Source organism: Accipiter gentilis, chromosome 19 (assembly GCF_929443795.1).
Source record: "Accipiter gentilis chromosome 19, bAccGen1.1, whole genome shotgun sequence".
NCBI lineage: Eukaryota > Metazoa > Chordata > Aves > Accipitriformes > Accipitridae > Astur > Astur gentilis.
This window is the reverse complement of record NC_064898.1, coordinates 24,287,685-24,522,514: the sequence shown is the minus strand read 5'-3', so window position 1 is coordinate 24,522,514 and position 234,830 is coordinate 24,287,685. Positions and strand designations below refer to the sequence as shown.

General features: G+C 47.4%; 9 protein-coding genes across 16 annotated transcripts; 2 read left to right on the top strand and 7 right to left on the bottom strand.

Annotated features, from left to right (window-relative positions):
* Positions 1 to 3,081: 3,081 nt before the first annotated feature.
* On the bottom strand, positions 3,082 to 40,671 carry INTS4 (integrator complex subunit 4). Of its 2 annotated transcripts, none has more exons than XM_049823632.1 (23): positions 40,541 to 40,671; positions 39,707 to 39,901; positions 37,719 to 37,836; positions 35,605 to 35,711; positions 35,212 to 35,397; positions 33,493 to 33,543; positions 32,756 to 32,844; positions 32,368 to 32,488; positions 31,188 to 31,259; positions 30,013 to 30,187; positions 27,032 to 27,237; positions 24,278 to 24,420; positions 23,124 to 23,239; positions 21,023 to 21,156; positions 20,084 to 20,241; positions 16,876 to 16,969; positions 14,693 to 14,773; positions 12,554 to 12,684; positions 11,503 to 11,562; positions 9,069 to 9,228; positions 8,605 to 8,748; positions 7,113 to 7,233; positions 3,082 to 4,695 (listed from the first exon to the last, which is right to left on the bottom strand). In XM_049823632.1, the coding sequence occupies exons 1-23, from the start codon at positions 40,592 to 40,594 to the stop codon at positions 4,502 to 4,504; spliced, it is 2,910 nt and encodes a 969-aa protein (XP_049679589.1). In that variant the 5' UTR covers positions 40,595 to 40,671; the 3' UTR covers positions 3,082 to 4,501. The 2 variants fall into 2 exon arrangements, with proteins under 2 accessions (XP_049679589.1, XP_049679590.1); XM_049823633.1 differs by having other exon boundaries at positions 39,707 to 39,898.
* A 2,396-nt stretch (positions 40,672 to 43,067) lies between these two features.
* On the bottom strand, positions 43,068 to 46,800 carry KCTD14 (potassium channel tetramerization domain containing 14). The gene is made up of 2 exons (XM_049823216.1): positions 46,582 to 46,800; positions 43,068 to 43,908 (listed from the first exon to the last, which is right to left on the bottom strand). Exons 1-2 carry the CDS (start codon positions 46,717 to 46,719, stop codon positions 43,237 to 43,239), a joined length of 810 nt encoding a protein of 269 aa, XP_049679173.1. The 5' UTR covers positions 46,720 to 46,800; the 3' UTR covers positions 43,068 to 43,236.
* A 14,037-nt stretch (positions 46,801 to 60,837) lies between these two features.
* Positions 60,838 to 61,919, bottom strand: LOC126048317 (thyroid hormone-inducible hepatic protein-like). The gene is made up of 2 exons (XM_049823170.1): positions 61,452 to 61,919; positions 60,838 to 61,165 (listed from the first exon to the last, which is right to left on the bottom strand). The coding sequence occupies exon 1, from the start codon at positions 61,869 to 61,871 to the stop codon at positions 61,470 to 61,472; it is 402 nt and encodes a 133-aa protein (XP_049679127.1). The 5' UTR covers positions 61,872 to 61,919; the 3' UTR covers positions 60,838 to 61,165; positions 61,452 to 61,469.
* A 2,788-nt stretch (positions 61,920 to 64,707) lies between these two features.
* LOC126048316 (thyroid hormone-inducible hepatic protein-like) lies at positions 64,708 to 65,789 on the top strand. Its single transcript, XM_049823169.1, has 2 exons — positions 64,708 to 65,175; positions 65,462 to 65,789. The coding sequence occupies exon 1, from the start codon at positions 64,756 to 64,758 to the stop codon at positions 65,155 to 65,157; it is 402 nt and encodes a 133-aa protein (XP_049679126.1). The 5' UTR covers positions 64,708 to 64,755; the 3' UTR covers positions 65,158 to 65,175; positions 65,462 to 65,789.
* Positions 65,790 to 70,523: 4,734 nt separating this feature from the next.
* Positions 70,524 to 73,885, bottom strand: NDUFC2 (NADH:ubiquinone oxidoreductase subunit C2). The gene is made up of 3 exons (XM_049823119.1): positions 73,649 to 73,885; positions 71,635 to 71,778; positions 70,524 to 70,725 (listed from the first exon to the last, which is right to left on the bottom strand). Exons 1-3 carry the CDS (start codon positions 73,785 to 73,787, stop codon positions 70,676 to 70,678), a joined length of 333 nt encoding a protein of 110 aa, XP_049679076.1. The 5' UTR covers positions 73,788 to 73,885; the 3' UTR covers positions 70,524 to 70,675.
* A 1,572-nt stretch (positions 73,886 to 75,457) lies between these two features.
* Positions 75,458 to 87,989, bottom strand: ALG8 (ALG8 alpha-1,3-glucosyltransferase). The gene is made up of 13 exons (XM_049823259.1): positions 87,880 to 87,989; positions 87,129 to 87,207; positions 85,600 to 85,793; positions 84,138 to 84,247; positions 83,145 to 83,212; positions 82,471 to 82,597; positions 81,767 to 81,870; positions 81,534 to 81,654; positions 81,098 to 81,237; positions 80,152 to 80,291; positions 78,352 to 78,449; positions 77,203 to 77,275; positions 75,458 to 76,098 (listed from the first exon to the last, which is right to left on the bottom strand). Exons 1-13 carry the CDS (start codon positions 87,960 to 87,962, stop codon positions 75,867 to 75,869), a joined length of 1,569 nt encoding a protein of 522 aa, XP_049679216.1. The 5' UTR covers positions 87,963 to 87,989; the 3' UTR covers positions 75,458 to 75,866.
* Positions 87,990 to 89,626: 1,637 nt separating this feature from the next.
* Positions 89,627 to 102,701, bottom strand: KCTD21 (potassium channel tetramerization domain containing 21). Of its 3 annotated transcripts, none has more exons than XM_049823501.1 (2): positions 102,655 to 102,701; positions 89,627 to 95,644 (listed from the first exon to the last, which is right to left on the bottom strand). In XM_049823501.1, the coding sequence occupies exon 2, from the start codon at positions 95,612 to 95,614 to the stop codon at positions 94,832 to 94,834; it is 783 nt and encodes a 260-aa protein (XP_049679458.1). In that variant the 5' UTR covers positions 95,615 to 95,644; positions 102,655 to 102,701; the 3' UTR covers positions 89,627 to 94,831. The 3 variants fall into 3 exon arrangements, with proteins under 3 accessions (XP_049679458.1, XP_049679461.1, XP_049679459.1); XM_049823504.1 differs by lacking the exon at positions 102,655 to 102,701 and adding an exon at positions 102,619 to 102,654; XM_049823502.1 differs by lacking the exon at positions 102,655 to 102,701 and adding an exon at positions 99,800 to 99,969.
* Positions 102,702 to 102,747: 46 nt separating this feature from the next.
* Positions 102,748 to 129,972, top strand: USP35 (ubiquitin specific peptidase 35). Of its 4 annotated transcripts, none has more exons than XM_049823110.1 (11): positions 102,748 to 102,859; positions 113,910 to 114,606; positions 115,636 to 115,771; positions 119,608 to 119,737; positions 121,394 to 121,495; positions 124,363 to 124,521; positions 124,955 to 125,148; positions 125,270 to 125,363; positions 126,923 to 127,029; positions 127,605 to 128,820; positions 129,488 to 129,972. In XM_049823110.1, exons 2-11 carry the CDS (start codon positions 113,925 to 113,927, stop codon positions 129,656 to 129,658), a joined length of 2,991 nt encoding a protein of 996 aa, XP_049679067.1. In that variant the 5' UTR covers positions 102,748 to 102,859; positions 113,910 to 113,924; the 3' UTR covers positions 129,659 to 129,972. The 4 variants fall into 4 exon arrangements, with proteins under 4 accessions (XP_049679067.1, XP_049679069.1, XP_049679070.1 ...); XM_049823112.1 differs by having other exon boundaries at positions 102,757 to 102,859; positions 113,913 to 114,606; XM_049823113.1 differs by having other exon boundaries at positions 102,796 to 102,866; positions 113,920 to 114,606.
* A 4,277-nt stretch (positions 129,973 to 134,249) lies between these two features.
* Positions 134,250 to 232,351, bottom strand: GAB2 (GRB2 associated binding protein 2). Of its 2 annotated transcripts, none has more exons than XM_049823236.1 (10): positions 232,056 to 232,351; positions 176,968 to 177,268; positions 153,775 to 154,015; positions 149,546 to 150,132; positions 148,394 to 148,488; positions 147,372 to 147,654; positions 146,263 to 146,353; positions 144,302 to 144,404; positions 143,314 to 143,439; positions 134,250 to 141,487 (listed from the first exon to the last, which is right to left on the bottom strand). In XM_049823236.1, exons 1-10 carry the CDS (start codon positions 232,125 to 232,127, stop codon positions 141,344 to 141,346), a joined length of 2,043 nt encoding a protein of 680 aa, XP_049679193.1. In that variant the 5' UTR covers positions 232,128 to 232,351; the 3' UTR covers positions 134,250 to 141,343. The 2 variants fall into 2 exon arrangements, 1 of the variants encoding a protein (XP_049679193.1); XR_007508848.1 differs by having other exon boundaries at positions 141,375 to 141,487; positions 143,314 to 143,407.
* Between the last annotated feature and the right edge of the window lie 2,479 nt (positions 232,352 to 234,830).

The following is a 234,830-nucleotide window of genomic DNA, read 5'->3' as shown; positions in this document are numbered from 1 at the left end:
GAGCCTTCAAACTTCATTTTGAAGTCCCACCAATTTTGCATTAGCAAATTGTAAACTGAAAAGGCAGCCTGCTCCCCCATTCCTAGTGCCTGCTACTAGGAATGAACTGGACGAGGCGAGTGAAATAAGATGAAAACAGCAATTGTATCTCTGACTCAGTCAAAAGATTTGAGAATTCAGACAGGCAAGACAGGAATCCAGAGGAAACCCATCGCCATGAGCTGGAACCCAAGATGATCTCATATGGTCCTAATTTAAATGCCTGCCCTGTTCTTTTGTCTTCCCAAGAACTTGCTTGGTACTTTTTGCAGGGACTGTACCTGCCCACTTAGTTTTTCCTGTGCTTTTTAAGATCAGATACATGAAGGTCAGACCAGGTTTGAGTTAATATCTCGTAAGCTTCAACTTTGTTCCACGGACATTTATGCATTGTTTTAGGAGTTCTTGACTTGATAATTGCATTATTTACTTACAAAGTTCTAAGAATTGGCCTAATGAATTTCAGTGGACTGCAGCAAGCTGATGATGAATTTCCCATTAAAAGCATCCAGAGCCAGGCTTCCCACACATACAGTTGCCATGTATAATTAAATCTGAAAAAACAGTAAACACAACAACACGTTTTCAAACCACTAAGCTCAGCCTTTTCCTCTCTCTGCCAGATTCTTGACCCTCTTCCCTTATGCCTTATGGGAGGTAAAATGCAGAGGTGAGGGGTGTTTGAACATTGTTATTTTTTGGCAAATTATTTGCCCTTGATTCTGGATTGCTCAATCTCCCTATGGCTGCAGCTCTCTACTGGCACCATGTTCCTTCACTGGCAAACACCTGAGAGAACAGAATCTCCCTGTACTCCCTGTGATCTGAAGTGCTCTGTTCCCTCTTCAATAGAGATGAAAGATGAGAATTAGCTTTGTGCACGAGTACGACCCTTTGTTTTGCTTTTCATTCTGAGATCCATTATCTCTTAGGCTATTGCAGTGCAGAAGTATAGTGTTAGCCAAAATTAAAGGACAACCAGTGAATGGGTAGAGACACTTCTGAGATGACAGAAAGTCCTGGAGCTCCACAGAGAGCATGAACGCCAGTATTGTTGAGAGCAGAAAAGCCTAAATGTCTCTAACCTGAGGGTGGGAGGAAAAAGTCAGTATCTAGATTTAAACAACTACAACAAAATCTCAGAATGCTTACCTTTTATACAAATTTCCTTTCACATTTCCCGTATGTTGGAACACAGTGTGAAAATGCATTTAAAAGAGAAAGTAAGCTAAAATAAACTGGAGATCAAGGTAAGCAGTTAAAAAAACCACAACGAACCAACCAAAAAAATAACAAAACAAAAGCAAACACATACTTAGTAAGAAGGGCAAAGGTAGAGAACAGTAGCAAGAGAGTAGTAGTGTACTGTACAGAAAGACCTGCTCCAATATAACATAGTCACAAGGGATATTTTACAAAGGATGTTTTACCAGGGAGTGTAGTGACAGGATGAGGGGTAATGGTTTTAACTGAAAGAGGGTAGATTTAAATTAGATGTAAGGAGGAAATTCTTAACTACAAGGGTGGTGAGGCACTGGAACAGGTTGCCCAGAGAAGTTGTGGATGCCCCTTCCTTGGAAGTGTTCAAGGCCAGGTTGGATGGGGCTTTGAGCAACCTGGTCTAGTGGAAGGTGTCCCTGCCCACGGCAGGGGGGTTGGAACTAGATGGTCTTCAAGGTCCTTTCCAACCCAAACCATTCTGTGATTCTATGTTTACAAGTCTGCTTACCCACATAGTGGGGAAATCAAAGGTAAATTTGAATCTTGGAAAGAGTACAGTGTTAAGGAAACAGCATTTGATATTGAATCTTAAGATCATCAGTGTTACAGAACACTTCTTTTCAATTCAGTTAAAATGCCAATGAGTTAGTCATCTGCTTGAATAGGTGAAACCTAAGAAGAAAAGGAACAACATACGAATTCCTCCACAATTCAAACTAGGAATCAAGAGAAAAAAATACAGGATGCAATCAAGAAGCCAACTATGGAATACTCTCATTAGGAGATTGGAAATGTTTGTAGCAGTCTTAATTTTCAAGTAGTTTTAGGCATCTTGAAATTACAGGTGAAGAACTTTTTTATAGCCCTTCAGTATTTGATTCTCAGTTGGTGGTAATACAGAAAGTGAGTGATCTTTGCCTAGTATGTTATATGAAAGGAGCTCAAGCACAGCACGAGGGGAGCAACACAGTACAAATTTGTTCCAGTGCTCAGAAAGAGAGAAAAAGATGCCAAGATTTTATACTGAAAATGAAAAAGAAAAAAAAAAATTGTCCAGAATGGAGTAGCTGTTTGGTTATCTGTGGCCTGGGAACAAACGATAAATCATAACTCAAATACCGATAACCGCAGAGCAGCCGAACTACCTTGAAGAAAGGCAGAGGTTATGCTGGACGGCTGGCTAACCCAGAGGGTTTATCTGCAGGTCCACCAAGAGCACGAAAGCTTCGCTGCGCTGACAGCGAGGGACAGCGTTCAGGACGGAACGGGCATTCCCTCGGCCCCTGGTCTCTGCTCTGCCCACCAAAGCATCAGTCGTGGCCTGGAGCGTATGGACACCATTTAAATTAGAAGCATTTATTGGGATGACAAACTGCAGAAATACTGGTGAAGTGTAAAATTGAGAGAGGAAAAAAAAGTCTGTAATGAGCTAGTTCAACTCATCAAGTACCTGTCCGGACACAGCTTCACAGTAAGAGATGTGCACCAACCCTCGTCCGCTGGGAACCGAGCTGAGGATGCCAAAGAGAAGTCAGATGGTAACAACTCGGCTGTTACACGTGCAGGAGGTTTTCACAGCAGCACCCTAACAGTGAAATACCAAAAACCAGTTTGTAAGAGCAGTAGCACTAAGAAAGGATATTTAATTCAAGAATACCTAAAAGCAGCTGAACAGTTTTATGGTTATGAGTCTTTGAAGCACAACATGTCAGTACTAAAAAATTCAAACAAAATCACAAAAACTTGCTGTAATCTCTTACTAGCCTAGGACCATGCAGGCATGCACGTTCACTCATAGAATAAAGAGGAAACAGATTAGCATGAGTTTTCCAATTTTATTGTGGGAAAGCACATAAGGGGTTATTATTTACACCAATCTCTTTACAACTGGAAAGTATTTTTTCACTACTTTGTTTACTTGCTAAAAATACACCTTTTTTTTTTTGTTTTTACCAATTGATTTCTGAACACAGGTAACATTTGGCTGCTGCACTATAAAGTTTCACACATTAAGCACTCCTAGAAAATCCTACCAAAGGATTGCTACTAATCATAGGAGGTTCCTCAGTCCACCGAAGCCTTGCACAGACACACTTTCCAACAGGAATGCCAGAAGGATCATGTTTTTCGTAAGTTCTTGTCCCTCCGTACTCCCAGCTCACCTCCTTAGGGGAACATTGACGAGCTGCCCGACTGCTGCTTAATTGAGAGCGTGTTTGGCTACTTCAGCTGATCAGAAAGACTTTGACTGCCAAAACTGCTGCTGAATTGAAAAACTAAACAGATTTTCTCATCTCAGTAAGATTGGTTCACGCCAAGATCACCACAAAGAAAGAAATTCTGTAGAACTTAGTGGGATGCGGTTAGTAATTTTCCAACCCATGGTATTTAATTGCATTGTTCCTGAAGACATACAAATATGCAACAAGAGAACTGGATTACAATTCAGAAATTAATACGTTTGACTCCTTTTTATGTAAACTCAATTAAACTCCATGTCCTGCTAACTGAAGTTCTGCTGCTTGCACCAACAGGTTCCTCCTCCCCCCACACCACAACATGAACAACCTGTGCCCTCCCCAAAACTGTCCTAGCTTCAGAACAGCTGTGCAGGATGTAAAATAGCTCAGGAGTTAGCCTACGGCAATTGGCAATTTCACTTTGAGGTGCAGTTCCTACACAAGAACAATAGCACTTTAGAATTATTTTTTTTTCCACTAAGAATTTAGGTACCAATGCACAAATACAAGTTTTAGGCATTCAAAAAAACCCCCCCTTAACAAACCCCCACAAAAAACCAAACTCCTTAGCTTCACTTTAGAGTACTGTAAAAATAACATTGATTTATGCACCTAAGCATTTACATAGTAAATACCTAGTAAACACATAGCAGAAAACCTGGAGGCCTTAAAGAGAAACTTTTGGTAAGTAAAAACTGAACATAAGGCCCAATGAAATTACTCCTGGAATGCTGATGGAGATCTGTCTTGATTTTGTTGATTCAATATAGAAACACCTCCATTTTCTTGAAACTACTCTTAACTAGCTGAGTAACTCCTGTATTGGGCCGTCTACTTCTTAGCAGAGGAGAGCAATCGTTCTTCAGCTGCTTTATTTCTGTGGTTGACTTTTTTTACACAAGTATAAAACTGTTTTGGTTTGGTTCACTATCTTGGAACACCGTATATTGTTTTCATGTAACCCAACAAGCCCATAAATATATTTCTTTTAGCGGCAGATTTCACCGTCTGGCGGGTTTGGGCATGATATAAACTTTGACAGGTTTGCTGAAGGGTATGGTCCCCTCTATGCCGTTTTCAGATTGTGGGAGAGCCTCCAAGCTCTCGCTCCAGGTAGATTTAAGAATTTTCGCAGATGCCTTGCTCCTGTTGGAATTGTAAGCCAGCAGCAACCGCACTTCAATCTGACATGGCTCTGCAGAGAAAAACCAGAACAACCCTGTCATCACAAAGTCAACAACCAATACTGAATGAAATTTTCTCTCATATATACTGGGTTAAGTACAGAGCCATTCTGGGCTGACCAGAATCTAATCCGGTGTTTGAAAATACAACGCTGTCATTACATTTGGCACAGTAGAACTAAGGACTGTTTTAGGTGTGTGCCCCCCCCATCCTTTGTCACAGCTTAAAAAGAGAATCCCATGACTAACTTGAAAATAGCAAATTTAAAAAATAACTATTAAAAGTAACTCCAACCAAATAATAGTAAAATTGGAAAAGACCATAGAACTAGGTGGTCTTGCTACCTATATTTTTACGGCAGGATCAAGTAAATCCAGATGATGTCTGATAAGACTCACAGCAGAGGAGACTACTTGAAGATTCTCTTGTTGGGAGGTTTTTACACAGCAGGACAGCCTTTTCCGCTCCTTCACCACCTCAGCAGGTAGACAGATATTCCTAATACTGCCCATAAGGCAATTTCACTTGGTTCTTCTCCCAGTGGTCATAACAAAAATTGGGTTTTTAGTCTATACAGTATGACTTTGAGCAGCATGCCGGACTATAGCCCCATCAAAAAGTTCCCTTCTAGACTGAAAAACCTGATTTCTTTAGGACTTTTCCTTAAGGACTTGTAATGGTTTTGCCTGGGATGAAGTTCATTTTCCTCCATGGTAGCTCTCATGGTGCTACGTTTTGGGTTTGTGACCAAAACAGTGTTGATGGCACAGGGATGTTTTAGCTCCTGCTGAACGGTGCAATACCCACCAGTTTTCTCACTTTTACCCTTCTGATTCTCTTCCTCATCCCACCGGGGGCGAGGGGAAGTGAGCGAGCACCGGGTGGTGTGTGGGGCTTAACCATATACCAGGGTTAACCCACAACAGGACCATGTTACTGAGACCTAAATGAAACCTACTGAAACCCACATAATTTTAAGATGCCCAGAACCGCAGCTGAGATGTCATCAGTACCAGACAGAACACAAGAAATAACCTTTTTTCCACAGTTATCCCACAGTTCAGCTAACACCTCCCCAAGACTTGCCTTTTCCCATACTGTCAACTCTTCTTTTATTTGTTGCTTGCAGTCACCTCTATCGCTTCTGCTATACGCCTGTCAGTTAATCTGTGCTTTGTATTTGGGCGTTCTCCTTCCTAAGCACACACTTTTTACTGGCCTTCAGTAAGTTTCATTGTCTTGATTTAAAGTAATTTCTCCATTTTGAATTCTGACCCCCTTCCCTGAACCCCTCCCAGCTTGGTGTCCTCCCCATGGTTTATATGGGTAAGTGCCAATGTCAAAGTTAATAGTTAAAATAATGGCTAGGAGAGACACCAGAACAGAATCTCCTAGGGCCGTACTTAAAACACCCTTCCACTGAACACTGCAGAAGCAGAAATAAGGACTTGATTCAGCTCCCTCTGGTACAGGATGACCGTTTAAATCCAGATACTTCCAGTCATAGAAACAATACCATTTTTTCTTCTCCAAAATAAAACAAAGATAGCAGGATGAAGAAGTACACCATGGAAATGCTAGACATAGAGGAGTATGTGAAAGAACATGGCACTAAACAAAACTCTGTGGGTTAAAAAAAAAAAGATCACCAAACCCTATTAATAACTGCTCAGAAAAAAAAAGCCCACATTTGAATAAAAGTGAAGGGATTAAAAGAAAACAGGACAAAGGCAGCTGCAAACAAATACTCTCTGCTTTTATTTTTTGAAGTCCGCAAGCCAATTACTGAAGTACTTTCACGGGGAGGTGTGAATGCCAACTGAGACTGAACGTGAATGCTGGAGTCACATATTTCATCAGAGCTAAAGGGTGGGTTTTTAGGGCATTTAAAAGGGTGAAAGTTTAATCAGCAGTGAAATTGTACTGTTGAGTACACACAGTTCCAAAGGTTCTCTGCCCTGCTCAAAATACCTGTCAGGTCTAAACCAATGAATTACAATGAATCAGTTTACCATGACTCCTTGCCTTTAAATAAGGATGCAGGCCTGACTCCTGCAACTGATCTTGCTCTGCACAGAAGCGGGTGACCTCACCTTGAATACGTGCTCTCAGTGCCGCAAGACTGCACGTGCAACCCCCAGCGCGCAGAAAGCACCTTCCCCTCCCACGACAGCAGCCCCTCCAGTCACCTACGGAGCAGCACTGCCCTGTCAACCAGGGAGATCTGCTCAAAAGGCTGAGAGAACAGAAATCTGAGCAACGCTAAGGGTAGCATCGACAACAGCTGTAGACTCCAGGATCCTGAAAGCCCCCCAAGACTGTGGGCATGTACGTCTTATGTGCAGGAGACCAGGATCAAGCAAGACACGCTCCTATCTTAAAAAAGCGCGGCGACACAATCACATGAACTTGTATCATTAACGTTACCTGTCCAGGCTGTGTGCGAGAGGTAAACCTGAGTTATCAGTCTGTGCCTTCCAGGACCAGGATTTCGAAAGTCAGCTGGTTTAGGATGGATTAGCTGTGCTTGTCCATCTGGATACAATACCTACAGGGGGGGGGAAAAAAAAAAAAAAAAAAAAAAAAAAAAAAAAAAAAAAAAAAAAAAAAGGAAACAACTGAATGACGACTGGGGATTTGCACAGTGTGCGTTATTTTGGTGTTTGCTGTTTGAGTTCGGAAGGCAGGAAGGTGTGCTTTATCTTGGAGGCAGGAGTCCAGCTGCCCTAGATTTAACAGCCACACACCAGCCATTCAGACTCACAGCACTGGTGGAAAAAAAATACATTGACATCAGCTTCTTCCTCTGCATTGTAAACAGAGGTTTTCATTTCTTTGTTATGCAGTGAATTTGCGTATTTTACTTGGCATCATACCACACCTACCTCCTCAGCTGCATTTGAAACTAGAGATTCGGCAATAGGAAGAAAGTTAAGATGTTGTGCTGGTTTTGGCTGGGATAGAGTTAATTTTCTTCACAGTAGCTAGTATGGGGCTACGTTTTGGATTTGGGCTGGAAACTGTGTTGATAAAACAGAGATGTTTTTGTTCCTGCTGAGCAGGGCTTACCCAGAGCCAAGGGCTTTTCTGCTTCTCCCCCCACCCCGCCAGCGAGGAGGCTGGGGGGGCACAAGGAGTTGGGGGGGACACAGCCGGGACAGCCGACCCCAACTGACCCCAGGGATATCCCAGACCATAGGACGTCGTGGTCGGCAGATAAAGCTGGGGAAGAAGAGGAAGGAAGGGGGGACGTTGGGAGTGATGGCGTTTGTCTTCCCAAGTCCCCGTTAGGTGTGATGGAGCCCTGCTGTCCTGGAGATGGCTGAACTCCTGCTGCCCATGGGAACTGGGGAATGGATTCCTGGTTTTGCTTTGCCTGTGTGCACAGCTTTTGCTTTACCTGTTAAACTGCCTTTATCTCAGCCCACGAGTTTTCTCACTTTAACTCTTCTGATTCTCTCCCCCATCTCACTGTGGGGGGAGTGAACAAGTGGCTGGGTGGTGCTTAGCTGCCAGCTGGGGTTAAACCACGACAGTTGTAAACACAAAGAGCCAAAAACCTGCATATTTCTGGACTGTTCAGAACAGCTTCTTCTGCTCCTCCTTCTCCCACTACACAAGCTGGAATTTCACCAGCGTTTATTTGTGCTCATGTCCGTAACATGCCCAGTGCATGTGAAAGCACTGTGTGGAGCACAGAATGGCATCAAAGTGCTCAAATAAACTCTCAGGAACTGTACACAAGTCAACTCAGCACACTATATACAAGCCAGTTTCAGAATGTGTGGTTAAAACACAGAAATCCAACATTTTTACTAATGAAGTGTACAATAATTTGCAATTTAGAAGGATTGACATCCTTAAACAAACTCCCCATAAGATGCATTCTTTTTGGCATTTGTGTCAAGCGACTGCTTACCTGAACTTTTACGGTTCCTTGGGGATCCTGCACGTGTTCCAGAGTTGCATCAACATCCAGTGCCACTACCAACCCCGATGTAAACCTCAGAGGATTATCAGATTCACCAGTAGGCTCAATGATATTTGCAGTAGCTCTATGGAGCTAGTAGGGGCAAAGTGGTTGGCAAAAATGAGGCCAGGGGAGGAGGAGGAAAGAAAAAAAGACAATCATTACTGTTCTTAATGGAGAAATTGTGCATGAGCTTTGGAGTCTTTTAGATACTGCCAGGAATTACTGAGTTTTCTGTATTATTAGCAGTAGCCCTGAGGATGTTAGGTAAGAAGAAGAAAGCCTTTGAAGAAATAATACTTGGGGCTAACAAAAAACCTGAATTCTAAAAGTTTCATGGTATATTAGGAACTAGTCAGATGCTAAGAAAGTCTGCAAGGATATTGCATTTTAATTCTCTGTGTTAAACTGACCTGCTCTGGAAGAGGAAGGTGGAGAAAGGTACTTTGTCGCAGTGTTGTCTGAAGAATCTTGACCACTTCCGAAGGCTTGGACGTCACAAGTCTGGGCATTAAGTCCAGCAATTTGTCTACAAAACTGCCTTGCATATGTGGGAGCTCAGAGATGAAACATCTGTGTTACAAATAAATTAAAAGCCAAATACTTTTTTCAAAATTTTCAACAGTATTGTTATTTTCCTCCAAGCTACTTAATCCTTACATTTAGTTATAATGACAGAATTAGATATGTAAAGTCCTCTTCTGATGCACGTCTCATACATAAGATGAAGATGATTTTGGCTAGTTATGTTGGGAACATACCCTGTGCTCAAACTGACAACATCAAGGCCTATGCAGATCTCGCTTCTTGGGTCCTTCATCAATACAGAGCCTAGCGGGCAGAGGAATCTAGATTCACAGAAAAGGAGCTAGAAATGCTGAGGTGCCCATCAACAACACATTAATGAGAAGCAGCTACTGCAGAGATTTGTCCGCTCAGATTGCATGTGCAGCTGTAATGCTATTTAGATAGTAAAAGTACTAATTAAATGAGACTACAGGCAATTCCAGCACTCTGCATTCAATCTCGATGTCTCAACAAAGAAACACAGCTGGATGAAAGAGCCATTCCTGGCATAGTTGCCTTGCACAGTTTTTAAATTTGTACTTCTCAGGGAAGACATGCATATCCCTAATTCTTTATGCTGTGCACTTTCATCTGGCTAACTACATAGCTGACTCATTACAGATCTATCATACCCACACACCCAATACGTGAGTTGTCTGACCCTCTGCTGCAGCAAAGTTTCCAGAATGGTTTTACTCTACCAATCTTTATTAAAGTATTACATCTGAGGAGTGAAATCTTAATACTAAACTACAATCAGTAGTGAGGAGGCGGAAAAGCTAGTTCTAGAGGTCAAGAACAGAGAATGGAATCCATTCTATAGTTTGGGACAACAGCCTCTCACAAGAAGAACGTTTGGTATTTCTTATTCTTTATAGAGAAGTAAAACTGGGCTACTACCCTACAACCCTGCATGCAGAAGATGGTTCACTAGATTGAGTCACTGGTGGCTTATCTGTTATTACCAGCAACATTCCTGTGGTGTTTAGCAAGACAGTTTTGTAAGCCTAGTAAATATTCATGCAATTTGGTGAAAAAAATGCTCCACTTCTGTAGGTGAACAGCCTCTTGAACAACGGGCTCTCCTCCCCGTTTTTTAACTCCAGTGTTGTGCTGTACCTTCATCTACAGTTGACTCAATAAAGCCTGGACAGGCATACCGGACATGCCCAAAACAGCTTCAGGTCCTAAAGCCTGAGAAGTGAGATTTTTTTAAGGATCCTAGTGGTGCTTTACAGGAGCTCGTAATCCATAAACAGAAGCCTCTGCCACCAGCTCGGCAAGGGTGGAGAAAAATCATGCTCTCCTCTGTACAATGCTAAGAGGGATACGCAGGAATACACATCCTTGTGTTCCTATGACTGCCACTACGCAGACAATAAATTTCAACTACTCTGTCATGGGATGCAGCTAAAATCTGGCATGCTGAGGCTGCACAACCTAGACGCGGCGATTTTACATGTCTGAGCGTTTACAGGTGACCTTACAGTTAACTGACAAGATCCACCATCATCCAAATTCCCTTTGTGGAATTCATCACTGCCCGCAGGAGTTACATTCCTCAGAAAAAGTGATGAGTTTTGCTCATCCTTAGACTCAGAGCAAAGAAAAGATACAAAGCAAATGAACAGTTCTAGTCATTAGCTACCAAATAAGCTAAACATCAGAGAATGGGTAAATTTGGCTCCCTTTTCTCATCACTTAACCAGCCACAACTGCCAAGCATATGGACCACAAATAAATGGGAATTTAATCAGAACTAGAGATGAAATTCTGCTCAGCCAACTCTGGATACCTATGTCTCTCGGGTAGCTACCCAATTCCCTTCTGAGACAACAAAAAAAATCCGGGCATCCCTAGCCTGACCTTTTTTAGACATCTAGATTAGGACAAGATAAAAAAGCACCTCTCCAGTGAGAGGAGAGCTGGGTGAGTGCTTCAGAAGCAGTGGGCTACAAAGCAGATGTCAAAACCTGGGCGAGATGGCTCCCACCTTGAGCACGTAGACAGCTCACTCACTCTCTCATTTACAATTTAGAAATTTGTGATAAAGAAAAGGGAAATTCCCTTTTTTGTCACACTCCCAGGAAAGCTCTTCCATTGATCCCACATTTAGAAGGGAGTTGACTTCTTGCTTTATCATGCCATGATAGCAGTCCCTGATGTAGGACATCAAAAGGGGAAGGGATATGCTAAGGGATGAAAAAGAAACAGAATATTCCCTGATGACAATGGCGAGGGGACTTTCTAACATAAAGTGAAGAAGCAACAGTTTCTCACCTCTGAAAGGAATCTACTTCCTGTAGGAATTTTTCACACATCCCAAAAAGGGGTTCCACTCTGTAATGAAGATAACGTTCCTTGTTTTAGTTTTAAATAAAGAAAACTGTCTCTATGGCTATAAGCATTTAGGGGTTTTGGAATCCAGTTCAAGCTCCCAAAAACTAAAAGATCTTACAATGGTAAGGCCAGAAAGGTGTTCCCCACAAGAGAAAAAAAAAAAAAAAAAAAAAAGCAATTGCTATCTCCTCCCCACATCCATGTCCCCGTCCCACAAAAAAAATCATTTGCATAAGGCACCAATTAAGGTCCCAACACCACTGCTAGAAAGTATTAACTTTCCACCTATAAAAGAGGAGGTCAAGAGGCAAATATATTATGGACCTCTATGGCAACACAGTAAATTGATACCAACAAACTCAAAACAATAGTAAACAAATTAGGATACTAACCACCTTGCTCTAACTCCACCAAATGAAATTCTAATTCTACAGCCATTCAAACCCATGTGTAACTTCACTGACCTCAGCAGCCAAAACGAACCACACAGAGCCTCTCATGTTACCCATACACGAGCATTTTGTGTCCAAGTCACACAAACATTAGTTGCAGATCAGTCAAAAAGACAATTCTTTTCTGATGCTAAAAACTCAGCAACTAATACTTAATGAAGCAAACACAATTAGTGCATTCTTTGATACATGACTTTTCCTTGTATAAATAGGTCCCAAATATCAACTCTACAACATTTTTAACCTATTTATATGTTCATAGCTGAGAGAACTCAACCCCCACAACATGTCTTCCTAATAATTTTGTCATCTAATTTAGTATTGTGTCACTGTACAGCTACACCAAAGGCAAAAGAAGGCTCTTCATTCTGAAGTAGTTTAGCAAATGGTTATTGGCATGTCGTGATGTTTTATGTGTCTAATTTATCCTTGATGTTTGGTTTTGGTTTTTTTTTTTCTTTTTCTTTTTTCAAACAAAGCTGGAGGAAACTAAGCTTACAGTTAACCCTAAGAAGATCCTTGTACCAGGTCATCCTTACCCTCTAGTGGTACGCGCAGTCACTATAAGCTGTAACGCCTTCGCTTGCAGTCTCATGTGGTGAATAATGACCACTTGTCTACTCTCCACTCCGCTGTACATGAACTCCATTTTGTAAGTTTCTTCCAAGATCTGGCAGACAGACACCACAGAGTTAACAAACCATCAGACTCAGTTAAACTCTTGCACAAGCATGCTCACAAGAATCTGGTGGTTTTCCTCATACTGAGGAACACATTAATCCATGAGTCTCATTCTTTTGGTGAAATTCTTCATGGCGTAAAGTGGCACCTAATACTAAAAGGTTATCTTGGCTATATTAAAGAAACAATTCGTGAAACTTGACCTGAAATCAAGCACTCCCTCCACTGGCAGTCTATCTTTTGACATTGCATTTTAAATTTCTAGGGGTAGAGCACTCACAGACTCCCACCAGCTACTCTGAAATACAAAATGTGAGTAGCACAACAGAGCAACCTCAGTGGTCCCGCTCAGGTTGACATTTTTGGAGCTAGGTTTGACAAGTTCGCTTGAAAACAACTTTACATTCAACAACACTTCATGTACTGCAGCTGAAGATGGGAACTATCACAAGATAAGCAATGTTCTGGGCTATTTTAGATACACAGTTAAAAGCTTAGATGGGACATTGCACAGTTTTACTCATCATACTTTACCTGTTGAATAAATGAGCTTCACTAGACAAGAGAAGTGCTCAGATCAATATAGTTGAGTTCAGTATGACTGTACAGAAGCCAAGAACTTGCAAATTACTGAATAGGAAATATTCCCTCACCTTGCGTTGACGGGAAGTGATCTACATTCACAATCACAACAGATAAAATTTCCCAGGGAGTTCACATGCAACTGAGAAGGGCACCCAAGACAGACAGTTCAGTTAGTGAAGATTTAAAAAGCTGATAGGCTTTTTTCTACTCATCCCTGGGGACAGTTGTCAACAGCATAGAAGGTTTTGATGCACAGCAGTACCTGCCTCTTATTACATTTTAATTAACTGAACACTCAAAATGTCAGCATAGTTTCCCAGCAGATCCATGAACTTGCATTTACCCTAGATTTGTTTCCAGATTATTTAATACCTTGCTTTCTCCTTTACCTTTTCTTAGGGCTTAGCTTCAGTTTTTCCAGGATCATTTATACATCACAGAATCAGAATAACTCAGGTTGGGTGGGACCTCCACAGGTCACCTAGCCTGGTCCCCTGCTCAAAGCAGGTCTAATTAAATCCACTTACTCAGGGCCACATCAAATTGTGAACACTTCCAAGGACAGATATTCCCCCCACCTCTCTGGGCAACCTGTTACAGTATTTAACCACCCTTACAGTAAATTCCCCCCCCCCCCCCCCCCCCCTTTATATCTAATCAGAGTTTCTCTTATTCCAGTTTGTGTCCATTGCAGTTGGCCTTCTTTACTGCCTCATGTTCAACGTGTTGTCCACCAGGATCCCCACGCTGGGCATCAGGAGGTTCCTGTCATCCCAATTCCCCAGCCTGTCCAGACCAGCCTGAACAGCAGCCATGCCCTCTCCCAGCCTATCAACTGGCTACTCAATTTGGAGGAGCCTTATCACCCACTTACTCAGCCAGAATCCTGCCAGTTTGGTGAAAAGGAAACAACAGGAGACCGCATCAAAGGCTTTGCTAAAGTCAAAGATATATGACATCCACTGCCCTCCCCTTGCTCACAGCACCAGTCCCCTCATCGCAGAGAGCAATGATGTTGGTCAAGTATAACTTGCCCTTGGGAAATGCATTTTGGCTGTTCCCAATCACCTTGTTGACCTTCACTTGTTTAGAAATGGCTTTTAAGAGGATTTGGGCCATAACCTTCCCCGGGAATGAGGTGAGGCCAAGCAGCCCACAGTTTTCTGGATCTTCTTTCTTGCTCTTCTGGAAGATGGGTATGATGTTTGCCTTTTTATAGTTGTCATGAACCTCCCCCACTCGCCACTCATCTTTTGAAGATGAGGGACATTACTCCACTTTGGGCAACTAAGATTTACTTGGACAGACTACCGCAGTGGAAGGTCAGAAGTATATTATTATCATTGTATGGCCAAGGAAGGGCTCGTATCTAAGCACTTGCCTCCGCACAGACCCAGATGCTTCTACCTCACCTGTTTCGCTGCAGCAGATGCCAATGCGTTCTGTTTCAGGTATAGAGGAGCTGCCACATTCCACAGCTTCTCTTGCAAGGCCTACAGAAGAAAACCACAAAATGATGATAAATACCCAGTTCAGTCTAAACACTATAACATTGTGCTAGATCAGCTTGGGAGCAGGGAAGATGCCCTGTCTCCCAGCTGTACGCCAACAGGTTGGTTGAACAAGCAGGCCAAAGTTTTCTTTTGTGCTTTTAAATATAACACAGAGAACCAAAGCCTACAAATTATGTATTGTTCTATAAATACACAGGGATACCTATACAACTACAAAATATAAAACAGAAGTTAAGAATAATATTAACAAAGCTATAAATTAGAGACTGACTGAGCCAAACTCTTCAGTACTTTTTAAGGAGAACTTTACTATTAGAGAAACAATAGCCCACTGCTTTGTCACCTCCCTGAGACCAAGATCAGGGCAATCTCAGATTGCAGGCAAAAAGCAGAAACAGTAACAACTGTCCCCAGAAACACACCTACACAGTTATATTTCTGAACTTTCCTGTTGACAGTCTCCACCCCACCAAAGATTCTGGAGTTACTATGAATACTGAGTGTACATCAGCTACTGATACTTGTATTTAAAAAAAAACAACCCAAAACCCCCATTCAACCACACCCTATTTGCTTTTTGATTTATGTTTAAAAAAATTAAGAAAGCTTGACTGGATGATTCATATCACTGTCTCCTTTTTGAAACTGCGTGTCCTTAGATACAGCTACACACAAAGCTGGCTGTAGCCAAAGCTAAAGAACATACGGACTATATCCTTCATCTAGGCTGGTCCCAGAATCCCAGCTAACTACGCCTAAAATCACAGGATATGTAGAGCCTTTTGTCTGGAATTTCCTATGCCTGGAATCTTTTGAGCCTCAAGAGGCTGGGAAATGAAGATACTTTTTTCCCCAACAGCTTCTTTCTGTTGGGGAAAGAAGCAATTGGAAAGAAATCTAATGAAAAAGGCTGCTCTGACATTCGGGTTCTCTCTGCCATATCAGAATTTCTAGTTGTATGATATTACAAGTTACTTTTCATTTCAGCCACATTAGTGACTCCTCTGCATCCTTGAGCCAAGAACAGCTGATGCAGCTTTTACCCCCTTCATCCAAACAGAGCGCTCTTCTTTGCCAGATGCACAAACCATCTGGTTCACTCCAGTCAAACCCTGGAGAAGGGCAACAAAGCCACCTCTAACTGCTGGTCCTCTGCCTGGATAGCACATTTTGCTTTGGCAGAAGTTTTGGATTTAGCTAGGATTGTACTGAACTGTAACAGCACTCATCTAAAATACCTTCTTTGGGCGATAAATGTATTCCAAGGATTTGAGGGCTGCCATGAGATATGCCAACTGGCAGCTACGCATTTAGTAAAGAAACTGAAATCCCTTCTTGATTTTACATAACAAAGCTTTTATTGAGTCCCTTCCGGAAACATTTTGTTGCTTGCTTTAGTTCTTGCTTTACATGTGTATAAGTTACATTCAAACACCTAAATAATGCCAAAAGACTAACTTAAATACTATGGCCAGCTTATAGCTTGAGAAGTGAAGCAAAAAATTAGTTCCTGTTTACAGCATGAAGCGGACTTTGAAAAGGGTTGCTGCCATGGTGTCAAACTAACCACTTCACCTGCTAATACCAGATAGATCGATCATTTCAGCACTGTAAAAGAAAGCACAACTGATTTTTTGCTTACTCAAGTCTAAAGAATTTCTTTGGCATTGGTGCCAAAAAAGCTGTCTACAAAACACTGCCTATAAGAACTCCACTTAGAGCAGCCAAAAAGTATTCCAGTGGCCAGTAGCAGAGAAAAGTGACTCTCGTAATATAAAAGGCTACAGAGTAGTTGCCTCCATTGTGATTTTTGTCAGAAAATAAACTCTGCGCTGGCAAAATACACACGAACTGACATAAGCCCTAGGTACAGCAGAGATCTACACTGGCGTACTCATTGGCAAAGTTACTGCAGAAATTATTTGCCACAGAAAGGAAGCAGGAATATCAGAAATCCATGGAACCTGCGCTTTCATCATACATCAGTTTTCAGCACGAACATAAAAACATGAAACTGCACCACTGCGATGGACTAGGGGCATTTTTGAAGAATGGCCCAAAAAACACAGATGAAGTCAAACCTTGATGAGGAGCAGCTGACACTGAAGGTAAGTTGCAGTGAAATCTGCCATCCCTGCCAGTTCCGACTGCAGTTCTCCAAGCCTCTGAAGATCACTGAAGCACGTGAAAAAAAGAAAAAACAACGTTGAGACAGCAAGCAAGTTAATCTAAATGCACTCAGAACACAGCAACAGTAATGATGAAGCCAACTATTCCTCCTTCTTGCTCTTTCTTATCCTTAGAGTAAGGACCAGAAACGGTAGCAAAACATACAATACAAAACAGTTTGCACCTTGGGACTTGGCATCTCCTTTCCTCCTGCAGGCTGACACAAGCACAGCAGTGGAAGCAATAAGTCTGTCAACCCACATTACTCTGCAGCCCTATGGGAACCATACAGCGTAGCAGTTCCAGATTTAACTTAAAACGCTCCAGACTTCTACAGCAGCTAACGACTCATTTGTGTTACACCGTTGGGAAATCTAACTATTCCTGTTGGCTAGGAAAGGTTGTCTGGAACATGTCAGCCTCACGCAACCAAGCATATTTGAAATATAGCTGCCTTTTTAAACCAAGCTGAAATCTTATGTACTGATGTTTGCCCAACTAGCTGTTGCATGTTGTCTGGTATAAGTATTTCTTGTAAATCATACAGCAATAGAAGGAGCTTTTAACTTGATAGAAAAAACCAACAGTTAATGGAACCCAAAAGGCTTTACAGTTCTCTACTCTTAGACATGTTTTAAAATTAAAATGTGTATTAGAAAACAAAACTTATTTTTTGTTACAGATCTCCAAATAGGTTGGATGATGTGGATTTAACATGTCTGTTCTTCTCTGCATTTTGCTTTGATCCAAAGTGTACAGAATTGTCACTCTACTTCCATGTTTCCTACTGTACGATTAAAAAGAATATTTTTTCTTCAGATGTCCCTTCCCTTTTGTTTACTTTAGCTTTATCTTCGCATTTATGATACAATTCTGAAACTTTGGCACTGCCAAACCAGAAGGTTGCTGAGCGCTGACACATTCAAAAAAATCCATGAGATTATCTGCATAATTTGCAGCCAAAGAAAATCTCTCCTAAGCAGAGAGGCTATGCCTTCCTTAAATGCAACAACAGTAGAGACAGCCTAAGCTTTACAAAGTGACTCCATTTCATCTTCTCCCAGAGAGCAGAGAGAAAAGGAGACTCCTGGGTGCTTCATTCCCATGTCATACTTAATGCATCACAACACACTAACAGGGAACAGGATGTCATCTCTCAGCTAACAGCCAGGCACATATTCCATTTCCCAGTCTTCTACAGTTCCCAATTCCACTAATTCTATTTCCTTACAAATCTTAAACAGATTTCAACATCCCTGCAAGACAAAAAAAATTCCTGTTGTATAGATGGAGAAACTAAACCACAAAGACCGATTTGCTAAAAAGCCTGTCTTACAGTTTCAGCTGCAGAGCCTGGGGGAAGAGCGTCAGTCTTAAGCGTGGTTAGGAATGCAAGTCCCAAGTAGGCACCAGGTCCACGAGGTCTGCGCTACTTCCCCCGATGACAACAAGGAAAAAGGAGGACAGAGTTATGTCCCACCACAGAATCCACTGCCATGAGCCTCTTCTATCCCCTTCCTCTCAGCAACCAAATTGTTGGCGCAGGAAACTCTCGCCCTCTGCAAAATAACCATTAATGGGTTTTTTGGTTTTGTCTTAAATCCTCCCTTCTCTTAAGGGTGGAAAACAGCAGCTGGTTTAGTACGGTTCCTGGGTGGTGATCCCAGCAGGAAAAAAGCCAAGCCAATAATTTCCATCTACTCCAAAGCATTACTGCCCTTTACTGCATATAAACTATGCATGCAGCCATCTCTGACAAGATTCCTACACTCAAAATCAAAAACATTCACAGCCTGTGAGGTTTCCAGACCTTCATTGTGCCTATGAGATTCTGGATGCTCTGCCAAGAGATTACCTGTTTCAAGCATTTAGTGTATTAAATGCTTTGAGACTATGTTTTAGGCTGCACATAGTAGATTCAAAACAGCTGAAGACAAAGCATATAGTTTTCACAGTTGGGTTTTCAGTGAGGAACACACTGTTAATTCGCCACTGCAGGTGGGTGTGAAAGCCATTCACAGCTACACGTACAGAAAAGGCGGCTATTTTAGGGGAAGGAAAAGAATAAAGCTTTTTGGAATTCCATATTCCAAGCAAAGCATTTTAGACTGTTTTTCCAACTCTCAAAATAAGGCTCCTTTTCCTCTTTCCAAGCAGAGGAATCACACTGAAACACTTCAAGTTTGTGTAAATTACTCTAGAGATGAAATGGAAGACACAGCATAAAACCCACATTCAGAAGCCATCCTGTACACCCTTATCTATACAACAGCATACAGTAACATGCAACAAAAGGGCGGCTAAGAAGAATCTCCATCCTTTATTGGATGCGGGGAGAAAACATAGTGACAAAGAATGAGGAAAGGGATGAGGTACTTAATGCCTTCTTTGCCTCAGTGTAGACGTGGCACTCAGGGACATGGTTTAGCGGTGGACTTGGCAGTGCTAGGTTAATGGTTGTACTGAATGATCTTAAAGGCCTTTTCCAACCTAAACGATTCTATTATTCTAACAATATTGTTTATGCCAGAAAAATCTCTCTGGTTTTCAAACTGATGAAGAATGCCAAAGTCCTTTATAAGTGGGACTGGTGGCAAAAACCTGATAAATCACCAGAAGCAGGTCCTCTCCTGCTGAATGAAAGGCCACAGGACCTGGAAATTAGAAAAGCAAAGGGGACAACCTCTCTCTTCCCACAAAAACAAAAAGAACCCTGCACATGCACTTTAAAAATAATATGATCAAAATAAAGGACTCGTACAGGGACAGAGAACTAAGAGCGACACACAAGGCTGTTACCCATAAAAACTGAAAGTGTATTTTACCATAAGCAAACAGTCCAAGAAGAGCACCCTTAGCTGACTCTTACCATGCTCTGGAAAGATGTTTCCCCCAAAACACACACTGATTATTCAGTGGGGCAGAGCCAGAGCTGAGACCATCAGTTTTGTTTCAAACAGGCTGTGAATACCTTTTTATCACAATGCTCTCTAGAACAAGTCTCAGGCTAAGTGCCTGATGGCAAAGTACAACACCAAAATTCAGAAGCAAAGCACCTGCTTCAGAGAAACTGGGAATCCTAACCGATCTTCCCATGAACAGGTCAGCTGGCAGCCTTACCGGATGGTAAATTCCAGCAGCTCCTGTATGCCCTGTGGGTCGAGGTGCTGAAGGTTGTAAACCCTCTCCAGGCTCTGATGCAAAAACTGCTGGGAAGGATCTTCATGTGGTGTAATACTGGGAGAGACAGGGGACGACACCAGCTTTCTACCTGGCAACTAAGCAAGAAGAAACACATGCGTACAGAAAAGTCTAACACAAGTTAGCAACATTGTAAAATGCTGCTGCATTAACAACTACCGAGAGCTCCGATTTATTTCTCAAATTCAAAGTTTATATCAAGAATTTCAAGTCTACATCTTTTATCTTTGTTAGTTAACATTCTCCATTTTATAACCCACTTGCAGCTAGAGATATTCAGGTTAAACTTCAACATCCATTTGAGGGTAACATCTTCCTCATCTGTTAACTATGACACTGTGAAGTCAAGGGAAGTCCAAGACCACACAAACCGCAATTCATTTTATGAGCTGTAGTAAGACTTACAACCAACTTCAGTCCCACCTGTACCTCCATGCAGGAAAAACATGCTTCAAAGCAGCAGGGGACACATCTCAACCACAAGTAAACTGTTTAGGTAGGACATAAGTCAAATGTTGGAAGATCTACAAAGGCTAAGCTCCCCTTCCCCACACAGTCAGAGCTACAGAAAGCTCCCAGGAATCCTGCTCTCCCAGTATTCTTTCCTAACCAGCAACCCATGTGCTATTCTCGCTTGAGAGCAATAATGTTATTATTCTCCCCAAAATATTACAAAATCCATATTGTAACAATTTAATATTTGGCTCTTCTTACTTAATATACATTTCAATATTCATTCGCTTGGCGCTTGGGAGAAAAAACTTTTAGAGTTGAAGCGTTACACACTGACAGACATGGAAGAGACCGGCAATATTCATAACAGAGTGGTGAAGGGCAAACTGAAGTGGTTCAACTTACTCTTAATGGAGGGACCAGATGAGAAAGACTATCCCGAAGATAGGCATAATGTCTGAATGTATGATCAGAGAATAGGGCAGGCATTGTTGGGCAACTCTTAGCAGCATTAAAAATCAGAACCAGAACAGCAATGTCTATTGAAATGGATTGTTAAAGAAAAATAAACAACAGCAAGAAATGCTCCTTGGGGATGGCAAGTTAAAACAACAACAACTCAACAACCCTTTCTTTGCTGGAGATTGTTTAGGAAGTTCTTTACAGTTGGAGAATGCTTGGCAAAACCCAAAGAGGCAGCTGTCTGAGCAGATGAAAACAAAGTACAAAGCACAAACATTACAGGATGGGCCATATCGGAGGAAGGATGTTACTGCCAACATGGGATGGCTCAGAGGCAACACAAAGGATAGGAACCAGCAGAACGTGTTCATTAGGTGGAGTTTCACTCTTCCTCAAAGCTTACACTGTGCTTACCAGTTTGGTACCCAAACATCACCTAAAATGAAACGTTTACCTCTGAGTCCTTGAAAACTGCTGCATTTTCTATGATGCCCTGAAAAACATCCCTCTTACACAGACTTAAAAGAAATTAAAGAATCATTGGGAAGATGATTCTGGGACAGAAAAAACATTTTCACAGTCTGAGAGCCTGAGAAATACAGAAGACAGCCAAAGGCTTTAATCAGTTAGCCCAAAGGCTGGGGCACTCACCTGCAGCAAGGCTGACCCCAAGCATAGGATCTCTAACAGGAGAGCATAAAAGGATCCCAATGCAAAGCTTATGATCATCTGGGCTCTCGCCTGCACAGGGAAGAGGAGCCACAGAAGGGACTGAACTCATGTCTCTCACCTCCTGAAAAAGTCTTCTGCATCCATGGGCTGCCAAGCTTCCACTTAACAAACCAATTTCTCCTCTTTGCCCAAAATTCTTTCCAAATTTTCAGCTGAAGCTATTCAACTAATCTGATTCAAATTTGCTAAGTGCTTTGAATCAAAAAACCCCATATTTTTAAATAACAGTTTACACTGGAAACCTATCATTCAAGTCTACCTTGTAGTTTCTGGCTCCCGGGCCTATCTTTCACAGAATTTATCTCCATAGAATTTTGTGACAAGGTACCTCCAGAACATTCTCTCAAATAATATTCTTTGGTTCAGGGCAGGAAGGTGCATTGAGCTAAATAACAGCTTTCTCCCCCCTGCAATGCTCCTTCAATTCTCAACTCACAGGACAAATTTACTCAAATTATTACTCAGCTATCTGATTAGGAATTAATCTTTCTCTCCACCTGATTCTAGCCCTTTCCAATTCTCACAAGGTATTTATTTCATCTGTATAGAAGTTCTAGTGGATGGCTTGTGACTGGTGAGAGAAATAAGGAGTAGCTTCACAGAGGAAAAGAGTTGTTCCAGCCTAACATCTCTCAGCATGCATCAGAAATAACATTACATTCTGCAATCACACAGAAGGGAAGTAAGGAGACTGAACAATGGAAAAATGGTATTTCACATTTCCAAGGCATCTCCTATTGTTAAGGATAATGGTATAACAATAATAGTTTGTATTCTAAAGCACTAGAAGTGCTAACATTAATATAAGGATTTCTGATTTTGAATTATTTCAAAAAGATGATAAATTTATAGCATTATGGGGATTCGGCCACTGCTGCACTAAGAGACGGTATTGTTCTACACACTGCACAACAATAAGGGTAGGAGAAATTTTACCTAAATTGAAAACAAACAAGGAAAACCACTCTTCTTATTTAAAAGCTAAAGTATCTTCAAAATTAGTGCAAACTAGAAAAATGTTTTCACATCAAAGACTCATCTGCAAAGCCTAAACCTTGACAAATTGCTCGGTGAACAGATTATTCATCACAGCATAAAAAAAGGCCCATTATACCACACTGGTATTTATGAAGATGGTTCCAGATAACAGTTATTCCATCACTTGCTGAGTAATTAAGTGGCAAAGGGATTCAGAAATAGCTACAGGATTGTCTGCTACAGTTTGAAATGGTTTAACAAATGTGAGCATCAGGAAAATACAAATAAAATCTATTACAGTCAAAACAAAAAACTGGCTTCATGAAAAAGATACAAGCTGGGTCATCCATGTCTGGTTCTGGAGTGTCAAAGAACGGATGTGTGCTTAGCAGCTCTGGGACTAACGGAAGCACCAAAGTGGGATGCCTGCTTCCCAAGAACTTCAAGCATCTGAAAATACACAGATTGAAATATTTCTTAGTAAACATGCAAAATACAACGTTTTAAAGCATTATTACTTATGTTGCAGCGGCACTTTGTGACTCTGGTCAACATCAAAATCCTACTGTCCAAGCTTATGTGCAAACTCATGGCAATGCTGCCTCTTCACATCTGAGCTTTTGCATTAATATTTGGTAGGACCCAAGAAAACTGAGAAGACAGCTTGAAAAAGCAAGCAGTAATAAAAATTATTTATTTAAACTGTCCAAGAAATATTTAACACCTGGAGCTATACAACCCGAGAAAAGCTTTCATACTAAATGCTAACAAATGAGGGTATTCTTTTCTTCAGAAATAAAGGAGTGAGGAGGTAAAAGCCCAACCAAACAACAAAACCCAAAACCCCCAAACTCCACCAAACTCCAAAAACAATGCAAGAGTACACTGGAAGACAAAGCAAACTAAAATAAGTGTTTCCAATAATAGCCAAGAATTTCATCTCAAACCATGTGTGCTGGAGCATCACTTCCTTTGTTGCTTCCATTAAACAATCAAAAAACCCCCCACAAACGTTCACTATTTTTGCCGAGACAGAAAAAGTCCCTCCAACAGCACAATGCCACATAGCCAATCCACTTGTCACAACCGATATAATCAACTTCAGGCAAATATTACTATTTAATGCAGTATCAAGTAAGCACAAAACATTCGTTGCATAGAAGAGACGAGGTTTTCAACTGAAGGTTGAATTAATCTTTTCTGGGAATGCTTTGAGTGCTTATAATAGTGGGCTGTTTCCAGGAGTGGTCATCAGTTCTGGATTCCCAGTATGACTATTGACAAGCGAGAATAACACAGAGTTTCTACATCAGCCATGAACAGGTACAATGCTTAGTATAGTCACTATTCCAAATCTTTACAGAATAACATGATTGTATACCTGCAATACCCCTTACTTCCTTAGCTAGATCAATATATGCCTAACACCTCAATTACTAAAAAGAATAGGAAAATAAGTAGACACACAAGGACACTGAACACACTCACTTCCATATGGATTCTCTGTCTGTGGGATACTTAGTTAGGTTTTTCAGCAGCTCCACCAGTGCAAGATGGATGCCTTCTTTAGTTGAGACATTGGTGCAACACAACAGCTCATGAAGCGCTTCGCGAATGTCCCTTGAAGAATCCTGGAAAAAAAAAACCCAACCCAGACACCTTTGAGTGCTGAGAGAGAAGATGTGCCTGCATACACATTTACTTTAAAGGTAGCAGTTCCTGTTCCTTGGCTGAATTAGTACTGGAGGCATCTGAAAAACAGGGCACGTTTCCAGTTATCATAGCTAAGCACAGATGAAATGACAGAGCAGGCAACTGCTGCAGGGTCTCCTGCTGGTCTCATCCACCCGTGTGCTTCATTTACTGGAATGCATGGGAACTGTTTCACCGCTGACCTTCTCAAGCAGAGCAAGAATCACTATTTGGTTTGGGTGATGTTGTACCCTTAGGCATAGGCAGTAACAGAAAAGCAAGGTGCTGGGTAACTCAGTAAAACAATCACCAAAGATAGTTTTATCATCTTTGGAGGAGTCTTTTATTATTCAACACAGGAAGCTCAATTCCACAAGCCTTAACCCAGTCTCCAGAGGGTTTGTGTAAGTGTTGAGGACATGTCAATGGCTGGACAGACTAGATAAACAGTGACCATCCACAGGATAAAGGAACTTGACCTAACTATGGGTTTATAGATGGACAATAAAAAAAAACCCGAAACACACTTACAAGTTCAGTCAGGAGTTTTGTTACGATCATATGGGATCCCTAATGTACCGCTTCTAAAGTCACACTGCACCCATTTTATTTTTTAGGCCAGGGTGACGTTGTACAGAGGAGCTTATGCAACCTCCAAGCAGTATTTTTAGAAGTGCTGTGGCTGAACTCCAGCTTAATTAATTACATTCCTTCTGCCAAAAACCACCTTGCCATTCCATATCAATGTATTATACTCCCTTGCTATCAGCATTTGTGTGGCACTGCTGGATAGAATGCGAAAATCTGACAGGATACAAGAAATGGATGCATTTCAATGGTGGATTTTTAAATTTTTTTTAAATTATAATTTGCTAAGTATCAACAGCTCATTCATCACTGTCTTACACAAAAGGAGAAGGAGCAGTCCTCTTGTAAAAGCTCTTAAATGACAGCCAACACACACAAATGATCAAAGAAGGAAAGCACAGCAGGGTTGCTCAGCCATTTCTGATTTTGGTGGTGGAAGGCAGACTATGACCAAAAGTAAAGACATACTCTAAGGACTGGAAGGAAATGTCCACAGACATAAAATACTCCAGGTGAGTTGCACAGACCACTGGAAGGGCAGTACAGAGACAAGCGAGGTGAAAGACTATGAAGGGACAGAGAGGTGCACAACTCAACAGAAACCGAGATCAAGGATAACAGGGAAAGCAGAATCCAAAGCCTGGTCAAAAAAGCAAGGAGTAGCTGGTAGAGTTATTCAGATAAAGTCAAAGCGGTGGGGTGAAAACAGAAGTTACCCCCACACCCAACTGTTCCATATTTACACTCTTGGAACAAATTTAGGCACCAAAGATAATGCTATTTTTCCATATCCTTTATTTTGGTACTGGAAGATGGATTTTACAGAACACAAGCAAGCACCTTTCAGATTCAGACAAATGCATTAAAATGTTAATAATTCGCACACTTTATCTACCCTAATACCTGATAGTAACTATAATAATATAAACCATAAAACATGTATGATTTATCATACTTGGTAAGTCAGCACAGAAGCGTAAGACAGAACCCCAGTCTAACTAGGACATTTTTATACCGTGATGCACAGGTCCCCAGCTTGAACAAATGTAAATCAACTACATGAAAATGTGAGGCGCCTAAAACTCATCACTGCATTTGCAAATTCAGATCATATTCCACAGCATTTGTTAGAGCTTGATAAAATAGGTTAGTTAGTTTGCTTCTTCCTGGGGCACAACTGAAAGAAGCCACTGTTGCCCTGGGTCAAGCAAACAGGAGGTGAAAAGACAGAAATAGCAGATTTGCAGCAGCGCCTGAGGCTGGGAGACTACCCAAAAGAAGCAGAAACTTGCCTATCATGTGTAGCAGAATAAAAAACCCCATGCCTCAAGGGCTATAACTCAGCAAATAAATCAAATCAGGTCTGAGGGGAAGCAGTTTGGGACAGCACTGTTCATACAGGCAAAATCTCTTCCCCTTCCCAGATCAAAGCCATCAACCAGGAACAGCAGCTGACTCATGCTGTCCCTGGATCCTGGCTAAGCAGTGACTGGTTGGGAAAGGCCAAATCGATACTGCAGAGCGTGCCAACAAACCCTCTGAACAGTCAGAAGAGAGATCTCAGGCCTGTGCCCTGTCTCTGCTTGGTGAGCAGAGGTGTAGCTAAAGCAGCTGAGCAAAGGAAACAGAAAGGAAAGGAAGGTGTATTCAACATGAAGTGGGGCAGAACACTGGACCACAAAACAAGACAGACGGAAACACACATTAAGCAATAGCACAATGGTCAATGGAAGAGTTTTTATCTGAAATTCATCTATTTCAAAACTATTCTGTTGTCCTGGAGATTACAAGCTACTAGACCTTAGCAGCCTTTGGGGGTGTCCAAAGAAAAGCAAAAAAACCAACAACAAATAAAAAAGGTGGACAGTTTCATCTCAGAGGAAGGGACTCATTAGCATTATATAATTATAACACCTCAAAGAAAGCAGGAATGCAAGTTTTTTCCCCTTAGGAATTTCTTACCTCCAAGACAGCTAACACAGTATCCAGCTGGTCTTCCCGCAGTGTGATATTGTTGGAAATTTTTCTCATTGTGTGTATTGACTGCAATCTCACCTCCTCAATTTCATCATTAAACATGTCAACCAAAAAATCCAGGCATTTCTCCGCAAAAGAAGGTGAGGACTGAGCCAACATACAGAGGGCTTCAACAGCAGCAATCCGAACCTCTATTAAAAGAGGGGGAGGGAATTAATTCTAAGAGTTGTTTAAAAGGACATACCACCCAACAGCCAGGCCTCCTATTATTCAAGGACTGGACTAAGGACAGGAGATGCTAAGGAAACACTAAAGACAATAGAGATGAAGCAAGGACCCATGCCATTAGGGACCTTTTCACAGGCAAGTCTTCAAATCAAAAGCCTCACCTCTCCTACAGCGCATGGTGCTGTCGTAAGCATCTGCAAGAGGGACTTGCAGGTGAAAAATAGGTCTCCTACCCAGCAATAAATATTACATATTTCATAGTGCATTTTGCAAGTGTAGCATTAACCCTGGTATCTTAAGCAAACTAATTTAGATAATTAAACTCTGCTTGTTTTATTCTTCCTGACATCATAATTGCCTGGAGCATTCACTGCATTTTTAACTTGCCGTGTAGCACTTTATGAATGGCTGAAGAGCCCTTGAGTATCAGCATTTCGGCAGTAAACAGAATGAAATTCCTCTGCTTTGTGACTTCGGGTTCCTCAAAAGAAAGGAAAAGGGTGCCACGAAACTATTAAAAGGACTCAGAATTTAAGCAAAAAAGCATCATGAAGTGTCCAGAGTGTATTTATGCTGTAAAACATTGCAGGAATTTGAAGAATACCCAAAGGTAACAAGCTTAAGTGGAGATGAGACTCTTTTCCCTGGAGCCATCCTTGCAAGCTTCCATAACATTTATGTGCTGGGATCATAAAAATAAGGATTAATCTGATGTCTTGCAAACATTATTGTTTTAAACATACTTTTGTTTTTCATTCAAATTAGCTCATCTTGAAAACATTTACTTAAACTCATGTGTAGCTTTTAGGCCTATTGTTCCTAAAGAAAATATTCGATTCCTGATGATTCTGATTAAGTAGAAAAATGCAAACACAGCGAGACCCCTGCTTATTCAGTAACGAAGCTTTTGTCACAACTACAAGTCTCCGCAGTCATTAAGACCAAGGTATTAGAGAAAAATAACATTTTGCCAATATTGCTTTCATAAGCTGACACAGTAATTCAGATTTAAGTTACAACATGGAATTCAAGAAATGAAGCAGCACTGCAAGTAGGGAAGAAATCTCAGCAGCATTTAAAAATGCTGCAGTGGAGGGAGAGCTCTACATTATTTAAAGACCTGTCTATGTTCTACATCTGTCCATTTTATCAACACTCCCCAATAGCAACATACTGCCACAAGACCTACAGCACAAGAAACTGGAGAATGTGTTTCACAGGTCAATGGAGTGAGCCAGTAAAAAATTTTTTACTGTTAGTCAGATTAAAAAAAAAAGTTGCATTTTCAAGCTTTGGGGAGAGTTTAGCTATTAGGAAAACATGCTTTTATTTGCAGGAGTCATGGAACAATAAACCAACTTTTACAACACAACCTACAGAGATATTTTTGTTATAGTGGTTTTGTACTTTCTAATTTAGCTTCCTCCTTCCAGTAACATTAAAAGCAAATTCAGGAATAATATTCAAAGCTCGGCATTTTCATGGTTCTATGCAAATACCAGCTGTTCTCAATAGCCTTAAGAAATAAAATCTTCACTTTACCCACGGGAAAGTTGGGCTGGAAAGGGTAGCACACAGACTTTCCTGAGGCCGTCAGCATGGTCAATATTACAGCCAAATCTAGGAGCTCAGGAATGTCTGCGTTCCAGTTTGACACTCATAATTCACCCTGCTTAGAAGAACAGATCAGATATAATCTGCTGGAAAGACATTACAGCCTCCAAATCCATCATAGCAAGACCTCAAGAGACCAAAATGATAGCACTGTGGAACAGGTAGATGTGACCTTAGAACATAGGTACTTCCATTAAAGAAAAAGAATTATCAATAACATTGCTAAAGATGTAAGCAAGACCTCACCCAAAATTTAAGCACGTGAAAACATACAGATCTAGTCACCAGTTTTCAAGAATAATGCATTCTAGGTGGCCAAGAGGAAAGCTTTTATAGCAGCAGAGAATAAAAGAAGCCTAGCCTGTTTAGCCCTTTGCAAAATGAAAGCTGTCTATTAATTCATTAGGGAAGCCAGCCTCTGAGAAAAGCAACAACTATTTAATCTAAAACCTACCACTGGCTAAGAACAAATGGGTATAAAGTGGCTATGGATAAAATTGGGTTGAAAATTAGAAGAAGAAAACTTCTGTTTGTTGAAGCTGGTGGATTTTGAAAAATATGTGGGTTTGTCTCCACTCGTTCTAACTTTGTTAGGATGGAAGCTGCTATGTTTACAAAATGAATGATTATTGGACTCCATGGACACATAGTGCCATGTTTTAAACAACAAGTTCTATAAATTTCGATTTTCCTTCCTGCAGAGAAGACACCAATTTCAAACAGCAGCAAGTAATGTTGCCAATTTAGAGCCACATGCAACTGTTAAAGTCAATAAAAAACAAAAAAATAATCCCAGTGGGTTTCTGCATAACATAAGCAAACACTTCTTACCAGATATTTTACTAAAACTTTACTGTTTATAGGAAGCTATTTGGTTTTGGCTACTCAATGGAACATTTCTATCCAAAATTCTCTGCAACACTGTAGCATCTTTGAAACAACTGCTGTATCAGAGATCACAATGGAATAAAAGCCCACCACCCTGAAGTCCACGATTTATTAAAAAAACCCAAATGCAATAGCCAAGTGATCTATTTTGACCAAAACAACCCCCCCCAAAACCAAAACTTATTAGCCAGCACACATCTCCTCCTTTAGTCATTCCATAGAAAGTCAACACTTACCATACATCTCATCTTCCAGGCCATGAACAAAAGCCCCACAAGCTCCTGATTCAATCAGGTTTACAGCACCTGTATCAATTTCTTCTTTGGGAGCATCATCTCCCCACTTTCTGCCACTTGAAAACTCCCCAGAGCTGTAGAGTTCTTTGGCTCGTTCATGCGCAGTGCGTTTTCTCTGTCCAAACAAGTTTTTCAGTTACAACCGTGGTAAACTTTGAAGACGACCAAACAAAACAGTAAACAGACATTGACAGTCACATGCAAATGCTAAGAAAGGCAAATAGTACCTTCTCTTCTATGAATATTTCTAATTGCCAGTAACTCTTTGTACTTTTGATGTTGGGAAACGATAATAACATCCATTTTAATTAACATATTCGTAGACATCCATTATAAGAACTGCCAAACTGGGTCAGAGCAAAGGCCTATCTAGTTAAATATCCAATAACTGATCTGCAAAAACAAATGCTATCAATTTGCAGTTCAAATTGTTAAACTGCAATTAAATACTTTAACGACCATCAATACTATACAGAGTTCAGCAATGTGTAAAACGTGATATTCATTCAGCATGCTTGCTAGTCCACCTTCTTTCCCCCGACACTGCAAATAAAGCTGAGCAGCACTTTCTTTAACAGCCTTTACAAAGCAGCCCACAAAGCCTAGTAGCTCTAGCTTCATCGTCTTTTGCAGAAAGAAAAACTGAACGTAATACCTCAAGGGGGTTGCTTAAGGAAGAAATTTTACTGAAATATTTTGCTTGTAGGGCTCAGGAGTCCCAGCCTTTAGCTACTCATGTCTCTTGAAATGTCTAGGTCTACTGGTCAGATCTTGCAGGCTATTTCTATAAGCTTGCTCCTAAAATTAGGATGCAATCTTTCCATGCACAATAAATAAAGCTTTTAGCCAAAAGACTGTCAGAAGAACACAAACATTTACCTCTCATCTGCAAAATCTGAATAGCCTAGAGCTGTTTATTACGTGCTCAGCTAATGAAATCTAAAACTAGCAATTGCTTCATTGACTTTAATCTAAAAGAAAACCTGTCATCATCAATTAACTCTCAGCAGCCCTGAGGCAAGGACATGGTAAACAAACACACTCAATATTAACATACCTGTTGTGCAATTTTAGTACACTACACACAGTGAAAACAAACCCAAATATTTACATACCCTCAGATCCGACATGAGCTTCTTGTCAAGGGTCTGCTCTAAGAAATGGGAGCTAACTTGTTGCATAGAACCCTAAAGAATAAAAAAGAAAAAAAATCAAAAGGAATAAACATGATAATTCAAAATTATACCATATAATTTCCTGATTTATCCCAACGCAGCATCCAATCTTACCCACTCATTCTAATAGCTTCATACAATGCTTGACACTACTGTATGTCAGAGTTTAAAGAAGTTTACTTAAGATGGTAAGAACATCTTATTTTCCCACTGAGGTTAAGAAGGTCTTTCTTGAGTTCAGTTGGTTTACATGTCCTGTGCTGGAGAAGTAGAGGGAAGGAATTATGACAAGTACTTGGTTTTCTTCTTGGATACCCAACCCTCTACTCTGAAGGAAAGAGTCAGTGCATAGTGCTGCTGAGAAACTGTTGCGTTTCCTCAACCCCTCCCATTTCTTTCTTCTCAGAATTTTGGAAGAAATTTACCTGTACAGTTTTTAAACATCCTCCCATTTCTTTTCAAGTTGTGCTGGTTTTCACTGGGATAGAGTTAATTTTCTTCACAGTAGTTAGTATGGAGTTATGTTTTGGATTTGGGCTGAAAAATGTGTTGATAAACCAGAGATATTTGCCTTCCTGCTGAGCAGGGCTTACCCAGAGCCAAGGGCTTTTCTGCTTCTCCCCCCAGCGAGAGGGCTGGGGGGGCACAAGGAGTTGGGGGGGACACAGCCGGGACAGCCGACCCCAACCAACCCAAGGGATATCCCAGACCATAGGACATCATGGTTGGCAGATAAAGCTGGGAAAGAAGAAGGAAGGGGGGATGCTGGGAGTGATGCCGTTTGTCTTCCCAAGTCCCCGTTAGGTGTGATGGAGCCCTGCTGTCCTGGGGATGGCTGAACTCCTGCTGCCCATGGAACTGGGGAATGGATTCCTGGTTTTGCTTTGCTTGTGTGTATGGCTTCTCCTTTACCTATTAAACTGCCTTTATCTCAGCCCACAGGTTTTCTCACTTTAACTCTTCTGATTCTCTCCCCCATCCCACCGTGGGGGGAAGTGAGTGAGCAGCTCTGTGATGCTTAGTTGTTGGCTGGGGTTAAACCACAACACAAATATATGTGAAAAGTAAAGTAACAGAAGATGAACTATTCTCAGCTAGAGAAGAAAAGAATGCAACTTACCAATAACTTAGCAGCTTGTACTCTAACAACCCAGGAACCATCACTAACCATATGACAAATTTTTCCAAATGCATCATCAACCAAGCGAATTTCTTCATTAGAAGAAGGAATCGGGACGATGCTAACATAGAGAAACATGAATCAGTTTGTTGATCTTATGCCATGCTGGATGGCACCAAGTAAGAAACAACTATGCTGAACTCCTACGGATGTGCAACAAATACCAGGAACCAAAACTTCATCCTGATCAGTGCATTCTTACCACGTATCAGCAATTTGTACACATCAGTTTTCTAACAGCTACTCCTGAGACTTACTAGCACAAAACTCTCAGGATGAGGACGATTACTCTGCCAATACTTCGAGTCACTTTGCATACAATACATACCTTTCAGGGTAAAGTTGACTGAGGACCCAAATTAGCTGAACTGCAGCACTGCGCACTTGCTCATAATCATCTGCCAACAGCTTGCAGGCCTGAAAGAAGATTCACAGTCCAATATACCTATAGTATCTCCACCTGAGCTGTCATTCACTTCCCACAGAGGATTTAGGATCCTTACCATAAATCAGTTAGGACAGATTAAAAATCAGGATGAATTCAGTCTTCCCTTCTACTACCTAGTATTTCCAAGTTTGATCAGGTAGACTAGTCCTAATAAAGTCAATTGGGCACATGCTGTAAAACTCCAGAATTGCCTGTACTATGCAGGAAACACAAAATGTGAATCTGTAATAGAACTAATTTGATACAGGCTTCAGCTGCACAACCTTACTGATGTAACATTTACAGGCTTTATGTGTACTCTCCAGCAAACAAGGGTTTAAGACCAAGACTGTTAGATCACAGCAATAATTATGTAATACCTTACTCTTCCCATGACTGCATCACCCAATAAACAATATATATCAGAGCATAGGCTTTATTGCATTTAAGTACAATGGATGCAAAATAGGTTTTTATTTCTACTGCCATAGGACAATAAGAAATACAAGCAACCTAAGAGCAAAATATTCCACCTCTGTTCAGTGCCCTCCTCCTCTCAAAGCACATTGTCACAGAATCTAAAAAACCAAGATATGCAAGCAAGTACAAAATAAATACGAATTAATACAAGGTTTTACCTGACTGTAAATAGCCTGCTGTAATTTTAATCCTCTTTCATGAAGCTGCAGCTACAGAGAAAAAAAAAAAAAGAAAAAAAAAAATCACAAGAAAGTATAACCATAGGTTTAAGTGACACAGACCATGTTTTCGCCACTATTTTTCTGCTTTCAGTAAACTCAGTTGCTTGCATTTCTTGATTGCTGCTATAATTAAAATATTTCATTATCGTGACCGTATTTTAAATAATAATCTTGACTTCAGTATAATTTTTTTAAACTTCACAGCCATTCATACTTTGATTGATTAGAAAAATACAGTTTATATAAATACACTGTCTGTCCATTCTCCCAACCTTCAAACGATTGTTTAGAGTTAGCCATATTCGACAACAATTAAAACAGATACAGGAATCTTCAAAATAATTAGTTTACTGCCATTTCTGAAACATGGACCCAAAAGTAGCATTGCCAATGAATTTTCATGCCCTGTAAATCTTTCAATCACGGAACCAGAGGGATAGCAAAAATCATCCTACTAAATGCTGTTTCTATCTGGAATAAGAAAGTATCATGAATCTAACTTATAAACAAAGGGATAATATCTGGCTGAATACAGTCAAAAAGAAACAGTTGCTTTTCTATATCCATTTCTTCAAAATACAAGACAGTGATAAAATTAAAGAAAAAAAACCCACAAACATGGTAGCAAGGATAACTATGATCAAGAACCCTAAAAGTGGTTAGTGACCCTGAATTCAATCAGGACATTTCCACGCTTCAAACAACAGAAGGACAGTTTACTTTGTGCTGTAATTATAAATTCAAGTCATAAATCTTGCTATGGATTTGGCTGAATGCCATCATAAAAGTCACTTGAATGACTTTAAAAAAAAAAAATTGTACCAACAAAAATTAGAATGGAATGAAAATGAAGGATGAGTGCAGCCTCCAGCAGAGGGAGATCCCAGACAGATTCAATTGCAATTTGATCTCCTCAGTTGCATCCTGCTTTTTTCTCTGGAGTTTAATATCATTAATTCAAATACCTTTAATTCAAATACCCTTGTTGACCATCATGTTAGAAGGGATATTGTTATAAACTTTAAGGGTAATAGAGAAACTGCTGTACACCCATATACCCACAGGCAACTCACATTAAGCAAAGTTTTCAAGTGCATGGTCTTTGCTTGCTCTTCTGCAAAGCTAAAAACTTCTGAAGGGTCCCCACGCTGCAGCCCACGTGAAAACCAGTAAACCTCATAAACGGTTAGAGAATGCTAACGAATGTGACCATGCGGCGAAACATAAATGTTGTTTAAAAAAACCGAACAAAATTATTTCTGGACTTATCACACAGGTTTCCATCATAAGCAGCTCTCTATTGCATGTTGGAGTACTAGTGGCTCACTGTAATTCTGGTAACCAATGCTAAATTAAGAAAAACAGATTTGTCACTAAAAGAAAGAACCTACATAAACTCGAAAAAGTCAACAAACTTCAAAGCTTCTTCAGCTATAGCTGAAAAATAAATTGTTATGAATCACTAAAATGACCCTTACGACCTCATATCACTCTCATATTTCAAGACCTAGTTTATTTTTCCAGGTAATTTTGATATGCTAAATGGAGTAAGTTAATTAAATAATCTCTAACCTAAACATCTTTGGATTAGTTTGCAGGCCCCTACCAGCTTCCTTATATAACCCCAGTTTATTCCACTGTACCAGCAACACTTACCATGGCTTTTATAGCCGCAGTCCTAACACGAGGGTCCTGGTCATTAAAATGATCTCCTATTATCTTCTGGACATCTTTGGCAGCCTGGCTTTCAACTTCTTTTGCAACACCTTTTTCCACTGGTCCAAGACAGCCAATTAACTGAAGACACTTATTTCTTACGCCATGGGAAGAGTCTGTCAGATGCTATGAAATGGAAGAGAACAGACATAATTGGATTCTTATTGTTTTTTCACCCCTTCAAAACAACTAATCATACCAAGATTCCTAGCAGTTAAAAAATGTTAATATGTAACAGTTTGTTAAGAAAAATTAAAATAATATAAACAACGACTGTGTATTTTCTTCCTGTGGCAGTGATAAAAGTTTCCTGCCCCAGGGAGGCCGCCTTACCTTGCAGGCTACCTCTACCAGTCTCATCCTGACAGACGGATTCTCTGTGAGTTTTGTGCCAATCACCAACAGGGTGTCCAGCAGCTGAGCAAGGACTTGGTGAGACTCTGCAAAACAAAACAGTGAAAGGCTACATACCTCTTTTCTGCAGCTGGTGAGAAGCTCAGTATGACAGACTCATCCAGGTTGGAATGTCCTCCTGAAACCTTCTCCTTTCAAGGTCAGAAAACGCCTAGCTCCCTCTGCTTCTCCTTGCAACATCACTTACTCCAGCCCCCAACCACCTCAGTGGCCTTCTGCTGAACTCACTCAACCTTACCAGCACTTATCTGGTACTGAGGAGCCCAAAACTGGATGCAGTATTCCAGATGTCGTCTAACCAGTGCTGAGTAAAGGGGAATAATCTCTTCCCTTGACCTGCTGGCTACACTCCTGTTGCTACAGCCTGGTACACAGTGAACCTTCACTGCTCATTCACATTTAGCCTACTGTTCTCCTGGACCACTACAACGCCCTTACCTCTAAGTTAGAGATAGGAGCTTTGATGGATGGACTGTTCAGTGAGTAAGGAACTGGCTGGATATCTGTGTCCAAAGAGTTACAGTCAATGGCTCAGTATCCAAATGGAAACCAGTAATGAGTGGTGTCCCTCAGGGGTCCATACTGGCACCAATAATATTTAATATCTTCATCAGTGATACAGACAGCAGGATCAAGTGCATCCTCAGCAAGTTTGCCAACAACACCAAGCTGTGTGGTGCGGTTGACATGCTAGAGGGAAGGGATGCCATCCAGAGGGACCTTGAAGGCCCATGCAAACCTCATGAAGTTCAACAAGGCCAAGTGCAAAGGTCCTGCACATGGATCAGGGTAATCCTAAGCACAAATACAGGCTAGGTGATGAATGGATTGAGAACAGCCCTGAGGAGAAGGACATGGGGATACTGGTGAATGAAAAATTGGACATGAGCTGACAATGTGCACTCGCAGCCCAGAAAGCCAATCGTATCCTAGGCCACTCAAAAAGAAGCATGGCCAGCAAGTCAAGGGAGGTGATTCTGCAGCTGCAGTACTGCATCTAGTACTGTGGGGTCCCCAGCACAAGACAGACATGGACCTGTTGGACCGAGTCCAGAGGAGGGCCACAAAAACGATCAGAGGGCTGGAACACCTCTGCTGTGAGGAAAAGCTGAGGGAGTTGGGATTGTTCAGCCTGGAGAAGAGAAGGCTCTGGAGAGACCTTATTGCAGCCTTTCAATGTGTAAAAAGGACTTATAAGAAAGATGGAGAGAGATGTTTTGCAAAGCCCTGTAGTGACAGGACAAAGCACAATGGTTTTAAACTAAAAGAGGGTAGATTTAGACTAGAGGTAAGGAAGAAGTTCTTTACAGTGAGGGTGGTGAGGCACTGGAACAGATTGCCCAGAGAGGCTGTAGCTGCACCATCCCTGAAAGTGTTCCAGACCAGGTTGGACGGGGCTTTGAGCAACCTGCTCTAGTGGAAGGTGTCCCTGCCCATGGCTGGGGGGGGGTGGGGGGTGGGGGTGGACTCAAAGACTTTTAAAGGTCCCCTCCAACCCAAACCATTCTATGACTCTATAAATTACATTAAAATAAAATTAAACCGCATCAGGTAAAGCACATACAAACTGGGAATATAACATAGAAACTAAGAATGGACTTTAATGAAGCCACAAACAGGACAACCTATACTTTCCTATTACAAATTCAATGCTAATAAATTAATGCCTTCTTGCATTAGCTCTGATGAGCTGGCCCACAGCATAAGAAAAATACTCCAAAGGAGCTTCCACTTTAAGCAAGACTGTCCTCCAAAACAGAGCACTTTGGAAGCAACGGCTCTCACATGGAGATGCATAAGCAAACTTTTTACTCCCTTAAAACAAAGGTATACAGCAGGCATGTCTGAGGAACATTTTTCTCCTCCTCAGAACATGGTATTGTCTGTCACCATTCACAAAAGCAGAAAATAAATACTCTGAGCAACAATTGCCAATTATACACTTCAGAGTAAGGGTCTTTCCACTGTCCTAAATGCTTAAAGACTACATGGTTCTCCTTGATCTCAAACATCACCTGAAAAGCAAGACTTACTCTCATTTTGAAGCGTGTTAATGGCATCATCCATAATGCAGTCTGGGGAAAATCCTGCAGTCTTCGATAACAACCCCAGCAAGGAAGCAATCTTCAATCTTACAGAGGCATCATTCTCCTGGAAGGAAACAACACACACCCCCATTCATGTTCCAGCTTGAAGAGCATGAAAACACCACACACAGGCAGGTCCTATATATAAATCAGCACAAGGGTCTGAATTTTACTGTCAGGCTACTTCCTCCTCCATACATCCACAGCACACCCCATAGAAAATTAAGCATACTAGAATGTTTATCTGGAAGCTTCCAGTATATTTCAAAATGATTCTTTTACTCGTAATTCCTCAAAATTACCTTCATATTGGTTGAAAATTTAAAGTTTAAATAATCAGGTTTTCAAGACACCAGAAAATTCACTGTTGATAATGTTAATATCTTTGCAAGTTTTTAATGAACAAATGGGGGAATTTTTGAAGATTAACTGAGACCGATGGTCTCTTGACCTCTGCTAAGCAGCAGGGCCTGTGGAATACAAAACCAAATGTTTCTCTTAATGGTGGGGAGGAATCCTGCGAATCTTTTCCAAAAGAAAGAAACTCAACACAGCAAGGTTAATAAATAAATAAATAAAATAGAAGCATATGGTAGCTGCACATAACTGCTCATTTAAGCAATAGCAAAAGCCGTCACAAGTGATAATTACAGAAATAAGCTTCACAAATTAGTATTCATTTTAAATTGATTTTAAAAGTTCATGCATTTCAAAGAGTTATTATTTTGAGTCTTCTACAGGCTTGTACAAACAAGACTTCTGTTCATAACTGGAAGCTCTCTCTTTTATCATACTGCCAAGGATATCCAGTACAGAATAGAAAGACAAAAAGAAGTCTGAATTTCATACTTTGATCTTACAAAGCTATTGTGCAACGCTGAACACAGAGATGCAGTAATATTACATTTACAAATATTACATCTTTCTGCAGGTGCAGAAATATTATGGTTATAACTTCTACGTTTTTCAACAATGCATAGGAGAGACTTCAGTGTCACACCCCCCACAGTGACAAATGTGATACCTGTGGGAGTAATCTCTTTCTGAACTGAGCTAAGAAGCATTTTCTCTTTTCAGGCCTGAAATTATGCGCTTGAACAACAGTTACTGACTACTTACACCAGTGGTAAGACGCACAGATTTCTACAGTATAATACATTTGGTGCTTACTCACCATTACTCACAAGAGGACAAACCTCTCCACAAATACAGACTAAATCAATGATTTCAAAAAGGACACTTATAAAGGCACGTTTTAAAGCTTTATGAATAATGTCTGCAATGTTTTCCTTACTGACTTACGAGCAGCCACCCACTCCTGAGGGCATTTTCTCCCTCCTTCTAATGTAGTTCTAATTGTCAAGTGAAGGATCAATATCTGGATACTACAAAGCATATACTACTTCTGCTATTTATTTGTTACTTTGCTGTTAAGAATTTTTTGTTGACAAGTTTTTTGTTGAAAATTTTTTCAGAAGTGTCATTTTAAAGTGCTTTGTCTGCAGCATAAGAAATAGCTAAAAAGTTGCTCCACTGTTAGAGGAAATTAAGAGCAAGGTAAGGAAACATCAGCCTCGAAGGAGTCCGATAAAGTCAAGCCAGCTTGGGACAGTCAGGTTCCCTGGAAAACTTGTCACGTCTTTGCCTCTTGTTAAGTTAATTTAAGACTAATCACGCAGGCCATCTGCAGGGATAACATAGTCACATCCCTGTCACAGGCTCCTGAAACCATCAGCAAAGGGACCAAGTACATGATCAGAAACCACTCGGGTAAAGGACTACAGTCACTCGCTCTCCTCACTGAGGGGTTCCAACAGCACAGGCAACTGAGCCAGCAACACAGAAGCCTGTGACTCCCTATGCCACATCCAAACCCAAAAAAACAAGACCAGAAGGAGGATGCTGGAAGCACGCTTGGCTCCCAGGTTCAGCACCTTGTAATAATGCTCCAGCAGGATCCTGACAACCCCTTCCACGCTCTCCACTTCCACGGGCTTCCTGGCAAACTGGAGCAGGTACTGCAAGGCATCTGCAGGCGAGGTGGCTTTGCACAGGTCGACATGGAGCGCGGCCGACTTGCTGGGCTTGGTCAGCCGCAGCTTCTTAGCGGACAGGTCCTCGTGCTGCTGCTGCGGGCAGAGAGACGCAGTTCAGAAACACAGAGCAAATCCTGATTGACTCCTTCTCAGAGTGAATACTGTCTCAGCACCAAGCCAGAGAAAACTCCTGTGCCCCACAGCAGTCACTGGCCTCCCCGTGAGCTATCTTGAGAAGGGACACATTCCCAGCTCTCTGGGGCAGCTCCCATCCTGTCCAGGTAGCCCCGATCCCCGGGAAACATTGCTTCTCCCCACTCCAGCTTGGGACAAACCCTGCCCCTTCCAAACCCCAGACAACCACCCCAGGGCAAACACGATTTCTCACACACAAACGCCCCAGCCTGCAGCAGCCCGGCAGTGGCGGCCCTCCCCAGGTCGCCCCCTCCTCGCCCTGAGAAGAGCACCCTTCCCCTTCCGCACACCCCCTGAGGCAGCCCCCTTCCCTCCAGGCAGCTCCGGCCTCCCTAAGCCCGGGGCCAACCCCTCCCGCTCCTCCTCAGCCCCTCACGAACCGCACCGGCCCCGAGGCGGCGGGCAGCACTCCCAGGCTAGGCCCCGCGTCTAGACCAGCGGCTTTTCCCACAGCTCCGCCAAAGCCAACCGCCGCACGACAGAGCTCGGGGCTGTCCCTGTCCTCCCGCCAGGCCCGGCCCGGTGGCAGTACGTTACCTGGACCACCTTGGTGAACTCCTCGTACACCCGCTTCTTCAGGTGAGCCGCCATGCCGCCGCCTGACCCTCCGCGGCCGCCGTAAGCGCCACCCGGAAGAGAAACCACAGAGTCGCCCGCAGGGAGGCGGCAGAAAGAGCGTCCTCTCTTCCCGGCTGGAGGCCGCGCTCTATGGTCAGGCGGCCTCCCGTTGCCATGGGAACGCGGGCCTGACATGGCGGCTGCGGCCTCGCCCGGCCCACAGGCAGACCCCGCCGAGAGGGGCCAGCCCTGTCAGCCCCGCTCATTTCCCCCCCCCCCCCCAGATACCCCCGGTTTCGTTAGTACTTGACGTTAGACCATATAAAGGCCAAAATATAAATAGTGTGGCTTGACGTTTCCAGGCAAGCTTGTGTTAGACACAATGAAAGCTTAGCATGGCCTTCAAACGTGTCTCCTTCGAGGAGAGGGACACCGAGGAGCCCCCTGACAGACCTGTGTCTAGTTAGGTGACAGGAGACACAGGCAGCAGTTATATCTGTGATGCTGCGTGGCTAGAGGTAGCCAGGGGCGGCCACAGTTTGGTGGCACCTCAGGGACAAGGCAATTTGGGAAGGGGCTGAAGGGTCCGAAGGAGGGCCATGGAGATGACTGAAGGTCTGGAGAACATGCTCTATGAGGAAAGATGGAAGGAGTTGGGTCTCTTCTCCCTGGGGTGTCCTCAGCACAGTGTTCCCTGTACTTAAAGGGTGTCCACAGAGAGGACAGGGGCTCTCTCTTCACAGGGAGACATATGGAGAAGACAAGGGGCAACAGGTACAAGTTGCACCGGGAGAGATTTCCTCTCAGTATAAGAGGGAAATTTTTTACAGTGAGAACCATCATTCACTGGAACAACTTCCCCATCGATGCGGGGGAGTCCACATCGCTGGGGGTTTTCGAGATGTGACAGGACGGGGTGCTTGATAATTGCATCCAGCCTCCCTTTCCCACCAGAGATTGGGCCAGATGATCCTCCGAGGTCCCTTCCAGCCTAGGCTGTTCTATAAGACCATCCTTGATAAAACTATTCAAGTTCCTCGTGACAGCAGTCCTGTAGTCTTAGGAAGTTGATTGGTTTGAGGCTTTAACAACCCTATAATCAGATTTTTGTTCCTAATATCTAATTTCAATCTCCTTTGTTGTGACTTAAGCCAGTTACCCTTTCTTCCACCTTTAGTACATATGAAGAGTAGCTGATCTCCTTAAAGCAGTCTTTTGTCTATTTGTAGCCCTCCTGGGTCTCTCTTCTTCTAGGCTAAGCACCACTGACCAGTTGGTTATGATCATAGATACAATCATAGACCCTATTTTCTAAACCTTTTTGCCTTCTTAGACACTGATTGTGTCAGTTCTTACCACAGTTATAAATGAGAGAGGTCTCAAAGAGTCCCCTCACACCTACAGCAGAACTGCCCTGAGGTCGGTGGCATGACTCCTGACTTTCCCTGGGGGGAAATCTGTGCTAGGATGAACACATCTGAAACCAAGCTTAATTAGGAATGATTCAAATCCATTAGCATAAAGATAAAACTTCAGATCTTTAGGATTTGGGGGCGGGGGAGATATAAGTAAGTAAAGCACTTCTGTATCATTCAAAGAGCTTTTAAAAGTTATTTATTTAACATAACAGAGATTGTTGTCCTTAACTGGAAGAAATCCATGTTCTGAGAAATAAAAGAAATATAATCAAATTAGCCATTATGTTTTTCAGAGTGATTAAAACCAAGCTAACAGCCATCTTCAGTATAAAAATAAACTTATGAATACTAAGATTTTAAAACACAACATAGGACCCAACCCATGGTCTGTAAAGGAGAATTTGCACTGAGGTCCCCGACTGCCACTTCAGTGGCGCTTCCTTCCCATCAAACCAAGGTGGGGTTTCCCTATTCTTCCAGAAGCTTATATATTTAGAAATAGTATTGTAATAATAATGAATGTAACGAGAAAAAGATTAAAATAGTGTGGTCTGATAGAGGAGTGCATGTCCTTAGATTATAAACTCCTCAGATCAGCGATAGTGTTTTTACCTTTTGTTGATCATGGACCATAGCTGAGGTTCTCTGTCTTTCCTTCAGAATAAATAATAAATAACAGTAATAAATACATTGCCTAGAGAATAGGCTGCCCACTGGAGGAACAAGAGGAGAGTGGGGGACCCTGAAATCCTTCTTTTTCACCTAGGTTCTGGTATGGAAAACAGTGAGGAAAAGAGCTTTTGCCTTCTTGTTAGGGATCCAAATTTAATTTGAGCATGTGTTAATGCAGCTGTCAGTGTTTCCATCGGGAATTGCACATATGTCACCTGTTCCTGTTTCACTGGGAGACCAACTCCATGTGTCCACGAGACGTATTTGGGCTTATTCATTTCTCTTGGGTTGAGTGAGGTTGGCTCGACCCTCAGATCTGCCTCTGAATTTATCTAATAGTCAGCAGCACTGAAAGAGTAAAATTCCTCCTTTTTGTGTTACCTTTTAAATCGTACAGTTATCCCCTAAAGCCCAAGTAAACAGTGGCTCTTAAGTGCTCTTTAATTTGGCACATGACCAAAGGAGATCCATGTGTTGGCCCATGCATTTCTTCCTGTCCCTCTGGTCATGGCTTAGTCTCCACAGCCCAAGTTGATTTGTTTTAATAATTGCTTTTGTCTGTTCCCCATCGATGGTGGCACTTTGCTACCACCAGGTGAACAGGAACTTGTAGAAGAAGTCATGGGATTTGAAGCGAAACCCTTTTTCAGCAACGTGAGGCTGAAAGGCTATTTTATACCCTTTCTCTTCAACATCCATTTGAATGCAGTCCAACAGATCAGAAATACTTGGTGCTGCCTTCCAGGGGCCAAACTTCACCACGGATTTTTTATCCATATCCAAGCTGTTCAAGGCATCCTGACATCTGGCCGCGTCCTCCTCAGTTCTGACCACGCACACGATGACACTGGACTGGCGGGATGCGACTGCTTCTGCCCTTGCGATGCGGATCATCAGTTCGATGTTCTCGCTGTAGTTGGGCACACGAGCCAGAAACTGCTTCCTCGCCACGAGCTCCCCGAAGATCTGCGGGGAGTCCTCGAGCTGCTTGATTAGAGGTTCGATGTCGTAGAACAATGCCTCCTTGTAGACGTCCTGGATGCACTGGGTCGGCACTTGGTTACTGCGCAGGTACTCCAAGATGTATTTGAAATAGGTGCCTGGCCTGTCGATGAAGAACCTCCCTTCAGAGTCAGTCCTGAGTTTGGGCTGGCCGGTGAACATCTCTGCCAGCTTGGAGCCAGGGTGTTTCTTTAAGGTGCTCAGTGTTGTGGTATACATCTCCCCGCCGACATTTAACTCCACGATCGGTGACAACTGCAAGTATCACAAGGGGAAAAAAAGCCACGGGTATTACCTGTCTGAGGCCATCAACATGGAAGTGTCAAGGGAAAAAAAACAAACGTGATTGCAGCTGGAAATTGTAATGACAGTGTGAAGAGCAGTATAAGCTCCCATGTCTTGGGGGACAGATGAGAACATCCACCCCATTTATTGCTAAAAGCAGATGCAGGATGTCTACACAGCCCTTATAACCAGAGCAGCAGAGACATTTCTAAATGTCTAAGTCCTCACCACATCTTTGGGATGTAGGAAGGTGTCGCTTTGCCAGCGGGGAAAAGGGACAAGAGGCAACCTGCCCAGGGAAGCTGTCGGTGGCTGTCAGTGTCAATCTCCTAAGTCCCACACAAGCATTGTCCCTGCTGGGCCCTGTCCTTCCAGCGAGAGCCATCTGTGAGCTCTCACCCTCCCCATGTGCAGAGGGGCAAGGATAGAGCTCAAAGCTGTGCAACTCCATTCTTCTCACCCAAGCTGGTGTTTTCTCTTCAAAGAAGGAACTAAAGCTCTTTGAAACTTTAGAAATGGGTGGAATTGGCTTCCACTCGTCTGGGGGTTTGGTTATAAATACTGAAGTAAGACATGAAAATCCAGCATGTCAGAGGTGGAGGACAGAAGCTGTTTAGCAAAGCACTTTAAAAATGTATGACAGCTTTAGCTAGGAAGTAAAAGAAATAATTCATGCAACTGATATGGATTTAAGAAGGAAGAATGTAAAGTTTGGATTTGTGTTTGGATTTATTTTATTTCACCATGCATTAACACTACTGCTATCAGAAACACATTGGAGGAGGCCTGAATGCCCAGAAAGCTGGACCTGGTGTCCAGTCTGCCCTTCCTGATGGTTCAGTGCTGAAGAGTTTTAACAGCCTCCCTTCACACTCAGTCATTTTTTATAGTACTCAGTAGAGAACAAGGAGAGGGAAGAAAGGAGACAGCTATTTTCCCTCCTGCCGTCACTGCTGTAATGCAAGTCACATGCCTGGCTGGGACCACACCTGCCATTGGGAAGGCATGAGTCGATAAACAACCCTTTTTTCCAAGAGCTCACCTGCTCTTTCTTGGATCTGATCATGCAAGGATCTGCTTCAGTGCTGCTAGTCACATGCCTCAAGTGAAGCGTGTACTTAAGTGCTTAGCTGGATCCCACAAGTACAAACCCCTGCGATGACGTGAGCTGATCTCACAGCTCACACCAGGAGGAGGGGAAGCTCCTGCTGCCCTCTCCTTTTTCCATCCTCGTACCTACCTACGTGCTTCTGTTGCTCATCTCGTGCCAGCTCTGCTTCTCCTTCATCTTACTGAGCTGAGGTTCACTGAGGATTTAACAAGCATCAGAGGTGGCAAAAAGAAAAGACTGGGAACAGACAACCCGGAGCAGGGGGAGACCTTCCCTTTAAACAGCAGCAAGCTATCAGGTTTAGCAGAAATTTGCTCAAAGCCTAGGCAAGCCAGGGAAACAACAGAAGATTCAGGCCAAAGACCCAGCTGGAATATTGCTTTACCCTAGTGTGGGTGGCTCCATCTCGAGGGCAATCATTTGCACTAGGGCCAAGGAGATGTAAAAAATTATTCTGTCTGAGACTATGTGGTGATTTCCACCCACTGAAGAGCACAGCCCAAGGCTGTTTCTTTAGTAAAGCCTCTCAGTTAGGAAATTTGCCATTAGTGCAAGTGATAACAACAACTTTCCCTGGCAGGGATCATTTGGTAGTCTCTCACACCTTTGAGCCTTTGCTCCGTTTTCAGGTGGCAGGTCAGATGTTTCATGCTGTTTATCACTAATACAAAGGGTAACATGTTCTTCATTAATGCAGTAGCCCAACTAACCTTATGATCTCAGATCTTGATTAATAGTTTTGGCCTGGTACCAAACTGGTTCCTAGCAGACTGGGAGTACTGGCACCAGCTAATTCCCAGCTCTGTAATTAGCCAGTGAGGTGACACTTAGGAAAGTCATTCCACATATCTGTGCCCCAGTTTATTAATCTGCAAAACAGTTAACCTCCTTGGGGAAGCATTCTGCAACCTACACCTGAAAAGTGCAACACAAGAAGGTTGGGTTTTTTAAAGACAGAAAGGTCTGGGGAGAGGCTGTACAGCTAGCAAAGAGTAGACAAACTGGTTAGCAATAGACTGAGGGCAGAGGAGATGAAAAGGAAAACATTATCTGATCTCGTCACTGATTTCTGCCTAGTAATAGGCTGCTTCTCTGAGATTGCCATTAATTTTCCTTAGAGCTAGAAAAACTACTGCTCCCACCTGCTGATTCTGCATATCTGCAACACAGGGCAGCTTTTGCATCATTAGAGACTCTAAGAACTGTTGAAAAAACCCAAAACGCACAACAGGCTCTTATTTAGGGATCTGATCAATTAATATTAAATTAATTCCACCTCTTGTCAAAGGAGAAAAAGAATGACTCTGGTTATTTGCTGTTGCCAGATCTTGTGTGCTTGCAAGGGACGTGGCCCTTCTGTAAGCAGACTGGTGCAAACAGGTCAGAGTCAGGCACAGCTTTTTACCTAGAGCCCTCTTCTTGGGCAAGCCCTAGTGTCTTCAAAATAGCAGATGGGCGTAAAAAACCCCTCTAATGTAGCCCAAAGGGGATGCTTTATCCCACAGGAGGAAATTGTGCCCCAGAGCCCATACCTTGTTCACCGTATGCAGGCTACTGGTGACCTGCTTCCCAAGGGACTTGTGCTCCGATGAAATGTTCATCTCCGCGGGAACTGACAGCTCAGCAGTGTGGGAAAACCTGCTGCTCAGTGCTCGGGTCCTGCCCCACATGCAGGATGGCTCCACGCTGTGCTCCAGTCCTCTTTCCCTTGTTTTTTTCTTGGTTGGGTCAGTGTTTTTTTCCAAGCTCCCAACCCAACCGCTGCGCCGGAGGCTCTGGTTTTGCTCCAGGCACAGCTCTGGTGCAGGTTGCAGGTGTAGGGAGAGGGGAGGGAACAGCCTGAAAGCGGAACTATTTGCTCATTAGTTTTCTGGCAACTAGCAAGGTGCAGGGTGGACTTGGGCTGGCTGCCAGTGCACACCTCCTGTAATACTATCTGTGCGGTGACTAAGAGCCAAATAATCCTTTCCAAAGGAGGCCCCCTGCCCAGAGCACCTCCGAGGAGCCCCGCAGTGTGTGCCGGTGTGACCGCCTCTGCCTCGTGAACTGGTTGTATTGGAACCCGTAAATGTTTTCACAGCTTTTTGGCCTCCGTGTGCTGCTGTTTTAAAGGAGCGTTTATCCCAAACCACCTCATTGATCCCATTTGTCATACCCATCGATGACGGATCAGGGTGTCTACAATCTGTCCAAGGTGGTGGCAGTTTCTTCCTTGCCAATACAATCTCTGGGCACTGAGTAATCTGTGCAAGTTAAATAAAACCAAACCTGAATCTCTCCTTAAGCCTGAACTGTTTTTTCAATTGGTCATAAATACTTGATTAGTATCTTTGCATGACATTGTTTTCTCATATCCTGTATCCACCAGGTACTGAAATTAGAGAGCACCACAGATTTAGTGGTAGTGGGACTGTTTCTCGCAGCATTGAAACACTCACAAGGATGTCTGGGTTCATTTTTTAAATGCAGAGGATCAAATCAGAGTGAGCCTAAATAACCTCTCTAGATCTGGACCACAGGTCTGCAGAGGCTCCTTGGTTTTATTCTTGGTATTTCTGAGTGCACTGTTGCTTTCAAATTTGTCTTCAGGCCACTCATCGCTTCTGTGTCTTTGTTCCATTACAATGGCAAAATTGCTGTGGACACGATTGTCCAGAGAGGTAAGTCAATGTTTGTAATAAGAGACAATATCTTTTATTAGATCAACTGATATGGATGGATAAAAACATCCATGCTTTAGGGCACACAAGGCTTTCTCAGGTCTGTCAGATCCTGTTTCAGCTAGCTTAGGTTTTTTTCCATTTTTTTCCAGTTTCTGTTGGTCTAATAAAAGGGTTTCATTTTCTCTACCAACTTTGCCTCATTCTCTTTCATTTCAGGCTGCTTCCTGATACCAGCAATCAAAGGGAAAATCTCAGACAAATACTGCACTGCCTAAAAATCTTCCTGGGGGAGATTTTAATGATGAAAAATGACAGTGTGGTATATAAGGAAACCATCTGCACAAAATCTGCATTGTGCTTATGGACACCAGCTTTGCTGGGTTTCCATCCTCCAAGGATTTTGCTGGATCTATATCTTCCCAGAATAGAGCATTGATCTGACCAGAAGCTTGAGGCACATAGCAAAAAAGGGTTATAATTTGCACTGATTCACTCACTTTGAGAATAAAGCCAGTCCTCTCCCAAGGCTCCATCAAAGCTGGACCCATATTCTTTTGAATGCTTTGGGCATTTGGGTGAACCTCTCATCGAACCCAACTTACATGTTGCTTCTGCTGCTCTGAAGCATCCTGAGGGATCTTCAATAATAACCTGTGTCTGAGTTATCTCTGCTGCTTTGAATTTCCCCTTTGCCGGACCAGAAAAATAGCTAGTGAGATCTGCTTGGGAGGCCAGGTTTTGTGACCTGTAATAAATTTTAAAAAATCAATGCTTATTGGAAAATGGGGAGAGCTGGAAGATGAGCATGTTCTGGGCTTTTGATTCCTGCAAATCCCATTCTTTGGGCTGGCTCATGTAGGTGCTTCAGAAAATACCCTGGATATAACTGGCGGAGGTGGAGTTCAGAGTCGTTCTATATGGCACATGCTCGATGCTGGAGGTGATAACCTTTCAATTCTGCAGCTGCAGAACTGGATAGATGGGTGGACTGTCACCTCTCTGCTCCCGTAAGCTTTTCACTTGGGAAGGGTGAAGACCAGTAGAAGAGGTTACTTTTTTCAAAAGCTCATCTGAAACGTTTCCCCAAACCAGAATCAAGGGTGGCCGATGCAGTTTGAGGCCAAACCTTCAATGCCGCAGTGCAGATTCTTACCACTTCAGCAAAATGACTAGTTGTTAGCTGATGTCCACAAATCTTTGCTACTGCTAGGCCAACCAAAGCTGGTCCTTCAGTCTGATGAACATACTGGTCTGGTTCCCCCACTCTTTTACTCCTTTTTTACATCTTGGCCACTTTTGCTGGCACATTATGGAACAAAGAATCAGCCTGAAAGTCTGTGAAGTGTTTTGGCTGGAAGTCACCATGTATGAGAAAAATCTGATTGTTATTATTTGTGCTGCTTCTGGGACTTTTTAATCTCACCAACTGCACGTCTTGCTTTAAGATGGCATTTTTCAGTCCTGCTATACAAATTACTCCCAGTTGGATTTTTTTCCCCCTTCTCAATAAGGATTTGATTTAAACTGCCAAATTCATCTGATCTCAAAAGAGGCCTTAGGAAGAACTTCTCACAGCCCAAGCCATTGGCATATCGCTGCCTGCCCGGGGGGATTTGGTGCCTTTTTTTTAGGTGGTCACATCAGAGGTGGCATCCTGGATTACTAGGACCACACATTTGACCTGTTTGGTGTCACAGCTTTGCTGGGCAGGCATCCGACTCTGCATCAAAGCCCTCTGTGCCTGCACTAAGTGGAAACAGTCACTCTTGCAGTTTGTCAGTCCTCCTTTTACCCCATGGTGAAAGGCATGCTGAGGAAACCAGTGGGTGGGGGAGCAGCCCATGAAAGGCAGAAGTGGGATCAGGGTTTTGGAAGGTTCTGGAGGAGACAGCTCTGACAAGACTCTCAGCAGTCCACGCTGCTGGTAACAGCTAGCTGAGGCTGGTTTGAACCTCATTCTTCCCTTGAGAAGGAAGTAAAAAGCCAAGACCATGAACATCTCCATAGCCTCAGGCGACCAGGGTCCTGGGATTCCCACAACCAGCAGCTCCATTGTAGCTGCTGCTCCGCACCCCTGGAGAGTTCTGGCCACAGCTGTGCTGTTTCAGGGAGGTTAGTGGGGTTTATCCCTTTGGGGAATGGGGTTTGATTTGTACTAAGATGGAATTTCCACCCAGGATCTCTGTTGGGCTTTATGTTTGTTATCAGTTGGCCTGGATGCCTGAAATCCTTCATCCTTTGAGCCTTTTAAAGCTGCAACTGATGCACGGATGGTCTGTTGGGGCTCCATGTGCTTGCTGTTGAGCAGAGAAAGAGAGCTCTGAGGATGTTTGCAGAGGAGATCAAGCAGGATCGGCAAGGTCCTGCCCTCAAAGGGGAGGCTGCTGAGACCTCTTGGAGAGGCTGACTTCCCAAATGGGTCACGCAGCCATGAGGAGGACAAGGAAAAAGAACCAGTTAGATGTTCTTCAGTCCTCTCCTGACTCCTTGAGCACGGTGATGCTTCAAGCCATCTGCCTATTCTGCTTGGCATGGCCACTGGCCCTGACATTTCTTTTGTAGACCCGTCAAAAGTAGATTTCTCTCTGCCCGTGTGTTTTTTTTTAATAGAATAGGGTTATTTCCAAGACTGTAAGCTCTTTCAGGCAGGGACCATCCTTTCACTGTCTTTGCATGAAAGGATTAGCCTATGCCTGGACCTTGTACAAGCAACCACAGTATGAATCATAACAATAATCATACTAATGCTGAGAACTTTGTGTCTGCCAAAGAATGAATAACTTGACAATGGCTTTGTGTGGAATAAATATGTGGGTTTTGAAAATTGTATAAATATGTACATAACAATGAACTGGGTTTGGAAAATATTATTAGCCACAGAAGTATTTTTAACAGATTTCCTTAACACATTGAATTGGCAGCTTCTGTTTAAGAGAATTAGATCAGCAACATTCAGATTTGGGTTTTATGCCCTAGTACAAGTAAATACACTAAATCCAAGGGGAAAAAAAAGAATTACATGCTTAAAACAGGAAGGGAAATGAGAAGTTCACGTGGGGAAGCAGCTGGGAGCAGCTTCTGTTTGCCTTTCTCCTCTTGTTCCCTCTTCTCTAGTATCTAAGTTTCTCAAGGGGAAAAAGCCCTTTTGCTCTGGACCATTTGCCTGGAACATGGAGGTGACAATCCGTACCTGATCTCCACCCTTCATGGTGTATTACAGCCACTTAGCATTATCACTGCTGGGAGTGATGATAAATCGGTGGAAAGGGCACCTAAAGAAGCTGATTCCCAGGACACATCTGCTCCAGGGCATCTCAGTGGAGGAGATTTCTGTGGAAACCTAGGGAATGAGCCAAGTTATTTTAAACAGTGATGGATAGGTTAGCAAAGAGGAGAGGCAAAAAACTTGGCACAGCTCTTCTGAACTACCATGTGGATAGTATTCATTCCAGCTGGGACTTGGCAGGGCATCCCGATCTCTGTCCTGGAGTTTGCTGCAGGATGCACCAAGACAAGCCAGGTCTCTTGCAAAGGTCACAGGAAAAACAGATATTTTTTTTTTTTGTCTTTTGAAGCCCATTCCCTGACTCCTGCAAATTGTCAGGTTGCTCTAGTGACCTGTGGCTAGCCTGTGCAATTTGTGAAGCATATCTTTGTCACCGGTCACAAGCACTTGGGATCCATGAGTCACTGTCCTCACATCAGCTGTCACTGACATTGCTCCACCTGCACCCTGCACGGCCAGATCCTGGGGATTTGTTCCTACTGGAGCCCACAGTGCAGGGGGAGACCCTCACGTGGGCAAAATTCTACCATAGCTGGACGAAATGTGATATGGCTGAAAAGCAAAACCATCAGCAGTTTGCTTTAGCTGTGCTCAGGAGTTGCACCGGTGAAGTTGGGCTGGTGGCTCTGCAATCCAGGAGCCACTCCTAAATCAAACAGCCACATGCTGTGCAAACACCGTTGGTATTTCTACCCGCTGCCTTCCAGTTGTTTGTCAGCTCCACCCACCTTCACGGACCTGGGGAATGCATGGCTGGTGGCTTGCATCAAGAGCTGAGCTGGCTTTGGACAGGCCCCAGGACACCATCAAAAGCCAAGGGAGCAAAATGCCTCCTGGCCAAGCAAGTGCATGCGCCGTCCCCAGTGGATGAACGGGGTGAGGCATCCTTGGGCTACAGGCTTAAACGTTTACTCATATTGCCATCGGTTAAAGCAGACCAACAGGCCCATCAGTGTCCACATTCCTGAGAAACCACATTATTCTCCTGATCCTCATGCCCACTGACTTCTTTCCCGTGTTTATATCGTGTTCAGCTTAGGTTGTAGGCTTTCTTGGAGCAAGAAGCCAAACTAGATACAACAGTGCCCTCTTCTTGGCCATCTCTCTCATGTGCTTTCCCTTCCCGAGCTCTCTCCCAACGCTTGGCATGCCACATGGGGTGTGTGGGGCAGAGCTGAGTGTACGGGTGCCACTATTCCCAGGTCCCTGTCACACAACAGTCCTATTGAAGGTGTTGGCATGAGTCCATTCAGTTGGTTGCTCCATCTCGAGGGACACGGGGTTGTCTCTAGTCCAAGTTCAGGCTAATGCTGTTGGCCTAACCAGAAAAAGGATGATCTGCAGAAAAGAGGATTATTTCTATGAAGGATGGCAACCCAGCCAGTGGGTTTATGCTTGGTCTTATTGCTGGGGCTACAACTCACTTCTCCCAGGCTGGTGGAAGGAGAGGAGAGACTGGGCCAGTCATGGAAAAGCAAGGCTGAGAGATAAGACCATTTGCTGCCAGCTAGATGCACAGAAATAAGGAGGGAAAGAGAAGACAGACTTTGGCTGTGTATCTGTGGGGCACTGTGAGACCAAGGTTTCGATCAAGAGGAAATCTTTGGGCATCTGCTGTGGAAATAAGCTGCTGGGGAGCTAGAGAAAAGATCTACATTCCTGGGGCTCCCTCCGGGTATCAGTGGCAGATATCTCTGTCCCCTGGTGAGATGTTCCTGCCAAAGAATATGTGGTTTGGTGGTATTTTTTCCAGCACCTCCTCCCTTGACTTGGGCTGTTGATGCAATTGGATGGTTTATACAGTTCCCATTTCACACATTATTCACATTTTGCTGACGCTTTCCACATTACAGCAGCTCAGACTGGGTGTTATAGGGGCATTTCCCAACGTTCACACCATTGCAGAAATGCATTGTTCCCTTTGCAGAGCTTCTAGGCAATGATAAGCTCTGGTTTTTATCAGCTCCTGCCCTGTTTCCCTGATGGGTGCTTGGGCACAATATTCACAACAGTTTATGGATACTTTGATTTGTCCTTGTGCAATGCTGGGTCTTTCAGGGAGTGTCTCTCTCTAAGAAATCCTGGGAGAACAGAATGCAGCAAACGAGAAATTGCCCTTGCTCTGCACATTGTGTCTTCCCCCTAAGTCGAAGCTCTGAATGAGCATTAACTCTTAAGCAAGGAGAAGAGCAAGCTGAGGACCAGACTGGCAAAAGGTTGACCAGGATCAGACAAGGAGTGCTGGGCAAAAAATAGACCATTCACAGGTCCTGAATTCTATGTCATAAATTCTTCCCCTCTGAAATCTGAGTCTGCTCCCTCCCCATGAAAAGTTTTGCCTGAAACAAAGATTAACATGTATGCATATATATATATAAAATAATGCATATGGAATGTATCTCTGTGTAAGACGTACATGTGTGTCTTACAAATGTTTTTGTCCCCTCACCATGTATATGTGTGAGTCCTTTTTATTTGCATTCTGGTTTTGAGCCTCAGCAGGCAGCCAGGGAGCTCGTCTCTTCTTGTGGTCAGTACACTGCAGAGAGGGTCTCCATTAACACAACTAGGTTCCTTCATCAGTCTTCATCTATTAAAGCAGCATAAAGGGGATCATGTTTAGTTTTGATCTATAGCAAAACTTTGCCTGGGTATGGGATGACCCTGCTTGTCAAAGAGAATGTATTCCCCTGAGGAATTATGTGGGGCATCAGGTGTCCCCAGACCACTGCTAGGTTCCTTCTGTGCAAGGACTGTAGGACAGTTGGTGCTTCTGGGGTGTTTTTGAGACTGTGCAGAGATTTAAGCATGACTGATTTTGAGACAGCATCTACCATTGCTGAGGATATCAGGACAGGGGGTGTGGTGGGGGGACGCTTTGAAGCCACAGTGCATTTCATTGTTAAATTGTGCAATAATTTTTCTTTTTTTTTCTGTGCTATTAAGGTTTCACTAAAATAAAAGCAAGGATGGAGGTCCTGCTTTTCTGGTTTTTTACAATGCTGTGGAGCTTCAAAGTGCTGCTGAGCAATCAGGGCCCCACTAAAGGGGTTAACGTGAACATGAACCCATGACGAAGGCATAGAGCTGCCTCCAGGTGATGGGAAGAAACAGGAATCATCATTTGCTCATTTTAGTCTGAGACTTATAGAGCTGATGAGTCTCTGATTTCAGTCTGAAGGATGTTATTTCACTCTTGTGATACGGCAGATTCAGAGAGCACGTGCAGCAACACATGGAACACAACTGGAGCCTGCAACCCAGGGCATGGTCGCAGTCCTCCTCTCACCACAGATGCTCAGAGATCTCAGTTTCTTTAATCAAAAGCACAAAGCTGATGGAGGACCAGTGTTTGTTCAGTCAAAGCAATGCTATTTCAACAGCTGAATTTGTTTTAAAATGGCCTGAAGAGGCAAGGGGACATGTCCCTTTAGTGCCCAGCTCAGTAGGACTTCTCCAGGTGATGTGTCTGGGAGGGAAGGAGTCACTTGGAGGTGGGACCCAGCTTGTGCTGATGACTCCAACCCCCCCCTCCCAGGGCTTGCACCCCCTGCCCACCCACCCAGTGAGGGCTTCGCCCCTGGTCTCCCCACAGCTCACAGGAATTGAAGGTGAGCAAAATCCTGTCTTCCTCTTCACCCCAGCTGAGCATCCCCTCCTCCTCCTCTGCCCCCAGCTCTGGAGGCTGCCATGGTGAAGCAGGGAGGAGGCAGAATTGCCTCCCAGTGTTGCTGGGGCTGGTGGGGATTGTGGCAGGTTGTCCCCAGGGCTGTGTGTGGTGGAGATGGTGCTGGGTCTGAAGGGCTGGATGAGTGTGGGCTGAGGGAAGGGATGTGCAGGTACCGATTGGGGTGGGGAGCTGAGAAGTTGGGGGTCCAAGAAAGGAAGGCATGTTGGGGAAGGGAAGGAAGGATGCTGGGGAGCAGGTTGGGATCCCAGCACCCAGAACAGGACGATGGTAGGATTACACCAAGCTTTTGCAAGGTGGGAGAGTCATCCATCCCAACGCAAACCCAATTCCCACTCCCTGCCAGAGAAACCCAGCTCACCTCCCTCCGCTGGAGTGTGGCCTCGGTGGCCAAGGTCCCCTCATCCTCATGGGCTGGGGGACAGTAGCTATACAGAAGTGACAGCTGGTAGGAAACACAGGACACATTTGCACAAGGCTTTGTGTTTCATTTACATTATCAAAGAGACCGGTTGGCGGGGTTGAGTCACAAGCAGAAAAAAGCATTGCTTCGAAGTTACGGATGGCTTCTACAAAGCAATAACGTGAAACACTCATTTCTGCCCTGCAGAAATCCTCTTGGGACAGGGCTGAAACAAAGCAGTAAGGTTGCCAGTAGGATCAGCTGCAGGGCGAGTCGGATGGTACAGGCAGCACCCGGCGGACAGATGGCCGAGTTCTGCACTGCTCACGAAGGATCTTCCTCGGTGGGACTTGGCACAGGAGAAAAAGTGCCGCTGGGCTGCAGATGACAGATCACCCTGTGGGGATAACGAACACAGTTTGGCCAGGATGTCCTCATTCCTGGCTTGGTTTCCTCCAAAATGAGGGTTAACATTGTAAAGTCCCTATTAGTGCTCCCTGTTGTTGCTGTCACCTTTCTACGCTCTCCATTTCACTACAAGGACCTTGACTGTGAGCCCCAACTCTGGTGAGCCACAGGGATGTGTCCCTCAGGGATGAAAGTCCCACCATCACGGAGGATGGGTTTGCTTTCCAGGCTATGGAAAGATTGAAGTGTCTGAGCCGTTTGCAGGTGGCATGTAAAATTTAGACATTTGGAGACCTGAAAGTGCCAAATTGCTCCCTAAAAATGACTCTGTTGTGTTTTCCATCAGAAAAAAAAAGAGAAACGGCTGGAGCACCAGTGTCTGGCAGCTCTGGAGTGCAGAGGTCAGGGTCCTCCAACCACCCTGCCCTTTTGTCCCTGGGATCTTTTGTCTCTGCCCAGCAGCAGCCAGACATTGCCTATGCTGCAATGAGCCTTGGGGGCAACGCGGAGCTCACAAAGCCACCTTTGTTCAGTGGCACAGCTTGCACCAGTGGGCAATTGAGAAAGACAAATCCAGGAGGATGTATCTGTTGAGCAATGAAGTGCAGACTCATAACTCCTGGGATTTGGGGTGTGATGCAAACATCAGAAAGCGACCCAGCTATGGGGCAAGAGGACAAAGTGTGTTACCCCTCAGCCAGCTCCTCCTTGGCACAGCATCTCCCCAAGCTCTTACCTCAGAGGCTGGGGATGCAGGCTCAAGAGCTGGACTGATCTTCACTGAGGCTGATCTGCTCCAGGATCTGGCTGTACCTCCGGGTCAGGGCTTTGGTGTTTTTGGTGAGGTCTGTCAGAACTTGCTGCAAGCCATTGACGTGATGGGACAGGCGCTCCTCCAGATTGCTGTCTGCACCCTCATCTAAGGCTGTATCAGCATCGGTGCCAGGCAGGCTCTGGTCATTGACGGAGGCCAGCCCTTTCTCCACCACGGGCTTGATGGCCTTGAGGAGCTGGTAGCGCTCGTAGAGGTCCGCGCGGCCGCCCGTGGCCGGGGCCGCCCCCTCCTGCTGCGGGAAGACCCCTCGGAGCAGGCTGGGGAACATCACCTCCTGCTCCATCTTCTGGGTGGCCGAGAAGTACTGCTCCATGGCCCCGCTCCCGCGGCTCCGGCAGCGCCGCTCTGCTCCCTTCTTGGGGTGCCGCCCGCTCCCCGTCCCCGCCGAGGGCTTTTTATGCGGGACCGGGGCACGTCCCTCCTCCGCTGTCCTCTCCTGCCAGCCTGGAGCCGGGCTGGACGGCCGTGGGGCCGGGCTTGGCTCCAGCCCAGCTGGGGCTCGGCCACGCCATGACCCTGGCTCTCTGCGATCCGTCCCGGTCCGGCCTCCCGCAGCCTTGGCCCCAGCTGGACGGGGTCCTGCCGCGTCCCCGCGCCGGGTGCTGCGGGGCGGGTGGGAGCGGAGGGGATGGGGACCTCTCCTCTCCTGTCCCCACCATCCCCACTGTTCCTGGGGCACCAGGAGAGTGGGGCCAGATCCTGACCTCCAGTGCAGGCAGCACCATGGGAAAGCTGCCTTGATCTGGGCAGTTTAGAGGAGGGTGGAAGGAGAGCAAGTGACAGGTTTTTCTGGAGAGGGAGACTCCCCCATGAGCCCCATGCCAGCCACCCTCCTTCTTCAGGGCTGGTGCAGGGTCTCACAGAGCCCACCCTTGGCTAATGGCCTTGATAATGAACCCTGCTAAAAGAAGAAGGTGATAATGAACAGACCATACGTGTCTGAAGGGTGTTTGCCCCAAAGCTGGTTATGTTAAGGAGGAGGGTGACCATCAGCTGGATTAAATAGTGACCAGGGGATTACGGAAGGGACTCTGAAAATCCAGAAGGTCTCAGCCCGAAAGGAAGCACGACAGCTCCCAGCGTGAGGGAGAGACCTCGGAGGGGCAATGGCAGGAGTCGAAGCCCGCCGGGCGCTGCCGAAAGCAGCCCTGCTGGCATCCCAACCTCCACACAGGCCTGGCAGAGCATCCTCCTGGTGGGACGCTGCGAGCAGCCTGCAGCCAGAGCTCCTGGACTGACGGCATGGGGGGCACCAGGCGGGCAGAGAGCCGGAGTCGGCGGTGGGGAGGCTGGAAGGCACCGCTGGGGACGGTCGAGTCCAGCCCCCGCTCAAGCAGGGTCAGCGACAGGAGTGTGTCGGGCTGGGTTCTGGGTATCTCCGAGGATGGAGACTCCACCGCCTCCCTGGGCAGCCGGTGGCAGTCTTTGACCACCCGCAGCTTTAGGGGGAAGTAAATCAATAAAGAAGTAAGTAAATGTTTTTCTTAGGTTCAGGTGGGATCTCTTGGACTTCAGTTTGTGCCCATGGCCTCTCGTCCTGTCGCTGGGCACCACTGGGAAGAGCCCGGCTCCACCTTCTCCACGGCCCCATCAGGTCTTCAGACGCGTGGATGAGATCCCCCTGAGCCTTCTCTTCTCCGGGCTGAACAGTCCCAGCTCGCTCAGCCTCTCCTCGTACGGACCATGCTCCGGCTCCTTCATCGCCCTCATGGGCCTCCACGGACTCTCTCCAGCGTGCCCATGTCTCTCGTACTGGGGAGCCGGGACCGGACCCAGCGCCTGGATGTGTCCCACCAGGAGAGAGCAGAGGGGAAGGACCCCTCCCTCCTCCTCCTCCCAGGAGGCCGGTGGCCGTCTTTGCCCTGAGGACGCCGTGCTGGCTCGTGGCCACCTTGGCCACCCAGGGAGCCAGGCCGGGGGGGCGCGGGTGCGAATTCGTGGGGTGCTTTCCCGCCGGCACCCACCTGAGTGGGCAATAGGCAGCGGCAGGGGGTACAGCTGAGGCCAGAGCCCCCCGAATCCAAAGGCAGGGGTGTGCAGGCAGGGAACCTGCCCTCCCGCGAGGGGTGGGGGTGCTGGCAGCCCACCCGTACTTGGGGGCGGTGGGGGACCTCTTGGGACTGGGTAGAGAAGGGTACCTGGGATTCCTTACGTGTGTAACGTTTTGGGTCAAAACCGCGCTTCGCCTCCTGTCTTCCCGATACCGAGCCTGGGTGCCCAGGTCACCGCTTTCTGCTGAACTGGATGTCGTTAGGCAGATATAAATAACCTGCCGCAATCCTGACCTGCTCCAAGGATGTGAACGGAAAAGTTTGTTTCCCCGTGGCAGCTGGCAGCGGTGCCGGTGCTCCGGGAGCCTTTCCAGGGCAGCGCAGAGCCAGCATCCCCCTGCCACGCTGGAGAGGGCTGGATCCGCCCCGTCTGCCCTCGTCCTGCCGGGGACCTGGGCTGCGTTTTTTTAAGGACAAAGACCTTTTCCGTGACGATCTCGCCTCCCTTATCAGCCCTGTCCAACAGCGGTGGCCAGCAGCAGGGCACCGTCGGGGCTTGACGCATCCCCGGGGCAGCGTGAGGCAATGCCCTGCAATCGGAGCAGGCAGAAGTTTCCTACGAGGCGGCAGCGTCGGGGCCGGCTGGACAGACAGGAGCTCGCAGAGAGGGGCCTGGGCGTGCTGGGGGATTGCAAGCGGACCGTCAGTCGCCAGCGTGTCCTTTCAGGTGTCTCACGCCACACAGCTTTTCTGGGAACGTCTCCCATCAGTCACGTTCAAGAGCGGTGCTGAGCGCTTCCCTGGCTGTCCCGCTGTGATACTTCCCCGGGCACCACCAGCCCCTCCAGCTGCCCGGTGCTCAGCCCGAGCCAAAAGCCATTGACGGAGGTGACCGCACTGTGACCGCCGTCTTCTCCAGGTGACAGAAGTCCCGTCCCTGAGCTCCAGCCAGGTGGGCCACCAGCGGGACATCACCTCCTCTGTGGTCCTCACCTCACCGGGAACCGACGTCCCTCCATTCCTCACGGCTCAACACCCGGCTCTGCCACCAGCATGGAGGCAGAGGAGCTCCAGAGGTCTTCTGGAGTCCCCAAGTCCACCTTCCAGCTCCACTTCTGCCATGGCACGAACCGTCGCACCGCAGCGGGAGGTGGCTTTGCACTGGGGACGGCCTCGGCCTCTCCCAGTATCGCCCTGGTGCTCCCTTTTCTCTGGATAAGAAGAGACTTCAACTTTGCCCACGCTGAGGAGGCAAAGATCTGCTCTGAAGTCCTCACGCTGGCTGGAGGCACTTGTGTTTCCCCACGTTTTGGGGCACTTCGTGCTCGGCAGCTGCTTTCACAGAAAAGCAAGGCTTTGGGGCCGTGGTGCAACGAGCTCCTTGGGTCTCTGTGGCCACAGACGTGGTGTTTGGGCAAGCCTCCCCGCTGACCCACCACCCTCTTGGGGAGCAGGTCCCCCGCCACGGCTTGGGAGGGGGGAAAATGCCACCACGCGTGTCTCCGAGTGTCCCCATGTTGTCCCCAGCACCTCTTGCTGTCAGATCTCCCATGCCTCTGAGTCCTCCGAGCCCCCCGGGACTGCTCTTGTCCTCGCTTGAACCTGACCGGGACAATTTCAGATGTGAGGCGGCTCTGGATCTGGCCCCAGCAGACCCCTCCAGAGCCCCTGGCCCCCTCGCTGGCCACTCGGCCACTGGTGGCTGGACAGCCCGTCCCTGCTGCCCGTGCTCGGGGAGGACAAGCTGAAGCCAGCGTGATCTCAACAGCCAGGAGAAACGGCCTGAAGGAGCGAGAGGAGATGGGACCCTCCACCGTAACCCCAAGATTTGTGTCGGGACGTGGGGCTGGGGTCCCGGGGGCAGCTGCTTTCCGTAGGCGCTGAGACCTGCAGCTCTGCTGGCCCCTGGGGACGGTCCCCAGGCTCAGCCCCGCTTGGGGCAGCTCCAGGGCAGAAACCCCTGACGAGCAGGAGAAAGGCACGGGGAGCTGTGGGGCACGGGGCAGCACCAGCAGTGGTGGGACAACCCGGGGAGAGCTCTGAAGAGAATGCTGAACCTGGTGACTGTCTCCAGCACGGGTCGGCGTCTCCCACCCTCCCTGCTAGGTACACAGCAGCAGGCTTCAAGAAGAAGTTTCTTCGCTCTGAGGGTGGTGAGGCGCTGGCACAGGTTGCCCAGAGAAGTTGTACGTTCCCCAAACCTGGCAGTGTTCAAGCTCGGCTTGGACGGGGCTTTGAGCAAGCTGGTCTAGGGGAAGGTGTCCCTGTCCGTGGCAGGGGGCTGGACCAGACGGTCTCAGAAGGTCCCTTCCAGCCCAAACCACCCTGTGACAACTCGTTGTCCCTTCAAGTTCCCCATCACTGCACTGGAAAGTCCCCTCCCAGCCGAGGCCCTGTACCCCTGCCCCATGCCGGGGCACTCTCCAAGGCCTCCAGCCGGCAGAAAGCCCCACACTGACAATGGTTTACAGCGCTCGTTTTATTAGCAAAGAGTGGGGAAACACCCCTCGGAGTCCAGGTACCAGCTGGAAAAGGGCTCGGCAGCCGCAGGGGACCGCCGGAGGTCGGGGCCACCGCCTTCGTGCCGCTCTTTGAAAATAAAGAGGAGGGCACGAGCCTGCGACTGTCCCAGCGGACCTCCCAGCACCACCAGATGCTTCTTCCTACGAGGATACGGCACCGGCTGGTTCTCGGGCGGTCGCAGCCGTCGCCGGCGTGCGGTGCCGGCGCTGGGAGATCAGCTGCCGCGGCGCGGGGAGGGCGAGCGGGGCTGGGGGAGAGCCCGCGGCGGTCGATGGTCGGCGACGGGGACGTCCTCTCCTTCGTGCCGCCAGCGCTCATCCTGCAACAGCAGTTGTCCTTAACCCCGAGGCCATCCCCGGGACATACCCGCTCCACCAGCCCGGGGGCCGCAGACCCGGAATCCCCGGAGCCTGCGCACGGAGGGACGGATGGGACGAGTCCTCTCCTTCGGCACAGAGACGGCGATCTGCGGCACCGGAGGGGACGGCCCGCATTTCAAGGCGCTCCCCGGTAGATCCCCACCCCTGCGGAGCGGCGGACCTCTCCGGGGACATCGGCCGCCCCTCGCGCCGCGGCCCCGGGCTCCGCGTCCCCCCAGCTCTTACCTGTCGTCTGGGGCAGGGTCACCAGCTGGGCTGCCCCTCGCTGGGGCTGATCTGCTCCAGGATCTGGCTGTACCTCCGGGTCAGGGCGTTGGTGTCCCTGGTGAGGTGGGTGAGGACCTGCTGCAAGCCGGCCAGGTGGTGGGACAGGCGCTCCTCCAGCTGGGCGTCCACGGCGTCGGCGTCGGCCGAGGACGCGTCGGCGTCGGCGTCGGCAGCGCTGGGGCTCTGGTCGGTGACGGAGGCCAGCCCTTTCTCCACCACGGGCTTGATGGCCTTGAGGAGCTGGTAGCGCTCGTAGAGGTCCGCGCGGCCGCCCGTGGCCGGGGCCGCCCCCTCCTGCTGCGGGAAGACCCCTCGGAGCAGGCTGGGGAACATCACCTCCTGCTCCATCTTCTGGGTGGCCGAGAAGTACTGCTCCATGGCCCCGCTCCCGCGGCTCCGGCAGCGCCGCTCTGCTCCCTTCTTGGGGTGCCGCCCGCTCCCCGTCCCCGCCGAGGGCTTTTTATGCGGGACCGGGGCACGTCCCTCCTCCGCTGTCCTCTCCTGCCAGCCTGGAGCCGGGCTGGACGGCCGTGGGGCCGGGCTTGGCTCCAGCCCAGCTGGGGCTCGGCCACGCCGCGGCCCTGGCTCTCTGCGATCCGTCCCGGTCCGGCCTCCCGCGGCCTTGGCCCCAGCTGGACGGGGTCCTGCCGCGTCCCCGCGCCGGGCGCTGCGGGGTGGGTGGGAGCAGAGGGGACGGGGACCTCTCCTCTCCTGTCCTGCCCCAGCCCCAGCCCCCGACATCTCCATTCCCGGGGGAGCGTGGGGCCAGATCCTGCCCCTCGGTGCGGGCAGCAGTGCTGCCGGGGGGGCTGTTGCCTCTCCCCCCTCCTTGCTGCCACGCTCTCAGGACGTGAACCCTCCGCCGACGTTGAGCAACCCTCTTCTGCAGACGTACGGAAAAGTTCCATCGGGGATGTGCTGCAATGTGGGGTCCCACGTGGGGGCCTGGGACAGAGGAGCCAGCTGATGCCCAGCCATGGGGGTCTCCAAAAACATCCCCTTCCCCTGGGCTTTCCCCCAGCCAGGCAGGGACGGGTTCAGGGACCTGACACCACGATGTGAAACTCCCGTGGTGGCGGCACGGAGCCATTGCTGCCCGTGGGGGCGTGCGGACAGGGCCACCCCCCGCTGCCCCCATCCCAGGGCAGAGGCTATGGCCGGGCAACGGCCCGTCCCCGCGTGTCCCTGCGGCGTGTGGCAATCGGGGAAAATTGTTCTATTTCGGGAAAGGCCACAGGGTCCGTCGTCCCTTTTGCAACCCTCGGTGGTGGCAGCTTTCCCATCGCCCCTCCACGTCCCAGCCAGGTGCCCACCCTGCCGCCTGCCCTCTCACCCCCCAGTCCCGTCCCCAGCGCCCCTCTTGTCCCTTACTGGGTGCCCCCGTCACCTCTGCTGTGTCCTGCTGTGGGACCCAGCGCTACGCTGAGGTGTGTGGGTGCTTCTGGCCACGTGCAGGGAGCTCAGCCAGGTTTTGTGGCTGGACCACTGTGGAGCTGCTGGGATGTGCAGGGACATTGCAGGGCTCCTGGGGCAGAGGGAGACGGGGGACACTCTGTCCCCCCTGCTCCTTTTTTTTGGCTTTGGCATCATCCTCCCGAGCTGACACAGCGCTTGGGGCAGAACGTCAGGGGTTTACATGGGCTCTGCAGCCCCAGGTCGCTCCCCAAATCCCTGTCGTTGGGACATGAATCATTCCCAAACCCTCCCCATGCCTCCAGGGACCCCATCAGATAAAAATGGGCCCCCCTCATCCTGCTGGGAGAGACTGGGGCGGGGGAATCACCACCACTGGCAGCGATGGCAGGAGCAGGGGGAGAGGGGCCGGGGCTGGAGCCCGGCACGGCCACCGTGAGGCTGTGGCACGGCTGGGGCTGGGCTGAGCCAAAATGGGGCACCCAGCGCCAGTGGGGGGTCCAGGGGAGGCCGCTCAGGAACGTTGGAGCCCTTGGGAGATGCAATGAGATCCACGGGTCTCTGCAGCTGCAGACCCAGTGTTTGGGCAAGCCTCCTCTCAGCCCACCATCCTCCTGGGGAGTCCATCCCCAGCCACAGCTCACGAGGGGGGTTGGAAATGCCACCACACACGTGCCCCCAAATGTCCCTGTGTCATCCCGAGCATCTCCTGCTGTCACATCCCTGCCGTGGCACCACCGGGAGAACCACCGAGAGAGCGTAGCCCTGCCCTGGGCTGAGCTCCAGGCAGAGCTGGAGGTGGTGGGTCAGAGACGTCCCCACGGGCCGAGAACATGCCTGGGGAGGGAACGCATGTCCTGGGGAGTCGTGGCACCGAGCCCCCTGCCAGGGGCTGGCTGGGGTGACAACTGCCTACATGTCCCCACGGGGAAGGACATCTCCCAGCAGATACCTGGCTGGGACATGGAGGGGGGGGAGGGCAGTGGGAGAGCTGCCACCACCGAGGGTTGCAAAAGGGCCAAGGGACCTTGCGGCCTTTCCCCAAATAGAACAAATCTTCCCCGATTGCCACACACGCAGGGACATGCGGTGCTGGCTGTTGCCCCAGCCGTGGCCTCTGCCCCACTGAGGGGGCAGTGGGGGAGATGGCGGCCCCGTCTGCGCTCCCCCGTGGGAAGCAACAGCTCCGTGCCACGTGCCAAAATAGCAGTTTCACATTGCGGCATTTCATCCCATACCTGTCCCAGGGATCCCAGGTGGGACACCACGCAGTGGTTCATGCCCAGTGAGATTTTCCACACGGGCGGCTGCAACCGCCACCTCCAGGGAGCAGTTGCGGACAGAAGAACTGGTTGCTCAACGTCGGCGGAGGGTTCACGTCCCGAGAGCGTGGCAGCAAGGAGGGGGGAGAGGCAACAGCCCCCCGGCAGCACTGCTGCCCGCACCGAGGGGCAGGATCTGGCCCCACGCTCCCCCGGGAATGGAGATGTCGGGGGCTGGGGCTGGGGCAGGACAGGAGAGGAGAGGTCCCCGTCCCCTCCGCTCCCACCCACCCCGCAGCGCCCGGCGCGGGGACGCGGCAGGACCCCGTCCAGCTGGGGCCAAGGCCGCGGGAGGCCGGACCGGGACGGATCGCAGAGAGCCAGGGCCGCGGCGTGGCCGAGCCCCAGCTGGGCTGGAGCCAAGCCCGGCCCCACGGCCGTCCAGCCCGGCTCCAGGCTGGCAGGAGAGGACAGCGGAGGAGGGACGTGCCCCGGTCCCGCATAAAAAGCCCTCGGCGGGGACGGGGAGCGGGCGGCACCCCAAGAAGGGAGCAGAGCGGCGCTGCCGGAGCCGCGGGAGCGGGGCCATGGAGCAGTACTTCTCGGCCACCCAGAAGATGGAGCAGGAGGTGATGTTCCCCAGCCTGCTCCGAGGGGTCTTCCCGCAGCAGGAGGGGGCGGCCCCGGCCACGGGCGGCCGCGCGGACCTCTACGAGCGCTACCAGCTCCTCAAGGCCATCAAGCCCGTGGTGGAGAAAGGGCTGGCCTCCGTCACCGACCAGAGCCCCAGCGCTGCCGACGCCGACGCCGACGCGTCCTCGGCCGACGCCGACGCCGTGGACGCCCAGCTGGAGGAGCGCCTGTCCCACCACCTGGCCGGCTTGCAGCAGGTCCTCACCCACCTCACCAGGGACACCAACGCCCTGACCCGGAGGTACAGCCAGATCCTGGAGCAGATCAGCCCCAGCGAGGGGCAGCCCAGCTGGTGACCCTGCCCCAGACGACAGGTAAGAGCTGGGGGGACGCGGAGCCCGGGGCCGCGGCGCGAGGGGCGGCCGATGTCCCCGGAGAGGTCCGCCGCTCCGCAGGGGTGGGGATCTACCGGGGAGCGCCTTGAAATGCGGGCCGTCCCCTCCGGTGCCGCAGATCGCCGTCTCTGTGCCGAAGGAGAGGACTCGTCCCATCCGTCCCTCCGTGCGCAGGCTCCGGGGATTCCGGGTCTGCGGCCCCCGGGCTGGTGGAGCGGGTATGTCCCGGGGATGGCCTCGGGGTTAAGGACAACTGCTGTTGCAGGATGAGCGCTGGCGGCACGAAGGAGAGGACGTCCCCGTCGCCGACCATCGACCGCCGCGGGCTCTCCCCCAGCCCCGCTCGCCCTCCCCGCGCCGCGGCAGCTGATCTCCCAGCGCCGGCACCGCACGCCGGCGACGGCTGCGACCGCCCGAGAACCAGCCGGTGCCGTATCCTCGTAGGAAGAAGCATCTGGTGGTGCTGGGAGGTCCGCTGGGACAGTCGCAGGCTCGTGCCCTCCTCTTTATTTTCAAAGAGCGGCACGAAGGCGGTGGCCCCGACCTCCGGCGGTCCCCTGCGGCTGCCGAGCCCTTTTCCAGCTGGTACCTGGACTCCGAGGGGTGTTTCCCCACTCTTTGCTAATAAAACGAGCGCTGTAAACCATTGTCAGTGTGGGGCTTTCTGCCGGCTGGAGGCCTTGGAGAGTGCCCCGGCATGGGGCAGGGGTACAGGGCCTCGGCTGGGAGGGGACTTTCCAGTGCAGTGATGGGGAACTTGAAGGGACAACGAGTTGTCACAGGGTGGTTTGGGCTGGAAGGGACCTTCTGAGACCGTCTGGTCCAGCCCCCTGCCACGGACAGGGACACCTTCCCCTAGACCAGCTTGCTCAAAGCCCCGTCCAAGCCGAGCTTGAACACTGCCAGGTTTGGGGAACGTACAACTTCTCTGGGCAACCTGTGCCAGCGCCTCACCACCCTCAGAGCGAAGAAACTTCTTCTTGAAGCCTGCTGCTGTGTACCTAGCAGGGAGGGTGGGAGACGCCGACCCGTGCTGGAGACAGTCACCAGGTTCAGCATTCTCTTCAGAGCTCTCCCCGGGTTGTCCCACCACTGCTGGTGCTGCCCCGTGCCCCACAGCTCCCCGTGCCTTTCTCCTGCTCGTCAGGGGTTTCTGCCCTGGAGCTGCCCCAAGCGGGGCTGAGCCTGGGGACCGTCCCCAGGGGCCAGCAGAGCTGCAGGTCTCAGCGCCTACGGAAAGCAGCTGCCCCCGGGACCCCAGCCCCACGTCCCGACACAAATCTTGGGGTTACGGTGGAGGGTCCCATCTCCTCTCGCTCCTTCAGGCCGTTTCTCCTGGCTGTTGAGATCACGCTGGCTTCAGCTTGTCCTCCCCGAGCACGGGCAGCAGGGACGGGCTGTCCAGCCACCAGTGGCCGAGTGGCCAGCGAGGGGGCCAGGGGCTCTGGAGGGGTCTGCTGGGGCCAGATCCAGAGCCGCCTCACATCTGAAATTGTCCCGGTCAGGTTCAAGCGAGGACAAGAGCAGTCCCGGGGGGCTCGGAGGACTCAGAGGCATGGGAGATCTGACAGCAAGAGGTGCTGGGGACACCATGGGGACACTCGGAGACACGCGTGGTGGCATTTTCCCCCCTCCCAAGCCGTGGCGGGGGACCTGCTCCCCAAGAGGGTGGTGGGTCAGCGGGGAGGCTTGCCCAAACACCACGTCTGTGGCCACAGCGACCCAAGGAGCTCGTTGCACCACGGCCCCAAAGCCTTGCTTTTCTGTGAAAGCAGCTGCCGAGCACGAAGTGCCCCAAAACGTGGGGAAACACAAGTGCCTCCAGCCAGCGTGAGGACTTCAGAGCAGATCTTTGCCTCCTCAGCGTGGGCAAAGTTGAAGTCTCTTCTTATCCAGAGAAAAGGGAGCACCAGGGCGATACTGGGAGAGGCCGAGGCCGTCCCCAGTGCAAAGCCACCTCCCGCTGCGGTGCGACGGTTCGTGCCATGGCAGAAGTGGAGCTGGAAGGTGGACTTGGGGACTCCAGAAGACCTCTGGAGCTCCTCTGCCTCCATGCTGGTGGCAGAGCCGGGTGTTGAGCCGTGAGGAATGGAGGGACGTCGGTTCCCGGTGAGGTGAGGACCACAGAGGAGGTGATGTCCCGCTGGTGGCCCACCTGGCTGGAGCTCAGGGATGGGACTTCTGTCACCTGGAGAAGACGGCGGTCACAGTGCGGTCACCTCCGTCAATGGCTTTTGGCTCGGGCTGAGCACCGGGCAGCTGGAGGGGCTGGTGGTGCCCGGGGAAGTATCACAGCGGGACAGCCAGGGAAGCGCTCAGCACCGCTCTTGAACGTGACTGATGGGAGACGTTCCCAGAAAAGCTGTGTGGCGTGAGACACCTGAAAGGACACGCTGGCGACTGACGGTCCGCTTGCAATCCCCCAGCACGCCCAGGCCCCTCTCTGCGAGCTCCTGTCTGTCCAGCCGGCCCCGACGCTGCCGCCTCGTAGGAAACTTCTGCCTGCTCCGATTGCAGGGCATTGCCTCACGCTGCCCCGGGGATGCGTCAAGCCCCGACGGTGCCCTGCTGCTGGCCACCGCTGTTGGACAGGGCTGATAAGGGAGGCGAGATCGTCACGGAAAAGGTCTTTGTCCTTAAAAAAACGCAGCCCAGGTCCCCGGCAGGACGAGGGCAGACGGGGCGGATCCAGCCCTCTCCAGCGTGGCAGGGGGATGCTGGCTCTGCGCTGCCCTGGAAAGGCTCCCGGAGCACCGGCACCGCTGCCAGCTGCCACGGGGAAACAAACTTTTCCGTTCACATCCTTGGAGCAGGTCAGGATTGCGGCAGGTTATTTATATCTGCCTAACGACATCCAGTTCAGCAGAAAGCGGTGACCTGGGCACCCAGGCTCGGTATCGGGAAGACAGGAGGCGAAGCGCGGTTTTGACCCAAAACGTTACACACGTAAGGAATCCCAGGTACCCTTCTCTACCCAGTCCCAAGAGGTCCCCCACCGCCCCCAAGTACGGGTGGGCTGCCAGCACCCCCACCCCTCGCGGGAGGGCAGGTTCCCTGCCTGCACACCCCTGCCTTCGGATTCGGGGGGCTCTGGCCTCAGCTGTACCCCCTGCCGCTGCCTATTGCCCACTCAGGTGGGTGCCGGTGGGAAAGCACCCCACGAATTCGCACCCGCGCCCCCCCGGCCTGGCTCCCTGGGTGGCCAAGGTGGCCACGAGCCAGCACGGCGTCCTCAGGGCAAAGACGGCCACCGGCCTCCTGGGAGGAGGAGGAGGGAGGGGTCCTTCCCCTCTGCTCTCTCCTGGTGGGACACATCCAGGCGCTGGGTCCGGTCCCGGCTCCCCAGTACGAGAGACATGGGCACGCTGGAGAGAGTCCGTGGAGGCCCATGAGGGCGATGAAGGAGCCGGAGCATGGTCCGTACGAGGAGAGGCTGAGCGAGCTGGGACTGTTCAGCCCGGAGAAGAGAAGGCTCAGGGGGATCTCATCCACGCGTCTGAAGACCTGATGGGGCCGTGGAGAAGGTGGAGCCGGGCTCTTCCCAGTGGTGCCCAGCGACAGGACGAGAGGCCATGGGCACAAACTGAAGTCCAAGAGATCCCACCTGAACCTAAGAAAAACATTTACTTACTTCTTTATTGATTTACTTCCCCCTAAAGCTGCGGGTGGTCAAAGACTGCCACCGGCTGCCCAGGGAGGCGGTGGAGTCTCCATCCTCGGAGATACCCAGAACCCAGCCGGACACGCTCCCGTCGCTGACCCTGCTTGAGCGGGGGCTGGACTCGACCGTCCCCAGCGGTGCCTTCCAGCCTCCCCACCGCCGACTCCGGCTCTCTGCCCGCCTGGTGCCCCCCATGCCGTCAGTCCAGGAGCTCTGGCTGCAGGCTGCTCGCAGCGTCCCACCAGGAGGATGCTCTGCCAGGCCTGTGTGGAGGTTGGGATGCCAGCAGGGCTGCTTTCGGCAGCGCCCGGCGGGCTTCGACTCCTGCCATTGCCCCTCCGAGGTCTCTCCCTCACGCTGGGAGCTGTCGTGCTTCCTTTCGGGCTGAGACCTTCTGGATTTTCAGAGTCCCTTCCGTAATTCCCTGGTCACTATTTAATCCAGCTGATGGTCACCCTCCTCCTTAACATAACCAGCTTTGGGCAGGGACATCTTCCACTAAATCAGGGCAGCCACAGCCCCGTCCAACCTGACCATAACCACTTCAAGGGATCCACAACCTCTCTGGGCAATGTGCTCCAGTGTCTTCCCACCCTCATTGTAAAGACTGTCTTCCTTATGTCAACAGCAACGTCAGCAAAAGCCGATCCTCATTTTCCATGCAGAAAAACGTGTGGATCTGCTGAACACACAGCCCAGACACGTGGCCTCTGCAGGGGGACGCTCGTCCCTGTGCCCTCGAGCAGAGAGGAGGGCCCACAAGGGATGGGACAGAGCGAGGTGAGCCAGCGGCCACAAATGGAGCTCCGCTGGGTTTCACCAGCAGGTCCAAGGAGCTCTGAAGTTCTGCTGAAACATCACCTGAGAGCAGAATCGGTCCCTGTTGACGAGGCAAGGAGAGGGACCCAACCATCCCATACCTCGGCGCAGCACCAGGCTGGAGGCAGGGGTGAGGCAACGGCACCCAGAGCACAGCGAGAAGTATCCCTGGGGAAGAGGAGCTGGAGAGAGCGCTTTGAGACACCGCACAGAGCAGAAAGTCACACCAAGCGCACACGGGGAACGTGGCAGCGCAGGAGGAACCCAAGGCAGGTGCTGAAAAACAGCGCAGAGGTAATTTCATAAAAATCATTCATAACTGGAGCAGCCTCAACTGCAAGTGCATCGAGCTCCAGAGGTGTCGAGCACTCTGCAGTGAAATTCGGAATTGCTGCAGATCCTCAGTGTGTCTGGAACACATTTCGGTTCAGTATGTGGATTTGGGAGCTAACAACCAAGTGAGAAAGTAAAAAGGTTGAATCCTCACCCCCAGCAAAGAAAAAGTAACACAAGAATGCAAAATATAGAGAGGGAATTAATTAAGGAGAGCATCTATTTTCACTAGCAGGACAAAATTAATTTCACAGCAAGCCTTCGGCTACAGTATCTACAGGGGCTGGTCCAGAGCATGTTAGAAAAACGTCAATGAGAAATAAAAAGGAGGAATTCATAGAACTACTTTCTGGGGTTTTTGTAAGATATATACTGCATGAACAATCTTCCCTTTTCACAATTAAAATAAAGTAACTGAAAAAGGGGTGAATCAAAGTTATCATATTACAAACACCAGTCACCTATATATTGATACACCATAATGGAACAGGAGAACAAATAATTAAACACCAAGTATTTAATCATAGGTTTTATTACATGAAAGCAAGTAATGGTTCATTTTCCAAGCCATGGACGGTTGAACAGTTACAGCCAGCCCGCTGAAGTTCTCGGTACAGAATTAGTTCAGTAGATGCACCCTGTGACACATTGCTGCTGGAGAAATCCTCAGCGAACTGGGTGGAAATCCTCCAAAAGCTCTCCTATTCTTTTTTTTTCTACAAAAGGGAATCAGTAGAGTTGCAAAAACCTAATCAGCAATTGAGATAAATTCTGAAGATTTTTAATATTAAGTCTTAAAGTTAACAAAGCCACCAAGATCTGCTTTTTGCTACCAACAGCGCACTATTCGCTTGCTGCATAAACTGAATTCTTAAATTCTTTTCCATACAGCCCCCCACAGATCCCTGCAAAGAGATCTCAATATTAACAGTTCTTTATTTCTACATATGCCTCCCAACATGGGATGATGTGGATTACAATCCAACAGCCAGAGTCACCTAACTGTATTTTATTAGAAAACAGACAATTTTCGCCACAATTTGCCATTGCATTGCTGGGCTTAGTGATTACATTTAGTAAAATGCTGTTCTTCACCAAGGCCCTAAGCCAGCAAGAGCCAACACAGCTTCAGGGTTCCTGACATTTCTATTTATTCTTTTTTCACCTGCTCTGCTTATTTTCTGAATATTCATCACACCGTTTTTTAAATTGACATGCACTGCAATTTTACAAGAACAAACAGTAAAATTGTCATTTTAGAAGAATAACCCCCACTTTTTCTAATTATCATTAGTTTCTTTGTTTTTCCTTCAGCAGCACAAGTTTAGTCTGTGCTTATTTTTTGTCTCTGTCATCTTTATATTAAAAAAAGCTTCTAGGAGGAAGAGTTGGTCATCAAGGCAGCTGATCGGCTCAGTAAAAATAACTATTTTCATATCATAAAATCCTTAACACTGTTGCAATTTAGATTGTGAATAAGCAGGAAAGAGTTAGCGGTCAGTACAGCTTGCCAGAAAAGACCAGACTCTGCAAGCAGCCTAGCAACATCTTTACATATATTAGCACTTGTTAACCGGTACGTTATGGCAGGCTGATGTCTTTCTTAAAATACCAGCTTATAATACCTGCTCCCTTAAAGTCTTCCGGGTGCTGCCTGACGTACTCAAACAACTCTCTGTCCTGTTTGGCATGTATGTACTCCATACGTTTAACGAGGTAATAGCCCACAAACCATCCCACGGTAGCGAGGAGGATCTGGCGGTGAACACCTGCAGCAGGAGGAGGAACGTCACCCTGTCTTAGCCCATCTCCCAGCCCCAGATGGGCCCCCTGCTTTCCCCAGCCCCCCCGACACTTTGGCCCCCCACACCCCAGCTCCTTTCTCCTTGCTTCACCCCCATGGTCAGCCCCCCCCCAGTCCCTACAGCACCCTCACCTGCAGGCCCCCCAGAGAGACCCCACCTTTCCTCTGGGCTCCCTCCCCTTCCTGCCCCCCCATATCCCTCAGAGAGTCACCCCAAATCCCACCCCACCCCCCTCCTTCCCCAGCCCCCTCCCATCTGGCCCCTGCCAACAGACCCCTCACCCCAGGGTCCCCTCCCCTTGTATCCCCCCCCCCCCCGAGTCACACCAAATCCCCCAGAGCACTCCCTTTCCCCCCCCATCCCTTCCGGCCCCTCACCCCAGCACCCCCTTCCCTTGTATCCCTCACAGACTCACCCCAAATCCCACAGAGCACCCCCTTTCCCCCCCATCCCTTCCAGCCCCTCACCCCAGGGCCCCCTCTCTTTCTCCCTGCTCCTGTATCCCTCACAGAGTCACCCCAAATCCCACGGAGCACCCCCTTTCCCCCCCCATCCCTTCCAGCCCCTCACCCCAGGGCCCCCTCTCTTTCTCCCTGCTCCTGTATCCCTCACAGAGTCACCCCAAATCCCACAGAGCACCCCCTTTCCCCCCCCCCATCCCTTCCAGCCCCTCACCCCAGGGCTCCCTCCCTTTCTCCCTGCTCCTGTATCCCTCACAGAGTCACCCCAAATCCCACAGAGCACCCCCTTTCCCCCCCCATCCCTTCCAGCCCCTCACCCCAGGGCTCCCTCCCTTTCTCCCTGCTCCTGTATCCCTCACAGAGTCACCCCAAATCCCACGGAGCACCCCCTTTCCCCCCCCCCCATCCCTTCCAGCCCCTCACCCCAGGGCTCCCTCCCTTTCTCCCTGCTCCTGTATCCCTCACAGAGTCACCCCAAATCCCACAGAGCACCCCCTTTCCCCCCCCATCCCTTCCAGCCCCTCACCCCAGGGCCCCCTCTCTTTCTCCCTGCTCCTGTATCCCTCACAGAGTCACCCCAAATCCCACGGAGCACCCCCTTTCCCCCCCTATCCCTTCCAGCCCCTCACCCCAGGGCCCCCTCTCTTTCTCCCTGCTCCTGTATCCCTCACAGAGTCACCCCAAATCCCACGGAGCACCCCCTTTCCCCCCCCCATCCCTTCCAGCCCCTCACCCCAGGGCTCCCTCCCTTTCTCCCTGCTCCTGTATCTCTCACAGAGTCACCCCAAATCCCACGGAGCACCCCCTTTCTCCCCCCCATCCCTTCCAGCCCCTCACCCCAGGGCTCCCTCCCTTTCTCCCTGCTCCTGTATCCCTCACAGAGTCACCCCAAATCCCACGGAGCACCCCCTTTCCCCCCCCCATCCCTTCCAGCCCCTCACCCCAGGGCCCCCTCTCTTTCTCCCTGCTCCTGTATTCCTCACAGAGTCACCCCAAATCCCACGGAGCACCCCCTTTCCCCCCCCCCTCATCCCTTCCATCCCCTCACCTCAGGGCTCCCTCCCCTTGTATCCCCCCCAAAATCGCACAGAGCACCCCCTTTCCCCCTCCCATCCCCTCACCCCAGGGCCCCCTCCCCTGCTCCCGTATCCCTCACAGTCACCCCAAATCCCACACACGCCGGTCCCCAGCCCCCCAAACCCCTCTAACCCCCCCAGCCCCTCACCTCAGGGCTACCTCCTCTTCCCTCCCCGCCTCCATATCCCACACAATCACCCCAAACCCCCACACACACCCCCCTCCCCAGCCCCTCACCTCAGGGCTTCCCGCCCTCCCCTCCCGCCATTCCCACCTCCCTCCCAGCCCCGCCGCACCGGATCGGATGACGGGACGCTTGTTGAAGCTGTTATCCAGCATTGCCGCGACCCAGCCGGTGAAACCCAGCCAGACCGAGCCCTTATTGACGAGGGGAGGCGGCGGCAACGACCGCGACTCGTCCGGGAGGAACACCATGGCGGCCGGCCCGCCGAAGGTGACCGGTCGGAGCGGTGCGGCAGCGCGTTCGCTCCGCCGCCGCCACCGCAGCCGCGCACTCGGGTTCCGCCGCCCTGCCCGGCTTTTAGGGATTTCGCCAAAAAAAAACCCCCAAACCGCTCACAAACCCACCCTCCGGATCGGCCGGCTTTACCCGGGATCGGGCGGGGGTTCCCGCAGGCCTGAGGCCGCTGGGTGACGCGGCTCGGCCCCACTGGCCACAGGGAGGGTGGTCTGTCGTTCAATTAGGGTTTTAATTAAACCCTGAAATCAAAACCAATTCCTTTTCAGAGCTCTTCCTGCCAACAGATTAAAGACTAACACCTACCCCGTTGTTATTCTTTTTTAATTACTATAAAATCACATTAAACCCAGTGTAACAGTACCAGGATTGACATAACCATTAAAAACACCTTTGAACACATCACAGGTCCCAAAGGATTCCCAGCCTCTTTCCTAAAAAAAAAAATTATTATTCAGCTTTTCTCCACACAGGAGGAGGTTGGGCTGTCACCACTCCTTAGCGGGAGATGCCGAAGTTGAGGCAGGAGTCCTTGGAGGATTTCAGCTCAATTTGCAAAGGCACTGCTGGAGAAGAGCACAGAGAGGTTTTTGTCAGTATATTACCATTCCCCTATGCAGGATAGCACCCATAGACAGATAAATATGAGCATTATAGGTGTCCAACCCTGCCCAGAACTTTGAGGCTTAGATGGAACGTAGAACAGAGGTGGAAGCTGTACCAAGGCACTGCCAGCAGTTACAGCAGCTAAAAAGACCATGGCAAAGTAGTTAATGCAGTAAAAAAAAAAAGGCAGGAACTAATAGAAAGTAATGAAAAAAACAGTGAAAAAAGTCTGAAAATGAGCTTGCTGGCTGTGAAAAGTTTAAATATACAAGTTTTGTGCTTATGCAAATGGCCACAGCAACTGCTCTACTACCCACCCACTGTCCTAACAAGAGCTGCACTCTATTTTGACATCCAAAATATTCAAAGACGAGACAGAGTGTAACCATCCCATGGGCTGACCCTTCCGGGGGGCGTGTGTCACATTCTGCAACTAACATGGAAGAAATTTCAAGAACTGCTGGGGGGGGGGGGGGGCAAAATCCATCCCCTCCCAGTTTCATGTGTCAGAGCTGGGCTCCAAACCAGACCCCCATTGCTAGAGCAAAATTGTTTAGGGACCATTCCATAGGGTTTAAAAAAAGTGCAACAATGAACTGCATCAAGCTGTAGGTAACTGCTGTCTTCAAGGGTACGCGATTCTGCCGAGGCAGAACACGATATCCTTCCTCCTCAGTTTACTAGAGGAACTGTGGACATGTGGTCTTTTGCCATAGTTGCAGAAGTTTACATGAATTGCAAATAAATATGATTATCCAGCCACATTATCCCATACACTTAATGGCATTAAAAAATTTCCTTTCAGAAGCATGCCTCAATCTGGTAATTTGGTCTACAAAATTACATGTTAGAAGAACATTAAAACCTCTTTGCAAAGATTGTATGAAAGAAGGAGATCAAAAGGGACACAGCTCAAGGGTTTGACAAAGCACCACAGGACAAGTTTCCAGCTGGACACTTGTGTGGGTGTCCCTCAAAAAGCAGGGCTTCGACATGAGGTAAAACAACCCACAAGAAATGCTCAAAACAAAAATATCAAGTTTTTAATTTACATATTCCACAGAAAGGAGTTACAACGCTCTCTTCTACACAGCAATGATCCCTTGTAATGTGCCACAGCAATTTTTATTCAAATATAAACAGTACTGGGAAAGCTGGGCAGGTTTTCCTCGGGACAGAAGTCTGGACCTTGTTAAGCTTCACAGTTTACCCATGGCAAGTGGCATCTCACCACGCCCCATGTTATTGTGACAAGCGCTTCTGATCAGAGGTATCCTCGTTGGGCAGTACAGAAGTGTTGGAAGAAAAACTCCCCTCGCGACAATGCCACACATATGCTGTGTTTTATCAAGAGTTGTACATCCTCGTGACAACCCCTCACAGTGCCCGATAATCCCCTCAAACCCGGGACTGGTCCCAACACCGTGGCTTTACTCGGCCTTTTGTCTAACAGAAATTCGTTCAGTCAGGACAGAGACATAGAGTTTCAGCCAGGCGTATGTGACACCCAGAGCGCAGTACACAGAGGTCATCAACAGAGGGATGAAAGGAAAGTGCCGTTTCCAGGGGGTCAGAGGAAATATAAATTCACAGAAGATTTCCAAAGGCACGAGTTGGACAAGGTAGATGGTTTCAAGCCAGTTAAGGAGAGGCCTCTCTCTCCTGTCAGAGGAATTAAAAAAAAAAGTGTTAAAATACATGATGGTAACTAAACCCAACTATTCCATTTTTCACCTATCACTGGTAACCAGTGCAAAAATATCCCCCATTAGTTCACAATAAGTCTTTAAATAATAATTTAAAGTTTCAGTAGGAAAAAACCCAGCGTGATAACAGAGTACAGCTAATTTCCTTATCACGTGGCTTTTACACCAGGTTCCAAGATGCCTTGGAGTCTAAGTAGAAATCTCATCAGCTGCTCTGCTTCACCTCACATTATTTCAGTGAACAACTGAAAAGAGACCTTCTCACACACACACACTTGTTCCAAAGCTGTTTGATGTCCAAAGACTGGAAATGTCAGATTTATCTTAACCTCTTCCCTCAAGCTTTCTGTAGGATGTACTATGAGCCAATCTCTCTTGCAAAGGAAATACAGGCTTATAGCATTTCTGACATCCTTCAGTACAGCTTGGTTTTGCCATGAAAAGTTTGGGAAATAGGAAAGTGGAGACTATAGGGGTTATAAGGATAAGTACTACCTTTGGTCAAGTGGGTAACAGATCAACAGCCTGTAAAAATACACAGGACAGTTTGGGCAATTACATGTTGTCAACCAAGTTTTTGCAGGGGATGTTGACAAGTTACAAATAACACACGCTTAGAAGCTGCAACAACCTGTCCCTTCCACACATTAAAATACTAAGCACTACTGCAAAAAAACAGACAGTAATATTTATAACTCCTGGTAAACAGTCTCCAGGTAACTCACTGTAATAACTGCTCCAATATTGAATTAAATCCTCACAGGCTACAGCACTACAACTTTGTGCTTGAATAGCACATCAAGCAGGTGGGGATCTACAGCCTGCAGGGACTAACTGAGCAGCTGTCACAATTCAAACCTAACAAGGATAAGCTATAATAATCCTAACTTAAGCCTTGCCTCCTGAGAACAGAAACAGCAGCATCTTTTGACTAGTAACACTTCAGTTTGATATTTCAGCATTGGCTTTCTGTGCTGTTTGTCCCTTACAACACCACCATTCCCAGTAGACAGAAGAAATGGTTTTGTTCTTGGCATTGGGAACAAGTTTCTTTAATTACCTGAATAGAGATTTCAATGAAGAGAAGCTATAAACAGTGAACAGCAGCATAAGCAGTATTTTAATTGGAAGTTCTGAAATACAAGGAACATAACACACTTTCAAAATTAATTATAAAATCCTTTTGTCACATAAATTGCAGTATCTTTAAATCCTACTAGTCACACTTGCATTGTCCAACTTAATTATTTTCTCCAAACAGAACTAAATGTTTTACTGCTTAGGACATCTAAAAATAAAGCATAGATATTTACTAAAGCAAATGCCAAGCATTTGCAATACACTTGCTTCAATTATCTATAAACATACTGAATACACTAATTATAATTACAATTTAAGATAGCACTGCAAATAAGGTTTTTCTATCCAAAAGAAATCAGAAATCACTGGAAAGCTTAAAACACAGGTGACAGCCAAATCAATGCTATCTAGTTCTAGGCTGCAGGCTAGATAAAAATTAAGTAATAGAGAACTCAGAAGAAGTTTCTCATTTCTAAAGGCAGCAGCTTCACTATTGCAAATAAGCAGCATTATCAGACCAGAAAGGCGCGAGTGTCTGGATTTGAACTCTCCCAGAAGGATGACAATCAATACAGCGTCATAGCCTTGTCACGGCTATGATGGCCTAGGGTTTAAGTGAAGCAAACAGACTCTTAATTAATTGAAAGGGGAGGAGGGTGAGGAAAGAAGGAAGGAAGGAACAGCTTTTGGTCACAAAGACAAATCTGTCCCTACACATACTTCATTTAACTGATGCTGCTGTGTGATTTTTTAGTTTAAGCACATTACCAACAGCATGACGTAGCAGCTGCCAGGTTTGTGGTTTCAGATTGTCTTTATCACTTTTGCTTCACACGGTTATGTTATACAGGGGGAATTTTCTAGAACTGTGGCAGAATGAGGGATAACAAATATTGACTATGACAATTTCCCATCTCTTTCAACTTAAAGCCTGTGTCTCTTCCACAGCTGCTTAAACCAACATTTCTTTTCACTAATTGAGTTTGTATTTATGGAAACAGGCTGACATACAGCCTCTTGCAACTTCCAACATATTACATAAAATAATCCAAAACAATTACCTGCACATCATCTCTGGGAAAAAAACCCAAAGCAGCAAGATGAAAGCACAGAAAATAAAACACTTTACCTGGTGGTGTGAACAGCAATGGGAAAAGTGAGAAATGCCCTGTTGTTGTCAGAATCAAGTAGATGCCAGCATCCTTCGCTCTCTGAACAGACAACAAGCTAAAAATGACAAGAATTTGTTATGCTTTTGTCTTTTAGCAAATAAACTTAATTTCAGCAAAACACTACACAATTCACAAGAGACTGAAGAACAGGTCAAACAGAGTTTCATAGCATGCCAGTCCCTCCAAACACTGGACCCGTAGTGAAGTTTCCTGCTTCCATGACATGTGGCCTCAGAGATAAAAATGCAGGAGAAAAATCAGCCAGGAAACCCTCCCGACAGAAAACCCCCACACCCACTGAACACACACATCAGAAGGGCCTGGAGTTTTCTACAAATGGTCTTTTTCCTTTGCCAGCTGGCTGCCAACATTGTCATCCCTGCTTCACCTCCTTCCTTTTGTTTTGCCAATGCTAATTCCCCACCTCTCACAAGTCTCACTTCAAGAGTTTAAACATCACTAAGTCTCAAGGACTTAAAAGAACAAGGAAAATACAGTTTGTAGCAGTATTGGTCAGGCAGCTTATGAACTATAGTCTCACTTCTACCCTAAATCAGGCATAAAGTCCTTTTATTAGAAACTGTGTATTGTTCTTGTCAAGCATAGTGCAGAAGGTCCCTTTCCTCAGTTGGCTCCTGAACAATCTACGTAGCTTTTAAAATATGAACCACAGCACTCATCAAGGCTGGAGCTGCCCAGCAGCTAAAAGGCTACAGTATTTTTATATTTGTCCCTGCCAGAACAGATCTCAAAATTTAACTATTCAGACAGAAAAAGAACTAAATCAACTACAAACACTTGCCAAGCTTGAGTATGACAGCAGTGTCAAATGCTTCAAGCCAGGCAAGCCAATTAAGTTTTCTCTTTAAAAGGCAAAGCCACAAGACACACAACAAACAGGTCAGACTTTTTGAGTGTAATGAATGTACTGCAGAAATGCAGTAATAACAGTGGGGGAAGGAAAAGGCCTAAGAAAGCAGCCTGCTTTTGTCCACCATGTCACATGGGTGAAACGTTTTATCAAGCCTGCTCCCAAGCTGTCACGGAGAAAAGGAGGCTTCAAGAGGAAGCTAAATAAATTCTTTTAAGAGCTGTGGGTCCACATGCAGCCTAAAGTCTGAACCCCATTCTTTCACAAGCACAGTTTGTTTTGTTTTTTGTTTTGGGATTATTTTTTTTTTGCATTATTCTAAAAGCCATCAAGCATCTGAAACAAAACAGAGATTCTCTGTATACTATACATCTTAACACAGCTCAGCATTCAAAGAGACACAAAAGAGTATGCAGTGGTAAGGCCTGTGTGTCAGACTCCTAAACTGATTGCTTGATCATCCCAATACCATATGCTTCTGTTCTTCCGATCATCCGTAAGTTAGTACAAAGCTTTGCTGTGCCCCACAGAGCTGATACAGGAATGGGCTACTACCAACAAAGCTCTACTTAAAGCTTCTGTCTATGCAAACTATTGTAAAGTATATGCCACTGTTAGTATGTCATAAAAGATACTGTTCGTTTAACACCGCACCAGTTTCCTACATATGCTATACAAGCACCAGCACATTCTATTGCAAAGGCAGCCACGTGTTATTGTGCCTGAAATTAACCTACTTGAAGGGCACTAAAATTTTACAGCTTAAGGCATTCTATAAACGTGTTCATTTTCTGAAATATACTGAAAACAAAGCGATCCTATTTGATGATTCCTCAACAAGTGGCTGCAGGTCCAGTTTGGCCAACTATGTACAAAATTCACTTACCTTAAAGGCAGAATAGCAAGGAGTATTGCTTTTTCATGCACGTGCCAGCCAAACATGAAGGAGCTCAACGCACAAAGAACAAGGCACTGCAGAAAGCCTCTGGGCCCTTGAGGTTTAAACCAAAGACAGAAAACAGAGGGCTAGAAACAACAGGCAAAAACAGGACTTCAGTGAAAAGTCTGGCAATCCTGAACACAAGCCATTGTCCAATGAGAGTTTTTTCAATGTTAATAAACACCACTACACCCAGGTTGTGCTTATGTGGCACAAGCATTATATAGCACTGGAGGAACTGAGTCTCTGGATGTATGAGTAGAGCCTTAAGGACTTCATCAGTCTAACAGGAGGGAAAAAGTAGACTGAAAGACTACAGGCAACTCGTGTTGCAAGAACTGTCTTTGAATCTAAGCCACCAAACTCATTTTATCAAAGTTACTACATAAAGGTGTTGAAAAAAAGATTTCCAGTTAAAGGCTAGGTGCTCATAAGAGAAAGACTCTGTATCCAAGTAATTACTTATTGAACCTTCAATTCTTTGCTTGTCACATGAAGAACACTAAGCTTACCTGTAGCTTATGGTGTTAGGAACACCGTAAGCTGCCCAAACAGTTCCATCGGTATCTCTACTTGCATCTTAGTTCAACTCACTTATTACAAAAGGTTACTACTAGCTCAGCATGCACAGTGGTTTTGATCCAAGACTGCTTTTAATCTCTTAACTCTTCTAGAGGTGACACAGGCCATGTTTTTAGCCATACTTGAAGAAAGTAATATTGTGTATCAAGAAAGATATTAATTCCACATTTATCCTAATAATTGGTTTTGTTTTTAAAGAAAACTAATTTGTTGCCCTGGAATTAAAATTCATGTGAAGTGCATGCTAATCAAATAAAATCTACAGGGAATGAAACACCTCAAGTTTCCAAAAAATATTATTTGTTCTTACCAATATAGATATGAAAGTACAGATTAACGTTGCCAGTGGAGTCACAGAAGGGAGGACAGTATGCTGAAATTCTTGAACCAGCCCTCCTGTCATTGAGGCTTTAGGAATTTTTGTGGGATCAAGAAAATTACACCTTAAACCTAAAAATAAAACATAAAAAACCGCACAAACTGGTAAATGTTAATGAAGAAAATGAAGTAGCTGAACTAAGTACATGGCCAAGTCTTTTCTTTCTCTAAAGGACAGCAGAGAGGAAAGATTGATTTCTGACCTACTGCTGGAAACTTATCTTGCACTGGATTATGTAGACAATCAGTGATTTAAGGCAATCCAAAAATGTAATGTATTACCTGAATTTCAAATGGGGAAGGAAGACTAAAATCCAGAGAGCTCTATCTGCATTTAGGCACCATATAGTAAGATTAGCATACTGTACCAAAAATTGTTAGTGCTTTATCCATGGCATTGTACAAAGCCCAGAAGTTAGGGGCCCAATAAGCATGGCAGAGGCCTCGCTTGAAAGGAAAAAGCCGTGAAATGACTTGAGGCAGCTGCCCCTACAGAAAACAAAAAAGAAAGAAATGGTCTCTTTAGATGAGACATGGTTTATATTTTTATAACTATTTTCTAACAGTTCAGGGGAATGACAGGTGAAAAGGGGGTTATTACCAATACTATGAAGGGGCCCAGTGAAAGAGCAGAAACAAGACAGACAATCAATCCCAGAAGAGTTACATGAAGCAAGCTGAAACTCCTCCACTTCAGGGATCCATCTACAAGAAGCAAACAGATTATGAAAGCAGTTACTGTTACAAGTGGAGAGGGAGACCAAACATTCCACACTAATAGTGAATTGTTAGCACCTGTCTAAAAGAAACATACAGCCTTTTATGTCAATACATTCAGTTGCCTCCTTCAACAGTTAGTTTGCGTTTACTTTTTCCACATTGCAGGTCCTCCATTATACAAACTTCCAGTATTTTCTCTTTCAAGAGAAGCACCTTCTCTGTTAATGTGAGGAAAATCAAACATGTTTTTCATTGCTAAGTGGAGAGAAACTCAAAGGAGGACTTTGAAATAGCTTCTGATGCTATCTAATCATTTCATAACCAGAATAATTCTTATGGCTTCAAACTGCCACCTGCAGTTTGTTCATGTTGGTTTTTCTTAATAAAGAACTCAAAACATGAATTTAAAAAAAATACATAAATTTCAAAGATCTTTAAAGATCTTACCAACCCTGCTACCCAAGTTGAATTTTCTTTTGACCAACAGCCGTTTCAATTCTGATGGTATCCGCATGTCTCAGTCTTCCCCAGACCCCATTAATTAACACAATCCCCCAGAAGTGAGCAAGGAAAAACCCATCTTACCTGCATTATTTGCAGTAAAACAATAGGATCGCAGCAAGTAAATGCCATATGCTGGGGCCACATACACGTAGATATGTTTGAAATGCAGAAGAACAGCAAAAAGAAGAGCGCCCTCCAGGTATCTTTTCTAAAGCAAAAACAAAACAAACCCCAAGCTTTTCTACTTGTTCTCCCTTTGTAATAACTTGTAATGGTCCTCTATTGTATTCCTAAGGTGACAGAACATTTATCATAGGCATGAAAAACAAACGAGTGTTTACATCAAATTACAAACTCAGTAGTGTTATGCACAACAGGTATGGAGGAGGACACTATGTCATCACATGATACTTGGAAAACTGGGATAGGCCTCACCTCCCCACAGCTTCAGAGGTCCATTTTCTAAGGACTAGTGACTTGGAAGAAGATAAGATAGCAGGAAACCACGCCACGTTGGTGAGTTGTAACACAGAATTTAGCTTTCACGGGGGAAATGCAATGCTGCAGCATCAGCAAGCAATTATGGTGAGTTTCAAGTTCTCCTCTTTCCCCCAAACTAAACAAATAATTAGACATCCATCTTAGCACCCCTCAACTTTGAGCTGCTCCCAATACCTGCAATATGAGCAGCTCAGTGAAGCTAATTAATGCACCTAAAATACATAGTGACAAACAGAAGAGCCACTCAAGTTTACCTGCCATAGTCGGGCAACAGAAAGAAGCATCAGCCCAAACAGGAAGCCATTGTACTGGAAGTGAATATCTGAACTTGAGTCAAGAAAGGAATAAAGCAAGCTTTCTTTACTATCAGTCTTCTGGGGAAGACCCAAACTTATAAACAATAAATTCAAATTAAAATGGAACTTAAATCAAGAAAATAACCTTAAATTCACTCCATAGACATGAAGTCATTACTTAACCATATTTGTAAGCAGATACAAAATCTACTAATAGCAGTACATTATCTTGATGAAATGAAGCATAACAATCTGACCACATATGTATCATGCAACTTGTATGATATAAACCAAAACAAATAAAAGGTTAATTCTCCACTTTTTGAACTTTTAAGTATTAGTTTCTGCTTCACATTGGTTGATGGAGACAGCAGCCCTCACTTATCGCCTACCACCTGTAAGCAGGCAACTTAAACAAGGGCCAGGACAGAAAAAAAGAGTTCTTCCTATAAAATAGTTTACTGTTGTTTTCCCCTTTTGTTCCCTCCTCAGCTAGGTCGATGCACATTATGTCAATACTTTTCAGAGTTATTTTTATATCCTCTTCAAAAAGCCTTGCTAATTCTCATGTAACATTAACCACATAAAGCACTGCTAAGATTTTCCTTGCCATGGGACAAACTTAGAACCACACCCTGAAAAAAGATGCTCTCTGCTAATAATTCTGTAGGCAAGCAGAGGAGGAGCAGCCAGCAGGAACAGGCATGTTGCTACCAGACTGGACCTCCTGCAGTTCTGGCAAACTGGACCAAAAACTGAACGATTTCCATTTTGCCAAATAATAACTCTAATGAAAACATGCAGTTATTCAACTAACCCCAGGAACATAAAGTAGCATTACTTGCAGTGATAGTAGTAATAATATTCATGGGTTTGTACCACATGCTATAACAGGTTATTAAAAAAAAACAAAACAAACCACAAACAACCCCCAACAGTTTGAAAGGATACGATCCACAATTAGCAACCCAAAATTCCACAAGAGCAGAACAGCAAGAATAAATGTTGGTTTTTCCAGGATATCCTTTGCAGCTCGTTTCCCATCTACACATCTGCAGCATCTGAACAAGAGAAGAAGAAACAGAAGTCTTAATTGAAACGGCCAACAAAAACATTGTTGCTTTTAAGAGTTGAGAAGTACACTTAACCTGAAGAAAACTGTTTTATTAAGATGGAAGGCAACGATAAAATTCTTGTTAAATTCATCAAGAGAAGACAGTGTCATGAATAAAGTTTAGTAAAAAAGGGATTTTAAATTTCAGTAGCCGTAGTATGTTCCACATGCTAAAGTTTATGTTAAGTAACTTAGTCTCAGGTTCAAGTTTCACATTCAGTAGTAAGTATAGTTGACATAACCTGTTTGCTATCAACTTCTCATGAATGAGCAACGTTTTGCTACATCTGGAGGCAACATACCAAGTTGTATTTAGGGCCCTCAGTAGAACATTAAACTCTTCATAACACCCCCCCACCCCCCCCCCCCACCCCCAATATTATGAGCTATTTCTGTTGGTTAAAAACATCTTATTACTTCTCAGTGTGACACCATATGGTCCATGTTATTTTTGAAGGTAAGGTTAGATCAGATTAAGAAGTTGTGGATGATTTGTGTTGAAATACTATTAGTAGAGACATTTTAAGAAAGCCATCTCATTCATACATCTTTGAGTCAGAACAATAAAAGGAAAAAAGACACAATGCAAAGCTAGCCCATTTCAAATAAAGTAAATAAACGAGTATAGGTAGTGCTCCAGTGCAAGAGAGCTTTCTACTCAGATTTTGAGCAGATAGAACAGAATGAGGGAAGACTGTTTACAGCCAAATTGTTAAGGTAGGCAACATATTTCTCAAAACACCTGCCCCACACACACTCTCTAGGTGCAAGATAAAGACTTCTTCGCAAAGTCAAGGCACACTGAAAACATACAATCTTAATATTGTTAAATTAGACTTGGAATAATCAGTTTATCATCAAGAATAAAAAAAATACTGGAGCGACTTCACGTATTTGATGATACTGGCATTTTGTCACAAGTTTCCTTTATGCTTCTACTCTAGAACAACAGAGTAATAAGAAACATAACAGGAAAACACAGTTGGGGGCACACAAGCTCTCCTGCAACTCCTGCAAAATGAACCCAGTGACAGAAACAAAACACCTATAACATGTGAAACAGCAGCTAATGTCTGAATGCGTACAAATCTGATCACACATACAGCAATAGCATCTCCAAGAACAAGCCATCTTGTGTTTAGCAGTGTGTTCCAAATTACTCCCTGAATAGGTTAAAGCAACTGTGATATTTCCATGCATTTACAAGCTTATTCATACAAATTATTTGTTGTTACTCTAGAAAAGGTCCATATATTAAAGACTACCCACTTTCCCTAAAATTAGAATATTAAGACTTACTCACGAACTGCATATATGAAAAGGATATCTGTAAAGATGACAGAAAATCTTTGAAAGAAGATGGTCGCACGACTGGTGTAATTTAGATTTTCAATAACCAGCATCTTGGGGTCAAAGTACTTGGCAATGTGCGAAAGAGCATATTCAAACCAAGCAAAAAATGGTGGATAATCCAGGGTCCATTCCGAAGTTGCCTAAAGACAAAATAAGATTAAATAGGTTAACACAATCCATGCTGTTTACAGTTCTTCAGGTACAGTTCATCACAGTAAATCAACTGATGTATTTTATCTCAGTAGCCTCTCTTTAACAGAAACTACTTCACAATGAAGTAGCCAGCTGTATCATGCTGAACATGATTTGAGCTGTAGTACTGGTAGAGGGATGGGACATCTCTTCATTAGTAGAAAGAAATGTCCCATACATTGTGTATCTGCCCCTAACCAATGTAACTGCCTGTTCTTTATATATCAACTTACAGTAACAAGGCCAATATTAAAAAATCGCAATAAAATAGCTCACAGTGAATATTGGTCTCCGTTAGAGGAATCACCAGCACAATCAACCTTGCTACAGTCTCAAAATTATTTTTACTCATTAGTCGACAAGTCTTAATTCTAATAAGACCTTATTAAGATCAAATAGTATTATTTGATCTTTTCCCATACAGACCATTATTATGCCCTGACCAACAATTAACTCGTTAGCTGTGGAAACAGGAAAGGAGGAAGGAGGAACAGAGCAGGTTGAGATGGGGTATATTTGTCAGCGTGCATGTTCCCAAATGCTTATGTTACACTGCTAAAAGGCATCCTATCCTTTGGCACTGGGATCGCACTAGCATCTGCGGGAATTTCTTTTACAGCATTAGACCAGCCTGTCAGAAAGTTCTGAGCCGCACCAATTATTTAGTCCTGGATATACAGTTCCCAGACACTTATGAGGAAGAGTACTAGAGACTGATATTTACCCCAGAACTCAAGGAGATATTGTGAAATAGACTCAGCCTACACAATTGGGTTTTAATCTATCATGAACTTAAAGGTGATTCACCTAAATTAAAATCGATGCATGCTAGTAGCACACCAGCAGAGGCTCAAAACTTTAATACAATGATTGATTTCATAATGTATAGACCCATTTATATGATTCATTCTTTATCATGATAACTGTGTATCATTAATGACAAGAGTGAAGACAGCAGCAATTTAAGACTACCATGCAACTTGCTCCTGCATTACACAGCCTTTCTAATACCCCACGTGCCTTAATTGTCTTTTCCATTTCACCTTCGTAAGTACTAGCAGCTTCCCCAGACACTTCTTATTTTTTAACTAAATGCTACACAGAGCCAACAAATCACAACTGGTATGTTTCTGAACCACTGCTATGCAGCTGCCAACCATCAGTATCCATGATGTTGTACGTTCTGCAAATAAAAGCTCTTCTCCTCTAACATTTGCATAGGCTGACATACCCAATATGCCTGTAATTTATACACAGCTAAAAAAACCCAAACACATACTTACTTCATAGTACCACTGAGAGAGGGGTAAGTTGTGAGTGATGGCAAGCCAATTCCTATGTACTTCAAAATCTGTGGAATAACTACAGAAGGTTTATGTTAAGAGTCACATACTTAAAGGAAAAACATCTCAGAGCACACTACCACAGGCGGATAAAAAGGAAACCTACAATGATCAGCTCTAGGACAGCTTCCAAGACTTTGATCAAGTAGCTCGAACAGTAACAAAGATGCTCCATGAATTTTGTGCCAAGGACACATACAGGCGACTATAGGACCAGAATTATTTATAGCTCGCCCTTTCCTGACATGTAATGCCAAAACTCCACGTTCTGACTGACTTTTTAATAGCAATTTGATTTTTATTTTTTTTTCTGGCGGAAAAAAGCTACAGCGCCTTTTAAAATTAAAAAAGCGTTTATGTTTTAAACCCGCCCCAGCTCCCCCGAAGAACAACACAGCAGCATTGGCCATAAGCGCCTTCAAACACTTCGAAGCGACTCCCCACCGCCGAGAAGACGAGGAGACAGCACCAACCCGCTCCCCACAACCACCCGAAGGAAAGACGGCCCTTCAGGACACCATGGCCCCCTCAGGAACGGCGGCGCCACGCCGGCCCCTGCCCCACCTCCCCATCCCCGGCCGCCCTGAGGGGCGGTAGAAGCCAACCGCCACCCCGGGCCGGGGGGGGGGAGCTGACAGGCCGTGTCCCCCCCCACACACACACACACAACCCCCCCAGGGAAGCTCCTTACTAGGCGGGGATGAGGAGGCACTTGAGGAAGGACACGCCGAGCGCCAAGGCGCGGAACCAGCTGCGGCCGCCCGCCGCCGCCATGTCGCACCCCCCCTCCCGCCGAGCTGACAGAACCGCCGCGCATGCGCCGTACGGCCGGCGGCCCGCCGGCAACGTTTAAAGGCCACGGCCCCGCCCGCGGCGGGGAGTGCGCATGCGCCGTGCCGCTCACACCTCTCCCTTCCCGCTCAGCCTCCGCCTCGGGCGCAGCACTGCGCATGCGCGGGAGGCTGCCTTGGGCGGGTGGTCTGTGAGGGGGGTTGAGCTGCGTGAGGGGGGGGCTTGGGTTTGGGGTTCAGGAGTGGGCTGGTGTTGGGCCTGAATGGTGTGGGGTTGGGCCTGGGTGATGTGAGATCGGGTGGTGTGGGACCAGCAGTGGGGTTGGGGGGTTGATGGGCCTGGGTGGTGTGGGGTTAGGTGGGTGTGGGACCATGTCTGGAGGTAGAGGGGGTGTTGGGGGGTGGTATAGGACCGCTGTGGGGCTGGATTTGCAGCAGCCTGGGTTTGGGCTGCTCCTGGTAGCCAGCGTCTCGGTGAGGAGGAGGGGACAGGCTGCGGTGCCAGTTCCATGTTCATCGTTACTGGTCTCACACAGGGTTGGCATCACCTTAGCGCAGCCCCAATTCTATCCCTTCATGCTCCTCTGTATTTACTAGAGCCAAGAAATGGTGTTCCTACAGGGCTCAACTTCAGCCATTGCTTCTTTCAGGAGGCTCCCTTGTTCCTGGGATATGGTTAAAGAGATGGAGGGCTCTAGCTTACCCTGGATCTGCGTAATCTTTCAGGATCTCTCTCTGGATGCTCCTTTGCATCCCCTCTGTGATGTTGGGCAGGGTGCTCGGGAGCCCACCATGCTGCTTGCCATCAGCACAGGCTTAACTGTGGCCATTTGGGCCAGAGACCAGTGTCCACCCACGTGCCCAGAAACACGGTGTCTGTGGGTGAGTTAATGTTGGGTGAAGAGCATGGAGGAATTTATGGCAGCTCTCATGCCGACAGCTGCCTGGCACTGGGCACTTCAAATTAGCTTAGCTCTGCTTGAGGGAGGTGCCATCTCCAACCAGTGTCACTCGTGTCTGAGTCAGCTTCCAGGGATAAAGTGCTCTTTCAGAAGAAAAAGCTCAATTTTTTAATACCTGGAAGAAATTGCCAGCCTGTAGGGTGGCGTGCAAGGCTGATGCCTTTTCGCTTCCTTACAGCAAACCTTCACCTATCTAGCAATAGTACCCCATAAGGGCTGCATGAAATCATATAGATAAATGTTAAACTTATTTTTTCCTGTACAGCAGCAATATATTATAGTTTGTTCAAACTCTGAGACTAGAGACAAGTTAAACAGTGGTAAAGCATTAAGATTAAGAAGGGTTTTCACTGGAGAAATGAATCCTCTTTATAAATGCTTGAAACGTAAGTGAGCTAATGCATTTAAAATGGTTGTGGTTATTTAGGAGGGCTTGTTCATCCAAGTTTTCTACAACTGCACTAATTTTTGGGGAGCTTCCTACAATTCTCAGCCATGGAGATGTCTAGGTAAGCATTGCAGTGATGCACTGTGTAAAATCCTTAGAGGAAAAGCTACAGATTCGGCAAACATTGCTGCATGCTTTCTTCTCAAGAAATGTATGTCAGGCAGAGCATCTCCTGCTTCATTCACATTTTATTTACTGTTTTCTAAAATATGTATTAGTGACAGTTCACAAAAGAGTTACAGGCAGAGAAATGCAACCAGATTTTTAAATGTGGTAGCCCTACAGGCTCTCTATGAAAGTGGTAAGAAATAAAAACCATCTTTTGACACTTTCCAAATAGTATTCATTCAAAAGCATGGCTTTTAGTGAATTAGGGACCAAATTCTGATCAACAGGAAAATCCTACAGTTAGGAGTAGGAACAAGAAAATAAGAGAGAGGGGAATGCCAAGAGGGAGAAGAGAAAAGGAATTATTCCATACAGCCCTCCCCTATAGCTCCTTTTTTTTTCTGAATTCATAGGGAAACCCTACCCTGTGTTTTTCCCAAGTGAATCCGAGAGCGTGATCTGCATACTTATGCTCGATCCAGTCCATCTCGCACAGAGTATTTGCATGACTGCCTGTACTAATTCACATACAAGGCTTATTCGGAGGGTCACATACTAGCACTGCTTGTACCCTGCATGTTTGTGTCCATCAGTGTGTGGATACGAGAGTCATTACAGAATGGCAGTTAAATATTTCAAAATATATTGAAATTCTGAGCAGTGACACGGAATTCAAAGAGATGGGGTGAAAATTAAATTCCCCAACGGAGTCTTCTTCATAACTTCTCCATTTATCTGTGAAGTATCAGAAGATTGTAGATATATTTTCCACAGTCTATGGCTGAAGGCAATATTTATCACTCCTGTCAACCTTATATATGGACCCCACCAGCCTTTCCTAGACTGGGAATAAATCTGATTGATTGCAGGTATTTACTGCTAGTGAACTCAAGCAGCAATTTATACTCAGCAACCAAGTTAAAATATGGTAACTACAGCAGTGCATATGTTTGGTGATTTAAAGCACGTGCAAATTGAAGCAAAGCTGTCTACTGACAAGTTACTAGTGTAACTCTTGGCATGATCAATATTTAAATTGCATAATAGGAGATTAAAACTGGAAAGGACCAGTGAGTCATTCTAATCACAGCCTCCTTCCATAGCAAAATCTTTGCCTCCATTGTTACCTTGCTGGGTTTTTTTACTGAACACATCAAGATTCTTTATTGTTTCCCTTCTAAATCCTGGATTTCTTGTTAACATGTGAATTCCTTCACCTATTTATTCTATTTCCCTACCACCGCCTGCAGCAACAAACACTCCTCCCACCAACTCCTACTGATCCTTAACAGCTGCATGAACCAAAGATATCTTAATATTTATGTATGGTTTCAGTCCATTATAACTGGACATTGTTAGATATTTAAGAGCTATCAAGCCTAAAAAAACACATACAGAAATCTGTAAGTGATTCTTTCTGGGCTCCGTTAAGATGCTTTTTGTCATATAAGAAATCCCACTGTGCTATGCACATGCCCATATCTGAAAATCCCATTAGACTACAGCTAATAACTTGTTTATCATCTGCCCTAACTCTGGTATTTTTCTGCTCTAACACTACTGATCGCTCTGTTCAGTGGCTCTCTCAACATGTAGGCCGTTTAAAAAAAAGTGCAGGACTTAGCCTCATTTTGTACACAAAGGTGTGGAGGGAGACAGGCATATGGCAGAATCATAACAGGAGTTATGCACCAAGATGTGGAAGAAAGCACCCTTCAAACTGTAAGGGAAAAAACCTTCACTAGATCCTTTCCTTGTTCTCACACCCTTACAGGAAGAATATTAGTTTGTTCTGAGAGCGAATATTGCACTCAACAGTGAAATAATTTTTAGGTGTTACTGCTAATAAATGCTGAGTGCTTTTCATGACTAGCAATGGGGTTGTGCTGTACTTAATATGGCTTTGTGCATGTTCACTTTTCTTTAATTCAGCAACTCTTGAGAAGAAGAATCATCAGTCCTGTTGACTGGTAAACAAAAGCAAGCTACGCCTCTAGGGCTCAGAAAAAGAAGGTAAACAAAAGCCAGCTATCTACATGAAGAGGGAACAAATGTTTTGGAGGGAGAACATTCCTATAAACAGTCATTATAACATAACTCACAGACTGCAAAATTAGGGAGCAACTATAAATTTAGCTTAGTGAGTACTTTGAAATAGCAACAGCATTTGTATAACATATGTTTGCCTGCAATCGCAAGTGATTCACTTACTGCTTATTTCACATACTCGATTAGCATGCAGAACCACTGTGGCATTATAAATAGTATCTCATGCTTAAAGATGTTTATTCCGCTTAGCAATTTAGAGGTATCTCAAGTTTTTCTATTCCTCCCAAAGCCTGTCTTCATTCACGTCTTTATACTTGTTGGAAATTTTGCAGCTCATACGCATATAGAAGAGAGATATTTTGCACCTCTCTGCCTGTTAATAAATGACAGAGATTTGTGGCCAGCTATATCTTTGCCTGATTTAGTTACATGAGCACAGATAAATGTGTATTTAAGTCGTCCATCTTTTGCATAATAGACTGATGGGTTAAAACACTCCCCGAGAAGACCCGGGTTCAGTTCTCTCCTCAATCTGTGGGGATTGAAACCCGTATTTCCATGTCAGCAGAATTACCCCAGTTACTGTCTAGGCCAGGTTGGGGCACTTGTAATTTCTTGTTTATACTTCTAAGAAACTGTATAACTGCTTTAGTGTGGGTGCTGCTGCTGTCCAAAGAAAAGAAAAGGGGATGGGAACAAAGAGGAGGAGTAAATGCTCCAGATTAAGCTATGCATAGTGCTTTTTATGGACTCCTTTTACTTGCCTTTCACCAGAAAATGCAGTAATGATTCAACTCTCCTGGGAAATATTTTTATTTTGCTGAAACAGAATGGAGCGGTACTAATCCAGAGCTCTAAAGGGTGTAGATCAGACTTCTTCCCCCCTTGCAGATGAGATTTAAGCCTACTGCTCTTACCTTTGAATAAACTCAAGCTGACAGGAAACAAATTACTGCAGGTAAGTATTATTTCAGTCTTGCCATACAAGAACTTCCGTTACAGATCATTTCAAATCTACTTTCAAGGGTGTGGGTTAAAAAGAAATACTGTCAACAGTCCCCAAAAGCTCTGTAAATTCAGCAAAGGCATACCTGTTTCAAGACATAGATTTGATGAAAGACGGTTCATACATGGTATTTTACAGATCATAATCATATTACCTGCATAGATCATCCCTGTGAATGTCCAGCTGACTGGCAAACTCATGTCAGAAATAAGCTTCACAGAGGGGTTGCTTTGCTTTATTAGTGGCATGCAGCAACCTCTGGAACAGATTACTCCTGCTTTATAATTCAGGACAGGGATGGGGAAAAAAGAGCTCTTCCTAATGCAACTAAAATTAGAAGAATATAGTGACTCAAGCTGGAATTTGGCCACAAAATCCTGTTTACAATCCTCAAAATTCACAAAACTTGCCAGGTTTAATGGTTCTGAGGGCTTCAAGCCCAGTCAGTGGTTCTTAACAACATGGTCCCACATATATCATGTCGGTTTAGCACCAAGTCAGACAGAGGCAGCTGTTTGTAACAGGCTGCCAATAGCTGCAGAATGTGCATTTTTACCCTCAGCGTGCTGATTTGTGTTGTTCATGCAGTTACAGCTTGGGACAGTAGAAATGCATTTATCTCACTTTTTCACAACACTAACAAAATGCTTCTTTATGCTTGTTCACAGGTCAGCTTAATGTAACAACAGACTAGTTACTTTGGGAAACAAGAACATGAACAATACTGAGCTTTGCAGCCCTGTGCTAAGAACTTTTGGAAGCACTAGAATTCTAAATGGAAAACTTGGTTATTGCATTTTCCCTTCTATCTCATGAGACGTAAAGGGAAATGTTCCAGAAGGTCTCTCAGGCACACGTAGCAATGTGGTTAGGGAAAGACAGTGAAGATACTTTTAAATGTAATTAGCTGAGAATGAACCACCTTGAATGTGGCACAAATGTTTAGTGCTAACATGCAGCTAGTGGATTATGATCTTCATTATAGCACAGATCTGGTGTGTAGGAAAAGAGCTTGACCATTGTCATCACCTCTGGTTTCCCACTGCCTTACCTCTGACAATCTGACACCGAAGCCAAGCAAGCGGGTAAAATGCTAGCTTAGTGACCTGACCATTTCACAATGATGTAAAAAAACCCCAAACAGGCTCAATGTACCAGGATAGGAAAAGTGAGCCTCTGTTTTTGTAATAAAAAATACTAGGCATAACCTGATGGGAATGTTGTCTTTTGAGAAGGAATCCATCCTACCTAGAGAGCATCCCATGCACTCCAGGCACTGCTGAAGGGAGATGTGCCCAAAAGAAGGCTGTGTCCAGGCAGAAGAGGCTCAAACATTTAGAAGATATTCGGGGGCCTCTGCCCCCAAATCTGTCTCCGCCTCAGCAAGTTTCAGCAGCATCCTCCAGACAAATATAACATTGTAAGAGAAAGAAAAGGACTAGTTGTCTTGGATGCTTTTGGAATGTAAGAGTAAAGGTTTAAGAGCATCCAAAGCAAAGTTCCCCCACCAGCCACAATCTTCTCAGTTTGTAAGAACACCGTTCTCTTTGCTATGGCTTCCTTGGTCGTTCCCCATGCCAGTCACATCATTCAAACGTGGCTTTCCTGAAAGCAGAACAGAGCAGGGGCTTCCTCACAGCGTTCAGGAAAAAACCCAAGCCAGCTTCAGGTGGTGACAGAAATCCTTTGCTGAACCCAAAGAGACAGGATCCCTTACTCATTTGCAGTTTGCACCACCCTTTGCAGCTATACTGAGTGTGTGTATGTGGGGAGGCTTCTCTGCGGATCCAACCAAACTTCCTGGATGCTCTGCACAGGTGATATGGCAAGACATGGAAAACGTGCCCCCAGGGCTGTCTGCTGCACTGCAGCTCCATGGCATCTTCCACTGCATCTGATCTCCAGATACTCTCCAGACCTTGATTACTGAACCCTCGCGTCCCCTTGCGATATAGGTTAAGGATCACTCCCATTTTCCAACTGGAAAATGTAGGAAGGACAGAAGTTAAGTGATTTTCCTCACAATTGTACAGCAGGTCAGAGGTGGAGGCAGAGACAGAACCAATCCTTAATTCAGGTGCTAGACAATATTCCTTCCGCTTAGAATATGGACATATTCTGAAAGGTTGTATTGGTAAATACATTAAAGGAAAATCATCTCCTTGTTAGTGACTCTTAATCCAGATAAGCATGATTCTGAATTAGGCTGTAAGTGTGTTTTAAATGGAAACACTTAACCTGTGTTATCTCCATGCTGGCACCATAATAAACAGCCATTCCTACTTGTACCGAATTAGGCGAATAATCTTATTATTCATGAAATCTGAAGTATGTGGATGAGAAGAATCTATGCAGAAACCATCACTCATGGCTATTTTTAGCACTTCTTCCACAAACACCTGGAAACTATTGATTTGCTTATTATCTGGCACCACCCAGAGTCTCTTTAAGTTCTGCCTGGTGTACTCCTCTTCGGGAAGGCCGTCCACACTTGCAACCCAATCTAAGGTCAAATGGTTGGGGTCCTGCAGGTAGCTGGATATTGAAGAGAGGTTTCCATTGAAGCAATAGTAAAGTTTGGAACCGAGAAGCTTCAGGAACAGACACGACGTGGAGAAGATATGAGCACTGAACACTTCCATGTTGGAGGAAGACAGGCTGTAGATCTGGGGTGCTTCTCGGACGGTGAAATGAACAGTCTGAGTCTTCTGATCAAGGGTGATGTTGAGCATGGCATTCTTCTCCGCTTTAGAAAGCTCCACCTCCTTCTCCTGCAAGGCCTCAATCAGTGGCTGAATTTGATAAAAATCTACCTCCCGTCGAAGCAAGCTCATTTCCTGAAAGTCTTCAGGGAGGTCCAAGTGAGAAGTTCGTAAGAAGTTCAGGATATAGCGGAAGATTTTGCCGTCTCTGTCAATAAAGCAGTTGCCTTGGCTGTCCTTCTTGGTTGGGATCTTCCCACTAAACATGGCACCCAGCATAGAGTCTGGAAAGCTAGTCAGGGTGGACAGAGAGGTGGTATAGAGTTTTCCTCCAACATTGAGCGTGATGGGTTCTGACATGATGGAAAAGTCACGATGCTGGGACTAATTCTAAAACAAAAACAAAAATCCAACACCACACATTTAGTTGCATTTACCTGTTTGAAAGGTTAAACTACAGAGATAAAAAGTCCTAAATATATAAGGGTAACTACATGGCAAGAATTCATCATAGAAATTAGAAGTGGGGAATTACTTTTGGAGGTTGTATCTTGAGAACAAGCGTAAGGATGTTTTTTCTCTCAACAGACTTGAACAGGAACTTTGTTTAGTTCAATTTAGCACCAGAAATCATGAGTCTTGCAAAGCTTTACAATCATGCTAAAAGTGAGATCACTCCCACAGATGCCTACAGCGGAATGACTGCTGACTTCAAAGCAAGAGTTGTGTCCTGGGCTTACCTGGTCCCATCTCCCTCGTGAACACAGAATTTAGAGGGGAAAAAAAAGGAGAGGACGAGAACTGGACACACCCCAACATTTTCCATGGCACCTGAAGATATAATTAAAGCAACAAAGCGGTTGCAGCAGAATCCCCTGACACACATTTGAGTGCAGTCAGCCTAGCAGGGAGCCAGTGAGCAGTGCTGCCGTAAGCACGCGACAGTCTGCGGTTCCATTCAGTAAAAAAACCCAACAGGCTTTCTCCTTCCAACGTGCTTTACCTTAGAAAACATTTCCTCATTAATTGGGGCCATATCCCAGTTGACGTAGTTTCCACACAGCTCCTCTGCAATCAGCTGAGACAAACGGAGGATGCTATTTTATGGTGCAGTTAAGCATCACTGCCTCTGGAAGGGACGTACCTCCCTTCACTCTCCACCATACTTTCTTCCTCCCTTACACCAGCTTTGGCACTCATCTGACCCCACAGTGAACCAGTTTAGGGAGAAAAAACATAATTTTCTATTCAGGATATGTTTCTGCTACATCTTAGAAGCAGATGAATGCCAGGGCTGGTGCAAGGGAGGAGGAAGGAGCTACGCAGCCCTTTCCACTGCAGATCCGCTCAGCTGCCTTGAAAAGGTGGGCCCTTATTGCTGATAGCTGAGGACCTGCAAATCTGTTTTTCCTTGTTTGCTGAATCCAAATCAATCAACAGTTTATTCCCAGTTCTATCATTGACTTAGTCAGCAGGAAACCCATCCATGTTTGCTTGCAGAGGCGGGAAGTAGCTCTTGCTGTAGTAACTACAGTCACTCAACAGAAAGCCACCAAACGGCTCCCTTAAAATTAAACTTAAGCACAGGCATTTTCCTGACTAGTCATGGAATACTCATAGGCACTACAACACTATTATCAGCTCTGGAGTCACAGCAAAATACAGATAGGAAGAATGTCATCTTGTGCTGGAACATCAATTGTTTTGTGGCTGCTAAAAACCAAGTAATAGTCTTAGGCACCTTAAAACAAACACGCCTCTAGATAGCAAGCACATTTTGCTATGAAAATCTTGCCCAACCTAGGGCAGCTAATGAACAGGTCAAAGCAGAATCCGTATTTCACTTCTAGTTTTAAGACCAACATTCCACTCTGTTCTTTAACCCTGCGCACACAGTGTATATCTCACTGCACAATAATTAATAGCAAGAAACAGATCTCGAAATCCAGAGTGTTTTGCCTTAACCAACCAACGTACTTGACAGTAGCTGGGGAAAGAAAGTCAAACTTTGCTGCTTTTTTCTTATAAACTTATTTATGAAAAAAGTTTTTCATAAACTCCTAAAAATTAAGATTAAATGGGTTGTCAGTTTTCTCTCTGCTCATCCAACCAGCATTTGCAGTCCCTACCCTGGTTTATTAGGCCTGGGTACTTTGCTAATGCAATCTAAAGGTTCTCCAAGAATGCGGCACGGAAATGACTTCTGCTTTGTGGCATTTCCACGAAGAGGAGCTACCAAGAGAGCATCTAATCTTGGACATGGGAGGCTATAACTTGCAGTCACCAAGGACAAGTATGAATTGGCTTACGGTTCTTGGAAGCAGAGAAATACACTAAAGCCTTTTGTGTAGCTGCTCCCCAAGTAGTACTTAAAATTCACTCAAATTAGATCAGCTAGAGATCTAATTTGAGAGTTGAAGATGTGAAGAGGATTTATTTTGTGCTTTTAGAGTGATTTAAATACATCTTTCTTTTAAAAACAGATGTATTTAATATCACGGGGAAAAAAAATCTACAGTTGATTTAAAGTCATCATCTTTTCAGGTGATGTAAATTGAGAGAAACCAGCAGTGGTGAACTTTTTGGAAAAGTCAAACTCCGGAATAGAAGCTGCTGTCAGCACCTCAGCATTTCAATCGACTAAGGCTTGTAAATTTTAACTTGCGTTTTACTCACAGGGGCATTCTCAACAGATGCATAGAGAACATTTCTGTAATGACCTTCTACCCCATGAGTTTAGTTCAGCAAATAATTGGTTCCAACCTGGAAGAGTGATGGGGTTTGACACAGCAGGAAGGTATGAAAGAGCATGCAAAATGACAAAATCTACCTGTTTTCACTTATTGATGCCTTCACATATTTAAAACCATCAGCTCAGTTCTTTCGTTATCGTAACACTTCCTTTGCTTAATAATTTTGAATGTAGAGCAGCTTTGGATAAGCTTATTTCCCCTCTTATGTATTCATCACATTTAAGAGTGCTTTAATTAGCTAATAAATAAAAGTCTGCATACATAATTTAACTGAGTGCCTGTTCCACCCAACTTTGCAAAAACCCACAAGTGTACAAGTAATACTCAAAATAAAAAAGCATCAGTCATGATTTGCCAACATAAATGTAATATAAAGAAACGGCATAAATATTACTATGTATTTAACCACTCTGAAAAATGGGTACAGCTGTAGTCTATTCTTGTTAGCCAAAAAGTGCAGTTTAATGGAGAGTCTAAAGTAATAAATAAGTTTCTGTGGTTTTCAGAGAGACATGGACTTTTCCTTAAGACATGTATATCTCTCTCTCTCTCAAGACAATTTTAAACAGGATTTTTCTGGTTACTTATTGAGATAAAAAATGATAACTTAAATCTTTCCAGTTAAAAATAATCTACCCTGAAACAGCAAGTTTATGAAACACTAAAGAGATCTGGTATGCCTGGTTCTGTTCAACAGTCTCATTAAAGAGCTGAAGAAAACTCTCACTGTGTTAACAAAATAAAGCTAATACTAGGTTAGCCAAAGCTGTAAATACCAGCAGGGCGGAGAAGAGGTACTAAACAGATCAGAAAACAAACCAAGAAGTTTTTATTTGGGAAAATATGTAGCAATGCCTTGATTTCCATGACAAGTAAACCCTAATACAAGTATTTCTTGGGAAAAGCAGCAGTAATCAATTGCAAGCACAGATTTCACTTTACAAATGGCAGGGAAGGAAAATGAATCAATTCTTTAGGATTTCAGAGGCAACACCTAAGACGGGGTTAATGGGCTGATCCTAGTGTCGTTCAGAGAATCTCATTAATGAAATTAAGTAAACACAGAGCAGCAAAGCAAGAGCGATCTGTAATTTGGTAGGAGTGGATCATGATGACTTGTCAGGGTTTCCAAAGTCCATCCCACAGGCTGCTTATGGCCTCTGAAGTCCTTATGCATGGCATTAAAGGCATTAAACGTTGTAGCATCCCCTGAAATATGAGTTAATGGATGCTGTGGCAGCAACAGGGTCTTTTGCTGCCGGACGTAGTGATATGTGGACATTTACACAGTCATTGCCCCTGGTTTTAATTTTATACATAAGGTATTGCGCTGCTGGTTAATATTATAGTGTAGCCTTCAATAGCTCACCCATAAAACATCCCTCCACGACCAAAACTTTGGAAACCTGCATTTAAGATAGTGAAATATGTGCCGTTCTGTTAAGAAATTGTTGAGGAGTAACAATGGACTGCAAAATACACACAGAGGAAAAAAAAATATATATAAAAAGGAGATGAATTATTTAGGCTGGCACAATGAAGGATGCCTAAGTGGCAATAAAATTAAAGCAAGCCGGGGACCATTTCTGCTAAGCATCAGGAAGAGCAGCCAGACTAAAAACCTCTCTGGCTTTTTGAGTATTGCCCAAGAGAGCTGGTGAAAGCCACATCAGCTAGATAAATGTTACAGGAGACAGATCATGTAATGCATTATAGGAACTAATTCTGCATTGGGAGGGGCAGGATTGATTTCAGCTAAAAAGGAGGTCTGAAAGAAGAAATATCTGGGCACCTGTGTGGCAGCTGGAGACTTTAAATGTGGTTCAGCAGGAGAAGGTGGTTGTTCGCAGGATGGGGCTCCATTCTGCTTCATTAGAGGGCATTAATGGCAAACACATAATCAGGCAAAGACACTTCTTTCTGTGCAACGCTCGTTCTGCTTTGGGTTTTGCCCCAGATTCCCCACACTCTGCACATATCACTTTGCTCCATCACGCCTTACTGAAACCCGCGTTTTGGTTTGAGGAAAAATTCCAGTTTTCACGAAACACCCAAATCCTGAGGAAAAAAACCTCATGAAATTGTGAACTCCAGACCTGGGCACACCCAGCCCCATGGCATTTGCTGTGACTGTACCTGCAGACCAGTTTTGTGCCTTGTCCCTTCTCAAGGGAACGATTTCGCAGAGGAAATCCAGACCCTCAGCTCCGAGTTTGTGCCCCACTGTGTTATGGGGACTGCAGATGAGGCAGTTTGAAGCCTAAAAGTCACCCCATGAAAGACAGGAGAAAAACAATGATAAAAGAACAACAAAGGGATGGCAGAAACAAAATAAATAGTATTTAGGGGATTAAAAAAAAAAGATAAAAAACTCAGTTGACCACTTACCTAACCAGCAGCAGCCAGTAGGCATCAAGTGAGAGCGGGGTTTAAGGAAGGATTTGGGATAAAATCTGTCACAAGGACAGATTCACCCTCCCTTCACGTACCCCTGATGCACATTGATTTATCTCAGCTCATCTTCAACTACAGAAGGTTAAGCATTTACAATATGATTTCTACATCCCATATGCTTATTTATAGCAATCTCAGAGAGGAAAACTCATGTTTTCCCATCGCTGTAGGACAGACCCACCTAATTTTGGACACTCGTTTAATATCATCCCCTCCAATAAATATAGTGCAGCACTTCAAAGCTTAAAATTCAGTCGGTGAAACAGAGCAGTGGCGTGTCTGCCAGGAGCAATATATCCCGAAACACAGTGCTGGGAGGGGGTGTGGGGGGTGGGAAGCAGCTGCTTTTTGTTTCAGGACTGCTGTGAGCCACTGGAAATTTCCAGCCAGCGTTTGGGAAAAGGCTGCTCACCCCTAAGGCTGGCGCTGGGGACACGGGTGACAAGCTCCGGGAGGGAACTCCAACTCCCAGCAGGCGCGTGGCAGGAAAACAACGGCTCACCCTTCCCTTCTCGCTGTAAAACAGGATCCGTATCGATCTGCCGCCGGCTGCGATACCCGGAGATAGACGTGCTGACTGCCCACCTTCGGAGAGCAGCTGGTTAGCCGCCAGTTATTTATATTTAATTTTCAAATCGCTCTTCGTCAGACAGAGAAACGCTCCTCTGCCAACGAGAGGCACGAACAACGGGAAAGCGTGAACGGGAGTTTCATGACATGCGTGGTTTGTTGTGGGTGCGATCCTGTGCGTTCATCCCTTCCCAGACCTGCACTTTGATGCCCTTGAGCATCGCCTGGGCTGCTTGCTTAGGGATGCAGGTGGATGCAAAAGGCTGCACGTCTGGCTCTCTGCAGACGCTGAATTTAAGCAATAAAGAGAAGTGGGTAGGGAGACAGGGGTAGGAAAATAAAGCTGGTGCCCTGTTAGTAAGAGGAAGGAGGGATATAAAACAAAGGTCAGGTTCCTCCTGAGAGAAGAGGAATGAAAGCAGCGGTGCACGGCGGGTAGGAAGAGAACAAAATGAAGGTTAACTGCTACAGAAGGAGAACGGCAGAAGACAAGATGGAGGGGGAGAGGGAGTGCAGAGCCAGAGAGATGCAGCTGCAGCGAGGTTTGGAGAATAAAAGCCGAAGTGCTGCGGTGCTCTGTGCCCTCCTGGCGTGATCTCCGACACCCGTGGGCTCAGGAGCTGCTGTGTGGGCAATGCAGACTGTCAGGAGGCCACTGCCACCGGCTGCCAGGAGGGAGCCCGTTTGGGGTCTCGTAGCAGCCGGAGCAACACTTCTCCTTCCAAGCAGCTGATATAACCCTTTGTACGGTCCAATATACCAATTGAATCCCAGCCCCAGCAAAGGTTTTCACTAATTTCTAACGTCCTGTCCAAGCATGCACATGGGGATCCCTCGGCACCCTCGGAGTATCTTCCAGATACTCTTCTTTCTTTTCTTCCCATCCGCCCACGTGGCAGACCACCACCTGCGTACTGCTCGATGCACGCACGGGGAGGTTGAGCGATCCAGCTTCCATCCCATCTCCCACCGACACCGTCACTTCCAGGACACCCCTCCAGTTAGAGGGCAGCCAATTGCCAGCACGGATGCAGCCGCACGCTAGCAAAAAGCGCTCAGAAATTACACCAACAAGGTAGGTGCCAGCCAGAATCAGACCCTCTGCGGGGTACGGCTCCCGCACATCGATGGCCCAGCTCGGCTGGACGCAGAGCCAGGCCCGGGGGTGAGCATACAGGGCTTGGATTTGCTAAACCACTGTAAATCCTTTAATTTCGGAGATGTTTCGTTGAAAGCGGGTAGGGGTAGGCAAAGTTTGCAGAGTGGCGCTGAGCCCTACCCTGTTAAGGGGAGCCAGAGGTATGGCTCCTCCCTACACAGGCAGGCATTCACACTATTAAATTAGCTTAAAATACTAAAAAAAAACCACAGACACACACACCCCCGAGCGGCGGATCACCCGTCCTTCCCTCACCACCCCACAGCGTTTCTCCGCGGAACACCAGCGCGGTTCCCCAGCCCGCCGGTCCCCATTCCCCCGTGCCTCAGTTTCCCCACTTGGAAAGGATAACGATGGGGTGACCCCGGCCCTTCCCAAATCCCCCCAAGCCGGGTGAATCCCCTTCCCAGCCCCGCCGCCGGACCCACCTGCGCCCCCTCCAGCCGCCGAGCCCCGTCGCTTACCGGGCACCGCGGGAGGAGGAGGAGGAGGAGGAGGAGGAGGAGGAGGAGGAGGAGGAGGAAGCAGGGGGCGCGGCGTGGATCGACTCGGTCGCTCTGGGATTTGTAGTTCGCCGTCGCCTTCGGCCCTGCCCCGGCGCTGCCCGCAGGACTGCGGCTCGCAACCGGTCACGCCGCAGCCTGACGGGCAGGGACCGGCCCGGTTACGGCGGGAGGTAACGGGGGGAAAGGGGGTGTCGGGGGGGGGGTGGGGTGGTTAGGGGTTGGGGTGCTCGGAGGGAGGGGTGATTGGGGAGGGGTGCAGGAGGGGTGGTCTGGGGTCGGGGTGAAGGGGGGGGTGCTCGGGGGGAGGGATGCGGGAGGAGTAGTCGGGGAAAGGGGTGCAGGAGGGATGCTCAGGGTGAGGATGCAGGAGGGATGCTTGGAGTGAGGGATGCAGGAGGAGTAGTCGGGGAATGGGGTACAGGAGGGATGCTCGGGGTGAGGGGTGCAGGAGGAGTAGTCGGGGAAAGGGGTACAGGAGGGATGCTCGGGGTGAGCGGTGCAGGAGGGGTGCTCAGGGTAAGGATGCAGGAGGGATGCTAGGAGGGAGGGATGCAGGAGGGATGCTTGGAGTGAGGAATGCAGGAGGGATGCTCAGGGTGAGGATGCAGGAGGGATGCTCGGGATGAGGGGTGCAGGAGGGATGCTCAGGGTGAGGGGTGCAGGAGGGGTGCTCAGGGTGAGGGATGCAGGAGGGATGCTCAGGGTGAGGGGATGCAGGAGGGATGCAGGAGGAGTAGTCGGGGAAAGGGGTACAGGAGGGATGCTCGGGGTGAGGGGTGCAGGAGGGATGCTCAGGGTGAGGGGTACAGGAGGGATGCTCGGGGTGAGGGGTGCAGGAGGGATGCTCAGGGTGAGGGGTGCAGGAGGGGTGCTTGGAGTGAGGGATGCAGGAGGAGTAGTCAGGGAAAGGGGTGCAGGAGGGATGCTAGGAGGGAGGGATGCAGGAGGGATGCTCGGAGGGAGGGATGCAGGAGGGGTGCTCGGGGGTCAGGCTGCTCGGAGGGAGGGGTGTTCGAGGGTCGGGATGCAGAAGGGAAGTCTCAGGGAAAGGGGTGCAGGAGTGGTAATTGGGGAGAAGGGTGCAGGAGGGATGCTCAGGGTGAGGAGGTAGGAGAAGGTCTCAGGGGAAGGGATGCAGGAGGGGTGCTCAGGGGTTGGAATGCTCGGGGTTGGGATGCTGGGGATCGGGATGCTGGAGGGATACTCGGAGGAAGGGGTGCAGGCTGGATGCCCAGTGGGAGGAATGCTCAGCAGTTGGGATGCAGGAGATTGTTTCAGGGGTTGGGATGCAGGAAGGAGCTGGGAGTAAGAGGTGCTTGGGGGTTGGGATGCAGTCGGGGTTCTCAGGAACTGGGATGCTCAGAGGGAGGGATGCTCAGGGGAAAGGATGCAGGAGGAATGCTTGGGAGGGATACTCAGAGGGATGCTCAGGGGTTGGGATGTAGAAGAGGGCTTGGAGGGAGGTATGCAGGAGAGATGGTTGGAGTAAGGACTGCTCAGAGGGCCAAGATGCAGGAAGGATGCTCAAGGGAAGGGTGCTTGGAGGGAGGGGTTCAGGAGAGAGGCCCAGGATTCGGGACTGCCAGAGAGATTGCTCAGAGAGAGGGATGCTCTGTGGTCAGGATGCAGGAAGGAACCCTGGAGGAGGGATGCTTGAGGATTTGGATGTTTGGGGCTCAGACTACAGGGGCTTGCTTAGAGGCAGAGGTACAGGAGCAACATTGGCAAGTGGGTGTGTGTGCATTCCCCCGGTGCCTGCAGGGCTTTGCAAACCTGTTTACAAGGCAGCATCTTGTTATGAGAAATGGGCCAAGGTGGGTTCAGTTTTTCCCCAGGGAAGCTGACCTGCGGAGAGACACCCAGGGATGTTCCCATCCCATAGGGAGCCAAAGGACCCTAAAAGTAAGGGTCAAATTCAGAGCAGTCCAGATCCAAACCCCCTACAGGTTAAATCTGCCCTGGGTTGGACTTTGCAGGTGTTACCAAGGGATAAAAGCAGATGTTGGAATATTTGTCACTTCTGTGAGGTTTTCAAAACGCTTTGGGACCTCAACTATACCCTGCTGTGTTTGTATTACGGGACTCATGGCAGAGATATTTCAACTGTGTGCCCAACCTCAGGCTGAAAGGATGTAGCAAGGGGCTGAGCTTTCACCTGGGGAGGGTGTTGGAAATGCCTCGGACATCTTTGATGGAGTCCATAAAGTTTGCCATGGTGTCACTTCACCTTCCTGGATTCTGGATCAGCTGATGCAAAGCTGAATACGTTGGGGGCTGAAGGGAAACTGAGGTCTCGGATGAGTGTCATATCCCATTTTTCCTGAAGGCACCACCAAAAAATTGGAGATCTCTGTATCTTCAAGCAGTGAGGCAGTGTCTGATGGATCCCAGCCAGCGTCAGCAGCCCTCGGTCCGGTATGCTTTGGTGAACAGGACGTGGTTTTACCTTGGGTAATACCCAGGGGTTCAATTTCTATACACAGAAAAAAGCAGACAGAAATCTGAAGAAAGAAGAGTGATGTTAATGCTATAAATACCTCCAAGAAAACAAACAGCTTTCCGGAGTAGATGTATTTACAGTCTCCAGGGATGATGGTAGAAAGGACATTGGTCTGAAGGTCAGTGCAGGATCCGGGTGCTCCTAGTATAAAGCCCCATGGAAGCACAGCATCATAGTCCTGGCTGAGAGCTCTGGCTAAGAAGAGCAGCGGGCTTTTTTGGGGAGAAAAGGAAGAGATCTTCATCTGGGGGATGTGAGGAGGGGTGACCATCCTGGGAAAAACTTACCTAGTGCGGGCAGGACAAATTTTTGGGCATCCAATGCCAAATGTATTCCAAAAATTAAAAAGCAACTGGGGTGGGTTATTTTTGTCTGTGGTTGGCGCTGGGCTTAGCCATAGTGGTTTGTCACTGCTGGTCTAGTGGTTAGAGCAAGTCCTGCCTTATGTGCCTTTTTTCTGCTGCTGGTTTTCAAGGCAATGGGAGAGAGGAATTTAATTCCTTGTGCCTTGCTTTCTGCGTCCATACCAGGACGGCTGATAATATTCTAGCGATGGTTTTGAGATGCTTTATTAGAAAAGGATACCAGTAAGTATTAGAGATACATGTATGTAGCTGTTGACAGGAGGGGAGGAACGGAGCTGGGAGGAGGAGTCTGGAGAAGGAGAGGATGAAATGTTAGGGCCTTGGGCTTTATTTGGTATTATTGTGCTGATCGCTTTGACATCCAGCCAAAACCTTTTTTTTTATTTCATGACCGAGTGCCTAAGAGCAAAAAACACAGAGCAAGAGAAGAGACTGGGGGATTTGTGTGCAAAGGGATCGAAGAAGAAGCACCGGAGAAATAAGAGAACAGGGTAGCTAAGATAGATGGGTTCAGGTAGGGCAGCCAGCCCAGCGCTGTTGTCCATGAATTAAGGCCACGGTCAATCGCTTGTAGATGGCCGATAGAATTGTATGGTGTGGTCAAACACACTTATAATGTTTTAGAGGAGAAAGGAATGATGAAATACATGGTACTGCAGAAGAAAGGAAAAGAGTCTGCACTGGTCTGTGGATCTAAAACATCAACAGATTTTAAAAAAGGTAGGGACTACTAGATGGTAAATTTAGGTGGATTGCAAATAGATGTCTTTTGGTTAGTTACTATTTAGGGACCCCTTAGAAAAGTGTGTGGTCACAGGGGACAAACTCATTGTTTGTGGAGGTCCTGACGTACAGCAAAGCCGTGCAAAGTGCCAACAGTCCAGCTGGGTGACGATGCTCAAATAAATCTTTACTCTCTGGAGAGGACAAAAAGCTGCCAAGCAGGGTAGCAGGTCCTGCTGAGCGTGAGGGCAACCTCCTGCTCCAAATCTGCTACTGCCTGTGGCTGAAGGGGAATCTCCATCAGGGCTCTACTAAAGGGCAGCTCTGATTCAGCGCAACGGAGGACAGGAAAGCACAAAGAGTTTTGCCAGCCAGAAGTAATTAGCTCTAGTGAGTAGGAGACACACAACACAAGTGCAATCTGTCACTGGAAAGCACTTTCGTTCAGGAAGCAAAGAATATGTGATCTCCTTGTAAAGAGAAGGTGAATTTAGAAAGGCAGATTATAATTACGTGCAAAAAAATTTGGCCAGGCTTCTGTGCTGGCAATTTTTCCCTGTTACGACTGCAGATGGGTAGAGTCTCAATTCTGTTTCTAAAAGGGTATTTAACTGGATTTTTTTCTGTGGTTATTAGCTCTGAGTTTCTGCCCAGATCTCATAAAAATGGACCTGATCCTCTGCTCTGCCATGGCACTTTATTGGGTGTAACTCGGATAGCAGCTGAAGCGAGCAGAGTAAGGTGGATCATGGCCGTTAATATATTTGCAGGCCTGGAGAGGTTTGGCTGCTGGCTCTGCCACAACCTATTGCATCTCCTTGAGCAAATGGTTTGATCTGGATGTGCCTCAATATTTCATATTGCTACAACAGCATGAATGTTATCTGCCATGTCGCTTAAGTGAGATACATATTCCCTTGTGAATATCCCTATAGATATAGTTTGTAGGCCAGTGGGCTTTATTTCAGTTGAAGCCTCCAGGCATTATTATGGTGAAAATAATATATAAGGGAGACTGAGGCTTTAGCGAATAATGAGTAGCTGGATGTAAAATAATTAAGAAAGGAGTAAAGAGAGAAGCAGCAATTGTGTCACTGGGAGGACTTGAGATAGAGACCACAGCATTAAGTCACTGTGAGTGCTTGATGTATACACAGAAGATCATTGAACTGGAATCACATCATTTACATTAATTAAGGTTATTTAGTCAGGAAAACCAGATCTCAGCTAAATAAAGAGTATAACCAGATGTGTAAATTATACTAGATCACGGGGAGGCAGAAGTAGGAGGTAGAGTAGCATGGATGAGGACCCAGCAGTGGCCTTTGATGATTTCCAACTCTGCAGGGAAATTGCAATTTCTTCCTAGTTATATCGAGGGCTTTTTACTTTTTAGCCTTTTAGAAAAATAGTCATAGGGAAGTGATAGGAATGACTGTCTGTGACAGTCCAATACCTGCTGGTCAGGCTGTATCTATTGGATGTGATAATGGTGAGTTGCAGGCTGTGGTTTCCCCTCATTGGCTGAATGAACAGGCAGGTACTTTGGACAAAGAAAATCCCCTTTGCCTATGAATTAAGGGGACATTTATTCCCTGGAAAAAAAATCATTAGGACACAATTACTTTGATGTTCCTGGAAAACAGACCCAGAGAGGTGTGTGACAACAGGGGCTGGTCCTTTTAAGAAGTTGTATACCAAGTCATGGCAAATTTTGTAGAAATTTTACAGAATACAGTATTTTTTCTGCAGTATTTTGTGCTCTAGCAAGGCACTGTGTGAGATCCCTTTCATCCTGCAGCAGCTCAGCATGCTGCAGGATTGAGCCCTAATTGCCTAGCTGCCTGGAGGATGCAGCAAGAATAACAGTAATGTCTTGGCTGACATAAAAGAAACCATTTCAGCAGGAGTTAAGGACAATAAAAGGTGAGTCTCGTTTCTGTACTTCCAGATCTCCAGAGAGTTCAGGGAAGTAGATCATGATTTCTTCTTGTCCTTTGTAAGTAAAAAGCAAATCACTTTATTTATCAGTCTATGGATGGTGGGATTTTTTTCCTCCTTTAGTGGTATTTATCAAACTATATATGATACCATTGTAGGAAATGTGCTGAATTTATTACCCAGATTTCCTAAAGGACAGGTACCTCTCAAATCTGTGTTTTCAGAGCTTTGTAAGATCTGGGGTGTGGGAACTGCTACTGCATTCTGCAGAAATACTAAGGAGCCTTTACTGGAAATCTGCTGCTGGCAGGGAGAGGGGAATGAATTGATTTAGAAGTAATTGGATAGACTTCAATTGAAATGAATACTAATTAAAGAAAAAACACAGGCAGAAGAGAAATATGAGGACACCTCTGAACAGTACAGATTATGAAGATTAGACCCAAACAATGCCCAAGGTGACTTTTCATCCTGAGGCTGAGTTTTGGGGTTTTTTTTGCAGTTTACTCAGTTTGCAGAGTGAAGCTAAGCTGGTTGATGCTGCTCTTTGCTTAAATTCCTTTTCCCTCTCTGGTTTGTAGAGCATGGTTGGGTATCTGTCCTTGCAGGGACACATCTCATGGTCAGCAACACCTGTTGCAAACGTTGATGAAATACTTCATTATATATGTGGCTTTAGATGGAATTTAAATGTGGAGCCAGGGCTGCTCTCTTTTTACAGCGCCCTTTTTATTTTGAGGGAGCATGGGAGAAAGCACTGTGGACCATGGTATGTATTTATGAATGCAGTGTGTGGTACCTAATGCCATCAACACTTGTTGATCTGCCAGGTGGAATGGAGAGTGTCTTCAGGACAGTTTTGTAAGTTTGAGCATCTGCATGACAAGGATGAGATAGGAAGACATCCCTCCCTCTTCCAAAGCACATCCCCCTCTCTAGCACATCTTCAAAAAATCAAGAAGGATTATGTGAGAACCTAGTTTTGTCAGCCTCCCTTCAGTTCTTGGGATGATCATTGAGCACATCCTTTTGGAAGCTGTGTCTGGGCACGTGAAGGAGGAGGTGACTGGTCACAGTGGTGACCAAGGGTAAATCATGCTTGACCTATGTGCTGGCCTTTAAGGATGGACTGGTAGATCAGTGGATGAGGGGAGAATAGTGGGTGTTGTCTTCTTTGACTTCAGTAAGGCTTTTGAGATGATGTCCTGCAGCATCCTTGTATCAAAGATACAAAAGAAACTGCAGTCTAGATGGGTGGACTGCTAACTGGGTAGGAAACTGGCTGGAACTATCTTGGGACCTTTCCTTTTTAATATTTTTATCAACAACCTGGAGGAGGAGATGAAATTCACCTCATCAGATTTGTGAGTGACACCAAACTTGGCGGAATAGTCAAGTATACGCTTGAGGTCAGGGCTGCCATACAGGAGGACCAGGACAGGCTGAGGCTGACAAGAACCTCGTGGAATTCAGCAAGGACAAATGCAAATTCCTGCACTTGGGATGGATTCACCAGGGATGGGCTAACCCAGCATGGATTCACCCAGGATGGACTAACCGCTTGCACTGGTGAAGACTGGGGACTGACTGATAGCAGCCCCCAGGTTATTCAGGAGATGGAGCCAGGCTTCTCACAGCAGTGCATGGCAGGAGAATGAGAAAAAAAACAGACATAAATTGAAACAAGAGTTTCCGACTGGAAATAAGGGAAAACTTCCCACTATGAGCTAATTAGGCACTGGTGCAGGTTGCTCAGGGTGGCTGTATGATCTCCATCCTGGGATGTTTTCAAGACCTAAATGAACAAAGCCCTGACTGAGCAGCTTAGTTTAATTTCAACTTTGTGCAGGGGTTGGACTAGAGACCTCCCAAGGTCCCTTCCCTCCTGATTCTGTGATTTTACCCATGTTGCTCCTGCCAATTGTTCACCAGGGGAGCAGAACAGTTTTGCCATTTCATGGGATTTTTTCTTTTTCATTGCAAAGCTGATATTGTGTACTTTCTGTTCTATGTGAGCTACATAACAGATGGAAACCTCAAAGCAGCTTTTCAGATTAATAATTAACACTTTGACCTTCTACAGCATCCTTGTGTGCTCCGGGAACTCAGTTCTCTTTACAAGCAGGAATGAGCCAATCCTTCCAACTTTTTTGTGAGTTGTTATTGCTAGTGAGGAAGATGAAGTGCAGAAAGGTTGTTCCACTTCAGGAGCAGTCATTATAGAAGCCCGATTATCTGAATATTTAGTCTCTTCATTCCAGTACTAAACAGAGGAGAGCCAGGAACCAGATCTCCAAGGCAGCATTCGGCTGCCCAGCAATGAAACTGTCCTTCCCTCTCCTGCAGTTCCCTGGGTTATTTATGACACACTTCCAATTTCTACAACAAATGAGACAATGATCTTACAGACAACAGTCTCCTTCACTGCAAACCCTGATTCATTCTCCAGGCAGGTCCTGTGGGAAAAAAACGTTAATATGAGATCCTTTAAATAATATCTCTCTGAAAGCATCTGGAGCTGTGCTGGGGTTGAATTAGCCATCTTAATTCCTAACCTTTGACATGTGAATGATGTTTTAGTGTAGAATGCTCTTTTAGTGTGGTTTTAAGACTGTAATATTTGTTATTACATATTATAAAGCAACTTGAATGTTGTTTTAATATAGTTCTAACACTGTAATATATATTATAAATGTCTCCTTCTTAGGAGCTCCCTTGCTAGTATCCTCCATCCTGGCTTTGTCTGGCCCACATCCAGAGAGCAGTTTGGTATACCCTGATACACAACAGAAACATGGTCTTCTTTGTCCCCTCCTGCTGACACCAGGGTAGTTGGAGAGATGTAGTTGGGTCTGTGTTACCTAAAGTCCAACCTTGTACTGTAAAGTCCTTCACTGGTGAGGAGAACATGGACCCTCCACCACAAGGTCAACTCAGGTGGTTCCCCCCACGTGTCTTCGAGGTCCTAACGTCAATATGAGACGCTATGACATTTTCTGATGAGGAAGATGGTTTGTCTTTACAGTCTTTAGATATTCTCCATTGTTTGTCTATTGACGATGGAGGGATTTTGTTTCAGCCTTGTCCTTGCTGCACTATGTCAGATGAGACCTAGTTGACAAGACCTAGTTACACTCCAGGCAGCAAGGCTGGGGTGACCCATCCTCACATCCCCTTCTGTGATCAGCCTGAGAAAGAACCAAGCCCTTTCAGGAGCTACAAGTTTATCTCTAAATTCAGGTGGCAGTAGACTCTTTGCATTGAAAATTTGGGTGAAGTTTGGCAATGCTAAAGTAGTTAAATCCCAGTCATACAGGGGACAGCAGTGGACAACCATCACCCCCGAGAGAGGCAGCAAGGCCACCCAACACCGTGTACACCAGTGGGCTGTGGATTGTTGTAATTTATGGGGTTAGGTCTAAAAGGTCTGTAGCCATTTTTGACCATCCTGCCTGGGTGGTGTTTCCACACCGCTGTGCCAGGCTCAGCATGGATTTCTCCAGGGAAGTAACTACGTAACGGTGAGACACAACCAGTGAACGCTGTAGATCCTCCTGTCTCCTCCTGGTCCCTTATCTATCTGCCAGACGTCTGGGGTGTCAGAACTCAGTCTGTGAAGCTGCAGAGAGGAGGTGAAGGGGATACGAGCTTGACTGCAGGTCTGTGCCAACCTCTGTATGGCCAAGGTGACCACTGAGCTACAGCTAGGACAACTGCTCCTCCTGATTTCTGGTCTGTCTGCAACCCCCATCTGCTCTCCAGGTTGGCTTTTAGCCTTTGCTGTCACTGTGGTACTTTCTGTTTGAGGTGAAAAGACATTACCTGTGAGCTTTTATTCTCTCCTCTTACCTTGTCCTCATTTCTTACTGGTTTAATGCAGGCTGGTCCCTCAAGAGTCCATTTTATGTCTTCTATCCTGTGAAAAAAATGCGATAAGGAGAATTAGCTCTGCCATACCTTGTTGCAGGGAAGGCACCTGTGGTGTTTGATGGGGAAAAATAAATCCAGCACATGAACAGAGAACTGTATGAGTCAACGGGCAGGGGACAGAAAGGCCAAGGGGATGCCTGGAGAGCCATTGCAGCGTAGGCTGCTGTCATTGCTGGATGGGGAGGTGGCCATATATGTATCTTTTTTTTTTTTTTTTGCACCCTGTGAGATTATGGGTGAAGCAATGATGGGGAGAGGTGATGTGTGGTCGAATGGGAAGGCTTCCCAACCAAGTAGCTGCAAGCCAGAGCTCGAGGTTTGTATCTGGCATGGGTTTTTCTTCTCCACCAGCAAGCAGCTGTCTACCAGGAGAGAAGACACTCTCTGGCTCAGATACAGGCTTGCTCTGGGGATGGGATGGTCCTTGGATGGCATCCTCTGAGGTCCCTTCTGGATGTCATCTGTGAACACCATGCTTGTACATGCCACCTGCGTGCATGTTTTTCATTAATATAACACTACCCGCTTCAAATGCTTTCCAAGTGCTAACGAAGGAAGTTTCAACCAACCCCGCTAGGAATTGCTGCGTGTTGCCCTCATTTTACTGATTAGGAAACTGAGGAACAGAACGGTGGTGATTATTATTCTGGTGAGACACCCATGAGCGTGGATGGATCTGTCCTGCCTTGATCCCTCATTTAGGTAATGAAGATGATACGAACCTTCCTTCTCCCTCCCACATGGATTGTTTCAGGCTATAGGCAGGAACGGACATTCTCCAAATGTGTATTTGGGCAGCGCACTGCACTGGGGGGACCCGCGGTGGGTGAGCCTTTATACAGTCCCTGTAATACGTTTTAAGAAATTCTGTCTGTCTAATTTTATCACTCTGTAATGGGGTTTCTTGTGTAGTAGTACATCCAACACCTGGTTATAAATGTTGTTCTGAGTTCTTCCAGGGAAATCCTTAGGGGTTTTTTTAAGCAATCTCTCCTCTAACGCTTTATTGCTGGTGAATTCGGGCCGTGACGAATGGGAAACTTTGCCTGACTCTGCATTTTCTCTCCCCTCTCGCTTTGGTCCTGCATACAAATGCAGCAGGTCCCTGGGGAGCAGCCAAGACTGCACCACTCAGCCGGAGTGGCTGGCAGCACGGCTTAAATGTCAGACGTACACCCCTGCTATTGCACAGAGAGGCTGCAATCCCATCCCTGCTTCCCAGGGCTTTTCTCTCCTTCCCTGAATGGGAAGACAATCATTGGGAGCATCTTCGCCTCTTGAGGACACCTCAGCCAGCAGACGCCAGTGGGAGACCTTGGCTCCCCTAATTCCCCACTCAGCCCCTCCGTGGTCTGTGGCAGGCTGTCTCCAGTGGGCACTGGTTTTTGTGAAACATGGGGTACGATGCTGAGCTGCTGAACCCATAGAGGAGAGGAAGCTCATCCATCCCTAGGGTCAAGTGTAAGATTGCAGTTGGTTGTTTACAAGACAAAAATGCTCAGATGTGCGATCAGTCTGTCGAAGTTCTGTATTTTTGTGTTTTCATTCAGCCTGGGGGCTTTAGTCTCAGTCAAACATCACCAGAGTGGAAAATTTTCTGAATGTCTCCATGAAAAATGCACAAGAATTATCATCTTCATAGTGGTCCTAGACAGCTCTCAAGCTCTGCTTCTTTGACGTCCCTTGCCAACCTGGGTTTGAAAGCTCGGCAGACCCTGCTCCAACTAATCTGTTGCTCTGTTCCTCTCTTTCAGCAGCTGGGAGCAGAGATGGATAAAATACTGGAAGCCGTGGTGATGTCCTCATACCCCAACAATGTGAAGCAAGGGCTTGTGAGGCGTGTCATTGAGGCAGCAAAGCAGCCCATGGACAGCGAGCAATGCTGGTCTATGCTGGAGCTGTCTACCAAGCTTTATCTCACGGGGGACACCAAGTATAAAAGAGAGATTGGGAAAGAGGTTTTGGAGGTCTACGGCCACTACCACCCTGAGGAATTTGAGGAGTTCTTCAACGTTCGCTTCCTGCTGAGTCTCCTCCAGGAAGGCTATGGACCTCTGGGGAAGAGAAGCCATTACGTACTCGATTATATCCAATTAGGACTGCAGTTTGTCCTGGAAAGCCCATCAGCAAACAGCATCTTCAGCTTATTGAGGATCGAGGTGCTCCGGAAAGTCTGCGAGAGGCCCAGCCCCAAGCAATGCGCGAAGATCAGCAAACTCTTAACCCAGCATCCTCAGTGCATTCCCACGGGCAAACACCAGGTCTTGTTTTGTCAGCAGCTGATCCGGTGCATCGGGCAGTTCCAGTGCATCTCCGAGGGGGAAGAGGACATCATGGAGTTTTTGGAGCAGGTGAACAAAGTGAGCGGTCTGCTGCAGAGGATCTGGAGGACTCAGACCTCAGCCATCCTGCCCTCTTTGAAGGAGCTGTTCACGATCATTTCTTCAACAGGTAATTTTAAAAAAAAAAAAAGTCTGGGAATGTAAATGTTGGCTCTGATGAAGTCAAATTTGATTAGTCTGACATCTTGCATGGTTTTCATCCACTCCAGAAATGCAGCCACAGCTGAAATACAATAAACAAGCATCACTAAAAGTTACCCGGGGCTTTAAGCTAGGGAAACGATATCCCCTGAAACCACACAGAGTCTGTACACAGGAGTTGTTACCTGAGTTGAAATATTTACAGCACAAATTTCTGTGTTCAGCACTTACCAGTATCAGCTGGGCTTAATGGAAAGCACCTTATCTGCGGCTGGTTAGAGTGGGACTTGAAAGCTTTGAGAAATGTCACTCTCTTATGGCTGACTTGATGGGACCCCACAGCCTGCTCCTTACCAGAAACTAGGGACAAAGCTAAGGAGTTATTTCTCACCGATCTAGAGGTAGGAAGCACTACTATCTCTCTGGAGGGTGGGCCTTTAGGTTATTGCAGAGGGTCTCAGAAGATTTTTTTGGGGTACCAATGCTATGAAAGGCTGGACTCTCTACCAGCAGGTGAGCTGCTGCTCCAGCTATTCCTCAGCCCATGAGGAGATGGATTTTTCAGTGCCCTCTGTATGAAAGCTTCATCCTTTGGAGGGTGCTCCAGGCAGGCAAACCTGCAATTGCATCCCATTGCAGTTATTTGCAGTACTTAGTATAAAGAGAGCACGCAGAGGAAATCTGGGACCTGGGGTTGACCCAAGAACGCTCTTGTGCCTGTGATCTCTTCCTCCCTTTGGGCTGCGTATGGCTCCATGCAACAGCCCATCTGCTATGACCCAACGTCATTATGTGCTACATTGGGATTTGGGAAATTGTCCTCCTAGCCTAGCGCAGCTAAGTGTGGACTCTGCATTGCTCATTTACACCAGCTGACTATCTGCTCCATTTACGTAGGCAGAAATTATTTGGCTTTTAGAGATGAGAAATGACCTCATGTGCCTGGTTTTCCCGGTGACTAACATCTTCATCGCTGGCGCTCGTCCATCTCTTGCAGAGGAGCAGGAAGCGCCGTCCAACGCCTTGGCCAGTGTGGTCCAGTTTGTCCCTCTGGAGCTCATGGATGGCGTCATAAGAAACCTAACCAACGATGACAGCATCACTGATGTGCAAATGATGACGGCCATTGGCAGGTAGGAGAAGCTGCATTAGTGAATGTCATTCTCAGTTCAGAGAAAAACCTGCTCCAAAGCTGCACTCAGTTCCTTTGCATGGTTTTATCCCAACCAGTTTGGCTGGTGCTGTCTAGTGAGGAGTGGGGAGGAGGGGGGGAAGGGAATTTCTGGATCCTTCCTTCCAGCCCTGAGGGTTCTAGGCAGAGAACTAGAGTAAAGACTTTTTATTGATTGATTTTTTTGGTTGTTGTTTATATTTCTTTTTTTCTTAGAAATAAGTAGTGTTATGGGATGCCTAACATAAGAAATCTTGAAGAGTTGTGATTTTTTCCAGAAGCTGTTGAGAGCCTTTTCTTCACAAAAATCTCCTTTACAGAATTTCATGTTGATTCCCATCTCCCTTCAGAAGGACATTGTTGCTTCTTTTTGACTTGCTGGGGAAGGTCATGGTTTTCCCAGAGTCCAGAGCAACCCAAGACAAAAGATTAAGTTATCAGTTCAGTTCTTAACCCTCTTCTCCATCTTTTTCTCCTTCTGGGAACCTGCAGCTGTGAGCTCCAGGCAATAAATATTCTAAGAGCACCAGTGTCTAAATATAGAGGTTGCAAAGTCAATTGCATCATTCCTTAAAACATTCTTTGTCACACAGAAGGATGAGTAAATGATTACTCAGAATTAGCCAAACATTAAGCAAATGCCTGCAAAATGTAATTAAGATCATTTAGGAGAAATGCGGAAGTTTTGTCAGCGTGTTTACAGCAGACGGATGCCCCAGAAAACTTCACGACTGTCGGCCTTTCGATGAGCGTGCGCTCCATGCCCAGAAAATCAAAGAAAAATGTCCTAGTTGAAAAGATCTTTCAGCTTAGGATCCCTGGCAAACTGGTCACATACAGAAGTCTCTTCCTCCAAAGTTTTGGTTTGGGAGTTAGTAGCAGGGGAATAAACTGGGTGTGGGGTGCAGCTTCTGATCAAGCGTTTAAAGAACAAATAGTGGTAAAAAAAAACAAGCCTGGCACCTGCTGGTATAAGTGTACACCACAATCTCCTTTAGAGAGTTTCTTTTAGAGTTTGTCTCTTTTCAGATAGACTCTATTAATGTGCATCCATGACTTCAGAAGTACTCACTGATTTTTTTTTTTCTTCTTTTCCTGGGTGTGTATCTGTTTCAAGGAGCCCAGGTCCAGATGAAGAAGGCATCTGCTGTCACACAGCAATGCAGGCACTTGCTACCTCTGGAAATCAGGATCTGAGCTTTTAAAAGTTTAGCATACCAAATCAATGGCTCCTTTGGAAAATTAGGGCCCTGGCTTCCAAAACATTAGTGGATTGTGCATTGTGGAAAGTAAATTAAATTAAAATGTAATTTCTTCCTACTGTAGCAATGCAGGCAGACAGCAGGCAGGACTGTAACTTAGCCACTAGTGCTGGTAAAAAATAGCTTAAAGCGGACAAGGTTATTTTATGCCTGTGTAAAAGAAGATAGGGTGAAGAGGGACCTTTGGATCTCTGGTTTCATCTCCCTGCTTTATAGGCATTGACATTACAGACCCCTTTCATGAATGTTCAACTACACCCCTCAAAGCAGGAAGGGCTTTTGCTCCCACTGCTCTTCTTTCATAGCTGTTCCACCACTGGGTTGCTTTAATGGTTCAAATCTCTCTTCTGATAACCAGCCCGTATGTATTTCTGGCCATCTTATAGTTCGTTTGATCTTATGCCAACATAAATAGCTGAAATAGCCCTTTTCCCTCCCTGGGGTTTATTCCTTCAATGTATGCAGGCAGAACAGTCCCTTCCCATCTCTGCTTTCCTGTGGCTGTGCTAAACAAGCCAGGTTATTTTAAGGTTTTCTTGCAGGAAGTGTTCTTCATTTCCCTGACCACCTTAACAGGTTTTTTCAACACCTGCTCCCACTTCAGTTCATTGGTCTTGAACACCGATGGTGACCTTTGAGCACCAGGTTCCAGGTGCAGTTCATCACGGCCTTGGACAAGAGCTTGAGGTCATTGTTTTGCCATAGAAAACACCTTTTCTTCTGCACCACAGCATGGTGCTGGTCTTTTCGATGGCTACGGTTACACTGGGAACTTGTAATCACCTGGTGCCTGGCTGGTTGTCTTCAAGCAGATGAGTTATCATCACATAGCTTCCATTTCTTGTGCCTTGCATGCATTTTGAATCAATACATTTCCTCCCAGTTCTGCATTTCTAATCCTCAGGGTCTTCCTCATGATACCTTGATTCTTGTCTTTTGTTGTTGATGCCTCCCCACTTTACATCATCAGAGATTTCACCGCCATCTTCAGGATGTTTGTGCTAACATCATTAGATCCTGAAGATCGCAACCTCCTTTCAGATAGCCAGTCAGATACGATCTACTTCTGTCCTTTGACTAGAAATTCATATATCCTGACAAAGCTGACTTTGGCACCTATGGTAACCCCCTGTGGCACGCTATCTGTTCTTCCCTGTCATCCCCTCATTGCCTGTCATCATAAAGCACCACGCCAAAGTTCATAAAGTCATTAAAACCTACCAGAGTTTAATATTACATGATGGAAATCACCAACTCCTCATTTAGAGTTCATGAACTCTTCATGTTTTCCTTTCATATCAGCTGTCCTTGCTCTTGTTTCCATTCTCAAACCTTCTATCTGCCTTCTCTTTGTCACCCTGATCAATTCCTTCCTTTTGCTGAAAATGGAGGCAGAGGATGTGTTTAGTTTGGAAGTCACATTAGAGGCCATATCATATCTTTAATCACTATCACATCCTCTGTATACAGCGATTGCACGGCTTTCCTTATTCTCCTCTGATGCAAATGTCTGTGGAAGCTTTTCTGGTATTTGCTTTATTATCCATCTTGGCTTGACTTTTGGTATTTCTCAACATCCCAACATATTCTGCTCTTCAAGCTTTCTTTACTGACTAGCCTTTTATTTTTCTAGTTCCTTGCAGACTTCACTTATTCCTGCTCTTTGCCTTGTGGTGGTTAGTTATCTGTGTTCCCTTCATGTATCTTGCATGAGATACAGGCTGATAAGCAAAAGGGACTGACTGGGTAAGATAGCTGGACTGACGTGGGAGACAGAAGATCTGGGATATCTTCAAATCAAAGGTACTGAAATGGTTAGCAAAGTTTGACTCTTGGAGATCTCAAGCCTTAGTTGCTTCCTGTTTTTGTTTAACACTAAATTTAAACAGCAACAGTGTGTCATCACTTAGTCTGAGGTTGGTTTTTTATGAGTGGCTTCTGTAAAGTACTTATTACTTGCAGAAACATGATGACATGTTGGTTGCGTGGCTATAGATGAAATTTGTTAGCTGTGTCATTCAGGAATATCTGGCTTCTATTAGGGTTACCAGTATTTTTTCTAAAATGTGTTTCTGGAAATCAATGTTTCCCACACAGAGAATGAAAAGATCTGAACCCGAGTGTTTTTCTCCTTACCAATAACAATGCAGAGATCATACCAGTGTCACTTGTTTGCTAATGGTGACAATGCAGAGACCTGGATCAACACCTCTTGCAGGTGGTATATAGAACACCGTACCAGTGTTAAAAACTTGAACTCAAGTTGACTGAAGTTAGTGGAAGAAATCCCTGCTTTCTTCTACGGACTTGGGTCTGGTCCTCTGATGAACCACAGTGTGATAATGACATTGGGGTAATTCCATTTCAGGCTCTGTTGTGCTTTGAATAACATGTAAAATGCCTTAGGAAGGGCATGTGTCTTACTTGGTCATCCCACTGACTAGACACAAATTTGGAGGAGGTTAAACCCAGAGCTGAGCTTGGCTTTCACAATATGTGCATTAAATTTACCTTAAGAATTTGTATTTCATTTCAGGATGATCGACTGGGTGTCCTGGCCCCTGGGAAAGAACATAGACAAGTGGATCATTGCTCTGCTGAAGGGTTTGGCTGCGGTGAAAAAGTTCAGCATCTTGATTGAAGTTACTCTTTCGAAAATTGAAAAGGTCAGTGGGCTCTTTTAAACATGAATGTGAACAACAGACTTCTGCTTGCACCTGAGGTGTCTTCTTGCCTTTCAACTGAATGAGGGCGAGAGGTGACTTTAGATGTATAGAAAAGAGTATGCTGTCCCAAGGGGGTTTGGAGGGGGTTTGCGTCCCCGGCACCGTCTGCGAATGCTGCATTGCTGTGTATGGGGTGGTGGGCTGACACTGGTTTTGCAGCTAGGAATGACATCCTCCAGAATGACCCACAGTTCTTTAGGTCTTAGTATGCAGAGGTACTGATATCTTAAAGGTTATGAAATAAAAGAAGCCAAGGATTTTCAAGCCAACCACACACTTTACCTCCCAAACTATGGAGCTCTTGTAAAACCTGCCTTTGGGAGCGTGACACGCTCTCCTTCAGCTGTGCCTGGATCAGTGCTGGTTGGCACGGGCAAAATACATACCAGTGAGCATGTTAACAGTCCACACCATCACAGGTCACTTTTAAAGCCTGTACCCTGGCCTTAGTTCATTTACCAGTGCAGATAAAGCCCCCACTGCCATTGCCATCACATGTTTCAGCAGTGAGTACTTGCCGTTTTCTGAAAACCGTATGACCAAGTGCTGAAATTGGTTGCCACTTCAAAAGCATTTTCCATGCTGTGTTCCTGCTGTTCCCTCCTTTGTATAAGGAGGATAACACCTGGGTGAGCCCGCGGTGGAAGTCACCATAGGAGTTATCAAGACTATAATTATCAGTATTGGAACGTTATCAATAACTGCATTTGTCCCTGTGATCCCCCACATTCATTGAGCAGTGGGAGAGCAGCCAAGTATCTCTGGCTTTTCTTTATCTTTCCTTTCATTGTTAATGCATAGGAAAGGGACACAGCCCTTAAAATAACATGCGATTTTTGGGGGGGCTGAGCGCTGAGGCCGTGCTGTCCCTGCAGTTTAGATAAGAATGATTTAATAAAGAAAGTAAAATAAAATGTAATACTAGCAACAACAACAACAATAATAATAATAGTGAAAAGGAATATAAAAAAAGATAAACCCCAAGAGAAGACAAGTGATGCACAGTGCGGTTGCTCACCACCCACTGAGCAATGCCCGAGCAGCGATCTGGGCCTCCTGGCCACCTCCCCCCAGTTTATATACTGAGCATGACGTTCTGTGGTATGGAATATCCCTTTGGCCAGTTCGGGTCAGCTGTCCTGGCCATGCTCCCTCCCAGCTTCTGGTACACCTGCTGGCAGAGCATGGGAAACTGAAAAATCCTTAACTTAGGATAGGCGCTACTTAGCAACAACTAAAACATCCGTGTGTTATCAACATTATTCTCACATTAAATCCAAAACACGCTGTACCAGCTACTAAGAAGACAATTAACTCTATCCCAGCTGAAACCAGGACACTGTGCCAGGCATTGCAGAAGCCTGCAAGAGTGAGGATAACCCAGGCGGTATTTTTAGGATGCTCTGAGGCCATGCTCCGGACAGGAGATGACTCTGGAGACCTGGCTGCAGGCTGCTTGCTTCAACATCCAGCGTGGCGTAGGAACGGACCAGCAGCCGTGGTAGATGCCCAGTGCCTCTCTTTCCTGCCAGCCCCTTCTCCTGCGTGTTGCAGTGCCATCCTGCCTTCTCATTTGCTTTTTTTGTCCCTCACCAGGTCTTCTCCAAGTTGCTGTACCCCATCGTGAGAGAGGGGGCTTTGTGCGTCCTGCAGTACATGCTGCTGAGCTTCCAGCACTCCCACGAGGCATTTCACTTGGTAAGGCTGCGTCCGGCACCCAGATGAGGGCATTGCCCTGAGTGTAATGATGCCGTGGGGCGACATGGGTGGGAGGGAACCCGAGGGGCTGAGATATTGGGGAATATTTCCCTCATCTGCTTGATTTCACCGAGTGAGGTAAACCAAACCCTGTCCATCCACTTGTAGCCTGTCCTGACAGCTGCAGGTAGCCTCTCCTGCAGCCCAAACAGCTTTTTGGGCACCGTGGAGCTGGTGCTGAGATGCAGAGGCAAGTCCTGAGCCTAAAAGGAGTTGGTTGCCACAGACAGAGCAATCACCCTGTGTCAGAAAGCGAGGTGCAGACGAGAAGTCAGGCTTTGCTTTCTCCTCTGATGGTCCCTCCAATTTCTCTTCAGGCTTACCAGCTGGATGGCTCATCTCCAGGGATAAACCAGTATAAAGCTGGTTGGGGCTTGGCGCTTCTAGATTTGAAATGTGTGCAGTGTGTGCGTGCTCCACTTTTTTTTCTGCAGTGCTCCACCAGCTGGAGGAGCGATCTCTATGGGCAAGTGCATCCCCACGGTCCTCTCTCAACTTCAAAGCCCACCAGCCGAGGATGCAGTTAATGCAAATATATCTTGGATGGCCCGTCAAGCCACACCGAGGGTCTCAGCAGCAGCAGCTGTAGTGCTCTTGCAGTCATTTTAACCTGTTTTTTTGCCAGCCCTGCAGGTAGAAGAGGAGGTTCCCCTCTTCCCTGCTCTTGCTCTTAGACCTCTTGCTTCTCCCTTGTGCTGAGCCATTTATACAGCTGAACTGCGTTGTAAAAAGAGCCCAGGTGAAAGCAAACCTCGCAGAAAATCCTGATGGTCAGTATTGCCCAGCTTGGTCTGGGTGTGGGCCATCCACAAACCTGCACTATTGCCTTTGCCTGGAGAAGGAAAGGGGAGGAGGTGGAGGGGTGGCCTGGGACAGGAAAGTGAGTGGGGCTACGCTGACCCTAAGGCTGGTTTGGGATGTAGTTTCATGGGCAGGTTTAGAAGATATGGCCCCATGTTGTTCCCACCCTTTCAGCTGAGGTGTGGTAGATGTTGCCACTCTGGCTTTGGGACGCGTTAGGTGAAACCTTTGCATTGAGAGCGTCTCGGAGGGCTCAGGCAGTGGAGGACAGGGAATATATTCTTAAACAGCCTTTGCTGTTTCCTAAGCAGGTGCCTGACTGTCCTTTGGACTCAGTGGGCCCCATCCCACACGTGACTTCAAATTGTCACTGACATATGGGCACCCGTTACCATTTCTTGAAGTGATAGGTCATCTTTCAAAGCATTGCGCAGCATCAGCACAATACGACTTGAAGGCTGGATCCAAACACTTCCACTTCATGAATCCTCTGCTGTTAAAAGCAAAACCCACTTTTAGCAGCAGTTGAATCTCCTCTTTTCATTTCCACGGTGATATTTTGTATTTTATCTTGCTGTTGACACTAATGCACGGCTCCGCTTCTCACTGGCATTGCCCCTGGAATGCTGTAATAAAAAAGCAAAGCTAAAGGCAAAGGCACGCTTGCAGTGATTGACCTGATAAAAGCAGTAATGGAAAATTACTCCTATTAATGTTTGATTTTATACTTTTTCATTAAAGCCCTGACATTTGGCTTTTCACCTAAAATTCACAGAATAAACAGATAAGGCTGGAAAAAAGCAAAGCTAGCCAACATTTTCAACTGATATTTTTTCATTCCTCAGCTGGAGACGCTTTAAATGAGCCTGAATTTCTTGAGAAATTCTTTGGTTTCTAAAAATAGGGTCATTCCAATGGATTGTCTTCAGTGGGGCATCCAAATTTTGAAACACTCCAAAAGCTGTCGGTTACTCTTGGCTTGAAGTTTCCACCTGCAGCCCAGCAAGCATAAATTTCCTCCCCTATTTTTTAAAAACAGGGCAAAACCCTGTCTTGCTTCTTATCTTTTTGTGTTTGCCCTGGCACTTTGGAAAGGTTTTGAGAATGGTTCCCATCACAGCTTGGCAAAATATTGATGTGTAAAATGGTACTGAGATTCATTTGCTTCCCCCAAAAAACTTTCCTGTTGGAAAGAAAATCGTTAAACTCTCCAACACTTTGAGGAGAAAGAAAGACAGAGAGAAAGAAGAGAGGAAGATGAAGGGAGGAAGAGAGGACGTGGAAATGGCTGGACTGGGGATCCTGAGACTTTACTCTAGGATTGTTCTGGGTTAAAAATAACATAAAATAAATATATGGAAAAGGTTGCAAAAGTGGCCAGGGACACTCTAGCACATCTGTGGAGTTGGAAATAGGTTATTAATTCTCTGCGCAGCTGTGGGGTCAGCAGAGGGTGCCCGTGAGCAATGTTTGCATCTGCTTGTTAATTTTTAAATTTTCTAGATGAAATCAAAATAACAAATGTGCTGTTTATATGCCTGTCACCACCCACCCGACCATACCAATTCCAGTTTAGTTTATACAGTATAAAATAAAATATAGCACACCAGACAACGCTTCTCGTAGGCTAATTCATCTGTCGTGTAGATTTGAATCCCTGCACTTGGCAGTCAGCATATAACGCTCCTTTCCACCGTGGGTGTGTGATTTAGTAGAGATTGATCTGCACAGAGAATGGTAATCACAGCACAGCGAAGCAGCAGCACAAGCCTGCAGGTGTCATGCAACATGAAACCCTCTGAGGTCTATAGCATTTGCACTACTAACGTCAACAGAAGAGTTGCTGTTGAGTTCATAGGGTGAAGGATGAAGTCCAGAATGAGACTGAAGTCAACTCCCATTGTCTGTCCTTTCTGCCTGAGAGTGAATTTCATTCCCCTGCGTGTGTGTTAAAGCTCTGCGAGTAATTGGAGCCATTTTTGATGTAATGAATTTTCCTTTTCCAGCTGCTCCCTCACATCCCCAGGCTGGTGGCCTCTCTAAAGAAGGAGGACTCCAACTCTGCCACTAGCTCCCTAGAGCAGCTGGCCGAGCTCATCCACTGCATGTTCTTCCGCTTCTCAGGATTTCCAGATCTCTACGAACCAGTCCTAGAAGCAGTTAAAGTAAGATACGCACCTCTTGGCCATTTTTCTGTTTTCCATGTGGAAATGGCACCTTAGTTTGCAGCCTAGTACAGAGGGACTGTGCTACTGGTAGGGATGTCCTAACCTCAACACCTTAAATTGTGGTAGAACAAAGGGTTTAAAATTCTGAGTTTGAGACCCACGTAGGCAAGTTGAGGGAAGATACTTTTCTTATGGTGGGCCTGCAGAAGTCCTGATTGAGCCTGTGGGTTTTAGCTATAGCTTTAATCTTGAATGCCTCTAAAGGACTAATACTAGCAGCTAAACACTTCCTTGCATGGATGTATGTTCATGTGAAGAGCAGGGGAAATTAGTTGCGAGAACACCTCTAGTAGTGGAGTTTTGCTATTGCCCATTACTAATTCTTCACGTGGAAAGATAACAATTTGTAACACAGAGCTCTCTTTCCAAGGCTCTTCCTATTCCAAATGAAGACCGGATTAAACATCTCTTGGGACAAAATGCTTGGACCTCCCAGAAGAACGAGCTGGCCTGCTTCTACCCACGCCTGGCATCCAAATCAGAGACAGGAAAGATTGGGTTAATTAACTTGGGAAACACGTGCTACATGAACAGCATCATACAGTCTCTTTTCATGGCTTCGGAGTGAGTTTTTGCTCCCTTGCTCCCACTCAAGACTGCTCCAGGCGTTGCTCATCACACCGGCGTTGCGCCTCCTGCACTGATTTTCCATCTTACGGTTTGCATCTCTGCTTTTCTTTTGCAGCTTTCGGCATTCAGTGTTGAATTTAACCGAGGGCAACTCCCAGCCCCTGATGACAAAGCTCCAGTGGCTCTTTGCGTTTTTGGAGCACAGTCAGGTAATTATTTCATGTTCTAGTTATTTGTTTGGACTGTCGGCTGCGGAAAGGCTCGTCTCCAAGTTGCTTCCTGCCGACTCCAACGTGCTGATAAGGAGCTGTGGATCGTGGTGGGTTTTTATAATGGGACTGATTTTGTTTATATGAGAGAGGCTAATTTGGGGGTAGAGGAGGCAAGCTCCTATCACCCATGAAAGCGAGCTGTGTTCACACCAGGCTGCCTGTCTTCAGCCTGTGGTCTTCCTGGGTTGGACTGATGAAATAACTAATAGTTTTAACAATGAAGTCCCTTCGGTAATAGTTTACATATATATGGCCAGCTGAAAAGCCTGTTGGTACGAAGCAGAGGTTTTTGTTCCTTGCTACGCAGCAAGGAAGAAGACAGGAGCAGCTTGCTTGTCCCCTTGCTTCACAGCAAAGCACAAGCAATCAATGACAATTGCCTTAAAAGTGGTTTTGTTAAAAGAATAATAATAAAAAAACCCCTTAGATTTCAGATGCTTTGAATCCTCTGTATGTGAGAGAAAGTAAAATAAAAATAACACCCTTAAATTAATTATGTAAGCTTTCTTGACAAACATGAACTTTAATACGAATGACTCCTGGAGGTACAGCTACGTCATATCTAGCTCCTCTCTTGGAAATAAAACTTTCTGTCCCTAGAAATACATGATTTTGAAAGTCCAGTGAATTTTCCCTTGGTGTGAAACTAGTCATCTGGGCTTTTCCATTTTCCAAGCCTTGACTGACAGAGCTGGCTTGTTGCATTGTGGTATTATGTCATTACAGATGACTTTCGGAGGAAAACTATAGACAACCTGTTAAATTTAATATTCGGTCACAGAAGAGTCTAGTTTTTGATGTCAGGTAAGGGTGTCTGTGATCCGTGATGAGCAAATACAGAAGCATATTTGCTTGTTGTGTAGTTTATGGTTAATATTTTCCTGCCAATTTCCTAATAGCCTTCTAGTTTTTTTTCCTTCTTTGGGCTGTTCTTAAACTCACTTCTTTGCCAAACATCGGTCTTTTTCCATATTAATTAGACAGCAGCTTCCTAACAGCAGAGATTACATTATCCAGTAATGCAGATTACCTCCCTGCAGTGATCAGAATGATGGGTGGAAGTTTAGTGGATTTTTTGCTTTGGTTTTTTTTTTTTTTTTTATGAAAGGATTTGGTGAGAGATCCTGATCAAATTAAATGGAGCATCAAATTAAATTCAGGCTGAATTAAGTAGAAGTCTCTGGGTCAGGCCAATAAACCATTTTAAAATTGAAGGAAGAAATAAACACTTGGATATTCTATAGAAGTATATGTAAAATAATGGCTGAAATTCATCCTTACCGTCCTGGCTTGCAGCAAACCGAGCAAGTCTTCCTGTGCACTGGGATTAGCCTTTGTAGGGGAAAAAAAGGGGACCTTATCAGGCACACGAGCGCATCTTGCTCCCAGTGAAGCAGCCAGAAAGAGCCTCCCCTCCCCTCTCCATCCCCCTGTGTGAAGTGAGAACCAAATCCCGAGGGTTAAATCCACTTCTCCTTCTTCTGTGTTGCTGCCAGCGACCTGCCATCTCACCCGAGAGTTTCCTCTCTGCCTCCTGGCCACCCTGGTTCACCCCCGGTGCTCAGCAGGACTGCTCGGAATATCTCAAGTACTTGCTGGACCGGTACGTGGCAAGCACCGTGATTTCGGAGCCTGGTGACAACGGCATCCCTAGACCCGATGTAATGTTTAATGCTGACCCACGTGCAAATGGGGCAAGCGGCTGAGACCTGGACAAGTTGGGAGAGTGGAGGCTTGGGGTGAAAGATGGTGAGACTGGTCCGGGGCTCCTTGATAAAACCCTGGTTGGGCTGACTTAGGGGTAAGGTCAGAACTTGAAAATGTCTGCCTTTGCTCTGAAGGCAAAGGGATTTGTACCAAGTTTAGAGATTTGCCTGACAAACCACTCAGCCTCCTCTGTATAATGTTGATTTTTGCCTTTCTCTTACCTAGAAATCCTGAATCTCTGGTATCCCAGCGATCCCTCTAGAAGCAGGGGGGGTCAATGGCACATGGAAACCTCAGGTTCCCAAATTCTGCCCAACTCCTCCCCACCTTCCTCCCACAGCACCAGACCCCTGGGCACAGACAGGTTAACCCGGATTAACTCCCCGGAGTGAAGAATAGAAACCCTACTTTAGAAACTACCTCCTGGTATTGTATCACTGCATAATGCAGCCTTTTTTTCCCCTGCCAAAGATTACACGAAGAAGAAAAAACTGGAAAAAGGATCTACCAGAAACTCAAGGAATCCAGCTTGATGTCTCAGGCGGTGGAGCATCATTACTTAAACAAGACATTGATTGAGAAGATGTTTGGGGGTAAAATGATGACAAAGATTCGCTGCTTGAAGTGTCTGAACGTCTCCTCCCGAGAAGAAGCCTTCACAGACCTGTCCCTGGCTTTTCCCCCACCGGACAGGCACATGCGTGGGAGCACATCTGTTTTACCGGTGGAAGAAATTGGCCCACAGTTTATTGAGCCTCCTGAAAACCCAAGCCAGCTTACGGGGTCTCCTTGGATCCAGAGGAAGGCCCCCATGGCCAGAGACCCTGCAGCCCCGCCAATGCCAGTGGAAACGTTGGGTTTCCAGGAGCCAGGAGAAGCGGCAAATCCCTTAAGTGGCAATGCCAGTGGCGTGGATGCGGCCAAAGACCCTCTCTTGGCTTTTGGGGAGCAGGCGTGTGCTCCCAAGGACTCCAGATCCGTACCAGATTTAATCAACTATTTTCTGTCCCCGGAGAGACTGACAGCAGAGAATAAATACCACTGTGAGAAATGCGCATCCTTGCAGGATGCCGAGAAGGTGGCAGAGCTGACGGAGGGTCCACACTACCTCATCCTCACGCTGCTGCGGTTCTCCTTCGACCCACGGACTATGAAGAGGAAGAAGATCTTGGACAACGTCTCCATCCCCGTGGTGCTCAAGCTGCCTGTCCTTGTCACCCCGGAGGAAACCGAGGAGGTTTGCCATCGCGGGAAGGACAGGGCTGCCCCGGGAAGCGGCTTCATGTCTGTTGTGTATGACCTCTGCAGTGTGGTGGTACATTCAGGCATCTCCTCCGAGAGTGGCCACTACTACTGCTACTCCAGGGAGTGCACCGACACTGTCCCTCACGGGCAGCCCCGGGATGGGGCACCGAAACTGGCCCCTGACAAGCAGTTGGACTTTGAAATCCAGTGGTACCTCTTCAACGACACCAGAGTTTCCTTCTCCTCCTTCGAATCGGTCAGCAACGTCACCTCTTTCTTCCCCAAGGACACTGCCTACGTCCTCTTCTACAGGCAGCGGCCAGGGAGGCAGAGCTGTCCGCTGCACGAGGCTCTCGCCGAGGCCGGCCGCCTGCACGGCGAACCCTCCCTCCATAAGGACTTGATGGAAGCCATTTCCAAAGATAACATCCTCTACCTGCAGGTAACTCCCGCTGCCGTGCACAGGAGGGTGCGATCCTGCAGCTGCCCACCTCACGGGCCACATTCCTACCCATCTGGGCAGCAGCAGGGTCACGTCCCGCAGATAAATCCGCATGTGCAGATACCCACCGCTCCCTGAAGCCAAAACCCTTTTTAGTTTTTAGCACCCAGGCTGCAGTTTCCCGATGAAACTGGGGCGTTGAGGTTGGTGCAAGACACCTCGTGGCTGTGCTCGGGGTTGACTTGCTGTTGCCCGCCCCAGGCAGCTCTGCCTGAAATTTTCTCCTAAGTGCCTGGGAAAGATGGGTGAGCTGGGAATACAAACTCGGATGGATTTCATTCAATCCGTAGGGTTCAATGCTTTCCAAACAGCAGTGTCCCGTGCGACATGAGCGGCACCCAGGGGAATTTGAGGGGTCCCTCTTCTCCTAGAGGTGACATGGAAGGGCTGTTTTTTGATCGCTGGAGAGATGCAATGCTTTTCTCTATTCCTCCCACTGAGCTCTAGAGATGAGCCCATGGCCTTCTCACCCTGGTTTAATTTGGAGGGGGGTCCCAGGGGTAAACAAATAGGTTCCTTGCTCTTTGGGGAAGGTGGGAGCATCCCCCCACCCAGGTCATTTAGCTGCAGATATCCTTGTGTTAATTCTCCCCCTTCCTTCTTCCAGGAACAGGAAAAAGAAGCGAGGAACAGAGCCGCCTACATTTCCGCCTTGCCGAAATCCCCGCTGTGGTGGAGAGACCTTGACAGGGACAAGGATGATGACAGCTCGTCGGGGGGCTGCAGCCCGGCAGCGGGCGGGGGCGGATCCGGCTCCTTTCATGGACTCGTCTTCTAGCCAACGGGTTAAACCAGATAGCCAACGTCCACGGGGCCAACCTGAAGCCAGAGGCTCCTCTTCCTCACCCGGATGACAGCGAGCATCTTGGAGGAGGATTTGGGGAACATTTCAATGGAAAAGGACTCAGGGGCTGATTTGGAGGCGCACGGAGGGTCCCACCGCTTCCTATGCACTTGGTCTTCACGCCTTAATGTAACTAAGCTAACGCGGAGATGAGCAGCTGCCAACAGCTCGGAGAAGTGCCCTTTTGCTTCAGCGTAGCCATGTCTTGCCTGCTGTGAGCCATGCCTCCAGCCTGGGGAGGGGACGGGGATGGGGATGGGGACGGGGATGAAGATGGACCCAGCAGGGTCCCAGGGGTGGAGATGTCCCATGCACATCCCGTCTGCAGCCCTTCCCGTGGCACCGAGTCGGTTTTGGGGGGACCTCTGCTTGGTTGTTGTTTTTGATTTTTTTTAATGTGGTTTTGAGAACCCACCTTGACACACTTCTAAAGGTAGAAGGCAGCTGAAAAGGCTGAAAAATGCTGAGCAGCCAACGTGGCAATGCTGATGTGGTGGGGCCGTGAGCTTGCAAGCCTGCGTGGTCACAGTGAGCAGTGGCAGGTGGACCAGAAGGTTTTATGCAGCAAAGCACCCAAAAGAGACAGAGGGGCACAAACCCCTCCAGCCAAGAGAGACTGACCTGGTCCAGTTGGGGTTTTGGGGGCTCCAGCGAAGCCCCGTTGTGTTACTGGTGACCTCCAGATGCTGTTAGTGTACACAGCAGGCCCAGACACACAGCTGTTTTTCCAGATGTGTCTTTAGGACTTGGTTAGCCTCTTTCTGCTGCTGTCATCTCATGGCTTTCTGGGCTGGATCTGCCCTTTAAAACTCGGGCTTTTGTTTGGGATACCTTGATCTTGAGCAGCAAATGACAGAGCCCCCCCTAAACCCACTAGCTATTTTTTTTAAAATGCTGATTTGCCAGGAGAGTAGCCCACCAGATATATTGTATCAACCCAATATAAATACATACTATGTAAACCAATGTATTATATAAATCAGTAACGGGTCGGGGGCTGATTTTGGTGGCGGGAGGTCAACCCAAGCCCCGGGCAGCACGTCTACAGGACCACGGCTCCCTCCCATGTTCCTCCCCAGCCGTTGTCCTTGCCTGCTCCTCCCTTGCGCCTGTAGTAGAGATCTCTAGCTCAAGTGGCAGAGACTTGTGCCTTAGGTCCTGGGTGCAGGGCCTAATCCTGACCGTGGGGTATTGGGGTGGGAATATTGTGTTGCCGTGGAGGAATAGGCAAAGCACGGACAGTGCTATGGATAAAGTGAGCCGAAAGTCTGCTAGAGAGGACGCTTGGGATTGAATCTCTGGCGTATACTATCATATTCTTTTATTGCCTTTCCTATATATAAATAAAGGAAATTAATTAATTCAACATAGAGGCTTAGATTCTTATTGCAACGTTCATAGCTATTGTGCTGATGGGTCAAGAAAGAGATGGGGAAGCTGATGGGAGACAAGCATCCAGCCTCGTGGACATGGGACAACCCTGCAGAGTGGTGGCTTGGAAGAGGGGAGCAGGCAGAGTTGGGATGGGGACACCCAGCCCAAAGCTGGGTGCCCCCCGATTGCAGATCACAATCCTCTTAGTGATGTTTTGTAGATGAGCAGTGGAGTTTGTTCGTTGTATTTAAGTCTGCTAGACTTAAAGCAGTGCTAAGAGGAAATAAATATGGACCCAAAGCTGAAGTTAGACAGAAAGTAGAGTGTTTCCTGGTATTATTAATAGACTTTTATGAGCCTCCTGTCCAAAGAGGTTGCTGAAAGCTTTCATGTTGCTGTCATGCCAGCTCCTTGCTTTCTGCTGGAGTGTCACCTGGAGGCATTTTCTGCGCCTCGTGCTGAAAGGTGCTTTTGCAGGAGACTGTCTCTGCCTTGATGAGATCCTAATCTAAATAATCAAGGCAGATAATCAGCCCAACATGGAAGATGCAGAGGATGTATCATAGCTACGCTCTTCCCTGAATATGTCTTGTTTTTTCCTCAAGATTGGACTTGATGATCTTAGAGGTCTTTTCCAAACTTAATGAATGATTCTAATGATTTTGTGAAATGAGCAGAGGCAAACTGTACGCAGCGCTCAGCATGGATGGCAGCCTGGATAGTTTCAACGGTGTAACGAGGTGGTCTGGTTTAGTCTCTGTTTATTTCCTAGAATTCCTAGCATTGGACTTCCCTTTTGGACTCAGTCCTGAACCTCTGTTTTCACAGCATTATCTACAGTTGCTCCCTGATCCTCTCCCCAAAATAATTACTATATGTATGGATATAATATAAATATGTATTTATATGCATATATAATATACACATATACATACAAGTGTCAGATTGTATAAATACGTGTAAGATATGAGTAATATACTAAATAACATACACTAAAGTTTGCATTAATATACTTTATTAATACTATTGATTATTATTAGTAGCATGAATACTATTAATATGCCATATGCTATATTATTATAACTATACTATACTATTAGTAGTATACTATAATATATGAGAAGTGTTAGTAATACACAGCTAATATTATAGAATCATAGAACCATGGGATGGTTTGGGTTGGAAGGGACCTTTAAAGATCACCTAGTCCCATGCCCCTGCCATGGGCAGGGACACCTTCCACTAGACCAGGTTGCTCCAAGCCCCATCCAACCTGGCCTGGAACACTGCCAGGGATGGGGCAGCCACAACCTCGCTGGGCAACCTGGGCCAGTGCCTCACCTGCCTCAGTGTAAAAAATGTCTTCCTTGTGCCCAAGCTAAATCTATGCTCTTACAGTTTAAAACTGTTATCCCTTAACCTGTCACTACAAGCCTTAGTAACAAGTCTCTCTCCATCTTTCTTGTAATCCCCCTTTCAGTACTGAAAGACCACAGTAAGGTGCCCCCAGAACCTTCTCTTCTCCAGGCTGAACAACCCCAACTCTTTCTCAGCCTTTCCTCACAGGAGAGGTGTTCCAGCTGTCTGATTATTTTTGTGGCCTCCTCTGGACCCGCTCCAACAGGTCCCTGTCTCTCCTGTGCTGAGGACCCCAGAGCTGGACGCAGAACTGCAGGTGGGGTCTGACCAGAGCAGAGCAGAGGGCCAGAATCCCCTCCCTCGACCTGCTGGCCACGCTTCTTCTGATGCAGCCCAGGATATGATTGGCTTTCTGGGCTACAAGCGCACATTGTCAGCTCATGTCCAACTATTCATTCCCCAGTATCCAGAAATCCTTCTCTGCAGGGTTGCTTTCAATTCATTCAGCCCCCAGTTTGTACTGATACTGGGGATTGCCCCAACCCATGTGCAGGACCTTGCACCTGGCCTGGTTGAACTTCATGAGGTTCACGTGGACCCAATCCTCAAGCCTGTGGAGGTTCCTCTGGATGGCATCCCTTCTCTCTAGAGTACCAACCACACCACTCAGCTTGGTGTCATCCGCAAACTTGCTGAGGGTGCACTCAATCCCACTGTCCATGTCACTGATGAAGATATTAAATAGTATGGGTCCCAGTACGGACCCTTGAGGGACACCACTCGTTACTGATGTCCGCTTGGACACCGAGCCATTGACTGTTATTCTTTTGATGCAACCATCCAGCCAATTCCTTATCCATCTAATGGTCCATCCATCAAACCCATTTCTCCAATTTAGAGGTAAGAATGTTATGGGGGACTGTATCAAAGGCCTTATAGAAGTCTAGTATAGCATTAATATAGTATGTTACTATCTATGCCATACCAATTATAGTATATACTGTATTAATATTAGTGTTAGTAATAACAGTAATATTTGTATAGGGTATATCGGTAAAGTATATACTGTAGTATATACAATCATTTGGCCTGTAGTGTCACAGATGCCCCTGGCCGAGGAGAGCCCGCAGCAGTCCTCAGCTCCACGTTCAGGATCCCAGATATGCTGCAGATGTGAGGTGATGCTACTCTTGTCTAAAAATGGGGATTACGGGGGCTATGCTTTAGGGAGGTGTCTTTCCCCAGGTGTCTTTTTTTTTTTTTTAAGTATATATAAGTATCTTGAAAAGGGGGGTTAAACTTTTAACTTTGGGGGAAAAGATTTGTTCTTGTGCTTAAGTTTTACGAGTGATTTGGTGTCCTGAGCTGGGGCTCGCAGGTGCTGAGCTGGTGATGGGTAAGGAAGGCAGTATTTGTCCTCACCCTGCACACACCAAAGTGTGTCCTTGGAGCAGATATACAGTATGAAATTCACATTAGCAGCTGAAAAACACACAGTTTGGATTCTGGTATCAGGAAAAACCCTAACTGCATCCTAAAGACCCTCATTGCACAGAAAGGACACCTGAAGCTGTGGGAGATACTTGGCGACACGCTGGGAAGATGCTCTGAAAGCTTTAAAAGTGCTGCGTAATTCAACTTGATCCATTCATTTATTCCCTGTTTCTCTCCCCACTCTGAATCCATGCTGGGAGTCACCAGTGAGAGATGTCTTTTTATTATTATTATTCTTTTATTTTCCCATTGCTTTCCCGCTGCATATACAGTACTTAAAAATGAGATCACCTTCATGTCAGGGATGTACCATGTTTATTAACAGCAAAAAAAAGTATTATCTAGGCTTCACTCAAGACCGATTTACAGGATAAATAACTGTTTCAAATTACTTTAAAAAAAACAAACAACAAAACCCCGAAGAATAAATTAATAACTTAAGTGATTAGCTGTCCACAGTGATTTGAAAACTTAATAACCATTCAAACAGTGACACCACAAGAAGACACGTACTGTACAGTTTGCCACAGATTACTCTTGTCCTTCCTTCTACAAATGGAAAAAAAACCAAAACAAAACTCCTCTTTAAGAACAGTCATAGGCTTTGAAACACACAAAACATCCCTGCGAATCGGCTGCCGACGCGACGGCTTCAAAGCCAGGGCTCCGACCCCCCTTCGCAGCATGTTAAGAAACAAATGGAGAAAACTACCCTAATTTGGCTGGGTCCGTTCCCACGCAACGGTGCCCAAAGTCAATGGCGACCCAGTGACTTCATCAAGGGCTGGGTTGGGTGGGATGTAACTACTCTAAAGGTTTGGTCCTAATCCTACGGGATTCATCAGCAGGCTCCCTGTGGAGCCCAGAGTCCTGCTCCCTTCCCCTCTCCACGACATGCTTCAGCCACCACGTCCAAAGGGCTCTCGAACAAAATGTGGTATTTTCAGGGTCAATGTGGCAGCAGAATGCTGAAACTGTGCAAATGGCTTTTCCCCCACCCCCCTCACTCAGGAGAAAGTCCTGCCAAGTTTTTTTTCCACCTTGGCAGTTAAGGATGAGGGGGTTTTAAAGAGTTTTGCAGAGCGGGATGTGCAGCGTCATGTGTGATGCTGGGCATGACAACGGGGTAGCACCACATGCTGCCTGGCCGTTGCATGCAGACTCAAAACAGCTCCTTGCATTATTAGATGTCAATTAATTACACCTCACGACACATCTGTGAAGTTGGGAAATAAGTATTAAAAATCTTCATTTTACAAGACAGAGAAAAAGAGGGATACAGAGTTCAAATGAACCCCCTCGTCCCACTTGAAGATAAAGTGTGGTGTCACCCAAAGAACGACAATAAAAATGATGGTTTCTTACCCCCTGGTCTTGGGGTAAACCTCTCCCACACAGTCAACCCACTAGCCTAGAAACAAACCCGTTATATGTTAGCAACGGGCTGCATCCAAAATTAAGAGCCTGCTGATTTGAAGCAAGTCCATTGAGAAGTACTTTTAACTCAAGAGATGGAACCATGTGGCCCAGCTTTTGCTCCAGATGTTGCTGGCTGGTGTTAAAATTTGGACACCATGTGCCAGGACTGACTGGCCATGGGTTGGCAGGGGGAAAGCTGTTTGGTGACACCTTGCTACATATCAACTTTTCTCAAGAGCAGCCACTGAAGTAGCAACCTGATTAACAGTACAACTCTAGGAGTTGCGAACAAGGAGAAAAAATTGTGACTACAAGGATGAGACACCAAGGACAAGCTGATGGAGGATTGAACTGCTCCAGGCCAAGGAGAAAACATCACCAAAAGGTGCACATCTCTACCTGCAAGACTCTCATTAACAGTTGTAAGACTATTGAGTACACGTGGGCAGGTTAGTGCTTTCCAAGCAGAGAAGAGAGGCACATGGACTCACCAGGGGCCCTGAACTGGTTTATTGGCCCTTATGATTTGATGCTGGACTGGTCCGGCTGATTTTCTTGTTGGCTCTTTGATGGCCATGCATGTCGTCTGGCTGGGTTTGGGGTTAGGCTCTGCTCTTCACCCTTCCCATTACAGTAGGGAAGTAGGGCTTCTCCATAGGCACAGCCCCACTGCACCCACCTCAACCAGACAATATCCCTCCAATGGGACACACAGTGTGGGGAAGTGTCAACTTTTACACGGAATAGCAACATCACTAGGTGGGAAAACATCAACACAATGCAAGTATGACTTGAGAAAACCATCCTTTTACTCGCCTCCTAGGCCAGGAAGATCAGACAGGACCTGGGAGCTAAACATCTTCCTACCAAAGTCTACCACCACGTAAGACCTGGGCATGGCTCTACCCCTCCCAAAGAGCCATGCTCAATGGATGGCCAAAGCGAGCTAACTCTTCCCAGTATGCTCAAGGGACTGGGACACCAGGGTGTAGGGGCTGGTGTGGGGCTGCAGAGAGCTCTGAGTTGATGTCTATCCTAAAAAATTTACAGGTTCAGGCTGTTGCCCAGTTGCTTGGACTGTGTGTCTGTGTCCTGAATGACTTGGTTTGGGCCAGCCAGCTCTCTCCCAGGTGCAGGGGATGGCCCCAGTGTGGATTAGGTCCCCTCGCTGGGGGTATGGCCCTGGGGTTGAGCTGTGCATTGCCACTTGGTTTCATGACCAGAGGAGAGGTCTTGGCCCAGTTTCAGATGCTATAGGGCTCTAGGCAATACCTTTGGCCCCTTCCCTCACATGGAGGAGTCTCTGCTCAGCCCCAGCAGCTCAGGGTCTCAGGGTAAACTGGAGGGAAGAGATGTCTCTAATCCCACCTCCAGCTCCAAGCAGTCACCTATGGGGTTGATCCAGCCTGGTCTTGAAAAGCTCCAAGGATAGAGGTGGCACCTTGCAGGACAACCCCGTGAAGCCATGGCACTGCTGTCCCATGACCAGTTCACAGGAGCCCCAGAGCAAGGTGTCTCCCAGAATATCCACGTCCCCACCACTGGTAGGGCCTCTCCTGCCCAGCTCAGAGCTGGGTGCAGGGACCAGGGCTCCCTGAAAGCCAGAGTGCTGAGGCATCATGTTGTAGGGTGGGATGACCCCCTCAAGTGTGAAGTGCCCTCGGTAAGTCCGGAGAGCGATGTGAGCTGCCCTCACACCAGCTCATGGCTTTTACTGAACAAAACCCCACTCCACAACCCACAAATCTTCTTTACGTATCTGACTTGAAACTCATGCCAAAGGGGCACATGGTGAGAACCAAGACTCAAATCTTGCTGGCAGACTCCCCTGCCTTCTCTCCTCCCAACGTCATGTTACCCTGTATATAACCCTTGTCAGTGGCTGGTGGCACTGGGTCCAAATCCATCCCAGTTAGCCTCCAGTCAACCCAAGCCTTAGCCACCTTTTGGTTCTGGCTCCGGATTGGGCCCTATCTGCCAGACACTCAGCTTTACCCTGGCACAATCTGCACTCGCGTGTATTTTCTTTCTCCAACTTGAGACTAAGCCTAAGCCTGGCATCCATTTAGAGCTGTAAATGTGTTTTCTACCAAACACTCAAATGTCAGTTCAGAGCAAATCAGCTCCAAGACAGCTCACACATCTCACCAGACAAAGGAACCACGAGCAGCAGTCATACACTCACAGCAAGGGATACACGCTTTTGGAGACTTCTGCCTTTAAAACCACCAGCTTAGTCATTTTAAAGCTCGGGGAGAGCTTTAAGCCATGGCCCTGGTACTTCATAAAACTAAATATTGAGGTCATGATGGTTGTCCCACGGACAACCCTTCTCCATGAGCACACACACACACACACACGCAAGCATATCCATTTTCTTAAATGGAACCGTAGAGCTGAAGAGCAGGCTCTGACGTGAAGGCTCAAGCCATTTTAATTGCAATTAAATGAATCATTTGCAATGTTCTCGGCTTCCTAAAATACCTATTTCTAACAAAAGAGTCAGTCATACTTGAGCATCCAAGTATAGAGTGGATGTGATAAACTCAATGCCTCCAGGACAAAGTTCTTGGCAGTCCGTGTAATTAAACCAGCTGCTTTTCAATATGGTTTAAGACTAAATACTGAACAAACATTAATCATCAGGGACTGCTGTAATCAGCTCAGCAACCATCAGGAATGACTATTTCCACTGCAGCCATTGATTACTTAACGGCTTCCAGGAGGGGTTGATATAGTCAAGCGTATATGGCAATGCATAGAGTCTATGGGCTGCTACTTAGTTTGGAGGGCCATTTGCTTGATGCTTAGCAGGGAAAAAAATGGAGGAATATATGTTTCTGGGAAACCATAGGCCTCACTGCAAAGCAGAGAGGAACCAGCAACCAGCAGTTGCAAAATAGCTACTTCTGGGCTGTTTTGGTCATTGGTCTGCCAAATGCAAAGCGCCTGTTACTGGGGATGATCATGAAAGCATCAAAACAGGGGGTCTGAGCCTGGGAAAAGAGCTATCCCATACCAGTGCTTGCCCCATGAACAAATACAGACATTTGTGGGACATGGAGAAAAAGGACTAGTTGCTCCAGTACCATGAAGGGCTTTTCCCATCTTAATTAACGCTTTGGCTTCAATGTGGGAGTGGGCACTGGATGCATTCAGTCCCAGCGCAGAAGCACAGGGCACCAACTCAGCAAAATACATCCCAACCCACTGCATTGTCTCTCAAGCCACTGCACCATCAGAAATTACTACTGCTGCTGCCTGCCCTCTTTCAGGGTACTTTTGAGACTTGCTGAGCTCCCCATCTCCTAGGTGGAGAAAAAGACTCAATCTGAGCATGGGCTATCACTTAATCTCTCCAGGCTTTTGGACCAGTTCAAGATTTTTTTAGCCTGGAGCTGCGCTCAGTTTCATCTTGAGAATAGTTGCACTGTTTTACTCAGAGACCCAAAGCAATATAAAGAGCTATTCCCCAAATTGCTGCTGCAATCCACCCCAGACATGGCTGTGTTTTAGTGTGAGAGGAGGAGAACAGCACAGTTTTGGCAGGAAAATACATCCAGCATGCACCATAACCCTTCTCCCCCAACCTCATCTTCCTTTGTGTCTGCCTAAGAGTTCAGAGGATGAAATAGGAAAAAAATCAGCTTCCCACTTGAGTAATATTTGCTTTTTGGTGGGGATGGGGAGCTTGCTACCAGCCAGGTGAATGCACACTTCAGTGAGCTCTGGATCAAGCCCGATGTTCAGTCTCCCCCGAGATGCAGTGATGAAAGGGGCTATAGAAATACGAAGCACTCTACTCTGGTCTTCATTTAATTATCTCACCATGCAAGTGTGCAAGCCCCCAACAAGAGGCAAAGGCCCTTGCAGGCTGTAACACACTCCCCAACCTTCAGAAAGCATCTGGCTGTGCTAGATCTTCCCCTTTGGGTCCTTTTTTTTTTTTTTTTTTTTCTCCTAGATGATTATTATTTTTACCATAAGCATCAGGATATTTGCTTCCTTATTCCTGTAAAAGGCCAACACTTCAATGTCTTAAAAGGGTTGTCAGAGTTTTTCCATTAATATCCTTATTTTTCATGGCATGCAAGAAGAAAATATAAACTGCTGTTGGAAGCTTAGGACTTATTTTACCAGCATGCAACCCTTTAAGGGACTGGTGTCCTATCCCCATATGGGTCACATCTGGCCTCTTCCAAACTCAGACCAAGATTAAACGAATGTGTTAATGCTTAAGCATCAATAATCAATACAACTTGGTGGTGTTGGTGGAACATATAGCCTGTGGTGCTGGGAGGGGTTCAGCTTGAAGAAAGAATAGCTCCAGCTACTTAATAAATATTATTACCTAATCTTTCTAATGTCTCCTTTGTTTGGCTCTCGGTTTGCAGTCAGCCTGTTTATTCATGTCAGCGCTTGCTGTCTGGCAATCAGGCTGCTCCATGGCAATCATTAGTCCTTCCTGTTTTCATGAGATCATGAATTATTATCTCTGCAATAAACGGTCTCTTCCTTCTTGGCTCTCTGCACTCGGCAGCTGCCTGGGGAGCAATCCCAAAGCCTGGATGTGTCAAGGATGCTGGCAAGGGGCAACAGCAGATTCCCACCCATAATTAGAGCCTAGGGTCGTTAAAGTCAACAAGCCCCATTTCTGTGTTGAAGAAACATTGCTGAAAATGGAGAGAAAATATCTAGTCTGGCCCTTTGCACCCACCACAAACCAACCATCATGCTACATTAAAGCTAATATTGAAACACCTTGCCCTGACTCTCCTGACCAGCCTCTTCCCAAGCCTAAGGCCTCACCATCAACCAACATTTCTATTGCTTTCCTCCAAGATACACCCCACCGGACCTCCTCACCCAAGACCAACCTCTGCAGTAGAGCATCCGCCTTCTCCCAGTCCTCCCAACAGCGTTCCACTCCCTCCTTGTCACTCATCCTCGTGTCAGTCCAGATATACAGTCTCAAGAGCCTCCCTGCATCCCTTGTACTCAACCACAGAACTTCTCATGACAGCCACAGACGTAGGACTCTCACTCGATGGGCTTCTTTTGGTGCCACAAAGGGCAGATTTTGGTTCTCAGAGCCAGATTCACAGGCGATTGGTTTCAGATAGGCAGTGGGTCAGGGCTTAAATTCTGCCACCCAAAGCCAATCTCTCCAGCCCATTGACTTTGAGAGATGCTGGAAAGCATCAACAGGCAGAACACACCCCAACAAACTTAGCTGTTTCACTCATGCATGCATGTGTGTGAGCGTGTGCTGGCATATATGTGTGTGTGTGATGGGGCAAGTCTCGGGCTTCTAAATCAGCTCAGTTGGACAGTCTGGATGCTCTTCAAGCTCCTGAAGATTAACAACCACAACCAAAAACACAGGGGCTGTCCCAACAGGAGGAACGTAGCCCTCAGAGGTTTTGAACATATTATTTACAAGAGACAGGACAACAAAAGTGATTTCAAAAGGAATGGTCCTTGCTCAGTTTTGGGATTGGGTGGAGGCAGAGAAGAGGGCAACCATAAGGAGTGGGGAATCAGAGCTGGGGAATGATGTCCTATGAGGGATGCTGGAAACCTGCATGGCACAGTTTGGGGGTACGGTATGGAAGAAGACGGGGAGAGATGATGCAGTGTTAGCACATACAAGGTGGCTTTAATAGCTGTAAGCAAAAAATGTGTAGGGTGAAACCTGGTATTGCTAAGTCGAAGTTCCTGGATAGTGCATCCAGCAGCTAAAGCACAAACCTAGCCACCGAACATAGTTGGTCTTTATCACTGGCAAACAGTATCCGCCAAGTCTTCCCCTGAAATTAAGTTTCTTTTTGTCCTAAAAGAAAAAAAAATAATGAAGACCCCCTCCACAGACAAGTCTTAGAAACCCAGCCCAAGTGGAGCTGGCAGCCTGGCCGTGCCCCAGATGGGGAAAACCACTGGGACATTTCCCTGTTTTGCTGCCGGCCCCAGGCGCTACTGCTTCGTGCTCTTGGCGGGCTCCGAGGACTGCCGCACGTCAGTCCACTCCTGCATGGTGCTCTGCAACGCCTGCGTCTTCTCCTTGTCCACTTGCACGTAATCGACCTTCTCATCTGAGGCGACCGAGGAGGTGGAGGGCTGCGGGGAGGAGAAACACGGCCACCGCCTGGTCACTCGTCAGTTCTCTGCTCTTCCCTCTCGCTCCTTCCCGCATCAAGACCACGGGTGCTGCAAGACCACCGGCACCTCCCCTGTTTTCTTTCAGACTCCATAGCCCACCACCCTCCCTCTAACCTCCCGAAAGGTCTTGGATGAAAGATTTCAGTCTGCTCTGCATCTTGCTTGCATGAGGCTGTGGTGGAATGGGAGGGTAGGAACAACGCCTGGGTCTCTACCTCCACACCAACTCTGGGACATGAATGTTTGGTTGGAAAGGTGTTATCTAACTGCTGATAGTGCAAATTCAGTGTTGCATCTTGCTCATTTTCTTGTAAAGAAATCAAGAACTCTTACAGATATACATAAACCCCCCAGCTCCATCCCTCTTAGCTGTGCTGACTCTCCACACCTATGGCACTAGATTATTTTGATCCCCCAAACAACAGATATGTTTGCAGGTTCACCCAGGAGACCTGTTGAGGAAGAAAGAGATACTTTTTTCCATAGTTTCCTGAGTCCTGAAACCTTGTCTGCCTCTACATGCATTTCAGAGGACCCCCAGCTGCTTGCAACGGGAGCCAGATGATGTTTTTTAATGATCTAAAATCACTTTTCCAGGTTGGGATATAATTTAAATTGGTAATACCTGCAGAAATATTGCTGGGAAGAAAAAAAACACTCAAGGAACAAATGTCAAATAATAAAAGGACCTAACCAGTGGGATGCTTTGCCTAGGAAATAAGGTGGTGTTTGGGAAAGCGGAGGCCAATTGTACAACGCCTTGTCCTTCACCATCTCCTTGCTCAGGTGATGCTTTGCTTGAACCAGTCTCTCCTTCTCCCTCCCAGTTTCCTCAGGGTGACACCCAGGAGGACCTGCCTTTGGTCCTTCCCCAGCCCGTTCTGTCACCCCGGGTGTCCTCTACATCTTGGTATGTGGCCTTGCTGGGCAGGTTGTGAAATCTCCATCACATGAGACTTTTAAGCCTCATCTGTCACCTCAGGACAGATGCTTTCCTTTGGGTGTGGGGATGCCCTGATGTCCTCCCTTGCCCTATTTTCCTATGGTTCACTTTAAGATGGTGTTTGTTTCCTCTGTGTATGAACCTGGAGAAAAGACACCAACATCTGGGTCTTTAGGAGCTTCCCCTTCCACATTTCCACTTGACACTTGGCAGAGGCATCCCATTCTTGACCCACCTTCTCCCCATAGCTCTTTCTCACCAGGCAACGGCTTGATCAGCTCAACATAATTCAGCTTTTAAACATCAGCTTCACTTTTTGAAAGCAGTTTATACTTTTCCTGCCCAAATGGCACCCTTTAAAAGCACCTGACTGGCAGGAGATGGGTGCCCCACATTTTCTGAATGAGGTCCTGAAAGTATCTCAGGTGGAAAACCCAAGTCTGGTTTTGTAGGACCTGTTGTTTCTGAAGGCGGAAAAAAAAATCTGATACTTCTTGGGATACCTCCTGACAGCTTTTGAATATGCAATCTCCAGCTGAATTTCTGGTCCAGCATAAAATCTACAATCTCCAGCTGAATTTCTGGTCTTATTAGCACCCCTGAACCCCTGCACATCCATGCTGCTGGTGACACTTCCAGCAAGGAAGTAGACATGCAATAGAGACTGAGTCTGACCTAGAATAAATATAGCAGTGGATCTGCAGGAAAATCCATGCCTCTGAGGTTACCGTGCCACTTACCAACCCCGCCCACGGCTTTGGACCGTGCTGTTGCCTATGTGCGTTAAAAAAACTTTTAAAATGCATCTCTTTTAATCAGAAGTTTATAAAATCCCCCATACCTTTCTGTGTGGCCCTGGTGAGCTTGGCTGGAAGTCCAGGGCCAGATAATCCACACTCCCCGAACTCTTTTTAGGCGCTGGGCTGTTGGTGCCACTAGGAACAGGAGAAGCAGAAATGGGGTTTTGCTAATGCAGGGAAAAGACAGGAGAGATAACGAGGGTTAAAATGGGAAGAAGGAAAAAAAAAAGGAATTAACACAAACCTGGCAATGAAATGCCTTGGTGGCACTTTTACAAGAGGTCCCAGCCTGGATATGCGCTCACCTGCCTCTCTGGGACCAGGGTACGCAGAACCGCTGGGAGACTATAAGTATTGTGCTCACAAGTATTTCAAGCTCATGCTCTTTGATTTTATGTATCGCAGCCATTCTGCTGCCTTTGTGCTGATTTTTATTCACATGCCTGACATCAGACATGGGCTTCAGCATTTCCCAGGAACCACACCTCAGTGAGGCCAGACCAGCTCTGGAATCTTCACTAATCACAACCACGCTGCGCAGAGCACAGATTTCCTCTACCCCCTTAGTTACACAGCCTCAAAAATATGCTTCAAGTCAACAGCTTTGCAAAGAGAGGCAAAATCCCCTCCCTGTAAGCAGTGCCACTCCCTGCTTCTGCTCGGATAGCCCCTGCCCTCCACGCAAACAAGATGTCAGTAGCTATTAGGGGAAAAAAAGCCCTCAAAAAAATCAACTTGTTAGGAAAATAGTCTGCGACAGTCCATAGACGTTTTTATCCCCTCTTAATTCCTGGCAAAGTAGGTGATATATGTTCCTGCTCTCATAGACAGTTAAAACCCCAATGGGACATGTCATTTTGGGAACGAAAGGCACTGTTTCGTGCCTGTAGGGATGTACATAAGGATGTACACCACATTCATCACAGTGCTATCTGAGCACTTCCATGTCATGAGCTAGGAATGTGATTGCAGAGCTGGGGAACGTATATGTCCTGCCAGGACCATATATCTTAGCTGCGGGGCCCTTACCATCGCCACGTAGTTCTCCTCACTGTCTCCTGAGTCAGTGCTGGTGATGCTCTGGGAGGAGACAGGGCGACAGTATTGCAAAGAGCCGGCGTTGAAGGTCTGGCTGTAAGGACAAGGGTCAATGTGTTAGTGATGGTTGCAGGTGCTGCTGCTTGTCCAATGCCAAGGAGGGATGGGAAAGGGCAGCACTTGATGCCTCCAAACATCACCATGCTCACAGCTGGGGACTGGGCATGAAGAAGACCTGTTGGCATCAACATTCTCCTAACTTGACCTTCCCATGGTTCAGAAATCACTGGGTTTAGTCTTCTTGGGTTTTTTGCTTTCTAGGTTTTCTAGGTTTTCTTTTCTAGCACCTTGCTTGCTATGTACCAATAAGTCTCTTGCTATCAGCTCTGTAAATGAGGGTCCATGAACTCTTCTGTCTCACAGGAAGTATTTAATTGTGGAGGATGCAGGGCCAGCCTCAGTGGAGCTTCTCACCTCCAGCCTCACCGCAGCTCCAGGATTTGTTTCCCGCGCAGGGCCCTATCCGAATTTTTTGCTGGAAAACAAAACCTCCAAGGCATTGTCTTGCTTTCAATTGGCCAAATCTAATTATACGGAATAACATAATGCAATCAGTGTCTGGCATTAAAGCTTGCGTCTTAAAAAGCTCTTTGTTGCTGCAGTAAAGGCAGGGTCATATGATTAGCTGATAAGGCAGAAATCCATTAGCTTCTCCGGGGTTGGACGTCTTGTCAATCAAAGCCCGCTTGCTGTTTCCTGGTGCAGTGATTTCAGCACACAGCACTCATGCCCTGCAGTCAGTCTCCACACAATCCAATTTATTAGAGGAGTCATAGCAGCCAAGCTTTGCTTCTGCCTTTCATTGGACAACAGCAGACCACGAATTAGCAGCAGAACTGGAATTGTGCGAATCCTGTTATTTTTGGCCGGCAGACTTTACTCTGAAGTGCTTCAGTTTCATTTTGCAGACTTCCTTCAGGCTAGGCTTTGCTTTCAAGGCAATCAAAACACAGCTCACTCAGACCCTGCGAGTGTCACCCTGCGTTTTGAGACTACAGCGGGGCTTTTGGGGGGAGAGCTGGATGTGAAATCATGCCCCACGTCCCTAGTGTGGCTGAGTCGGGGTGGCTCAGCTGGGTCATGAGTCATGGTGGACCACGGGTCCTGTGTCAGAGCCACAGCTCCTCAGGAGTTGTCAGATCCCAGAAATAGGAAATGTCTTCAAAGGATCTTAATTAGCTGCTCGGCCACATGCTGGGCTTTCATGTGAAATCCCGACCTAAACAAATTTATCTTCCTGCCACCAGCTGTGATGTGGGGAATGTGACTCTGGCTCTTCCAACACTTGACTAAGCTCGTGAGGGGTCCAAGAGAGAAGCCCCTCTGCTTCAACAGTATCTGACCCAGGTCCTATGTCTGGCCGTGATGTGACCAAGGAAATCCCTGAGCCCCAAATTGCCATGGTGTGGCAGAATGTTTTAGGAAAGAATTACTCCATAAATGCCCCTCTTCTCAGATTGCATCTGCTGGTCCCTGACAAGGGGTAGTGTGTTGGTCAAGATGGACTTTCAACCCAGTGCAGATGTTTGCATGGCATGACCCAGCTCTGCAGCTCCTGTTTCTAAAATTGACAAAGAAGACAATGAGGGCTGAAGGGATCATGCAGCTTTTGGGGAAATTCAGGTCTGCATCCAAAGTCTGGGCTCACATCTAGCTTGATTCAAGATGGCCCATTAGGAACATGCTCCTTCAACAAAAAGAGATGGTGGGCCAGAAGAAACCTCTGCAGTGAGCGGAGGCAGAAGGGCAGTCGACATCGCCCTTACACTCAGCCAGAGACATTTAATCCGTGGCAGAGGTGACGGTGTGGCTACATGTGGACACCACTGAGAGCAAGACCAGAGATCTGCTGTCGGAGCAAAGCGAGAATTCATACCCCAACCATTACTCACGTTGGCCTGGACCAGGATTTCGTGACTGGCGATTTAAAGGGAAGCTCATCGATGATGGTGTTGGTCCTCAGGTCCAGCGGCGATGGCTTTGCTGGGGAGGGGAAAAGCCTTTATTCAGAGGCAGCGTGTTCCTACAATTCAGCATCTGTGACCAGCATGAAAGGGTCCCCAACAAATTGTTGATTGCTTCCCATTCTGCTAATGAGCCCCCCAGCCCTCCCTGCTGATGACAAATACCCCCAACCAAAATCCCTGCACTCATTTATTCCAGGACTGGGGGAAAAGAGTGCATTTTTCTCTCTGACCCATAGCCCCAAAGTGGATGGGTGGCCCCAAAAGGGCAATGTGCTTCCCATGGAATGGAGATCTGCTAAAAATTTCCACACCCCAGAGTATAATAAACCCAGTCATTAGGGAGATGTGATAACCCATCAGATGGGGACAAGACCAGGCTCTGTCAGCCTTGAGCTGCCTCCGGCCAGAGCGTTTCCCCACAGGGAATGGGAAAGGACATCTGCAGGATAACATGAAATTTCTTCTCATCACAGATGGTTCATTAGGTGGAAGAGAAGAGCGCTGCACTCCAGTCCCAGCCCTCGCCTAGTGTGTTGATGGGGCTAGGTGTTGAGACCCTAAAGGTGGAAGCCCTCCTTCTCAGCATCTCCTCGGTGACCTGTCAGGCAATGGTTTGGGGAGGGATTTGGAGGATGCAGTCAAAGCCCTGACGGAAGAATTGCCTAGAGCCAGGCAGTAGGAAACAGTAGGAGAAATATGGGTCATCTGAATACAACACAGAAATTTTGGGGTGGAGCGTAAGGAGGGGTGCAGGCAAAGGGGGTGAGATCCTGCCTGTGACATGCATCTCCTGTAGAGACCAGGATAGGCTTGAGATGGGCTCTTCAAGCGGTATGAAAGGTGTATTTGCACCATAGTCATCATGAAAGAGGAAGGGGATGGGGAAGATCCGAAGGGTCTGACTGTGCTGGCCGTAGCAAAACACACTTCACATAGGATTCTATTGCGTGTGCACAAGATGACAGATGTAGTCTGAAGTATTACAAGAATGGAAGGGTTCCTGGAAAGATTTGCCCACAAACAACTATTCTTACCTTTCCGGTCGGGTTTGAGGTTGCGGTTCACTGGCGGGGGCTGGATCTCACTCAACCGTCTGTGGCACTGCGCCATGGCTCCTCCTTTATGCACGGGGAGGGTGGCCGAGGACAACCCCACCAGGTCAAAGTGATGCGGCCCAGGGCTCATGGGGATGTAGAGATTTTGGGCATTGTCATTGGCTTTCTCGGTGTGGATCAAGGGTGAGGAACCGGGGTTCATGGGGACATAGTTGTCCTCAGAGTCGGTGCTGTGGGAGCGGGCCACCACTGCCTTGGCTTGCTGGGGGACAAGTGGGAGGATGTGCTGTGAGCATCAGACACTACTCAGCCCTATCCCACTACAAACCCCTTCATCTCATCATCACCGAACACACATCTGAGGTGGGACCAGGTCTAAAATATCAGCACAGAGGGAAGGGATGGTCTGTCCCATCCTCAGCCATCAGTTTGCACTGAGATGGTCTACCTCAGCTGTTTCCAAGACATTGCAACATCCTGAGTTCAGGGAAAGGTCTTAATTGGCCAGAGCTGAGCCTCTTCTCATGATCAGTGAGCTGCAGAAGCAGGCTTAACCTAGAAAGTCACTTTTCCCTGGGCTCTGGCCATAACTAAAATGCAATATGAAAGGCTGCTTTAATGTTATTTCCAGCTCAGGAAGTCTTAGAAAGTGTACAAAAGAGGCTGTTCTGGCAATACGTCAAAATTCAGCTCAGCAGCATCCCAAGCTTTCAGGAAGAAGCCAAACTCCTGGGTGCTTTTTTTGGGTCAAAGCTCCAGGCAGACGCACTCTGTGGAAGCACCTAAAGAAAAACTCTGCATGCGGTGCTGGGTTAGGTGGTCATGCCTCCATCTCTACCCTGCAGGCCACCATGGTTTTAACTGAAATCAGTAATAAAACCCTTTTGGACTTAACTCTGCAGGACTGGGCTGCGAGGTCCAACCTGGAACAGACTTCTCTCTGAATCTATAAGGTGCAAATGGTGCCTTTAGTGTGGTGGCCGACACCAAGGCCAACTCACCAGGTAGGAGTTGTACCCATCATTCATTGACTCGACTGACTGCACAGCGCTGCCTCCCCCGTGCTGGGGGTATTCGTACGTCTCGCAAGAAGAAGCTGCAACACAACCACAAATGCACAATGTGTCCCAATGCAACTGCTAGTAAAAGGGGCCCTTGAAAACAAAATCCAGGTACTGGGAGGGCAGTCTCTATTCCTGATGATTGAGACGCTGGTGGGAAGACATTGGTTTTTAGCCTGTGACACTCCCTGCTATGCTCACTCCCAAATAGCATCTCTCTGATGCGTCCACGCAACTGCATGTGCCACGCGGACCTAACCTGGTTCTGTCAAAGTGCTGCAAAATCCCAGGGGTAAAGATGTCAGATAAGGTAGATCACGGCGACCAAACTGTGTTAAGGGAGAGTTCCATTACAGCTCGCTCAGCAGATGTAAAGCCTCCAGTAAGGGGAGGATGGGGTGAGGAGGGGTTGCTAAGCTCTTAGACTGGTCTGTCTACTGCTGAGCATGGGTCTGATCTCAGCCTAAATGTTGGTATTTAGGTAGCAGGAGATGGAAGAGGCATTTCAGGGATCTGTGTGTATCATTTACAGTATTTTTTCTCTCCAACCACCTCTTCTAAGTTACCTTGCAACTATCTCATCCTAGGCACAAGGTTTGGAGAGGACACATTCATCCACAGCCCATCCATGGCCAATGGGAAGGGCGGCTCTGCTGCACTGGGGATGTTGCGTCTTGGTAGATGTGCAAAATTACATCCCTGTCTGGTGAGCAAAACCAAGGCAGCTCCAGGCTGAAGTACGTTCTGATAAACCTGGTGATGAATTGAAGTAAAAGCAAGGTAAAAAAGGCTGATATCACCAAAATCTGGTGAAGGGCTGCATGGGCAAGCAGATTTGGGGTTTTGGTTCAACGTACAACACAGCCAAAAGCCAGCTGAGCAGCTCTGGTGAGCAGAGCCCTGGAGATGCCTCTCTGTGCCTGTTGCATACAAAACCCAAGGCCAGATCCTGACTGGGGAGACCTTCCTTGTGTCCAATCCCCTGGTTGATGCCAACACCTAAGCCAGCCCTACTGCAACCCAGTAGGATTGACCTGTCCAAGGCTGCTAGACCCAACAAAGCCACCCCCAGCTCCCCACCCCCAAATTCACCTCGGTGCAGCCTGCTGTTCTCCACCGCTGGCAGCGTGTTTCTCCTGGGAATGGTGGCTGCCATGGGGGCCAGCCCTAAGTTTTCACCGGGTTGGGGCCGCTGGGGCGGGCTGCCCCACCGGGGCTCCGTCTGCCCAGGTTTTGGGGGCCGCGGGGGTGGTGCAGCAGGCGAGTCGCTGGCGGCCACAGCCAGAGCATTGTGGTTCTTGTCCAGTGTAAATGTCCTGGGGATCTGGTAGACAGAAAGCGGGGTGGCAGGGATGTCATAGGAGTCCGTGGAGAGCTCCCCAAACTCCTTGCATAGGGTGTTGTTGGGAGTCTTGTAGGTGTAGACCTCCTCGTTATCGGTTTCGGAGCTGGTGAGGCTCGATTTGGGGTGGGTGTAGGAACCGAAGGAGCGCGGGAGGTCATATGCACTGTCCCTGAAGTCCGAGTTGTGCCGGCTGGGTTTTGGCAGGCTGTAAAAGCCATGGAGCTGCCCACCAACCCCGTTCACGCAGTGTCCGTTGCCCTGTGAGAGCTTCTGGACCGCTGTGTCACTCCGCATGAAGAAGGCGGACCTTGTGGCCTGGGAGAAGCTGGCGCTTCTGCAGACGAAAGGGAGAAAGGGGCTGAGATGGGGGGGGGGAGGCAAGCCAATCCTGGGGTGCACAGAGCTCTGCTCCCCCCATTTGTCACCTTCCCAGCCCACATTGCCCAACCCCAGGGCAATGGGAACATCTCAGACCCCTCCAAACATGCCCACAACCCGTTTTATGCTGAAACACCTTCAAAATGTCTCTGTCATGGGTGGGAGGTACCTGCACCCAGCTCCATGACAAGGCTACGGGCAAGAACAAGCCTTTTATCCAGATATAAATTGCTCCAAAAGGGCAATTTTCACACCAGCTGACAGTGAGCCAAAACACAGCTGCAAAGAGCCACCCATCAGCATCGCCATCACGCATTGGCCGCCCATCCGCAGTGCAGGAGGGAGGCTTACTCTCACCTCTGCCTCGCAAACGTTTTTGGGAGGGACTGGAAAAATTCATGATGGGGATTATTTCAAAGCCTCCAGCCATGCCACTACCCTGTCCTCTTGTGGGACAAGCGCTGGGGAGGTGAGGGAAGTCCCCAGCTGGGGTTTGGAGTTTGCAGCCCTGATCCGCAGGGGAGGAGGAATGAACCTCAGGGCTGAATTCAGATTTATGAAAGGCCTCGAGTCCTGCAGGGTAAGCAGGGCATCATGGTCACTAGGTCTGTGCCTTGCTAATAATTCCTTGATTTGTATTGTGGACATGCCCAGGGACACTAGCCAGGATGGAGGATGGGCACTGGGGAGACCTCGATCCTCTAACAACTTCTTGTTAGCCATTGCTCCTCCGCTGATTCCCTCCAAGGTGTTTCATCTTCTGTTTTATCCCTCCTACTGCTTCCTCTATCAACTCTCCAATGTTGCAGAAGACGATGACCCCCATGGGATTGGCTTTCTGCATCCATAACCCCAGTAGATGACATTTTCTCAAGTCAGGGGATGCTTGAATTGGCCACTTGGGACTTTTCTTTCCCCCATCCTCAACCCCTGCCACCACAAAGCAGCTCCCCATCCTGCAAGACTTGGGGAAATGTGAGCATTTCATTGGAAGTGCTGGGACACGAGGGCAAGATGCGGCAGAGCTGAGCACGGGTGATAACGATACCTTCCCTCAGCTGGCTGAAGCAGCGTGGAAGAAGAAGATACAGCAACGCTCCAAAAAAGGGTTACCCTGCCATGAAGAGCTAATGCATATACACCAGGAGACGGTGAGAGATAGCCTTGGGCTGTGTCTTTTTGCTCGCAGAGGTATAACCATGAGTGGGTCAGGCTTTTAGGGACCACACGCTCACAGCCAGAAAGGGCTCAGCCAGCCCCATGTAAACATCTCCCCGTGGAAAAGAGTTCTGCCCTGTATCAGTCACCATGCTGGGAAAAAGGGAAATGGTTATGGGGGGGTTTCCAGTTGCAGCAAATCACCGGGGAAGTGCCAGACCTATGGGAAAAGCTGGGAGATGCTGGTTTACAGGACTCCAGCGGGGTTGATACTCTGCAGGGACAACAGGGACTCTGTTTCATGGAGCCAGCACGAGATGGCGCTCAGAAATAGGGCTTATTTGGGGAAAAAACAAGTGATGCTGTGATATGACAAATCTCTGCCGCCTTTGGAACTCAGTCTGCCCAGGAGACGTTTTTGCTCTGGCAGGGTCTTTTCAGCAGAGGCCTTGAAACATCTCATGGGTTAATTATTCAGCATTGCCCGCCAATTAGCTACTATTACCCTCATTTTATGGATGAGTAAAGTAAGAGCTCCGGAGCTGGAAGGGGAGGGATTCCCAGGAGTCCTGCAGCCTGGCCCCGTGCATTGGGCATTGATTAGGGCAATTATTTCTGGCCCAGTTGCAGAAGCTGCCGCCGGCCAGTTTTTCTCTGCCCACCAAAGCACTGGTGCTTGCTCCCTCCTCCTCCGGGTCCCAGCCACGCTCAGGCTCTCGGAGGGTGGCTTTTAGGTATCCTCATAGCTGGAGCGTTCAGAGGGCCTTTTTTTAAACACAGTTCCATTAAGTCCATCTGAAGTTAATTTTTCTGAGGCTTTTTCAGTTGTTGTTTTTCGGGTAGAGAAAGGCAGCTGCAGCAGCAAAGCCCAGTGGAGGCTGCAGCCTGGGCTCTGCTCTCACCCCACGCCAGCTGGGCTCCGACTGCCGCTCCCTCCCTCCCTTCTCACCGTTCCTGCGAGCCAAAACCCTTCACGTCAGAAAAACTCCTTGCTATTTAAGGCAACCGGCTGGGTCCGGAGGCAGAGAGCTGTCGCTCGCTCAGAAATACCACACTGTGCACCACGGGCTGCCGCGAAGCCCAGCGAGCTCTGGGAGGGATGATGGGCAGCGCGGTACAAACGCTGCCCATGCGTCTGGTTGTGGTTTTTCTGGTTAAAGGCAGGAATTAGGGCCTTGTCTGCAGGATCACAAAGTGGTTGAGGTTGGAAGGGACCTCTAGAAGTCATCTGGTCAAAGCCTTCTGCTCAAGCAGGGCCACCTAGAGCTGGTTGACCAGGACCGTGTCCAGATGGCTTTTGAATATCTCCAGGGATGGAGACTCCACAACCTCCCTGGGCAACCTGTGCCAGTGCTGGGTCACCCTCACAGTGAAAAAGTGTTTCCTGATGTTCAGAGGGACCCTCCTGTGTTTCAGTTTGTGCCCATTGCCTCTGGTCCTGGCACTGGGCACCACTGAGAAGAGCCTGGCTCCGTCCTCTTCGCATCCTCCCTGCAGGTATTCATATACATTGATGAGATCCTCCCTGAGTCTTTTCTTCTCTAGGCTGAACAGATCCAGCTCTCTCAGCCTTTCCTCTTAGGAGAGATGCTCCAGTCTCTTCAGCATCTTCATGGCCCTTTGCTGAAACTCTCTCCAGTCTGTTCATGTCTCTTGTACAGGGGAGCTCAGAACTGGACCCAGCACTCCAGATGTGGCCTCACCAGTGCTGAGTAGAGGGGAAGGATCACCTGCCCTGCCCTGCTGGCAATATTTGGCCTAATGCAGCCCAGGATACCATTTGCTTCCATGGCTGCAAGGACCCATTGCTGGCTCATGTTCAGCTTGGTGTCCACCAGGACCCCCAGGTCCTTTTCTGCCAAGATGCTTTCCAGCTGGATGGCCACCAGCATATATTGGTGCTTGGGGTTGTTCCTGCCCAGGTGCGGGACTTTACACTTCTCCCGGATGAACTTCATGAGGTTCCTGCTGGCACATTTCTCAAGCTTGTTGAGGTCTCTCTGGTGTATCAGCATAACCCTCTTGGTATATCAGCCACTCCTCCCAGCTTGGTGTCATCAGCAAACTGGCTGAGTGTACACTTTGCCCCATCATCCAGATCATTAATGAAGCTGTTAAACAGGACTGAACCCAGTATTGACCCCTGGGCTACACCGCTAGTGACTGGCCTCCAACTAGACTTTGGGCCACTGATCACCACCCTCTTGGTCTGGCTGTTGAGCCAGTTTTTAATACAACCCAGAAAGCCAGGAAAGCTGGGAGCTCGCTCAGGAGGTCATCACTCCGACCTCCTCCTCCCAACCGTCATGAGATGAGACCATCACTCAGGGCTTTCTCCAGCTGGGTTTTCCAGACCTCCAAGGATGGAGGTGGGTTGAGCCACTACCCCCAGCCCTCCCTCAGCTACCCCTGAGGTTTGCTCCCAGGTGGGCTACAATACCTTGCGTTTTCTGACTTTCTGCTCATACACTGGTGGAGGAAAAGGTAGTCCTGGGGGGCACTGGCGGAGAGGGTGCTCTGGAGGTGGCCGGCGGGCGAGTCGAAGGTGAACAGGGTGGGCTGGCTGGAGTGGGACGGCGCTGAGGACTTGCGCTCTCGCAGCAGGTGGTGGCTGGCACTGCTGAGTTCTGCCGGGGAGGACCGCGGTGCATGGTTCATGGAGGCGATGCTCCTCAGGGTATCTGTGAAGGGAAAAAATGTACCAGTAAGCGGCCAGATGCAGTGACCCTACAGCCTGTGTTGCCAGAATTTTCCTTTCTTACATGCTGCGGCATTTATGGAGGTCAGGGGGTTTTGCTTATGGCTCTGAGTGATGCACTCAGCAGCAGACTCCTCTACCTGGAGCACATGCAACTACAGGTACCACGTAGGGAAATAAATATTTTATCATATTTTAAAATTTTATCATATTTTATCACATGCTTAGTAGCTTGCAGGGATGTCTGGGGGATGTCAGCCCAATTCACAGGGAGCTCAGTGGGTTGTTATAACCTGGTTAAAAGGAAAAAGAAGAGAAGAGCTTTCACACTGCAGTTTCTGCTTATTCTGTCTTTTCTTAAAGACCTTTTGTAGGTGGCTTTAGCAATGTGATTAAAGTCATCCCCATCCGCCTGTGTAAGGGCATCACTGCTATCCTTTTACAGTTGGGTAAACTGAGGCCAGGGAACGTGGATGGATGTAATGACAGCAGAGATGAAAAATGTTCCCCAGTTCTCTATTAAATTTGTGACCTCAAAAGAGTTCCAGCTGTTTTCTGCTAGTAAAATGAGATGCAGACCCAAGGCATGACTCCTAGTGCCTGCTCCCCTTGCTCAAGGAGAAATACACTTTAAAATATTAAATTCATTTCAACAGAGAATATCCCAGAGGTCAGGAATAATCATCTGACGACTCTAGCCCTCTAATAAACATGCTCCAAGAATTTGAACCTGGGATGAATTTTTACAGCCAAGCTGTAAACCCCCATTACAAAAAAACCCTACACCAGACCCCAGAAAACTCATAAGCTGCAGATTATTTTGGGAAAGCTGATCCATCGCTGGCTGCAGAAGACCATGCAGAAGACAATGCATGGTGTCCCTGCCGTGCATGCCCTCCTGGCATGTGAAAACCACTCGTTGCGGTTCACTGAAGTCACCCTTTGCAATAGTTGTGATTTACATTTATTTGGTGCTGATGCAAAATGCAGAAAAGACCCAAACCCTAACAAAAAGGCCATCTTTCCTTGGGTAAATCCACCCATTTTCTGGCTGCCATTGATTTAGGGATTGCTCCCAGGTTTCCCCCGACACGATGTCCACCTGCGCTTCAAATTTTACTTCAGACACCCATAAGGGAACCTGCTCCGAACTGGGCATGAGGGGGATTTTACAGATTTCCAACCTCTTTTTTTCATTCCTTCCCTCAAATCCCAGAAACTACCAGAAATTTTGGGCCTGACTCTCCTACACGGCAGATAAATGAGTTCTTTGTAAAATGGCTGTCATGGCTCGGACAAGGAGGTGCTGCGCACGGGGTGATTTTTCACTGACTTCTGAATCGTGTCAAGATACAAAATCGATCTGTCTGCCGCTCGTTCATTGCTGCTACATTTTTTTTCCTGGTGTTACTGCAAACTTCACCCGATGCAGAAAAAGTACATTAATAAAAGCCAAAAAGCGTGGCTCGACTCTTCTTGTTTGGTTTGTGCTAAACACAGAAAGGATCAATATTTAACATTGACATTAATGCTGGGGGATGAGAGCTTAGAACTCCAATTCCTATCTTCTTTGCATGGGCATTAAAGATCCCTCGGTGCTTTTCATGGGAGTAAATGGCCGTCTCGGTGTCCTTGGACAAAACAGCGCCTTGACCCTCATTCTTATTAAATATTTATCCCATAGCAGTGCAGACTGATCCCCATTGGAAAAAGAGTCTTAAGAGCTCTGTGAGTCCCAAACGTCAGTCTCAAATCAAGTGCTCTGAGATCAGCCAGTGTGGTAGAGTCCATACCCACGTTGCTACCACAAACAGGGTGGCTGCACCCAAAGTGCCTCTCAGGAACAGCCCCCCGGTCTTTCCACCTCCTGAATCAAAACCAGGAATTGCCCATGACATTGGGATTTGGCCAAGACTCTTCCAAGGATGGTATGAGGATGGCAGGTTAGTTTTATGTCCCCATCCCAGCATGAAGGTCACCTCTGGGGACAACTGTGAACTGCGCTGGGTTGGGGTCCGTCTGCCCTGAGCAGTCCTCCAACACTATCGCTGTAGGCTCTGCACTTGCCGTTGCATGGAAAAGCCGTGGCAGGCCAAAATACACTCAGGAGCCAGAAATTACAGTGATTTATTTGTGCGAACAGAGCCTAAGGGGAGAGATGGGGCTGCACAGAGGAGACGGTCCCCAGCACCACCCCAGGGCACAGAAAATTCAAATCACAACACTTTGAGGAGCCCAGTGAACCCTGCACTGCCGGGACACCCTAATCTTTTCCCCCAAATCAGTCTGATTTGGGAAAACCAGAGAGCGCAGTGCAAAAGACGTGCTCATTGAAAGCAGGATGAATTACTCCACAGTCACTCCAACCACATAAAAGAAAACAGGGGACAAAGGGGAGAAGGTGGCAATGCCCGGTAAAAGCACGACACTTCCCTGGGGGAAGCCGCTCTATCGGCGTCCGCATTGATTTTCAAAATTAATTCCCAGCTCGCTTCCCACAGCGACCCGGCCACCGAGAGCATTAGCGAGAGCCAATTCAGGAGTCACGTACTCCATTAGGTCTGTGAGATGAACTCCGTAATAGCAGGTGAGAGATGGATTGCTTCACGGGGCTGGGAGGGCATTGCAAGTACTGGGAAGATAAATCCTGTGGCTGCAGAAGGGGACTGCCAAGATTGCTCTGTATTTTTTATGTTGTGGGTTTTTTTTGCACTAGAAAAAAGGGCAGCTCATGTGCCCAGGTCACAAGCTGATGATGGGTCCTGCTGGGGGGGCAGAAGGAGGGGTAAGAAAGGAAATTGAGGCAGAAAAATAGTATTTAATCACTAGTACATGCTAAAGGGAAAAGTCAAGACATTTGTGCTTTCACATTGGCCTGAAACAGAGACAGGGTAAGGCATACAAGGTGAATTATGAGCCAGAGGTCCCAAAGCCATTTAAAGTCACCATGCTACAGTGCCCAGCTCCCAAGCAATGAGGACCAACGCTCCTTTCCCATGTCCATGCAGGGCACTTAGTGAATAACCTCTGGGGCGTCCCATCCAGACCCCTCCAGGTGTCAGTCCCGCCCGCATTGTGACCAAAGATGCTCAACTCAATCCGACCGTGAGCCAAATTGAATGATGCTTCTCTGTCCCTCATAGCCATCCACCTTGGGGTTGTGGATAAACCCATGGCCCTCCTTCATTCGACAGTGTAGACGTAGCCTCCAAATCCCTTGGCTTTATGTTGAGAACTTGAGTTTATGTTGAGGGAATGTGTCAAATACAGCCAAGGAGGGATAAGATCCTGTTCCAGTTCCTATTGCCATTCCCAGGGGGGAAGAGTTAAGGTTATGTTGTGGGGCCACGTGCGAAGTTTCAACTTAACCCCACGTTTCCTGGCTGGTTCTCCTCTGAGTTCGGGGAACTGGACTCTCACGGTCTGGAAAAGGCCGTGTTGGACGCCCACAACTTAAAATTTGATGTCAGCAGCACGATTTGCATGCATACATCTCACTGGGCTCATGCTACAGCTGTTGTGCTGGTCCCTGTGAGAAAGCAAGCCAGAGGCTTGGTGGGGATGAGCCAGCACAACCCTGCAAAACCCCACAGTGCCAGGTGGACTTCGGTCGGCCAAAGGCTCAGCACTCACTAGTCCAGGTTAAGATGTGCCTTTTTGGCCATGTGTTGCAGCAAAGGGGGAAAAAAAACCTCCTTGCAACTCCATCCCCAAAGAAAAATACGCAGCTGCGAGCACGGCCGACAACGGGACCAACTAGGCTGGGAGCCAGGAATTTTTCATGAATGTTTTCAATCCCCCAAAGCAGTATTTCCCTCCTTGCTGACAGCTCTGAATTCCCTTGCTCAGAGTGCTCGACTATTGCTGTGTGCACATAGCTTCACACAATGTTCCTGGGCTTATCTGAGTGAAATAATTACGTAGCCTCTTTTGGAAATTGTTGTTCAGAACGGCCTTTTTCACTGGAGCTGTGATGTTAGCTTTTCCCGGCTGAAGGCAGAGGCTGGGACTACAACTCCCTGTATCCCATGGACTTGAAATGACGCCCCTGGGAAGGCGTCGATTTTTGCATGTACCTAAATTCCTGCACTCCCGTTGAAGTTCACAGCAAAGGTGCCGGGTTTGCTTGGCATCCCTGAGCGGCACAAAATTCCCCATGATGCCCACACCGCGCTGGCAAAGGTGAGCTGGTCCAAGGGGCCTCGCAGATAAGGGCTCCTCAGATCTGCCCTGGCAAATGAGGTCATGAAACACCTTAGACGATGCTTCTGACTTTGTGCCAGTTAAAACTTATGGCCGAGGAGATTTTTTCAGGAGGGAATGGTAGAAATCTACTAGAAATAATCCCTAGGAGGGCGTGGGGTGGAGTGTGCACATGTGCTATCATCTTTCCCGCTCTTTGGAGCAGCTCTGTCATTTATCAGCAAAAAAAGGGGGGACCTTCTCCCATGTGACTCTACCTGCACCTCCGCTTTCACTGCCAGCTCACTCCTTGAGCACAAATACAAAAAAATAATTAAAAAAAGACAAACAACCCTACCAAAACAAGCCTTCCGCATGCTTTTCCTGGCAGGGAGAGAACAAACAACATGTCCAATGGATGATTCACCCTGCCACTGTGCTGCCAGGAGGCCCTGGGATGCCATGAGGATGAGCACGGCACCCGAGGAAGGTTTATTTACCGAGCTTTCCCTATCTCCTCCGAGTTGGATGGCATTTGGAAAAGCTGTTGTCAGTCTAACGACGCCTTGGCGGGTCGCCTGCTAAAGGTTTCCTCCAGCAGGTTAGTGGGAAAGGGCATCTGATTTGGATGACTTCCCCCGTCTGGTTTCCATCAGGGTGGGGAGCTGCATGCAAGGACACAGGTACCCTACTATTTGGGTGCTGCCTGAATTTTGGGTGCCAAGCAGGGGGAGTGGAGCTCCCCAAAAGTGAGGATGGGGCACAGCTGCATCCTCCACGGCAGAGGAGCTGAAGGGTAAGGACAAAAGCGACATCAGGCTTTTGAGATTTTCCTTTCCAGTTTCTGCTGCTTATTTCCATCTGCTTTGAGAAACTGGTCAAGGCAGAGTGGCCAAGGGAAAGGAGGAGCTTCACTGCTTTACTGACAAGGATCTGCTTCACAGAGGGCTAAAGGCATGGTTTCTCTTACTCAGTTTCAGCCATCTAAATTACACTTAGCCTGTACTGGTCCCTAAGGGTTTCCTCTACTGACAACAGTGAAACCCCCCAATTATTTAAGCATCCGACCCAGGATGGGGAGAACTACCTGAGAAAGAGTTGATGGGAGAGACAGTGTGACAAAGATGAGTGGCGATAAATAACATTGTCTCTGCCCTTTAGCGTAAGCGTTCTGCTTGCATTTGTATGAAACAAGTAAAAAATAATGGTAATGTAGGAGCATTTGCCTTGGAAAAGCATGGGAACCAGGGGAAAAATCACAGCGCTGGAGAGTGAGTGAGCGAGAAAAGAGGGAAAGGAGCCAAGTCAGATCATCCTGACCTCAAAGCATTATATATCTCAGTTATTTTAACAGCAATCAATTCGTTGAAGGACGAAGGGGCAGAAGGGAGAGACACTGCAATAGAAACAATGCAATGCTTCTCCCTGGAGAACACAGGTTTGCTTCTGTGAGATGAGGCTGTGCCCAAAATCCCATCCCTGCTCTGGGAAACACCTGTTGGTGGCAGTGACCCAGCTCTGTACCATATCAGCAAGCCCTGCACATGGCGGCTACCCTTTAAAGAGCAAATCTGCCGCTCGATTGTGGAGCTCAACCTTTCATGTCAATATTTGGAGGTCTAACATTTGGCCAGATGGGGATGCCTGGTGTGCATCTATTTATTTTTGTTATAAGGGCTTCAGTGCTGGAGATAAAAGCAGATGAACGTGGATGCTCTCAGCCCTGGCTTACGTGCAGCCTTGAGCATCCCACCTGGGACACCCTTATCTGAGAGCCCTGGAGTGGGACAATGACCTACAGCTGGGGATGAAGGACAATCCCAGGGCAGCAGCACGGGCTGGGACAGGCTTCATTTGCTCCACAGAAGTAACTCATCTCTGACCCTCTGCTTCATGAATCATCATCTCTGACATTGCAAAACCAATTTGATGATGAATTAAATGGGAAAAAGAAAAAGAAAAAAAAAAAAGGCTGGAACAGAGGGAAAGGGCAAAGATGGTAGGCTCTAACTGTGTAAACCACAAAGTGGTCTCAAGGCGGGGGGGGGGAGGTATTTTTGCCTTTTTCAGGGTAGGGGTAAGGTGGCAAAACCAATTCAGTGGGGATGTGCAGAATTAGCTGCTTTCTGGGGGTGGCATATGTGATTCCCGCAGAGGCCAGGGGCGTCCTTAGTAAATCTGGCTGGAGGTATGAGCAGTCTGTGGAGCTCAGTGCTGCAGGACAGGGCTGAAGCTGTTGAAAGCTAAGAGCTATTGAAAGAGATGACACATTTATATGAGAAAAGTTTTTTTTCTCCTGCCAGAAGAAGCCTCATGACAGCCCAGCATCAAACCAACTTTCTCACTGTGTGAAATGAAGCTCCGCCATCCTGTTTTGGAGATTGCATTGATTATTACATTGGTTATTACCACTGGTTATTATTATTTATGATGATGATTAGTGATTTTGGCATTTCCTAACCGGGCTTTCCCTTGGACATCACACCAACAAAGTCTTCATGCAATGCCATGGTCCAACATGCCACCAACGAAGAGGGTGAAAGCCCAGAAGCTGGTGCACCATTGACTTTGCATCCCCTAGCCCAGGAACAAATTGCTTTTAGGTCCTGAACAAATTTATTCTTGTCTTCCTCATTGTTCACTGCGAGCAGTATGTGGGTGCCTTTCCTTGCTTGAGCAAACACGGGTTCATGCCTCACTTAGCAGGGATGGAGAAGGAGAAAGGATGATTCCCAGCATAATCCCAACCCAGACTTCTTAACGGCTCGCTTTAAATTTTATAGCCCTTTTTATGGCAACGGGACCGTAGGCCTTTAATGCTCCAGGAGAGCAAAGGAAAACTTTTGCTAGGAGGAAATGTGAACTCATTTTACTTATGCATGATTTATAACCATTTCTATTCAAGGGAGTTCATGAAAGGCCCAAATATTTGCACTTTGTATTATAGAAGAACTGCCATTCCCAGCTCTTTACAGAAGTAATTTATTTCGATCTCTCCTTACCTTGGGGGAGAAACATTGTAAGTCCTGGTTTGCTGGGGAGTCAATAAAACAGCAGCGCTGTTAAGGGTCTGCTTCGCCATGGCTCAGTAAGGCAGCGATGGGGAAAGGAAGAGCATCCCCAAATTTCTCCTCTCAGAGCCCCCTTCTTCATGGGTGCATTTGCACCCATGCTCAGGACCAGACCGCAGGAGTTTGGCCCCATTTTTCTCTCCTCTATCTGGGATTAGTGTTATTTTTTGCTTGCTGGGTGTATTTTAGCCAATGGGTTAAAAGGAAAGGGAGGTGGGTGTTGCACAGGGGCAGGGGGGAAGATGGGGACAGGGGGTTGTGGTAGAGCCCCATATTTTTCAGGTGAGCCTGGCATGCTCAGATGGGGCAATATCAGGCGCATCAACTGCAAAAGCCAAAAGAGGAGACAAAAGAAGTCATTAACCCTCGTGGCTGCAATACTGCGTCCCTGAACCAGTGAGCAAAGCGGCCTGGGGGTCAGTGCAAGCAAGGGTTAGTTCATCACCAGAAAACATGCCCTTAGGGATGGAGACTCAAAAAAAAAAAAAAAAAAAAAGTTTGGCTTGTTTTTTTTCTTGCTGGAAGTTCAGCTCTCACTTTTCCATCTCTGCAGTCTTTACTCTCAAAACAATCCTCTCTGCAAAAGTTTTCCATGCAATTTTTTTTCACTTAGGGATATGGGCATACCCTGTCCACATAAAAGAATCTTCTAAAGAAGTCCTGAAGGGAAAACCATTCCTAAGCTGTTGAGAGTAAAATGCAAGAATAAAAGTCTCTGCAAATCATGGGAGGATTGCACCTTGCACAGCCACTCTCTAGCTGGGCTCTGCCACACCAGCACTCCAGTAAAAACACAAACAGCTCAAAAAGCTGCCCTGGATCTCTCTAACCCGTCATTAAAAACCTGAGTCCTGCCCATTAAGCAGCCTATTAATAGTGCTCAGTGGAAGCAGAGAAAGAAAAGGTCCCTTCCAGGAAGCTCTTCTCATTGCCATGAGGTTAAAAATGTCTGTGACCCCCAAAGCTTTATGCATTCAGAAATTATGAGTTCACTTGCAGTAAAAGTCTTCAGTATCAGCTAAAACCTGGAGTTTTTTTCTCCTCCTCTTCTTTTAAGATGCAATGATGGCAAAAGGACTTGGAATTTATTCCCTACACATCACCATAATCAAATAATATGCTAATGCTATTAGCATGGGACCTTGCATCGCAAATGACTTAGAATCATATTCTCTTTCAAAATACTAGAGTTTCATTTAAATTGGTCTCCACAGCAACAGGAAATGAACTGGAATAATGTCGGATGAAAATCTTCATGGCTGGGCATGGCAAACGAGGAATTTCACAGCCAGGGATTGAGGGGAGAACCATGAAGACAGCTTGAGCCCACCAGGGTTGGTGGGCTTGTGCCAGTCATCTTCCACCCAACCAGTTATCAGCTGCGATAACAAACGCAAGGACAAAATGAATCTGCATGTCCAGGAGGACCTCAAAGCATCCTGATGGAAAAAAGGTGAGTAGACATGAGGTTCATGTAGACCTGAAGCCTGAGGAGGCTTTCTTGGACCTCCTCCCCACAAACACTTTCTAAGTGTCCCCAGGGGAGATGCATATGACAACTGGTTTCATTCATGCTACATCAGTTGTCATCCGTTAAACTCAAACCTGGCTATTTGCAAATGGTCAGAGGGAACATAGCTCCTGATCACGGGCCAGACTCCCTTATCTTAGGGTTGTACAAGCACAGACCAGGAACGAGGTGTTTGCTGCTGGCTTCCCTCCATTAAAACAGGAGTTGCTGCTCCTTCCTTCATCTCATCTGCTCTGCTCACAAGCTTGCCATGATGGGCACTGTCTCCCATGAGGATCTAGGGTGGGAAGGACCTGCAGCATCCTCTGGCCAGTGCCCACCAGCTGATCGCATGGTTTCATCCCATTGCAAACATTCCCCAAACCCATTTGAAAATGAGCTGAGCTTTGCAATGCCATGGCTGGAAAGCTACTGGTTAGAAACCAGCTCTAATTTCCCATGAAAATGTTTTCCCAGCTGTTCAGCTCATCTTCCCTGCACTTGTTTCACTCTGCGGTCACCGTTACGTCAGTGGGCATGGTGCGATCCTCATCCTGGTTGGGGCTTCTCAGCGTTCCCCTAATAAAACAAGTATTAGCAATGCAGCCCACAAAAATGTCTTTGAAAGCAATGTCAGAAAGTGGGAGGTGCCTCGCTTGAGAATGGCTAAGAGTTCAGGCAATGAAAAGAAAACAACCCCGACCAGTCTCTCCGTTCTGTTTGTAATTATCTGGGCTCCGGTGAGTGTTAAAACATCTGTACTGGTTTGGCAGGGACTGGGGAGCACGGCTTGTGCCAAAGGCAAGAACTGGCGTGGGTTGAAAGCAGCACAGCAATACGTTATTGTGGTATTCATGCTCCGAAACGCGGGGCTGGCAGGCTCTCCTGCAAGTGCTTTTGGGTTAGGGTGAGCCCCAGCCCTGTCCCTGTCCCCACGTCCCCCATCCACCATGGCTCGTGCCCCTCCAGGACCATCCCAAGGAAGAGATGAAGGTGGTTAAAGGAGATGCAGGCTTGGCTAGAGTTCTGAATCCTGCTGGGTTTGACATCCCACTGGACTTTGGTCACCATCAGTTCAGCTCCACGTTACGCTGTGGGATTTCTTATATCTGTGCACGACCGTTTCCACCCGGACACCCTCCATGTCCCCATCACGTCTGGTTGCAGACAAGCAAATCTCTCCCCACTGGATATTTCTGCACTGAGCAGCGGGGTAAGCTCCCAGCATGGATGTTGCTGTTTGAACCTTGTGCACTAAAGCATGGGCTGGTTTTGTGGTTATTTTTAAGACGCAGCAGCAGCAGAGCTGGGTTTAGTGGGGCAACGGAGCGTAATGCAGAGCTTGGTCCTCAGGAGACTCGGGCAAGGCAGAGTTATCACAATCTCCTTGAGCGTAGTATTTTTGGATTTTGGCATTCCTCATTCCCTGACTCAGGAACAAAACATCCTCCGGCATCCAAAGGCTGGAGCAAACCCTCTCTCTCCTGATGCTCTCTCATGGGTTGTGAACCAACCCATGGGCTTATTCAACAGCTCCTCACCCTCTTCTTCCTCGCTCAAATGCGGCTCGCAAAGTGGGGTGAGCCCATCCTTAAAACCCTGAAGAGCCAGATTACATTATCTGCGGCTCTGCAGCTGTGCCCATCCTTGCACACACCACAGATGGTACCAGCACCCACACCAAAATCCACGTCTTCTTGCCCGGTGCATTGCCCGTGCTTCATGCTTGGCTGAGGGCCAATTGAAAATGTTCTGACATCCTCCAGCTGGAAAATGCCATTTAATCAAAATAGGAGCTTGCCAAGGGATTGCTTGCAGCCAGAAATTACAAGAAACCTTTAGAGGATAAAAGTGAATTTTAAGTAAAAGGGGAGAAGGTCAAAGTGTTTCAATTCTTTCTTATCAGAGTGGATCATTTTTGGGGGGTGGATTGCCCTTCTTCAACCGAAGATCATCATCATGTGTTTTTTAGATGTGAAAGCGCAATTCTGAGCTAAACTCTTTGATTTTCTTTTTTTTATAAATTCATTCAAATTCAGAGTGAAAAGGTGTGAATCAAAATCGACGCTGAAAGCGGATGAAAATGGATTCCAGTGAGAGTGAAAATGAACAGGCTGAATTTTTACCACCTCTGAAGTGGAGTTTGTGATGGGCTTGTCACCTGCTCTGCTCACTGCAAGGGCAGCATTCCCCCAGCATCAGCTTGCTCAGACTCCATATGTGCCACCTCTGGGAACTCTTTCTTCCTCACAGGAATGGGGTTATTTTTTTTTTTCTCTTCTAATTACCTAGATGACCCATGTCCAAACTTGGTGTATTTGGCTGCTGAAACAGATCTGGATGAGAGCCAACACTTGGTGCCCCTCTCATCACTATCACAGAGTCCTTCACCCATGGGATGAAAAGTGGTTGTAACAAATACTCATTGGATCTGTTCCTTTCTGCAGATGCTGCGAGGAATAAGCCATGATATAATGGATTTTGACTACAACCACAGGAATGCAGGAATTACCAGGACCAGACCGGACCATAAAGCAGCCTGCTCCAGCTTTCCATCTCCAAATGCTTTGTAGACAGATGAGAACTTCACAGGGATCACTCATGCAGCAATGCACCCACAGGGAAAACTGATTTGTGCCTCACTTCATCATTTATAAACATTATTAAAGCAAATATTTTAACTTATCTAATACAACTAAGGGCATTCTTGCACTCATGGCAGCATTCATTCTTTAAGCCACTTTATCTGTAAAACAAACCACTCTGTGTCATATAGGTCTGTGAATACAGGGTTGGTCTTCCCTTCAAACTGCACCAGGAGACACCAGACAGTAGCATGTGTTCTCATTAACAAGATATATCAGTGGATTTTTTTACTGCAAGAAGCACTGTTTGTCCAGGGCTAGGAAATCATGGACTTATCTGCATAAAAACATTGGTGGCAGGCAGAGGATAGGGTGGTCCTTCCAGCAACATGCCAAAGAAATTAAAAGCATTTGCATTTCTTCTTAAAGGTAGCAGAAATGGTGGAAGTGAGTTTCTGGAGCATCACAGAAAAGCCAGCAGGCTTTTCTCAGACCCCCAGAAGGAGTTATGTTGATGCCAAAGAACAGATATAATGGTATTTAAAACCTGTAATAAAGCTGTAAAAGTTAGAATGAGCTTCAAGTGAAAATCACATATCTACCCCTTTTTTAGACTGACGGAATGAAGTTTGGGTATGAGGCAAAGCCATGGGTGTCAAGAAACTGGGTTTGAGATACTTAAAAAACCCCAAAAATGTAAAGACTGAACAGACACCACAGTGCTCTCCAGCAAAAAAAAAGTCTTCTGCTCTATCAAGATTTTTTTTCAGACAACTCTCAAGAGAGGAAGGCAACATTTCCACCTGGGAGATCATGTTTTGACCAGGTTTTGACCCTAACACTAATCATCAAAGCAACCATCAACTAGCAAAAAGACTCATCACAGAATTTATGGATTACAAGTGGGTATTTGAAAGACTTCATCATGACTCATTTGAGAGCAATGTGAACTGTTACAGCAAGCCAGCAAAAATAATTACCATCATAAAGGCTTTATATCAAGGTTGAACCTGTACAAAGTATATGCAAGCTTCAGGGAATGGTTTACACAGATAGCAATGTCAAACAAGGTGGTGCTTGGCAGGGCAGGTGATCTGCCATGAGATAAAGGTGAGGTTGGAGCCTCGGGCAGTGCAATAGCCATTTACTACACTTTTACACGTGATGAAGTATTTGCAAGCGGCCCAGTGCCCAGATGCCTGCCCAACACTTCAAAAAGAGGATACGTTGTCAGTTATGAAAAAAAAAAGAAAAAAAAAAAGCAAGCAAATGCAATCAGCCACTCAACTCCAGTTTACTTCAAAAACAATGGCATACAAGAATAGGGGCAGTTTATGTATTTGGCAGTGAAATGATGGAAGGCAATCGTACCAAAAATTGGCAAGGAGCCGCTGTGTTGGCCAGGATGGGATTTGGTCATGTGGAGCTGAAAGAACACATGATGAAATTTTTGAGGTGAAATGTTATTTTCCACCCTAATAAACAGATATAAAGGGTGGCAATCAATCAAAGGTGCAAACGAGTCAGACACATTCTTCAGCATGTGACAATGACCCAGTAAGTATGAAAAGAAGCTGAATCCCCAGTAAGGGCTGACACTTGCCAGAGCTTCACCACCCGCCATGGAGCAGCTGGAGTACAATGAGGGACATCACACAGAGCAAAAAGGATAAGAAAACATGAGTCTGGACTTACCCAGAGCCAAAGGGTATCAGACAATACACTGTGATATGGACTCAGATGAGGCAATGTCTCATCTCTTGCTCTGCCCTCCCACCTTCCTGGTGATGCAGACAGGGAACTACTCCAGTTTCACCTGCTGGGATTGCTGAGGTATCTCAGCTCCTCACCATACTCCGAAGCCTGATATCACCCTGCAGTGTAAGCTTATGAAAAACACAGAATCACAGAATATTTGGGTTGGAAAGGACCTCTGGAGATGGTGTAGTCCAACCCTGTGCTCAAACCAGGGGCAGCTACACCAGCTCAGAACTGTGTCCAGTTGGGTTTTGAGTCTCTCCAAGGATAGAGACTCAAGCTGGGGTGTTTTTTCATGCTTAACTGTAAGTATTTGCCTCATCCTCTGTGGCTTAAAGCAATCATAAGCATGGACCAACAATTAAGGTGTTCCTTGAATGTCTGGTGGAAACTGTAACCCCCTCCTCGGTCTGACTCCCACAGAGAGAAGAAGCAGGCTGAGAGCAAGGGGGGAACAGGAGAGATAACGACATCTCATTTTCCTGCACAGTCTCATTTTTCATCAAGTTTTTCAGGAGCTGTGGCCAAGTGTCCCTTTTAAGACCATTCTTAGCTTGGAGGGAGCAGGTACCATCACCGAGCTACAGGCAGAAGAAAAGATGCACCAACATGTCTATGCTGTGCCCTGATGATGAATCCCTTTGAGCAGAGGCTGCCTTTATGCTCAGAGCTTGCGCAGCACCTGTGTGCACCAGCAGAAAACTGGTTTCTTGGCTATATCTACACCGTGAGGGACCCTGAGAGATGTTCTCAGCCTTCCCAGAGGGAGCCAGGATGCGGCCAGGGCTTACACGTGGACATGGGCATCCCTGGATCAGGTGTAACCTCACAGTCCAAGTAATAAATTGCCAACACTACAGCTCTGACATTGTACCACCCTAAATAATGCAGAAGTATGTTTGAGAAGCAGGCAGTAATTATAACTGAAGCATAGAAACCATCTAGGGAAGAAGTGTTATCTTTGCAGATAAAATCAGTAATAAATGCTACTGCATTCATAAATAAAAATCAGTCTGGAAACAAACCCTGAGTGGTGTCATGGAAAGTTCACAGCAATCGACAGCTTCACGGCTCCTTCCTGCTCCATGTGCCTTCACTCAAAGGCTTTAAAGGCTTTAGAAAGCTTTCCCTTTACTCAGGCTCCATTTTAATTGGAAATATAGAGCAATACAAACCAGTAAACAAACAGGCATTGGGGTCTGGGAAATGAGAGTCTAAATCTGTCCTGGCTTTTATCAGGTTTTATAAAGCAGTGCTCAGAGCATATAAGCCATGGCCCCTATCAAAGGTTTGGAGGGAACAATGTGAAATATATGGAGAGAAGAAAAGTAGAAATATGTTGGCTTGGGGGGGGAAAAAGAGTCACGCTGTGAAAAACTGCCTGAAATTATCCGCCATGAAGGTCACTGCGATTTTCTCTTTTGTCTTCCAACTTGCTCACACACACACGTCTTGGAATCCTGTGTCCATCGCATTTCCCAGCCTGGCCCCTACGTGCTGGGTATTGCCTACAGATCTGCATCATGTCCCGACGCCTGAGCAACTTTGCAGACATGGGATACAGCTCCATGAACCCCAGCGTGGCACATCTGGGGCACATGGGCTAAACCAGTCCCAGGACCCCTCTGGGAAATATAAATGCAGGCGAATTTGACTGCAAGTTTCCTCCCAGCTGGCCGACACCCAAAATGCCTCCCTCCCTCCCTCGATTTTGCCCAGACAGTGCTGCTTTGCCGGTCGCTTTGCTCCAAGCCCATCAGCTGTTTTTGTTTCCAAAGGCTTTGCGTGGTTTTGCTTTTTGATGCGATGCTGATACTGTCTGCCACACTCATTTTTCCACGGTCAGTAAGTCATCCTAAAAATTCCTCAGCTCCCATTAAACTAATGGGGCTGACCTGACACGCACAGGGCTCGTAGCGATAAAAGCCAATTATAAAACAAAGAATTATTTTAAATGGGTTTCTGATTCTGGGTACCTGGCCCAGGAGACAGGCTCAGGCAGGGCTGAGAGGTATGAATGCAGCTGGCCAAGCTCTGCTGGGAAACCTGGGCTGGAAAGGCTGGGCAATGCTTTTTGCTTAAAAAACCCCCCAAACCTCTTGAACTTCACATTTCTTCCTTCCCTCCCAGCTCAAATCCCAGCTCTAGCTCAGCAAACCCAGTGGGACTTTGGCCAGGAAAGTGCAGGATTTTCCCCAAGGCCCTAGCTCCATATTTATCTTCAGAAGAGGCTGGTCGGATACCCTTGTGCTGGGCGCCTGCTGGGAAACAGTCATGAAGAACTGGAGTATTTGGCTGTTGGTCTTTTTTCAAAGCTGAGCATAAATTTTCTTTTTTGTTGGTTGATGGTTTTATTATTTGCAGCGAGATTAAGAGCATTCTTTGCCTATAAACCTGGTGCTTCCACAAATGGCCGCATCCTCTGCCAGTTCCCATCAATGCTGGGTATGGTCAAAGGGGACTCAACTAACATGTATCTCCCAGGCGTCTCACTGGGATGGCAGAGTTATGGGTTTGCAAACACAAGGCTGACATATCTTCAGGATTTTTCCAGTCCCACCTCTCCAAAATGTCCATAGCCACAATAAAACATCTAAATAATAAAATCCTAAAAATTCCTACACTTCCAAATCCCAAACTCTGAAGAAAATGCTGATCCGGCATTGCAAACCTCAGCTATTCAATTGCATCTGAGCCCCTGAAGCCAGAAACTTGGCTTTCTAATCATGTAGGTACCTTAAGACCTTTTCTCTTGCTTTCAAGTTTCTGCATCCTTGCTTCAGTCCTTTTCTTGGCACCCAGATGGGCTAGAAATCTGCTCTTGGTGTTAAGGACAGTGACCATCACAGCAATGCAGTCCTGACTCTGGTCCTGCAATGCTTCTGGTAATACAACATGATGAAGAGCTGAGTACAGCCAGAAGAATAAGGTATGGAAGAATAGTCGGGGTTGATCCTCATCTGGTGTAAATGAAATGATGACAAATGACATTGTTTGAAGATCCAAATATCTCAAAGGTCTTGGCAGCAATCCTGAGATGGGTGGGATTCATCTCAGCAGAGTTTTAGGAGTCTACAAAGTGGTTGTGTCCACCTGAGCCCACCAGTCCTGGTTCCCTGGAGAGCTGATGGAAAGAAACAGGTACTTCCTGGGTGCAAAAGATTCACCTCATTTTAGACATCTTTTTCCATCTTCGCCCCAAAAGTGGACAGATTATAACCACCAGCACGTCTCACTCTCATCGACATTGGTTCCCTCTCCAAAATGCCAGGGCAATCAGAGCAAAGAGACCCTGACCTGTTGGTAGAGGTCAGCAAAGATTTCTCCTTGTTTCTGTCTTCTAGGAAGCAAATTCCAGGTCATTAGTAGCTCTCTGCTCTTCAGCAGACTCATTAACACCTGAACTAGCTCATCTCCAAAGGGAAAGAGGGGAAAAAGAGGGGGGGAAAAGGCAGCAGGCACTTAACTGCTCTCAAGCTGCTCCTTTGTGCCAAGACCACTCCATCTCCGGTATTGTTTACACTGAGATAAAAGCTGAACAGTGTCAGATCTTAAAATAACTTGCTGTTTGTGGAGCAGGAAAAACAGGGTCAGGGAAGTTTGGAACAAATTTAAAGAGGCAGGATGACTAAAGGATGAACTGGGACTCAAGCAAGGAGGCATTTGAATGCACCTGAAGTTCAACCATGAGCCTGCTGCAAAGTGAGTTGGGGTCACCAGGTCTCCCCCATCCATTCCAGAGAGGCTGGGTCAAGCCTGGGGCTGAGACATGACATCTGCATTTGTCTTCACAGAGCAAATCTGCGGCCGTGGCTGTTTCTTTTGTTAGGAAAAATCAGAACATGGTAGAGAAGAATGGGTGGGACTGATCCAAATGCCCTTGAGATGTGCAACCAGTGGATCTAGATGTGACATATGGTCTTTTAAAAGAAGGAGCTCCATGATGCTGAGTGCAGAAAGTATTGATGGGAACACTGAGGAAAAGGCTACATCTGTATATATGGCAGGACTCTGGGTGAGAGGAAGGGGCTCAAGGCTCACAAACTCCACATTGCTGTCCCAGTGCAGGCCACTTCCAAGTCCCAGGTTGGTCAGGGGACATCAGATCTTTGGGTAGGTGAATGAGACGTGGGAAGGTGGGATACATGAGAGAACCCAACCAGATCTGCCCCATCTACCCCATGGGTTAAGCTCAACTCAACTGTAGTTATAGAATCACAGAATGGTTTGGGTTGGAAGGGACCTTAAAGATCACCTAGTTCCAACCCTCCTGCCATGGGCAGGGACACCTTCCACTAGATTCATTGCTCGCTCATCGCCATTTCTCACTCATCACTTGTCATAGTGTCATACTGTCTGCTGGGGGACAGACTGACCTCCAAATGAGCTGATATCCAAGTACATCCAATACCACAGCTTAAAGATGAAGTCAAGACCAATCGACTTGCATCAACAGAAGCTGAAGAGTCAAGTCCTGGCCCAGCTTGAGGGCACAAAGCTCTACAAGGGGCTGCCTGCTCGGCTGCCCTTAGGTGGCAGTGCTGCCTGCAGACACTGAAAAAAAGCGCATCAGGGCCTGGGTGCTTTCAGGGACACAAGGACACCCCCACATCTCCCTCCGTGCCCCCATTTCACAGGCCCCAGCATGGCACTGGGCTTGTAACTCCTCCAGGGTGCAAGCAGGGAAGGAAGGAGGCGTGTGCTTGGCACAATAGCGAGGAAGGACCTGGTCTTGTGGTGGTTATTAGTGTTTCCCCTCAGCCTGGCCATGGAAGAGGAAGCAGCAGCAGGAATGTGGCAGCTGCCCCAGGGCCATCGCCTTGTGTGAGCTCCCCAGTGCCCCACTTCTGTGTGCAGGGATGGCAAACACCGACGATTTGGGGGAGGTGGGTGGTGTATGACGTGCAAACGTATGTGTTTACTCTAGTCTTGCTACCTGCAGCCTCTTCACTGAGTTTTTGGGCAGCTCCTGTCCTCCCAACAAGTCTTCAGGGGTATCTTTGTGCTGGTTTTTCTCCAGCCCACCTTGAGCTCCCTTTGCTCGGCAAGCATTCATGCAAACCTGGCTGCAAGGAACTGATGGGTCAGGGGGCATTGCTGGCCTGATGCTGGGACCAACAGGTTTTTGGGGGAGAAGCAAGGAGGGAGCAAAAACAGCCATATGGGCTCCTAGCACAGACTTGCAGGCAGCCTGTGGGAGCAGGCAGCAGGTTGGGGAGCAACCAGCCAGTGACCCATATGGGACTCCCAGCCAAAGCAAGTCAAGTGGCTAATAAACCAATAAATTTGCTTTCATGGGCTGGAAGAGGGCAACCGGTAGAGGGTCTGGGGCAGCATCAAGCCAAAGAGACCCTCAGTAGAGACCGTGCACGTGGGGCATAGGAGCTCTCATCTATGTAATTGGAAAGTGACTGGTGTCCGAGGGCTGGTCTGGTAAACTCTGCTGGAGTGAGCGTGGCTGAGTTGAAGGAGGAAGGAGAGACACTCAGCTCTCCAATAAACACTGATGCTTGGCCCTGACTTGCATTCAGTGAGATAGTAAAAGCCTTGGGATTGCCGGAGATTGATCCCAGCCATGACGCAAAATGCCAGAGCTGAGCCTTGGAGATGGAGCAAGGAGTGAGCCAGAGCCTGGGACTGCCCTGGCACAGCCCCCTGGCAGAAAGCAGAGAACTAAATAAAAGAAATAAAGTCCCAGATGAAAAAAAAAAAAAAGAAGACAACATGCCTGGGCTGGGTGGGGAAGGCCACTGCTTCCAGACACAACCCATCGGGGCAGGAGCCCAGCACCATCCTTTTCCCACGCCCCGTCACCCTCTCCGAGCTCAGAACAAGGACATTTACTCACCCGGCAACTACTCCCTTCCCCATTTCATATCTGGGTTAAACCTCTAGCACAGGGGCATTAATGCCGTGCATAAATAAACTCTTAAACTCCCCGCAGGTGTTTGCTTCGCACTCACAAAGCTGAGCCCCTGAGAAAGGCCCTGCCCCACGGAGGAGGTGGAAGAGGAGCTCCACGGAGGTGCTGGGGGTGGGATAGAGTTAATAAAGGTATCAACCCCTCCAAAATAACTAACATGTGCATAGGACCCCTGCAAGGACATGCTCACTGCAAGGACATACATTGGTTCACTAGAAATTAAATTATACGCTGCCGTAGCTGCACCTCTGTCATACTGGGAATGGGACAAGGCAGGGTTTGGGCTGAAGCATCAGCTCCAGAAAGGGTTAACGGCACACAAGATATGTTTAGTGGGATTTGGTATTTTTTTTTTTAACTCCAACAAACAAAGCATATGAGAAAATCCAGTTCACAGCTGAGCCCTGGCTGCCTGCCCACTAGGGCAGGGAAAATGCAGATGGTTTGAAATACCCACGCGCCTGCGTTTCTCCCGCAGCCTGTGGCTCAGTGTTCCCGGCAGGTCTCCCCGCATCGTATTTGAGTCAGCCGAGGTAGCAGCAGTGCAAATTGCAGTGTAAAAGCAGCGCTGAGGCAGGAGCAAATCTACTTTCCTTGAGCACCATCGGCTTCCTTGGACCCGCAGAGGAGCCAGGATCCTGCAAGGCTCCCCTTGTTCAAAAATAGTAATTAGCTCTCAAAGTAAATAGGTGTAAACAGAAACAAAAAGCTTTGCCACAGTCTGGGTAAACACCTTAGAGTCAATTTAATTTCCCTTCTCCCAGCAGATGTAATCACGCTGCTCTGCAATTATTTTCAGGTCAGGGGTGGGAACGAAGCCACCACGGCGTCTTTGCGGAGCGGCTGCTCCTCGGCGGTGCCGGGGCAGCCGGTGGTACCTGCCGCTTCACTGACATTTAGGTCCCTGAGGCTGAAACAAGCTTCCTTTCGATGAACCAGATGTGTAATGCAGCTGGCGATCAGCTAAACCAGCAGCTAACCGCAGCATGACATTAAAACGCCTAAACTCCATCCTATTTCTTAATCCTTAGAGTCCCCCAGTCTAGACAGGACATGAAGGACTAATGTGAAAACCAAGCGACAGAAAATTTACACTCTTCCATTGAGCCGTAAACAGAATGAAGAATCAAAGGGTATAAATTTGTTTGGACTTTTAATTTTTTTTGCCTTTTGGGAGCATGGGAGCACCAAGCATGGTCCCTAGCTGGTGCAGGGGGTTTGCAGTCAGTTTGCATCGGAGCGTGCAGCTGCTTTCGGGTTGCCCGTTTACTCACTAAATCGTGCTAAAAAGCAACTGAAAACCTGTCTTTTCCCTACCATCATGGGGAGCTGCTGAAATAGGCTTTTACCCAAACTGCCCCCAGAGCTAATGAGTTTTTCCTCCACCACCGGTGGGTTAAAAGCAAACTCATGACCAGTGGCTGGGGCTCAGCTGATGTGGGGTATCCCTTCAAGAAGGAGGTAATTGAGCATTAGTAGTAATTGAGCAGCTGTAGTAATCACCTTTGCAAGTGATGGAGCGTTTCCCTGGCCGGGATGTGAATATAACCCAGCCGAAACAGCCCAGCTTTGGGGCTGGACCCAGCAAGGCTTTCAGGTCAGTATAAAGCAGGCACGCACCCAGGAACGAGTACAACCAGAAAAATGTGCACAGTGGCTTCCCCGGCAGTTTCTGATCTTGTTCCATCACACTGCCTGTCTGCTGGGAAAGGGAGGTTTAGTTAATTAATTGCTACAATTAGCATGGAGCTATTCCTGCCCATGATGGTTACCTTTTCCTCCCCTTTTTGGTGCATCCAATTACTGACTCATTCATTCTCCAAGGCAGAGGCTACAAGGCACAGAGAGGCTTGAGGATGAGGGGGTGAAGATCTAAGAAAGAAATGCCAGATGTCTCAAGCTCTGTTTCTACCCAGGAACTCTTTTAATCTCATGCAAACTCCTCATACTCTCCCATCCATCAACCCATGGCTTCAAGGAGGTGATGAACAGGGAACACAGCAGTTACAAATATTGCTACGACTGTTTTATTTCTCCCTCCAGCTGACACATCATGAAGGATGGGTGATGGGCTTATGTACTCCAAGATGGACAAGATTCCAAACAGCCATCGTGCTGCAATGATCCCTCAACCTCTCTGCCCAGCCTTGGGCCGTGGGTCCTTCAAACAAACATCATCTACTTTGGGAAATTGATGATTTATTTGCCATTACTTAGCAGGGACGGTGAAGGAAAGGTGAGTGTGGGGTCACTGCTTCAGTAAGCACCAAAGTGAAGAACCAGCCCTGAATAATTCATGCTCCCTCTTTTCTGCAGCATCTGGACACATCTGCTGCATTCGCCGTTGCAGGCTTTTTCTCAGCTGACTCAGAAAACCATTCTTTGGCAGCTGGGTACTGTTTCAAGTGGGTACTTTCCCTACACCATTAACGAGCTGTGATTTTGTTACCAATAGGGATTTTTGTTCCTCTTTTGCTGATGTCACTCCATGATCCTGCAGGGAATAGGGCTCGGATCTCTGCAGCCTGACGAGCCCTATGTGCCCTTTGGGACAGATGTACTTGCAAGCGGCAGATTGTTTTTCCTTTTGCTGCCCAGATTTATATTTCACTGAAGTCCAGTATCGATCCCACTGCTGCTGGGCTGAAAGCTCATTTTACTAAATGGGAAGAAAAACAGTTCCCCCAGCTGAATGTACACGAAATGGAAAATCCTCCAACAAAACAGCTCTTAAAAAAGGGGCCTGAACAATTTCACTGAACCTCGAGGACTGCGCTGCTGACATCGGAACGGGATGTAATTTATTTAGCCTGACCTTTCCCTGAAAGACCGCACTGGCAGTGTTATCAAGGATCCTTTCTACCACTTGTACACCCATTGCCAAGGTGACGTCCCGTTTCATGCGTCAGTTGGTGGAGAACGCATCCACGCTGCTGTGATGCTTTGTTTGCTGTCCTGCCTGACAAGCTCTTGGCAGGGTTTCAGCTCCCACGGATGGCAGCTGCTCTGCGACGGAGCAAAACAGATTCAAGCTGGACGTTATTATGGGGAGTTAAATCTAGACCGAGCACAGGACTGGGGTCCCCTGGATGAGACTGGACCATGAATGAGATAAAGCAAAGATGCCCAGAAGTGCTACCAGATGTAATGGGACCGGTGGGTGACCGCAGAGCTGCACCCCATGCTCATCCCCCCATCCCATCTCACTCGGATTTATGTGAGCCCTCATGGTGGCGGGGAAGTGGAGGCAGCTCCCTGGTGCTCACCGCAGAGGCTTGCCACAGTGCAACTCAGTTTGCATGGTGGAGCACGACCGGTGGAACAGGTCCCACCGCTGCACAAAACCTCCCGGTGTTTTCCTCTCCCCTCCCAGCATTTTCCCAGTGGGTCCCAGGAGGAGACAGGGGTGCAGGTGGGGAAGACGTGTCTGTTCTTCACATGAGAGCCTGTCAGCAGTGGGGACAACCACAGCAGTGAGGGACATGGTCCCAGTAAATCTTCTCCCCTACTCCACCAAGGGATTGAAACCTCTGAACGAGGGGGATTTTCACTGCTGGTTCCCATGACTCTCAGTGGGACTTTGGTGATGGATGAGGACAAAGGCTGCAGCTAAAAAAGTCCCCAGTCCGCACCAACTTCTTGTAAGAGACTCAAAGGTCTACAGTTATGGGGGGTAAAAATGAATTAGGTGGCTCACAGGGCAAAGCCTGCCCTGCTTCAAGATGTCAAAGGTAGGAAAGCCTCATGGAGGTTTCCTATGTGTCCATCCATTCCCCACTCCAGCACTCCCAGGCTTGTGGTGGCTGCACCCCCCCCCCCCCAGGTGTGATCTGAAAGAGGAGCCAGACCCTGTTGGGAGGACAGGACAGGAGATGCTCTTGGCCACGGACACAGCTCTCACGGTACCTGTGTTCTCCTCAGACTGGTTGAAGCCACAGATCTGGCAGATGCTGCGAACCCACTTGTTCATGTCGTCCTCGGTCTCAGCCACCAGGTAGAAGGTCCTGTCACTGGTCTTGATGTCAAAGATGTAGCTGTCTTGCAGCTCCTTCTTGTTGAAGGTCAGGCCTGCGTCCACTTGCTCGCAGAAATTGAGGTTGATCACACGCAAAGGTTTCTTGGAGTGGTCATTTTTGTAGTACTCCAGGACGTCGGGGTCGCCACTCATCCGACCGCTGCGCAGGATGAACCAGCGTTTCTTCCATGCCTGAAACCAAGAAGAGAGGAAGCATGAACCCCATCGCTCAAGTTGTGAGAGCCAAGAAACCACTGCCAGGCACAGGGTGACACAGATGGACATGACACCTCTCTGCCCTGGGATGCTCTAGAATGCTGTTCAGGACATCCCTGCAAAGAGGTGCACAGACTCAGCTCAGTTCAATACTCAAATACCACTGGTTATCCAAGAGAATTAAATACGAAAATATCATTGTAGCTTAAGATGAAGAAGTGCCAGTCTTGAGGCTTAGAGCAACTTTGCTCCTACCCCACAGCCCAGCTGCGCTCCCAGGACCCAAATACCCTTCGCTCTTTGATGCGAGATAATCTATGGGGTGGCATTACCGGCAATTGCGGTGCTGAAATGCCTTCCAGCAGCTCGGAGGAGCTCAGGTGCTTCGGACATAGCACCCTGGGTATCGTGCCCTTCAGAGAAACCCCTGAAAGCATCACAGCGTGTGTCTGCAGATACCGACTGCGCCAATCCCAACTCTGTTTAAATGCCAGGATAGAAAGGCTAATAAAACCAACGGGGAACTGGTTTGGTTTTTTAAATATCAGGAATAATGCCAGGGAGACCCATGGAGAATCCAAGCTTCATTTGTTTTTCAGCATCTTCTGCTACCCGGTACATAGGAAACTCCTTAGCAAAGGAAAAGGTTATCATTGATTCTTCCGAGTACTGCCAACGGCGGCCCCCAGCCAAACCACCCGGGGAATGGACACAGGGGTTTACGGTGTTTGAAGCAAACTGGCAAAATAAATGTCAGCCGTCAGCCCTGGCACTGGGAGCTGCGGCCTTTCTGCTCTCCCCATGCCAAATGCAGTTGGGAGCCCACAGGAGGGTGAATAGCCACAACGATAATGCGCTAAATGCTATGACTTGTATCACGCAGAGAATCGTGCAGGTATATCTCCCCATCCCATGGGCTGGAGGGGTTATTTTGGGGGCTGGGCTCTGCACGAGCACCCTGACACCTTCGGGAGGGATGCACAGGGTGAGGGACCACCTTGAGCTGCTCCCCATCGCAGAGCTATGCTGCCTTGCAGAAGGGCTCGGCTCCCACGGCGTATGGAAGAGAAGGACTACATCTAAGCGTAGTCCTTAAAACATCTGGGTTTGTTCAGGCTCCCTTTGAAGGCAGCGAAGGTTTGAGAGGTGAACAAACAACGTGGGCTGGGTACGGCCCAGGCGGTTGAGCGGGGTGGTGTGGGGTATCGCTCGTGCATTATCTGATGCAGACCTCAGTTTGCGCCAAAACACACCAAGGGAGGGGATATGATTCCCACTATACTGCCCCGGCCATGGATGTTTGCTTGTTTTATGAGCTTTACCTTAATAATTTTTTAAAAATAGGTTTTGGGTTCATGTGATTATGAGAGTTTGGGTCACGAGGAAGCACATGATGTCCCTAAGAAGGAAGAACCAACAGCCACAAACACCTTTAGTAACCCAAGAGAGCCCATGGGACCTCCATGATGCTCCCTGGGAGGTGACCACAGCTTTGTGTGTTGGTGATGGGACATACTAGATCTCAGCCACCCAATTGCACCAGAATCCCGCAGTTTTGGAGAATTTGGTGGCTGAAATAAGGATAAGAAACCCCTGTGATATTTCTCTGAATTGTCTACTTTGCAGTGTACTTCTCAAAGGCTTAAAAATAGCTTTTGTTGGTGTGTTTGAGATTTGTAACCAAATTAGTTTTGCACTAATTCTCAAACTGGCTCCAGATGCCAGGAAAGCAACTTCAGTGCAATCTTCCAAATGCAGCAGAGCAGCAAATTACTTAGCAAGAGGACGTGCAAGGCTGGCAGATTTTGGGTTCATCCAGGAGACGCTCACCCGCTTCTCATCAAAATGGCTGCTTTTAGATGAAAAAAAAAAAAAAAAAAAAAAATGCACACAGCAAAGCTGCGTCCATCAGGGAGGGAAAAAACCAATTTCACCAGGCAGCAGCAATAATTTTCTAGCCCATGTCCTCAAAATAGATCATCCAAAATCAGTGGGAAACAAACTCATGAACATTTTTTCTAGCTCTAGGTGAAAAATGTCCTGTTAGCTTCTTCCTATTAACACTGAGCCATTTCTTTGCAGCCACTTGTCAGGACTAAGACATGGGCACACATCAGTGAGGGGGCCTGAAAGAAGATCAAGTTGTGCAACCACACAAACCACCACCTAAATGAAGACACATCCAACACCAGCTCTTGCTACTTGGCTCATTGCTTTCCAACTGTTCAGAGTCAAGCCTTGCAGCATCCCTTCATGGCTGAGAAGTTGCATTAAAAAACCCACAAAGTACAGAAGCTAGACTCCAGAATTTAGAGCTTTCATGGAAAAAATAGGAGGAAATGCTGCAAGCAAGGCCAACGATGCTACCACAGCTTCCCTTTTTATTGCCAATGCGAGAGCCACAACTTCTCTAGTTGTCTTTGGTCTGTCTGGTAGCAATGGAAAGCCCCCCACAGTCAATATTTGGCAGAGAAAACAGTATAACACACGCAGTCCGGTGGTATTGGGTAAGTCCCAACATAAGCTGGTTGCAAAAGAACTGCTGTTGCCAGGACAAAATTTCTTGGGAAGCTTCAGAAACTGGAGTATCACTGCAGGGTGGAACCCTTGGACAGGGTAACAGCCCCACCAACCTGGGATGATCACCCTGCCCACCTCTGCCTGGTGCCCTCCTGATGATAAAGAGTCACCAGTGTTCTAAAACATCTTTTGACTCAGAAAAACAGCTCACGGCAGCAGCGCCTGGACTTGCCTGTCCTGGACAGGCAGCTGCAGGCAGCACAGCTGGATGCATCTCCCACTGCACATCCCCGCAGCAGGACCAGCCGTTCCTGCCTCCTAAGATCAGCTTCTGAGCCAGAGGAATAAGCACTGACCACTAGAAGAGAATGGAAGGAAATAATAAATAGCCAGGCACCTTCTTATTTTTTGTGGAGATTTTCCCCATTTCTTTGAATTTTTGAGCACTGAGTTCAGCAGGTGTATTTTAGTTTTTCCCCACGGTTTTGCTATGTCTCCATTAAGAAAAGGGCTCAGCCTGTGTTTGCCAGGCGGGGACTGCTCTTGGAGCATCTCCTGGCACTAATGGAGCTTGCTTCAACATATAGCAATATGTGGCAAAGTACACACAGCCTGCAGCATGTGGCCCATCCTCCTGGGACACCTATTTCCCCATTCAAAGCTATCAATATCATCGAAATCGTCCATGTTTAGGTTTCCCTAGAATATCACCTTCCTGCAAGAGGGTGACTTAAGGGTCTACTGAACACCAGCTGCGATAGCAGTAGGATGCATAGGATCCATATGTGCATGGCAATCACAGCCCATGCCAAACCAGAGGAGGATGCAACTCCACGTGAACCTACCCATTCTGTTTCCAAGACCACCTTTTCCCACCACGCGGCTGTGATGGCTAACATGCATCTCCTCCTCCACCTGAATTTTCCTTCTCTCCTTATTTCTATTTTTTCCCAGCTCCTTCGAAGCCCCTGTTTCTGTCAGCGCGCTCCTGCCAAAACACTGTGCCTCACCGACACGTGGTGTGAGCCAAGGACTGTGTTTGTTTAACAGCTTTACAACGTAGAGAGGCCAACAGCTTAACAGGCATAAAATGGTGGCTTTGCGGCACAAATTTCCAGCTGTGTGGTCCTTTGCCTGCATCAGATTGCTTCACAGTTAAATTACAGCTGCTAAAGGCCCTTAATATCATTGAGAAATACTTTGATGCTTGGCAAGTACTTCTTTTAAAGACTTGTTTGTTAAAAAAATGCCCATCATGCTGCCAGTGCAATGTAAATCCTCCCTGGGTGCTGAGAACCACGTCTGCTGCTTGATTGCTTTCCACTTCAACAGTGCCGTGGCAAGTTAAAGTTTACCAAACTGACTCCTTTCCAGCTGGATGCTACCTGGAACTGGTTGTTTATGGGTTGGGTAGTTGGGTTGGCAGAGAGAAGGCAGTGCTGCCGGGTTCGTTGGCTGAGTGCGCTTAGCAGGGATGCTCTGGGGGGCTCAAAAAGGGTTTGGGACCCTTCCTGTCCCATCTGCTGGGTGAGGAACCAGGAGAGCCCAACCAGAGAGGTGGCTGCTCTTGAGCAACCTAAATAGCGTCACGGGAGATCTTCTGACCACACCATGAGTGAGGTCCCTCATGTTCCCTGTGGCTGTCCTGATGGTGCAATGCTGTGACAAGAGCTGGTGGCATCAGTGCGGAGGGCTCAGACTGGCCCTTGTCAGAGAATCTGGAGACTCCAAGTGCATAATAACCCAAGTGCCATTAAGGACATGTCATAGAGGACATTCGGACAGCATCTGACCCTCTGCTCCCCTGTTCTCTGCCAAGTGATTGCAGAGACCCACCCTATATATTGTTTCACAAAAAAAAGAGGTGAGGAAAATAATAATTTCTATGTTAGCAAAGCCAGGTATCCATCCTCAGGGAGCTTGCTAACTGCCACAAGCCTAAGAAGGAATCAAACAGTAAATATAGTGACAATATGGAGAGATGGCTCTTGGTGGGGCCTATAGGAGTAGCCCTCCCAGTATTATCTTAGCTCAGAAGTGAGGAGTTGGAAACAGTCAGAGGCTGTTAGCTTTTATTTGAAAGGAATGTTCTTTCAGTTAGGATAAACTTCTGAGCCAGACCTCTCAAATCTTAAATATTAATAATTTCACCCACCACACCCTTATAGCATATGTTGGGATAGGAGAAGAGAAGAGAAGAGAAGAGAAGAGAAGAGAAGAGAAGAGAAGAGAAGAGAAGAGAAGAGAAGAGAAGAGAAGAGAAGAGAAAAGATATATATTTCCCAGGAAATCTCTCTGCCCTACTCCTTCTCCCCCCACAGCCACCTTTGTCCTTGCGAGCACAGCACATCACCAGTGTGAAATAAACCTTCCAAAATCTGATCTGACACAAATCACAGGATCTAATCCGAGCTGGCAGGCGGGATGAGCTACTTAGCCATGACATCAGGCAAATTTCTCACACCAGGATGAAGCCAGGGACTGAGCGATTTGAGCAGGAAACCCCACAGTGGGGCAAGCAGGCTCTTGTGTCCCAGAGTTGCCCAGAACCAGAGAAGCCCTGGGTGCAGGATGGCTCCTGCCATTGCCCCCATGGCCACCAGCTGCCAGCAGGGATGCCACCATGCCCACAGAAAGCCCCGAGCCTGTCCCAGCCTCACATGTCCCCAGTTTTCACTCTGCAGTGCAGAGTGGTCTTGCACCCCATCAAGCACGTTCGCCCTCCGGCTCCTGGCGCATCTGGTGTGACAGAGAAGAGCTCATGCTCCAGGAGCACGTGAGAAGGACACCTGAAAAGGTCTCACCTTTCTTCCCAGTCACCGTGTCCCCTTGCTGTCCCCTCCCAGCTACCACCACTTTAGCCATCCTGACAAGATCATCCCTGGGAAAGGGGGATAGAGATGATGGGGGTATCCTGAGACCACGTTTCGGGTGGCTTGGCTCACTCAGCGGTGTTATTGTTTTTGCCACGCGCAACAACAACACCACCGACTGTAGCTGTCGGACCGTGTTACCCCACGGCAGGGCTGATCCTGCCCTGGCCACCCCATTCCCACAGCTCTTCACAGGAGACACGGTCTCCTACTGCAGCCGGTGATACCAGCAATGGAGAGTTGAAGCCCCATACAGGAGGATTGTAGAATAACCTATCGGTGACCTGTATAATAATGTTGTCTTCCTCTGTGTCCCTGAGGGCTTTTTATCTCATCTGATGGACAGGAGGATGCTGGTTTTATTATTCATGCAAGAACGCCTCTCCCCTCCCTGTGTTAGCACTAACTCAAAGGAAATGCAGCTTGGAAGAGGATTTGCAAGCAGCGAGGAAGCCCCCTGTGTCTGCTCAGGTAAGGGTTCTGCTGGCTGATTGCCCCCACACAGCCCTGATATCCCCGAGCCCAAGAGCAAACAGGAGCTCCCTGAGCCCCCTCCTGCCTTTCCAGACACCCCCCCCCCCCCCCCATGGCTCTCCAAGCACCTTTTCCTTGCCCGTTGCCTGCTCACAGCACCTTTCAACACGGTGCTGGGAACAGACAGGTCCCAACCCCGCTCCTCTCACCCTTCAAAGGGATGGAGACTGATCCCCGCTAATCATGCGTCTGCCAGGGCCGAGTTCACAGCAAGTTCGTTAGCAGCATCGCTTTGGGGGAGGCTTGATTGGCAGCGTTAATAACGCCGCACTGCAGCGGTGAGACCCTGGAGGGCACAGGAAACCTTGCTGGGGTACAAGGCAGCTCTTCCTTGGCTCGCTGGGGGATCAAGGGAAGTAATGGTGATGCAAAAAACCCCCAACCCAGTGTGTATCTCAGGCTGTCAAACTGACCTTCCATCTTGGGATTTTTTTTTTCCCACTGCCAGAGGTGTAATTAGGCTTCAGAGCACACGCTGAATCGGTACGTGCGAAACCCATCCAAGGGCGGCACGGCCGGTGCGAGCCTTCCCACACCGAGCATCACTCACAGCTGGCTGAGATGGGGTTTGAAGGAGGTGAGGCTCAAACACAGACTAAAACCTATTTGCAAGATCGTTTAAAAACCCGTGAGTTTCAAAAACAGCTCCTGCCATTGGAGAGGTTTGCTACCAGGGAAGGGAGGGGTTGGGATGGCTCAGAGCTAATGGTATGCTGGTGTGAGCTGGAGGACCCATTCCTCTCTGTGAGCGTGACAGGCGACAAAGCAGTGACACAATGTGGAAAACATTTCCCTCCATATTTATTTTACGGGAGTTCTCCGGTCGGAAAAATTTCAGTAGCTCAGTGCTGCATGGTCAATCTTAGGAAAATAAAGATCTCTCTGGGACGTGAGGGTGCTGACTGCATTTCTGCTGGGATGCTGGAGCGCATGATTAAGGATGGGATGGAAAAACAAATTACCAAGTAGCGAGGTTGTACTTACACCACCAGACACGCTGTGACTGTCTGAGAAAGAAGGCCACAAGGGAAACACTGGGGTGGGCCAGGAGAGCTCCTACCTGGAGGGTATAGAGACTCTGGAGCCAAACTCTCCTGGGAGATGCATGGGGATAGCATGAGACACAATGGGAAAGCCCCATTAGATGTCTGGAAAAGGCTTTACAATGAGTGGTAGGACAAAAAAACCCAGATGGGGTGATTCCCATCCTTGGAGATATTCAAAACCTGCCTGTATAAGACCAGGAGCAATGTGCTTTGCCTCCAGAGTTGGCCCTAACTTCAAGCTGGCCCTGCTTTGAGCAGGAGGTTGGTCTGGAGATCTCCAAAGGTCCCTTCTGACCTCAGTTATCTTTGAATCTGAATTACTTTTCTGTAATTAGATTCAGCTCCGAGCGAGGAGTGTTGAACTTGTCGTACAGAGACCTGATGAGACTGCTCAAACCCCAATCCCCAACGTGGGACTGGTGCAGCCACCCGTCACGCACCCGTCCTCAGCATTTAGCGCAAGAAAGGGCAGCACTGGCATTTTTTAACTCTCCTTGAGTAAAGGAACCTCTTCTGTGTAATTCTTTCTGCTGAAAGCTGCAAGGCTCCTTTGCAAGCGGGAAGATGCTGGGAAAGCACGAAGTTCGAAGGAGTGAACTGGAGCCCGGCTCCTGCGCCGGGGCTGGCCACGAATTGTCCACGTGCAGGGCCTCCACCGCATCCCTGCTGCCGTGCCATGGATTTTATTATCTGGACGTATTTCCTGCCATTCAGCCCTGTTCTGTATTCCACTCTGTTATTCCTAGCCGAAATCTCTCCCCCCGCCCCGCTGTGGCACACCCTTTGTGGGGGGACCGGAGCGGCACCCGAAGGAGGTGCAGGCAGACGGGTGTCCCTGCATGGGGACGGGCAGAGCCTGCGGCTCCCCGTGGATCTGCAGGACACCTGGCAAAGGGATGAGATGACACCACCATCGTCTCTGCCCCAAGCCCCCATCGGTCGGCCTGAGAAAAACAGCACGGCAAAAGGGACCATGTCCTACAAAAGCAACGCTGCAGGCAATACACCCAGGGCCCCGAAGGGATTGCAGCGAGTCTCCAGCCAACTGTTTAGTCTGGGTCTGATCCAGAAGCCAGGGCCACTAAAGGGATTTTTCATCCTCGGCCTCGAGGTACTTTGTTTTCAGCAATGCTGGTCCCAAGGATGATTCCCAGCCCCTGCATCCACCCTGGCCGCATCCTGACTCGACGCTGGAGCAAGCCGTGGGGTGATGGCACTGCCATATCGCCTCGCTGGGCACAAGCATGCAGCTCTGCCGCACGACTGAAAAACTGAGCACGAAGCTGCATCGTCCTCGTCCCTCACCGACACTGTTGCCGGTGCAGCACCGCGGAGGGTCGGCTTGGACCTCGCTGCCTCTTTGAAGGCTGACATGGACAAGGGGCTGCGACAACCAAACAGGATGCCCCAGCAGCTTATTAAGTGATACTATGTTTATCATATATATTATGATACTATTGTTATATATATTTTACATGATGCACGTCGAGACTGGGGCTTCTCAAGCCTGTTTGCAAAACCCAGCCACCACCAGTGACTACACTCAACCCAACAGAGGTGAGCAGGAGCCGACCAGCCTGCGGGGGTAAGTCAGCCCACGCCACGCGAGCATGCCAACAGCGAGAACGGAGTTTGCTTTGCTTTTTCAACTTTGGGTTTCTGGAAGAAAAAGCAAACTGCTCAGAGATTTTTTTTCCCTCCTGAGACTTTGGTATCAGGCTCTGATAAGCGCTTTCCTGGCCATTACACAAGCAGGGCTGGACATGGGAACGCGGCATGAACAAATGACTCCTAGCACAGCATTTTGATAACTGAGTTTTTCTAGCTTTCTGGCCTCTGCAAGAGCAAAATAAATCCCACAGCACTGTCAGCTATTTCCCTTCCCTTGCCTCTAGCTTTGGGCTACCCCAAATTGCTACCCCTATGGTAGCTGCCCCAAAAAATCCCTACAGCATGCTGACAGGGGCCATGGATCCTGCCCCAGACTTTTTCAGCGAACATACGCTAGTCTCTGCCCGTACGAAACTGATTGCAGGGATGCTTTGCCCCATGAGCACCCAATGATGGGCTTCACGTGAAAAAAACACATCACTGCCCATCTCCCCTCTGCCTTCTCCTCGAGGTTGTGGCTGCTTTCCCACCCTGTGTCACCTCTCACCAGCACTCTGCGACATCCAGGAAGATGCTCAGGAGAGGACACAATTTGCTTTTGCCAGGCTTGGGCTTGGCTGTGAGAAATTTTCTAGGCAGGACATAGCATTTTGTGGGGTTTTTTTTGTCCCACATCCATGAGCATCCATGAGCCCCAGAGGGAGAACAGTGAAGGGGCTGCTATAAGAAACAGGCTTCCTAGCCAGTGAATCCTTTCCAAACCCTGAATGCTGCTTCTGTTTCAAAGAAAAGCTGATTTAAAGCAATCCTTTTGAACCAAGAAAAGAATCTGAAAAAGCCAATTTGAGGCTTACTTTCAATAATTTGGAGTTAAGACACCCGTGTCAGCTCTAGGAATCAATCCCATAATTGAACTGCTCTGCCCTCAATCTCTCAGGTGAAGGGAGATGGAAATACAGGTGGACACAGAGATGGACAACAGGAATGAGAGGTGTGTCAGGATGCTTCCCCTTCCCTTGGCATGCCGCTTCCTTCGCTTAAAGGCTGTGGAAAAAGGGTCTTACAAGGTGATACTGAACCTCTTCTGAAGCTTGACATGCTCTAGGCACAGTAAAAACCACCATGCCCTGTTTGGTTTGAGATGATGAGCTGGAGGTATCGTGGAGTTGAAGATAACAGTAAAGTGTCAGGAAGTTTCTCTTATCATCTAAAGGACTGGTCTCCTGGTTTCTCTGGTTTGTAGTAGCATATTTGGGATAGGCTTGCCTTTCCAGGGATGATTTCTGATTTTAGAAAAACTCCAAAGCTTTTTAATTTTGAGCCACTTTAATGAGCTGCCCCATTGTCTCAGTGTACAACCGTCTCCAGCTGGACTAGCCTCTGCAAGAGTGAGATGATGTGATAAAGCTGCACTTCTTGAGCATTGTGATGCCCAACTCCTTTTTTGAGAGAAAGGCAGTTATACCACTGGGACAGTGGTTGGGAGAGGAGCGAGGGGTGTTGCGCTCCCAATTGCTAAAACTTCCACCCAACATACAAGAACCGGCACAGGGTCCAGTCGTACAAGGTTTTGCAGAGCTTAGGTTTGCTTTGGTAAAATGCACTCTCTCAAATCTCTCTTTTTTTACCTTCCCCAACTCATTCACACAAACCTTCTGGAAAATAACACCAGATCCCTGGGAATACGACAGGAATTGGCCATCCTCATGCCTCTGCAAAATTTGGACCTTCATCTTTCCCTGCTGTAGCTTTTTTGTCAAGGAAACATTACCAACACAAGACATTATCCAAAATCTGGGCTGCTTTGTGGCAGATGCTGTGAGAAACATCATTAGCTCAGAGATGCCAGACTGGAACAGAAAAGGCAGATGAGGAGTGAAAGAAGAGAGCTAACCCAGCCAGGGCTACTCAAATCTGCGGTGGTATTGAGGTCCTTATCTTGTTTTCTGGCTCCCAAGCCAATAAATCACTCCCTTGACCCCTTGGCTACAATCACGCTGCCTCTATGGTCTTTTCCTTGAGGAAAAGACATTTTCCTTTTTATGTCTAGTTTATGTCTAGCTGTGCTCAACTTGCACGTGTCTGCATGAGCTGTTTGCTCACAGCAATAATCGTCTTTGACACAAAAAAATGTGCTCACCTCCAGGTGTTGGTTCAGGTATTTAAGTGGCTTTGGCACACCCAGACCAATTCCCTTTTGGAGGAAATGAAGCCATTTATCCCTGTCCAAATGTGCTCTTAGCCTAGTTGGGATGCATATATAGGGCTACTATGGGGCTGGAATCCCAGGATGTCCTTCAGTTGGTATCAGACCCAGAAGACACCTTCTGCCCCCAAAATACAGGGAGGCAGGAGGAGGTTCAACACCTTCAAGCTACTGATCTGCTCTTGTGGAGGCAAGGTGCTCCCTTTTGACCATGACAATGGTAGACTTTGTGTCCCCATATAGATTATCTTCAATTAAACCCAAGTTTTTTGTGAACAGGTTAAGATTATTCAAATTTGAGTGAAGCTGCTGCAGCCTGAGCCAAACTCAGGCCTTTTGCAAAGGCAATGGTGACACCAGTGGATTCTTGGGACTTGGCACAGACCGTACATTTCAGTAGGGGCTTTACAAGACAGCTGGGCACTTTTTGGGAGGACTCTAGGGTGGATGAGAGAAGGAAATGGGAATATTTTTAGTCCAAAGAGGGAGCAAATATCTCACAAGTGGGCCAGGGCAACCATACCCAGAGATCAATGCGTACCTGACTCAGGGGCTCAGTGCTCCTTCTGTAGCCACCCCAGAGGGAAAACAACACAAACACCAGAAGCATGAGAGGGTATTTTAGATAAAGGGGGAAGAGAAGCAGCCCTGTTGCATCTGTAAACTATGGAAAAATGGAGGAACTGGCCTGATTTAGCTCACATTGAACTCATAGTCTCCTGGACAACCCTTTGCTTCTCATGGTCAGCATCACAGTTGCTGGCACAAAGGGGGCAACAAGGATGATCAAAGGTCTGGAATGGCTTCTCTGCAAGGAATGATTGAGACAGGACTCCTCAGTCTGGAAAACAGTTGGGAGAGGAGATATGCTGAGGAAACTATCAACAGCAGGGAGAAGGTTGTGGAGATGACCTACTCACTCTTGCCTAATACAAGAATGACAGGGTGTCTCAGGAAGGTAATGGGAATCAGGCTGAGGGCACACAAAAGGAGACTTTCCTTTGGGCAACACAGAAATGATCTGCAGGACTCCTCGCTGAAGGATGTTCTGGAGGCTTTGAGTTTAGCTGGCCCCAAGGGGAGACTGAACAAAATCCCCCAAAGATTACTGAGTCCCATCACGTGTAGCAATGGAAGTCTGCATTGAAAACTGTTGACAACAGGGAAAACATTAGGAGAAGGAGGGAGTTTTCCCTAGATGCCTGCTTACTGACCACTGTGCAACATTCAACACTAGATGGACTTGGGTTTGACCCTCTATGGATGTTCAGATCTGCTAGGCTTGGAAGGAGCAAGAGAGGCAGCACTGTCCACACCGACCCTTGTGGCAGAGCCCAACCATCACGGCTTCACATGCTGCCCTGGCTTTGCTCTGGGGACCATGGGTGTGAGAGGTATTTCGGCAAGACAGAGAGACAGTAAGCTGTGAAGCCAAACACATTAAATGTGGGCAAAAGTGAGAAATGGAGTCGGAAGCCCCATACGAGAAAGACAGCTCCATGGAGACCAGCACCAATGGCACTCACTTACCCGTTGGCTGGTTTCTCATGGTTTAGTTTATTTTGGGACCTGGGGTTCATTCCTGCAGCTTAAAAGAGCACCCTAATGAGTGGATTCCCTGGTGCCTCATAATGTGTAAGCTCATGCAAAAGCCTTTCCTTAGTTAAAAGAGGATCTCTCTCCTCTTCCAGCTCACCCTTTTAGATGAAACTCGTAGAGACCTAATTATCTCATCCTGCTGTCAGGCCCCTCTGAAACCTGCTGAGGGATTTACCGGTTTCCAGGAGACACTCACAGAAGGCACAAGCACATCCAGACGCTCCCCGAGGCTCTCCATTAGCTGTGCCGAGCTCACAGCCCTGACCACCGCTCTCCTGGCAGGCACAACGCTCAGGCAGTTCAGCTCACGGGCTGGCCAGCAGTGGAGGATAACTCGGGGTGGACGTGGGGACAACCCCAGATCTGCACGACACAAGGGTCTGAATCTCACTTGTTGCGCAGCTGGGTGGAGGGTGGCCAGCTAAAATACACAGATTTCTGGTTTCGAGCCTGCCACAATGAGGTACATCTCTCTAGATGTCCCCAATAGCCGAAACAGATGCCAGTGACGGCAGTTGGTTGGAGTCTGTGTTGAGTCCTCACAACACTTCCAGTCCCACAACCCTGTGCCCATAGAAGGAAATTTTCTCCAGGTTCCCCCCTTACCTGTGTGAATCACAGATTCAGGCAGTCCAGGTCTCCTGAGGTGCCTTCCAACCTGAATTATTCAGTGATCCTATGACCGTAAACTGATTTCTTCTATATCACAGGCTCTTAATTAAATGCACATTTATGCCATATGGACCCCAGTAACCACTCATTTGTCCTCGCACATCTCCGGAGAGGAAAAGCAAGGAGGGAGTTGCTTCCAGTCTGCCACTTTGTGGCTTTGGCATCTTGCAAAAGGCTCTTGTGATGCCCTTCTCCACTAGACTGGAGCATCCTTAGCACCTTTTCAGGGAGACAGTATCAGTCATCTGTGTACTCCAGCCTCTCAGCTCTTCCAAAAAACTAACCAGCGGCCAGCCTAAGTATTTGCTGTGCTGAACACCATTTCTGCAATACTTTCACGTTCCCTTTGTTCCTCTTCAGCATAGACATTAGCAGCCAGCTACTCTAACACGTTTTGCCATTGCTGTATATAAGGAAAAATAAATGCAACTCCTACCCCTTCATTTAGACTTCAAAGGTCACTGTAGCTGTTTCTGCCTCAGCACGAACACGTCAGGAGCTGCTCGTGCAGTTTCTTTCTACTAAACACAGAAAACCCTGCACTTGGTGATTCGCTGCCCCTTTCCATAGGAACAATCTTAATTTCTTCTCCTTTGATGTACAATTTTGCATCGGGCTGTCTTCTAACATACTTTTTTTCAAATGGGCTCTGCTTGCCAAGTGATCCAGACTGCCCCATCTGATGAATTTGTCTTCGACATTTACCGTTTCATTACCCTTTGTGCCACTGGCAGCTTCTCCCCGCAGGAGCCATCGGATCTGCTTCGCTTAGAGAAATGCTGAGACCTAGTATTAATCCCTGACAAATGGCACAAAGAAAAGCCATATTTGAGGGTGGCATCTTTCTGGGATCTGTCAGGCTTTAATTCACTTGCCACGTGCTCGGGGCTGTATGGGCTGCCCTCACTACCCTATAGCTGACCTGCCATTAACAGAACTGTGGGCTCCGCCATTTGGCCCAGGACTGATGCTGGGTATTGACCTTTTGCTGCCTGGGGAGTCTTTTCTGAACACTTCTTCTACCTTCTGGATTGGAAGTAATTATTCAGGACTAAGCTAATCCCTTTCTCCCCTTATCAGGAAAGCTGTTGTCTTCTTTTCCCATTTTTTGGTGGAAAAGAGGGAAGTCTGCTGCTTCCAGGACCTCCACGAACTTCCCTGCAAGAAATTTGCATACTGCTCTGCTCACCTCTTCCTCAAATACCAGATTTTCAAATCTCTCCATGGTCCTCCAGTGATGGGACCCCCTTCTGAAAATCAAGGCGAAGTGGCCATCGAGAGTTTTGGTCAGGGCAGAAGGCTTTAGGAGAGGCAGACTCCAGAGACCATCCATACAGAATTTGGAAGAGAGCAAGGAAAGTCCTGGGCTTTTTCACAGAAAGAAAGAGACCTTCTCCAGAAGGTCTGGAGACCTGCACCTCAAAGGCAGATGGCTGGGGTCTGATGGGTGCTGCGATAGCGTACAACTGCGCACTGGCAAAGTCCATCAGAACATCAGAATGGCCCTCAGGAACAGCGGTCAACATAGTGCTGAGGCACTTTATTAACCACGTGTCTGCCCCAGCCTTTGCCTCCCACCAGCAAGCAAAGCCTGGGGAAGATATTCCTAAGCACAAATAGACTATTTGGCTTTGGGAACTCGAGTGCATAATAAGTGACTTGATAAACAGTAGTATGGTTTAGCCAACATAGATGAGAAGGTCAAACGGATGAGAAGATGGCCTATTCAAAGATAACCTACTCCTAATGAATATTCATGTCACTATTGTCTTCTAAAATTTAGAGCCTATAGAAGCCTTTGCAATAGCGTATTTGGGATGCTACAGGGTTTCTGGTCATTCCTATTTCCTGCCTGACCAACAACACAGTGAGAACATCAAATATTCTGACTCTGACCTGAAGGATGCCCACAAATCTGGCTGAACAGGGCAGCAAAATAACCTGGGGTCATGGTAACAGATTGCCTTTTTTAAAGACTTCTTTAAAATCAAGGAAGCCAACTGGGTATAAATCAGGTGAGGTGCTGAAAACCACTTTACAACAGCTGAGAAGCTACCAGATCAAGAGGACTGTTTAGTGTGACCTCTGTGGATTAGCCTTTTCTCCTTAAATTTAAATTATTCCATTAAAAGTGGCTGCAGCCAGACACAACTGAGGTAGTCTACTGTTCCCCCTGACAGATCACACAAGCCTCATCTTTTTGGAAACCCAGTTGGAAGCCCAGCTTGAAGCCCATGTGCTTCAGACTTCAGAGGAATGGACAGGAGGGTGAGTGCTAATTCCACACCACCAGCCCCCACAGCAGCTCCTCCGTCTGCCGGTTAATTTGTGTTGAAAAGCTGTTAACAACACTTATATCAGTGGGTTGAAACAGGGGTAGCTCTGTTTTGGCCTGCTGGCACAGATATGCTCATCGGTGGAGGATGATGCCCACCACCTCTCCCTCCACTGGAATCCCAGTGGCCACCGACCCAGCTGCTGACCCCGTCAATAGCTGAAAAGCCTTTCCGAAAGCGGCGAACCTCTCTCCTTTCATGTATTATTAAAATGCTCACTGGTTAATTTATTAGGGTACTCTGCACTGGGAAAAATGACCTCTTTGTTGACCCACTTAAGCATGCTCCACTCCAACACAAAACCGTCAGAAGGGCTAAGGGGAGAGCCGGGGAAGTTGTGCGCAGACTGATGTCCTTTGTCTCAGTGAGACAGCTCCAGGATGGAAGTGCTGGGACTCCCTGGCACGAGAGCAAAGGGCTAGACACAAGCCTTCACAGACCAAACCACAAAGGAAACATTCAGCCCATACGTCGCACGGACGCGGCCAGAGAAACAAGACTCCCTGGTCCTCCTTCCTACACAGTGCTCAACCCTCCCTGAACCTGTGGGTTTGGGGAAGAAACCAGGAGTCCTCCCCATGTTGGCTCCCCTACAAATGCAAATGGAAAACATGATGATGGGTGGTGGACGAACCCATCCACGCGTGCTGGGAATCACGGTGCTCGTGAGCCAGCAAAGGTGCATCCTGGACATCCTCCAGCTGAAGGTGTCCAGACCTGCACCTGGACTGTCCTCTCCTCTGCTCCTGGGTTTCTCCAGCAAGGGAATCATTAGATTTGCTCCACAGCAATCCCTGATTCCAACTAACACGTATGGGGTGTGGAGGAGCAGGGCGCTGCAGGGCAAAACTGGATACTGAGAGCATAAACACTGCTCGGCACCAAAAGTAAGTGAAATGAGCAGGATTAGTTGTCATTAGGTCTTGTTTTTCCATTAGTGCCATCAAGATAGAGCCGGATCTCCTCCCCTAAAGTGCTCAGACTTTACAGGACTCTCAGGCTATTAGAGAGGACACAAAAGCTCCATTTGCTTCATCACCAAGAAAGCATCTGCAAAGTGCAGTGAGGACAAAAGGACGCCCACCCCACCGCAAGGTGCCTTCAAACCTGGGGGGTTGGGAGTTCCAACCTGTGCCCTGCTCCTTGCCCTGACTATCACACCAGCTTCCTGCTGGAGTGTTTTAAAGTCCAAATACTTTGTTAGGGCTCGTTCTCACGTGATGCTCTTTTTTATCTCAAGCAAATGGGCTGCCAATTAACCTTGATACTAAGGGGGTATGTAAAGAAAGGTTCATGAGGACACCTAAACAGTGTGCCAAATTTCATCCCTTAGGAGAAGACCTGGAGGGAGACCTTGGGGATAGACGTGAAATGCATTAATCCCTGTTTAGTCTTAGCTTCATAAAGCTCATATATCCTGGGTGTTAGATAAGATAAAATAAGCAGAATGGGATTGAACAGAATAAACTGCAGCAGAAAGCTGAACGCAATATCGGGAGGTAGGAGTTTGTGAGATCTGATGCTGCAGCTGCCATTAATCTGTCAAAAACCCTTGGAGAAAGGGCTTTTACCCTGTTGTGCTGCAGTTTTCCAAACACCAAATCAAGACCCAATCTCTCTCAGATGGATGTTACAAAAAAAATGACTGAGCTGGTATCTGCAAAAATACTTTGGGCATGGAAAGTGTAGCTATATGATGGGCGGGGAGTAATTTTTCTGCCTGCAACAGCTCTGCAAACCAAGAGGTAGAAAACAGCGCGTGGGAATCTGAACCTGTAGCAAAGAGGGGTGGAAAGAGCAGTAACTGATGAGTTTTATTGCACCATGTGTTAATCATCCCTCTAGAAGAGGGACGGAGATGGGGGTGGAGGACTTGGCAGCTGGGAGAAATGAGGGGTTTGAGATGTATTTGTAATGCTAACTCACATCTGGGATCAATCCTGGAACAGGAACACAGCGTCTGGCCCAGGCAGGCCAGAAGGAAATGTTCTTCGTGGCCAACTTGCATGAAGGACCTGACCTGCTGAGCCAAGGGTGGCCTTTGGAGGTGTCCCTCAGGTGACCAGGGGTCACGGACTACCGCAGATTCTTTCCAAAGGGAGTGGGGAGTTTCTCTAAGTGATTTGCTCGGAGGCTGTGAGGACTGCCCTGCACGGGCTGTCAGGGAAGAACAGGTCCGGCTCTCACTGGGACCTCTTGTCCCCAAATCCTTTGGTGGGTCAGACTGAGCTTGATGGCCTGGTAGCTCAAGCAGGTGCACAGTGAAGTTGAAAGATGTTTTCCCCTCCACTTTGGGATGCTGCACCTCCCTCCCAGTGTTTCTTCATTCAGGTTTTCCTGCTTATCTGATCCCACTTGCATGTCTCTCCCACCAGTATAACCCTCCAAATTTCAGTGCAGTTATCCCCGGCTCACAGCAGCGAACCAAGGTGCGGGCACGGGCACACAGGCATGCCGGAATCAGGGATTGCACCTACAGGCATCGTGATAAGAGAGTCACTGTATTGCTGTACAGGATCTCATTGCAGACTCCTTTGGAGGCAGTTCATCTTTAGAAACCAACAGTATTAAATATGGGACCTCTCTGGCTGTGCTGGAGGATGCACAGGGTACGTGGCTTTCCTGCCCTGACTTGCGCAGGCTGTTGTGTTTCGGAAAGACAGGGAGTCTGTGCTGGGTTAAAATACCCCAGATTCCTCAGCTGGGTGTTTCCAAGGATATGTATACACCCTGTGCTCTGCAAGAGTTTGAGGGAAGCCACTCCTTGTTACATTACCTCCTGATGTGCAGGGGATCCTGGGCTTTGCTTTTGCTGTGAGCTTCCTAAACCCACCGTGCATCCCCGCACTCCCAGTCCAGCCTGACGCTGCCCCACCACGCTGCTGCAGCCTGCTGCGGGTGGTTTGCGTTGACTCTATGGGTGCCCTTTGCAAGCTCGAGTGGTTTCTGCAGCTGAGTAAATAGGAGCGAAGCCCGTTGTGGATCCCTGCCCTGTCTACATGTGGCCTCCTCGCCCTCCCACCAGCAAGGATGAGCAATGAGGACCCTGCGGAGCAAACAGTGGAGAATGGCTCTCCTTCTCAGCAAGGGTGGGCTCCATGTGTAACCCAGGCGCTCCTGATGACCGCTTTTAGCATCCAGGGATGCAGAAGAAAGGAAGTCCTACCCCAAGCCAAGGATGTCTCCTTGCTTCAGCCAGCAAGATCAAGTGAGAGATTATGGCAGCAGGGACATGGAAGAATGAAGGTTGGGGACGTGGCAGCAGGACCAGGCTGGGTGGCAAAAGCTGTATCATTATGTCGAGAGATAAGGCTGATTAGTGGTTTTTTTCTACTGGGGAAAGCAACCCACACACATAGATGAGTTGGGAGAGAAGTTCTGAAGACCCCTTCGGCGCTGCAGGTTTGCAGAGGGGTTTAAGCCTGGCAAAGCTCAGTTTGGATCTTCACTAAGGAGTAGACAGGAGGGACGAGCCCAGGGAAGGGTCATCAGACAGGCACCCACTGACCTCCACAGAGAGTGGTCCTGTATTAGCCGATCCCTGGGTTCAGCCAAGCGACCATGGAGCTACGTCCAGTCTGCACTTCATCAAAGCAAGCAAGGAGGCATCTAGACCCTGTGAAGCTCAAAGCAAGCAAGGAGGCATCTAGACCCTGTGAAGCCCAGCACCCCTTCATACACCACAGGCACCTGGATTTTCTATCCGTCGTTTGGTTTTCTGCGAAGACGGCACCTCCTGTATCACCATCAGGGCCAGGTGCCACAATCCCAGGAAAATATCAATAAACTGGAGGAAATTCAGAGAAGAACAAAGCAAAACATTATTACGGAGTCAGAGAGACTGACTTTCTGAGCTAATGTGTTTAGCTTGGCTTAACAGCAGCTTAGCAGGGGCTTGGCAACTCAACTGTCTGCAAATATTTAAAGGGTGTAAACACCAAGGACAAGAGGGAAATCACCGAGGAGGTTTTACAGAGTAGGATGAGCAGGAATGAGGTGAAGGCACTAACCCACCATGACTGCTAACTGGGCTTAGGTCTCTCCGCATACAATTTGCTCAAGTTCCCTCACCTTATAGCTGCTCTATAGGTCTCCGTACCATCTGTTGTGGCATGATGGACTCAGAGAAGCACACAGAACCTTTATGTTGGGTTTCATCTCTGTGGATGCCAACAAGGAAAATGTTTCCAGATGTTGGTGTGATTTTAAGCTCACCAGGGCAAGGGCAGGTGGTATCTACCACCACACAGCCCTGCTCCCAGCAGGTCTTCAGGCTGCTCAACAAGCACATTTCCCCGCTTACCCCCTGGTTTTCTCTTCTGTCACCACCAGCTTCAAGTCTAAAGCATAGGGATGGGTGACGATATTTAGCTGAAAACTTAGAAGGACAGATGTCGCAAGAAGTATTTTACTAATCTGTATCAATTCTGCAAAATTATTTACTTGGAGAAAACATCCTTTAAAGCCCCCTCCAAACCCCTGAAACAATTAATTTTAGCATTTCATAACTATGTTTGGATTTTTCAGTTCAAAGTAACACTTACTTTCAAATTGGAAGGGTTAAAACAATAGCTCCAAATCAAAATATTTAATTTACAGTCAAGGGAAATACTTATTCATCTTTCAAGCAAAGTTCTCCTCCAGCTTCGTAGAACTGCGAGAGAAACCCCCTAAAACAAGCCATTATGTCTTATAGGGTGACTCCAAACTGTTTTGGCTCCCCGTAGTGATGTTGCTAAACCCCAGACGAGAAGGATATATCCCAGTAGGCACCAAAAAATTGCTTACGGAAGGGAAGTTTCAAATTTAGAGTGGCTGCCTATCTATAAATAGTCTGCCGAACTAAAATACATTCCACTTTGGCTGGAAATGCCTTTGGCCTCATAGTCATAAACACTCCTGCCTTTTATAGTTGAACTAAATATTTGGTTTCTATAGTTATAACAGTGAGTACCCAGTGGTCTTTATTTTTAATCTGCACAGTGTTTGCATGAAAAGCAGGGCAGCGGTTTGTGGGGACCTCGGCGGAGTCTGGACCACAGGTGCATCATTAAAAATAAACCTGTGAACAGCACAAAAAGCTCTCCCTGAAGCATCCAAACGCACCGAGGTTTGCTTGTAAACAGCATTTGGCTTTTAGATGCTGCACTAAGTGCGCCGAGAGTGAAAAAGGCCAAGGAACCGGTGATTGCTAATATAATAATGAGGCTCTGTCCTACTAATCTGATGTTCTCAAAGCACTTTGCAAGCATTAATCATCCTCCCAGCGGGGCAGGTTGAGGATCGACACTCCGAGCACGTTACATAGCGCAGGGCGGCTGGGGGAGAGCCGTGCATGGCCCGAAAGATCAGGGATGTCCAAGGAGGGGGGGTCTGCATTGCTTTATATATATACACACACATATATATATATATATAAAAAGTCATGGCCACCTCCCAGAAACTTGCCTTCAAAGGGGCCCATTTATCGCTCTGACAGCAATACACACGAAAGCCCTATTATTCAGTGGTTAATAAATGAAACACCCATCCACCAGCATTATTGATGGAAGGAAAAGGAAATTAAAGGTGACCTGTTTGGCTTGGAGATCATAGGATGTTTCCCCATCCATTTACAGTAATTTAAGGTGGTTAAATCCTGCCTGTAAGAACTAAACTGGTTTCAGTTATCTTTGTGTCCCACTTCAAAGAGGATCTCGGGGTGGGAGACTGGGCTTCCCATGGGATGCCTGGAGGTGACAGTGCAGACCCAATGCCTCTGTCCTCCCAAGCACCAAGCCTGCAAACCCAGCCGTGTGCACGGGCAGTGCTTTCCCTGGAAAACACATAAATTCAGCTTCTTAGCAAAGCCACAGCTGTTTCACTGAACAGATCTGAATTTATTATCACACTGGACATGCCAAGAGGATGATGGGGCAGGAAGGGTGAAAAGTAAATCAGCCCGATCTCAGTTTTGGCAGGGCTGGGCTCACATGGGCCGGCCAAGGACCTGTTCCCCCTACTCGTGCTCAGGATTGAGGGTCATCGTAATGCCACATCCTACATTGTCTTCTGGCAGGAGAAGCGACTCACGCTTGCTGATGTATGCGTGGCACGCTCCTGTTCCTGATGCACATCAACGTGCGAGCCAGTTGTGTGAAGCTGTGTCCACCTGGGACAAATACCCATTTCAGTTGTTCTGCACAGCTACAGAAAGACAAGGAAAAGCCACATTGGGCAAAAAGCGTCTGGAAAACACAGGGATTTATTACAAGAGGGACAATCTTTCAAATTGCCCCAAAGGAGAGAGTTTCTGCATGACTCATGTGGTCTTGACCTCTTGCTCTCTTGGGGCAAAAGAGTTGATTTATTCCAGGCTGGGGCTGTCTGCACAGTGCTGGATGTGAAGAATGGATAATTACAGGGTAAAAGAGCTGGTACAAGACCCAGCTTGTGGCAGGGAGGCTGAAGACATCCAAGCGCATCCGCTCGTGGCAGGAAAGGAGCCATCGCTCCCTCCCTTAAATTCATCCAAGAGTGAACATGGATGTTCCAGGTGAGATTAAAACCCTTTTCCTCAGTGTTTTCTTATCCAGACAGTGCTCTGGGAAGAATTCAGCCAGCATTTTTTGCTCAGCAAAGAGAGTTTAGGCATGCCCACCACCCCGCACTCTCACAGACCTGGCTCTTAGCTCTTGCTTCAAGGCAGAAGCTCCAGAAGAACCTCATTGCTCTGCTGCAGGCAGGCTGCCTGTTGACCGAAGTGGGAGATCTCCGAAGATGTGGCAATGGTGCATGGACCTGTTGGATACCCGGAGCCAGGCTTTCAAGTCTCAGCCATTGTTTCTGTCTTAATTTGCCAAAACAGACGCTCTCTTATAAGGCAGAGGTAGCACCAGGTTCACCAGGGTGCCATCATGCAGCCTGGAGCGCTTGTGCTCCCTGAGTCGCTGCAGAGGTGCACCCCTCTCCACGATGGCCCAGAGCTTTAAAACCCTCTGAGCGCCGTGCATTTGCCTCGGGAGCTAATGAGGCTCCGACATGTCGCTCATTAGCGTGTTGCTACCTGCAAACAGCACATCTTTGGCTTCTGGCATCCCTCCCTCCTCTATTCTGCGGCATTAGAATGCCTTGCGCTTGCTGTGTCACTGATTTCCAAACCTGTGGTCGCTGCAATATTGATATTCTTATATTTACCGGCAGCCATCTCGCAGCTGTGTGGAATGGGCCTACAGTAAATTGCTCCTGTGATTTAATTACCCCCTTGGATTCCCGACGCATTTGCAAGCAGTGAAAGGAAGCTGAACATCACTGCATCAACCCAGCACTGTCGTTTCGGAGCCAAACCCCAAGCCCCATCCCCATCTAGGACAACCTCAGCTTGCGTCAGCTGTAAAACCCGATGTGTTTTGGGGTGCTCGGGGGCATAAGATGGCTGTGTGCTTGGCCCAGTGGCCAGAAGAGGCTCCAGGAACCCATGTTCATGGCTGTAGGGGTAATTCTTATGCAGTGGTGGAAAGGATTTTCTTGTCTGTAGGTTCACAGAAAGGCAGTGTGGTTCTAGGATGGGACACTAATCTCCTTAGGGACTATAAAGCAAGACATACACCCAGTGTTTGCTACATACAACAAATCCCATTTCAAACTCACTTCTTGCAAAAACTGCCCTGTTCACCCCCTTTCACCTGTCACAGTATCACTTTGGTTGTACAAAACCATCTTCTCCCACCCCACACGTCGTGGGACCTCTGTGTGCTCCCCAAGCGGGGTTCCTACAGCAGCTGGGAAGCTCCTCCAGGGAGCCCTGAGGTTTATTTGGGCAAGAATGTGAAAATACCAAGAATTACAATCTACTTCATCATGTGGCACCATGTGGAGCATCCGGGAACCGTCCAAGGTTATATAAGAAGAGCATATAAGAGCCGCACCCCAGGAAGGATTTGTTTGTATTTCCTACGCACAGCCTCATAGGATGAATAAAATGTCCTTTGCTTCCAACTTTTTTGATCAAGGTTGGATGAAAAGCTTGTCCATGTTGCCACACATGAGCAAGAATTGATGGCTATTTTCAGAATAAGACTCTTGTACCCAGGCTGTAGTTTAGGTCAGGTCCAGCAATGTACTTACTCCCTGCGTGTCCTCGTCTCTCATATGTCCAAATGCTTTATGCAATTTGGAAAAATTTGAGGAAATGGGATTTTTTGCATTTTCCAAGACAGGAATCATTTAACTAAAGAAGTTTACAGCAAAGCTAGGAGGATGCAACTGCCCTCAGGGAGCTCTAGGTCTTGGATGGGATAAGGGACAGGGAGCAGGATAGAGATGCCCTTGTGGGAGGGTCCCAGTAGCAGAAGAACCAGGGAGAAGATACAGGTTTTATATGGAACAAGTTGTAATTTCAACAGCCAAACCTGCTCCAGCCTGGCCCAAGTCACTACTGCAGCAGAAATACAGATTTAGGGCCAGATTCTCATCTCAGACACTCAGGCTAACATCCACACAACCTCCACTGGTTTTTCGCTCTCCAGGATTTATGTCTCCATCAAAGAGAAGTTGCAAGGACCACCACGGCCATCGAAAGCTGCAACACTTCCAGGTGCTGCAACGATTTCCCTGCCAGTTCCCTCAGCCCTAAGTGCTGCTACAAGAAAGCTGCGGCTCAACAGCTGCATTCTCCCATCTGATGACTGGGTGATGCCCCCCCATTTTCTAGAGGAAGATCTGAAAACCTGCTTCAATTTGGGAGATTTTGGCTTGGGGATGCTGAACACCCACTGCTCAGTACATCCTCCCACGGACCACCCAGGGTCCACTAGCCTGTGTCATGGCCAAAGGTCTTCCAGCCTCTATCTAGTCCCCAAAGCATGGCTGGTATCGTGTGTCCCAGGGAAAGGTGAAGGAATCCCCAAAACAGTGAAACTGCTTGGTTTTGGGAAAAGCATCCCCCAAATCCAGGCAGCGGAGGACATGTTCAGCACACGGGGCATAACAACCCCCTGACTGCAGCTGCGGCTGATGCAGGGAAGTAGATCAGATAACAATGCTCCCAAAGCTTTTTGTCTATATTTTAACATCATTAAAAAGTGGATAATCTCCTCCTCCATAAAAGCACTGGCTCCCTCTGGAAGCCTCCTTGGCTGCCACATTGAGCCAGAGCAATCCCGAGGCCAGCTCTGTACCAAACCAGGAGATGGCAATGAAAAGTGGCATTTCAGAAACTCAACCCAGGGTCTGCAGGGATGGGGCTGAGCTGCAGCAACGGAGCTGTGCCCCTAAAAAGCTGTCAGTGATTTATTTAACATGTGGTGACCCCTCTGGTGCCGGTGCCACGCAATCCCAGCAGGAAGGAGTGACAAGCTATTCTCTTGTTTTTCTCCTTTGTTGTGAGTGTTTTGGAAACTTAATGGCAAAATTTTTATTATTATTACTATTTTTTTCTTTTGCAAGAAATGCCCACTGCAGCAGCCGAAGTTGGGAATCATCCTTAGCTCTTTGCCCAGTGTTATTTTGCCTTTTGTGGTTTTTTTTTCCTGCCAGCTCTCTGAGGACATGTAGAGGGTGGTTATAAGAAGCACCCTTTCGGATGAGCACCGGGCACAGTGAGAGGAGCTCACCTCTCGTCTTCTGCACCCAGATCTCACCTTGCTCCCCTTTCCATCAATGGATAGCAGCAGGATTAAGACGAGCAGGTAGGCAGGAGCTGCAATGTACTCCCACTTGCCCATGCTAAGCATCACCACCCTCAAAATCCCAACTATCACACTATTTCACCTACCAGCTGCGTTATCGGAGGCACTGCCCTATTGCTAACCCACCTTCACAGCATCGACACCTGCGAAGTCTCGTTTTGTTCTCAGATATGCAACACCCTCAGACTCCGCGAGACATCCCGTCTCACTCTCTTTATTTCTAACCTTTTGCCTGGCACATGCGAGCAACCCAGGATTTCTCGCAGCCCTTCTCTTTTGCAAATGCCTCCCTCCCTCCTCATCACCTCTGATGATAGACCTCTAGATATTTTTGGAGCTGGGAGGAGGGAGGGGAGAGGAAGAGACAGTTCTGCTTTGGATCAATGCATCGGCATTGAGCAAGAACTAGAGGGCTGCAGTGGATGTGCCCTCGGGAGCTGGCTGATCCATCCCCCGTCAAACACGAGGGTCCCAGCGGAGGAGCTGTCTAGTGAGGCCAGGCAGCTTCTGGTTATTTTTAGGAAGTGTTTCCCTCGTCTGTTGTCCCTTTCGTGCAGCAGGAAATCTTTTCTTGGACATTTTATTAAAAAGAAGAGCACAAAACAACAAAAAACCACCTCATTTCCTGGAGTCTTCCTCTCTGCTTCACTTCTTTCTTCCCCTTTTCCCTGTTTTAGGGGATTTTTTTAGGGCATGACACTCAGCAGCTTTCACCCTACCTCCAGCTCCAATCCTTGCACGCCAGCGTGGATCTCCATTGCATTCACATCAGCTGCGTGGGAAGAATCAAATGCCCTGAGCACCCTCCAGCACCTGAAGAATGTCCCCAAGAAGCATCCTCATGCAAGTCCTACCCCAAATGCTACTTAACGTGTGAAGTCATCCCGTTGACTTCGGCCAAGACTGGAGCCAGCCCTTAGGGCGCAGCAGGAGCACACGCAGGCTCCTCTTCCACATCCATATGCTCCATCCGGAAACATCAGTTCTCTTTCTATAGGAAGGCGGGTTATCCTGGGGCAGAGGAAATGTTTCCTCTTCCCTGCAGGATGTTTGTAGTGAGCCCAGAGCGGGGTATGTATAGAAACCTCCTGACGCGGCTGTACCTCTGTAGCAATTTCAGCAAATATCTCCCAGCAAACAGCTTTAATCAATATTAGTGCCCTCAGAGCAGACTAGAGCCAGCCCCAGGAAAACATCCAAAGACAAATGTAAAAAATAACATCCTACCCTTGCCAAAATTAGGCAGATGGTCCCCTACTAGCCACAGTGATCAATAAAGTTGTGGGGGATCCCTATGGGGAGATCTCCACACCTGGGACACTCTGAAACCAGGGAGATGGTGCCCAGGTCTGGCCAGAAAGGAGTTTTTATTCCGTGCTTCCACTGCATTTCCCTCTTGAGTAAGGAAAAACAAAGTTTCTCTGTAATTTTTTTTTTATTTTAAATTTTTCTGACCCCCAAAAATGATTTATCAAAAAATTCGCACCTCGGTCTGTTAAAACAATTGAGATTTCAGTCCTTCATCTACTTTAAAGCATAACTCCTGATGCAAAGCTCCCTAGAGTTCAAAACAAGCCTCTTTTCTAGGCTCTGGGCAAAGTACCTGACATCAAGGTTTTCAGACAAAACTTTTAAGAAAAGCAGTCCTTTAGCAGCCAGAAGTTTCCCTTGGCTGCACAAAGAGGTTTCGAGAGCTCTTTGACAAGAGCTTTGATCCCTCTTCTTGTACAACACACTGAAGCTTTACTGGAGCACTCTGGAGTACGGTATTTGGAATTGAAAAAATAAACCCCAAAGAAATTCAGTGCTCAGGAAGGAGTTTTTCCTGTGTGGCTGCAATTTAGGGATTTGGGAACTTCAACCCCAAACGTTGCTTGAGGTTATTAGATGAATCAGAGCTTCATCCTTTTGGTCATCAAATCACAGCCTCCAACACTGCTTGCATGAAGCGATAAAGTGGTGGCTGAGCAATGAGGCCTTTTGGATGCTGCCAAAAAAACCCCTTTTAATTGCTCTATGTAGTTGTAATTATTTCATTTGCCCCTATTTCCTGCTCAACATGAATCCAATCCTTGTGAGATCCAGCATGGTGCAGCTCTGCCACTCTTTCTGGCTTGTAATCTTTAGGGATGAAAACCAGGGAATCAGAGGAGTAGGATGGGGAAACATGGGCTGTCCATACACTTCAACAAGTTTTAATACTTCAGGAAAAGGAAGTAAACTAGGAATTTTAGAAATTTTCTGCAACACTAATAAAAAGAAATGGTTTTGGAAAATGTCTCTTTTTTTTTTTTTCTCTTTTATTTTTCAGTAAATCATTCCTACGGCCTGTTACCCTACTGTGGGACATGGCTGTAGTGGTGCATAGCTGGTTTTACCACTAATGATGGGTCAGTCGGTTGAGGTTTATTTTAATTTTATGACCTTTACGAGAAACTCTTGGGTAGCAATGATTAAAATAGCAGCCGTCTCCTGTTTGTGCCACAGCAAAACCATCTGACACCAACACAGACACACCACCAAGATGAAAAACATCACCCTTCCTAATCTATCACATAAACACCGTTTGCCTAAACTCATTAATCCAAGCACGTGTTGGACTGACCCAGTGCTCCTGGGTCTCCCACCAAGCCCTGCCCATCCATGCAGGGCACCCAGCAGCATATTTTCCCATAGGGATTTGCAGGGCAGGGATGGGGAAGATGTCTTCATTTGTGCCAGGTGGCCAGAAGCCTCTAAGACATGATGTGCTTATTCACGGTATCTCCAGTTTCTGCTGTACCCATCCCCGGGGCTGATCCTTGCCGTTGTCAGTGGGGAAACTGGACCCACCAAACATCGACAAAGCCATTCCTCCTGCATGAACGTTGTACCAGTTCTGTGTGAACACAGGGCACAGCACATGGAAATACACGTGAACGGTGGGGATGTGGGAAGGGATGGAGACTTGCTTTGCTAGCCAAAATTTTGAAAACTTCATAACAATAATACTAATTTTCAGGCATCTGATATTCAGAAAGGACCAACCACCTCCATAAGGAAAACCAGGTACCTCGTAGCACCAGTTTGGGACCTGCTCCTCCTTCCAACCATTGGCAGCTAAAAGCTGTAGCTGCCCTACTTGCTTTTTTCTTTCTTTTTTTTTTTTAAACACTCATGTGAATGAAGTTCTGTTTGTGGAAAATTACATCACTTGGGCTGAACGAGACTTCCTGCTTTTCTTCGTCTAATTATCTCACAACTGCTGTCTCTTTGCAACATGCTCGCTTCGGTATTTTGGTTTTTGCTACGTCGGTGGGATTAGAAGTTGAGGAGGTGCGCAAGGATGGGTCTGAGGGCTTGAGGACAATGTTGCCTTCTTGGCTAAACTTTTCCCTTCTAATTGCTCCCTCCCAGCCTGCCGCTTTTGCCAAAACACACAACATTAAGGGCGGCAGGTTGACAGGGGCATTTCAAAGACCTCAGCCCAGGTCCTACCCCAAATGCTGCCCAATGCAGGAAGCCACCCCTGACCACTCAAGTCCTGAGAACTTACAGAAAAATGTGGAAAATCCACATCTTCTTAGCAAATCAAGCAACCAGCCGCTCTTTCCAATGGGTTGGGCTAAAATCCCACATTTCAAGTCCTCCCAACTTCACATACGATCATTGGCTCCATCACGAAGATACACGGGTACTTGGCTCTGAAGGCAGATGAGCTGCTGAACCAAAGGGCTTAAAAAGGTAACTGGGGACAGATTTCAACCTCAGAAAGGCTTTGGATGCTTACACAGAACTAATGATAAGATAATTCAGAAATATTTCAAACCTGACAACATAACATACTAGCTCCGGCTGCAATTTAGTTCGTGTTATCAGGTTTTTCATTGCTTTTCCCTTGCTGTGATGGATTTCAAGCTTGCCGTTATTACAGCCATTACATGCTTGATTTTAATGGGGGGTGCTTGCAGCTGTCACAACGGGCTGAAAATATATTCTTTATGTCAAACTGCACAGGAGACATTTCCTCCTTGAGTCACTGACAGGTCACCTCCCCAAACCAATTAGCTAATTGTCTCATATCACTCCCTGAAGAGCAAGAGAAATGAGTGACTCGAGAATGAACTCTGCCCATAGAAAACACTTGTTCTCTCTCTCCCTCTCTAATTTTATTTTTTTTTAAACCTTAATTTAATCTGTCGGCCATTCCAACAAATGAGGCAGTGTGCCTGCCCATTCCTTGCATGCTGACTCTCTGCCAGGCTGTTTTATTTTTTTTTAAGTAAAGAATAAAAATTAAGTGTTTCTGTCCTAGTATATCTAGACAACTTGCTGCAACAAAGGGGGTCATCAGCAACCATTAGCTCATGCCTGGGTCCTACCCCCAAATCTGCCATCAGCTCTTCCCAGCTTCAACCCAACCCTTGCGAACTGGCGAGGCTCTTGCTTAATGTAAGGACACACTTATGCCTGCTTTGGCTTCAGTCAGCTGGGTTAGAAAGCGTTACTTTACTCGACAGAACTGCTCCTCAGGCAAAACCCATCCTGGCTGCTGGCTTCATGAGTGTACCAAGCTGTCACTCTTATTTCTATTTCTCTTAGTAAATTGCTCCTCGCTGCATATCAACTGAGTTGCATGTTGTATTGCACGGAGGATGGAGGGGAGATGTGGCTTCACATACGGCAGGATGGAGAGAGGAGACCCATTTTTCTGGCACAGATGGGGACGTGAGCGGACCAGGAGATACGTGCTGGCCTCAGCACACCCATCATAGGGGCAGCCATGGGGGCCAATTCTGAATGAAGAACTCCTGTGTGGTGCTGAGCTCCACAAAGAAGCCCTGTGCCTGCCCAGGGACACCTCCCCTGCTGCTAGATGTTACTAGAGCATGAATACCATGGCTGAAATGCTCCAACAAAACTGAAGTATCTTTTGCAGCTACCTCTACGTCACCTCAACCTTCTGCAGTTCCCTCTGACCCCGCGCCCCTCTGTAGTAAGTCCCCTAAATCACCCTGGACCAACCTGATAGCCCTCTACAGGGAGACAACTGGCTCGGTGAGAGCAGTGGGTGCTTCTTGTCGGGACGTTAGTAATGTTTTCTTTCGAAATATCTTCCATAAGGTCCTCATAGACAAACTGGTGAAGTATGGGCTAGATAATGGGACAGTGAGGTGGGTCTCACTGGGGCTTGACTGGCCGGAAAGCAGCTTTATCCACCAGACTGGGGGTCCTGCTGGAGACCAAGTTGACCATGAGGCAACGACAAGTCCTCACAGCAAAGAAAGTCACCAGCCTCCTAGGCTGAGCGTTGCCAGCAAGTTAAGGGAAGGGATCCTTCCCCTCTGTTCAGCCCTGGTGGGACAATTCCAGTTGCTGGGTCCAGTCTGGGCTCCCCAGTATGACAGAGACATAGACATACTGGAGAGAGTCCAGAAAAGGGCTACGGAATTGATGAAGGGACTGGAGCATCTGACTTATGAAAGAGGCTGAGAGAGCTGGGACTGTTCAGCCTGGAGGAAAGAAGGTTCAGGGGGATCTTATCAATGTGTATAAATACCTGATGGGGGGAAGTTAAAGATGACCGAGCCAAACTTTTCTCAGTGGTGCCCACTGACAGGACAAGAGGCAATGGGCACAAATTAAAAATACAGGGAATTCCATTTAAACATAAGAATAAACTTTTTTAACTGTGAGGATGGTCAAACACTGGCACAGGCTGCCCAGAGAGGTTGTGGAGTCTCCACCCCTGGAGATACTCAAAATCCTAAGCAATCTGCACTCGGTGACCCTGCTTTAGGAAAGGGGGTTGAACTAGGTGATTGCCAGACGTCCCTTCCAGCCTCACTGATACTGGGCTCTAGCGGATAATCTCCTCCTACATCTTCCTTTGAAGCTGCTTGCTCTTTCCCTACAGTCACATCTCAAAACACAACACCCTCCCACCCACCGACCTCCCAGCTCAATGGAAGAGTTGAGACCCTCGATGGAGGGGGAACCGAATGAAAACAGCAGGTCAGGAGTCAGCATGTCCCACGTGAAAGCCAGGTACCCTGAAGGTACAAATTCAGCCTGATGCTTTGGCTCTGGCTTCTCCATACTAATAACCTGGGAAAATCACGATTCACCTGAAGCTTTGCCTTACGGGGGTGTGAAAAGGATAAACACAGTAAGGATCTTGATTTACTGAGGTACAGCTCTAATGGGGGTGGTAGGAATATATCTCAGATAGACAGAGATGGTTAGGACAGGGATGTGACCTGTAATTCATTTTTCAGGCTAGGCATTGACAGATTTGAAATAAAACCAATAGTCACCACAGCAGAAACATCCTATAAAATGACATTTGTTGACTTTACTGGGTTTTTCAAGGGGTGGGAGGGAAGATGAAATAAACTGACAGCAGCCAGCAAAATGTCTTAAGGTCAGGAGGAAGATGAAAGCAGTGAGAAGAAATAAGGAAAAAGCCAGTCCTTTGGATCCTAGAAACACTCCTAACAGCTATAGATTTTAATCCTTATTTGAGCTCCTCCAAGATGGGCTGAACTTGGCTTCCCACAGCACCCTGACCCCGTTGGCAGCGACCCAGCTAGCCAGCGCTCGGTGGATGCTCATTAAACTGGCATCCAGAGGGTTAAGCACATTAGAAGAACCTGCCTTGACACATTGCTATCCACAGTCTCTTTTTTTCCTTTGGAAAATGCTAAGTCACTCTTTAGCAAAAGGCCAGGCGAGAGGTTGCTTAGGAACTAAATTACTTCTCATTCTTAGACAGTGATGCTAGCTGGCACCCAGGGCGGCGTGGAAGCGTTCAGAGAGGGGCTGGAGCGCTGGGAAAGCTGCAAGCAATGGGCTGCAGGGTTATCCCAAAGACCAACATCAGCAGCAATCACTGCTCCCTGCTCCTTTAGACAACCACCCTGGGCTCTTGCAGGAAACCCTTGGGTTTGCTCCAAAAAAGCAACCCTGAAAGGCGAGAGAAACCTAAATTAGAAAGGTTTTGATAATATCACAAGAGGTGGTGCACAAGCTCGTGTACAGTGTCAGGGTTTCTGCTGGCACCGCGTCCAACGGGAGGAAGGAAGGACATTTCAGGATGAGTGACCTTTCGTCCAGGATTTCAAAACATTTTAGAGACCCAGATGACATGCAGTACGCAAAGCTGCCAGCTGTACCTTCAAGTCACTCGCAAGAGCTGTCCTCCTTTGGGTAAAAACACCGCTGGAGAAGATTTTCCTCTAAATACTTTTAGGAAAAGTTAAAAACCTTTTAGAGACCAGAATCACCCCAGAGGGACCAGTCACTACGGCAGCTTCTCAAAGAGAAGTTGTGCCAACGAGGCTGCCCGGTCCTCACCGCCGTCTACCCAAGGGAAGCTATTTCGAGGGAATCATGTGAAGAAAGACTGATGAGTCAACACTTTGGACCCGATGAAGCAACAAAAGCTGCAGGAAGAAGCCGAATCACTAAATTTCCACTCTGCGTGCTCTTGGGGAAAGGACTGGTTTGACTTACCCATGCAGGAAAACTTCGGAAGTAGCTAGGTAGGGATACAAGAAGTGAAAGTCCCTTTCTCCTTCTCTGCTGAGATAGTCCAGCAGCTCGCGTTGACAGCTCTATTCAAGATTTTACACCATTAGCGCTTGACGTAAACCATGCCCAGCTTCCAGGCTTTGTAATATAGGAAATCCCTCATCTTACCCAGCAGTTCTCTGGGATGTGCAGTCTCTGGAGGCACGGGGCAGGAGGTGAGGCTGAGCGGAGGGATAAGCAGCTGATAAGGACCTCGTTGGCAGGGAGCTCCCAGAGATAAACTGTTGTTCCTGCATGATTTTCTAGATGAGTGTAAAGGCGTTTGGATGCTCACCTTCTGCTGGATTTCCCACCCATCTTCAGCGAGAAAAATCATTCTAAACTCATTATACTCCAAGATGACATCTTGCAGCCACTGAGATTGGACTGGACCATGTCCTGCTAGATCTGCATGCTAATGTCCAAGTTGGTCCCTTTTACCCCCTATCAGCTTTGCACTCTAGCAGATGGAGTTTCCCCCCAAACACTTAAACAAATAAACAAAAAATCCCAAGGACCTAGTTAGACATCTAATGATGCCTTCCGAGAAGCACCTTCACAGATGGTACTTCTCAGCACCTTCAAAAGTGGGGGAGAGGATGAAAACAAAAAGAAAATCACACTACAAACCCAAATAATTAGTTTTCGAAAGACTTGACACCCTTGCCCGTGTATCCCTGAGCCTGGCAGACCAGTGCAGAGATCTACCACCTGGAGGGGATAAATCGGATACCCTTCATTGCAGGGACCACATTGGCACTTTACATGGGTGCGGAGTCTATCACAAGAAGGTCAGGGCACCCGACGGAGTCCTTTCACATGTCGATCCTGTACTGTTTTGTGGCTGCGTTCAGGATCCAGTGGAGTTTGGGATTAAAGATGATATGTCCTGTAGGCATCCTCTCCCATCCTGCAGCACTCAGATGGGAGGAGAAGCACATGCTGAAGCAAAATTATTCCCTAATGGACAAAAGCACAGGTCACCAACCCGAATGAGAAAGAGAAGGGGCTGGTAAGATGATCCTCTCTCCAGTGCCCCCGCTGCCTGCCTCCTGAATTCCTGTGGACCACAGATTCATGTAGGACCACCATCTTTTTATCCCAGGGTAACCCTACAACCTCAGGTCAATCCCACAGCAGGCACAATAGAAACTGTAAAGTCCCCAGGGCAACCAACTGGAGCAGCTAGAAACCAGCTCATGGGCTGTCCCATCCTGGGCATGGCTCATGCACGTAAAGGTCACAGCTCTCCTCACCCATGAGTGGGCATCACAGCAGTCTCATGTAGAGAGCCTCCCAGATGGTGATTTGACTTGCATGCCTGTAGCATGATCAAGATGAGTCAATTCACTATTAAATCCTCATTTAGTGTCCTTGTATCAGCTCCAGGCCAAAAAACCAAAATAATTATCTAGAGAAAGAGCCCAAGGAGAATTCAGCTGGCTACGGCAGGTGCTTGAAACTCAGTGGAATAAGCCAGGTTGCAAACCCTCGTCTCTGTTTTTATCTGGGTCATGGATTTTTTTGGCCAAGGCAGCACGGATGTCAAGGACTAGCAGATGCAGCAGTGGTTCTGCATCGCTACCTCTCTGCCTTCCGGAGCAATACCCTCAGGCTCACTTCACTCAGGTCCATCACACTGGCTGGAGACATGAGCTGGAGCCCACCAGACTCCTCGGGTCGTCCCTCCCTTAGGGAAAAGGAGAAAGCCAGAAGGCAACCACCTTCCACCCTGCTAACCCACTGCCCCGTGCCAGATGCACCCATAATATTCTGTTTTTCTCTCCAAAATTGCTAAAATCCTATGGTTCCTTCTTTTCCTAACACCCCTCCTTCCTAGCAGCTGTCTCAGCATGCTCAGGGTTTTCATCTATTTTTACAGCCCCCACCTTGCTACCAGCCCAGCTTCACAGCTCCTCCTTGGGATGCACCATCCCAGGGTAGACAAATCCATGTGCATCGCTCCTCGTTCACATCCCCGCAGGGTTAGAGGGGATTTATTTCTCACTCCCTTGCCACCGCACAAACCCAAGAAAGGGTTTAGCACGGAATCAATTCGGACATCAGCGCCTGCAACCGGCTTTACCAAACGGCACCACGCCATCGTTTTCCCTTCGAGAACAATTCTGCCAACCCCAGCTCATGGAGAAGGGTGGAAACCATCCGCCCAGAATTTTCAAGCCGTTCCCCAAAAAACCCCCTTTGGCCTGGCAAGGGCAGCTCGTGTCTGCGGGGCTGCATTTGCCGTGCTGACAGCCGGCGTACCAACCCTGCTCCCCGCAAAGGGCATGGGAAAAGCCAGCGGGGATGGCGCACAAAAATGTGCAGATGGGAACGTGGCGGGGGAAGGAGTGGGGAGACTTTGACCGGCGATTTGTTTGCTCAGCATCATGTCTCTGGATCAAGAAATCTTTCACTTGTGGAGGGCAGGAGAGAGGAGCTTGTGTGCAAGAATAAATTGGGGATGGAGGGAGGGGGGTAGCTATTTGCTCCCCGGTTTTGAAGTCCAGAAGCCAACTTTTCTTGCATCTTGTCCCTTTTCCCCCCACAGTGACTAGGTCACGAGGCAAGAAAAGAGGACTCGGTGCGACATTCCAGCCCGTTTCCTCATGCAGGGGTTTCTGGGGGCCATGGGAAGAGGATGGGTGGTCACCCTGGGGACAAGGGTAGCTTAAGGTAGGGGTTTATATGAGGCTTTTAAAGGCTTCCTTAGACTCTGCCATCTCCATAACTCACTCATCCAAAGAAACAGTGTGAAAAAGAGAAAAAACAGGCTGGGAGAACTTGCATCAGGCAGAAAAGATTTCCCTTACTTGTATTTACACAGCCCTGCATCCATCTGAAAGGCTTCACCCCCACCCTCCTCACATGATTCCCAAACTCTCAGATATGCTTAAAAAAAAGAAAGGGGAAAAAAAACAAAGAAAAAAAACCAAAGAAAAAAAAAATCCCCAAACCACCACTCAGCAAGCAATATACTACAAGGACACATGTTTTTGTGCTCACTTGGGCTAAACCTCCTCCACAATTTTTCCTTTAGCCAAATGTTTCTGAGTAGGAGCGCTGGAAAAATAAACTCCCCCGGCGCAGAGGGACGCGGCCGGCCGGCCGGGCTGAGCCGATCCCCGGCGGCTCACGGCTGCGGTCAAAACCCCGGGAGCCCCTTCCCAGTCCCCTCCGCAGCACAGGCTGTCGGCTGGGAGATGTTTACTGGGAACAAGTGCCTATTGTCCCCTGTCAAGACTGAGAGGCAGCTCAGGGAGGTAAAAATATAATAAAACGGGACTTCAGCCTTCCTTGTTGCCCTCTTGGCTTTACTTTTACCTTCCAAGTCAGCATAAAGCCCCAGCTTTGGTCCTTCTGCCTGCGTTGCTTTTAAACCTAGATAAGTGGCTCTGAAATGACACCTCGAGAAAATTATTCTTATTATCATCTCCTGAACAGGTCTCTTCTATTATTTTTTTATTATTATTTTTGCCTTTTTCGCCTTGCAGCACCGCCCCAGCCAGCTGCGGGATTTTGGGTGGCACAAGGGGGAGGGAGCAATGCACATTGCAGGGTTGAAGGTGGTGCGAAAGCCAGCAGGTTTGCTGGAATAAAGACCTGGGTAGCACCTGGTTTCCAGGGCACAGCTGAAGTATTTCAAAGCAAGCAGTGTGCCAACGATTGCAAGGTCCAAACTGCCTTTTAGGAAGAAATCACGGTCAGCTCTGTCGGGGCATGCCTGCAGCTGATGCCCATCTGGTTTCTTCGGTGCCTCTGATTCCCCATGTGGGATAAATACACTGATTTCTCCAAGGCAACGGCTTCTGTGATCCTTGCGTGACATTTGTTGCATGTATGCCAATTAATACTAATAAATATGCTAGCACTATTGCTGAAAGGATACACAGAGCGATAAAAAACAAACAGCACTTAGGAAGGACAAGGAGAATAAAGGATGGTAAAGGAAAGCAGTAGCGTTGAGTTAATGATCTGAGATCAAACTGGAGGAACTAATGGCCCCTTTTTCACAACGTAGTTAAGTCTATGAATATTGAAAGCCTTGTTTAGAAATCCTACCCACGGCATGTGTAACAAGTGAAGAAAAAAATTAGCAGCCACTTCCCCTGGGGAAACAGGGACACTGTTAGAGGCTGGTTCATAAAACGGCCGCAAGGATGAGAAAACCCTATTATTTTCAATATCCTGCTGCAGGATGAAAACCAGCCCTGAGCGGGCACGAAAAGCCGCCATCCCTGGGGCAAAAGCCCCCAAAGGCCAAATTCCACTCAGGCTCAGCAATGTCCGCCCCATCCTCATCCCCCCCGAGCTCCCTCCCCAAGCGCCCGCAGAGGGTGACGGTCAAGGGCTCCGCGACGCATATCCATCACGGAGCCATTTCAAGCCAGACGAGGACCTCGAGCACGTATCGATCAATTTTATTTCCAGTAGACGAGGCCTTCCCCAGTGTTAAAAATAAACCCATAAAGGCTAATTCAGTGCATCGCAACAAGTTGGTTGAATCCATCCGAGCGGTCTGGTACTGCCTGGTGTTTTATCCTCTGTATCCCTTGGTCGTGAATCCAGACAAGGCACGCAGTTAAGGACCGGCTGCTGGTCCCCCTGCTCCAAGGCATCTGCATTTGCAATCAGTCCTTTTACGTCTGGTTCCTTTTATTTCTACAGCATTTGCCATTAAACAAGACTAATTAATGCAACAGGAAGATGAGGTTCACCTTGATTTTGCTGGGTACCAACAAATCTTAATCTGCACTGGAGGAAGCGAGGTTTTTGGGAGCATCCTTGGGCAAATGCTGCCCCAAAGCATGTCCCAAGCCATCCCTGGGAGTGGGCACGGACTTCAGTTTATTTGGGGGAGCATGGTAAGAAGCTCATTTTGCCTGAGAGCAAGTATTACTCTGGCATTGATACTCATCTGTTGATGATATTCCTCCAGCGCTGGAGGGAAGCACGGTGATTTCTGTGCAAAATGGAAAGACAGAGGGAGGTAAGGGCTGGTCTCTGGGAAAGCTGATGCAGAAACCAGATTCACTGGACAGAAACGTGCCCCTGCTGCTTGGCTGGAAGCAATCAGAGTCGCGGGGTCTCCGGAGGGATCTCTGCTTTCCTGGGAAGGCCAACATTTAAAAAAATCAAAAAGCAGACATAGCAGTTCTGAGCTCGCTGGGACTTTCTGAGCTTTTTTTGGGTACTTTTGGCTATGTAAATGATTTTTGGTTGCAAACCTTTCCGGTTACAGACCCAAATTCTGATCCTGATGGCAAAGAACAAAGATTTCCCACATGTTGAGCAAATGACCACGACAGTGTATTGTGTTTGTACAGGACCACAGGTGTAGGAGAGGGCTTCAGCAGCACCTTCATTTGATCAAAGGACTCTTCACAGGTCACAGCAACCAAAGATTTGGTCCTGATGCTTTAGTGAAGTGTGGGCTGAACCGACCCTAAATGAATCAGCCTCATCTCCACTCCCAGTTTTTTGCAGCCACACGTCGCTTGCTGGATTTACCCTCCCGGCTCAGGAATGCAGTTGATATTCGGTTCAGTTTAATAAACATAAGCCTGATGGACATGCGCAATCTGGCCCCCACGTCTTCCTTGCCCCCCCCGGCCAAGAAGATGACATGGAACACCTGCTCCTCGTGGTCCATGAGAGCCCAGGCCACCACGAGCCCTCTCCTCCCACAGCTGGATGCTCACAGGACTCTCCTGACGATTTAAAAAATGCTTTTTGGATGCGACCCCCACCTAGAAAACACCACCGTTCTGTATTCAGATTGCAGTTTCTCACACCACTGCGCGCTTCGTGGGCTAGTACGGTACAGCTGAAAGTATTTTAGAAAAGCAGCTAAGCATCTTTGAAGTCTTATAGGGGGATTCAGGAACTGAATATAGGTCTCCAAAAGGTATCACTTGATTTATTTCTTTGAGGCAGGAGAACAAAGGAGGTTGTAGAGAGGGACATGGAGGTTAAGGAGAGCGGCACACTATGGGCAGAGCTCAACTGCAATCCCAATATTGCCCCGGCACTGATACTCATCTGTTGATGACATCTGTCCAGCACTGGAGGAAAGCGTGGTGCTTTCTGTGCAAAAATGGAAAGACCGAGCGATGTGAAGGCTGGTCCAGCCACCTTCAGCTTAGAAGGAAGCTCACACTTGCATGCAACAGGCGGTACGCTCAATCTGCTAAGAAAAGCAGACACAGGCTGGGTAAACTGAAAATGCCACCAGCAAACTCAAGCCCTGAGTCCCTTCTTGTTGGTTTTCCTTAAGTAAGCTAAAAAAAGACAACAGATTTTTAAAACCTCACTTGCTTCAGCACTCTAGGACCTGGGGTTTTTTTACAGAACAGTAGAAAAAGATAGGAAAAAATAATCAGCCTTCCTTTTATTTAATAAAAGCCCCCATAGCACTCAGAGGACTTGTAATTGCTGAGATAACTGTCCTGATTTCAGAGAGGACGGGTGTGGGTGGCACCTCCCCGCACAGAGGGGACGTTTGTATTGGCAGCCGAGGCAGAAAGCCTCCGCAGAACCTAGGGAAAAAGGAAAAAAAAAAAAAAAGAAAGAAAGAAAAAAACCCACCCAGCAAATAAACAAAAGCATTCCTAATAAACTGGAAATGTCATACTACATCAGGGATCACAAGATCGAGCCCAGAAAGGTCCAAGTGGCAAGAACACGCTTTTAAAAACAGATGGGAAAAACAAGCTGGGAAAGGTTGAGATTGTGTTTCTGAACTTCTGTTCCCGACACGGGTTTTAGAGCTGGTGCTGGTGTGGCTGGGGAGACAGCGGGGTGAAATACCAGCCGCCCGCATCATCCCAGTAATCCCTGTGGAAACCTTAAAGCGGGAGGATGGAGGAAAAAGAGTTTCACACTAAAATCCCTATTCAACCACTTTGGAAATGTAGATTTTTCCAGCTTCCCAAGCCCAGGCTCGCCACATGTCAAGTCAGGTTAATAATACTGCTTTTTTGTACCTTGGCCTTGGTTTTGTGGACTTCTGCTTGGAATGGGGGGTTGGTCCTCGTGGCATGGCTGTGTGTCGAGGCAGAGGTTCAGGCTGGGTCGCTGGGATGCTCTGCAGCATGGGGATGGCCACATAAGCCTTCCTCTGCTCAGTCCTACTCATCTTAAGATGGACTTGCAGAGGTGGCTCTACTCAGTGCCCTAAACCCAGGTCCTCAGCGAGCAAAATGCAACAAGTTACACTCTGGGAAAAGTGGGTTCCTGCTGACAACCTTCTAAGTGTTAAGAATTAGAAGAAAAGGAGGAAGGAAGACTAAAATAAAATGGAAAGATGAGGGTACGAAAACATGCAGCCCATAGAGCCGCGGAGAGGAAACCTCCAAGCCTGCTGCCTTCAGGCTCAGCCCATCATCCCGAAGGCGAGCGGAGAAATAAAGCTCCTGATGACAAACTCCTAAGATACACCAGATGGTATCAGCTATTCCTTGAGACTGTCAGAGACCTTCCAACATAACAAAATAACAGAAGTTTGTTGGTTTGGGTTTTTGGTTTTTTTTTCAATTCAATGCCTTCCCCCGCTTCTGAGCACATGAAGACAGGGTTGGAGCCAACACAGCTCTGGATGCAGGAAGCCCTGTTTGGGGTCCACACTTTCCAGGAGCTCATATGCATTCAAGCCAAGAGCTATTATTTATAGAAAGAGAGTCTAGCCTGGAAGATCTCAAAAACTTGTGAGCTCCAAAACCTGGAAGATCTCAAAAATATTTGTAAATATGAGGGTTTGGCCCAGGTGCCTTTCTACGTGGGAGGGGTTTGGGGAACACTTTCTGAAACTCAAACCAAATGCTCTTCTGAAATTTAACGAGTTCAACTGATTTCCTTTATTATTTTGCATTCCTTCATGGTTCCAGGAGATGCCTAAATATCCAAGCGCAAAGGCTGTCAGCACAGCTTTTCCAGCCCAGCAGGAAGTAGGAGATATCTCCAGGGAGAGCCTATTTTTGGAGACCTATCCAATTCCAAACTAAGCCTTCAAACTTTTTGTTGTTATTATTCGGATTTAGACGGCAGAGTAGGAGAGCTGAGGCATTCCCACAGCAGATCACATCGCTTCTCACACTGCCTGCTTCTCAGTGGTGGAAGGGAGGTCTTTGTGTGGATGCAGGACACGGCTGGAAATCCATAGCTAAGGTCCTGGGGGTTTTTGAGGTCCTGAGCTGCTATGGATGCAGTTGTGTTTAAATTTCAAAAATCGGTTCTTAATTCTGCACAACCTATCTTGCATGAGGCCAAGATGGATGGAGAAGACTGTTTTCCCTTTTACCCACAATATTTCAAGTGAAAAACAAGTATATGACAAAGAATTGCATTACAATAGCTTTGCGCATCATCCAACACACCTGTAGTATCAGCAGCCAAGAGCGGGATACCCCAGAGCCCCACTGCTGAACAACCGGATTACACTAAATTAATTGCATCATCCATTTTTGTTTTAGTTCTTTTACAACTCCTATTTTAAACATTAAAAAACATTTAATAGCCACTCCTCATCTTATTCCTTAAGATTAATAAGTCAAAACAGAAACACTGGGGAGTATGAAATAAAAAAAAAAAAAATACTAAAACCCCCTTGGCTGAATTTAATATCTATTAGAATCCTTAGTCACGATGGAAACGTATTTATAACCACAAACCACCAGTAAATTATCTTAACAGCCTCTAGCTGTTGCACTGATGGCCAAAACAGCACAGTAAATTACTGGCTCACCATACAAAATTATACGCATTACTATTATACCACGTTTTAGTCCCAGGCTCTCAAAAGTAGAGCAAGATTTACTCTCATTACCCAACTGAGTTCACCTACCAGCACACACGTGTGCACTGCCACGTGTTTACTCCCGAAACAGAGTAAATCCACTGATTTTACAAACCCACAACGAATGCAGCGCCGATGACAACCGCTCGCCTTTTCCCCCTCCTTTCCCACGTCTGATTGACTTTCCGCTCATCAGATTTTCCCGTCTAGCAGATGAACTGAGTTTTAAACAGGCTGAATTCACTCCTAACCTCATCCGATGGACTTCAAGGCAAGGCACACGCGAGGTGAACTTGACTTAGAAAACTTGGACTTTCTCAACATGAGACGGCCGGGACAGAGCACACCGACACCAAGATGCAGCTTAGAAATGGGTAAGATGAAGATAGGATTGAAGGATGTTGGTGTCCGGTTCCCAGCTCTGTAATGGACTTGTTGCACACCCCAAAAGATTAATTTAGTCCATGTACAGTTTCATTTCTTATTTATGAAGCAGGGACAGTGAAGACCCAAGAAAGAGTCCAGCAAGCAACATGGCAGCACAAGGGTGGAAAGGTTGGAAACCCACTGACTGTCCAACCCCTTGCACCAACTCTTTGCTCCGTTGGGATGCGCAAGGCTAAAATAATTTGTGTTTGCAACCCACCTCAGTGCTATAATGCCAAGACCCTGTAATATTCAGGGTTGGCAGATGAATAGTAGTGAGAGAGTTGAAAGCGGAAGGACCAGAGCTTGGGGGGGAAAAAATGAACCCAAGCCCAGCCCACACCACTCCACTTTGGGTACAAAAGGATAAACGTGGGGAAATGGGAGAAGCAGATATGATAATATCCAGGAACATACACCGACCAGGAATGGATGTCTGAGATACAACTTGGAGAGCACCGCAGCTGTGTTTCTGATCATGCTTTGGTGTCTGGTTTTCTAGCAAACTCACATTATTTTTTTTATTATTTTTTTTTTTTAAAATATATAATTAGTCAAAACTCTCACGTGCTTTAAAGGAAACAAATCCAAGGTTTTGACCAGGCCCTTCCACACTGAAAAAAGAAGTTTAAACCCTGCCTAAATTACAGCTGATTCAGCAGTAATGCACACAGCAGAGGGGAGCATATAAACCCCAAACACGTCGTTCTGGCTTCTCACCTTCCTCCACAACCCAAGCTACTGTTGGTTAGTGGGCGGCTTCAGGTACAAAGAAATGCAAAGAATAGGCTTTAAAAGCTCCTCTTCTTAATTACAAATGCAAATCTTGAAGCTTCTCATCCACAAGCGGTACTCAAGAACTCGATCCTATCTGAAATCACAAGCATGTCAGAGCAGCGGGTCCACGCTTCACCCCACCTAGCCTTAATGACAGCATTTAACAGCATTGAGTGGGTCACGGCAGACTCTTCCAAGAAGCAGGATGGACAGAGAAACATCACAAACAGAATATTTTCATCAAGCACCCTAGTTAACTAAAAACTCATACAAAAAAGCCTCATAAACATCTTACGTCTAGCACAGGACAGAATTTGCTTTACATCCCTTTTTCAGTTCCAACCCAGACCAAGGCCTGAGGTCCAGTTTGCGCCTGCCCCAAGACAAATACTCATTTTTAGCCCCATTGTCACCATCTAACACACACTACTGAGCATATAAACAAAAGTCCTGCAGACAACCTTCCTCTCTGCACATGACTCTGTCTTCAAATCTCGCTCCTCGGTACACCTCCCTGTGACAGCACATGATACATCAGCCCGTCTGCACGCCAGCTGGCTGTACTGATTTGATGCTAAAAAGAGCGTATTGATTGATTCCCAGTCGAAGCCTCAGCCAACATGTTTTGCAAGTGTTTGAGACAACAGCCTGATCTTTTCAGGCCCTCCCTCGGGTTGACTTTGAAGGGAGTGCAAGGCAGAAGCTCAAAAGGTGGCTCTGGGAGCAACTCCATGGGTATGGTGTTGGATCTAGCTAGTCCCGGACCAAAGCACACCCTGTTGCAGGTGGAAACTCTCCCAAAAGGCAGGTGGAGGCAGCCCCACCACTAGGAAAGACCTGTCCTCAATTGGTTGACTGGTTTAAACCTCAAAACACTGATTTGGTCCCTTCCAGCATTTTCTTCATGGTATCAACTTCTACTGTCGCAGATATTTGCGTTACTCATGTCTCATCTCCTTTAAAAGGTGCAAAATCAGACTTGGTAGGAGGAGGCATGTTTCTCCCGCATTGCGCATCTATAGCGGAGGCAGATCTTGCTGAAGGATGCAGAGACGAAAAGATCTTGCAAGCTTTAACATCTGTGACCAGCTCCCCTTCTATGTTTGATGCTGAGGGATCAGAAGTGTCTGATCACTTCTCCTGAGTGCAAACCTTACCTCTCCATGAGTGGGTTCAGGGAACGGGTTGGGACACCCACCACCTGCAATCAGAGCCCACTGTGCTTTGGTGATGTGCCAAACACTTTGGGCTACCCCCCGGGAGAAGGACCTTGGGGTGCTCCTGTAAGAAGTCCCACAAGCCAAGCTAAAATGCTGGGCCCCCCCTCTGCACCGACGGCAGCCCTGCAGGCTTTTCTCAGGGCACTTTCTCATTCCCTTTCTTTGGAAGGTGGCTGTCCTTCGCTGTTTCGGAGGCCTGCCGTGTAAAGCTTTCCCAGGCTCCTAATCACTCTCATCACCCTTCTCCAAAGACTCTGGTGTCAGGGGTCCACCCACACACACATTGCTGCAGGATAAAGTCCTGGTCGCTGGCAGGAAAACTCCCCGCTCCCTGTCCTGCCTCACTCCACACACACAGAAGGCTCAGAGAGGGACCCTCACAGTCAGGACTGGGTTCAAACCTCAATCCCCAATTTCGAGCCTCAAGCGGGGACCAGCCCGCATCATTTCTCAGCACCTCCTCCCGCTCAGCACAGCCAGAACCCCATACACTCCCTGTCATTCCCTACATCCCACCTCTTCTGCCTTTCTTCTTTTTTTTTTTTTTTAATTTTCATTAATTTTATTTATTCCCCTCCCTCAAAGGCTTAAAGCCTGCCACAATCACAGACCGCTCACCGTCTGCACGACTGCCACTATGGATGATATAGGGCCAGGTTGGAGGTAGCAGCGGGGCTCAGCCGCCAGCTCCGCTCCCCTCTCTCCTGCCACCCCGGCCCCGTGCCCTGACCCCCGAAACAATGAGCCCTTCTATTCCCCACCGCCCCACTGGAAACTCCGGTCTGACGTTACGTGCGGTGGACAGTGGGCGAGGGAGGCAGGGGAGGCGAGAGGGGGGAGAACACAAGCCTCAAGTCATTGATTCTTCTTGGGTCAAAGCAAATGAGGTTTTCCTGGGAGCTTCCTATCTGGAGGGAGCTATTTAGGACACAGAGACCCAGAATCAAAGGAGCTGTGTGCGGCGCCCATGGTGTGGAAGCAGAGTGGCTATTTTCTGCTGTCAATAAGGCAAAAGGGGCATTTATTGTGTTTGCCCCTTCCTGTGCTGGATGGCTTTCAAGCAAAGCACCCGCGTGAAAGCAGCATGAGAAGGAAGGAGATCCGGAGGTGAGTAGGACTTTGCAAGGGAGAGGCAACTAAGGAGTACCAAAACCCTGAGCTAATTACATAGCCAATCTTCGCTTTGTCACGGGGCACTGTTTCAAGCCAAGAGCATCCAGGGAGCAGTCAAAACCCACATGTCTACGCTACAGATAAACAACAAGAAACCCGACAGATGATTAAATAAGTATGTGGATGAAGATCTGCAGAACGGATCAGTAGCAATGACTAATAACCCCATTCAGCATGATTACTGACATTATTATGAGATAAAAAAATGCAGACAAACGTAAGTATTGCCCAGTTCAACAGGAGCACACAGTGCCAGACCTAACCACGTACGCATGACACAGCTCTTTGAAGCTGAAAATTTAGACGACACCTCAGTGTCACCAGAAAAGAGGAGGGAAAGGAAGGTTTACTAATCAATTTTGGAAACAAGACATAATCCCCGTTCAGGTATTACGTTAAGTGGCCAAGGAGTTTGTTTAGCAAGTCAACTTGCATCCTTTGGCAGCCATATGGAAGTCCACAGGGATGTTCAGAAGGTCAGCGAGGAACCTGAACGGGTGAGGCAGCAGCTGTGATCATCAGCAAAACTTAATCACTGAAAATCTACAAAATTCAGAAGACCACAAATCTTTGACTCAAATGTTATTTCCATCTTACCATATGGATGCGGGAGCTGGAACTCCACCAAAGAGATGTCTAAATGCCTTCCAAAGCAAACGCCTTTGGAAAATACCAGGTTTGAGTGGAATAAGATGCATAACAAGTACTGAGATGCTATTAGGAGAGCATCTTAGATCCAGGAGACACAACGGAGATATTTTGGACATGTCCAAAGCAAAAGAAATAATAAATAATAATAATAAAAAAAAAACAACCAGAAGATATTTCTGTCAATAGATTACAGGAAAAAGAGAGACCAAACATACAGGATTTAAAAATTCAGAGGCCATGTGAAGAAGAGTGCAGAGTAAGCAGAGATGGAAAGGCTTTCCAAGCAACGGGAAGGAAGAAGCAATCTGAACGCTTAATACAGAAATGTCTAAGAGCTGTTTTCAACTGGTCCTGCCTCAAAGCCAGATTGAAACTATAAATAAAAATGTCCCATTCCTGGCCCAAGAGTGAACCTCCTATCCTGAACAGGCATCATTTTGGTGTGAGAATATTCACGTTTGGATGGAGAAGTCCATTTCTAGGTATTAGTGTAATGCAGACAACCAGACTGATGCAAGATTTCCCAGATCCTAACCTTCTCCAGGAAAACTGCGCAAGAGCTCAGAAAAAAAAAGGAACCAAATACGAAAAGAGAAATCCAGAGATGAAATCCTCCCCCCGCAGGTTGCTGGCATCAAATTATTCCAGATTCATTGCAGAAACAGGCACCACTGGCTATCTTACACAGCAAGAAACATATGCTTCCAGCACTCATATTTTCCTCCTGTTCTTTAAAGGCACAGCTTGCAAGCTAAAGATGACTATGATTTGGGGTTTTTTTTTGACTGAAGCTGATTTATTTATAATTTTTCTTTCTTTTTTTTTTAAATGTAAACACAACACATATTTAAATTGCTGTATGGCTAGATGTGATTGATGAGATACGTACGACTGCACTGTGCAGGTTTGCATGCTGACCTTGAGGAATTCCTCTCTGTACATTTTAAATCCAGGTTGTTGCAGGCATATCTTAGGTGCAAGTGTGTTTGCCTGGAAGCGTGCACATGGCCGGGATCGCTTCTTGAGGTCTCAGGTCTGTTCTTTGCAATTTCACATGCTGAATAGTTGCCTTTTTTGTTGCTAATCGTGAATAAGAAAGAGAAGGGATGCTCTGTACCGACTGCATCTATACAGCCTCCCACGTTCACTGCCAATTTGCTGCTGGTTTAACCTGTGATAACCACAAAGCTGGTTTCACTTGGCAGCAAGGTGCTCAGGTTCTGATCCAATTTCTCCAGATTCAGACTGAAAAAGCCTAAGAAGGAGCAAACCCACCCATCCTTCCGCAGGAGCGAGACCTGGACCGCTTTGCACCAGCGTTTCCAGGCCAGCAACTCTGAAAGCTTTTGCCTGAAAGTATCCAGCCATGCTGGGATATTAACATAGCGGTCTGCAAGAGTGTAAACAAGTGATTTCTAACGCCGATGACTTCTGAAGCTGGGATAAGAGACTGGAAAAGGCAAACAAAAACCCAACTCAGCCTTTCCCTGCTCTGCTCCTTTCGAGCCTGCAGTGCTGCGTGCTGGGGAAGGACCGGAGATAAGGCACAGAGATCATCTGGTGTGCAAACAAGAATGAGGATTTTTCTTTCCCAAGTTATTTTTATTATTTGAACAGAATTACAGGAGCCATCGCTAGACTGCGGAGGCACCAAATGAAGCTTTGGAGGGCAGGTCTGCCCCTAGCTTATTCATCCGCAGGAGGAATGCTACAGTAGGTGCTGTTCAGTGACCCACAGCAGAGATCCAGGATGTGCCAGGAGACTTTCTGGATGCTCAGCAGTTTTGGGAACCTCTCCAGAGCCAGGTGCCCCAGCTGGTGGCATGGGCCAGGCTCTCAACAGCCCCGCTCGCAGCTCTGGCTGAGGAAATCACAACAGCCTGTGTTTACATGACGCCTGTCGACCAAACGATATGCCTAGGTGTGCCGCAATTAAAATTCCATAAAATTACCCAGCCAAAGGACGGTGTGGGATAATAAGCATTTGCATATTGTTGAACCTGGGCTTAACCTCTTTTTGCCCAAATCCTTGGCAGGATGGGTCTATCCTGCGGAGAAGGGCTGAGAGGTGAAGGAGAGGTCACACAGAACGGCAGCGACAGCAGTTCAGAAACCTGTTTCAGCTCTATTGCTGCTCTCTGCGCACCCCGAAATAAATCAAGGTCTCTCTTCCTCATTTCTCCCATCTCCTGAGATAAGGATTAATATGCTTCGTCACCACTGTTAGGTGCTGTAAGATCCACCTAAGCATTATGAAAGGGCAGTGAGACTTTAAAGACTTGAAAGGAGTACTGAAAGGAAGGGGAGTTTATATTAAAAGCAGTAATTTCCAAATCTTTTGGATCAACTCATCTCAGACAGCCCCCAGATGACCTTGGCACTCTCGCTGTCTAAATCCCTGCTAGAAGTACTATGCACTTCTGTGGATCAGTTGCAATCCCTTTCCGTAGCTTCACACATCCCCAGCAGCCTGCGAGCAGCTTGGAAACCCCTGGCTCAGGTAGAAGAGATAAAGCCGAGTTGAGTTCCCAGCTGTAGGAATGACCCTGGACACAAATGCAGCCAAACCACTGACTTGCTCCGTGCCTCGGTTTCCCCATCTGACCAGACCCTTCAGGGCAGATGTGGTCTCACCAAACACCCAGAGCATCAAGCCCCAATCCCAGTCACCTCAGCTGCTACTGTAATCCAAATAAATAATATTTGCTCTGCCTTTGAGTCACTACTATAAATTATGTGCTTCAGTCTGGTAAACACTATTACATCACCTCTTGCATCTGACACTCGCTAAAAGAAAAAGAGAAAAAAAGAAAAAAGGGTTTCAACATCACTTCTGCTCTCTTCCAAAGAGAAACAAAGCCATCTTCCTGTTACACTTCCCTTAAGTATTGTTTGTATTTCTTAAGTTCAACCTGTGCTTTGCCACCATCAATCTGTCACATCTACTGTGGACTTTGCCAGGACCACTGGCAGCTCCGAAGTCATGACAGACAGCTGAAGATCCACTCAAGCTGTCTTAGCAAAGCCAAAACACCAGGAAAATACACCGGTTTCACTCCCCACACTCCACACGGGCTCCTTACCTCTATGGGCACGTCCACCTCGATCGATGCAATGCCTCGGGAAGAAATGCGGGCTAGCCCTGACCAAACCAGTTTGAGTTTCGGCAGCTGAAGAACTGCCCTAGCATAGCACTTCCCCCAGGTTACTCGTGTTGGTAGAAAACAAAACAAGGACTATCCACCTGCACGAGGAGCTGGGCTAAAGCAGCTACATTGCTTCTTAAATTGGTGGCTCCGGGCTGCGCTATGCCACAGAGGTATCAGAAATGTTGGGCTGGAGGCCCAACCTTGGGAAGTCTCTAGTCCAACCTTGCATTTGAGGGGTGACTAGATCAGGTCAGCTGGGATTTTCTTTAGGCAAATCTTGAAAACCTCCAAAGACTGAGACCCTGCAGCCTCTGTGGGAACCTGTTCCTTTACACCATGATTCTCTTAGTGGAGGAGCTTCCCTAAGACCCAACCTGAACCTCCAAAGCTGGTTTGTGGTTGGTGCCCCTTATTTTGTCACCTGCTACAGCCAAGAAGAGTTTGACTCCATCATCCCCATAACCACTCTGCAAGTAGCTGCAAGTTATTAGATCAAGAGTATCACGATGACAATACACCACCATCGGACTGTTGCCAGAAAACGCTACAGTGGGCAAAGGAACGCAGCCCCACGCTCAAACAAAATGACCCCGAGAGGACGTTGCAGGGAAGAGGTTGTTTTGACTCATCAGCAATGATGCAGCAGAGAAACATGTTACGGAGCGTGACCTTTGTGCAGCATTGCACAAGAGAGGTGGTGCGGCAGGAGCGCTGGCGGGCACTGCCCTTGCAAGCAAAATGCACCCCCTGACCTGCAAAACCTTCTCCGGTGGAGCAAGTGTTCATCCCTCCTCTGAATCACGGGGCAGATGACAACAGCTAAAATGCCTGATCGCTTTTTTGCATCAAGGCTGGAGATTACATGGGAGGAGCGGGGCGCAGCAAGGCACCTTGACAGCTGGAATAAGAGGAAAAGTCACGGAGTTCAGCGCTGTCAAAACTTTCTACAAAGAACTTGTTTGCACTGGGTCAGAGGACTTCCCTGAGTCCCATCAGCAGATCCAGGTGCCATGATCTGTGCCCTAAAGCCTCTTTGCTATCCCTCCCTAAGTTCAGGCTCAAAATCCATCAACCCACCTAAACCAGCACTGGAAGGGACTTTTGGAGAATTTGTCAAATTTATTCCACTGCCTCAAAACAGGATCAGCTCTCCCGAAAGCGCTGTTTGGCCAACCTGCTCTTCGAAACTTCCACCGATGGAGACTCCGAGCCCATCCCAAACCATCTGTTCCACTGCTCCACTCCTCTGGCAAACAGGGGTTAGGAAGTTTTTTTCCTAACACTTGTTTCCCTTGCTGCAGTTTGAGCTCAGCACTTCTTGGCATCCCACCACTGGCCACAGAGAACGGTTTACTGCCTTCCCCTTCGCAGCTACCTTTGACGTACTCAAGGACTGTTATTTCTCCTCTCAGCCCTCTCAGCCCTAGACTAAACAACCTCATTGCCTTCAGTCTTTCCATGTTTTCTAGGCTTCTTCTCATTTTTTGGTGCTTTTCTCTAGAGTCTCTGCAACCGTTTCCTATTTTCGGCAGAGAGGAGCATCCCGAATCAGGCATGGCACAGCTGAGCATGAGAGCGAGCCATTAAAACTCCTCGGAGAGAAGAGGGGAAAAAAAGGAGATCGCTGTGCTTAATACCCTTTTTTTAAATTTTGCTGCAGAATTAAAGGGATGTCCTTTCTTCTCCCTGCTTTAAAATTTCATCCCAATTAGCACCTGGTACCTCCACCAATTGAGCAGCCTAAGACTTCTCTGCTCCGGTGGTCCTACTTCAGTCCACAACCTACATCCATTTAACGAGGACATCCTCGCTATGCAACTTCAAGTGGGATATGAAGGATCTGCTTCGGTGGCCAAAAGAAGCCCTTCATCAGGGAGTTTCCCCTAGGAATAGGGCTGCGATCAGTAAATCAGCCTGTTACACCCTCCCTTCGCCTCTTCTGCTCACCCCATCGGAGAGGAGCAGGTCTTCTGATGATCTGGATTAAACTGCTTCCTCTTGATGTAAAAAAGACCACTGATGCACAAAGCCAAACTCTCCCCCAGTTAAACCAGTGTGTGTGTGGGAAGCACTAAAGGGCTGTAAAACCAGTACAAGATGAGAAGCTTTTGTTTCAGTCAAAATTGTAAATACACATCTCAGCCAGACAGAAAATACTCTGGCTTCACGGTACATAAATGAATAGGCAATGCTCATTGATTTAATGATAGGAAGCTAAGAGCTGCTCTACAACGACAGCAGTTATTTTTTACATTATTTTTCTGCCAGAAAGCCCACCCCCGAACCCCATCGTGCCGGGCAGCAGATAGACACAAAACACCATGCTAAACCCACATCTAACTCAGGAGACAACAGACAGGCACGTCCAGCGAGAGAGAACCAGGAGACAGTGAGTCAGTACAGACCGGCACAACACACGCTGGTCTCGGCTCATCGGTCACACAACTAAAGCCAAGGGGTTTGTTTAGGAATAGGTTTTTGGTTTGGGTTTTTTTTTGGTTTTGTTTTTTTTTTCCATGGGTATTGTAAGGAGGAGCCAGGAGGAGAATTAAAGGACAGCTCTGTGCTTTGTGGCAGTGTACAAGGAGACCTTCCATGCATGAAGGTCAGAAGGGGAGAAGGTGGGGACAGACTTCTTAATAGGGCCTGTAGTTATAGGACAAAGGGTAATGGTTTTAAACTAAAAGAGGGTAGATTTAGCTAGATATAAGGAAAAATTTTTTACGATGAATGTGGTGAAACAGTGGCCCAGGTTGCCCAGAGAGGTGGTCGATGCCCCATCCCTGGAAACATTCAAGGTCAGGTTGGACGGGGCTCTGAGCAACCTGATCTGGTTGAAGATGTCCCTGCCCATGGCAGGGGGGTTGGACTAGATGACCTTGAAAGGTCCCTTCCAACCCAAACCGTTCTGTGATTCTATGAAGGTACAAAAGTGTTTGTCTGAAAAAAAAAATAATCAAGCAAGTGGATGATGGAGCTTGGTGTCCCAAGCAGAACAGAGGCAGAAGGTGGTGTTTTGGTTTCTCTGTTACTTTGGACCTTCAATTGTTTGGTTACCTTTTATTATCAACACTACAGTAGCATCTATAGGGCTCATTCGAGATCATGGCCAAACTGCCTAGGGTCCACAAAAACCCCTGTCCCCAGTTACGAGGCAGAAAAGAGGCGCAATTTGTCTCAATCTTGAAGCAGTCGTCGTTTGATCATTTGAATGTCTCCCAATGGAAGAGAAACTCCTGACTCTGAAATGTCCCAGAGCATTGTACAAAGAGGTCCTACATAAAATATCCCACAGTCTCAGATAAATGCAATCCCTGGAAGTGAAACCGAGCAGGTACTGCTGTAAATGCAGATTAACGCTGCGTGGATCAGGTGTGGAGAAGAGTCCCCTTCCCCAACCTCTCCGGCTGGAATTTAGAGTGAAAACTTAGCACCTTCCCCTCTTGCCAAGGATCTCCTTGAAAAGTAAAACCAAAACAAAACCAGGCTTATAAAAGCACAACATTTCAAGGACAGCGTCAGCAACACACCCATGTACAGACACGTACATTTGAAATGCGCTTGTCAAAGAAAAAATAAACCTATCGTCTTCTCTGTGTCAATACAGCCAGAGCAGGAACTTCAAACCCGATTAGAAGCATCCTGCAGCCTGAGATTCCTCCTTTGAGGTCTCAAAGCAGAAAACAAACCGAAGGCATAAGGAAAGCAGCAAAGCCAGCGATTCAGCACCTTCTCTTTGAGTCTGTACAAAAGCTGGCATAACACCGCGGTGGTGGAAAACTCGCCTTTTGTGCATGAAAACCAAAGTCCAGCCGTGTGGGTTTGTTGCAGATGAAGGCAGGTTTTAGGGGAGCAAAGCCATCAGCCTCAGGCTGTACCACATCTACCTGCTCCGAACCACTATCGCCGAGAACAACCTCACCAACGCATCGCCGCCCCGAATGCCCAACGCAGTTATCTCAGTATTATTATATTAATAATAATGCACGAAAACGCAAGGGGATGGGGCACCACCCAGCGAAACACAGTCCAAACTAAGGCCAACGTTTTCAAATCCAGCCACCGACGCAGGAAGCCGGCGCAACTGGTGTGACTGGAAGGGAAGTCCCGCTGACCACAGCGCCGGCACCGCTCCGGCACAGAGATCCCCTCGAGTGACATCTGCCGAGCATCGCTTCCTGCCCCGCGGAGGCTGCGTGGGACGGCCGGGCACATCTCAACGCGGCCGGGTTTCCTCTTGGGGAAACGAGGATGTTTTGAAAAACATAGGTGGCTTGCAAAGCAGTTTGGGATGTATCTGGATGAAAAGCACTCTTATGCACATCGATAATTAGCGCTAACCGCCGGCGTGTCACACCCTCGTGTAGAGCATTTAGCAGATTTATTCAGCTCTTGCTGGAATGCCAGAGCACAAGCTGGATATTCAGAAGGCGATGTGAGCGCCCTTTCATGGGGCAGATGCTGGGGAGCTAATGATGTTTGATGAGTTAAGGCCACTGGTGACTCAGGATCAGCAATTAGTTGATTTCTGCGGGAGGAAGGTGCTTTGCTCCATTAAGCTAAAAGCATCCTCCACAGTTCAGCATGCACAAAGTCATTCTGTCCATCCCCCACAAAGCCTGCCTACATACACTCGGGGGCTTGATATTTGCCACGTAAACACCCGGTTTTACCTTTGTCTCAGTACATTCGGGGGGACAGGGAGCAAGAAAACCGGATTCCCTCGCAACTCCATCCCGCAGCCAACCTGATCCTCCCTCGAAGGGGATCAGGCACACGAGGGAAGGATTGCCAAGAGTGACCGGGCACGCAGTCTAACGCAAATGGCTGTGGCACCACTGATGTCGACAGGGCTGCGCCCGTTTTGGACGAGGCTAATAACACCAGATCACAAATCGGACACACCTCCGGCCCTGCCCTGGCCTGTGATACGGGACTACAGACATCCCCCTCCCTCTCAAGGGTAGGCAGCGATGCTTCCATCAGTCAATAACAGGCACTGGGGAGATACCAGCTGCACATGTTCTGCCTGCCGTTCCCAAAATCCACGCAGGCAAAAGCAACGGGACCAAAGGACGATCTGGCCGGTGTGTCCCCCCCACCCCAGGAAGGGAGAGCATCCAGATCTCTCCCGGCGGCCGCATCCCAGCCGACCAAAGCCTGGCAGAGGTTGGTCGCTGGAGTCAGGGAGTGGGACCCCGGCTTCATCCCGGGGAGCGATGTGCCGAGTCATAGGATGGCAGCTCGACGTAGCCGCGTTTTTGAGCTGTAACACTCGTGGCGCGCAGCGAGACCGTCAGGCGGAGGGTGCAAAGAACAGTTATTTCTTTCAATGAGTGGGGAAATGTGACAGAGCTGGCATTTGGACCCTCTTTTTACAACTTCTTTGAAGTGTTTGATCTCGGCCGCTAATGACACAAAAGGCTATCGAAGCGCTACTGGTGCTATCTTCAAAGGGTTTGGACGTTAAATGATTAATAGGAACCGGGGAGGGGGAAAGCGGCCGTTATGGGGGTGTTGGGGGGGGGGGGTGCACTACCAACGTGTATTATTACCTTTACTTTTTAGGCCAAAGGTATTCCCAACCTTTCCTAAACCCCACGACTTCAAAGGGGGGAGGGGGGGGGGCGACAGCCGCCGGTCCCGGCTCAGCCCGGCCACCGCGGGGCGCAGCAAGAACTGCCCCAAAACTGCCCATCACCCGGGGGCAAGGGGATGAGCCGGGGGGGGGGAATCGGAGATCCTCCTACCCCTTCCCCAACCAGCGGGGAGCCCACACCAACCCTTTCCCTTGCCCGAAAAAGGGGGCACCCCCCCCCCCCCCGACCCAACCGAGGCAGCGGCAGGTGCACCCAAGGTTACCGAAATAGGGACACCCCCCCCCCCCCCCCCCCAAAAAAAAAAAAAAAGCACCCCGGAGCCGGGATAGAGCTGAGATAGGGTGGGTTCCGACTTACATATCTCCGTAACTTCTTCTCCGGCGGTGACTTTCGGAGCCAACCCGAACACACGACCTCCCCGCCGCTCATCGCGGCAGCCGGGCGCTGCCTTCCCGGCGCTCAGCGCCGGCCCCGCCGGCCCATGGAGGGCGGTGGGTGGAAGGATGGAGGGGTGGGTGGGTGGATGGTTGGGTGGATAGATGGATGGATGGATGGATGGGATGGGAGGGGGGGGGGGGGGGCGACGGGCGCCTCCCCCCGCCGCCGCCGCTCGGCTGCGAGCGGGGAAGCAGGAAACCGGCTCCTTCCCCGGCTCACCACGCCTCCCGGTCCGCCTGCTTTAAAGATACAAACCCCGCGGGAAAAAGGGGCTGCCCGACCCCCCCCCCCGCCACCCAGGAGGGCTTGCCTTTCGATTCCAGCTCCCTACGCTTTCCTACAGCACCTCTAGAGAAAGTTGAGGCAGGGGAGCTCCTTGGCGCTGCTTTAATTAAAAAAGAATTGATACCCCCCAAGACGAGCCTTCCGCTGTATGGTTTAATCAACCCACCCCCCCCAGCCCCTCAGGACCCTTCCTCTCTCTCGGTGGAAAAGGTCCTTCTCACCCCAGAAAGGAGAGGGTGGCTTTCGCCCCGCTGGGGCTTGTGCGCCAGGCGAAGGTGCCATAGGAAAACAAAGAGGTCGAGCGAGAAACGGCCAAACACCAGCGATGGCAAAAACCCTCCTGGAGGAGGAAAAAAAAAAATAATTTTTTTTTTTTTTTTAAAAAGAGGGGAATCGATAAAAGCTTCATATTTTATTATTGATTTTTAAATAATGGAGCAGTGCCCACTGAAAGGGGATTTGACTGCCACTGGAGTCTCAGGCAGACAAGCCCGGTTTCGTATTACAGCGTTATTATACCCTGGCTGAGATTAACTATCACCTTCCAGATCTAGAAACATTGTACATTTAAAAGTCTGATCCTCTCCCCAGCTCAGGCAGCAATAAAACTTCCCTCCACAGCCCTGCGAGTAGGCTCACGCTCTAACCCTCCTTTCGCTGCACCCTTAAAAGCAAAAACCTGGGCACGGCACCCATAAAACCCGAGTCCTCCTAGCCCACGACACTCTCACGCTGCCCACTTAATAGGAAAATACAACTCGGGGTTGTTTGCTGGGGATGGATTTCCAAGACCGGTCTCTATACGGCAGCTCTGCCCCAAACCTGCTCGGGCACATTCAGTCATTCCTGCCTCAACTTCCCTGCCCGTCCAACCTCCGTGGGCAGGGACGGTCCCTCCTTAGGTGTTTGTGCCGTAGCTGGTGCAATAACAACTCCACGCTGGCTGGATGCTCTCGTGTATGTCAAACAACAACAATCTTTATATAACGCCGCTCACGTGGGGATCTTGCATTACCGTAGAGCAGTAATTACGACTCACAGTGCCTCTGCGAGGTAGGCACGACACCTCTTTTCAAGATGGGGACAGCACAGTTAAGCCATATGTTGTTTATCGTCTTTGTGAATACATAAAGGAGGGGAATAACCCCTTAAAGAACAAGTATGTCATTTGTTAGGAATGTATTTTTTCCACAGCTTTGTTTTTCTTTTTCTGCCAGTGAAAAGCAAAGGCTGAAGGAGAAGATTTTTCTACCTTTTCACCGCCCAAAGGAAGGGCTTGATCCTATCCAAGCGCTCGGCAACGTCCGCACGGACGCTGGCTACGGTCAGATCAGCTCGCCCGTCTCTGCCAACGCGGCATGCGTGACGGAGCCGAGAGCAGGGGAGGATGGAGAGGCCAGTTCTGCGCTGGCACAAGCCAGCATTGCCTTATTCAGTGCACTGGAGCTGTATCAATTTACACTGCATGAGAGCGAGAGTCTCGCCCGCAAACTCTCCTGGGTTAGAGGCACTTTGCGCATTCGCAGGGAAAACAGCGTCCTGGTGACCTGCGCTTGAGAGATCTTCCCAAAACCCAGAGCAATTTCAGGGAGGCCGGCGACCTACTGAGAGCCGACGATCATGATTAATACGCAGGTATCATGCGAAGCCATACCATGGTGGATGTTAATGATTCACAGGTTAGGAATTTGCTCATACTGACACCAATGCAAAGTGGTATCAGTTTGAAAACCAGTTGGAGAGAACCCTGTCCGCATTTTTATGTTAACAACCTCCACCACGCAGAGTAGAAATACTTCATTTGGGCGATGGATGTTTAAAGAAAAGCTCCGTAATTATCACCGTGTGAATTGGAATGAATTATTCTACGTATTCTGTCCCAGCCTTTCGTTTACTACCCTGCTCTCTCGCTGTACTATCCCTTCTCTCGGCTCATCCTTTATTATGGATCACATTTACTGACTTGGTTATATCACAAGATGTATCTGAACGGTGTCCAAAACATGAAGTACCCCTGTGAATTCTTTTTTTCATGCCTTTGGTGATGCCTGACACAGGTACCACAGATTGCTGGGACTTCTGGGTGGGAAACAGGTTGCATTTTCTGTACACTTAAAGACGCTGCCTTCTCAAATGTGAAATAGAAGCTCCACGCAGCAAAATGCTCGAAACAAAGATGCTCCACGTGAACGTGCCTCCCTAATTCCACCGTGGCTGTATGCAGGGTGGGAACAGTGAGTTAATTCTGGTGTCAGGCTGCCAGATTACATATGATTCAATGCATGTAACATTACAATGCCTTATACGACGCTGGCCCTACTTAAAGCATTTGGCCAGGAAGACAAGTATTACCCCCGATGCCTCTAGGAGTTAAAGACAACGTATGTCATGAACGTGGCTCTGATTTGG

Excerpts from the sequence above, each read along its gene's own strand:
- INTS4 (XM_049823632.1), bottom strand. The coding sequence starts at position 40,594 with ATGGCGGCTCACCTGAAGAAGCGGGTGTACGAGGAGTTCACCAAGGTG. Across the intron at positions 14,774-16,875 it reads GTCAGCTGCTCCTCATCAAG|GCCTTGCAAGAGAAGCTGTG; the intron begins GTTTGACTTCAT and ends TTTCTTCTGTAG. Across the intron at positions 12,685-14,692 it reads CATCTGCTGCAGCGAAACAG|ATCTTGGAAGAAACTTACAA; the intron begins GTGAGGTAGAAG and ends TCTGTCTGCCAG.
- LOC126048316 (XM_049823169.1), top strand. The coding sequence starts at position 64,756 with ATGGAGCAGTACTTCTCGGCCACCCAGAAGATGGAGCAGGAGGTGATG.
- KCTD21 (XM_049823501.1), bottom strand. The coding sequence starts at position 95,614 with ATGTCAGAACCCATCACGCTCAATGTTGGAGGAAAACTCTATACCACC.
- KCTD14 (XM_049823216.1), bottom strand. The coding sequence starts at position 46,719 with ATGTGGGGCAGGACCCGAGCACTGAGCAGCAGGTTTTCCCACACTGCT. Across the intron at positions 43,909-46,581 it reads GCCTGCATACGGTGAACAAG|TTGTCACCGATCGTGGAGTT; the intron begins GTATGGGCTCTG and ends TGATACTTGCAG.
- ALG8 (XM_049823259.1), bottom strand. The coding sequence starts at position 87,962 with ATGGCGGCGGCGGGCGGCCGCAGCTGGTTCCGCGCCTTGGCGCTCGGC. Across the intron at positions 81,238-81,533 it reads TAAAGCACTAACAATTTTTG|GTTTAAGGTGTAATTTTCTT; the intron begins GTACAGTATGCT and ends TTTTATTTTTAG. Across the intron at positions 76,099-77,202 it reads TCATTGAAATCTCTATTCAG|GAGAGAGAGGCCTCTCCTTA; the intron begins GTAATTAAAGAA and ends TTCCTCTGACAG.
- LOC126048317 (XM_049823170.1), bottom strand. The coding sequence starts at position 61,871 with ATGGAGCAGTACTTCTCGGCCACCCAGAAGATGGAGCAGGAGGTGATG.
- USP35 (XM_049823110.1), top strand. The coding sequence starts at position 113,925 with ATGGATAAAATACTGGAAGCCGTGGTGATGTCCTCATACCCCAACAAT. Across the intron at positions 127,030-127,604 it reads CTCAAGTACTTGCTGGACCG|ATTACACGAAGAAGAAAAAA; the intron begins GTACGTGGCAAG and ends CCCCTGCCAAAG. Across the intron at positions 128,821-129,487 it reads ATAACATCCTCTACCTGCAG|GAACAGGAAAAAGAAGCGAG; the intron begins GTAACTCCCGCT and ends TCCTTCTTCCAG.
- NDUFC2 (XM_049823119.1), bottom strand. The coding sequence starts at position 73,787 with ATGGTGTTCCTCCCGGACGAGTCGCGGTCGTTGCCGCCGCCTCCCCTC. Across the intron at positions 71,779-73,648 it reads GCGTCCCGTCATCCGATCCG|GTGTTCACCGCCAGATCCTC; the intron begins GTGCGGCGGGGC and ends CTCCTGCTGCAG. Across the intron at positions 70,726-71,634 it reads GGAAGACTTTAAGGGAGCAG|AAAAAAAAAGAATAGGAGAG; the intron begins GTATTATAAGCT and ends TCCCTTTTGTAG.
- GAB2 (XM_049823236.1), bottom strand. The coding sequence starts at position 232,127 with ATGAGCGGCGGGGAGGTCGTGTGTTCGGGTTGGCTCCGAAAGTCACCG. Across the intron at positions 150,133-153,774 it reads AGAAAGTCAGAAAACGCAAG|AAGCGCCAGCTTCTCCCAGG; the intron begins GTATTGTAGCCC and ends TTTCGTCTGCAG. Across the intron at positions 144,405-146,262 it reads AAATCCTGGTCCAGGCCAAC|CCAGACCTTCAACGCCGGCT; the intron begins GTGAGTAATGGT and ends TTGTCCTTACAG.